The sequence below is a fragment of the Carassius gibelio genome, chromosome A19 (assembly GCF_023724105.1).
Source record: "Carassius gibelio isolate Cgi1373 ecotype wild population from Czech Republic chromosome A19, carGib1.2-hapl.c, whole genome shotgun sequence".
Classification (NCBI taxonomy): Eukaryota; Metazoa; Chordata; class Actinopteri; order Cypriniformes; family Cyprinidae; genus Carassius; species Carassius gibelio.
In genome coordinates, this window is record NC_068389.1 from 21,055,049 (window position 1) to 21,343,406 (window position 288,358).

A 288,358-nucleotide genomic window follows, 5' to 3' on the forward strand; every position below is an offset into this window, starting at 1 on the left:
GACTCTTGCTGTTTATTGGGTGATGATGCTCAGACTGAGAGCGGGAATTATGGTGATGACCACAGCCCCTGGCCTGTATGAGGGTCTGTGTGTGTGTGCACTGACCCAAGGTAACCCACGGCTGTGTTCTGAACTCTAAAGCCAAGGTAGATCAGAGCTGGTAATCAGAAGCTCGGCTGTAAAAGGCCTAATGAGCCTCAGAGGCAGCGGTAAAACAAAGTGAAAGTCACCTAATAGGCCAAAAGTAATCTACGCCTGTCGCTTGTCCCATAATGTCTAGCGTAATAAACTTTACTACTGACTTAAGTTATCAGTCTACAACAGAAAAATGTGAGTAATGTTTTTGACATGTAAAGTCAAACACATTATGAGGCATGCAAACTAACACTATAAACCCTACAGTATCATATTTGATACATGAATTTCTAAGGCTAGACTGAGGTTTAATTGATTATTTATTTAATTGATACATTATTTATTAATAATTTATTTATTTTTTAGTAAGATTAAGTTAAAATGCAAGTATCAAATATGATACAGCATGATTCTGAGGAATGTTTATTTGTATATTTTTATTTCTCAGTCATCACTTGTCACATGTCAGGTTTTACATTATTTAAATAAATGCATTCTACTTGGATCCTAGTAGCTTTACCACTGGAGAATTGGGACAATGGCTCTTCTTCCCCTGAATAGTCTCTCCTCCTCCTGGGGCAGCCAGGCTCCAAAGTAGACAAGCGATCTCAACTATTCTTTTATTCCATGCTTAACCTCCACTATGACAATAAAGCTCTGTTTACCTATTCACCCACCTCAGCGCTGAACCTGATAGCACTTCAAAGTCCCAGTGAGGACAGTGATTAGATGCAGGGTGCTGCTTTTCACTGGGCATTAAATGCCAAGGCTGAGTTTCACCAGGTTAAGTATTAAAAGACATGTGAATGTCTTTTTACAAATTTAAAATAAACTACAACAGACTCAGCAGACATACTGTAGACAGAGAAGTATTTTCCATGAGGTGTGCAATAAAACAACTATGGAGCAAGCAACAAAGAAGTAGTTTACTGAAAAGCAATGAGCAATAAAAATGATGCCAGCCATAATTATTTTTGTACCGTTATGTGTGATGTAGAAAGACTACAAATCACTTTAAATATGTGTCATTTCTGTGCATAAACAGCACTAAACAGAACTGCAAAAATAATGATTTCTAAACAGATTTTTGTTCAAAAAAACAAGAAGTGCTCATGCAAATTGGTTGAGCTAATGAAATGCTGAGCTGCTCAAACAAACGGAGCAATACTGAGAGTGCCACAGAACTAAAGGGCTTTTTCAAAATAACCTTCTGCAGTAGTACGTACTGTATAGTGTGCACATTATACAGTTCATCATTTCCTATATGCATGACCTAAGTTTGCAAAACCTCTACTTTATCCTACAATACAACAATTGCCTTTCTTCCATTAGGCACAATTAGCATTTTTTTTTTTTTGACTCAATTACTATCAATTTTTTTTTAAATACGCAAAATAATGAGGTCACATATAGAATACTGTTTGAATCATTTTTTGTTTGTATGTGTGTGTGGAATGAACACTATTTCACACAGTATACTTTTTTAATAATTTGAATTGTATTAGCATAAAGTATCTAGTAAGTAATAAGCTAATATTCCATTTCAAACATAAGCATATAGTGTATACACTTTTCAGGTTAATATTTATTCATTCAGTTTGTGCTTTTTTCCCAAACGACTTAAATTAGGATGATCGCAAGGGACTTGTTATATACACAATGCCAGAGTTCAAGTATATGAGTATACCCATTAGTACACAAAAATCAAGCTTTAAATGTCTTAGTCGTCTCTGCACATCAGTTTGAGATAGAACAGAGGTACCTCAGACAAGAATGTTATACACCACAATGAACACCATTCCATTCCTTTAGTTAATGGAAATGTCACCACTGACTTATGTGAATAATGCAATCAACACATTAAAAGTTCAAATGTTCTCATGGACAAGAGACAAAAAGCATCACTGGTTTGCATGGTGAGAGTGCCCCCAAGTGCTGAAACACAAGGACAACTTAATTTGCCACTTCAAGGTTTCACAGACAGGGCTGACATTAAAGGGATAGTTCACCCAAAAATGAAAATTCTCTCACCCTCATGTCGTTCCAAACCTGTATGAGTTGCTAATGTTGAACATAAAAGAAGATATTTTGAAGGTTGCTGTTAATCAAACAGTTGGTGGTTGCCATTGACTTCCATAGTATTTTTTTTTTCTATGGAAGTCAATGATATTTTATTTGAGCCAATTATTATTGCCTCATCGTTAGTTTATATATAAATAGTCAAACTAAAGCCTGGTTTTCACTTGTATTTTGTATTACAAAAAAAATAAAATAAAATAAAAAAACAGATTACTCAGTTGTAAAAATAATCAGTAGATTACTTGATTACCAAAAGAATCATTAGTTACAGCCCTAGATCAGTTAAAATATTTCTAAATACAACTGCATTGTTTTACTTTTTGTAATTAAAAGACAAATATTTGGCCATTGAAAATTTCATAAAAAATAGTATTAAAATATTGTCACGTTCTAGTGTACCAATTATCTGTATTGTGTCTCATCTGGTGAGCGTATTGTCACACCGTATAGTGTCGATAAGCGGAGATATAGCTCAGAATATTCCAAGTGCATGATACAGCTTTCATTCTTCAGGTCAACCATATATTCATGAAAAAGAAAATCAGTTTGAATAAAGAAAGTAACAACTTTGCCATAGTATCCTTTCAAATGTTATAGTTGTAAGTCATTGTGTTACTCGACCCGGAGGCTTTTTATGAATGGTGGTTAGAATTTGAGATTTGTAATATTCCCAACAGTTGTGGTGTAATTGTATAATAGATTATAGTCTGACGTGCTACATGTCTGCTGTTAAGTTTTGTTTAGTTTTTATTCACTGTTAGTGCTAGCTGTGCTTGGTTTGAGCTGCTTTATAAATTTGTTGTTGTTTACAAAGAGAAGTTTACACTGTAGGTATAGGTAATGCTGACTTGCTGCTCAAGAAGCATTTCTGATTATTATTAATATTAAAAACATTGCTGCTTAATATTTCTTTGGAAACAATGATACCACTCAAACATGAAAACATAAATTTAATGAATGATTGAATGATTTCTTAAAGGTCATGTGACACTGAAAACTGGATAGTAATGAAGAAAATTCTGCTTTGCATCACAGGAATAACATTAAATTTTTTAATATATTAAAATTGAAAACTTATTTTGTATTTGTAATAATATTACACAATATTTAAGTATTTTTCTTTTTTTATAATTTCAGCCTTAGTGAGCAGAAGATTATTATAAAAGGTTATTTTAAAATAATTAATAACTTTAATGTTTCCAAACTTTTGGAAGATACTTTAATAATAATAAAAATTCTATATTTACTATAATATGTTATAGTACTTAAAGTACTTATAATATATTATTATTTTTTTGTCATGATAATTAAATGCTGCTTGTTATTTTTTATGGGACATTATGTATTTTTACAATATAATATATATTTTGGGGCGTGGCTTGTGGGCGTGGCTTGTGGGCGTGACTTGGGCGTAGACTGTTTTTACTACTTTTTTTCTCTAGCTTTTTCTCCAGTTTTTACTTTATTTTTTTCACATGCCTGATTAATCTGTTTTTACTTAAGTACATACAAAAAAATCTATTACTTTTGTACTTTCAATCGAGAAAATTTTGGAGTTATATTTTACTATACAGATCTGTAGATTTACTCAAGTACTTGATTTGTGTACTTCATCCATCACTGGTTCTCTGAACTCTTATTGTATAACATGAATAGGCCCTTTTTTTTAAAAACTTCCACTCTCATTCATTCTCATTTTCTTGCTAATTATGATTCAGAATACAACATACATAAATATATGTTGTAATGACCAATAACTGTCAGTTAAACCAAAGTCTGTTCTGTGATTAAATAAATAAATAAATAAATAAATAAATGTCCATTTGTTGCTTTATAAAAAACTCATGCTCAGTTCAGTTCAGGACTTGACACGTCACTGAACAGGTTCATTCAGGTCACGTAGATTACTTGCTTCTAATTGGTGTGTTCTCGTTGAGAATCCAATAGAGGGCAGTAAAACATCACACGTTTTTTTCTTTGAGAGGGTTGATATATACATTTTATTTCCAAAATAATAATGAAAAAATAAAATAATGGAATATTTTCACTACGGATAAATATTACTATATATCTGCAATTAACGTAAATTTATATTGTTCGTTTCAGGCTAATTTTATTGTGAAAAATAATAATTAAATACAAATATAAAAAAAAATCTAATATTTGATTATGATTTGTTATTTTGTAAATGTGTCCTATTCCTTTGATTTTTATATGCATGACTGCTTCAGACTGACTGATACATTGGGGGATGCACTTCTTTTTTCAAGTAATACTGTTTTCAAGGTTTGGTGTAATTCTTGCACATAAAGCCCAAATCTTTTATATTATAGCTGACCTGAAATTACTAAATATATAGAACTTGAGTATGATATGTATAAATGTTAACATTCAGATTACAGAGACAAATACATTAGAAGATTTATCCATTTTTATAGAGTTGTCTAATTAAAATAATATTTTTCTTCTTCTCTTGTTTGTGTAAAGCATATGAGTATTATTTGTCTGATGGTAATTAGATATGTAATATGAAAAGCATTTCCAGTGATGATTTTGATAGGGAAGGTCTGGATTGAAAGATTAATACACTCTCACTGCAAACCTTTTTTTTTTTTTTCTCTCAAGACATCAGCATATTGTCAGTAAGGATGGTTTTTGTACAGCATGCTTTCACTGTATAAACACCCATTTGTCACTGATCCTATGGACACTCACACAGTAATAATAATTTCTGAAGATACCAGGAGATGTAGTAATCTTTGGATATTGAGCCCTCTGGATACCTATAAACTACACTGTTGACCTTACAATCAATAGTGACTGTTTGACTGAGCTCAACTGATTTAACAACCTGCCCCAAAGAATACAACTGAATTCAAATAATGATTTGTGCATGAGAAAAAAAAAATGAAAATGAAATTACCTTTGATGCAGTAAAATGCCCAGATGAAGATCATATTTGTTTCTGTTCCACAACGTCTGCAGTTGTTAAAAGTGTTCACAAGACTATAAACACTAATGCATGAGCTGCCCATGGAAAAACATCATTATTTTGGAAAAACCCTTCCTGACCTGAAATATCTTCTTATTTATGTGACAGTTACCTTTGTAATATTATATACATATTTTAATGATAAGTTAATCATATAGTTGAATTAAAACTTGTGTTATCTAAAAAAAAAGACAAGTTTTATCTATCTTTTTATTATTGAGAATGAATTAATTTGGATGATTTTTGTTGTAGGAACCAAACTGAGTGATGAAAGTAAGTGCTGAATGAAATAAGATAGATAAACGCTCACAAAATGTGTACCTGAATAGATTATATAGCATTGCAGCATATTCAGAGACTATCATTATTGTTTTTGTTTACATACTGACTGCACGGATACTGTATAAGTAATACAGGCTTGTAAATTAGACTATAAAAGGCAAATAAAATGTTGATATGAAATATAAATAAAATATAATTTTAAGTGAACTAAATTCCTAAATATTATTTTACATGAAGGTATTGATGTGCATATTTTATTTTTAGAGCAGTAATGTTTGTATTAGAATTATGTCATATTTAATATATTTTTTAATTGTATTCAATTTAAAATGGTTTAATTACATCGCCTTATTTTATAGCTTCTTTAAATGTACAGTATTCTTATATTTTTACTATCAACTGTGAATAGCAAACTGTCTAGTGTCAGTGTCAGTTTTAGTGCAGGAGGTTTTTGTACAGCCACTGATTGGGTTTGTATCAGTGTGGTACACGTTCGGTGGGGGCACCCGACTCTCTGTTGGAAGTAAGTCAATCTATTTCTATTTTAAAAATGAAAAACTGAATTAAAATTACAAGGGAAGATTTGTTTGTTTTTAAAACACATTTAAAAAAAATAATACCAGTGTCTAATAAAAGGGAAAGGGAAAAATTTTAAAGTTTTATTCTGGTGTGACAATACCAAACACTTGCACACTTTTAAATCAGTTTAAAACAGTATTTTTTTTAATTATTGGGCATTTATCCATCAGAATGGTAAACTGAATTTGACAAACAACGATTGTAAGACTCTGTATGAGTATGCAGTCTATTACTCACCTTTACAAATCTGTTTAACAGGTAAACAAGAAAATATTTAAACATTTTATTACACATGGAAAGTGTCAATGTACATTACAATACATTTAGTAGACGCTTTTATCCAAATTTATCAAAATTAATTGTATAATAAATAAAAGGAAAAAACGAATACAAAAAGTTTAGAGAAGCTATTCTTTTAATAGAAAACAAGAAGTTAGTAAATGTATAGAGTGCAAGCCTAAAATGTCAAGTTTTTTTAATGTATATAATAGGACAGCTTAGTAATGATAGGAGGTTAAAAATATTTAATTATTATTAATTGTTTTCAATTATTATGTAAGGGATAATGTACATCCAGCCAGTTGTTCTTGCAGATTGAACCCCGACAGGGCGATCAAAACTATAAGAAAAATAAAATTAAAAATGTAAAATGTAAATAAAAATTACAATTTTTAACAAGAGATAATTTAACAATATGAACATACAAAAAACAAAAACCTGATATTTTAAAGATAACCATGTCTACAGCTCAAACAGGTTGACTACAAGTACGAGGTCATGGGGATGATTCCAAAGGGAAAGATAAAAAGTATTCCTTGAATGCAATATAAGAAGCTCTGCATAAAGGTGTCTGCCAAATGAATAATAAAGCTAACGATTTTGTGTCTGTGTGTGTGTGTGTGTGTGTGTGTGTGTGTGTGTGTGTGTGTGTGCTCTTGTTTTTGTGTCATATCAGGACACAACTCTGTATATTGACATGGGTATGACACAGGTATTACAAGGAGAGGGTGACTTATGAGGACATAACCCATGTACACATTTTTCAAAACTCTAGTAAATCATACAGAATTAGTTTTTTTGAGAAAGTAAAAATGCACAAAGTTTCCTGTGAGGGTTAGGGTTAGGTGTAGGGTTGGTGAAGGGGCGATGGAATATACAGTTTGTACAGTATAAAAACCATTACACCTATGGGATGTCCTCACTTTTCACAAAAACAAACGTGTGTGTGTGTGTGTGTGTGTGTGTGTGTGTGTACCAAATGTCCTCACTTATATTATGAAATACTTTGACAACGTAGTGAGGACATTTGCTGGTCCTCACTATTAAAAATTCTTATTAATCAAATGAAAATGTTTTTATGTAAATCTAATTTTCTTCACATATTTCTGTGATGGGTATGTTTAGGAATATATGGAATGGGTTAGGTTATAAAATATCACCAAGATGATATAAAATCAATGGAAGTCTATGCAACATCCAAACTAAATTAAAGTGAAACAAATATGTTTGTGTGATTGCTGAAGAAATATGTTTTTACAGCATGTTGCTCTTCAGATCTGCTTGATTAACTCTGAATGTCTTAAAGGGAAGTGAAAGACTCTCAGAATGACTGACAGAGCTGTTTTTCAGAAGAATGAAACATCACAGTTTCCATCTCTGTCTCTCTTTAGCTGCGGCTCGTCCCGCTCTCACAGTGCTGCTGCCCTCCAGAGACGAGCTGCAGCAGGGGAAGGCTACAGTGCTGTGTGTGGCCAGTAAGGGATACCCCTCTGACTGGAAGCTGAGCTGGAAGGTGGACTGCAGCAGCAGGAGCTCTGGTGTGGATCTGAGTCCCAGTCAGCTGCAGAAGGATGGACTGTACAGCTGGAGCAGCAGCCTGAGCCTCACTGAGAGTGAGTGGAGCAGAGCAGCAACCGTCAGCTGTGAAGCCACGCACCCGTCCCACACTGCAGTCACCAAGAGCCTCAACACAAAGCAGTGTGATGAATAAAACAAACACACACACACACACGCACGCGCGCACACACACACACACACACACACACACACACACTGCTGTTAGTATGCTTCTTGCTGTTAGTACATTACTTATAAAATCTTATTTGTTGTAATTCTGCAACTGCAATTCTCTGAAAGTTTTGTTGCTCATTTTATTCTTGCTGCCAAATAAAAGCATTTTGTCTCAATTATGATGTTGAATTCTATGAACATTTTAAAACAAAACAAAAACTAAAACATGAAATGTCACTTTTTAGGATGTGTGATATTGTGATGAGCATGGAAATATAAAGAATATTTTTAAATGGAAAATATAAGTTACGGTATATAGCTACATTTAATTAATTAAGTATTTTCATTCATATATATATATACATACATGTATGTAAGTTCAAAATCTAAAAGTAGTTGAAAATTACAGTAACAAATGATTTTATTGGTAACTTTTATCTTTTCTATTTTACAGTTTTTTGTGATTTATGCATTTGAATGGGAAGAATGCAAAAATGATCTGTTCATTACAGAATCATACAGAATATGAAGATTGATTAAATATTCAGTTTTTTTTAAAGGGAATTCATTTCTCATTTATTGGAAATGAGATTACAGTTACTGCACGAGCACATTCACTGTGTCATCTGACCGAGGGAGGTTTTTGTACGATTACTATACTGTACTATAACCATCCATACAGTAATAATCTCCTTCATCATCAAGCGGGACTCCATGTGTTCAGCGTGAATTATATCCAGAACAAGTTCCACTGAACCAGTCTGAAACTCCAGATTCATGGTGACTTTTATAGTAGATCATGAGTTTAGGAGCTTTTCCAGGTTTCAGCAGATACCAGCTCATGATAATTCCAGAAGATGAAGTGCAGCTGATAGAAGAAGAATCTCCTGCTTTAACAAACAGAGACTCAGGAGTCTGGAACTCTTGATGAGACTAAGAGAGAAAGAGAGAGATTTTAAAAAAAGTTGACATAATACAGATTGTGTGATCAAATATTTGGTTTAAAAAAATTCAAACAAAGCACAAGTTTTTTTTTTCTTTCTTTTTTTACTGATAATTTAGAAAAAAACTGATAATGTGGAAAAATAAGTTTTAGCCTTAAGCAAGCAGACGTAGTGTAGCCACAAGTAGTAAACGAAATATGATTGTGTTGTGTGTCTGTGACTCTCTGAAGCAGTAAACAGCCAGAAGAGTGCTTAGAATAAAGGCTGAATAATAATGTAAATGTTGTTTTGAGAAAAATAGGGTTGTGAAACAAATTACAAAATACCCTATTTCAGTAAATTCAAGTTTATTATTCGTATAGTGCTTTTTATGATACAAATCGTTGCATAGCAACTTAAGAAAATTAAGCTAATACAATATTTAGTAGATAACAATATTAAAGATAACTAAATGATGGAGACATATTGAAATATACATGCTATACAATATAATATTCTGTTGTATCTTACATAAATATTTATTAGCAAGAAGACAAAGATGTGTGGATAATTTAAGATAATTTAATTTGATAAAATTATTTTCACATATACAGTTAGTGGGAAAGTCCTGTAGACAATTTTTTATTTATTTTTTGCGTATTATTCATAGTGACCACTAAGATATGTTAGTTTTCAGTTTGAACAAAGCTCAATAAACCTGCACTAATTCACACATTCAGAAGAATGAATGAATGAAGGAACAAACATGTACATATAATTAAAAATAAATTGTAATTTTTTTTAAAAAATATTAAAACTTATGTAACTTATAAACTCTGTAATTGCTTGCGTGTCATTTTTAATCATCGTTTTCGTCCTCTTTTGAGCACCTGCATCTGCATTAGAAGATGTTCAGTAATCTGAGCAGGGGAAGTTTTTGTGGTTCCCACCGAACATCAGTTGCACTGGTTTACATATATATATATATATATATATATATATATATATATATATATATATATATATATATATATATATATATATATATATATATATATATGATATACATTAAAGATATAAACAATTTCCCAGTTACTCCACTAACCATTTCATTTCATTTCAAAATTCTGGTGGCTTTTCACATGGGACTCGATTGAAAAATGTTCATCTCATTAGCTTTGGTCATGGTGAGCTTTCCTTTATCATCATTACTAAATAGATTTTATTGGATTGTAATCTGAAAACCATTATAAGACATTCTTATGTGAATTATTAATAAAATATGTAGAATGTATGAAGGAGTGTGTGGCAATGAAAATCAATAGTTCACCAGCATTAAAGAGCGTTTCTGTGTATCTGTGTGTAAAGTCAGTGAGTCAGGTGAATAATGATCTTCAAATCTGCAGAAGCTCAAAGCTGCAGCGCTGCAGTCTCACACAAAGAGGTTTTTGTACGATGCTTTCACACTGTGTGAACACAAAGTCTTCAGTGCCAGAGACACCCTTGTTATGGAAACTCTGACAGTAATAAACTCCTGAATCTTCAGGTTGGACTCCACTGATGGTCAGAGTAAAATCCATGTGGTTTCCACTTTCACTGCCACTGAATCTAGAAGAAACACCTGAAGCTCTGTCGGATGTGAAATAGATCAGGAGTTTAGGAGCTTCTCCAGGAATCTGATGATACCAGGACATGCAATATTGAGAGGTATCCTTTTTAACACGATTCACAGCTGGTTTATGATTACAGTGAATAGTGACAGTCTGATCAGGATTCACTGTTTGATTTTCAGACTGAGTCAGAATCTGTCCCACAGAACCTGAAGAGAGAGACAGAAAACAGAATAATATAAAACTCATGAGCACGTTTAAAAATCTTACATTTATAAACTGTTATAATCATTAATGACAATAAAGAATTTGCCTTGTACACAATTTACATGAAATATAAACTAAATCAGCTGATGATATTCATTTCTACAGTATATACTTACCCCAGGTGCAGGTTGTGAGTGTCCAAATAATGATGGCTATTAAAGACATGTTTGCTTTATGATCTGTTATCATGAAGGAGAAGGTCATACAATCTTAAAGTCCCAGATCTACTATAAAGACCTCCAGAGCACTGAAGCATGCAGTTCAATGCAAAGTGTCTTCAATGTCTTTATATGCTTACTGTTAAGGAACATATTTCACCTGGTAATCTGGATGAGCCAGATTTTTTTGACAATTTCAAAAAATTTGACATTCAATTTGAAATTGTGTATTGATCAATCAGGTTTAACTTTTCGCAGGTTTAACTTTTCGAGGATTTCCCAGTGAATGAGAACAAATTCCTCAGGGGAATTTTCAGTGGAGGAATAAAACTATTTTTAGTAATGCAGAATTAAATAAATAGAAGAATAAACAAATAAAATTAGACTTCCCATGTGGACCTACTGTAAATGCATAGGTTGCATAGAGAATACATGTTTTTTTAGTTTGAACTGTATTAACTCTGCTTTAAGTAATACAGAATTTTAAATTAAACTATAAAATCCATTTAAAATATAAAATATGAATGAAACAAAAATAAAACTAAACGCTGAATCAAAATATAAATGTTTAGTTCTTTATCATGTAGTGTTTGTATTAGCATTGCTGTTAATAATAAAATTACATAGTGCTTAATTATTTTTTTCTTTCTAGTACATTTGGAAAAATTAAACTGGTTTAATTATGCAGATGTATCTTATAGAGGAGTAAAAGAGCTAAGTGTCTAGTGTCAGTGTCAGTTTTAGTGCAGGAGGTTTTTGTACAGCCGTTGATTGAGTTTGTATCACTGTGGTGGACTTTCGGTGGAGGCACCCGACTCTCTGTTGGAAGTAAGTCAATCTCTTTCTGTTTTCAAAATGAAAATTAAATGAAAAGAACAAGAGATGATTATCATTATATCTTAAATTAATATAACAAATAAAATAATTGATAATGTATTCAATTTTCAATTTTTCATGTGTAATGTTACCTATGTGCACCAAGCCAGTTTAAAACAACCACTTCACTGTTTTAATCACATTATTGCCTTTGTAAAAAAAAATTTAAAAAAATAAATCTTGTTTTAAATTTTAAAAGTAAGTAACCTGGTTTCCATATAATTTTCATTTAATTAAAACAAAATTTTGAGTTAATGCAAGAAAAAGAGACTAATCAACAGAAACTTACAGTACACAACAAACTGAATCACATTAAACTGATTTCATAGAAATTTAAATAAGGTGTTTTTCACAGTGTTGGGCATTTTATCCATCAAAACGTTAAATCATATTCTACAAAGAATAAATGCTTGTTTCTTTTTAAATTTATTTTACATGAGATATAAATCTAAATTGTGTATCAGTGCAATTTTCTAAATGCTTCTACAAATATATTTGACCAACAGGCAAACAAGAAAACATCATGTAAAATGTGTATTTTATCGTGAATTGTCAATTTTAATGTTATGCATAAATGTGTCAATATACATATTAAGACAACTTAGAAATTATACAAATTTGAAAATATATGATATTGAATTTAAAGATTTAAAATAAATATTGACTTAAGTTTATATAAACTTAACTGTAAATAATATATTGTAAATTAAATATATATAATAATTTTTAAAAAGGACAATAAAGTTAAAGATCTATAATATGACATTATGAATAATGAATAAATAGTGTTAAATCTAAACATAGGCATATTTGTGATTGCAGATAAAATTAGTTTTAACAGACTGTTGCTCTTCAGATCTGCTTGATTAACTCTGAATGTCTTAAAGGGAAGTGAAAGACTCTCAGAATGACTGACAGAGCTGTTTTTCAGAAGAATGAAACATCACAGTTTCCATCTCTGTCTCTCTTTAGCTGCGGCTCGTCCCGCTCTCACAGTGCTGCTGCCCTCCAGAGACGAGCTGCAGCAGGGGAAGGCTACAGTGCTGTGTGTGGCCAGTAAGGGATACCCCTCTGACTGGAAGCTGAGCTGGAAGGTGGACTGCAGCAGCAGGAGCTCTGGTGTGGATCTGAGTCCCAGTCAGCTGCAGAAGGATGGACTGTACAGCTGGAGCAGCAGCCTGAGCCTCACTGAGAGTGAGTGGAGCAGAGCAGCAACCGTCAGCTGTGAAGCCACGCACCCGTCCCACACTGCAGTCACCAAGAGCCTCAACACAAAGCAGTGTGATGACCAGTGAAATACACCAACAGACACACTGTCCTAATTAAGCCGCTGCTCAACAATTAATCTTTCCTGCTGTTAGTATATTTTTCATATAGGTCTTATTGTTGTGATTCTACATCTGCCATGCTTTGAATGTTTTATGTTATTCTTGCTGCCAAATAAAAGCATTTTGTCTCAAATGTGCTGCTGAATTATTACTAAAATATGAAATACTATACCTATTTTGTTGTTTGTATCTGTATTTTGACGTGTAACATAGTGATGAGCAGCCTGAATATGTAGACAATAATTTAATATTCAAAATATCAAATAACAGCAAAAGATATATTTATCTTAGTCATAATGTTTTAATTATTTTTTTGTTCATCTCAATATTATAACATGTATTCTTAGATGTTCTAAAAAGTATATTTAACATGATACTAAATTATTGGTGTTTTTGAAGAGTAACTTTAAATGTGTGTTAGATGAAGGTGAAGGTAATCTAAATGTTAAAATAAGGAAATGCACAATTAAATATTCAATATTGGATGTTATATATACACAATAATGATTCTAAATAAAATACAGCCTCTATTGCCCACTTTTTTTCCAGATTTTTAGTTTGAGATCCAACAATATCCCGCAGTATTACCACAGACCCCTGTTGAAGACTCCAACAGGCATTTATGTGGCTGCTAAAAGCCATTCCAGCTAAAAACGCTTAATTTTCCACCACTTACCTGCCTACTATAACGGTTTTTATTTGATTTGAGAATTACGTTAAACATGATTGACCTTAGCTGAATCAACAGGAACACTGGGCTATACTTAAAACATGAACAAGAACACATTCGGTGACCCCAATGGGGACTAGCAAGGTAAAGGAAAACACTTTTCCTTAAGAGTTATATTAAACATGAATTACTTTAGTAAACACCGGGTTATTAAATTAACAAGCTTATAATTGTTGACTTATCGATCCTAGCTTCATCGCAGTTGAACTGTGAGGTTTCTAAGCTTTTCTCATGGACCTTGAGCACAATGACCCAACAATGACTTCACCTTTACCCTGATCTTTATTAGAAACTGAGAGGGGAGAAAGTTAATACAATTGATAATACAATTATCACAAAAAAAGAAAAAAAGGTTTTAACCCTGAGCAAGCAGACCCAGTGCATAGCCAGAATTAGTAAACTGATTGTGTTGTGTGTCAGTGACACTGGCAGGACTGAACACACACACATCATCTGAGTGTGTGTGAATGAAACATTAAACTGACTATCTCACCTGACTCTTGTAAGGAAGATTACAGAAAGAATGAAGAAGTTGAAAAAATGCTGAATTAATCACAATACAAATGTAAACCAGGTGAAAAACAAATAGACAGCATTTTATATATAAATATTTTTTTTCATATTATAGATTTTGTTTTGAGAAAAATAGGGTTGTGAAATAAATGACACATTCCCTAATATTTAATTTATAACTAAATAAAGGAGAAGCATTTATGCATCTACAAGAACACAATTTCTGTAAATGTATTTAAATTCATATCATTATTAATATATTAAATTCCGTGTATTTTTATTTAATTACATGAAGGCACAAGTCATTTCCATAAAAAGTACATTTGGGAAACGATCTAAATAAAAATGAGTTTAATTGTGCTGCTGTTTCTAACATAAATATTTATTATTACAGTAGATAAAAAATAGAATGGGAAATTATCTAGAATGTGAAATTCATTTTCATTTCATTGCTTTGGCCATGCGCTTTTCTGTTTTATCAACAGTGAGTCAGTGAGGTAAACAATGATCTTCAACATCTGCAGAAGCTCAAAGCTGCAGCGCTGCAGTCTCACACAAAGAGGTTTTTGTACGATGCTTTCACACTGTGTGAACACCCAGTCTGGGTTCTTTGAGTCTCCGTTCTTACTGTGTAGACTCTGACAGTAATAAACTCCTGAATCTTCAGGCTGGACTCCACTGATGGTCAGAGTAAAATCCATGTGGTTTCCACTTTCACTGCCACTGAATCTAGAAGAAACACCTGAAGCTCTCTCTGATGTGTAATAGGTCAGGAGCTTAGGAACATCTCCAGGAATCTGATGATACCAGGACATGCAATATTGAGATTTATTTTTTGGATTCCAACAATCTATTGCTGGTGTGTGTTTACAGTGAATAGTGACAGTCTGATCAGGATTCACTGTTTGATTTTCAGATTGAGTCAAAGTCTGCCCCACAGAACCTGAAGAGACACAAAAACACATACACATCAAAACATACATTTATTTTCAATAATAATACATATATAATAATGTAAACTGCTAATTCAGGTAAAAAGCATGCATATGAGAAAGAATATGTGTGTTTATAAATGTATATACAGAATTTTAGACAATTCTGATTTCAACTCCTGTGGAGTAAATAAGATTCTTACTGTAAGATATGAATTTCTATATACTTACTCCAGATGCAGGTTGTGAGTGTCCAAATAATGATGGCTATTAAAGACATGTTTGCTTTATGATCTGTGATCAAGGATGGATAGCTGTCAGTCATAAAATCATAAAGTCACAGATTTATAAAGACCTCCAGAGCACTGAAGCATGCAGTCCAATGCAAAGCAGGATTGAGGCCACAATGATGCTAAATTGATCAAGTTAATTCTAGTCAAGTCACCTTTATTTATATAGTGCTTTAAACAAAATATATTGCGTCAAAGCAACTGAACAACATTCATTAGGAAAACATGATCTGATCATGACAGTATCATTACTAATCATGACAGTAAAGACATTTACAAAATTTCCAATGATTTATATTTTAAATAAATTATGTTCTTTTAAATTTTCTGTTTGTCAAAGTAAAAAAAAAAAACGTATCAGTTTCTAGAGAAATAGTAAGCAGCACAACTGTTTTCAACATTGATAATAATCAGAAATGTTTCTTGAGCACCAAATCATTTTAAAATATTAAAATACAGTAATAAATTACATTTTTAAAATACTTTATATTAAAATAGAAAACAGATCATTTAAATTGTAACAGCATTTTACAATATTACTATCACAAAGTAACTTTAAAAGAATAAAATAATAAATCCTACCTAAATGCTCTCTCTCTCTCTCTCTCTCTCTTTATTGAATGTCACATAAGACAACAATAAAAACTAACTGTGAGTAATACTGTATAATACATTTTTAACAAATAATTTAACAATTTAAACAAAAGAGATCAGAAACCATAATATAAAATGTTATCATATATCTATAGTGAATAACTTGTTTTGAATCTAAATATAGATATATGTGTGATTGCAAATAAAATGTGTTTTTACAGACTGTTGCTCAACAGATCTGCTTGATTAACTCTGAATGTCTTAAAGGGAAGTGAAAGACTCTCAGAATGACTGACAGAGCTGTTTTTCAGAAGAATGAAACATCACAGTTTCCATCTCTGTCTCTCTTTAGCTGCGGCTCGTCCCGCTCTCACAGTGCTGCTGCCCTCCAGAGACGAGCTGCAGCAGGGGAAGGCTACAGTGCTGTGTGTGGCCAGTAAGGGATACCCCTCTGACTGGAAGCTGAGCTGGAAGGTGGACTGCAGCAGCAGGAGCTCTGGTGTGGATCTGAGTCCCAGTCAGCTGCAGAAGGATGGACTGTACAGCTGGAGCAGCAGCCTGAGCCTCACTGAGAGTGAGTGGAGCAGAGCAGCAACCGTCAGCTGTGAAGCCACGACTGCAATTCTCTGAAAGTTTTGTTGCTCATTTTATTCTCGCTGCCAAATAAAATCATTTTGTCTCAATTATTATGTTGAATTCTGTGAACTTAAAAAAAAAAAAATATATATATATATATATATATATATATATATATATATATATATATATATATATATATATATATATATTAGGGGTGTCACGATTCTCCAAATCCTCGATTCGATTGCATTTTCGATTCTAAGGTCACGGTTCGATTCGATTCTCGATTTTTACATTTATTCTCTTTAAAGCACAGATTGTCATTTTTCAAACTAGACTTTTATGTAATATAATATCTGACCTTTGTTTGCAATGTACCACATTACACTGTCAAATTTAAAACTTTTATTAACAACATAATGTAACAATAACTTATATCTTTGGTCAATTGAAAACTTAAAATAAACTGCCATCCAGTTTCTCTTTTGTAAGTGCAGTCACAAAAGATGACATTCAAGTTCATAACAAAACAAACAAAAACAATAAAAAATTACTAAACTAACCTTCAAATATTACGATGTATCTATTTAAAAGATTAAAGATAAAACACTTGTTAAACACTTCACTGTCATTCATTTATATTTATATATATATATATATATATATATATATATATATATATATATATATATATATATATATTATGTATGTATGTACAGTATGTGTGTGTGTGTGTGTGTGTGTGCATCATTACAGTCTGTAAAATATGTGTATCTCTTATTACAAGACTGCAATCACTAGCAATCAGAAGAATTCCAGTTAATCAAGTATCTACAAAAGATCTACTCTATAAACAATGCATTAAATTACATTAAAGACAAAAATAAATTAAACAAGCAAAAGAAATGATTACTCGCATGTATCTGGTCCACTGATGAAGTCATGGGTCAAGTCAAGTGAATTATTACTCATTTTCTAACAGGCGTCGAATACTGACTTTAGGAAAAGGGGAATAACCAATGACATTTGAGATAACAACTAAAACAGCAAGCCCTGCCCCACGACTGACAAAAATAAAATTGTTCGCGCGAGCAGAGGTGAGATGATCGAGCGCGAGGATGTGGGGAATGAGCATGCGCGCGCGAGGGCTTAAATATATGGAAGGCCAAAAGGGTCAAATTCACGTGAATTTTAACGCGTCAACAACACGTTAAATACGTGTATTTCACGCGTAAACAACACGTATTTAACGCGTTAAATACGTGTTGTTTACGTGTTAAAAATCAGCGCGTATTTAACGTGTATTTAACGTGTTAAATACACGTGAAGTACACGTGAAGTACGCGTTAAAAATCAGTTTGAACGGGTCAATGTCATTGGCTGCTGAGGACTTGGGTCAAACCACTTCTGTGAGCTTAGAGGGGTGTAACATTCACAGACAGGCAACCATCATTTAACATGCTATAGATCAGCTTATTCAGCCTTATTATTTAGTCTTTTTTGTATAGCCTATAGAAATAATATATTTAAATTGCAGTTTTATGAAATATTTATTTTTTAATAAATATTAATTAAAATTTTGTGGTGATAGTATAATGTTTATAAAAGTTACAGTATTTTGTAATGAAACAGGACTTTTTGTTTAGCTCTTGACTCGCCGAAGTATACTATTTAAATACTGTTGCTTTCTGAGTGCCATACACAAAAATACCAACTCATAACTCCACGAATACAGCAAGGAGAGTCAAAAGTTATAGTCTGTATCTACTGTGACGATCCAAGGGGATGTAGTATTTTATTTTGCCCTGCAGGTGTCATGGGGTAACACTTTTTGTGTCTTTAGGTTAAGTGCTGTGATGCAGGTGTGGAAAATTGATTGTGAATAACAATGCTGCCTATAAGATGCTGGCTTTCTTACCCTCTGGAGGGAAGGAGATTGGGGCTTGGTCTCTGCTGGTCTTGCTGTTTGGAGGTCAGGCGGACTTTCTCATGCTCTCAGTCCAAGGCTTGATGTTGTGTTTTTGTATCTTTATATTTTTTATGTTTTACCTCAATGTAGTTATGTTTGTTTTCTGATTAAAACACATATTTGTGCAAATTGGATTATGTTGTATGGACTCTCTATTCATGTTGCTACTCCTTGATCCAAGGGGTTGTAACACTACGTTCTGTGAAAATGTTTAATAGAGCTCTCCAACTGATTCATGGATTTAGGTATTATTTACATATGAAAGATCGTAATGGATTGTTTTGATTTTGGACTCATTTCAATCTTGAGAATCTGCTGTAAATAATGGTATGCCATTTTTCACAATCAGAGCATGTTTCATGAAATTATAAAGGTAAAACCATGAGAATATTGCAGCATTTGTGCATTTTGAGTTATTTGTTTTTTTTTTGTTTTTTTTTTATAATTCGATGACGAATATCTTCAAATCTAAATGACAGATTATTGTATAATTGGGCTCATTTTAATTGAGAGAATTTAACATTTTCCACGTGCTATGCATGTTTCATGAAGTTATGAATGGAAATGTAACCTATGTTTTTTTTCTCAATTTAATGGTTCCATGTGTGTGATAATATCGTAAGTAATATATTTAGATCAAGTGAACAAATTACCATGAATTTGAGCTCCTTTTAATCTGGAGAATTTTCTGAAAAAATGACATGATTTTGCATGATCTACTATGAATGTTTCATGAAGTTATTAATAAAAGCGCAAAGTGAAACTAAAGTTATTTGTTGTGCTGTTCCTGTTGGGTTTTATTTGTTATAGCAATATATTTGGATCTCATCCATGGATTACAGTATCTCTGGGCTCATTTTAATTGGGATAATTTTCTGAAAATAATGATCTATGCATGATTCTTGAAGCTATGAAAGAAAACAAAACGTGAAGTATCGAGCTGTTTTTCTTTGCAGCCTCAGTAGGCCAGTCTGCTTTCATGTGTCACAGCTCTATGAACGAAATCTTTCGATCTGATCAAAGGATCTATGCATGTTTGGTGAAGTTAAGAGGTAAAGTGGCACGGGACTGAAACCTCTGATTTTTTTTTTCTTTTTTTTTCTAAGATATATTACCTAAGTTTTTTTCTATGTGTTATATCTTTATGAAATATATATTTAGATCTAAATGATGTTTTATGGTGAGTTTCGACAGTGTTTAATCTGCAAATAGTGACTTGTCTTTTTTATGATATAGCCTATGCTTTTTTCATGAAGTTATCAATGGAAAGCCTACATGACAGCTACCATAGATTTTTGGCTAAACTACATGCTCTCTGTGCAGTTTTATGTGCGTCATAAATTTATGAGGAAAATCTTTAGATATAAATGACAGATAGTTTTGGGCTCTTTTAATCAGGAGAATATACTCTAAATGCTGGTGCATAATCTTGTTTTATGAAGTTACAAGTAAAACGGTGACATCAATAGGGCTATTATTATTATTATATGGGTCTGGGGTTGACTTCTTGTACAAAACTCACTCTAGTTTATTCAAAGCCTCAAACAATTTCTCAATGGTGCGACTAAAAAAAACTCTGAGAACGCACCGGTGCAACGAGCCATTCAAGGGGAACCCCTCGAGTACAGTTACGAATAATGTATTACTTTTACCTTTTATGAGCAAAAATGATGGCATATCCAAGGAAAAAATTGCAAGTGATCATGCTGCCGTCTCCCTGTCCTGAAGCATCTCCTCACAAATGATTGGATAGCTTACATTTATCTGGGTCTAACAAACACTGTCATATGCTTCAACAGTTTTATATCTATAGATTTTATTTTAGGCAAGTCGTGATGATTTGAGAAGGCTAAATTGATCAAACATAGGCTCACTGTCTGCCGCTGGCAGCTTGGTCGTTACTTAAAAAAAAAACTAAAACTTATATTTAACAAACATAAAATGCTCCAAATGCTTTTCTAACTTAACTTAATAAAATATATTATATTAACAAAATATAATCACTTTGCTATTACATATAAAACTGAACTATTTTAATAGCTGATACAATAGGTGTAAGCTGTTTAGGGACTGTTCACCTGTTCAAATCAGACAGGTTTGTCTGATTTGTCCCATTTTGTTCAGACACAGTGGAAGATCTGATAAGAATCAGTGTAGAGGGCCAAGTCTGGAAGATTTTGATGCTAGAGAGAGTGTGGCCAGCGGGTTTAGCCAAGGCCAAAGATCAAGAAGGCCAAACTACAGGAATTGTCCATCTAAGGGGCATGTGACTGCAGTGGAGGGTAGTCCATAAGACATTGAGCCATGATATGTTCAGTTTGAAGCCCTTAAAACCTTAATTTAGATTTTCTTTTTATTTCATATATCTTGAGATGTTTTAGGTTTAAATTTCACCTCAGTGAAACACTTTAAGCACCAAAACTTTTTCAGTAAGTTACCTTTCTTGTAGAAATGTTCTTCAAATACATTATGTTGACCAGATTGTTAGTTAATCTTTTAGGCTACAAGTCAATATTGTTTATATGGACAGCGATTTAAAAAAAAGTGGACTTGTAAGAAAAATAGTTAGGCGCACTAGTGTAACAAGTGAAAAAAATGAGCCTAGAGCCCTGTTGTTTTATTCTACTTCATGAGACCTTTCAGATGACATATGGCACATGTATATCCAAGTTGTGTGATATTTTTATAAATATTAGAGTACATGGCAAAATGATGATAATTAATTTTTTTCTCAGCACTATTTTGGAGTTGATCAACATGATATATGCATTGTAATGCTCAGACTCTAAGCTTTCAAATGATTTCTATTTTTTATTGATTTTAATTCAGCAGTTTGAAAAATATGATTAATAATATTGATGTGTTGGGTGGGGGGGGGGGGGGGGTTGACGGTGGTAGCAGTAGAATACTTCTGTTGTCCTGACCCTAGTACAAGTTTTCATTCTAATCCTGAAAGTCTTAAATGCTTATGTCTTATAACATCACATGTGTACCTAATTAGTGATTGTCTGATGAGTGCATCGCTGAACAAAAAATGCAGAATTGCTGAACAAAAAAAGAGGTTTCAATAAGTGCCACCTGCTTGGCGATAGCTGTAAATGTAAGCAATAAAAACAAAAGCAATAAAAGCTATTGATTCCTAAGATGATTGTTTTCTAAAGGCAGATATTGATTTCAATGGTTTGTATCTTAAACCTGAATTGATTGCTTACGTCCATTGTAACTATTTCCCCCACACAAATGTTAATGCTCGATGCTAACTTAAGTCTTATACTATCACAAAACATTTGAAACCGATACTTTAACTAAACGTATGTATGTCCGGAGATATTGAATATCAAATAAGATGGATATAAATAATTTATCTTGAACTATATTTTTTCTTACATTTTTGTCAGTTATTTCTCAGCAGGAGAATGTGCAAATATATATTTTTATTTACGGAAAGTCAGAGTTGAGCAGTAAGTAGTTACTAGTAATTTAGTTATTTTAATAATATTGGAAAATTTAAAATTCTCTCGATTAAAATGAGCCCAATTATACAATAATCTGTCATTTAGATTTGAAGATATCCGTCATCGAATTATAACAAAACAAGAAAAAAACTCCAAATGCACAAATGCTACAATATTCTCATGTTTTTACCTTTATAACTTCATGCAACATGCTCTGATTGTGAAAAATGGCATATCATTATTTACAGCCGATTCTCAAGATTGAAATGAGTCCAAAATCAAAACAATCCATTATGATCTTTCATATGTAAATAATACCTAAACCCATGAATCAGTTGGAGAGCTCTATTAAACATTTGACAGAACGTAGTGTTACAACCCCTTGGATCAAGGAGTAGCAACATGAATAGAGAGTCCATACAACATAATCAAATTTGCACAAATATGTGTTTTAATCAGAAAACAGACATAACTACATTGAGGTAAAACATAAAAAATATAAAGATACAAAAACACAACATCAAGCCTTGGACTGAGAGCATGAGAAAGTCCGTCTGACCTCCAAACAGCAAGACCAGCAGAGACCAAGCCCCAATCTCCTTCCCTCCAGAGGGTAAGAAAGCCAGCATCTTATAGGCAGCATTGTTATTCACAATCAATTTTCCACACCTGCATCACAGCACTTAACCTAAGGACACAAAAAGTGTTACCCCATGACACCTGCAGGGCAAAATAAAATACTACATCCCCTTGAATCGTCACAGTAGATACAGACTATAACTTTTGACTCTCCTTGCTATATTCGTGGAGTTATGAGTTGGTATTTTTGTGTATGGCACTCAGAAAGCAACAGTATTTAAATAGTATATTTTGGCGAGTCAAGAGCTAAACAAAAAGTCCTGTTTCATTACAAAATACTGTAACTTTTATAAACATTATACTATCACCACAAAATGTTAATTAATATTTATTAAAAAATAAATATTTCATAAAACTGCAATTTAAATATATTATTTCTATAGGCTATACAAAAAAGACTAAATAATAAGGCTGAATAAGCTGATCTATAGCATGTTAAATGATGGTTGCCTGTCTTTGAATGTTACACCCCTTTAAGCTCACAGAAGTGGTTTGACCCAAGTCCTCAGCAGCCAATGACATTGACCCGTTCAAACTGATTTTTAAAGCGTACTTCACGTGTACTTCACGTGTATTTAACACGTGAAATACACGTTAAATACACGTTAAATACGCGCTGATTTTTAACACGTAAACAACACGTATTTAACGTGTTAAATACGTGTTGTTTACGCGTGAAATACACGTATTTAACGTGTTGTTGACGCGTTAAAATTCACGTGAATTTGACCCTTTTGGCCTTCCATATAAATACGTGTATTTCACGCGTAAACAACACGTATTTAACGCGTTAAATACGTGTTGTTTACGTGTTAAAAACCAGCGCGTACTTAACGTGTATTTAACGTGTATTTCACGTGTTAAATACACGTGAAGTACACCTGAAGTACGCGTTAAAAATCAGTTTGAACGGGTCAATGTCATTGGCTGCTGAGGACTTGGGTCAAACCACTTCTGTGAGCTTAGAGGGGTGTACCATTCACAGACAGGCAACCATCATTTAACATGCTATAGATCAGCTTATTCAGCCTTATTATTTTGTCTTTTTTTGTATAGACTATAGAAATAATATAATTTAATTGCAGTTTCATGAAATATTTATTTTTTAATAAATATTAATTAACATTTTGTGGTGATAGTATAATTTTTATAAAAGTTACAGTATTTTGTAATGAAACAGGACTTTTTGTTTAGCTCTTGACTCGCCAAAATATACTATTTAAATACTGTTGCTTTCTGAGTGCCATACACAAAAATACCAACTCATAACTCCACGAATATAGCAAGGAGAGTCAAAAGTTATAGTCTGAATCTACTGTGACGATCCAAGGGGCTGTAGTATTTTATTTTGCCCAGCAGGTGTCATGGGGTAAAACATTTTTGTGTCTTTAGGTTAAGTGCTGTGATGCAGGTGTGGAAAATGTATTGTGATTAACAATGCTGCCTATAAGATGCTGGCTTTCTTACCCTTTGGAGGGAAGGAGATTGGGGCTTGGTCTTTGCTGGTCTTGCGGACTTTCTCACGCTCTCCAGTCCAAGGCTTGATGTTGTGTTTTTGTATCTTTATATTTTTTTTATGTTTTACCTCAATGTGGTTATGGCTGTTTTCTGATTAAAACACATATTTGATTATGTTGTATGGACTCTCTATTCATGTTGCTACTCCTTGATCCAAGGGGTTGTAACACTACGTTCTGTCAAATGTTTAATAGAGCTCTCCAACTGATTCATGGGTTTAGGTATTATTTACATATGAAAGATCATAATGGATTGTTTTGATTTTGGACTCATTTCAATCTGGAGAATCGGCTGTAAATAATGATATGCCATTTTCACAATCAGAGCATGTTTCATGAAGTTATAAAGGTAAAACCATGAGAATATTGTAGCATGTGCGCATTTGGAGTTTTTTTCTTGTTTTGTTATAATTCGATGACGGATATCTTCAAATCTGAATGACAGATTATTGTATAATTGGGCTCATTTTAATCGAGAGAATTTTAAATTTTCCAATATTATTAAAATAACTAAATTACTAGTAACTACTTACTGCTCAACTCTGACTTTCAGTAAATAAAAATAGATATTTGCACATTCTCCTGCTGAGAAATAACTGACAAAATGTAAGAAAAAATATAGTGTTCAAGATAATTCATATCCATCTTATTTGATATTCAATATCTCAGGACATACATAAGTTTAGTTAAAGTATCGGTTTCAAAAGTTTTGTGATAGTATAAGATTTAAGTTAGTATCGAGCATTAACATTTGTGTGGGGAAAATAGTTACAATGGAGGTAAGCAATCAATTCAGGTTTAAGATATACAAACCATTGAAATCAATATCTGTCTTTAGAAAACAATCATCTCAGGAATCAACAGCTTTTATTGTGCTTACATTTACAGCGATCGCCAAGCAGGTGGCACTTATTGAAACCTCTTTTTTTGTTCAGCAATTCTGCACTTTTTGTTCAGCGATTATGCACTCATCAGACAATCAGTAATTAGGTACACAGGTGATGTTATAAGACATAAGCATTTAAGACTTTCAGGATTAGAATGAAAACTTGTACTAGGGTCAGGACAACAGAAGTATTCTACTGCTACCACCGTCATTTTTTGCACTTGTTACACTAGTGCGCCTAACTTTTTTCTTACAAGTCTTACAAGTCTAAAACTTTTTTTTTTTTTTTTTTTAATCGCTGTCCATATAAACAATATTGACTTGTAGCCTAAAAGATTAACTAACAATCTGGTTAACATAATGTATTTGAAGTACATTTCTACAAGAAAGGTAACTTACTGAAAAAGTTTTGGTGCTTAAAGTGTTTCACTGAGGTGAAATTTAAACCTAAAACATCTCAAGATAGAGACTCATATAAATGTAAAGCTATCCAATCATTTGTGAGGAGATGCTTCAGGACAGGGAAACGGCAGCATGATCACTTGCAATTTTTTCCTTGGATATGCCATCATTTTTGCTTATAAAAGGTAAAAGTAATACATTATTCGTAACTGTACACACAATATCAACAAAACAGTTGCTCGTTCTGCCATGTTGTCTTTAATAGGAGTACAAAAATTAACCGAAACTCAGTGAAAACATATACATATATATATATATACATACATAAATATAGCTTTAAATAACTACTTAACAAAATAAAAAAAATAAAAAACAAAAACTCTTTCATTATAATTATAACCCATAAAGATGTACTTATCTCTAAAAGCGCTTCTAATGAGGAGATGACGAAACGGGATTGCAACTGTCATGATCCCAGTTCGGTCTCCATCTGCTGGTTCTTTCTTTTCTTTTGTGCTCACTTATCTCTACTCTCATCATCTTCAGCTGTTCCTCGTTCTCTTCCGCTCACCTGCTCTCTATCTCCTATCATTAGGCTCTCTATTTCTAGCTCTGTCTCTTTCCATTCCCTGTTAGATTATTACTAACCACTTTGGATGTTTCTGACGTTTTTGTGCTTTTTCTACAGACCATTAGTCTAGTCTAGTCTAGTCTAGTCTAGTCTAGTCTAGTCCTGTCCTGTCCTGTCCTGTCCTGTCTAGTCAAGTCGTTTGGAGAGTTTTGTATGGACTGTTTGTTGCTTGTCTTGTTCTCCCCCAGTTATCTGCCGTGAGGTGTAACGAGGGGTCCCCTGCCTCACCTGTACCCTGTCTCGCTGATCACAGGCTTCCCAGACCAGCCACTTTAGGCTGCATTGTTTTGATCAGGAATTATCCCTGTACTCTGCCTTTGTTTTTTGGCCGTTGCGGCTTTGCCTTATTTCTACTAAAAGAGCATTAACTTGCCATTCGCCTCCTGGGTTCTCTCTCTCTCTCTGTTCCGTGACAGCAACTTCATTCTTGTGATACAGATTCAGAAAATGCTAGTTTATTAGTAAATTAAAATCTTCTTCTTAAGCCTATTATTTGAACGCAGAACTGTTCAGCAGTGCTGCTGCGGGACACAAAACACCATCGAGCCACTCTTTACAGTCGTGGCATCACGGTCTCCTGTTGTTTCCACTAGGGCAGCAAGTTTTTTTTTTCATCATTAATTGACGAATGTCTAATATATAAAAGTAAGAAGAAGTCTAAACAGACTGGAGGCCCGGCCCACATCTGAACAATCGAAGCCCGGCTCGAGGGGTTCCCCTTAAATGGCTCGTTGCACCGGTGCGACCTCAGAGTTTTTTTTAGTCGCACCATTGAGAAATTGTTTGAGGCTTTGAATAAACTAGAGCGAGTTTTGTACAAGAAGTCAACCCCAGACCCATATAATAATAATAATAGGCCTATTGATGTCACCATTTTACTTGTAACTTCATAAAACAAGATTTCAGTGTTCAGTATTTTCTGAAAATTATCCCAATTAAAATGAGCCCAGAGATACTGTAATCCATGGATGAGATCCAAATATATTGCTATAACACATAAAACATGCTCTGATTGTGAAAATGGCATATCATTATTTACAGCCGATTCTCCAGATTGAAATGAGTCCAAAATCAAAACAATCCATTATGATCTTTCATATGTAAATAATACCTAAACCCATGAATCAGTTGGAGAGCTCTATTAAACATTTGACAGAACGTAGTGTTACAACCCCTTGGATCAAGGAGTAGCAACGTGAATAGAGAGTCCATACAACATAATCAAATTTGCACAAATATGTGTTTTAATCAGAAAACAGCCATAACCACATTGAGGTAAAACATAAAAAAAATATAAAGATACAAAAACACAACTTCAAGCCTTGGACTGGAGAGCGTGAGAAAGTCCGCAAGACCAGCAAAGACCAAGCCCCAATCTCCTTCCCTCCAAAGGGTAAGAAAGCCAGCATCTTATAGGCAGCATTGTTAATCACAGCACTTAACCTAAAGACACAAAAATGTTTTACCCCATGACACCTGCTGGGCAAAATAAAATACTACAGCCCCTTGGATCGTCACAGTAGATTCAGACTATAACTTTTGACTCTCCTTGCTATATTCGTGGAGTTATGAGTTGGTATTTTTGTGTATGGCACTCAGAAAGCAACAGTATTTAAATAGTATATTTTGGCGAGTCAAGAGCTAAACAAAAAGTCCTGTTTCATTACAAAATACTGTAACTTTTATAAACATTATACTATCACCACAAAATGTTAATTAATATTTATTAAAAAATAAATATTTCATAAAACTGCAATTAAATTATATTATTTCTATAGTCTATACAAAAAAAGACAAAATAATAAGGCTGAATAAGCTGATCTATAGCATGTTAAATGATGGTTGCCTGTCTGTGAATGGTACACCCCTCTAAGCTCACAGAAGTGGTTTGACCCAAGTCCTCAGCAGCCAATGACATTGACCCATTCAAACTGATTTTTAACGCGTACTTCACGTGTACTTCACGTGTATTTAACACGTGAAATCGACGTTAAATACACGTTAAGTACGCGCTGATTTTTAACACGTAAACAACACGTATTTAACGCGTTAAATACGTGTTGTTTACGCGTGAAATACACGTATTTAACGTGTTGTTGACGCGTTAAAATTCACGTGAATTTGACCCTTTTGGCCTTCCATACGCGGGCTCCCGTTTCTTCGCATCCGATTCAGTTTTCCTCTCGCGGAAGCCATATAGCGCGCGCGCCAGCATCAGTTGAATGCTCGGTTATTTTTGTCATTGATTTGCCGTCATACAACATGGGGGCGTGGCAGCATCGACGATTCCATTTTTTAATTCGAAGTTCGAGACTATGACTTAATTTCGATCGATTTCGATTTAAAATCGAAATCGTGACACCCCTAATATATATATATATATATATATATATATATATATATATATATATATATATGAAATATAACTCTTTAGGTAGTGTGATATTGTGATGAGTAGAATGGAAATGTAGAGAATATTTTAATATTGAAAATATCAATTACGGTAAAAGAGACATTTATGATAACATATTTAGCCACATTTAATTAAGTATTTTCATTTATATATATATATATATATATATATATATATATTTAAATGTATGTATGGTCAAAATCTAAAAGTATTTGAGAAATCACAGCAACAAATAGATGATCTTGTTGATAACTTTTATATTTTTCTATTTTACAGGTTATTAATTACATTGATTACAGTACATTAAAATGAAAGTATTCAAATGGGTGTAAGGATTTATGCATTTGAATGGGAAGAATGCAAAAATGATCTGTTCATCACAGAATCATATACAGAATCTGTAGATTGATTAAATATTCAGTTTTTTCAAAGGAATTCATTTCTCATTTATTGTAAATTAGATTACAGTTACTGCATGAGCTGAGTCATCTGACTGAGGGAAGATTTTTGTACGATTACTATACTGGACTATAACCATCCATACAGTAATAATCTCCTTCATCATCAAGCGGGACTCCACGTGTTTAGCGTGAATTATATCCAGAACAAGTTCCACTGAACCAGTCTGAAACTCCAGATGCAAGGTGACTTTTATAGTATAGACCTAGACCTAGACCTGCCAGTTCCTCGTCATCCCTGCTGGTGCCAGTCAGTCCCGCAGCTCACCCTCAGTCCGCGCCATCTGGGCGCGATGGTTCGCCGCTGGACTGCCAGTCTTCAGCTCCGCTTTGGAGCATTAAGGCCCTGTCTCCGCCTCCAGCCTCCAAGCCCTGGACTCCTCCTTGGCTCCTAGCTCCCTCGTCTCCACCGTGGCCTGGCATCCCACCTGCTCCACCGGGCTCCCTCGTCCCTCCGGCTCCACCTTGGTCAGTCGTCGACCATCCGCCGCCTCGGGACTCCACTCCTCTGGTTCCACCTCATCACCCCGTCCCTCCGGCTCTGTCAGACTCCTTCTTCCCTCTGGTTCCACCTCCATCCTCGTTCGCTCCGGCTCCACAGTGGTCTTCCAGAACCCCGCTTCCTCCTTAGTCGCCTGAGCCTTCTGCTCCACCTAGGCCCTCCGGATCCTCGACATCACCCTGGCTCTGCGGCTGTGCTGCTCCATCTTGGGCCCCTCACCCACCGGTGCAGTCTCCGCCTGTCGCCCCCCTGGTTTCGTCGGCCCCTTCACCATGGATCCTCCCGCCGTCGACTCCACCATGGATCTCCGTCTTGGCTAGTCTCTGGTGGACCATCTGGCTCCTCCTGTCTCCTCCATGGCTCCTTCCTCCATCATCGTCTCCTCCCTGGCTCCTTCCTCCGTGGCCCCTGTCTGCTGGCCCCCTCCTGGGAGTCTGTCCTCCACCGGAACCTCCTCCCAAGTTCCCACCCACGCCTCCCTCTGTTTCTACGGTGCAAGGACGCACCTACCGGGAGGGGGGGGGGGGGGTAATGTTACATACCTGGACCCATTTAGTGTGTTTTTGCCCTTGTGACCCAGTTTCTGTCTTCCGTATTTGGTTTGATTAGTTCCCAGGTGTGTCTATTCTATTCCCCATGTGTTCCATGTCCCTGTTAATTTAGTCATGCCATCCACCTGTTTCCCCATTATCCCAGGTACTTAAACCTTGTCCTTTTGAGTTCAGTTTTGTCTGGTCTACTTACTTGCTACTTGTGTCTTCCTCTGTGATCCATGTTTGGATAATGCCTATGTTGGATATAATAAAGCCTTACTTCGTTTATTCCTTGGCTCTGTGTTCCTTCCAGCAGCATAAACTGTAATAGTACATACAACTACAAATAAATAGTTAAATTATTAAAACTTAAACTTTGTAAGTGCTTGTGTGTCATATTAATCATCATTTTTGTCCTCTTTTTAGCACCTGCGGTTGCATTAGAAGATGTTCAGTAATCTGACCGGGGAGGTTTTGTATGGTTCCCAATGAACACCAGTTGCACTGGTTTACATATATAAGATCCATTAAAGATATATAATGATTCCCAGTTACTCCACTAACGGTTTCATTTCATAGCAAAATTTTGGTGGCTTTTTACGTGGGACTGGTTTGAAGAATTTTCATCTCATTAGCTTTAGTCATGGTGAGCTTTCATTTATCATGGCTGAATAGATTTTATTGGATTGTAATCTAAAAACCCTTAAGTCATATGTGAATTATTAAAGTATGTGGAATGTATTAAGAAATGTGAGACAATGAAAATCAGTAATTCACCAGAATTAAAGAGTTTCTGTGTGTACAGTCAGTGAGATTAACAATGATCTTCAACATCTGCAGAAGCTCAAAGCTGCAGCGCTGCAGTCTCACACAAAGAGGTTTTTGTACGATGCTTTCACACTGTGTGAACACCCAGTCTTTAGTGCCAGAGACACCCTTGTTATATTCACTCTGACAGTAATAAACTCCTGAATCTTCAGGCTGGACTCCACTGATGGTCAGAGTAAAATCCATGTGGTTTCCACTTTCACTGCCACTGAATCTAGAAGAAACACCTGAAGCTCTCTCTGATGTGTAAAAGATCAGGAGTTTAGGAGCTTCTCCAGGAATCTGATGATACCAGGACATGCAATATTGAGAGGTATCCTTTTTAATACGATTTACAGCTGGTTTATGATTACAGTGAATAGTGACAGTCTGATCAGGATTCACTGTTTGATTTTCAGACTGAGTCAGAATCTGTCCCACAGAACCTGAAGAGAGAGAAATAAAACAGAATAATATAAAACTGATGAGCATGTTTAAAAATCTCACACTTATAAAAAAAATGAACTTCTATATACTTACTCCAGATGCAGGTTGTGAGTGTCCAAATAATGATGGATATTAAAGACATGTTTGATTTAAGATCTGTTATCATGAAAGAGAGCTGTCAGTCATAAAATCATAAAGTCACAGATCTACTATAAAGACCTCCAGAGCACTGAAGCATGCAGTTCAATGCAAAGTGTCTTCACAATGTAAATGTCTTTATACTCTTACTGTTAAGGAACATATTCCACCTGGTAATCTGGATGAGACAGATTTTTTTGAAAATTTTATAATTCTAATGATCAATCAATTTGAAATTGTGTATTGATCAATCAGGTTTAATTTTTCGCTCTCAAAATAGTCTGGAGGATTGAAAAACTATTTTTAGTAATGCAGAATGAAATAAATAGAAGAATAAACAAATAAAATAGACTTCCCATGTGGACCTACTGTAAATGCATTAGTTGCATAGAGAATACATGTTTTTTTTAGTTTGAACTGAATTAACTCTGCTTTAAGTAATACAGAATTTTAAATGAAACTATAAAATCCATTTAAAATTAATGAATATGAATGAAACAAAAATAAAACTAAATGCTGAATCAAAATATAAATGTTTAGTTCAGTGTTTGTATTAGGATTGCTGTTAATAATAAAATTATATACATACAGTGGTTTTTTTTCTAGTACATTTGGAAAAATGCAAAAAACTTAACTGGTTTAATTATGCAGATGTATCTTATAGAGGAGTAAAAGAGCTTACTGTCTAGTGTCAGTGTCAGTTTTAGTGCAGGAGGTTTTTGTACAGCCGTTGATTGAGTTTGTATCACTGTGGTGGACTTTCGGTGGAGGCACTCGACTCTCTGTTGGAAGTAAGTCAATCTCTTTCTGTTTTCAAAATGAAAATTTTATGTAATATAACAAATAAAATAATTAATAATGTACAATTTTTCGTGTGTAATTTTACCTATGTGCACCTTACTCCAAGCCAGTTTAAAACAACCACTTCATTGTTTTAATCACATTATTGCCTTTGTAAAAAAAAATTAAAAAATAAATAAATCTTGTTTTAAATTTTAAAAGTAAGTAACCTGGCTTCCATATAATTTTGATTTAATTAAAACAAAATTTTGAGTTAATGCAAGAAAAAGAGACAGAAACTTACACAACAAACTGAATGACATCAAGTTGATTTCACAAAAATTAAAATAAGTTGTTTTTCACAGTGTTGGGCATTTTATCCATCATAACGTTAAATCATATTTTACAAAGAATAAATGCTTGTTTCTTTTTTACTTGATTTTGCATGAGATATAAATCTAAATTGTGTATCAGTGCAATTTTCTAAATGTTTCTACAAATGTATTTGACGAAGAGGCAAAGAAGAAACATTATCTAAAATGTGTATTTTAACATGTGAATTATCAATTTTAATGTTATGCAAAAATGTGTCAATATAAATATTAAGACAACTTAGAAATTATGCAAAGTTGAAAATATATGATATTGAATTTAAATATTTGAAATAAATATTGACTTAAGTTTATATAAACTTAACTGTAAATAATATATTGTAAATTAAATATATATATATATATATATATATATAAAAAGGACAATAGAAACCTGAAAAGTTAAAGATCTATAATATGACATTATGAATAATGAATAAATAGTGTTAAATCTAAACATAAACATTTGTGTGATTGCTGAAGAAATATTTTTTTACAGGCTGTTGCACTACAGATCTGCTTGATTAACTCTGAATGTCTTAAAGGGAAGTGAAAGACTCTCAGAATGACTGACAGAGCTGTTTTTCAGAAGAATGAAACATCACAGTTTCCATCTCTGTCTCTCTTTAGCTGCGGCTCGTCCCGCTCTCACAGTGCTGCTGCCCTCCAGAGACGAGCTGCAGCAGGGGAAGGCTACAGTGCTGTGTGTGGCCAGTAAGGGATACCCCTCTGACTGGAAGCTGAGCTGGAAGGTGGACTGCAGCAGCAGGAGCTCTGGTGTGGATCTGAGTCCCAGTCAGCTGCAGAAGGATGGACTGTACAGCTGGAGCAGCAGCCTGAGCCTCACTGAGAGTGAGTGGAGCAGAGCAGCAACCGTCAGCTGTGAAGCCACGCACCCGTCCCACACTGCAGTCACCAAGAGCCTCAACACAAAGCAGTGTGATGACCAGTGAAATACACCAACAGACGCACTGTCCTAATTAAGCCGCTGCTCAACAATTTATCTTTCCTGCTGTTAGTATATTTTTCATATAGGTCTTATTGTTGTAATTCTACAATTGCCATGCTTTGAATGTTTTATGTTATTCTTGCTGCCAAATAAAAGCATTTTGTCTCAAATGTGCTGCTGAATTATACTATACCTTTTTTTTTTTTGACGTGATATTGTGATGAGCAGCTTACATATGTACATATATTTTTATCTATTATAAATATCAAATAACAGCAAAATAGATATTCATGGCATCTTAGTCATTATGTTTTAATTTACTAAAATATTTTGGCTGTATTTAACTAATGAAACATTACAAATTTTAATATATATTAGTTCAACATCTAGAATAATGTATTTGAAAAATCACAGACAATAAGTCAAGTCTAGTCAAGTCTGCTTTAATGTCAATTCTTCCACATGTACAACACAGAGAACTGAAATTGGGTTACTTTCAGACCCTTGGTGCATACAGATAACACTAACAGTAGAACATAAAAATTTAGATACAGAATAATATATGGAGATAGATTTGTTGCATTATTCCAAATTATAGAAATAGATTGATTTTGATCCACAAATAAATGTAAAGAAATCACACTTTCTCCCAGTTTCTCATAAAGATCAGGGCACATGTGAAGTCTTTGTGCTACAGGTCCATTTAAGTCCACTTTAGCATACTTTTTCACATGCTTAGCATCACAACATATTCTTAGATTTTCTAAAAAGTATATTTAACATGATACTAATTTATTGGTGTTTTTGAAGAGTTACTTTAAATGTGTCATGATCGGGACACAGGAAAACACAGGTATGTCTTTTATTTGAGGGGTAATCCAACTCGTAATCAGTCCAGGCAGGGGTCAAAAATAAAGAAACAAATCCAACATAAACAGACACAAAACCAATGGGCAAGAGCAAGACTAAGACGAGGCATGATAACTACACAAGGACTCCGTGACAATACTAAGGCCCCCGTCCACGGAGACGCGTTTCTGTGAATATGCACAAATTTTTTATCGGATAGGCGTTTCGTCCACACGCATCCGGCGTTTTCGTAAGGTGAAACCGCTATTTTTTGAAACCGGGTCCCAAAGTGGATACATTTGAAAATGCCGTCTTTGCGTTTTCGTCTGGACGGCTAATATTTTACTCCGTATATTTTCAGAAACTATGACGTCATCAGCCCACGTCTCTCCCCCTAGTCAGACACCTCTACGTCACGTAACAGCAACAAAAACATGAACAAACACTGAACGATTGTCTTTTTATTAAATAACATTAACACAGATTAATAAATGTATTATTCCATGTTCGATTGTGTACCACGCGCAAGGTTTATGAGCATAGTCCAAGTCTTCTTCTCTGTTTTTAGTGTATCTCTGTGTCAGAATTACAGAGCCACATACTGGTCTGGCATGTATACTACATCATTTTGCGGTTTCGTGTGGACGCGGATATTTCTTGAGACGAGGAAAAAAAAGATTGCATTGGGGTAAGCTCCTTCTCCGTGTGGACGGGGCCTAAGACAGACAGGGTATAAATACACAGGGAGATAACAAACGCTAATGGGTAATAGACTGAGTGCAATGAATAATGATTAGTGACAGCTGAGTGCAATGCGAAGACAGAGATCATGGGGAATGTGGTTCAGGAAGTGACAGATACCGTGGGGAAGGAGGACATCTAGTGGTTACCCTAATTCTTAGTTCTGTTTGTTGATTCAAGGTTAGCATCATCTGGGGTCCTCTGAGGGTCAGCATCATCTCTTCTCAGGTGTTCTGGATCCAGACTGGAGCTTGTGTAAATCCTAGTTACATCCCGTGGCAAAACATAGAAACAAAATAGAGACATCATTAGCATAGCTGCTGATCCAACAAAGTAAAATTAGTTTAACCCAAGCTAATGAATAAAATTGCACATTTGATCAGATGCAACTACACTCACAATTTAAAAGATACATTATTCGTATGCTTGGCGAAAGAGATGTGTTTTTAATCTAGATTTAAACAGAGAGAGTGTGTCTGAACCCCGAACATTATCAGGAAGGCTATTCCAGAGTTTGGGAGCCAAATGTGAGAAAGCTCTACCTCCTTTAGTGGACTTTGCTATCCTAGGAACGACCAAAAGTCGTGCGTGATGGGTTGTAGGGTGGTAGAAGGCTAGTTAGGTACGCAGGAGCTAAACCATTTAGGGCCTTGTAAGTAATGATAATTTGTAACAGATACGGAACTTAATAGGTAGCCAGTGCAGAGACTGTAAAATTGGGGTAATATGATCATATTTTCTTGACCTCGTAAGGACTCTAGCTGCTGCATTTTGGACTACCTGTAGCTTGTTTATTGACGAAGCAGGACAACCACCTAGAAGTGCATTATAATAGTCCAGTCTAGATGTCATAAACGCATGAACTAGCTTTTCTGCATCAGAAACAGATAACATGTTTCGTAGCTTGGAAATGTTTCTAAGATGGAAGAATGCAGTTTTTGTAACATTGGAAATATGATTTTCAAAAGACAAATTGCTGTCTAATATAACACCCAGATTTCTGACTGTAGAGGAAGTAACAGTACATCCGTCTAGTTGCAGATTGTAATCTACCAGATTCTGTGTAGTGTTTTTTGGTCCAATAATTAATATCTCTGTCTTATTTATTGAATCAAATTTATTGAAAGCAGTTTACTCGTCTATTTAATAGGAAATAACATTTCTGTGCATGCTGCAAACCATAGATACACACAAAAGCACAGCATACAATTACAAATCACATCCATTTTATTTGTTTGCTGTAAGTTACTGCATATCTTTAGAATCCAGATGTTTGCAAGGAACATATCCAAATTCAGCCCTTTATCAATGGATCTCCATATTCATTCTCAGCAACAGCGTCCCTCACAGTCAAAGCTCGCGCTCGTTATGATTCGAATTTGAAAATAGCGCCAGTGCGCCACGTTACGACATGGTTTACGGCACTGATATCGAACGCTCATTGGTCCTCATCCAATTCGTCACAGATTGCGACATGTCCTGTTTCAGTTTATGACATTTGAGTACTGCGCCAGTGCGCATTCACGGAGAGAAGACAGATCATACATCTTTTCATGGATTAATAAATTAAATTCTGCTCTGTACCCTATAAAAACTATTACCTCCATATAGAGGACTGCGACTGGAACTCATTATCATTTGAACTACTTTTGGTACCACTTTTGATATTTTCGCAAAAAATAAATGATTAACGTTACTTTTGTTTGTTTGTTATTTGTTTATTTATAACAGTAACGTTATGTAGTTTTAAGAAATGTTGTCTTTAAAATAAAAAAATCTTTCACTTTAAAGTGAAATCTTTCACTTTAAAGTGAAATCTTTCACTTTAAAATAATGGTCCAGATCACTAGTAGTTCATGCGGACTGACAAGGTAACGCTTGAGTAATTATTAACATGTTTTTCACTTTAAAATAATGGTCCAGATCACTAGTAGTTCCTGCGGACTGACAAGGTAACACTTGAGTAATTAGTCAGGAGTTAACATGTTTTTCACTTTAAAATAATGGTCCAGATCATTAGTAGTTCCTGCGGACTGACAAGGTAACACTCGAGTAATGAGTCATGGATTTTACAAGTAATTTACAATAAAATTATCTGACACATACTGTACAGCCATATATTTCTGTGAGGAACTAGTGTTATTCTACCAGACATTGTAATCTGAAAGATGTTGTTTTGTGCTTGACACTATAAATGCAGTCAATGTTTTTATGAAGGATGCAAATATGTTTTGACAAGAGAACATCATTATTTATTGTCACTTCCTAAAGAGAAGCCCTCCCCAGCATAATATCACTAACGTTAAAGTTATTAGAGTTGGAGACATTGAACTTAATGGAGCTCATAAAATATATCATATGGATAGGCTATATATATACATATATATATATATATATATATACGTTTCCATAAAGAAGCTAATTGTTCACTTTATAGACGTAGCTGTTGTGATTAGTAATTAATTGGTTATTCTTCATTAGTTGGCCATAGTTCCAAAGTAGTTCTCATTGACGATATTTTTCTTTAGTAATTATCAAATACCTAATAAGGAACTACCTATGTCCTAAATGAGCTATTACTTACTGCTTAGTTAATCTTGCTTCTATATTAGTTAATAGTATTAAGTTAAGTGTTAATGTAGTACTACCTATTACTTCCTCCGTAGTTACTTATTAACAACGGACCATTATTTTAAAGTGTTACCAAACATGTTGTTGGTTTAGATACAGTGATAAGTTTATTTAGCTCTTCCTGTCCTATAGTTGTAAAGCACTGCAGTTTATCTTTGGGTGCGATGGATGAAACTGAAGCTTTAGATGCTGTAGAATCTACATTCGCTATTGTATTTCTAATGTTATCTATTTTATCAGTGAAGAAATTCATAAAGTCATTACTATTTAACGTTGGTGGAATATTTGAATCAGGTGGCGTCTGGTAATTTGTTAATTTAGCCACTGTGCTAAATAAAAACCTTGGATGGTTTGGTTATTTTCAATGAGTTTGTGTATATGCTCTGTCCTAGCAGTTTTTAGAGCCTGTCTGTAGCTGGATTCTATAGATTCCAGAAGATCAATGCTGGCTTGACTCTGCTCTTGAAGATCATTGGTGACTTGCATTTGTTCATGGAGATCATTGGTGACTTGCATTTGTTCATGGAGATCATTGGTGACTTGCATTTGTTCATGGAGATCATTGGTGACTTGCATTTGTTCATGGAGATCATTGGTGACTTGCATTTGTTCATGGAGATCATTGGTGACTTGCATTTGTTCATGAAGATCATTGGTGACTTTCATCTGTTCATGAAGATCATTGGTGACTTGCATCTGTTCATGAAGATCAATAGTGACTTGCCTTTGTTCATGAAGATCATTGGTGACTTGCATTTGTTCATGAAGATCAATAGTGACTTGCCTTTTCTACATCTAGTGGTTACCCAGGGAACACAAACCAGACACTGTGACAAAATGGGTGTTAGATGTAGGTGAAAGTTATCTGAATTTAGAAATGAGGGAATGCACAACTGAATATTCAATACTGGATGGTATATACTGTACAAAATAATGATTATAAATAAAATAAAGCCTCTATTGCCCACTTTTTTTTAATACAATTGATAAAACAATTTAATCTATAAATTAGTCAGGAGTGTATGACAAGAATGAACAGTGTGTGTGTGTGTGTGTGTGTGTGTGTGTGTGTGTGTAAGTCAGTGAGGTGAATAATGATCTTCAACATCAAAATCTGCAGAAGCTCAAAGCTGCAGCGCTGCAGTCTCACACAAAGAGGTTTTTGTACGATGCTTTCACACTGTGTGAACACCCAGTCTGGGTTCTTTGAGTCTCCGGTCTTACTGTGTTGACTCTGACAGTAATAAACTCCTGAATCTTCAGGCTGGACTCCACTGATGGTCAGAGTAAAATCCATGTGGTTTCCACTTTCACTACCACTGAATCTAGAAGAAACACCTGAAGCTCTGTCTGATGTGTAATAGATCAGGAGTTTAGGAACTTCTCCAGGAATGTGATGGTACCATGCCATGCAATATTGAGATTTATTTTTTAAATTCCAACAATCTAATGCTGGTGTGTGTTTACAGTGAATAGTGACAGTCTGATCAGGATTCACTGTTTGATCCTCAGATTGAGTCAAAGTCTGCCCCACAGAACCTGAAGAGACACAAAAACACATACACATCAAAACATACATTTATTTTCAATAATAATACATATATAATAATGTAAACTGCTAATTCAGGTAAAAAGCATGCATATGAGAAAGAATATGTGTGTTTATAAATGTTTATACAGAATTTACACAATTCTGATTTCAGCTCCTGTGGAGTAAATAAGATGCTTACTGTAAGATATGAATTTCTATATACTTACTCCAGATGCAGGTTGTGAGTGTCCAAATAATGATGGCTATTAAAGACATGTTTGCTTTATGATCTGTTATCAAGGATGGATAGCTGTCAGTCATAAAATCATAAAGTCACAGATTTATAAAGACCTCCAGAGCACTGAAGCATGCAGTTCAATGCAAAGCAGGATTGAGGCCACAATGATGCTAAATTGATCAAGTTAATTCTAGTCAAGTCACCTTTATTTATATAGCGCTTTAAACAAAATATATTGCGTCAAAGCAACTGAACAACATTCATTAGGAAAACATGATCTGATCATGACATTATCATTACTAATGATGACAGTAAAGACATTTACAATATTACCAATGATTTATATTTTAAATAATCAAAGTAAAAAAAAAAACGCATCAGTTTCTAGAGAAACAGTAAGCAGCACAACTGTTTTCAACATTGATAATAATCAGAAATGTTTCTTGAGCACCAAATCATTTTAAAATATTAAAATACAGTAATAAATTACATTTTAAAATACTTTATATTAAAATAGAAAGCAGATCATTTAAATTGTAATAGCATTTAAACAATATACTATCACAAAGTAACTTTAAAAGAATAAAATAATAAATGCTACCTAAATGCTCTCTCTCTCTCTCTCTCTCTCTCTCTCTCTCTCTCTCTCTCTTGAATGTCACATAAGACAACAATAAAAACTAACTGTGAGTAATACTGTATAATAAATTTTTAACAAATAATTTAACAATTTGAACAAAAGAGATCAGAAACCATAATATAAAATGTTATTATATATGTATAGTGAATAACTTGTTTTGAATCTAAATATAGATATATGTGTGATTGCTGATAAAATATGTTTTTACAGCATGTTGCTCTTCAGATCTGCTTGATTAACTCTGAATGTCTTAAAGGGAAGTGAAAGACTCTCAGAATGACTGACAGAGCTGTTTTTCAGAAGAATGAAACATCACAGTTTCCATCTCTGTCTCTCTTTAGCTGCGGCTCGTCCCGCTCTCACAGTGCTGCTGCCCTCCAGAGACGAGCTGCAGCAGGGGAAGGCTACAGTGCTGTGTGTGGCCAGTAAGGGATACCCCTCTGACTGGAAGCTGAGCTGGAAGGTGGACTGCAGCAGCAGGAGCTCTGGTGTGGATCTGAGTCCCAGTCAGCTGCAGAAGGATGGACTGTACAGCTGGAGCAGCAGCCTGAGCCTCACTGAGAGTGTTTTAATTTCATATATTTTGTATTTTAATATATTTGTAATTTTAAATATAGCAGGGAAAACCTTTTGTGGTTGTTAACTAAAACAAAATATGGATTCTGGCTTATTTCTCACTGAACCGAGTTATTTATATTTTTAGTTAAAGCGTGTATTTGAGAAGTTGCTTTGGATATGGTTAGTTTGCTTTCATCAAGGTTGGGTGGATTTTATTGGATTGTAGTTCATGTGGAAACCTGATTGAGATATTCTGGTGTTTATTATGGATCAAATATTTTGAAAGTGGAGTGTGTAATGATAATGAACATCAACAGTTCAGCAGCCTTTAAAATTCTCTGTGTTTGTGTGTAAAGTCAGTGAGGTGAATAATGATCTTCAACATCTGCAGAAGCTCAAAGCTGCAGCGCTGCAGTCTCACACAAAGAGGTTTTTGTACGATGCTTTCACACTGTGTGAACACCCAGTCTGTGGTGCCAGAGACACCCTTGTTATGTAGACTCTGACAGTAATAAACTCCTGAATCTTCAGGCTGGACTCCACTGATGGTCAGAGTAAAATCCATGTGGTTTCCACTTTCACTGCCACTGAATCTAGAAGAAACACCTGAAGCTCTGTCTGATGTGGCAGAGATCAGGAGTTTAGGAGCTTCTCCAGGAATCTGATGGTACCAGGCCATACAATACAGAGAATTATTTTTGGAACTCACACAGCTTATTGCTGGTGTGTGTTTACAGTGAATAGCGACGGTCTGATCAGGATTCACTGTTTGATTTTCAGATTGAGTCAGAATCTGCCCCACAGAACCTGAGGAGAGTAACACAAGACAGAATAATCTAAAATTTATGAGCACATTTTTCTCACACTTAGTTATAAGGCATCTGTCAGGCTGAGCACACAATATTTCTTATTACACTACAGGACTAAGCATTTTTCACATTTAGCTGATCAAACACAATGAGAATAAAGAACTTGACTTGAAGATCCAAACATATTAGTTAAAGTTCAATGTTAATGTATTTTTTACTGCACATCAGGTGAAATAATATATATATATATATATATATATATATATATATATATATATATATATATATATATATATATATATATATATATATATATTATATATAGTTAATTAATGCACAGTATTGCAGGAAATTAAGTCAAAAGTTGATCCCAGCACCTGTGGATTTGTGGATTGCTAAACTTTTAGTTTTCTGTTAATACCTGATGATATGAATTTCTATACTTACTCCAGATGCAGGTTGCGAGTGTTCAAATAATGATGGCTATTAAAGACATGTTTGATTTATGATCTGTTATCATGAAGGAGAGCTGTCAGTCATAAAATCATAAAGTCACAGATACTATAAAGACCTCCAGAGCACTGAAGCATGCAGTTCAATGCAAAGTGAGTTCACAATGTAAATGCTGTTTTTTTTTTTTTCTGAGAGCAACAACCTCTCTAAATGTCAAGGAACATATTTCACTTCATAATCTATCTAAGCCAGATATTTTAGATTTAATGATTCCTTCATAAAGAAAGGCACTTGTTGTCTCCTACTGGGGATTTAACATGCAGAAAGATCAAGCGTTCTTATCAATCTATAACTTCCCTATATTTTTGTGCAATGGTTTATGGCAAGGGTTGGGATATGTTTCTTTGACACACACATTGAATTTTCCAGAAGCAACAAATAATGTTCATCCGGGAACAGATGATGTCCAACTTCACATACGATTTAAATACCAACAATTCTACAAAATTAAATAAAAAACTGTTACATATATGATAATTACTTTTATAATATATATCATGAAATAAAGAATAAGTTTTGTGGTTGTGAGGAGCATGAATATTTACATTTAAAAAACTGAAAATATAATTAAAAAGAATTATTGTATGGTTTTATTGGCTGAGTTCATGTTCATATACAGAATAAAGTGATGCGTTTTATACTGTACATGCTGCATTTAAACGTTATTCTAGTCTCTGAATCTGCTTTTAAAAGTTGTAGAATCTTGAAAATTGAGTCAAAGATAATTGTTGATAAGGCATTTCTTTATTTATATTTTTTTCAGCTGCAATACTGACAATAAAAATTTCATGAACAGATTGAATAATTAAAATCTTACCCACTGTTGTTTAAAATGTTTCAAATTGTGGCACCTATCCTGAAATTTGTTTAGTTCTGTTCTATTAGCCTTTAGGATTAAGAATATGTTTGGTCAAATGTCATCCATAATAGTGAGTAAGACTAATTATAATATTGATACTGTGATCTTCTCAGCATGCTCATATTCTCATGGTGTCTGACTGAGGGAGGTTTTGTAGAAGCTGTTTCACTGTGTGAACACTGGACCATCATATACCGCCATAAAGTAATAATCTCCTGCATCCTCAGTTTGCACTCAATGTATGTTCAGTGTAAAATCAGGTTCAGATCCACTTTCACTGAACCGAATCTGGAACTCCAGGTTCAAGTTCACTGGCTCCATAGATCAGGAGTTTAGGAGCCTTGCCAGGTTTCAGCAGATACCAGCTCATGTCGCTTCTGACTCCACTGGTCCCAGTGCAGCTGATAGAGACAGAATCTCCTGCTTTAGCAGACAGAAACTCAAGAGACTGAACCTCTTAATGAGACACTGAGAGAGAATGCAAAACAAATATCACAATACTTTAAAAAACAAGCAAAGATATTACATCTGCTACAAAACCAGTAAATTAAATACACTACACAATAAAAAACAAAACACAAATTCCAATATTTGAACAATAAATTACAGTTTTTTTCTTCTCATACAGGTATTTTTAAGCAAGTGTTAACATCATTAGAATAAGAGAAATCATTGTTTCTTGTGTGTGTGTGTGTGTGTGTGTGTGGGTGTGTCAGTGTTACATACTAATAATCATCTGTGGAGTTTTAAGCACAGTGTTCAGTTCATATGCAAAATATCTCATAAACACATTCAGATGCATCCTGGAATTTACCTAAAAATCTGTAAAAATAATGTTGCTGCACTTTATTAATTAAAAGAGTATTTCAATTTTTGGAATGTTTATATTAAGCTAAAATGCATTATTAGTTTTAGTGTCAGTCTTAAGGGCAGTGTCAGTTTTATTGTGAGTGCTGATGTCAGGGTCAGTTGTAGTGCAGGAGGTTTTTGACCAGACAGTGACTGGGTTTGTGTTGCTGTGAAGGAGCTCGACTCTCAGTTGGAAGTAAGTGGATCTCTGTCTATTTCACAATATATTTATATAAAAAAAGAAACTCACAGAACAAGAGTTACAAGAACAAACTAGGATTTTTTTAAAAAAACTTGTGTAACATGACCACAATCAATCATTTATTTATCTAATTGGTAAATTATAATTGACAGTATATTCTTGATTTGTGTGTGTGTGTTTCACATAAGAAACATATTTTACTGACGTCAATTAAATTATAATTGGATTCCAAACAAATATAAAATCTAAAAAAAAATGTATATATCATATTATAAATCTAAATGTCTAATGACGGTCTAATTAATTTATATATATACTTGGATATTTGAATAAAGAAACAAAATACAAAATCTTAATTTTGTGTGAAATATTTATTGAATAAAATACAAAATAATTTTCATTTTAAAGGCTGATATAGTTATAATTCATTTACACTAACGGACCTAATGCATTAGCCAACTAACTATGAACAATACAATTGATATGGCAATTATTAATCTTTATTAATTTTAATAAATAAAAAATAACTGTTCATTGTTATTTCAAGTTAACTTAGGTCCAATAAATTATATGAAAAGATAAAACTTTTTTATTATTATTCAATGCTGAAATTAACATTAACTAAGCATTAACAAATGCTTTAGTAGTATTAGCTCATGCTAACTATAGTTTTCTAAGGTTAAAGTATAGTGCTACCATATATTATAATAAATACTGATCGTCTAAAATCCAAATACTATGAGTCCGTAATTGTGTTTTTACCAACTGTTGCACTACAGATCTGCTTGATTAACTCTGAATGTCTTAAAGGGAAGTGAAAGACTCTCAGAATGACTGACAGAGCTGTTTTTCAGAAGAATGAAACATCACAGTTTCCATCTCTGTCTCTCTTTAGCTGCGGCTCGTCCCGCTCTCACAGTGCTGCTGCCCTCCAGAGACGAGCTGCAGCAGGGGAAGGCTACAGTGCTGTGTGTGGCCAGTAAGGGATACCCCTCTGACTGGAAGCTGAGCTGGAAGGTGGACTGCAGCAGCAGGAGCTCTGGTGTGGATCTGAGTCCCAGTCAGCTGCAGAAGGATGGACTGTACAGCTGGAGCAGCAGCCTGAGCCTCACTGAGAGTGAGTGGAGCAGAGCAGCAACCGTCAGCTGTGAAGCCACGCACCCGTCCCACACTGCAGTCACCAAGAGCCTCAACACAAAGCAGTGTGATGAATAAAACACACACACACACACACACACTGCTGTAAGTATGCTTCTTGCTGTTAGTACATTACTTATAAAATCGTATTTGTTGTAATTCTGTGACTGCAATTCTCTGAAAGTTTTGTTGCTCATTTTATTCTCGCTGCCAAATAAAATAATTTTGTCTCAATTATTATGTTGAATTCTGTGAACTTTAAAAAAATATATATATATATGAAATATAACTCTTTAGGTAGTGTGATATTGTGATGAGTAGCATGGAAATGTAGAGAATATTTTAATATTGAAAATATCAATTACGGTAAAAGAGACATTTATGATAACATATTTTAGCTACATTTAATTAAGTATTTTCATTTATATATATATATATATATATATATATATATATATGTATGTATGGTCAAAATCTAAAAGTATTTGAGAAATCACAGCAACAAATAGATGATCTTGTTGATAACTTTTATCTTTTTCTATTTTACAGCTTATTAATTACATTGATTACAGTACATTAAAATGAAAGTATTCAAATGGGTGTAAGGATTTATGCATTTGAATGGGAAGAATGCAAAAATGATCTGTTCATTACAGAATCATATACAGAATCTGTAGATTGATTAAATATTCAGTTTTTTCAAAGGAATTCATTTCTCATTTATTGTAAATTAGATTACAGTTACTGCATGAGCTGAGTCATCTGACTGAGGGAAGATTTTTGTACGATTACTATACTGTACTATAACCATCCATACAGTAATAATCTCCTTCATCATCAAACGGGACTCCACGTGTTCAGCGTGAATTATATCCAGAACAAGTTCCACTGAACCGGTCTGAAACTCCAATGCAAGGGGATTTTTATATAGTAGATCAGATGTTTAGGAGCTTTTCCAGGTTTCAGCAGATATCAGCTCATTGAATAATTCCAGAAGATACAGTGCAGCTGATAGAAGAAGAATCTCCTGCTTTAACAGACAGAGACTCAGAGTCTGGAACTCTTGATGAGACTGAGAGAGAGAGAGATTTAAAAAAAAGACATAATACAAATTGAGTGATAAAATATTTGGTTAAAAAATAAAAATAAAAGAAAGCACAAAAACTGATAATGTAGAAAAAGAAGTTTTAGCCTTGAGCAAGCAGACCCAGTGTAGCGATGTGTATATGATTGTGTTGTGTGTCTGTGGCTCTCTGAACACGCACCGATCATCAGAGGAGTTTTGTGTGTGAAGCAGTAAACAGCCAGAAGAGTGCTTAGAATAAAGGCTGAATTAATCACATTATAAATGTGAACCGAAAAATCTTTTAGAAAATAATCTATAATAATAATGTAAATGTTGTGTTGAGAAAAATAGGGTTGTGAAATTACTAAATACCCTGTTTCATTAAATTCAAGTTTATTATTTGTATAATGCTTTTTATGATACAAATCATTGCAAAGCAACTTTACAGAAAATTAAGTTAATACAATATTTAGTAGATAACAATATTAAAGATAACTAAATGATGGAGACCTATTGAAATATGCATGCCATACAATATAATATTCTGTTGTAGCTTACATAAATATTTTTTAGTAGCAAGAAGACAAAGATGTGTGGAATAATTTAATTTGATAAAATTGTTTTCAAATATACAAATATACAGTTAGTGGGAAAGTCCTATAGACAATATTTTATTAATTTATTGCATATTATTCATAGTGTCCACTAAGATATGTTAGTTTTCAGCTTCAACAAAGCTCAATAAACCTACACTAATTCACACATTCAGAAGAAAGAACGAATGAAGGAACAAAACATGTACATCAAATAAAAAATAAATTGATAAATTTGTAAAAAATTATTCAAACTTATATAATTTATAAACTTTGTAAGTGCTTGTGTGTAATTTTTAATCATCGTTTTTGTCCTCTTTTCAGCATCTGCGGCTGCATTAGAAGATGTTTCAATAATCTTACCAAGGGAGGTTTTTGTGGTTCCCACTGAACACCAGTTGCACTGGTTTACATTTAGTATATATGAGATACATTAAAGATATATAAAGTTTCCCAGTTACTCCACTAAACCATTTCATTTCATAGCAAAAATCTGGTGGCTTTTCACATGGGACTGGTTTGAAGAATTTTCATCTCATTATCTTTGGCCATGGTGAGCTTTCCTTTATCATCATGGCTGAATAGATTTTATTGGATTGTAATCTGAAAACCATTAAAACCTTCTTATGTGAATTATTAATAAAATATGTAGAATGTATTAAGAAATGTGTGAGACAATGAAAATCAATAGTTCACCAGCATTAAAGAGAGTTTCTGTGTATCTGTGTGTAAAGTCAGTGAGGTGAATAATGATCTTCAACATCAACATCTGCAGAAGCTCAAAGCTGCAGCGCTGCAGTCTCTCACAAAGAGGTTTTTGTACGATGCTTTCACACTGTGTGAACACCCAGTCTGTGGTGCCAGAGACACCCTTGTCATGTTGACTCTGACAGTAATAAACTCCTGAATCTTCAGGCTGGACTCCACTGATGGTCAGAGTAAAATCCATGTGGTTTCCACTTTCACTGCCACTGAATCTAGAAGAAACACCTGAAGCTCTCTCTGATGTGAAATAGGTCAGGAGCTTAGGAACTTCTCCAGGAATCTGATGGAACCAGGACATGCAATACAGAGAGGTATCCTTTTTCCTACAAATCACAGCTGGTGTGTGTTTACAGTGAATAGTGACGGTTTGATCAGGATTCACTGTTTGATTTTCAGATTGAGTCAGAATCTGCCCCACAGAACCTGAAGAGAGAGACAGAAAACAGAATAATATAAAACTGATGAGCATGTTTAAAAATCGAACACTTTTAAACTGTTATAATCATTAATGGCAATACAGAATTTGCCTTGTAAATGAAAATATGCTAGTTATTTTATATTAGTTCTGTATATCATGCTAGTTTTTGTACAACATTCGTATCAAAATATATGAGTTAAAGTTAAAGGATAATATTTACAGTATAATAATGTATACTGGTAATGTATACTCAGGTCAAAAACATGCATATATTAAATAATATACATACATTTCTAAATGTATAAAGAGTACACAGTTTAGATTAAGTATAAACTAAATCAGCTGATGATATGAATTTATACTTACTCCAGATGCAGGTTGCGAGTGTCCAAATAATGATAGATATTAAAGACATGTTTGCTTTATGATCTGTTATTATGAAGGAGCTGTCAGTCATAAAATCATAAAGTCCCAGATCTACTATAAAGACCTCCAGAGCACTGAAGCATGCAGTTCAATGCAAAGTGAGTTCACAATGTAAATGTTTTTATACTCTTACTGTTAAGGAACATATTTCACCTGCTAATCTGGATGAGACAAATATTTTTCAATCAATTTGAAATACTGTATTGATCAATTTAATTGATTTTAGTGTTGTTCAGCTGTAATATTGAGGGTTTGTCACATTTTGCAGAGCTCTAAATCTGTTAGCCTATACTGTATAAATCTCCTAAATCAGAAAGTTGTTCAGAGTATTATAATTTGCAGTCACACAAGATTAATTTCATACAGATGAAAACTGCAGGTGACTGTAAATTCAAGCTCATGTGAAGAGGTTTCACACACGCTGAATGAATGATCAAGGCTGTGTTTGAAATCAATCTCTTACCCTCATTCACTATTCCCTACATTAGTCCACTCATGTTTTGCTGATTTTGCCAAAGTCGATTCTGTCCCCACCACAGAAGAAAATTCCTGCTTCTGGGTTGCCTACCTTTTCAGTGCATCAGGTAACATAGACATGGCCACTATTTTAAGACTGGGTCTGGTTCACCAACTAACAGTAGACAGGGGGTAATGGTCATACTTCTGAGACACAAATTAGACCAATCTACTTTTTTTATGACCAAATTTATAAAGTTATGTCCAGTCTTGAAGAAAAAAGAAAATTAGATGACTAGCATTTAAAAACTAGTCTAAGCAGTTCAGGCAACCGGCTCCTGTTAGTCTGCATGATTCAGATTGACATTTGGTGAACCACTGGTTCTGATTCTAAACATACGACATATGATTATTAATAATATTGTCTGAGAAAACGTTAGGTTGCAGCCAGAGTCAATTCTACAATCCTATACAATAAAACCGGCCAGAGCTCAGTGGTGGAAGGCGCCTGACATTTTTTTTGAACTCTCACTTTAAAATAAAATTATGAAGAGTAGATAAATAGAAATGTTTAGATTACAGAAACGATTTTCCTCTAAGTATATCCTAAATAAATAGGCTTTTTCTGCCTCTCAACTTTGTATGAAGCATGTTATATAATATATGCATGTTATATATATATATATATATATATATATATATATATATATATATATATATATATATATATATATATATATATATATATATATATATATATATATATATATATTAACTTTGTATACTGAACACATCACATATGGGTATTGATATTGGTTTTTCTTTATGTGTAGCATTGTATTAAAATATGATAAATGTCATATAACAGAAGAAATTCCAGTGATGTTTTACAATTGGGAAGCTCTGTGAGAGAGAAAGAAAACTCTGCTGAGGTTAATCAATCATTGATGATAAAATGGGGGGGGGGGGGGGGGGGGAATGAAATTACCTTGGATACAGTAAAATGCAGATAAAGATAATCATTTTGGCTTGTGTTTTAGAGCTGACAGGTCTTGGACCTTTTAAAAGTGTTTAAAGGACTATAAACACTCAGAGCATTGAGGCATGAGCTGCTAATGCAAAATATCAGTTGAAAATCCCTTTCTAGTCTAAAATATCTTCTTACTTATATGATGATACTGTATATGAATAATTAATTATGAGCTAATCATCCAGGTTTAACTTTTTAAAAACAAATTCCTGAAGGGTATTTTCAGTGGAAGAACAAAACTATTTTTAGTAATGCAGAATTAAATAAATAGAAGAATAAACAAATAAAATTAGACTGCCCATGTGGACCTACTGTAAATGCATTTGGTTGCATATAAGGAAAACAGTTTTTTTGTTTTGTTTTTTTGTTCGAACTGTATTGATTCTGCTTTAAGTAATACAGAATTGTAAATTAGACTATAAAATCCATTTAAATATAAAATATGAATAAAACAAAAATAAAACTAAATGCTGAAACAAAATATAAACTAACATGAAAGTGACTGATGTACACGTTTAGTTCTTTATCATGTTTGTATTAGCATTGCTGTTAATAATAAAATTACATAGTGCTTCATATTTTTTCTTTCTGGGAAATTCAGAAAATTAAACTGGTTTAATTATACTGATGTATCTTATAGAGGAGTAAAAGAGCTAACTGTCTAGTGTCAGTGTCAGTTGTAGTGCAGGAGGTTTTTGTACAGCCGTTGATTGAGTTTGTATCACTGTGGTGGACTTTCGGTGGAGGCACCCGACTCTCTGTTGGAAGTAAGTAAATCTCTTTCTGTTTTCAAAATGAATATTAAATTAAAAGAACAAGAGATGAGTTTTTTAAAATTATCATTATATCTTAAAATAATATAAAAAATAAAATAATTAAGAATGTAAAATTTTTCATGTGTGATTTTACCTAATCTATGTGCACCTTACTCCAAGCCAGTTTAAAACAATCACTTTTCACAGTGTTGGGCATTTTATCCATCATAACGTTAAATCATATTTTACAAAGAATAAATGCTTGTTTCTTTTTTAATTGATTTAGCATGAGATAGAAATCTAAATTGTGTATCAGTGCAATTTTCTAAATGCTTCTACAAATTTATTTGACGAAGAGGCAAACAAGAAAGCATTATGTAAAATGTGTATTTTAACCTGTGAATTGTCAGTTTTAATGTTATTCATAAATGTGTCAATATACCGTACATATTAAGACAACTTAGAAATTATGCAAAGTTGAATTTATGATAATGAATTTAAATATTTGTAATAAATATTGACTTAAGTTTATATAAACTTAACTGTAAATAAAATTAAATATATATAATGATTATAATAATTGTAAAAAAGGACAATAGAAACCTGAAAAGTTAAAGATCTATAATATGACATTATGAATAATGAATAAATAGTGTTAAATCTAAACATAGGCATATGTGTGATTGTTGATAAAATTTGTTTTTACGGACTGTTGCACTAGAGATCTGCTTGATTAACTCTGAATGTCTTAAAGGGAAGTGAAAGACTCTCAGAATGACTGACAGAGCTGTTTTTCAGAAGAATGAAACATCACAGTTTCCATCTCTGTCTCTCTTTAGCTGCGGCTCGTCCCGCTCTCACAGTGCTGCTGCCCTCCAGAGACGAGCTGCAGCAGGGGAAGGCTACAGTGCTGTGTGTGGCCAGTAAGGGATACCCCTCTGACTGGAAGCTGAGCTGGAAGGTGGACTGCAGCAGCAGGAGCTCTGGTGTGGATCTGAGTCCCAGTCAGCTGCAGAAGGATGGACTGTACAGCTGGAGCAGCAGCCTGAGCCTCACTGAGAGTGAGTGGAGCAGAGCAGCAACCGTCAGCTGTGAAGCCACGCACCCGTCCCACACTGCAGTCACCAAGAGCCTCAACACAAAGCAGTGTGATGACCAGTGAAATACACCAACAGACACACTGTCCTAATTAAGCCGCTGCTCAACAATTAATCTTTCATGCTATTAGTATATTTTTCATATAGGTCTTATTGTTGTAATTCTACAACTGCCATGCTTTGAATTTTTTATGTTATTCTTGCTGCCAAATAAAAGCATTTTTTCTCAAATGTGCTGCTGAATTATTACTAAAATATGAAATACTATACCTATTTATTTTTTAATTGTATATATTTTTTTGATATGTAACATAGTGATGAGCACTAAACAAACACATAAACAAACACGTATATACAGAGAATTGACATTACGTTACTCTCAGACCCTTGGAGCATACAGATAACACTAACAGTAACTATATATAACTAACAGTAGAACATAAAAATACAGTTACATACAAAATATTATATGGATATAGATTTGTTGCAGTATTCCAAATGAATAGATTATGACCCACAAATAAATGTAAATAAATGAACAAAAATTGGCTCTGTCACCAGAAATAGGGATATCAGTTTTTGGTTTACTTTCATGTCACCCAAAATGTCAGTGTTAGATGTCTCCGTGATGTCCATCAGAGCGGTAATGTCTGGTCCCCTGATCTAACATGCAAGCAGAACAAGGGATTCAAACTTTACAAATGGAGTTATCTGCACAACTAGTTAAGGTGCTGTGCTGGCAGCTAGCGACTAAGCTAGTTAGAGACCTGATAATTTTAGAAGCTTCTTTTTCTTCATTTTAAAAGCAGACTGTTTATATATATATGTGTGTGTGTGTGTGTGTGTGTGTTATCAATTGTATTAACTTTCTCTCCCTCTCAGTTTCTAATAAAGATCAGGGCACAGGAGAAGTCATTGTGATACAGGTCTTTTTAAGAACACTTTAGAATTTGTTTTTTACTTTTTTTTTTCTTTTTGCATCAAAATATATGAATTCTTAGATTTTCTAAACAGTATATTTAACATGATACTAAATTATTGGTGTTTTTGAAGAGTAACTTTAAATGTGTGTTAGATGAAGGTGAAGGTAATCTAAATGTAAAAATAAGGGAATGCACAATTAAATATTCTTTATGGGGCGGCAGTGGCTCAGTGGTTCATGTAGGTTGTCTACAAACCGGAAGGTTGGTGGTTCGATCCCCGGCTCCACCTGACCAAGTGTTGAGGTGTCCTTGAGCAAGACACCTAACCCCAGCTGCTCCCGACGAGCTGGATGGCGCCTTGCATGGCTGACACCGCAGTCGGTGTATGAATGAGTGTGTGAATGGGTGAATGTGAGGCAACTTGTAAAGCGCTTTGGATGGCCATGTGGTCTGTTGAAAGCGCTATATAAATGCAGTCCATTTACCATTTAAATATTCAATATTGTATGTTATATATACACAATAATGATTCTAAATAAAATACAGCCTCTATTGCCCACTTTTTTTTCCAGATTTTTAGTTTGAGATCCAACAATATCCAGCAGTATTACCACAGACCCCTGTTGAAGACTCCAACAGGCATTTATGTGGCTGCTAAAAGCCATTCCAGCTAAAAACGCTTAATTTTCTACCACTTACCTGCCTACTATAACGGTTTTCATTTGATTTGAGAGTTACATTAAACATGAATGACACTAGCTGAATCACCAGGAACACTGGGGTATACTTAAAACATGAACAAGAACACATTCGGTGACCCCAATGGGGACTAGCAAGGTAAAGGAAAACACTTTTCCTTAAGAGTTATATTAAACATGAATTACTTTAGTAAACACCGGGATATTAAATTAACAAGCTTATAATTGTTGGCTTATCGATCCTAGCTTCATCGTAGTTGAACTGTGAGGTTTCTCAGCTTTTCTCATGGACCTTGAGCACAATGACCCGGCAATAACTACACCTTTGCCCTGATCTGTATTAAAAACTGAGAGGGGAGAAAGTTAATACAATTGATAATGCAATTATCACAAAAAGAAATGAAAATAAGTTTTTAACCTTGAGCAAGCAGAGCCACAATTAGTAAACTGATTGTGTTGTGTGTCAGTGACCCTGGCAGGACTGAACACACACCGATCATCTGAGTGTGTGTGTGTGTGTGTGACAGTAAACTAAAAACACTCCACTCTACAGACTCTTGTCAAGAAGAGTACAGAAAGAATGAAGAAGTTGAAGAAATGCTGAATTAATCACAATACAAATGTAAACCAGGTGAAAAACAAATAGACAGCATTTTAGATTTTTTTTCATATTATAGATTTTGTTTTGAGAAAAACAGGGTTGTGAAATAAATTACACATTCCCTAAAATTTCATTTATAATAACTAAATGCATCTAAAAGAAGACAATTTCTGTAAATGTATTTAAATTTATGTAAATGTATTTAAATGTATATCATTATTAATATAATTAATTGCTTGTATTTTTATTTAGTTCATGAAGGCACAAGTCATTTCTAAAAAGTACATTTGGTAAACAATTTAAATAAAAACTAGTTTAATTATGTAGCCGTTTCTAACATAAATATTTATTATTAGATAGGAAATTGAAATGGGAAATTATCTTATACAATGATCTCCAACATCAACATCTGCAGAAGCTCAAAGCTGCAGCGCTGCAGTCTCACACAAAGAGGTTTTTGTACGATGCTTTCACACTGTGTGAACACCCAGTCTGTGGTGCCAGAGACACCCTTGTTATGTGCACTCTGACAGTAATAAACTCCTGAATCTTCAGGCTGGACTCCACTGATGGTCAGAGTAAAATCCATGTGGTTTCCACTTTCAGTGCCACTGAATCTAGAAGAAACACCTGAAGCTCTCTCTGATATGTAATAGATCAGGAGTTTAGGAACTTCTCCAGGAATCTGATGGTACCAGGCCATACAATACTGAGAGTTATTTTTTGAATTCACACATTTTATTGCTGGTGTGTGTTTACAGTGAATAGTTACAGTTTGATCAGGATTCACTGTTTGATTTTCAGATTGAGTCAGAATCTGCCCCACAGAACCTGAAGAGACACAAAAACACATAATTCATATCAAAGCATATAAGTTCAATAATAATAATAATGTGTACTGCTATTTCGGATAAAAAAAAAATGAATATAAGTAAGAATGTGTGTTTATAAATGTGCAGTATATAAAGAACACACAAGAAATGAAGTCCAAACTAAATATTGATCTCAGCAATTGTGGATCTGTGGACTGCAAAATTTTTAGTTTTCTGTAAATCAGTTGATGATATGAATTTCTATACTTACTCCAGATGAAGTTTGTGAGCATCCAAACAATGATGGCTATTAAAGTCATGTTTGCTTTTGGATCTGTTCATGAAGGAGAGCTGTCTGTCATAAAATCATGAAGTCACAGATTTATAAAGACCTTGAGAGCACTGAAGCATGCAGTTCAATGCAAAGCAGGCTTCTGTCCACAATAATAATAGTTTACACAAAAATATGAAGCAGTTTATTAACTAACACTGATAATAATCTGAAATGTTTCTTGATCTTAAAACTTCACTGATGATTATTAGTGTGTAACACCACACACTTAAGAAACAGTTATTACTCATGGGGACACTCTGCTCCTTGAAGGTTCAAAAACATACTTTCAATGTTATTTGGATAATCATTTAAGACAGTTTTTTGTGCATACATTTTTATTTTTATTTATGTTTAGTTCAGTACCTTAGCAGACACATTTGTCTTTATCTGTAATTTGAAGTAATTGAAAAGTTTGTTTCTGACTTCTCTCTCAGTGTCTCGTGAAGTGGTTTAGTCTCCTGAGTCTCTGTCTGCTAAAGCAGGAGATTCTGTCTCTATCAGCTGCACTGGGACCAGTGGAGGTCATTTATGACATATCTGCAGAAACCTGGTGAGGCTTCTAAACTCCTGATATATGGAGACAGTTGACTTCAATCTGGAGTCCCAAATCAGTTCAGTGAAAGTGTATCTGAACCTGATTTTACACTGAACATACGTGGAGTCCAGCCTGAGGATACAGGAGATTCTTACTGTACTGGGGCTTACAGTGACATGTTCACATCTTACAAAATCCAAACAACCAGTGGTGGACGAAGTACACAAATCAAGTACTTGAGTAAAAGTACAGATACATATGGTAAAATATTACTCCAGTAAAATTAAAAGTACCCCTTTTTCAATTTTACTCAAGTGAAAGTACAAAAGTACTCGAGTTTTTATGTACTTAAGTAAAAAAGTACTGCAAGATAGATGTTTGCAATTTTATATAGGCTACTTAATTTAATTTTATATTAGCACATATTCTTTTTATAATCCTACTGCTCAAAATACCCGGGGTTTTTTCAAAACCACTATATGGAGTCAAGATATATTTTTGTTGTTGATATGGACTACGCTGATGAGAGTAATGTTCACTGTGAAGCTTACACTGTGATGTACCCGAGAGAAAACAGAGATGACCAACTGATTTTCACCAGTAAGAAAAAAGTATTTTAAAGTTTGTTGTTTTACAGAATATCAAAGTTACAGTAAAGACCAAAAGTTTGGACACACCTTCTCATACAAAGAGTTTTCTTTATTTTCATGACTATAATTGTAGAGTCTCACTCAAGGCATCGAGGGCTATTTGACCAAGAAGGAGAGTGATGGGGTGCTGCGCCAGATGACCTGGCCTCCACAGTCACCGGACCTGAACCCAGTCGAGATGGTTTAGGGATGAGCTGGACCGCAGACAGAAGACAAAAGGGCCAACAAGTGCTAAGCATCTCTCGGGGAACTCCTTCAAGACTGTTGGAAGACCATTTCAGGTGACTACCTCTTGAAGCTCATCAAGAGAAAGCCAAGAGTGTGCAAAGCAGTAATCAAAGCAAAAGGTGACTACTTTGAAGAACCCAGAATATGACATATTTTCAGTTGTTTCACACTTTTTTGTTATGTATATAATTCCATATATAATTCCACATGTGTTAATTCATATTTTTGATGCCTTCAGCATGAATCTACTATTTTCATAGTCATGAAAATAAAGAAAACTCTTTAAATGAGAAGGTGTGTCCAAACTTTTGGTCTGTACTGTATATATGACATGATAATAAGGCCTGAAGTTAGGAAGAACATTTTACGAAAAAAAAAAAAAAAAAAAAAGTAAATAAAGATAATGATTTTTTCCTTCTCAAATCTTGTCTGTGGTTTAAAAACACCTCTGGCCAAACGGGGTGCATCTCTTCCCACTGATAATTACTGTAGTTACCATGTTCTGAACATCACATCCTTTCTTTTCTAACCAGATGTAAACTATATATATATATATATATATATATATATATATATATATATATATATATATATATATATATATATATATATATATATATAGGTGGCTGAATAAAAATATTTGGACATTATAAAAATTACATCAACTTAGCACCAACAAGCTTGTTAGCTAGACAGTTAGCATCAGCTAACAATATTTACTTATTTTCAGTACGATGAACATTCATGTCTGTCTACTAGTCTAGTTAATCCAAACAATATACATATGTATAACGTTACTGTCGATAAACAAAATAAAAACAGACGTAACATAGGACATTTTAATAAAACTGTTAACATTACGGCAGCGGTGAATTTGAACGTGCACGAGTTATTGTATTTAATCTGTGTTATTTTATGGGTTTTTTGTTGTTGTTGTTTTTTTACCTAGAATTGATGTGTCTGCATCGTCTGCACTCGAGCATTTCAGTGGGCTTAAATAGATCACTCTTTACAACGGATTTAGTTTCCAAACAACTGACAGTTTTGACCTAAATATGATTTTCAGTTACAATAATTAATCCAAAATTTCGACATTAATAACTTACTTTTAGCAGCGTCAGACGCACGCGCGCTCACAAGATCTCCCGGTTCTTACTTCTGGTGACTCGCACTAAACGGTTCATTTGAATCAGTGAGTGGTCAACACCAGAACAGCTGCAATCGGATCATTCTAATTCGTAAACGAATCATTTGGTGCGATTCGCGATCCGATTTAAAAGTTTATTTTGAAAAGATTCAGTTCGTTCATGATGAGTCAGACACCGCTTCTGCGTGTCGGAGCACGTGATATTATAGGGAGTAACGATATGTTTTATGAAATGTAGTGAAGTAAAAAGTACGATTTTATGCTTTGGAATGTAGTGAAGTAAAAGTAAAAGTTGCTCAAAATAAAACTACTCCAGTAAAGTACAGATACTTGAAAAATGTACTTAAGTACAGTAACGAAGTAAAGCTACTCCGTTACTGTCCACCACTGCAAACAACAATGTCACAATATCAGTCAGTTCAGACAGAAGCAGATACATTCTGATAATTATCTTAAATAAAATACATAATGATGAATGAAACAGATTTACCCACAAGTTAGCTGGAGCAGCAGCCTGGGCATCACTGAGAGGTGCATTAAAAAAAAGTATATTTTGCTTTTTGAATCATTAATTATATATTATTATTTACAGTTTTTCTCAATCGATTTGGTACATTTCTCCAAACTCAGGTAACAGCTCTCAAAACAGTTAACACAGCAAACAAAACACATTCTTATGCTAGTGAAACCATTAAGTATTCACTACACAATGAAACACAGCATTTTATTCTAGTAATGCATTTATTAAAATTCAATATTAACATCAAAACTAAAAGTGTGTTCTCCGTTGATTTTATAACAAATTCAGCTGAATATACACAAAGAAATAAATGAACATACATGTTTTTCATTAATTCTTTAATGAGGAGTTCAGGTGTATAACAATAAGCTGCCACCCCCACAAACAAAAATATATGCATATATTATGCAAATAAAAACATAGGTAAATAAAAAATAAAGTGATAAATGTACTGCCTTCATTGAATCAATTATTTTATGGGTCATGCCTCTCAATCACATCTGGCCAGAGAATTTCATCAACAGAACAGAAAATATTTTCACGAGTCATGCATCGTGTGAAAAAATGCTTTGAATGCTGTATCCATCCTTGACATGCTTGTGCCCCAATATCTCCACAGTCTTCTTCCATTGCTTGAAGAAGACTTACTTGGTTGTAAGGGTTGCGATCATGTACTTTCCATCTCCAAAAGGAGAAGAATTCCTCAATTGGATTCAGTAAAGGAGAATATGGGTGGAAGAAACACCATCTTGAATTGTGGGTGATTCTCAAACCACCCTCGCACTAGTGCTGAATGGTGGAATTGGACATTGTCCCAAACAACTACAAAATTCCGCACCATTTGCTCCTGATCACCCTGCGGGAAGAGGATTTCATTGAGGAGGTTTAAAAAATGTAGGAGCCTTGCTGTGTTGTATGGTCCCAAGACAGCATTGTGTGCCAAAACACCAGTTGTAGAAATTGCTGCACAGAGAGTGATGTTGCCTCCTCATTGTCCAGGGACATTAACTGTAGCACGATGGCCAATCACATTTCTCCCTCTTCTCATTTTTTTTGAAGACTGAAGCCTGCTTCATCAATATACAGGTACTCATAAGGAGTTGCACTGCTATCCAACTCCAAGATTTTCTAAAGAACACAAGGTAAAATATAGTAGATTTGTGTTTTACAGTAATGGCATTGATTGCAGTCAATACTACTGTGAAATTGTTGCTGAAGTTTAAGTTCACACTTTGAAGCAGCAGTATACTGTACATAGATATGCCTAAATCTTTTCACATATATTAGCATGGAATGGTTTATGGACACATACTTAATTCAGGAAAAATATATCTTTGAGTTGACAGTAAAATTGCAGTAATTTGGTTGCACATACTTGAACAAACTGGAATCGCTACTCCTTCACTCTAACGGAGTTCCTCTCAAAGGGCACTTTGTATACTTGCTTCATTCGGATAGCATTTCTTCTTAGAACACGGTCAATTGTGGAAAGACTGCATTGGTGGATATTGTGGAACAGTTGATTGTCCTGTGTTAATCTTTGCTGAATTTCTTTGAGGCGGAGGGGTGTTGTTCTGGACCACCATGTCAACAATGGCATGCTCTTGTTCAACTGAAAAAAAGACTTGTTCGTCCACCTGAATGCTCTCCAATTTAAATACTGAAAAAGGTTTGGACAAGCAGGAACATTTACTGTAGAGATCTAGACATATGTCAAACAAGACTACATGGACTCTCATTGTAAAAGTAGAATGATATAATTACTTACCGGTTTTCCCTCTGAAATGTACGGATAATTGAAGCCACTGTGGATCGGTTTATATTGGGCTTAAATCTCTGGCCAGCTTCTCTCAGTGAGAGACCATGATTTATGACATGGTCAATAAGCGTGGCTCTGATTTCATTTGAAGCATGCATGTACCCTACCCTCATTCTACCTCTCCTCCCTCCTCTTACACCTTGGCCTCCTCTTCCTCTTTCCCCTCCACTTCCTCCCTGTCCACCTCTTATTATATTTTCTCTTTCCACTATACCATTGCCCTCCAATCTATCCATCTCTTCAATCTCTTCTCCTCTTCCTACATCGTCAGCTCTTCCTCCTACATCATCAGCTCTTCTTTCTCTTTCTCCTCTTCCTCTTTCTCTTCCTCTTCTCCCTCTACCCTTGTCACCACCTATCACTCTTACACCTCTTTTATTTCCACTGCTCATAATTCTTTTTTTCTTACTGTATCTCCTCATTTGTCTTCTTTGTTGTTGTTGTAATTACGTAAGACAGCTGTGTGAACAATTAGGAAATTGGCTTTTTCTGTGTTGAGTGGATTACTAACTCATCAGATAACAATTTGGGGTTAATTGAAGGTGTGCAACTGACTGTTTTTCAATTCACAGAGTTTTGTTTGTTGTGTTTTGAAAATGGTACAAAAATTATTGTGATCTTTGTGAAGAACAATGAAAAAGTTACAAATGTTTTTCCTGATAGATTAAAGATTTGGTTGACTGAATGAACTTCTTTGATAAAATTAGGGATTTTTGTGCACTGTTTTGAGAAAACTATGCTTTTGATTTGTGATTTGTATGAAATGAAGGAGAATTTACTGTGTTAACTGTTTTGAGAGCTGTTACCTGAGTTTGGAGAAATGTCCTGTACCAAATCGACTGAGAAAAACTGTAATAATAACTAAATGACGGAGAAGCATTTATGCATCTACAATATATATATATATATATATATATATATATATATATATATATATATATATATTTATCATTATCTAATTGCTTGTATTTTTATTTAATTACATGAAACACAAATGATTTCTGTATAAAAAGTCAATTTTTGAAATGAGCTAAATAAAAAATTGTTTACATAATTATGCTGCTGTTTCTAATATAAATATTTATTATTAGCAAGAAAATTAAATACAATGGGAAATTAGCTAGAATGTGAAATTCATTTTAGTGTGATAGTGTGAGGGACTGGTGAATTAGTGTGGCATTTTGATTGGTTGTGTTCGAAAAAAGGAAATCAAGATACTTCCTGCTAGATTTTTGTATGTTACATAGAGAATTGTGAGTTGTGTTTTGCAAAAAGTGTTTTATGAAATTGAAAACTGAGTAAAAGGCTGAGAATTAGTGTATGGTTTTGCAGATTTGGTGTGTGGCTCTGATGTTTGAGTGTCATCTTTCAATAATTGTGTTACTTTTTTTATTGAATGTCACGTAAGACAACAATGTGTATTCTTCAGGTATATTTTCAAACTACTAAAAACTAACTGTAAGTAATACAGTATAATCAATGTTTAACAAATAATTTAACAATTTTAACAAAAGAGATACAGATACAGAAACCATAACATAAAATGTTATTATATATGTATAGTGAATAACTTGTTTTGAATCTAAATATAGATATATGTGTGATTGCTGATAAAATGTGTTTTTACATCATGTTGCTCTTCAGATCTGCTTGATTAACTCTGAATGTCTTAAAGGGAAGTGAAAGACTCTCAGAATGACTGACAGAGCTGTTTTTCAGAAGAATGAAACATCACAGTTTCCATCTCTGTCTCTCTTTAGCTGCGGCTCGTCCCGCTCTCACAGTGCTGCTGCCCTCCAGAGACGAGCTGCAGCAGGGGAAGGCTACAGTGCTGTGTGTGGCCAGTAAGGGATACCCCTCTGACTGGAAGCTGAGCTGGAAGGTGGACTGCAGCAGCAGGAGCTCTGGTGTGGATCTGAGTCCCAGTCAGCTGCAGAAGGATGGACTGTACAGCTGGAGCAGCAGCCTGAGCCTCACTGAGAGTGTATTTTAATTTCATATATTTTGTATTTTAATATATTTGTAATTTTAAATATAGCAGGGAAAACCTTTTGTGGTTGTTAACTAAAACAAAATATGGATTCTGGCTTATTTCACACTGAACCGAGCTATTTATATTTTTAGTTAAAGCATGTATTTGAGAAGTTGCTTTGGATATGGTTAGTTTGCTTTCATCAAGGTTGGGTGGATTTTATTGGATTGTAGTTCATGTGGAAACCTGATTGAGATATTCTGGTGTTTATTATGGATCAAATATTTTGAAAGTGGAGTGTGTAATGATAATGAACATCAACAGTTCAGCAACCTTTAAAATTCTCTGTGTATCTGTGTGTAAAGTCAGTGAGGTGAATAATGATCTTCAACATCGGCAGAAGCTCAAAGCTGCAGCGCTGCAGTCTCTCACAAAGAGGTTTTTGTACGACGCTTTTACACTGTGTGAACACCCAGACAGGGTTCTTTGGGTCTTTTGCCGTACTGTGTTGACTCTGACAGTAATAAACTCCTGAATCTTCAGGCTGGACTCCACTGATGGTCAGAGTAAAATCCATGTGGTTTCCACTTTCACTGCCACTGAATCTAGAAGAAACACCTGAAGCTCTCTCTGATGTGGAGGAGATCAGGAGTTTAGGAACTTCTCCAGGAATCTGATGATACCAGGCCATACAATACAGAGAATTATTTTTGGAACTCACACAGCTTATTGCTGGTGTGTGTTTACAGTGAATAGTGACGGTCTGATCAGGATTCACTGTTTGATTTTCAGATTGAGTCAGAATCTGCCCCACAGAACCTGAGGAGAGTAACAAAAGACAGAATAATCTAAAATTTATGAGCACATTTTTCTCACACTTAGTTATAAGGCATCTGTCAGGCTGAGCACACAATATTTCTTATTACACTACAGGACTAAGCATTTTTCACATTTAGCTGATCAAACACAAAGAGAATAAAGAACTTGACTTGAAGATCCAAACATATTAGTTAAAGTTCAATGTTAATGTATTTTTTACTGCACATCAGGTGAAATAATATATATATATATATATATATATTATATATAGTTAATTAATGCACAGTATTGCAGGAAATTAAGTCAGAAGTTGATCCCAGCACCTGTGGATCTGTGGATTGCTAAACTTTTAGTTTTCTGTTAATACCTGATGATATGAATTTCTATACTTACTCCAGATGCAGGTTGCAAGTGTCCAAATAATGATGGCTATTAAAGACATGTTTGATTTATGATCTGTTATCATGAAGGAGAGCTGTCAGTCATAAAATCATAAAGTCACAGATCTACTATAAAGACCTCCAGAGCACTGAAGCATGCAGTTCAATGCAAAGTGAGTTCACAATGTAAATGCTGGTTTTTTTTTTTTCTGAGAACAACAACCTCTCTAAATGTCAAGGAACATATTTCACTTCATAAGCCAGATATTTTAGATTTAATGATTCCTTCATAAAAAAAGACACTTCTTGTCTCCTACTGGGGATTTAACATGCAGAAAGATCCAGCGTTCTTATCAATCTATAATTTCCCTATATTTTTGTGCAATGGTTTATGGCAAGGGTTGGGATATGTTTCTTTGAAACACACATTGAATTTTCCAGAACCAACAAATAATGTTCATCCGGGAACAGATGATGTCCAACTTCACATACCATTTAAATACCAACAATTCTGCAAAATTAAATAAAAAACTGTTACATATTTGATAATTACTTTTATAATATATATTATGAAATAAAGAATAAGTATTGTGGTTGTGAGGAGCATGAATATTTACATTTAAAAAACTGAAAATATAATTAAAAAGAATTATTGTATGGTTTTATTGGCTGAGTTCATGTTCATATACAGAATAAAGTGATGCGTTTTATACTGTACATGCTGCATTTAAACGTTATTCTAGTCTCTGAATCTGCTTTTAAAAGTTGTAGAATCTTGAAAATTGAGTCAAAGATAATTGTTGATAAGGCATTTCTTTATTTATATTGTTTTCAGCTGCAATACTGACAATAAAAATTTCATGAACAGATTGAATAATTAAAATCTGACCCACTGTTGTTTAAAATGTTTCAAATTGTGGCACCTATCCTGAAATTTGTTTAGTTCTGTTCTATTAGCCTTTAGGATTAAGAATTTTGTTCAAATTTCATCCATAATAGTGAGTAAGACTAATTATGATATTGATACTGTGATCTTCTCGGTATGCTCATATTCTCATGGTGTCTGACTGAGGGAGGTTTTGTATGAAGCTGTTTCACTGTGTGAACACTGGACCATCATATACCGCCATAAAGTAATAATCTCCTGCATCCTCAGTTTGCACTCCATGTATGTTCAGTGTAAAATCAGGTTCAGATCCACTTTCACTGAACCGAATCTGGAACTCCAGGTTCAAGTTCACTAGCTCCATAGATCAGGAGTTTAGGAGCCTCGCCAGGTTTCAGCAGATACCAGCTCATGTCGCTTCTGACTCCACTGGTCCCAGTGCAGCTGATAGAGACAGAATCTCCTGCTTTAGCAGACAGAGACTCAGGAGACTGAACCTCTTAATGAGACACTGAGAGAGAATGCAAAAACAAATATTACAATACTTTAAAAAACAAGCAAAGAGATTACACCTGCTATAAAACCAGTCAATTAAATACACTACACAATAAAAAACAAAACACAAATTCCAATATTTGAACAATAAATTACAGTTTTTTTCTTCTCATACAGGTATTTTTAAGCAAGTGTTAACATCATTAGAATAAGATAAATCATTGTTTCTTGTGTGTGTGTGTGTGTGTGGGTGTGTCAGTGTTACATACTAATAATCATCTGTGGAGTTTTAAGCGCAGTGTTCAGTTCATATGCAAAACATCTCATAAACACATTCAGATGCATCCTGGAATTTACCTAAAAATCTGTAAAAAATAATGTTGCTGCACTTTAAAAGAGTATTTCAATTTTTGGATGTGACTGTATTAAGCTAAAATGCATTAGTTTATTAGTTTTAGTGTCAGTCTTAAGGGCAGTGTCAGTGTTATTGTGAGTGCTGATGTCAGGGTCAGTTTTAGTGCAGGAGGTTTTTGATCAGACAGTGACTGGGTTTGTGTTGCTGTGAAGGAGCTCGATTCTCAGTTGGAAGTAAGTGAATCTCTGTCTGTTTCACAATATATTTATATAAAAAAAGAAAATCACAGAACAAGAGATACAAGAACAAACTAGGATAAAAAAAAAACTTGTGTAACATGACCACAATCAATCATTTATTTATCTAATTGGTAAATTATAATTGTTAGTATATTCTTAATTTTGTGTGTGTGTGTGTTTCACATAAGAAATAAATGACTCCATAAATGAATCTAAATAAATTGTTATATATCATATTATAAATCTAAATGTCTAATGACTGACTAATTAATTTTTATATATACTTGGATATTTGAATAAAGAAACAAAATAAAAAATCTTAATTTTATGTGAAATATTTATTGAATAAAATACAAAATAATTTTCCTTTTAAAGTCTGATATAGTTATAATTCATTTAAGCCAACTAACTATGAGCAATACAATTGATATGGCAATTATTAATCTTTATTAATGTTAGTAAACAAAAATAACTGTTCATTGTTAGTTCATGTTAACTTAGGTCCAATAAATAATATGAAAAGATAAAACTTTTTTATTATTATTAAATGTTGAAATTAACATTAACTACGCATTAACAAATGCTTTAGTAGTATTAGCTCATGTTAACTATAACTATAAAGGTTAAAGTAAAGTGTTACCATATATTATTATAAATACTGATCGTCTAAAATCCAAATACTATGAGTCAGTAATTGTGTTTTTACCAACTGTTGCTCTTCAGATCTGCTTGATTAACTCTGAATGTCTTAAAGGGAAGTGAAAGACTCTCAGAATGACTGACAGAGCTGTTTTTCAGAAGAATGAAACATCACAGTTTCCATCTCTGTCTCTCTTTAGCTGCGGCTCGTCCCGCTCTCACAGTGCTGCTGCCCTCCAGAGACGAGCTGCAGCAGGGGAAGGCTACAGTGCTGTGTGTGGCCAGTAAGGGATACCCTTCTGACTGGAAGCTGAGCTGGAAGGTGGACTGCAGCAGCAGGAGCTCTGGTGTGGATCTGAGTCCCAGTCAGCTGCAGAAGGATGGACTGTACAGCTGGAGCAGCAGCCTGAGCCTCACTGAGAGTGAGTGGAGCAGAGCAGCAACCGTCAGCTGTGAAGCCACGCACCCGTCCCACACTGCAGTCACCAAGAGCCTCAACACAAAGCAGTGTGATGAATTATACACACAGTTATATTAAACATAAAAAATACCACTTTTATTCAATTGTATTTATTTATTTTAATGCTATATCACGATGAGCAGCATCGAGCATATGTGGATAATATATATATTTTTTAATATAACATGGCAACTTAAATCATATTTTCTCCAAAAAAAAGTAAGAATATAAAAAGAATATTCAGCAAAAAAAATCATATCCAGAATAAGTTTCACTGAACCTGTTTTAAACTCCAGAGCCAAGGTTACTTGTATGGTAAATCAGGAGTTTAGGATGTGTATCAGTGACTCCGGCAGGACTGAACACACACCGATCATTTTGTGTGTGAAACAGTAAACATGAAAAACACTCTCCACTCTACAGAATCCTGTCAGGAATCACACTATAAATCTAAAAAAAAAATATATATATATATATATATATATACACACACACAGGTCCTTCTAAAAAAAATAGCATATTGTGATAAAAGTTCATTATTTTCCATAATGTAATGATAAAAATTAAACTTTCATATATTTTAGATTCATTGCACCCCACCTGAAATATTTCAGGTCTTTTATTGTTTTAATACTGATGATTTTGGCATACAGCTCATGAAAACCCCAAATTCCTATCTCAAACAATTAGCATATTTCATCCGACCAATAAAAGAAAAGTGTTTTTAATACAAAAAAAAAAAAGTCAACCTTCAAATAATTTTGTTCAGTTATGCACTCAATACTTGGTCGGGAATTCTTTTGCAGAAACGACTGCTTCAATGCGGCGTGGCATGGAGGCAATCAGCCTGTGGCACTGCTGAGGTGTTATGGAGGCCCAGGATGCTTCTATAGCGGCCTTAAGCTCATCCAGAGTGTTGGGTCTTGCGTCTCTCAACTTTCTCTTCACAATATCCCACAGATTCTCTATGGGGTTCAGGTCAGGAGAGTTGGCAGGACAATTGAGCACAGTAATACCATGGTCAGTAAACCATTTACCAGTGGTTTTGGCACTGTGAGCAGCTGCCAGGTCGTGCTGAAAAACGAAATCTTTATCTCCATAAAGCTTTTCAGCAGATGGAAGCATGAAGTGCTCCAAAATCTCCTGATAGCTAGCTGCACTGACCCTGCCCTTGATAAAACACATTGGACCAACACCAGCAGCTGACATGGCACCCCAGACCATCACTGACTGTGGGTACTTGACACTGGACTTCAGGCATTTTGGCATTTCCTTCTCCCCAGTCTTCCTCCAGACTCTGGCACCTTGATTTCTGAATGACATGCAAAATTTGCTTTCATCTGAAAAAAGTACTTTGGACCACTGAGCAACAGTCCAGTGCTGCTTTTCTGTAGGCCATTTCCTGCACACGCCTGTGTACGGTGGCTCTGGATGTTTCTACTCCAGACTCAGTCCACTGCTTCGCAGGTCCCCCAAGGTCTGGAATCGGTCCTTCTCCACAATCTTCCTCAGGGTCCGGTCACCTCTTCTCGTTGTGCAGCATTTTTTGCCACACTTTTTCCTTCCCACAGACTTCCCACTGAGGTGGCTTGATACAGCACTCTGCGAACAGCCTATTCGTTCAGAAATGTCTTTCTGTGTCTTACCCTCTCGCTTGAGGGTGTCAATGATGGCCTTCTGGACAGCAGTCAGGTCAGCAATCTTACCCATGTTTGCGGTTTTGAGTAATGAACCAGGCTGGGAGTTTTTAAAAGCCTCAGGAATCTTTTGCAGGTGTTTAGAGTTAATTAGTTGATTCAGATGATTAGGTTAAAAGCTCGTTTAGAGAACCTTTTCATGATATGCTAATTTTTTGAGATTTTTGGGTTTTCATGAGCTATATGCCAAAATCATCAGAATTAAAACAATAAAAGACCTGAAATATTTCAGTTGGTGTGCAATGAATCTAAAATAAATGAAAGTTAAATTTTTATCATTACATTATGGAAAATAATGAACTTTTATCACAATATGCTAATTTTTTTTAGAAAGACCTGTGTATATATATATATATATATGAAGAGTTCAGATGCAAAAGCCTCTAAATGCCATCTGAAATTTTCATCTAAAATTAGGATTTTTATCAAGTTCCTATGCTTAGGTTGAGTCATTTTACTTTAATAGCAATATGCAGGTCCTTTGCCAGACTATTAAAGTGAAATAACTGAACATAAATATAGGAGCCTGATAAAAATCCTAATTTTAGATGAAAATTTCAGATGGCATTTAGAGGCTTTTGCATCTGAACTCTTCATATATATATATATATATATATATATATATATATATATATATATATATATATATATATATATATATACACATATACATATGCATATTTGATTGCTTCTCCATATATATATATATATATGGAGAAGCAATCAAATATGCATCTAAAAGAAGAAAGTTTATGTAAATGTAACTAAATATATAATTATTAACATTGTATTGTTTGTAATTTTATTTAATTACATGCAACACAAGTCATTTCTACATAAGAAGTACATTTGGGAAATGATCTAAATAAAAATAAGCTTATTTCTGCTCCTGTATCGTACATAAATATTTATTAGTAGCTAGAAAATTAACTAGAATGTGAAATTCATTTTAATTTCATTGCTTTGGCCATGATCTTTTCTTTATCAACAGTGAGACAGTGAAGTGAATAATGATCTTCAACATCAAAATCTGCAGAAGCTCAAAGCTGCAGCTCTGCAGTCTCTCACAAAGAGGTTTTTGTACGATGCTTTCACACTGTGTGAACACCCAGTCTATAAACCCTTGTTATGTTGACTCTGACAGTAATAAACTCCTGAATCTTCAGGCTGGACTCCACTGATGGTCAGAGTAAAATCTGTGTCCCTTCCACTGCCACTGAATCTAGAAGAAACACCTGAAGCTCTGTCTGATATGTAATAGGTCATGAGTTTAGGAGCTTATCCAGGAATATGATAATACCAGTCCATGCTGTATTGAGAGGTATCTTTTTAAAAATTGTTAACTTTTGGTGATCCTCAAATCTGGCTCGCGAGATCCACTTTCCTGCGAAGTTTAGCTCTAACCCTAATCAAACACGCATGAGTTTGCTAATCAGTGTCTTCAAGATCATTAGAAATCACAGGCAGGTGTGTTTAATTGGAGTCGGAGCTAAACTCTGCAGGAAACTGGATCTCCCGAGCCAAATTTGAGGATCACTGGTTTATGATTACAGTGAATAGTGACAGTCTGATCAGCATTCACTGTTTGATTTTCAGATTGAGTCAGAATCTGCCCCACAGAACCTGAAGAGAGAGACAGAAAACAGAATAATATCAAACTGATGAGCTCATTTAATATTTCTTACTGTTGCACTATACAAGGACTAAGCATTTTTTTAATAAAGGACTTGACTTGAAGATATAAAGTCAAAACATATTAGTTAAAGGTCAAATTTAACTATTTTTTATTGCACATACTCAGGCCAAAAACATAAATATAAGAAAAATATGTAGGTAATACATATACAATATTTGCAGAGAATTAAGTCTAAACTACATCTTGATCACACCACCTGCAGTGGATCTGTGGATTGCTTATTTAATATTCTCTAAATCAGCTGATGATATGAATTTCTATATACTTACCCCAGGTGCAGGTTGTGAGTGTCCAAATAATGATGGCTATTAAAGACATGTTTGCTTTATGGTCTGTTATCAAGAAGGAGAAGGTCATACAATCATAAAGTCACAGATTTACTATAAAGACCTCCAGAGCATTGAAGCATGCAGTTCAATGCAAAGTGTCTTCACAATGTAAATGTTCTTTCTGAGAACAACAACATCTCGTACTGTCAAGTTACATATTTCACCTGCTAATCTGTATGGGCCAGATTTTTGTTTCTTAAAAATATAAAAAATTATTCCGAGTACACTGTTTCTGATCAATTAAATGTATTAATCGATAGAATTGATATTATTGTTCTACAGTGAAAAATATAAATGTCACATCTAACATTCACAACATTTTCCAGAGACTTCTGTCACCAGGAACATTTTTTAAAAGACGTATTTTCAGAGATTAACCTAGTTCGCATTATTACAAATCAGCCTCGTTTAAAAAATGTGTATCAAAATTAAAAATGAAATATAACATCTATTCTGAATAAAGGACACGTCCACTGAAGAACGCCACATCTGATTGTTAACCACTAGATGTCGCAATTTGACATGGATCCAAACATATATTAATCAGGACATAAGGCTCGTTGGTCTAGGGCAGGGCTTTTCAAATCTTGCCCTGGAGGGCCAATGCGGTGCAGCGTTTGGCTCCAACTATGATCAAAGTCACCTGTCTGTGATTTTTTTAATGATCCCAAAAACATTGATTAGCATACTCAGGTGTGTTTGACTGCGAGAGGTCCCGGGTTCAAATCCCGGACAGGCCCAAAAATGAAGGTTCTGGATTTGTCTCAATTTTACAGTAACTATTTATAGCAAACGGTTTACTGAGTTACAACTAATTATTCACAGGTCTATAACAACATTTATAGACCACCGATAGAATTCCCTCTGTTACAACGAGATTTTTCTACCAGGCCCATGTGAAGGTGCTCCTGTTAAGAGTCCATAGAAAAAAAGGTGCATTATAGTTAGTATTTGTTTTCCTTATTTAAATTTCTTAATGTTCTTAAAGTAATGTTATTTCTTGGCCACTGGTCAGAACAGACAGATTTACATGTGGCTTTACAGTCAATAGGAAATCTAAGTGTTTCACATGCGATCTTAACTTTGATCTCATCTTTTCCCCTATATTTTGGCAATGAAAAGACAATCTCGTCCATGATTTAAACCCAGGACCTCTCACACCCAAAGCAAGAATCATGCTACTACACCAGGGGTGTCAAACTCTGCTCCTGGAGGGTCACACCCCTGCATATTTGCAACCCTAATTAACCGCACCTGATCCAGCTAATCAAGTCCTTCAGGCTTATTTGAAAACTACATGCTATGCACATTGGAGCAGGTTTGGAGTTTGACACAGTCCATTTTAACTCACTTTTTAAAGCAGTAATAGAATCGGTATTTACCTTGAGCAAAGTTTTATCTTAGAGTTGACTTTTTTATTTTTAATCACATCTGGTATACACCACATTGTGCTATGAACATAATATTTAATTCAGTGACATTGCTTGTCTAAAGTCCTTTGTAAAAGTCGAAGGTAGACAAGGTAACAGAAGATATTGTTTACAAGTATATATTCATACTCATATTTTAATATCATTCAGTTTTCAGATAACAGAGACATCAGGTTTTTATTTTTTGCAGGCTTTTAAACACTGTTTAGCGTCGCAAAAGAACTGCTACTTTGCTGAAATTAAGAAATTAATCTAGATAATTTGTACAAAACTCTGTAACTTCAGGTTTACGCCACCAGATGGCGCCATTAGTCGGTAGACGCCTCCAAAATAAGTGTCTCAAACTCACTTCATGGTCCCATGCAACGTGGCACACAGTTCTACATGAAATTTTTAAGGCTCGTTGGTCTAGGGGTATGATTCTCGCTTAGGGTGCGAGAGGTCCCGGGTTCAAATCCCGGACGAGCCCGCTTTTACATCTTTCTTGGAAATTACTTGAATTTATATTAATCACATAAAGAGAAAAATGCAATTGGCTAAATTGTGTATCTGTCTATCCATCTAATCTATGTCTGTCTAACTTCATAAAGAGAAGTATGCAATAGGCTAATTCATCTATCTGTCTATATATCTTTAAACTGTTCAGCTTCAACCTTTTAAAAGTATTTTTAAAGCACTTATGAATGAGAAAACCATTGGATGTAATGGTGGACTGGACAATCTCATTACATAATCTAATAATCTAAACATCCTGAACATCAAACCAATAGAAAAATAAAGACAACAGAAGACATTTTTTAATTTAATACTGTAATATATACTCTTTATAAAAAGACATTTGTGACATAAAAATGAAAACACAACATAAGCTAAAAAATATTTCACACTGGTACAAATCGAGAGGGAATATGCATAATTTGCACTTTATGCACAAAATCTTCATTCTGTTTTGGAGTGGACCACATTTATATACTCACAGATGGTGTTTTAATACAGTGTTAGATCTACTACCTCTCCTTAGGCTTCACATACTTAGAAGAGCGTGACGTGTTTCCATTTTTCCATGTTTCTAATAGACAAAGCTACATTTGAGCCAAACATAGCCTACATGTCAAATAATCTCAAATCACATGTGTTCAAAAACATCCACCAAAACGGTTTATTAAAGATCAGGGAAGTTGATTTTTTTACATGCATGTTTGGCTTTTCATAATTGTGAGCCACACAGCACAAGTCTGATAAAAAGAAGCATTATCCAAACACCTGGACGGAACGAATCAGCGTTCACACTTACGTAGCCTATTCCAATAAGAACATACTGCGTATGGGCGTCCTTGCCTAACTCATGCAAGCTGGAACTGTCACTAAATTACTAAACGAACAACCAACCGCAATCCCTGACGATGAATGCTTCAAGCTTGTAATTTTCGTAACAATTTACAAAGACGATTTACGTATGAAGCGGCAAAGAAGCGTTAACGTAAGATAAGGCAGATCAGGCTCGTAGCTAACATCTGAGATGAAGTTTTTAAAATGTTTCACATAAGTTAAGCAGCGTGAATCGAATGTGAAAATCAAAAGGTGCTTGTGTGGTATAAAGTGTTTGTCAATCGCAGTGTGCATGGTACACACTCTCGTCCTAGGCGTGTGTGGTTCTAGCTCAGCAGTATAACAGTCAGCTGTCAGAGTTAGCATATAAAACCATAGCTTAGACTTGCTGGGCCAGTGTTGGAAGGGTAACAAGGCAGGGGTCAGGGACAGACAGGAGACTACTGGAGTAGCGCCGCAGGTAACCGTACACCGGCTTTTTTGCCGCTAACCTCCTTTTGCAAAGCTGGCACGGGAGATAATCTCCTCACCGCATTATGTCACGTAGCCCCGGAGGATTACGGACACGCTTGTGAGACGGGAAATCGCAAAGGCCTCGAGCGTCCCCGCAGGTGCTAAGTCCGGGCCTGGCCTGTCACTTCAGGGGTTTAACATGGCTCAAGAACAGCACAGTGATTTGGAAAGGCAGTTGTTAAGCTTCGGGCTATACTAATAGCTAAGTAACACGACCTGGAGTCAGCGTAGGAAACAAATAACAACCCTCTTGAATTGTGCAAGAGGCCTAGGTCAAGTTTCAGTGGCGCTTTAAGGCCCGAGTCAAGTTTTTGATGGCTCTAAATATAAACTACGCACAATCAATAATGGCCTTTCAATGCCAAGAGCGAAATGCGTGCATTTTGAAAGGAAACATTGCAAATTCATTGAGACTAAACAGGCCATCGTCTTCTTAAACAGAACAAATGATCTGAATTAAGATGAGCTGGATAATTCTCAAAACCTTTGTGCCCCAAACTACTACATTCTGAGTTAAATCAGATTTAAAGGGACCATTAACTCAAAAAAACAAGATGACCATTTTGACAAATGATGACAATTTTTTGTTTTTGGTGAACAGCCCCTTTAAACTATGTGGCATAATTTAGTTTTTAACATTAACACTTGTCTGACACCTTGGAATCAAACTGAATACAAAATTTGATTGAAATCCACTTACAAAGCAAGTTCATTGAGAAAAATGTAGCTGCATTATAAGCAGGTGACTGTCGACATGCTTTTGTTTTTTTAAAGTATATTTTCTGTTGTAATCAACGGCATGCGATTGAGAATGTTGATGGAGCTAAAGTTATATTTAACCCAGAACATTCCTTTTAGGCAAAGCTTGATTAGAATTCCAAACTTAACTATTTCTTATGCTGGTAAAGCATAGCAATCAAGTATAATTTCTCGAAGTGCAAGTCTGCTACCCCTTGCTGCTAGTCCCTCTTCGCTGACATAGACATAGCAATGTTTGAAAGACCAGGTTACATTATTTGGCTGAGGATTTGTCACCTCAGATTGTCATTACTGTGATCGCTGCTGCACTAATCCCATCATTACACAGGGAATCCCCAGGAAGAGTTTAGAAGAGGACAAAAAATGAAAGGGTGAGCTGTAGGAGGAAGGCAAATGGGTAACAGTTGTTGCGGTAAGCTCAGGGTTTTCAGCTTGAGAGTGCAAAATATTCAGGTAGGAAAAAACATAATACATATCAATCGTCATCAAGTAACTTCTCCACAGACACACCACACGAAACGACCGCCCCGATCCAATCAGTTCATGGGGGGTGTGTCTAGTGTCACGTCCTGAATGATGAAAAAGTGTTGATTTCAGTGAAAGTTCATGAATATCACCACAGAGACCATTAAAAAAAAAAAAAACGCCATCCTTCTCAAAACCAAAGGACAGGGTGTTCGGGAAGTTGATCTTGTCCCATAATTTTTCCCAAACGTGCTAATCCCAGAGCAGTGGGAAAAACAGAGATCTTTTCGTGCCCGTGGGTTGTGTCAGCTTATTGTGAAAATGACTGGAAATTATCATTGAAAAAAAGCATCCAGGTTCTCAGTTACTTGTGTGTATATGTACGTGTGTGTGTGTGTGTGTGTGTCTGTGTGTAAGGATCAGGAGGGGGTCATAAGGCCACCATGGTGCAGGGATGTTTGAGTTTGCAGGGCAGGATGCCCCTGTTGAGCTGGTAGAACTCTACCAGATGGATCAGGTCTGTGAACTTGGTAGAGCCGTCATCAAGACTAAAAAAGACCTGGCCGTCCTCCTCAAACTGCCAGAGAGAGAAAGAGGTGAAAATAAAACAGATTTTTAAATCAGTCAACCAATTTTTAAATCACTGAACTCTCCTATCTAGAAAACAAGAGCCTATAGAGAGACAATCTTACAAATTAAAATGTGGCATAATGTTAAGGTGACTGGGGTAAACTGTGAATTACTGAGGCACAATTCCATTCATAATCATTTAATACATTTTTAATATTATTTACTCATATTATATTAAACAGTATATATATTATATAATTATAATATACATATTAAATATATTCCGCATTGTATATAAATTACATAAAAAATACACATTATACTAAATTAAATAAAAATGTAATTACAAATTAAGTACAAATAATAACTTAAAACAAAAAAAACTTAACATTTGCCTAAAAAGATTTTAACATTTAATTTTCTCTTGTACCTCTCTCAATCACTGACAGCTATAAATTATGCCTTTTTTAAGTATATGGTAACATGACAAACAAAACAAAACAAAATAGCAGTTTTTTTACTAGTATGAACATTAATGCATGCAAAAGAGCAGTTTTGTATTAAGTGTTTATTAGGGACTCACAGGTAAAATCTGGAAGTGTTTAATCTTCTGATGATGGCACAGTGTGAGAACAAATGCTTTTGGGTTGCTCTGGCTGTCTCTCAATAGGAATAGCCTGTGAGACAAAACACTGATTAATTTCACTAAACTCTTATGAAACAGCAATTAATAAATGACTATAAATGTTGAAAACGGCATACCCATCAACTTGGCCCTGCTGCGTAATCATCCTGTGGGACTCCTCTCTCATAATTCGGCCATGGAACCATAACTGCGTCCTGTGGATCACTGGGGACATAAATGCAAAGTCCACATTTACTGGCATGAAATTTTGTTATTTCTATTGAAGTACCACTTAAATCAACTGGTGTTAAAGGTGCTAAACTGACACTCACCTGAGCTTAACGGCGAGGGATGTAGAGGACTGGGGCTTCCCAAAACATTCATTCTCTGACCTCGTTTCTGAACAGAGATTTTAAAAAATTGCTATAAATGCATTAAAAAAGACCCTAATTCATGATCCGAGTATACATGTATCCAAGCACTCACTCTCCAAGTGTGTCCCTCTTCCATGGCAGCGCTCTGAGCCTCCACAGGGTTGTCAATCACACGACCCGTCCTTCCTGAGAAATCCATGGCCACCAGCGAATTCTCAGACACACTCCGCTGTAATAAAAATAATATTAACCTTGATCAGTTTAGTACAAAACAAGCGTTCATTTACATGTAGAAATTAATAAAGGCATGACAGACAAATCCTATACGTCATCCTCAACAACAACCTGTTACGATCAGCATTAAACCTCTCTAATTAAACCACTAAAGCCTTATTAAATACCTTCTAAATGAATCCCTACGGCAACCCCTGTGTTCATACATTTGCCCTGAATGAAAGTTCCAAATGCAAATCCTCGTAAAGGAATCTATAGCCACACGCTTCATTAGCACGCTGCTCATACTGTTATGAGCAGATTAAGAGCTCACAGGGTGCACGTAATACCACATGAACTCACAGAACATTTAACCCATCAAGTGCACTAGAGAGTCAGCATTGAGTAACATATGAATGTGTTTCTTACCACAGGTGTGGTGAAGTTTGATATGGCAGTCTTTCTCTGGTGTGGGCTCTTGTAGTTCTGATACAGGAGAATTCCAAACTACAAAAGAAAAGAGTGTGTATGAATTAACAAGAATGGACAAGAGTGTGTGTGGGAAATAAGTGAGGGACAGCTCGTTCACCACAAATATGTAGTAACTAAATAATACTCATTTTATATGCTTGTAGAATAAGGTTCCTAGCAAAAAAAATAAAATAAAAAATAAGATATTTAACCTGGTGTGTGCAGAAATATGCTTGTGAAGAAATAATTCAACAAAAGGCTCACTTATAGTTGTCTGGTTCAAAGGTTTGAGTAAGTAATATTAAAATAAATTAAAGCCAGGACACATTAAACTGTCCATGTAAACTGGAAGTTAATACATTTATAATCTTACAAAACAAAAAAATATATATTTCAAATAAATTAATTTTTGTATTCATCAGAGAATGCTTAAATTATACCATGATATCTATACAATTTTAAGCAGATACTTGACTAATGGCAGTTGAAAATTCAGTTTTACCATGATAGGAATACATTTGATTTTAAAATGTTCCTGTAGCTCAATTGGTAGAGCACTGCGCTATTAAGCGCAATGTTGGGTTTGATTCCCCGGGAACACATGATATGTAAAAATTGATAGCCTGAATGCACTGTAAGTCGCTTTGGATAAAAGCGTCTGCTAAATGCATAAATTTAATTTCTTTAATTTAAATTAAAATACATTAAAAAAGTTATTTTAATTGTAATGATATGTCATCATTTTTCTGTTTTTACTGTATACCTTGAGCAGTCTGAAAGCAGTCATCCAGCACGTACGGCTCTGCTCGTCCTCGGCACACAGCATCTTCAACTCCTTCTGTTCTGTCCTGCCCTTACTGGGCTGTCAATCAAGCAATACATCTACTGTCAAATCAAGGCGCTCACGTTAATGAAGACTAGCATGCACTGTACCAGGTGAGGCATGGGTTGTTATTAAAGGGGAAAAATCTAAGACTTTTGAAACTGTGCCAGTCATGCCTCCTCTACTCTCAATGTCAATGATTTTGTTCATTTACTGACCGTCATCCTGCTCACCTTAATGCAGAATTGGTAGTCTGTGGGTGCGTTGTGCATCTTTCTGCCCGTCGTCACAGTAAAAACATTGCTCTCCTCTAAGTCCAACAGTAACTGCAGGTGCCTTGGCTCCTAAACAACCCAATTAAAAATTCATCACAATATAACCCCCAAAGACAGACCTATGTAATGACTGTTATGAAGAATAACATCCTTTATGAAAATAAAAATACAACATGGTAAACAAAAGTCTAAGACCACTAGTAAAAAATCTATTCAGCATTTCAGCTGTAGTGAGACTAATTTGATGGATTTTTTTAATTACAATTTGAATTATTTTCATAAATGGAAAATGGAAAAATGAACAAATATGCTTATTTGTTTATTTTATCAGTTTTTACTGTTTTTAATAATAATAATAATAATAATAATAATAATAATAATAATAATATAAATAAATTATAATGGTACAATTACAATTAAGGTCCTTATAAAATTACAATAACAATTCATCAGATTAATTAGAAATTCTAAAAATAAAAATAAATAATTACATCTTTTTATAACCTCCTAATAAAACAGATGACATAAATATTAAATCAACAATAAATCACAAAAAATATATATCCAGGGACAAGTTCCCAGACTTTCAACATGGAATTTTGGACTGCACTGTATTTATTTGCAAGAAAGTTTATGAATAATAGTCACATAAGAGCTGTCAGAAGTTCTTTGATGTGTTCAGAAATACATATGGAATTAAAAGACTTGAATTCATATTATAATATTAAAGAGAAGCTTGCCTTAGACATTCCTTTAGTAGAGTAGTACAGTCCAGAACGGCGCAAGAACATGTAGAGCTTCTTCCAGGACTTGCGGCCGGTCTCTTTCATATAAAGGAAGCCCTGGATCTCTGGACAGCTGCTGGAATTCAAGAAATTCTGTGCAGGAGGGAAAAAAAAGCAGAGGACCATCTGGAAAATGAGTTCTTCAAACCCGGATGCCTTTCATGCTTCAATAGCGCGGCCTCTTTGCCATCACAAGACATGAGGATGCATTTCAAAAGTAGTTTGAATCCACTAAAATGCTCATTTAACTGCAATAGTCATGTAAGTGTGTGCCGTACAGGTTCATAATGTGGGCTAATCCAGATTTTGCTGTGTCACAGATCCGTTTACGTGTTTTCCTCACCTGTAAGAGCTGTGACTGTGGGATAGAGCCATTAGTTTCCTGACACCACGCTACCATCTGCTCCGGAAAGAAGTTCTGGGAGAGGAAGATAAAGGGTGAGAGGTAAGAAAAGACCGTCTGCACTGAACATATGCCAGTAGTTCACAAGAAACTAAATGGATCAACTAGTGTGTGTATGAACTAAGGTTGAGCACATGTTATTTTGTTTTTCGTTTTCATTGATTAGTTTGAATAATTAGTAAGGAAGCCATATATAATTAATCTGTTTTAGGATCACCTCACCAAGAGCAGATGCCTTTCTTAGTAGACAATTACACAAGATGATTGTTACTAAACTGAGGGCAACGAATGGAACAAGCTCTGAATTCGTTACAAAGGTTTGAATTTGCACTTTTTCGTTAAGGTTTTAACTGAATTCTCTTTCTGCAAATACTTATTATTACTTTTAATATTTATTATATTCCCATGTTATCAACATCAAGAAGTATACTAAATATTGGATAATGCCAGGGTTTCCCAAGCTGGGGTTCATGAATGGGTGGTGGGTTGATTCAAAGGAAGACTCACCAATTTTTATAAAAGTGGTAGAATTTTAAAAAGGGAAAAATAAGAAATAGAGCATACCAGCAAATTAAATTATGAATAATTTACTGTCATTGTGTGAATAATATGTAATCACAAAAAGTAACTAATGTGATTAACTTAAGTATTTTAAAATGTAGTATTTAATTACAAGTACTTAATTTTCTGAATCTGATTATGTATACAGATTACATGTGATCAGTACTATCTAGCACGGTGTGTGTGTGTGTGTGTGTGTGTGATTACAATTATTCATTTAGATGAGTAACAAACAGATTAGCTGATCACAGTAATCAACAACCTGTGATTAATTTTTGAACAACCGTTAAATCGAGGCGTGATTCTGTACCAGTTGAGTTACAGGATCATGGTAAGAAACAAGCATGAAATCAAGCATACACACAAGCTGAAACTCATCTAAAGCTAATTTAGGTGAGTTGCACTAAGCATTTGCCAAAGCCACGGATTACCAAGAGCAGGTTAAGTGCTCTGTCAAAACAGACTCGGGCTAACCGGCCCAAAGATGCCTCAAGTGCTGACACACACTGTACATACCGTACTAAAGCAGAGGCTCAAATAAGATTAAGCTTGTGCATGAACATTTTTTCCAAGCATACGAAAAGTCCATGGATTACAAAGCAGGATAAAATGTTTCACGGTGTTCTCACCGTAAGATGCTTATACGACACATTCAAATGTACTTGTCAAAATGCCATCAGTTAAAAGGTGTTGAGTCTTGGCTTATTAGAAAAAAGCAGGTTACTTGCTTAGTGAGATGGAACACGTGCAAGCTGTGCTTGAATGGCTGGAAATGGATTAACAAGGAGGTTTTTCTCACATTTGGAAAACAGGAATGTGGGAACTTGACTTTTTTTTATTTTTTTAATATATTTAGATATTTAAGGGATTTATAGCACACAGGTCATGAATCAAGTGTTCTTAGCAAGATTTTCAAGGATAATTAGATTTTAATTTCATAGGATTTAAGCATGAAGTGGTGGTCTTGAGAGGCAAGGAAACACATGGGTGGGCTGAAGGAAAACGACTGATGTCTGTGACAACTCACCAGTGGGTTTCTGAAGAACTCGTACTTGGCGTAGTTCTTTCTGAAGAGAAACTTGCTCTCTGGAGACATGCAGGCCTGCACAGGAACAACCAGTTCATGATCTTCCAGGCACCTCTCTGTATTTAAACAGATGACATTAAAACAGTGTTAGTTATTGGCAAGGTGGCTGCTACTACTGTAACGGATTTTCACAAGATCACTTTAAGATTGCAAAACACTCTGTATCAGAGCATAATGGGATGTGTTGGGCCCTCTGAAGCGGGGGTATATAAAAAAAAAACTGTCAAGGGGACATTTTCATAAAAAAATGTAGTTAAAGCATGAAAAAAATAAAATTCAACAATGCTTTTAATGCTTGTACAATTTCTTTTAAAAGAAAAACTTATACACACTGCATACATATAAACAAATATGAAAACATTAAAATGAGAATATTTAAGTATAATATAGATTGCAAATTATATAATCTATTAGGGGTGGAACGGTTCGCCGAAAAAAAAATGTAACCATTTGGTTCACCACACACGGTTCGGCACACACTGGGACCGTGGTTCAACCTAAATCTGACAAAGCATCTGTAATATGGTTTGCTATAAATAGCACGTAAAACAAACAGGGTTCAGCTAATATATGTTTCTGTTGATGGATGCACATTCTGGCTTCCCAGACATTACAACAACAGCGATAAAAAAAAAAAACCTTGGACAAACCATTCACTCTTGTTCAAAGCGAATGTCGTATGCTGGAATATGAGTCATTTATTCCGTAAATGTTTAAACTGTCAAAGCTTAAATTAGTTTAGTTTAAACACAGATATCAACGTGTGCTGTTCAGGAACACGTTGATATCTGTGTTTCAACTAAACTCATTTAAGCTTTGACAGTTTAAACATTTAATAGCCAAAGGATGCAAAATCACGCGCAGTGAGAAGATGTGTGCGCACTTATCCGAAGCATGCAAACCCGTGCCTCAAAACGCACACAAATATTAAGCTCTCTCTAAAGTATTGTGTATAAATTGACAAATTCACACATAAATTGTAAAAAAGCCTGTCTTTGTAAGTATCCTACAGCAGACATAGCCAGCTGAACATTGGCCTACTCTATCAGTGCACTGGATCAGTTTATTCTCTTAAAGTGACAGTCTTTATATTAAATCAAACAGCAACAACAAAGAAATCGCTCACTGCTCTTGATTGCAAAGCTTTTCTAACTTTAACAAAGAATCATCTTATTCATCAGTTTATACAGTCCAATATGCAATGTTGTTTTACATTTAATTACTGTACATTCTTCAATTTCTGTACCTAAAAACTAATGTTTGACCTACCTAAAAAAAAACTAAAAAAAATCACTGTTTATTTTATTTTTATCTTTACGCCATTGTATTTACTTGTGCTGTTGCTTGTAGTTAGGTAGAATTTTGTTTTATTTGAAAGTATAGTTTTTCCACAAACATAGCACATACTGAACAAACCGAAACAAACCGAAGGGTGAAAATGTTGAACCATTCCACCCTATCATCTATCTATAAAAATACTTATAATAAATTATTTGCTATATAAATAAAAAATGAATTAAAAATACGATTTATATATTCATGCTCAGTCTAATGTTTTTAATAATCCAAATCTGTCAGAAATATGCAGTAATCTGTTAAACATTTAAATGTTATATTTAAATTCATGCATGTGGCAGAAACCTTTAACCAAAGTGTTTTACGGTGAATTCAAGCTATACATTTTTTCATTATGCATGATCCCTGGGAATCAAACCTGTGACCTTGACGTTGCTCTACCAGTTAAACAGCAAGAACAGACATGTTGAAAACTGTCAAATGGAATATTTCAATTACATGATGCCCTATAATGAGAAAACGAGCCAAATTAACCATACACTGTAATGTCTATGCTACTTAAGTATAGCAGTACTCATATGTCAAAGACAACAAAGCACTGGCTCAAACCCCATCTAATGTATCTGTTGTGCATCTGATCCCTCATCCTCTAATTCACTCCTCCGAGAAGAGCACAAGAGAAGGAGAGGGAGCATGACTGTGTGTATGAAAGAGAAAGCAAGGGAAAGTGAGAGGCATTGCAGAGGGATGAGGTCATGTATTTAGCTTGATTGCACCGAGGGCAGCAAAGTCAGCATAGTCTCTCTGCTAATGGCTTACGTAAGCGCAACGTTTCCAGAAGGTTTCCGTAATGTTGACACTCTAATGTCTCCAGAAGAGATGAGGGGAACACATCTAGCTACACCACATAATATCTGGCCTCTCCAGAGATGTCAGCTCACCAAAACAGACCACACCCTCACCATACCATGTGATCTGCACAATCATGCAAGTGTCACGACTTTCCTTGATACATTTAAAGAGGACGATTTAAAATAAAGAGCTGATTGTGTCCGCCTGAATTATTTCAGAAGCTCAATAAAGGGCTTTTTAACACCCTACAAGAGCAATGACTGCATCTCTAAAGGTCAGGCAGAGTTAAATCTGTTTAGTATGATTTAGACAAGGGTTAATCTGTAATCTGCCTGAGAAATAGGCAGCCGCACGTGTCCTCAGTGATTGCCTACGAGATTAAGCACTAGGTCTTCACAAACCTTGTCTTTTCTATGCTCATCTCCTCAAAACTATCTGTATTGTGAATGCTTTTTCTTTCCTTCAGGTTAGACACTCTACGAGTGGGCGCGCATACAAAATGTGCAGCCGTGCATGATGTATAAAGTCGTTTTTGAGAGCTTAAGTGTTAATAGGAGAACAAATATGTATGTTTATATAAGACTCTGAGTCTGGGCTTGCTGAAAGTTGATTTCCTGTTACACGAAGTGCAGTGCACTGGGAACCCAGTGTCCCCGGACAGAACACCGTGTCCTCTTTGACTGGGTGTGTGCCACGCGCACAAGTCATACAGACGCAGAAAATTAATGTATACATGTATGTTGGCTCACCCAGACCAAGCAGGGAATGATGCTCCACTAGCGACCAGCAGTTGTCATCCAGGCAGTGGTTCTTGTAAACCAGGAACTGACACACATCTCTAGCCGTCATGTCGGCGGGAACTTCCACAACTTTTCCCACACCATCCTCGCTGAAAACCTTGATGATCTGTCGAAGACACACAGATTGTCAATTAATATGACCTGAAGGAGATGTTCTCAATTTGTCGAACAACTACAGACACACTTTCGCACAATGCTCCAGACTGGATTATTTTCACAGCTTGTATTTTCGACAATTTAGCCTTGTAATGGTCCTCTGTGTACCATCCAAACTAAACGCTATGTGATTCAAATACAAACTTTTCAGGTAGCGAAGAATAAAAACGATGCTTCAAGGGAAAAAACAACACGTTTATTTTCACTTCGTTAAATGTTTTTGTTGTTGCAAACCATGCATATCTCTGTTTATGTGGTCCTTAGCTCAATCCGCATAGACTCTTATCGTGTTTAGATGGAGCCCGGCGCTCATAAGCATGACTGACTTGAACACGCACGCACAAGAGGATATACTCCATTAATAGGCAGAATTCTGGGGCCAACGGCCCAGATACAGAGAAAGGAACAGAAATGGGAGAAATTCTTCCAATGAACGTGCACACAAAACAAGAAATGACTTATGCAAGTGCACAACTAGATACACACATTCATGCACAAATGCAAACATTTGCAACTATTATAGACACTTTTTTAATTAAAAGCACAGAAGAAGGGAACAGTAGCGTGCAATTTATGCACAAATGCACAAAGATGATCTGCATGACTAAATTTGAAATGTTTTTTAGATCGGCATCTGCAAGAAGTGTATGGTTTTCTTGGAGAAAGTAGTTACTGTCCGTCTTACCTCTACAGCCTGATATAAGCAACAGTCCGGCGAACACGATGGCATTTTCAATCTGAGACAACCTCTGCTCACTCACACGGCGAGAGAGAGTGTGTGAGTTAGAGAGAATGGGAGGAGAGAAGGGGAGGAGGAAAGAAAGCGAGAGGATGAGAGGAGTTGAGAATGGGCAGAGGGTTGAGATGAGACCAAGAGAGTTGCTGAAACAAGAGAGGGAGAGAGAGAGAGAGAGAAAAGAAGGGAGAGAGACTCAGCTGGCAAGCAGCTTGTGTCCTACAATACTCTGCTGGATTAAGCTGCGAGAAAAAGACGGAAAGAGATGACTAGGATTTCAATTGGTCAATAAAATTCATGTAATGGGTTTCCCTTCATTTAGTCATTCCAAACATAGCTTTTTTTTCTTCCATGGAACAAAAGAGATTACATGGGAGAGGACAGCCTCAACAAAGAAAATTAATTGGGGCCGAGTCAATCTTGCTGTCAAATCTTATTCAAATACAGCCGACGTCAATGATGGCAAACATCATAGATAATGTGACTGTGCTGATAAATTTCATATATAATTCAAATGAAATTAAAATATAAAACATTCAATTTAGTAATAAAATTGTAAAATATCACCGGTGTTTAACTTAAGATTTTTAGTGTTTGTTTACCAAAACAAAACACAGAATGCAATCAAGCATTTAAATATGCATGTAATAATTGTACTTTGTTTATTTTGGTTTTTAAAGTGCGATAAAAACATATACTTTTTACATTATTAATTTTTTTTTCAAAGTTGTGCACATTTTACTTTCTCTCATTTTATTATCATATACTTTTTTATAGAAACTCCTCTATATGCCCCCTTCCATCTCGTCCTGTCTCTCTTCCCTTCCTTCCATCATCTCTCCCTTTTGTCTCTCGCTCTCTCTTTTCCACAACCTTACTCTCTCTTTCTCCCCCACATCAAACTCTTTCTTGGCTTCTGTCAAAGTTTCAAATTCTTTCTGGAAAGCCTTGAGACAGAGCCCCACATCCAGATCTCGACACACACACACAGAGTGAGATTTTGTCCTCATTCTTTTTTTTCACTCCCATTTCCCCCCTGAAGTTTGACTTTGAACTCGACAGCCAAAGAAAACCATTCCCTCTCTTTTCCTAAAACTCAGCGTATCACAACTGGCGAGTGTTTCTTAAACACACACATCAGTGGCCAAATCCCAGCAAAATCCCTCCTCCCACAACACTTCCCCAGTAAAACTAGTGATTTTCTTTCTCATACTCTACATTCTCAACACCTTACCAGTTCTCAGTATTTGGAGATGTATGTACAAGTATGGTAAAGAATAAAAAACCAATTGAAAAACATACCATTCAGTCCTCTCAGACAGAAGACAGCAGTATCATGTAATCTGACTCGACACCATGAAGAAAAGGATGTTGAGGGTTGAGTTATTGGCGAGACCAGTAAATCGGTGGAAACTGTTTGCAGAGCATTGTTTCATGGCTCATTCTTAGTTAAGCATGTAGCATTCTACTGCTGCAAATACTGTTTTCTACAAGCTTTACGACGTCAGATGGTTTACCCAATGTTGTTCAAACGCATCCTCACAATCATGTGGCTACGAGCAAACGTTTGCTCTGCACTGCTCCATCCTGCCTCTGCGGGTCACATGGGAGGATCTTTAAATGTTAAATAAAGGTTTTGCAAACATTGAGGGTCACATGGCAACAAAGTATTTGTTGGGAGTTAATAGAGGGCTATTGAGGCATTGTTCAGAGTTTGTATAAAGAGGGAAGAGGTAATCCAGAAATAGAACAGAGGTCACAGTATACGGCCAATACTTTGGATACATCAGGTTCTGTGATTATATATGCACAGATATAGGAGCATATTTATATATACAGGAATACGGTTAGAAACAGTTAAATAGATATAAATACAGTTGGATGGCAAGACAGACAAGTACACAGCTAGTTAGGATATATATATATATATATATATATATATATATATATATATATATATATATATATATATATATATATATATATATATATATATATACACATATATATACACATATATACACATATATACACATATATATATACATATATAGCATATATATAGCATATATATACACACATATATACACAGTTAGACAGATGTATAATTAGTTAAATAGGTGTATAGTTGGACAGTTAGACAGATAAATATGCCTTATGATACTTATATCATAGGCCAGTATATAGTTACATAGTAACATAAACAGGTATACAGTTACAAATACAGCTAGACAGGTAAAATTCTAATAAATAGAGAGATATAGAAGTTTAGCAGTATGTAGATACATAGTTAGATAAACAGGTATATTGTACTGGTATACAGTTAAGTAGATAGACAGGTATAAAAGGTAGATTGTTACACAGTTAGGTAGTTACACAGATAGAGGCAGTTGGGTATACAGTTCGATATTTAGTTAATAAGACAGCTAGATAGTAAGACAAATAGTAAGATTTCAGTAAATGAGCATGTGAGTGAGTGCAATACTATGCTGTGTCATAAACTCATGTGCATCTAAAAACTGCCCTGGGTTTTGTGTGTGTGTGTGTGTGTGTGTGTGTGTGTATAAAGCACAGAGCATAGTCACAAGCACACAGATGCATGTAAAGCATACATGAGCAATATGTGAGTGAGAAACCATTAAATCCGACTGGCCGCAGCACATAAAACACACTTATGGCAAAGACTACAGAATACGCAAGACATGTGACTCTTATAGTTTTGCATTAGGAAAAATGCAATGCTCAATATGGCCTCTCTATCAAAGGAAGCACTGTCTTTTTAATAAAAGAGCCAGTCACTAATAGGTAGTCATCACGTCAATGCAGTTGCCGTTAGAAGCTCCAGTTGCTATTGAAACAGCATTCTGAGACGCATTCTTAGGACTGTGCATGCGCACTGGCTAGTCTAGTCTGGAAAAAAAAAACTTTTTTTAAATGCTATTTGAGCAAAAGAAACAACTTTTATGAGACAGCTGTTGTCAGATTTCATTTGGTTATTTCAAATTTGAAATTTAATTGTAAGGTTGGCTACCAGTTTTGGAGAACTTGATGTTTCCCCATTCAGAGAGATAGGAGCTGCACTTGCATGCCCAAGAGGCGTTTCAAAGATGCCTGCTGAGTGAAATGACTTGTTTTAAAGGGATTTTGCTTATGCAAGACTGACCCCCACAGCGGAAGATCAAAGACATCAGAAACGAGACGTCATCACAGATAAAAGACTGAATAACCGGAAATGGTAAATTGAACTTAAACAGCCATCCATTTAAAAGACAATGTTTTATGTGTTGTAAAACTTAGCATGATAGAACACTGTCTAAGCTAGAGTAAATTAAATAAGTGCAAAAGACCATGAGAAACCAGTGGCTCTCTGGAAATATGGCCCTGTGAGTTCATAAACAGTCCTGTGTGCTGCGATCACTCACCTCACTCTTATTACCTAACTAGACAGTGCAAATTTGATTTGAACCCCACACAGGCCTGATGCACATGCATGTACACTCAAACTCATGCATAATTACCATCTGTCGTTTGCTGAACTCTACGTGACCCTGACTTTCATTGACATCACAAACATACTGTAAAAATCCACATTTACAGGCAAAAAATATAACTTGCCCTGACATACATACACACACACGCCTTTGTTTAGAGATCTTAGGGGATAGACGTCAGTGACAGCTTTGGAAGTTTCAGGTTTCACTGAGAGGAGCCAGTCCGTGTGTGAGATACAGAGAGAGAGAGAGACATATATTTGTGCAACCCGTCGTGTTTCACAGTTTATCAGCTAGTGTAAACAAACCCAGAATGAATAAAAGATAAAAACAGAGATGACCGGGATACATATGACACAATATGACATATGCATATCAATAGTAGAGTGAGTGCAACCATCCTTGGAGAGGTGACTCTATAGAGAGAGAAAGCTTTAATAAAAAATGATCAAAAAAGCTGATAAAAAATAAAATAAAAATACATTTGTTTCAATTCAATTCAAATAAATGAATGCATACAAATTAATTCTAGATTGATGATCTCAGACTTTGAACCTCACTGCACATTGATGATAATATATATATATATATATATATATATATATATATATATATATATATATATATATATATATATATATATTTTTTTTTTTTTTTTTTTTTTTTTTTTAAGTTTAAATTTAAATTTAAATTAGCATTAACAGATTGAAACCCAGACATATTCGGCTGTAGTCTGGCACTAGGACTGAAACATATTTTTTACCCCATGGTCTTCAGTGTCTATTTCACTCCAAAAGCAATATAGAGATCCAGCAATCATCATGAGTCGGTACATTGTTTCTCCTGAAATGTTATTTTCCAATTAACTGACATCAAAAGACCAGACATAAAGATACCATTTGAGATAAATTAAGAATGAAGAGGGACAAGGGTAGTTTGAGGAGAGGATTATTTTCTCATGCTGATGTTTTCAGCAATGTTGGCACATGTCATCTCTCAGGGGTTTGTGTTGCAGTCAGCTGACTGGGCAGTGTGTGAGAATGAGAGTGTGTGAGATTGAGAGTGTGTGTTTTGTAGTGTGTCCTAAGGCTCTGGCACACAATCCGAAGCAAACTGGTGTTGAGTGTACACTAGGGTGGAGACAAGATCCACACGCACAGACATATTCAACTCTGCTGCAACAGTGTTTCATTTCACAGCACAAACCTTTAACGGGTCACCTGGGAGGGGATTTTTGGCCAGGGTTCTGCTAAATGGGGCATCTGAATTTGTTTGACTGTGTGAACTAAGGGGCTACAAAGGGGCTCTCCCACAGAGCATGTCTCAGGAGACAGGTAAACCAAATATGTGGATCGTCAGTGTTATGGGTCTAAAAAAAAAAAAGTGTTTAAATGTGCATCATCCTAGTAAACTGCATGAAAAGAGACAGGCATACAAGCATACAAGGCATTCCGAATGAATGTTAATTACTACAAATACATTTTAACATTTCAAACTGAACAAATAAGTTAATGGTTTCTGAATAAATGAATGAACAGATCTTAGAAGTTTACAGCTAGAAAGTTAAACATTCATTTTTAGTTCATGACAGCTAATGCTTTAACTAATATTAATTAATTGAAATATATATATATATATATATATATATATATATATATATATATATATATATATATATATATATATATATATATATATATATATATAATTCAAAATAATTCTATCACTGTGTTCAAATAAACAGGACTACCTCATGAGCATCTGCTTATACAAGTGTGACAAATTAAATCAAATTAAATTCCTCATGACCTGACAATGCCACGTTCACAAGCAGTCAATTTAATTGACTTCTGTTCCAATTATTTTGTGCTGACTCACTGGGATTTTGGGCATCACACCCAGTAAAACTCCTTCATGACATTAAAAATGCTACATAAATACGTGAATTAAACTGTGTGACCTTTGCTACTTACAGTCTTACCTTAAACACATAAGCGTGACTAGCCATGCCTCAAATGCTGTGTGTGTCAGGTAAACAAGTATTAGAAACATATAGGTGTTGTTTCAATTGTGCAAATGCTTTAGCAGTGCTCCTATAGAAACTGCAACACACACCCATGTATTCATATGTGAAAAGTCACATGGTAAATTCTATGCAACATACTCCTTAGAAATCCCTCTCATCTAAAGGTGGGTTTTGGATGGATGTGAAATAGGACAGCGCAAACAAGCTGAACACAAGACAAATGTTTTGTGCAAATGTGCAAGGAAACCAGACGCCTAACATACATCCAAAACAATCGGCCATTGTATAAGTACAGTGAATGTTAACTAATTTGCTAGAGATAAATTAAGCATTGTACAGTACGGTTTCGTACACTCTCTTACACACACAACAAGAGAGCCATTCAAAGAGAACAAGAAAGATGACACAGAGGAATTTGATTTTTCCAATCAGGCAAAGCATTCATGGAAAGTCTCATCAGCTGACCGCAACATCCTGAGGACAAGACGGACTAACAAAAAAAAAAAGTGCGGTCCCATGCTGCTCGGAGCACTCGAGTTCAGTTATAAGTTAACAAATTTCAGCCTTTGTCTCCTATATGAGGGCGTCTAAGCTTGGCTGAACTGCAGTTTAAAGAGTAAGTGAGGACAGAGTATACAAAGGTTTCTTTTACAACATTTAGAAGCCAGAAGAAAAACAATACAGTTCAATGGAAAATCAGATTTTAATATCTAATTTATGGTATTTTTTATTTCAGAATGAATCGGTTTGGTCTGAGAGAGTCAAAATAGCTATGAAAAACCTCAAAAGATTGTACGTTTTCCAGGGTAACTCTACAGAGTTTATTGCAATATTGTAATATGATGTGGCAGATGTGACTCTGAAGCTTTTTACAGTGCGAGAAACATTTTTTCCATCTCAACACCTTGAAGGGTTTGAACCTACAACTTCTAGATAACCAGCCTAAATTTTTCACAACTAAGCTTAGAAATACCAGAGGTATTATAGTTACTAAAACAACACGTGAAACAAAATACATGTTAACTGAAATAAAATCATGTGATACCATGATTCTCAAATAAAACCCCAAGCCAGCAGCCTGAAGATTCTGTTCTCTATCAGCAGGCAAATGTTACCAAAATGTTAAGAAGACCTGATATATGGCATGAAATGCACCCATATTCTTTTGATTTGTTGCTACCTGTACGTTCCAAAAATCCAGACTAACTGGAAACAAAGATGACTAGCTCAAAAAGCACACACATTAGGTGTCACTGTCACTCACGCACAGATGTGTCTGTGTCGGTTTTGTGTATGTTGCTAGCACTCAATCACTTGTCAATTTATGGTCTGACTTTTACGAGAGTCTTCAGGGCCTGGTGTCGTTTCGCACTGTACACAAACTCACAGACACGCACCCCCTGCGGCTCCGCAGCTCGGGCTCGCTGCCATTAATCACTCGAATCCAGCAGAGGTCACGGCAGGTTCAGCGCTTGAAACTCAAGTTACTACATCAAAGATGCATCACTCATGCACAGAACGGCGTATAAGTATTTGTATGCACAAGGGGAAAGCTGACACGCATAAATAAAGAAAAGAGTAAATAAGAGAATCTAGCGAATCCTAATTAATCCCACCGCGGCAGACCTGTGCGCTCTTGCCGTTTTAAACAAACACACATAACACCACTCGGAGATGTTACACACAAGCTTGCAGTTGAAGTTGAAGTCAAAACTGATCCCATTTATTTTCTTTAATGCATGTTTTGGATCTTATTGGGGGCAATTAATCAATGCACATCATTCTGAAAAACATTTCCATCCAAAGCTACTTATAGGGCATTTAAACTACGCACTTTTTATCTGTCCATGCATTCATGGGAATCAAACATACATAATCAGTGCTATGCTCTACTAGTTTGTCTACAAAAAATACTTAAATAATATATATTTTTAATTCATCTAATCTTTAATTTTTTTATTATTTTAGTTACATTTAAGTTCACACAGGTTATATTATATGAAATCTAATTTCAAACAGTCTCTTACTAAACCTATTTCTTGAAAAGTTGTGTTAGCTTTCTTGAAAATTCAAAATTTTGAAATGAAGTTTTGCTATTTATCGCACACAAGCATGGCCAGGTGCTTATTGGGGTGACAGTAGAGTTGTAAATTCATACATCACACAAATGCATTCACCTGTCGGTGAAAAAACGTACAGATTAAATTTGCTGTGTGTTTGAGCAAGAGAGCGTATGATTTCAGTTGCATATGCAGGCAGGAGTGTAATCCTGTCTAGTCTGAGGCCAGTGCCAGTATAAATACAAAGACGCTCAGATAAACACACATACAGAAAGACCTCTGTGGAGCATGCACGAGAAATTACAAAAGATTCCATCTTTGTGACGCTTACTGACAGAAATCTCAAGCACCTGATTATAATCACGCTAACGCACTGTCAGTATCACAAACACAGCAGCAGCATTTATTCCATTCCCACGCTCAGCATGAGACCACATTAAGCAATGCGTGTTGTGCCCATGTCATGCACGCCAAAGCCTGGCCAAATCTGTCTGATGCCCGCCGGTCACAAAGGGTCAGACAATCCTCATGAGATCATTAAGAAACCACATGTGTGCATAACCCATCTACAGCATTTTTCAGTAGTAATATCATTTACACAATTATCCCCAAAAAGTATTGCCAACCATAATTAGACATAGCTTACTGGTGTGACCTCCAAACTCTCTGAAAAAATACCATAACCAGCATCAACTTAGTCAGAACTTTTGGGAACAAAAAGTATATGAACAAAGGTCAGAAATATTAAGGCTGGGTGGTGTAACGTTATATACAGTGTGATTTTGCTATACACAGTGGAAAAGACGGCTGTACATTATTTAACTGAAACTTTAATATTAGACTTCATTTGACTTGGAAAATGGTTTACAATCAGGGTCTGGAGTCTGTTTATAATATCAGTTTTTTACTCTCTCAAGTGTTACATAATATGAATGTTTGTTCACGGATGCCAGATGTATTCATTTGTTATGAATGGTCTTATCTTTTGGTCCATGAAGTTCCAAATAAAAAAATGATTAATCACATACATTTCACTGGATTATCTTCAAACTGTCAGCACCATACAAATTTATGAATCATCCTGAGGAGGAGTTAAAAGCTATTCTAACGACATCTAATGCCTCTAATTTTTATTATTTATACCCATAAACACTACCATTCAAAGGTCTGAGGTCAACAAGTCAGTGAATCAGCATACGAGTATGATTTCTGAAGGATCATGTGATACTGAAGACAGGAGTAATGATGCTGAAAATTCAGCTTTGCATCACAGCAGAAACAAAATGCATTTTTAAATATATCAAATACACGGTTGATTATAATTGTTATAATATTTCACAATATTACTGTTACTGTGTTCATTTACAATCAAATGAATGCAGTCTTGGTGAGTTTAAGAGACTTATTATAAAATTTAATACAAATCTTACCAACCCCAAACTTTTGAATAGTTTATAACAAATTTCTGCTTTTCTGATTCTTAGGATGCATAAATAAATAAATGAATGAATACAAGAACACATTGTTCACTTAATTTTAATCACTTAACTTTGGGACCAAAATCAACATGACCGTTCAGGATGTCCTATACATCTTGACAACGGAACTCTTACCTCAGCAGACTGCCTTGGGTTCAACCTCAAAGCAGCGTCCTGTTTTCAGATTTTTTCGGTTGTTCTCACTCACTCAAGGGCAAATGCACAAAAAGGGAAGAAGACCATGTTTTCAAACAATTCCAAGTCATTCCAAACAATCTTGTGACCCTAGTCTAGACAAAGAATCTCTTCCAGCTGTATGTTCAAAAGAACTAAACCTTTCCAAGCTTACTGTAGTCTGTATACCTGAAATGACTCAACAATGACCACTCACACTACAGCGTGAAGTACATAGTGTGTTCTCAGCACTGCCACAATAAGCACTATAGAGGAGACTAGCATAAATGGTCTTTATGATGGTACAACACTGTTAAAAATGCACAGAGAATTAACAGGATGGCATGTTTGCATAGAACAAAGAAACTGATGGGGATGTTGTTGAACTAAATCTCCAAATTAAGTAGACCAAAATTCATGGCACACAGAAATACTGGGTGATAATACACTGCATTTTTAAATTGCTCTAATTTTTATCAAAACACGTCAAACCGAAGAAAATATTCACAAATGACAACAATTCCGTTTCGTCTGCCAATTTGGATGAAGATTTCCACTTGAGCTTGTTGCAGTGCATTCTGGAATAAACTTGGGAAGAAAAGACAGAACGTCAAGGAAGAATGACAAAATGAATGAAAGAAAAATAAATGATTGAAAGAAAGACCAAAAGAGTGACAGTACAAACTAAAGAATGAATGAAGACAAAAAACAGACATGCAAAACAAAGAAAAAGAATGAACAAGCTAACAAATGATATAATGAAAAAGAACGAAAAGGGTACAAACAAACAAAAGAATGAAAGAACAAAAGCAATCAAAATTTACAAAATAGTGAGCAAACTAAACAATGAAGTAGAACAAAAGAACCTACAAAAACAACAGAGAACAAAAGAATGAACAACAAAATGAATTGAAAAGGAATTAAAGAAAAAAGAAAAAAGGAACAAACAAACAACAAAACAAAGAAAGAAAGAAAAAGAAAGAAAGAAAGAAAAACTTAGGGCCCTATGATTTCCACAATGCGGAAAAAGTGGGCAGAATTGCGAAATCAGGTCATAAAAATGGAATTTACTGTAGGCCTTTAACATGGAATGTCATGAATTTTGCCAAATTTTGGATGAATAAATCAAAAGTAGGTCAGAACTAGAAAACGCAATATGGACTTATGTCTTTTTTAATATTAAACTGCAAAAATACTATTTAAATGAATACAAATTGTGGTATTGTAGTAGTCTATAGCAGCTGATGGGGCCGTAGGTGATTGATCAGACAGAATAGAGAGAAATAGAAATTGGACAAAGGAGTGATGGATAGACTGTACCCAGGGTGTTGACAACAACAAAATGATCATATTCACATGAAAAGACAAAAATAGAGCCAGGCAGCACATAAAGGACATCACAAGACGTCACCCCATCCGAGGTGAGGTCACTCCCAGTGAAGAACTGGAAACACAGGGCCATCCCACAATGACACAGCTTCAGGAATGCTTCAGGGAGAGGACGCACAAAACATGATCTCTCTAATGTACTTTTGCATGCCAACAAGCATAACTAAAGTTATTTTTTTTCCTTTGGAATGGGATCTTAAGGCAAGGCATTGTGGGAAAGGACAGAGAGGATAGGAAAGAGGAAGGAAGGGCTTTGACTGCTGGCACGGACCTGGACAAATATAAACATCCACACACTCATAAGTGGAAACGCAAGCAGTGTGTGAAAGGAAAGCAACTCTCATTTCCAAGAAAAGAGTCTCCGCTTAGAGGATGCGAAGGAAAGATATAAAGGGGGTCGAGAGCCAAAAAAAGAAAGTGTGACACTTTTCCGTTCGGGATTTCACACTCCTGACAATGCTTGACAAATGCACATATCATCTCGTAGGGTACTCTTTATACACAAATACTGCACATTTGAAAAGTACAGGCTTTACAAACAATCCTTCTGGCTGACCCCGTGAAGTCCAAAGAGTGTGCGTGGGGTGTACAGGAGATTGAAGAGGAAACGCTCTGTACGACTGTATCCTGATAAGAGTCAAAGGTTCTATACTAAAAACCTATTGAGCTGCTCCACTGTCTACACTGGCTGTTACCTTCTAAGGCAGCATCCAAGTTGAAATTTAACCTCATTAGTAACTGATCTGAAACAATCCTTACGGGAAGAATTGTGCTTCTCAATTAGCCCAAGGCCTGAAACATACTCTGTGCAACAATGTGAAAACAAACAGTTCTAGCTACACAAGATGGATTTTTGACCATCCTAGCTCAATTTAATCCCTGGTTGCATCTCAGAACATGGCCGGATCCATGTTATTAGAGGGGTTAAATACGCACATTCATTGTTCATCAAGTTCACTGTTCATGAATGCCCAATATGTCTAAACCATAGGGATGCACAATATATATCAGCTACCATATCAGTATCGGGTGATAAATGCTAAATTTTTCTATTATCGGTGTCAGCTCGATAAGAAAATTTGGCCGATATCTTAAAGGCGATAAATAATGCATTATTTCCTTCAGAAACAGTTGACTTAAGATGACTTGTTTGCAAAATGTATGCATTATTTTATTTATGTGTAAGACTTTGTGTGATGAAATTTGGTAATGAGAGAGTAAAACTATTTAAAAAATGTACACTAGGCTGCTTATGTTGAAGTGTATGGGATGTGGCTTTTATTGATGAGACCTTTTTTTGTAATCAGGCAAAACATTTGGATATAGATTTATTGGCCAAAATATTGGTTATCAGCTTTTAAAATATATATACATTTATATCTTTAATCTCGGTTATCGTATCAGACAAAATTTTCATATCGGTGCATCCCTACTAAACCAGCTAGTTTATGAGAAACCCAGAAATGTGAAAAGCATTCATTTGCACTCTTGTTTAGTAAAGCAGAGTACGTAAAGCCTGCCTTCTTTAATTTGATTGGCCATCTCAAACATTTTGACAGTGATGAGCACATTTGACCGCTAAAGCAGGGGATTCAATATTTCTGGCTTAAGCCTTTGTGTAACTAACTTAGAGCCTTATGTTAGCATAACTACATACAGTAGCAGACAAATATTAAATTACATTATTTTTTTATGTCAGTACTGTAGAAAAAGTGCTTACAGGTTTCTTTCATCTTCATGACTTGCAAATATAAAGACATTATATAGACCCATAACTTTGTTACCAACTGTAAGAGTACGGTTTTATTTCATGGGCCTCTGATGCCTAAAATACTACCTACAAATGCAGCTGACTAGATTTTAAAACAACCAACGTACCGTTGGCATCCATACTGCATAGTATTGCGAGGCTAGTTTTTATTTGCAGAGACAGACAAATGGCATAGAAATGTCATTAAATGCCAAAGAATCTCCAGTTGTTTTAGTTTCTCTTAACCTCAATCAGGTTTCTCGAACGAACATATGTGAGAAAATAGGAGGATGCCAGAAATACTGAAACGGAGAACTCTCATACCTGCAATAAATCACTCATGTAGCATCTCATGTGTGTCTGGTGGATAATAGCTATAGGGCTCAGAGGGCAGTGTCTGTTTTCAAGTCTTACATGTGACTCTGATGGCTGTGGCAGAGATCCAGGGCTCAGCACAGGAGATCCCGAGGGGCTGCAGAGCTCAGGGAAAGGGTTCGGAATAGCTGGCAAAGACGCCGGACGAACTTGAAACTCTTCTTCTTGAAGTCGTCTACAAGGGGTGACAGAGAAACAAGAAAAAAAAAGACTGTACTTTGTACTGAATGCATGTTTAAAATTATTTAAAAATACATAAAGTTCCTAACACTTAAACATCTAGCTTCTTGATTACTAGTAAACATCTTCTCGTTTCATTAAGATCTCATCGGTTCATTAACCATGCAGTATTCCCGATATCATCCATGTTTTTATCAACATGAAACGGAGCAGGGAATTAAAGCCTTAAAGTTCATGTTAACTTCAGTGCTGTAAAGTGATAGGCTAATGAAAAATAAATCAGAAGAATCCGCATGAAATTCTCACTGCTGCATTACAGATTCTACTACAGAATATATGAATGAAACCGAGAGATCTGAAACCCACTCAGCCAACCGAGAACCGGTTCATGAACTCTCGTAGCGTTCGGCAGAGTTCAGCAGACAGACACATAGACTGCAGAGGCTAAACTCGTCTTCGGGTCTTTGATCTACATCAATAAGACCAGGAATAATACATGACTGCCTCACCGCAGTTGGAGCGACCATAATAACTGAGGGAATAACTGAGGGAATTTTTAAAATCCGAACCGTAGCAGGGGGTGTGCCGTTCAGGGTTCATGGCCGAGTCAGAACGAAAGAAGACTGTGTGTCTGTGTGAGCGTGTAGAGACGGGAACCTCTGAGTGAACCCATCTCGGTGTGTGTATGCGTGTGAAACTACACCCTGCTGTCATGGAGATCAGAGAGGAGCGGATGAAAGACAGCGAATGATACAGAAGCCCTGCAGAAAGGTGAGGTGTAAAAGAGCTTGATTAGAACAAGCTATCCGAGAGGATTCTGGGGGGAGAAAAGATTCTGACTATGAACAGAAAGATGACTTTAAAATGTAGCACACGTACATAACATATAAATCAATAGTGCCTTAGAAGAGAGTATGAATTTGGTTTCTTAAATACAAAAAAAAAATTTCAAACAAAATATATATAAATTAATACAAATTATATATATATATATATATATATATATATATATATATATATATATATATATATATATATATATATATATATATATATATATATATATATATACATACACACACATTATATGTAATACTTTATTTACATTTTTTCTTAAAAGGTAATTTAAATGATTTAAAATACAATAAATCATTTTAATAAAAAAACGTTTAGCCATAACATAGCACATTTTACATTAGCACTTTTGTATTATTAAACTGCACTAAATTAAATTCACATCACTAGTTATAATCAGTGATCGGTGGTGGATTCTCATATTCCTCTTGATAATCACAGCATGTGATACAAGCAGGGTTCTGAGTCTGACACCTTTGGACCAAATCAATTTAAATTAATATAATGTCATATAAATTGATGACATTTTGAAATATTAGAGAATATCTCAGGACAACTACACTTCAGTATTTTTCTTCATTTTTTAAAAAAAAAACTATTTCATTGATTAAAAGTAACAGTAAAGACATTTACATGTACAAATAAAAAAAATCGATTTCAATTAAATGCTGTTCTTTGGAACTTTATGTAATAAAAAACCTTGAAATATGAAGCAGCATATTTCAACAAGAAATATTTATTGTGCAGCAAATCAGCATATTAGAATGATTTCCTAAGTAATATGCGACACTGAAGACGAGAGTAACAGCTGCTGAAAATTTAGCGCATTTAAAAATATATTAAACACAAGACATTTATTTGAAATTCTGATATTACTTCATAATATAACAGTCTGCTGAAATACTGTATTTTTTTCTTACAATAGTGTAGAGAAAAAGTCATTCACTCTTGTAAATGTGCATGATTTTCCAGGCCTGGAAATCAAAATGTCACTGATGTACTCAGGTCTCTGTTACCAGTTAAAACACACACACTTACACTTTTCTATGTGTGCATATACATTACCTGACGGCCTGTATGTGCATTGGCTGTGATCGTCTGAGCTTTTGGGTAGGACAGTGGGGGGCAGTCACTTTATTGCTAGGGGCCCGTGGCAGTGGGGCCACTCTGTTGCCATGGAGCCCACTGCCATCAGTGCGGTGCAAGAGGGGGGTGGAGTCTGAATGCTGGGTCCCACAGGTTGCATAGATACTCTCATAGGACGAAAGAGAGGCCATGTCATTCACCAGGGCCTCCAGATCTACATCATCCTCTGCAGCAAAACAAAACATGCACGGAAAGAGAAAGAGATTGAGTCCTAGATCACTCACAGGCCACACAAGTGTATCAGCAGCAGCCACAATACTGAAAGAAATACTCTCAATCGACATTAATAGGATATTAGAATTAATTTTTATGCATAGTAATTAAAATACTATATTTGCAATATTTGTACTTCTGAACATTTGTCAAGCTGAAGAAGAATTTTAATAATGTAAAAAAAAAACATTTAAAAGTTTTTAGGAAAATAATAATTTTATTCAGCAAAGACACATTAAATTGATCAAAAGTAACTGTAAAGACACTGAACTGAATAAAAAAATATATATACAGACATATATTTTTTTTTCATGTATGTATACGTATACACACACACACACACACACACACATATACACATACACATACATGTTTTGTTTTTTTGTTTTTTTTATTAATTAATTCATATTAATTAAAAAATAAAAGTCACGCTGCACCATGGCTCCACCACATCAATATTTTATAAGGGTTTTTATTCATTTACTTTGATTTTACAATTTCACTAAACCATTAAACCAATCATGGTAAGTTCTGAAGAAGCAAGGCATTCTCATACTGGCACCACTGTGTTTGACTGTTGGTAAGATGCTCTTAGATTGTGGAATGCTGTTTCAGACATAATGGGATGCATGTCATCCAAAGCGTTCCATTTTTGACTCATAGAACATTCTTCCTAAAGTCTTGGGGATCAGCCAGGTGCTCTTTGGCAGATGAGCATTTATGTTCTTGGTTAGCAGTGGTTTCCACATTGCTCCTCTCCCAGCCCACATTTCTTTAGTTTTTTAAGGATCCACTGTGGCTTCCTGGATGAATTTAAGCTGAGCCTTTGGACACATTTTGACAGATCGGCCACAGAACATTTACCACTGTGTCCACTTGTTCTCCATATGTATTATGGTTCAGTGGTGCCCCAGAACCTCAGAAATTGATATCACAAAAACTTTAGTGTCTAGTTTGCCCTTATGTTTTATTTAGTTTCATTTGAGTATGGTTTGCTTAATCAAATACATTTGCATCTTGAGATGGTGTGACATAGCGGTTAAGGATCTGAGAACGTAATCAAGATTTTAATGGTCTCATTTCAACAGTATTAGGATAAACCAAGGACAACATTGCACTAAATGTACAATGCCACTAACAATAATTTGCCACAAGATGGCAGTATCAAATTAAGTGAATAAACACCAAAGCGGTCAGCGTTCCCCAGCCTTCCCTGATCTGATCAAACCTCTCAAATCTGACTCAGAGCAACTTATCATGAGTCAATGACCACAAAACGTTACTCACTGACATCTCCAAAACCAAATATTTCAGCAATCTTCCTCACACAGCAAACACATCAACATAATACATTCTGTTATGTGGGAGAAACAGCAGGTGGTTTGTGGAATTGCGCAGTAATAATGGTACATGCCTGTTAAATAAAGCAAGAAGGACAGGTTCAATGGTTGGCATGTGTATTTTCACTAACTTGTGATGACTGGATTCCTGTAACCTAGTGATTCTTAACTGGTTTTGGTTCAGGACCTCGAGTGGTAACCTTCACAGTACCAAAACTGCATTTTATCATTAGCACTTAGCGTTGTTTTTCCACTTCTGTCTACAACCTTATCAAAACAGCCCTGAAACACATTTTTGGGTCATGACCCATTAGTTGAGAAGCACTTTGTGCATTCAAGATCCATAAAAAAATAAGCTTTTAAGGCCCTAGAGTGATTTCCTCAAACAACTTGTACGTTTAAAATGTTAGCAAATCATGCTAAATGTAATGCTAATGCAGACTGGGCCACCAAAGTGCTTTTGCTTCATAAGCATGAACCGTTACCATTGTTGAAACATGCCGTCCTGCATCGATCCGGGCATGTGAGGGAAAGGGAAGACAGTGAGATGGCCATGCTTTCAGACAAATAGACAGAAAGGTTCATAAACTAGCTAAAAAAAGACATTTAGCTAAGCTAGCTCACTGAGAAACAGGAGCACTACTTATATACTGGCTTAATGCTGTTCACACCAAGAACAATAACTACATAACTATACGTTTTTAATAATCAATCTAATTCTAAGATAACAGAGAAGTCCAAACTACAACTTTAATGAAATGTCATGGGAACCGCGTTGGAATCATGATGACAAAACCATTGACAGCCAACAAGAATTCATGCTAATTCAGTGCTTGAGCATTTAATGTCTCAACAAATAAACAATAATAGCATGCGTTGGTGTGGATGCTAATGTAGTTATTGTTATCCTCCTCAGATTCAGATTTTTTTGTGTGTGAAATGTGTTGATTTGTTGAAAAAAATTTTTTAAATACATTTTGTTCATAATGTATTGCTTGATAAGGCAATGCTCTACCAATTGAGCTACAGGAAGATATGCTGCATCTTTGTTTGGATCATGATTCAAATCCAGAGGTTTCTCTCATTTTAAATAGAAAGAGCACAGACAAAGCCTCAGATTGATTTGGGGTTTGTTTTCAATTTAGTTTTGTTATATTTCAATTTCACAAAGAAACGTGCAGCAATAGCCTAATACAATGACACCTTTTCATTTACTATATGATGTATTCAATATTTTGTAAAAAACTAAACAAAAAAAAAACGTTGAATTGTGAAATCAAAAAGGAGGATTTATAGTTATCATTATTTGTGTAAAGGTCTTTAAATTTTAACTGAACTTTGATCAAGTGCGAACAAATATTAGCTTAACTAGCTAATAAACAGATTAATCGTAATGAGACAGAAGTGGCGACAGATCTTTTATTCTGTACTTTTACATAAATCAGGTGTTAAACGATCACTGAAAAACAACAAATGTAAAGCGGGAACTTGGCTTTATTTGGCTTTTGAGTTGTGGCCGCTGCACTCAAAAATGGAGGCAGGTAAGTGCGTTTCATGCCAACTTAAACTTAACTAGATAGCTAATGTTAACTTAGCTAGCTTCCTAACAACACCTGAGTTACCTTAGCAACTGACAAGTGACCAATCAGAGAGGCCGATTCGAAAACAGGTCTAAAATCAAAACTCTGCTTCTGACTTCCTTTACATCAGCAGCATCAGAACGGTGCATTCCATACATACCTCAGACCCACACACACTTCCGCGTGTGTCCGAGTGTAAGTGTTTGTGTATGTAAGAAGAGAGCACGTATAAAAGAAGTCTCCTCAAACGCAAACATCCACATAAAAATAGGATGAATAGGACTGTAAAACACTGAGGTACTACAAGTGCAAGATCTTCAAGAGGTACAACGAGTCCAAGTGAGTGTCAAAGAGCATCTTCCCATTGCCGCTCTCAGCGCTAAGTGGTCCAAAAATGCTTTAAGAGCTTTTAAAAGTTTTCCCCGTCTTTCCAAACACTCCCTTCCTCTTTTCTCCATTTCACATTCCTTAACTTACAGTCACATTACTAACAAGAACAAATATTACCATAATATAACATGGTATCACCATGTAAGGTTACTTTAACTTCAAAAACAAATGGTTTTACCATGTTACATTAAAAAAAAAAAACATGCTATTACCATAGTAAAATATATATATATATATATATATATATATATATATATATATATATATATATAAAATTACAATGGTATAACCATGGACTATATAATAAAAAAATAATAATAAACCATGCCATTACTTTGCTACATGTAAAAGAACATACTACTACCATGGTCATATAAAAATCCATAGTATTTTAGTTAATGGTGATGTTCCTGTATGTCACATGAACAATCTTAATCCTGTTGACTTTGGTCAGGTTCTAAAACGCCCGGCTCACCATGGTAACAAGTATCATGGTAACAGTGTTTTTGGACATTCACTCTCATAATTCTACAGGAGTTTTAATACCATAATAAGCCTGCTACAAATCTCACAATTAATACAGTATGTACTCACATATTATGGATCCTTGATGAATCATATTCAAATTAATCTCTTGACTGCACACTAGACTGTTTGCAAGGGTGGGGTTTTACAAAGAGTGGTCTATTTTAGTGGCCAAGTCTGACAAGCGTTCCTGAATGATTTACAACAGTATGTTCACTTCAGTTTATCAGTTATTGTAAGAGGGACACAATTCCTTTATATTAACTTCAGACCTTGTCAAACAATTAGCAATGACATACAATGGAGTTAGTTACAGAACTAATAATAACATTCATCAGAAATCTAGAAGGAAGATCCTAGCTACACCAACATCTTCAGAGACTAATACAGACTGGCTGTCTCTTTCCTGTTGTTTTTCTTTCAGCTCCCTTTCCTCACTGTGGAACTGTTTCAGAAGACCGTCCAACCTCATGTGCCCAGCTTTCTCTCTCTCTCTCTCCTTCGGTGTACTGAATATAGGTCACCTCATATAACTCCAGCCTCAACTTATAGAGCACAAATCGGGCATGTAAGTGCAAGCATGCAAACACACCCACTCACCCAACTTCTGGCCAGTGGCCACATATGACTAGAACACAACAAGAAAGATTTATAGGCTTTTACACTGTGTGTTTCCTCAAGTGTGTGTCTCTGTATGGGATACAGGACTACTGCCCTCTCGCCCTGCACTGCAGGAAGCAGCCAACGGTCCTCATGAGGAAAACGGCTTAATATATCTAGTATGGCCTTTTTTTCTTTTCTGAGGGACTCAATTTCTAAAAATATAAAAGGCAGCTATATGTATGTATAAAGGAAGTATTAATTGAACATGTCATGTTCCCACTGTAACTTTTGAAAGCCCTAAAAATAAATGTGTAATGTACATAATATAAATTCTCACCTTCTAGGGGGTCAATGGACCAAGTTTTAAGAGGTAGGGTAAGTCTGTAGTATTTATAACTATATTTTTATTAAAAAAACAATAGAAGCTCATAGCATGTCCTCACTTAGACATCCAAGTATGTATATGTATGTATGTATGTATGTATGTATATATATATATATATATATACACACACACACACATATATATATATATATATATTGTATTTTTTACAACCCTGGCCAAAGTAACCAGCCCATGTGGCTTACTGAAAAATCTATATGCTTCAAGATAGTGACACTTTAAAGCAAGGCAGCATCTGGAGAGCAGAGCAGGACACTGTCACACGCACACACACACAGTGTACACACTCTCATGCACACAACAAGATCTTCGGCCAAGAGCCTTCCTCACGGCTATAAAACTGTTAGCGATTCGGGGAAGGCCCTGGCTTGCACAGCTCGTGGAGGATATACAACCCTGAGTGCACACAACCACCGCAGCTACAGAAGGGGTCGCCAGTAACCTCCGTGACCTTACAGAACCCAGTGACCTCCACAATGCTACTGAGGACAAATGCTGCATGTGCAATCCAATTAGATGTTGCCATTCAAAAAAACAACAACTGAAATAATTGAATGTACGGGAATAAAGTAAGGGAACAACTAGAGGTGTGCACAAATAGTTGAATATTCACTGCATTGATGACTGCAGATAAGCACAGCTGTAGCTCGAGTGAGCCAAGAAGAGAGCTTCTGATCTTGCCAAATGATCTTGAGACATATGCTTCCTTTGAGTTTCCTCAAGGTAGAGTGGTTAAAGAACAGAAAACACAAAGCGCTGTAAGAAACTTTGCCTAGCACACTGTTAGCTTTTTGTCTCTGGAACGTCTTTGCAGTCACATTCTTATTGTTATCAGCTGAAGAGCCAACTTTCATGTGGATATTATTGTTTTTCTCAACATTAAAATGATGTGAGACAAAATAAACACAATAAACATAAGCTGACCCAAGTGTATATACTGTACTGCAATTGACACAGTTTTTTTTTGTTTGCTCTGCTTGTTCTTATATATATATATATAAGAAAAGAAAAACCTTGAGCTATAACTCAACTACGTTGTAGAACATTGTTGTGTATAATGCCTAATCATAAGCTTGTTCAGAAATGATGACAAAAACTTGATTATTAAAAAATGTTATTTAAATAAATATGAAAATATTAGTTTATTATGAGCCCAAATATCCAAATGAAATATTTTTGAAAAATAACCCACCTGGGTGATTAGGAGAATTCCGAATCGTCGACTGCTGGAAGCTTGAGCTGATTAGATTTGATGGTCTGTGAGAGGGTGTGCAGTCAACATTGTCCTGAACAGAAAAATGGAGAAGGTCAGACAGTTCAAGCTGGAACAGAAAAAATACATACGAAGAAATGCATGCGAGCTGATGTCCCTGCCAGTCTGTGCCATGACCAATCGCCCCCAATACTTTATGAGAATATTAGCATATAGTTAGCTCATGTGTATGCTCCTAATCTTTAATGGAACTGCTCATCCCCAAAGTGAGGATTTTGTCATCACTTGCTCACCTTAAAATTTTCCTGTACGATTTATTTTCTTCTATCAAGTAAATGAAGATGATTTATAAAATAAAAAAAAATATATATATATATATATATATATATATATTCTGGTCATTCTTCAATATGATGAAAGTGAATGAAGATTGAAAGAAAACAGGGCTGCTTGATGATGTCAAAAATATTAAATCACAATTATTTTGGTTAATATAGGAATCACGAGATTACAATACTGTATACTGCTTATGGCATATACATTTTAATAAATAATATTAAATATTATATAAAAATAAATAAGATGAACTTTGTTGGAGTGCACTCTCCTAACCTACGGAAAACTACTAAACTTTTAGCTAATGGTGAAAGTGCAGTGCTGTCAAGGAAATGGGTTCATATTTCATATTTTAATGTCAGTCATTGAAAACAATAAACTGCATAGTAAAACTTAATTAATCACGCATCCCTAAAACCAAGGAACAACAACCTTATCATAAAAATTTTCAAAACAGGACGGAAAAATAGCCTATTATTTCTAAATGATGAAGTTTTTTGATAACATTATAAGTAGACCTCAGAAAACAGTCCACAATAATAAAAGGCAGTTCATGACCCCTTTAATGTCTTAGTTTCCATATCAGGTATAATTTAAAAAAATGAGAATACACTCCAATATAGATTTGATCTCTGAAATAATACATCAGCTAGGTTATTTATTTATTTATTGGGGAAAGTAAAATAACATGATAAGTTATGTCCATATCCTAAAACAAATGCCAATGCACAAATATACAGTATAGCATGTGTACCAAATGCAAAAACAGAATCAATGTGAGCAAAAAATATATATAATGCATGCCTTTGACAGTGGCAATTATATGCATACATGTGTGTATGAAAGTCCCATCCATCATTCCCAATGCATCAACATAGAACGACGAACAAAAAAAGCCAAACTATGCACACAGCAACGGCTTTGCTCTCAAACCACACACACAATCTCACACCATATAATTCAAAGCAGCATACTCAAAGCTGGAAGAAATAGTCCAAGAAAAAAATTATAAAAATAAAGCCACATTTTCAATTTCCAGTTTTCTAGGAAACCTGAGAACATGGAAGCCGAGTTTCCAGGAACTAGCCTCTGCCAGAGGTCCCCATTCTCTCTTTTCAGTCTGCCTTCTTTCTATTTCTCTTCTGCTCTCTCTTTGCACTGCACCAAGCCAGTCGGCTCTCAAAAAAAAAAAAGAGAGAAAATATCTATAAAAATGAGAAGGGAAATTTACAGCTCTGAGAAAGCTTCTCTGAAACATTAGTCTGTGTACAGTTAATCTTGCGCAGTGTTTAAAGACCAGAAAAGTCAACAGATGCTGCAACATCAACACCCACAGAAAGTATTCAGTTTTTATTTGCTCATTTAAAAAGGGTTTAAATTGGGCCATAATATTTTAAATTCAAACTCTAAGGCTTTTTACATAGTTTTACTCTCTTCAAGAAAGCTCTAAAGTGGAACGCACCAGGATCTGTAGCAGGGGATGACAGAGGAATGCGAGAGGGTGTGTGTGTGTGTGTGTGTGTGTGTGTATTTTTCTTGGATTGGCTCCAGGCCTTGTGTCCGTTATGTAAACCTTAACCCCCAGCTGATTCCACAGGGCAACAAAGGCGGTGAATTTCCTAGAAAGGCAGGTCATGTGACCCATGTAGAGCCTTGGCTATTGACTAGGCTAAAGAGTGGTTAGAATGTCAAAGCATTTTGGAGTTGACCTCTGACCTCGAAAGCTATAACTTGGCCATTCGAGGCACTGCTGTGATACACAAACACACTGACAAACAAAAACACAACTACTCAACTTTCCCATTTGGCTCTTGGTGACCAGACCCACGGTTATAAACCTGAAACCCAATTTCAAGCCTCCTTTTGACCCATGACCCTAATCTTCATCCTCATTAACTACAAGCAACTTAAGACTTGCAACTCTCCATGTAACTTATACCTAACCATAACTAAAGAGGAGGAGAAATAAGGAATGACAGACTGACTGAACTAAATTTTCAGATAAGATACCTAGATGCTTCTCAGAAATTTTTTTTTTATAAGAATAAATAGAGAGAAATACTGGTAAGTAAGGAAGAAATTAAAAAGGGTGAGAAAAATAACTAGTAAGAAAATATAATGATAAACCGATATTAAAATTCTGGCCAATAACAATAAGATGATACATTTTTTTTCATATCAAAGCAATAAATGATCAATAAAAAAATTCTAGTTTATCTTTTAAATATTTAAATGAACCTAAAAACTAAATTAATTTAGGCATCATTATAAATGTACAGTATGATAATGTACAATATGAAAAATGGATATACAATTTGAGATTTGCTATAGATTACATTTAACATTACATTTACGTTTTTAAATATTAACTTAAAAGTATCATAAGCCCCCTTTCACACTGCACGTCGGACCCGGCAATTTGCCGGAACATTGTCGGTTCGCCTTCTGTGTCAAAGCAAGCACGTCCCGGGTTTGATTCCGGCATTGAACCCGGGTCAGGGACCTAGTAAAATTGCCAGGTTAAATCCCGGGACGAGTGCTGTGTGAACAAAAGCCAGATCTAATGCTGTGTCAAAGTGATGACGCACGTTATCACGCGAATCTTTTACCAGGTGGTTAGAAGCAAGATCAATGTTCACAACGAAACAATATGTGCAAAATGTAATGAAGCAGAGATCAGTTAGTTCCTCACTTTCCGCTCTGATGCCAAGATCGTTCGCTAGCTTCAGTGAAAGTATAACATGCCTAGCGTTTTCGACTCATACATTACACGTCGCGCCCTGATGTCAAGTGTCTTTACGGGATCTTTACGGGTTGTGTGTGAGAGCACGCACATATCCCGGGTAATCATTGGCAGTGTGAAAGTGCAAAATCTAGCGACCCGGGAACAATTGCCGGGACACCTTACCCATGTATTTGCCGGAATCTGAAAGGGGCTATAAAAAAATATGAGAAAAAAGCATGCACACTTTCAATGATACTGATAAATCTCTGAAAAAAAAAATAATAATAATTTAAACAAGAAATATCTCTTAAAATCACCAGCACCACTATGGAGTGATAAACTGTAGGCATTTTGGTGTAACTGTTCTTTTTGTATGCAATGTTGTGATTCATAAGTCAAAAAAGTTTAAAATAAATAAAATAAAAAAATCAGATATATTACTATGTATTATATTATGAATTTTTGTGGGCACGATAATCATGTAGTGAAAAATCTTATATTGTGACAGCCCTAAAAAAAAATCATACAATACAATATCAGTTGTATTTCACATTATCATTAGTTCGTAATTCATATAAATATGTCTTTCATTTTTATCGTTATCTTTGGATTAATTTCAATCCAATGCCACTTGATTTTATTTTGTTTATTAATCATTTAAATAATTTTAAGTAATTTGGTCCTTCGTAGAGAGTTGATGCATCTGTAATAAATAAATGCTAGAGCAGAATATGGCCTCTTTAATGCTGAGGAAGAGGAAAAGAGTAGAACCACATTACAAGCCAGGGTGCCTGGTTGTGTATGCCTAAAGGGAATATTTGGGCTGTGTTGCCCCCCTGCTTGGGAAGATCCAGGCCAGGTGCCTGTGGCTCTGAGAAACCCCTGCAGAGATATATACGGCCACAGACAGAGGGCGGCCCACACCCCTGCCTTCACTCTATGCATCCAAGCTCTGCCACGTTCACAAGCAACAACCGCTTGTATAGGCGACCCGGGTGGGGGCAGGGAAGAGGGGGGAGGGTCTGAGAAAGAAAGAAAGTTTGTGGAGGTGCTGGATAGTTTATAAAAGTTAAACGAAAGGAATCATATTAGAGAGATTTAGAAGACAAGCAGAGTCAAACAGAGAGAGAGAACTGACTGCGTAGCCCGGGTATAAATAGCAACAGTCACCACTTTGCATGTCAGCTGTGTGGCACCATGACAACGCCATGGTGACGAAAGGCATGCGGACATGCCACAGAACCCTTGGGATCCACTGCGCTGAAGCAATGAGTCCCCTCATACTGGTTCAGGAGCATTTGTGCATATGAGCATTCAGGTTTCCGTGCATATTTCATTTGAAGAGTCAGCAAAGCTCTGACTCCATTGCTTCAGAGGGAGCAATACAGATACTGCTATACTAGTCTTTACCTGGTAGTTTGGATGATGGAGGAAGTAGTCTGGGCATCCAGCTAAGGCCATTCTCAGTGTCACTGAGCTCGGTGTTATCGGTAACATGCACCTCCAAACCCCTGCACAACAGCCTGAGAGAAAAACAGAGAGAGACTTGGTTAACATCACAAATTTACCGAATTATAGTTGGGATCAACACTAAAAATGAGAAACTATATTAAAATAATAAACAAATTATGATTACCCCTTTTGCAAAAAGGAAAAACATATATTGGTAATTATATAACATAATATATTACAAGGTCTATGGTTTCACCTGAAAGCTGAATTATGACATCAATTTTAGGAATTATGAGCTCAGAACAAATTAACATTTTCATCTTATGAATAGTGAATTTTTTTTTTTTCGCCTTGAAGTGAAAATGACTCCACAAATTATCTTGGTATCCAGCATGATCCAAAGAGCTTTTTTGTGCTCCAGTAAAAGCAATGAAATCTGTTTTATCAAAGTTGCTTTTCAACTCATTCCTATGCTCCCAACTTACAGAATAGACCAATTTGGATTGTTTTAGCCCAACAGTTAAAGCATGAAATACTATTTTAATCTATAGCATTTTACATAACATTTACCTATTTTATCTCACCATTCTGCCTTTTTTTCTTGCAATTTAAGTTTATCTCCTAGTTCGAACTTAATAACTTAATTCAACTCAACAATTGTGAGTTTGTAAATTCTGAGGGGAAAAAAGCCAGAAATGTGGGATAATAAATGTATGATTCTGAGCCAAGGGTAAAAGAGAGAATGATGAGTTGATTTTTCTTACCAGAATTACCACATATAATCTCAGAACTTAAATAGAAAAAAATAAATTGCCAACTGGCATTTTACGCCAACTGATAGGCTCCACCCCCACAAAAAAGTTTCATCACTGTTTGCAAACACTGAAATTGTTCTATACTCCTACAGATAAACTAATCAGTGCATGTGGTAAACCAATCAAGCACTAATAGACATGGGCAGTTTGTGACTGTAATACTTTGTCAGCTGTAGCACTTTGACAGCCAGCTTGTTTGAGACAGCATGCTACATGAACAGACTCTACTACTTAAAATAGCACATCATTTCAAACTTATCTCGAGAGAGCTGGGGGCTGTGCTGTGGTAGGGCTTAAAAGGGGAATTGGGAAAGAAAGAAAGAAAGAAAGAGCTGGAGAAAGACAAAAAAAGAATAAACTGAAAGTTTTGATTTCAATCCTGGAAATTTTGGATACAACATGCTTGAAAGCACTTTTTGACAGGGTACTTTAGCACCGTGTGAAAGTCCAAACTGAAGATCAGTAAGCCCAAACATGTGGTGCTCAACCCTGGAGCAGCTGAACAGCAAGAGCACAGCACCAAAACCTCAAATTAACATCCAGCATTGAAAGACCGTTCAAGCCTGCTATGCATCAATGGCCAAGCTCATTATACTGACAGAGAAGAAAAGCGACACTCATTCACACACATACACAGTGATTCTTGCTGATGATTGAGACCACACTCAGTTGTCTCTGCTAGGCCAGCAAAAGTGGTATCAACTCGTCTAATATGGTAAAATGGTGGCGTTTTCTTTGAATTCAATTTAATTTTTATTAAGTTAAAAAATGGGTGGTCAGGGTTCCCTGAAAAAGTTGATTAACCTTAAGAAAGCCTGTCAAATCAGGCTTGGTAGCCAAATAAGACAGGTTCTTGTGATCAAAAACAGACTATTAAACATCCTAAACTTGGTGGTAGATGCCGTTTATCATGAAATTCTTTATTTATCATCATTAAAAACAACAATTGTTAACCAAGGTGCAGTACAGTGTGTCCAAAAACAGTCAATAATAAAACCAAATATCATTAAAAACAACAATTGTTAACCAAGGTGCTGTACAATGTGTCCAAAAACAGTCAATAATAAAACCAAATACTACATAACTGATTGCACGCACATAATATCAGCAACTACACAAATTATCTAAAAGCCAAAGAAAACAGATATGTTTCAGAGCTTCACCTTAGAGTCATGTAGCGTAGCAGCAGTTCTTGAAAAAAGAATGTTCCATTGTTTCGGTGCTGCAATGGCAAAAGCACGATCACCTCTCAGTTTCAACCTAGCTCAAGGAACATTTAGTAGTCTCTGGTTGGATGACCTCAGAGACCTTACTGGATTGTGAATGAACAGTAGGTCAGAAAGGTATTCAGACTCTAATCCGTTTAAGGATTTAAACCAGCAACAACATTTTAAAATCAATTCTATAACCGACTGGAAGCCAGTGCAAAGAAATTAAAACTGGAGTAATGTGCTCTCATTTCTGCACACCAGTAAGAAGCCTGGCAGCGACATTCTGTACCATCTGAAGGTGGGAAAGAGATCACCTACTTAATGCCCATATTAAGGCAATTACAGTAGTCTTGTCTAAATAAATGCATGAAACACCTTTTCAAAATCTCTAAGAGACATATATTTACTATTGTGCTAATTGAGTCCATGTTCCTCTTGAACTTAGTTAATAAAACATCATGAATTATGGTAGATGCATCTCAAAGAAGTTTGGATGTGTTCAAAGAGCATGATCTATAACGTCTGGACATGCCAAACAGTACACACTGACTTACTCATGTATCTGTGTCATAATCTGAAAACCACATGCCTTTGGTTGACGACAATGAAGTCATTTTAAACAGAACATTTTGAAGAAACTTGTGAAATCGCCATGGTTGAGGTTTTAAAGCCTGCGTGAAGTCCAGATGCATGACAAATCGGCTTTCCGTAACTGCCTATGTGCTTTTTAAGTTCACCAGGGTTTATTCTCTGCATCATCTGGTGATTCAAAGAATAAAAAGAGACAGAGGCCCTAACTTGATGTTGAAATCTACTGCAGAAAAAAAAAGGAGAAAGACTTTCCAAGTTCAAGTGGATCCAGTTCATTTATCTTCACCTCCCATAGTTTTGAGCGCTGATTGACAGAGGCTCTATTGTTGTCAGTTACATAATCCAACCTGTTATTGTTAAGATATCAGACACTACATAAAGCTGCCACATACCGATATGGTCCACCAGTGTTTTGGGTAGTGCTCCGCACAAGAACCGACAAGAAACCACTGTGTTTAGACCAAAGCACAACCAGACTTGATGATGAGAAATATACACAAAGCTGTTATGGGCCAAAACTCATTGTTTAGAGATGGATAAAATGCTTGATGTACCAGGGATCCCACCACTGCCTCTCATGTCTTCTGAGGAATTTCAAGGCCTAGGTGATAACTCCAAGAGTGTCCCATCCTCCCTTTAGTAAGTACATAAACACAGGTCAAGTGCCCCTCTTTCCTTCTTAACAGAGTCTTAGCATTCTTTCTGGAATGCTCAATTAGGTGTACAAGACAACCACTGAATCCTACTGTCAAGAGTCACTCACGACCATCGGTCAGGAAATCCTGTAGAGAAAGCCAAGGCAACCAGATCAAATGGATCCAAAAATGACAAAGATTAAGGTGCCATAAGCTTCACGTCTACTGTGACTTTGGCGATTCTAAATGCAAACAAGTACTGTAATGTATGCTGGGAAATGCCAGGATGCATCATCCAGCTTCTCTTTACATTGTAGTTGAACAGGGTTGAAGCTGGGCTAATCAGTATGTTGGCATGAAAAGTGGTATGCATGTAGAATTTAGTGACTTGAATATCCATGTGAATGATAATTGCTCTGAAAAAAAAAATGCAAGTCTTTTTAGCTCTACAGGTGCATCTCAATACATTAGAATGTCGTGGAAAAGTTCATTTGTTTCAATAATTCAACTCAAATTGTGAAACTTCTGTATTAAATAAATTCAATGCACACAGACTGAAGTAGCTTAAGTCTTTGGTTCTTTTAATTGATGATTTTTGCTCACATTTAACAAAAACCCACCAATTCACGGTCTCAACAAATTAGAATATTTCATAAGACCAATAGAAAAAAACATTTTTAGTGAATTTTTGGCCTTCTGGAAAGTGTTCATTTACTGTTCATGTACTCAATACTTGGTAGGGGCTCCTTCTGCTTTAATTACTGCCTCAATTCGGCGTGGCATGGAGGTGATCAGTTGGTGGCACTGCTGAGGTGGTATGAAAGCCCAGGTTTCTTTGACGGTGGCCTTCAGCTCATCTACATTTTTTGGTCTCTTTGGTCTCATTTTAATCTTGACAATACCCCATAGATTCTCTCTGGGGTTCAGGTCTGGTCAGTCAAGCACACCAACACCAAAGTCATTTAACAAACTTTAACAAACTGCTTTTGTCAGTGTGGGCAGGTGCCAAATCTTGCTTGAAAATTAAATCAGCATCTTCAAAAAGCTGGTCAGCAGAAGGAAGCATGAAGTGCTCCAAGATTTCTTTTTAAAAGGGTGCGGTGACTTTGGTTTTCAAAAAAACACAATGGACCAACACCAGCAGATGACACTGCACCCCAAATCATCACAGACTGGACACTGGACTTCAAGCAACTTGGGCTATGAGCTTCTCCACCCTAACTCCAGACTCTAGGACCTTGGTTTCCAAATGAAACACTAAACTTGCTTTTATCTGAAAAGAGGACTTTGGAACCTGTTTGCATCCTAAGGAATGAATGGTGCTAAGCTAAATGCCAGCATAGTGGTGCCGCATGCTACAGTGATCGACTGCATGCTCTGAGACGGGAGAGGCGTGTATCAACTCGTCTAATATGGTAAAACGGTGGCATTTTCCTTGAAACAGCATCATTTAATTATAGCCTCTCTGATGATGTATTTTGATTGTTTCACCATTTCATGCACAAAATGTGGATAAGCTACAACAGGTAAACATTTCAGCAGTGTGGATGCACATTACTGTGACCAAAATTGAATTTACAGTAACAATATGTAAAAACTGATAAGGTGAAATATCAAGTTCAATTACCCAATTAACTGAACCTGAATTACTGAAACTTTATTTTAAGTTTTCTTTAATTTGGGGTTTTTGTAAAAAAATAATTTCAGTCTGAAAGACTAAGGCTAAAGACACGAGTAAATACCTTAAACCACCACATACCCAAGTAAACAGGTAAAAATGCCCAGAACCTTCCAAGACTTCCACTCCCGCCACTTTGAAGGAATGTTGCTTGAAAAGAAGGTCCATTTTTTACACGTCAAGCTATGTTGATTATTGGTCAATAGTGCATCTGTTATTGACTAATAATGTATATTTATTATTGGATACTGGATATTGAATTGTTCTCTACATTTAAACAGTAATCTTGGCTAATAGGGTGATTCAGGTCAAAGGTCACCATTAATTTGTTTAAAAAAAAATTTATACAACAAAGTTAAGCTTTTGCTATGAATGAAATGACTTTTACAATACTAGACTAGCAACCATCATAGCTGATCTGTTCATAAATAACTGTTATATTGGACAAAAGAGAAGAGTGGTACATTGTGCCGTATTGGATTGCATGGAGGGTCTTTAAGCTTTGGAAGACAGCAGTGGTACGGTGGGGAGATCAAAAGAACTACTGCCCTGTGATGGATTGACGGTCCATCTGAGGAAGCTAGGTATGTGTGTGTTCCAAGACTCCAAAATCAGGTCAGAATTAGAATCTATCAAATATGGACCACACACACAAAACAAAAGAGCTAGTGAGAAAAAGAAAAACCAGACTGTAGACAGAGTCTGAAACGCAACACAAACCGACACAGGTTCCCACTTACTGTCTATGCAAGCCAGCGGAGTTTGATGGGTTATGACAGTTCATGTGTAGTTTTAGTGAACTCCTACTTTAAATAAACCGCCTATGGATTGACCAAAACCACTTTTGTATAGACTTCAGCAAGTCTGACCAAAACAAACAAAATGGGTCTTGGATCAGTCACCAGTGGTTAAATTAAGAGCACATGTAACACTACTCTCTGTCAAAATCTTTGCTTATTCTCTCTTCCCCCCCAAGATTCCATGTGGCCAATGCTAATAATAGTGCATAAACTACTTTTTTTTACATTTCTTTCTCTCTCTATCTCTTGCTTTCTTTTTAGCAAGATAACTGCTGTTTCACAGAACTGTAGAGTGCATGCTGATTTTTATATTTTTAGGATGAACGCTTACATTAGGTGCTAAAGATTGAGGGAACATAGCCAGATCAACTAGGATAGTGGGAGACAATTAGCAGCATAAGAAACAATGGGGATAAGAAAGAAATAAAGAGGTTTAAGAAGGTAATGGATATAACCTTCTTATGCCATATGAACCAGGATATGCTGATGTGTTTGTGATCAAGCTTCTCCTTATTCTTACCTCCCTTAATGAACACTAGATACATGAAAATGTGAACTGAAATGACATGAAATTGAACTCTCTAGCCCTGGAGGCGGCAATTTGGAGTTGTCGTCTTGCTTCATTGCTTTTTGCAGAATCTCTGCCAAATAAAACCCACACGTTTCTAGTTGAGATGTGTGTGAGAGAGGGAGAGTGACATACTCATATATATGTGCCTGAACATGCCTTTAAAAATCCAACCCCTGCACTCGGCCAGTCTATTGTTGAACCACCGAACAACTTCCCTTCCTTCCTTGACTAAAGAAAACAGGTACACCTTCTTTGTGTTACCATGTGTGTGAGAGAGAGCGAAAGAGAGTTCTCGCAAAAGATATATTACATAACTTTCCTGGACAATTTCTTTGGACAACTGTTTGAAATGAAAAACAGCTCATTTGCATTTGTGACACATGCAAATCAAACATTTTTGCACAATCCCAAAATGTAAGATTATGTTGAATTTTAAAGTCTAATTGTAGTAGAACATCCAGATCAAACATTAGACTCTCAAATAAGAATATTAGAACTATTATCTTAAATTCATGCATCAGGTCCAATACGCATGAAAACAAAGTTAAGGCCAAATGTGCATTATCTGCAGCAAAATTTCAGAATGGGAATCATAGAACTTTCCAAGAAATCACGTCAGATTTCAGCATAACTCAAATAATAGAAATAAATGTATTCAAATTATTTCAAAAGGTTTGTTTACAGAGACATTTTATAAGGTGCCATAAATGCAATCCAATAACTGACCCTATACATTAAAATAAAAACACTAAATAAAGGTGGTTTATTTCATTTAATCTTTAAAACTACCATTAAGTAGCCTGCATTAAAACTCAATGTACATCTTTAACTACGGTCATATTAACCAGATTAAGACAGATCTAGTCACATGACCTGCGGTGCGCTTGCGGCATTCTGAAAAGTTGAGATGTTTTTAACTCAATGCGGTGCGGACGTTTTTTCCAGGTGCGTCGCACCACGTGTGCATCACGACTGCGTCGCTTCCATTATGAGCATGCATACCGTGCGCCTACATTGGAAATAACGAACTTTAGCGCGCAAAAGACGCGATATGTGAACGGCCCCTAAGAACTGCGGTCTTCTACAGTACTTCAAATATGCCGTGGAGAGTCACAGAAAGTGACCGAATTCAAGAACATTGTTGCGTAATCTTTCAAGCAACGAATAAACACCACAAACTTGGAGAATGCAGTGAAAACTTCTCTTCTCGCGTCTGCCCTAGATCCTCGGCACAAACATCTCAGGTTTCTCGATGAAAACACGAGAGAAGTAAGAAAAAAAAAAACTTTTTTGAACATTATCAGAACATTTTCCTTGATGTGAGTGGTGCGGATGCAGCCGCCGCCACCAACGATGAAGAGGATGCAATGCCCAGTCGTCGGAAAAGGCTGAGCCAGTTCTTCAGCCATGATTACAGAGAGTCCAGCCGAGACGAGTGGGAACAGTTCTTGCTGGAGCCATGTATTCCACCAGATGATGATCCCATTCAGTGGTGAAACGAAAACACGAAGCGCTTCACAAAACTTATTCGCTTAGCACACCGTTATTTGTGGGTCCCGGCAACGTCTATGCCGTCAGAGCGCATTGTCTCCGCGGCCTGCCTTATTGTTAACAGACTAAGGAGCCAACTTTCCCCCGATCATGTTTACATGCCCATATTTCTTAACAAGAACATGTAAAACTATAGAAAAAAATAGCAAAAAATATTTGCTGACAGTTTAAAAGTTTAAAAGTTAAGTGTAGGCTACGCTGCAGGCTGCTTTACGTTTTTTCTTTGTTCACTTTTTTTTTTTTATCTGTACTTTTGTTTGTTTGCACGAATTGTTCAAGGTTTTCAGCTACAAAACACAATGTGTAATGTTCAAGCTTATTGTGTGTAAGCTTGTTCAAAATGACGGAAACAATAAATGTTGCTGAAAAATAACGTCTCTTTCATTAAACTTAATTTAAATAAACGAATATTCGAATATTAGTTTTTTGTGAGCTCAAATATTCAAATGTGATCTTTGCGGAAAATCCCCATCCCTATTATTTTCACAAATCAATGAGAAGCATTATACATGCATACACGTAAGGTTGCTGTGCTGTATTAAAGCTTTAATCAGAATAAAACCATAAATTAAAAGCAAAAACAGAAGCAGTAGCATTTACAAACAACAGCATATCTATACCATATTTTGGTTGTTTATAAATACAACCAAAGCACATTCTGAGCTTGAGGGCCAGGATGCTCAGGTTTTTGTCAGAGAATGGACAGATCGGTGAGGAATAAAGTTAAATTATGTGAAATATAATGTGTTTTTTTTTTTTTTTAAATGAAGCACGAACACATGTTAGACTGCACCCCATAAAAACAATTAAGCCTAGGGGGGAAAAACGGTAAACCACCCATTTAACATTAATGAGACAGACAGGTATTTAATTAGGCTGCTGTCCCTTTAAGACCGAATGAATATAATATATTTAACGTTACCCTGTTTTATGGAAGCATATGGGTAGCATTATTCAATTTGGGATGTAATATGCAAAATGACAATGCAATATGTAAAATGGCAATGCATTTCTGTATTTACATTTACATTTTCCAATACATTTGTGCAACGTTTGGTGCAAAATGAAAATGAAAATTAAATTACATAATTTTAATTTGCCATTTACTACACCAGTTTTAATATGTAAAATGAATATTAATTTTAACGCTTTATAAGTTGCAAAATTAAAATGAAAATGTATTACAGAAATGATTAGATATGTCTAACATGTTAAAGCAAAAACTGTGGCAAAATGATCATTTAAATGCTATTTTTCTTAATTGCATTAACACTCACAGTCAAGACACTTACGATTGCATTTTCATTCGGTGTCCCGCAATGAATGTAGCAAAACTCAATGTGCACATTGAAAATGCATTCCGAGCCGATCACGTGTCCCCGCCCTCGCGCCACGTCAATCATTGTGTGAAGAAGGCGGGGCTTACAGAAGGTCAGAGACTCAAGTCTCAAGAAGAGGATTCAATCAAGTGAGACAACATGGACAAGACAGTTGGTCCGTGTATGTTTTGATCATTTCGGTTTATGGCTTCAATATTTCATTCGGACTTGTGGGCGGAGCTGAAACGCTGCTTTCATCTGATTGGTCGAATCGGATCGGTTGTCATCTGACAGCCTTCAGCTGAAATGTCTGAAACTACACTCACTGTTAATTAGCATAATATTTGAATCAGATGTAGCTGGGCACATAATTCCTGCTGCTGAGACCTGCAAATTATTTCTAGGTTGTAGTATTGTATGAATATTGTCCCACTGATAAAAACAGTGCAAATAGTTCTGTCCCTTTGGATAACAGTAAAGTGGAAATAAATATAGTTAAATTTATGAAATAAAATTAAATAGGATTTTTTGGGAAGGTAAGTTTTGCCAGTTATACAAGCAACACGAGTCGGACGAGTCTAAAGATATGAGCTGAATTGGGTGAAACATTAAAGTTCTAGTCTGTGTCAATTACTCTCATAATAAATAATAATAATAATAATATTAACTGTATTTTTCGGTATAAGTTGCATCAGTCCAAAAATAAGTCATGACGAGGAAAAAAACATATAAGTCGCACTGGACTATATGTCACATTTATTCAAGACCAAGAGAAAACATTACCGTCTACAGCCGCGAGAGGGCGCTCTGGGGTAGGCTACAGGAGCACTGAGCAGCATAGAGCTAATTTTACTATTTTTATTTAGAAATGTAACTATATTCATTTTTACAATTATTTATTAATGTCACACACACACACACACACACACACATACCTAGTGCCTTATGACTTAAAAGATGAGAGTGGTAAATGTTACAGACATGGAACTGTTCAGTCTATTATTGATTTTAATTTCCACTTCACTGTTATCCAAAGGGACAGAACTATTTGCACTGTATTTATCAGTTGGACAATATTCATACAATACTACAACCTAGAAATAATTTGCAGGTCTCAGCAGCACGAATTTGCCCAGCGACATCTGATTCAAATATTATGCTAATTAACAGTGAGCGTAGTTTCAGACATTTCAGTGCTTCACTCGCACTGACTCTTATTTTGCCTGAAAGAATGACAAGACCGAGCTGAAGGCTGTCAGATGAAAACCGATCCGATTCGACCAATCAGATGAAAGCAGCGTTTCAGCTCCGCCCACAAATCCGAATGAAATATTGAAGCCATAAACCGAAATGATCAAAACATACACGGACCAACTGTCTTGTCCATGTTGTCTCACTTGATTGAATCCTCTTCTTGAGACTTGAGTCTCTGACCTTCTGTAAGCCCCGCCTTCTTCACACAATGATTGACGTGGCGCGAGGGCGGGGACACGTGATCGGCTCGGAATGCATTTTCAATGTGCACATTGAGTTTTGCTACATTCATTGCGGGACACCGAATGAAAATGCAATCGTAAGTGTCTTGACTGTGAGTGTTAATGCAATTAAGAAAAATAGCATTTAAATGATCATTTTGCCACAGTTTTTGCTTTAACATGTTAGACATATCTAATCATTCCTGTAATACATTTTCATTTTAATTTTGCAACTTATAAAGCGTTAAAATTAATATTCATTTTACATTTTAAAACTGGTGTAGTAAATGGCAAATTAAAATTATGTAATTTAATTTTCATTTTCATTTTGCACCAAACGTTGCACAAATGTATTGGAAAATGTAAATGTAAATACAGAAATGCATTGCCATTTTACATATTGCATTGTCATTTTGCATATTACATCCCAAATTGAATAATGCTACACATATGCTTCCATAGTTTTTAGTCAGTCTATGATACTGACACATATCCAGTTTTCACCTACCTGTTTACGTTCACTTAAGCCATAACCGACTCTATTTACGTGAAACACTCCACACGATTGACATTTTGACAGCTGTGTGTGTTTTTAAATATTAAGGCCCAGGCCCTTATCGCTTACTCCAAGTTAATCGATAACGAATTGTGATTGGACGGCAATTTGGTTCTATGACACTTACTTAGATTAGGCAGTTATCGCGTGATAGATCACTTCTTCTACGACTCGCTCTGATCACCGAGTCATAAAGAAATTTTGAAATACGGGACAAAACAAGATTTTTTCAAAATAAGTCGTGACACAAAAAAAAAGAGCTGAAAATACGGGACTGTGACTGGAAAAAAACAGGACATCTCGTCACCCTACTTCAGACACTACGAAAGTATTTGTTCAGCAATTCAGATTAAATCAATAACCGCTCCGGTTTATTCAGAATCACTAGAAAGAACCAGCTCATAAGAGTCAATCTGGAATCGGACTACAAGTGCAGCTCTGTTGATTCGCTAAAAAGAACCGAGTCATGAAAATCATCTGGTCAGGAATACGACTATACAGTCGCGCTGGATGTTTTCGATTCACTAAAAAGAACCGGCTCGCAGGAGACATTCATTTGGCGAACCTGTCTACTGGCCGGGTGTACGTGTTTTAAAATTTTAACTCACTGTCGGGTGTGTGTTTAACTCACTGTAAGTTAAAGACTTGGTGTGTTTCGCGCTGTTTGCCCACTAGCGTTTTAACAATCAGCAATGCATTAAAACCTGTCTGTCAGTGGTTCAGTACGATGTCCATATCGTTTGATCCGTTAACAGATCACCAAAATCACACTAAGAAAATGATTTGGTTCCAGTATTTTATTAAAATATATATATATATATATATATATAAAAAAAGAACCGGTTCTCGATTGCCAATCCTAAAGAAGAGATGACTCAAGCACGACCTATAGGTTAATCTATAAATACGATATAAATAAATGAACTATTTAAGCTGTTTGTAAACACGCGTGCGCAAAGTTTACCGGTAGCCTATATATCTACTGCAAACCTGACTGTGATCGAAAATAGTTTCACTCAAAGTTTATGCATGCTTGCATCTCATTCATAAATAGCAAGTTTACCTTAAATCGAGCCGATTGTGAAATATGTGAGACCCCAGTTTGTTTACTGGTATGGTTTGACCGTAAATTATATTCAAAACACTTCTAGATGTAGCATGAGCACGAAACCATATGTTCTCTCACACCCCCATCCATCCAAACAATCTGGAATACTCACCTCCAAATCGGTAGGCTATTCTTCACGGGGAAAGAACGGCGAAGTGTAATTAAAAGAGTGGGTGTTTAAAACTGGATGGTTTTCTGTACACGTTGACAAACTGTGCACAGAGTTAAACGTGATCCTTGTGATCCTGCATGTTGTACGAGGTTAGAGCCGCGTCCGCACAAGTTGGGCTCAGCTGACTGCTTCAAACACATGAGGGCGAGGAACTCTTCCAGCCCCGCCCCCTTACGCACAAGACACACCTCCTTAGTTACAGACCGCATACTGTAACGCATTTTTCTAAACTTCAGATGTACACCTTCAGAATGATCTGACTGGTTGTTTTGTCTGTTTTAGTATAAGCTTGATTGGCACATATAATCATTAACCCTTTGGTAATGTTCGGTCATTTTAGACAGATTTTTTTGTTTGTTGAAATGTTAGAAAATCGCTACTCTAGGAAGAGTCAGTTTTAAGGACTTGAGGAAACAACTTAATATCAAGAATATGAAATTTATTAACAGACTGAACAGGAATAACTTTATTATTCCTTTGGGGGGCGCTGTAGCTCTCTTATTTAGCTAACACTTTTTCAAAATACAATATACATTTATGTGGAATTATTAGCAGAAATAATACCATCTGTCATTCTCGCAGGGATTGTATGCTTGGAAATAATTTTTAATATCTTTCATTGCGTTCGTTATTTGTAGTGCGCCACCCACCCAATAGCAATAAGATTCATGCTTTTGATAGTCCTACTTTTAATGTCTCAGCTTTCTAAATCACTTTTATAGCGAAACACAAATTATGTCTTACAGTAATGGGGTTTTCACGCTCTTTAATGATCAGATCGCTGTATTTATGTGAAACAATTCATTAAACTGTTTTCTTTGGAAAATTCCAAATATGTGAAAATTTAGGCCTATTCTCGTAATATTTAGACTTTATTAACGTAATATTTAGACTTTATTAACGTAATATTTAGACTTTATTCTCGAAACATTTAGACTTTTTTCATAGTATTTCAACTTTATTCTCTTAGTATTACGACTTCATTCTCAAAACATTTAGACTTTACTGTCATAATATTTCAACTTTATTCTCGTAGTAGGCCTATTACGACTTTATTCTCGAAACATTTCGACTTTATTCTTGAAATATTACGACTTTAATCTCGTAATCTTAGATTTTTTTTTTCAACATGGCACTAAAACGCAGTCGTAAAAAAACATCTAGAGAAAATGTGTAGCGTTTTTTATACACAGTTAGAAATCTAGTGGCTAAACCATGGAACTGCAGATGTTTTTCTTTTTTTTACTCCCGCCAGATGGCACTAATCTGCATTCAAAAACTAGATTTTAAAGGAATTGTCTCTATTTTAATATGAAATACTGCCATAATTGAAAAGTAATATAAAATATTAAGAAAGAAAATTTTAATGTGAACATTTTTAATCGTAATTATTGAATACAATTAATTAGTACCATGAAATTGTCTCAAAATAAAAAATGTATTGAACAAAAATACATAGATTTCACTGAAAAAAAGATTTACATTTCAAGTGTTCTGTTCGTTTTGACTATGAACAACAAAAGTGTTAACAATACCAGATTGTTGAGAAATGAAATAACTATCAAAAAGTAATTTCACCTTATAATAAAGTTAAAATCATAGGAAGCACTTTAAGTTCACATACACCGAGACAGGGCGGTCCTTACTGGGATGCAACTGGTGCGGCCGCACTTGAGGGTGCCCCACGGCGAATGAGCAGAGCGAATGACCGTTCTAAAAGTAATTCCAAGGATATCGTTCCTGGTATGTGGATTTCCCTAAATTCTCATACAATTAAAACAATTATTTTTAGTTTTCACAGGTGCATTCTTCATTGGGCACTGTCGGGGGACACCAACTAAATTACCATTATCACACGACCAATATAGTCCAATTCCCGAACAAATGACTCATATTTGTCGGTTCTTTCTAACTAATCAAACACTACTGTCACAGAAATTAACAACTCTTGTTAGTCAGGTATTTTTAGTTGATAAAAAAAACTATTCTAGAACGCATGACTCTATTCACTGATTCTTTTGGGGGAATTAAATACTAGAATGTACCACAACCAGTGTAGTCCGATTCACTAATGAATAATCCGAGTCGGTTCTCTTGAATAAAACAACTTAAAACTAACAAGGAGTATTAATATTGATTATGTGAAAACATGCAGTATTTTATAAAAATGAATGAAATAGATTACCATATTTTCCAGCCAATAGATCTCAGTCAGGATGGAAATTAGTCTTTGAGGATAGAAGTACAGTGTGTTCAGTGGATTGTACTGCTAACAGCATAGCCATGTTCAGATGAAAAACATTCAGTAGACAAAAACTCCATAAAACCGTTGTGAGTTGTGAGTTGAAGAAGTGTGATCTATGTGACATCTGACCTTCAGTGCATGCCATTAAAAAGACTATAAGCCTATCCCTCTCAGCCTCCGTGTTAAATTCAGCGTCTAATCTGATGAAGGTCTACAATCATGTAAGGTGAACCACAACATTGTGAAGGACACATTCAGTGTGTAAGTGATACGGCCTCATATTCTCCTCTCTTTGAACTGAAATTTCCATTACATTCCACAACGGGTAGCCTACCTTCTGTCCATGTATTACAGCACATGAGACCTACATTACATCTGATGATTTATGATATTGCCTGGTAATCAGATTACATCTTCTATACATTTGCCATCTCTCTGAAATTGCTGTACAGTACAGAATCCATCTGAGGCTTTCATCGCTTCCAGAAGTTGAAGTGTCGCACAGTGGAGACCAGAAAATCAGTTCCAGGAGCAATGGACACTGGGTGTTGACAGGATCAGAGCAGGAGGGTTTGCTTGGGATTAGCCATCTCAGAGCATATCAGTAAAAAGAAAAACGTTGCCCTCGGCCGTTCTTCAAAGAAAGACGTGGCCCTCGGCCAAACCTGGTGGGACACGCCTCTGGAATTCCAGGAGAAGCTGTTATAAGATGCTCCTATGGGACTGATACTCAACACTGAGAATGCACAATTCTGATTGTGATTGCCTAGTGAAGCCTCATATAGACAAGATATTTGAAGATGTTTTCATAGAGAGCTGATTATTATTTATGTATTTATTGGTCAGTAACAGACTTCATCTTGAGTGACACAGAGTCATTATGGCTCAATCCTTTTTTCTTTTCTTTTTTTATAAAATAACAGAACACAGGCATAAATGCTGAGAGGTCAAAGGTTAAAGTCAGGTTTATTGTTTTTTTTATTTATTATTATTAGCACATTACTGTTATACAAATTTCACTTATTTACATTCCAAGCTATCAGAGTTTCAGCTTAGGTTTTGGTCATATAACAAACAGCACCAAATTGCACATTTTTGCACAGTTTTGGACCTCTGGATCAAAGGAAGGTGAAGGTAAATACCATTTCCTGTCTATATCATACACTATGCACATTTAAATAAAAAACTGCATATGCTGGTAAGGTATGTTTTGAAGCATGGCTGCTGGTTTGAGCTGATCATGTGCTGGTCCTAAGATGGTCCTAAACAACTAGCTCCTGCTCAGGACCAGTTTAGGACCAGCACATGACCAGTTTAAACTAGCTCATGCCCAGCTAAGGACCAGCTCAATCAAGCAGCAAACATAAAACATACATGCAAACTATATTATATTTTCTTTTATATTTTGTCTAATAGGTCAATAAACAGTTTCATTTTTAAATTATGTTTTACCTTTTTTTGACAATGAAAATGTCAGAGTCTGATTGTTCCCATGTTTGTCTTAAAAATGGCTTTTAAGTGCTAATACAGTATCCATTTTGTCTTTGGAGATCACAGAAAAGAGTTAACTGAATAGTAGTTACAGCGGTATCGATCTCAGAAATAACTGGTCATGGTACTGGACTGAAAACAAAATGTGGTTTTACTCATCTCAAACATAAAGAGTCATTGAAAGTTCTCTAAATTGAAATTTCCCACTGAAAATGGTTTAACCACATAAACACACTCATTTCCTACACTGGGAAGCCACATTATGTAAAAATTCCACTGGTTACTTTGACAAATGTTTGGAGGATACAGATGTTTTGTGGACCTGGTTCTCTTTTTCTCTTTCGCAGCAATCAGAGAAAAACCTTTAGTGAGTGACTTTTAGTATTACTGAAGAGGAGAGCCACATTTAACATCCCCTGTAAACACAAATGACACATTAGCCATGCTTAAGGGTCTGACAAGGAAACATTTGCACTACTGACTTTCTCAAATACGTGGACTGGTAAGCCACAAAGGGCTGTGCATTACCAGAGCTATTCAAGTTATTTGAGGTGGACGGTGACCCAGAGGGATTTGTGTCAGCATTTACAAAATATTGAGATACGCATGCACATATGGATGTTATGAAATAAAACATAACCAAGAGTGTTGCAATGTGTTTCTAACAACAGCTGTTACAAAGGCCAGCCTTTAGCCAAATACTGGCATGCTGGTAAAATGTGCTTATGTTGATTTAGTAGCTAAATTTTTCTAGTAACTAATCTTTTCATTCTAGTTTATTAACAGTACTAGAACTACTTGGTCTTTCAAACACTGAAATATGTTTCATTAGTCCAATAATAATAAAAAAAGATTAATGATTAATATCATTAACTTGAGCCAATGAAAAATAAAATAAGGCTTTTCTTGTGCCTTGCTGTCTTTGTGCTCATTCCTCTGTAGAGCTGACCAAACTGGAAAAGTTCAAAAAGGATATGGTTTGGATGTGAGGGATCCAGAGTGATTTTGTGAGCCCTTTTCATCATGAAATATACAGTTCTTGAAGAATGGGCAGAGGAGCAAAAATAATCTTCTGATATCAGATTTTGTAGCTGAGCCAAACCAGACAGTTATTGAAGTGCACAGTACAGACTCAATGATGGCTGTGTAGAACTGTGTGAGCAGCTCCTGTGGCAGTTTAAACTTCCTCACCTGGCTAAGGATGTACAACCTTTCCTGGGCCTATTTAACAATGGAGTCAGTAAGATTTTCCCATTTCAGGTCGTGAGAGATGGTGGGGCCCAGGAACCTGAATGACTCTTCTTCAGACACAGTGCTGTTCAGTGAGTGGGGGGAGTCCTGGGGGGTTTCTGCTGAAGTCCACAATCATCTCTACCGTTTTGAGTGTGTTGAGCTCCAAGGTTATTAAGATTGCACCAGACAGCCATCTGCTCAACCTCTTGTCTGTAAGTATAGTCGTCACTGTCCTGAATGAGGCAAATGACTAGTGTCATCCAGAAGCTTGACAGAGGGGTCAGTAGAGGTGCAGTTGTTGGAGTACAGAGAGAAGAGCAGTGGGGAGAGAATGCATCCCTGAGTCAGAATGGATTCATTCAACCAGGTTTCCATGAAACACAGAGCAGCCCCAGCAGAGTTCACCATTCTGGTGAGCAGGAGAGAAGTTCGTCCATTTTTTTAGGTAGAAAGTGGAGATTCGCTAGATTGGTGCTAAGCAGCGCCGTTCTAAGGTCAAACTGTCAGAGCTTGACGAGCGCGCCGGCTCGCTTCCCATGCTTGTGCATCTTAAAACGCTTCAACAGCGCTGCTGCTGCTCCACCAACTACAATGTTCAGCAAAACGTTCGAATAATTGAAAATGAAAATTACCCAATGATTTACTCCCCCTCAAGGCATCCTAGCTGTGCATGCCTTTCTTCTTTCAGATTAATCCAACCGGAGTTATACAAAAAAATGTCCTGGCTCTTCCAAGCATTATGATGGCAGTGACTGGCTCATATTTTGCAATAGTCCAAAAGATGTCCAATAAAGAGCATCCATCTGTCATAAAAAGTGCTCCACATGGCTCCGGGGGGTTCTAATAGCAGTAATCCTGCTAACTGTTGTACGTGTGTACACAAGAATTGCATTCAAGTGGATGATGTGAAATGTAGGCGTAGCATAAGGGCTGGTGAGAATATGCTAGTCTAGCGAGAACTAGAAGTTTTGTTTACGGGGCAAAGTAAAAGTTTCCTTTGTTTAGCAAAGGAAAACCAGTCTCCTTATGGCTTATATCGTATGACATTTTTCTTTCCAAATCCTTGTTTTGTACTTCTAATTCGTGATTGTTGTTTTGTTTTGCTCTCGCCTCTGCGCTTTCGTGGTTGGCAGTTTTCACCAGTAAAGTTTTAAATATGGATATTTTTCTTACAAAAACGCAATCAAAAGGTAATACAAACGTGCACCACTGCTTTTAATCAGAAGAATAATCTTTAAGGGCCTAATATAATCTCTATGTTCAAGTTTTAATTAGACATTAGTAGTCAGAAGGACTTGGATGCAAGTTAGTGAGTAACACTAACTGTTCTGCATCTTAAAATCCCATATCACTGTGTGCTGACACACAAAGAGGTTTCTATCTGCTTTCTGGCCACCCAGCTTCAGACTGATTGCTCTCCAAAATTCTTCCCCCTCCACTAAAGTTTATGGATTTAAAAATGTGCGGCGTACGGTGTTTCCTCCAAGATACAAGACTACTTGGAGTCCGTTAGGAGATCAAAGTATTTTTAGCTTTTCCACTAATCCACAGAACATGATCTTTCTCTTTTCTAATAACTTGAAATTCTTCTCATTCCTGTCGGTGTCTGGCAGAGAGAAACTCAGGAGGCTTCAAACCCACATTGTTCTCGTGCTTGGGGCGCAAGGCCCACAGAAATGGAGAGCTAAATGTCCGAGGCCAGTGTTTGAGTTGGCTTGTGAAAGGGAGACACTGCACCACCCAGCCTGACATCTGGCCAAACTGGGCCTTTAAGAATAGAGTACTAAGAAACACAAGAACACCATCGCTGTTTCTGACAGGACTGTAAAATAACACAATGCACTTTTCTCTTGCACCTGCAAGTCATTTCACAACATTGCTGAAAAAGATGCCATAAAAAAAAAAGAGAGGCTTGTGCAATAATCAGTTCAGGAATTTAATTTTCACCCAAAAGGAAATTCCTCTATGTATTACAGTCTCCAAGACTAATTTTATGCTGGTGACATATTATCCATCTTTGAAGTTTCACAATGAGGATTTATGGTACGCCTTGTTTGAGTTCTGGCTGTTTTTTTATATATATACATCTAATCCAAGCCAAGTAATCATATTTATCACTGGACATAAATAACTTCATAAACTTTGTAAGCATATTTTTTTTTTTTGGATCATCAAGATACTCCTAGAAATGTCAATATGAATATTTTTATTTATAAATCATACGCAAATTTGATTTATTTGTTTGTTTGCCAGCATCCTTTGTAGGACAAACAAATATTATTAATAAAATTAATCATTCATTAGATTTAATTATAACGTGTACATTTAGAATTTTTCTCGAGCCAATAAATAATAATACTTATAATAAATACAAAAAATGATTGCACTTGCTAAACAGCAACAATCTGAAGGTTTGAGAAGAACATCACTTCCCATAAATAGGATTGTATTTTAGCCAAATGAAACTATTGGCAAATATTACATTCTGTCCATTCATCGAGTAAATCCCTAGTTTGAGAAAATTTGTTTCTAGATTGTGTTACCTAGATGTCTGATTTGTACATATCTGGGAAAAACAAATGTCATACGTCCAGAAACTCTTCAGCTGGTGATTTCTCACAGGTTTCCCGTTCCTTCCCCACGGCTCACTCAGAGGTTATCGACAAGAGAATAAGTGTGACTTTGCATGAACTCTCTCACGTCATTCACATAAGCACAGGATAGAAGCTTATCGCCTGTTATTTCCTTGTTCTCCACCACCAACTCTTGCTGTGCCTGATCCTTTGACCCGGTGTGCTGACCAGCTCTGACACATCCTGTATGCCACAGCATTCAATAAGCACACATCAACAACAGAAAGTTATATAAGACATGTGTCTGACTAGCAATGCATTCATATAAAAAAGAAAAAAGAAATGCTGCAACCCTATATATAATAAGTCTTTTGATTGGTTTATAAGGATTTTTACAACAAACATTTCAGTATGGACCGCAAAAGCGCCTCTCTATGGTCAGACGCAGAAATTATTTTAGCCTTACATTTTTTTCAGTGACAATAACAAAAATCAATCAATTGTACAATTAAAAGGACAAATAATGTACGAATGCAAAAAGACCTATTATAAATCCAATTACAATAGTAGTAGTTACTTGAAGTTACTTAGTAGGCTAGAAGTAGTAGTAAAATATTGTTCTTTTGTTAAATGTTTTTTATTATTATTATTCTTGGTTGGGTTGGATGTATAATACTACCACTACTGCTAATAATAATACTAATTTTGTTTGGGTGTGTGTATGTGTATCATATTCAAACTATTATAAGCCACCTGTAAATACATTGTGTGCATTTGTATTGGTAGGTTAATTGCAGCTGCTCCAGCAAATGTAACTGATCTTTCTGTGATGTATAAGATGTCCTGATGTTACGTGTGTCACGCAGCACGTAGCCGGGAAATAGTGCCGAGGAAGGACAGAACATTCTGAAGAGCTAGAAGTGTCTTTCTCGGAACACAGTGTACAAATGCATGTGTGTGCTTGTGTAAGTGAGAGAGAGCGTTCAAAAGTTGTTTTAGTGAGATATCTATCCCCAACACTCCCTAAACAAAAGCTATAGGTTTCAAAATAAAACTCAAAACGGTCGATAGGCAGGACAGAGGTTCAGTAAACAGAAATGCCAGATAAGGACTATGCTGACGAAACTACACTGATAATAACTTCCCCTTTTCACTCCTTGTTCTTCCCATCATCTGAAGTGAAAAGCACCATGCTATCAACAGCAGGACAGATGGTTGGAATTCAGTCAGCATTAAGAAAGATTAATTAAGAAGATGTGTTTGTCTGTATTAGTTCATCAAACATACATACTCTTCAGGAAACTAGTTGTCTAGATGTTAAAAGCAATATGAACTGGATGTCACAGTGTTTTAATGGGTGTCATACTGTCCATTTCATTCACACAGCCATTTAACCATACAATTTAGTCTAATACAAACATAATCGGGTTTCTTTAACTTGTAGCCTACATTATCGTATATAAAACCTACAGCACAATATATTTTAAGAAATATATTGGTAAATATATTTTCCTTTCGTAAGGGCTTACACTCATTTAATTTCAGACTCTCCATTTAACAGAAGCTTTTACGTAAAGGTCATTGTGTCATCATTACTGTAAATGCAACACCACCTGAGCCTACTAAAACGTCACTGCATAGTGGGGTCTAACGTGTTTGAGACCGTTTAGACAGGAGGTCACAAAACAATAAGTAATGCGACAGAGACCTCCGGTGGAAGGTTTAGGCATAGCCTATTCATGACTTCTAGAAGTAATGCGTCGCCACAATACTTTGATTTACTTATTTAAAAGGTTGATGTATAAAGGAAACTATGTATCTAGCAACTGTGTAGAAAATGAAACAAACTGTTTATTTATTTGGAATCTTTATAAACATTTCATAACAAATGACTTGCAATTGTGCTTTCTGCTGTCAAATAATGGTGAAAATGTTATCTCTGTGAAACTCAGTAATATCTCTATATCACAATATCTTTACGGCAAACCCTAGATTATTAAGAATACACTCAGGATTGTAATTTTCATTCTGGCAGTAACTAAAAGTGGAACATTCCCAGCTCCTAGGCCCTCGCAGGTGAGGATCCTGCAGATGGCCGACTGTTTCTCACAGCAGTTAGAATAATTTATTTGATCATTTTGATGGCGGTTTGTAATCCAGAAAGGATTAGGCTATGTGTTTAGGAAACACATGTGAATTAAATGAAATTATATCCCAGTTTCAAACGTGCTTCTGATTACAGCCTGGAGGTACACAAGATCTGTGTTTTAAAGACAGTTTAAAGGGCACATAATTGTCTTTTGGGGTTAAAAAAGTCTTGATATGAAATTTGAATGGCATGACAATTAGAGATTATACTGCACAGGAACTGAAATCGCACGCTGATACACACTACACACACAATGCTGATGTTGTAAACCTTAAGAATTTGAGAATAAAGTTGGTCAGAACAAACATGGCAGACTTGTTACTTACTCGTTAAGATGACAATATACGGTGAAATGGAGGACGTAAGAAGCAATACTAGTAATGGTCATGTTGCATATGAGTCCAAGATAAATAAATAAATAAAAATAAAACTTAAATTGTGTAAATTATATAGGGGATATTTCAAGTTAAATTTAAAACAAATGTATAGTTTTGTGTATTTTTGCGACTTTGGAGCCCCCTACAGTACAGTTCAATAAAATTTGATCCAGGGGTGGAAAACTCAATTCCTGGTGAGTCTGAGCCCTACAGAGTTTAGATTCAACCATAATTAAACACACCTGATCCAACTAATCAAGTAAGTAAGTGAGTTGGAACAGGGTTGGTACAAAACTTTCCAGGGCTCTGGCCCTCCAGGAGTTGAGTTTGATAACCCTGATTTAATCTATTACAGTGGACAGCTTTGTACACATGCTTTTGTTGCTGTAGCAAAGCAATCCATGTTTTCACATAATTTCTTACTGCTAACAAAAGGGGTTTTCATAAACTGGCTAAAAACTCTTTGGTGGACACAGCAGCTGCATATGAAAACTTAGGCAGCTGACTTGCTGCCTGTCTGCCGTATGAGGCAAAAAGGTGTTTATTTTTTAGCTTTACTGTCACAGAATGGAACACAAAGGATTGTGGGATATCAAAGGCATCTCAGGAGACAGGAACTGAAGCTAACATTGAATTTGTACGTGCCTTGATCCTTGGAATGCATCTTCTGAAGGCAACATTTTTCAGTTTTCGGATGCAGCCAGCATCATTTGAGTCTCTAATCAGTTGTGTTTGCTTAAAAGGGTTGTATAATACAATTTACATTTTTCCTTTCTTTGTGGAATGTTGCAAGCTCTTGGTACATAAAGAAAATCTGTAAAGTTGCAAAAACTAAAGACTCAAATCCAGATATAGTCTTAATAAATGTTAAGAGTCAACTATGCCCTCCTAAAACAGCTCATTCTAACACACCCCCACGTCTATGTCACGATGTGGGAAAATTTGCATAACGGCATCCAAATGTTCACACAAAGAAAGAAATCATCTTACCAAGCACAAGCAACACATAAGGCAGGTCTAATGTAGCAGTGTCTATCAGTTGTAGTACTGTGCCCTTCGAAGTCCTTTATTCCGAAGAGCCATTTGAAGGGCGAGGGTGAGAGATTGATTATCTAAGTTGAGAAACATTCATATTTAAAAATTCCAACAGAGAATCTCATAACAGTGATAAAAAGTCTGATTCTTTTTCTCAAGCCGGTTTAACCGGTTCAAAAAGCCGATTCATCGGTTCTTGGCACCAAGATGTCACTTACGGATTTCTTTTCTAACAACTCGTGCCATGTTGTATCAATGACATGTTCAAATAAAGTCATTTGTCTCAACACATATTAAAACATTAAAATAAAAAGTTATTAGTGTGAATGCACAGCTGATATCTGCCTTTCAAGTTAATGGTGTCAGTGGCCAGTTTAATTCTTGGATACTTTATTTCAAACTACTGAGCAGTATTGACTAGATAAGATTCCTAAATGTTTCGCATAAACCGCATAAGTTACATACATTGATGCTCAAACGCGATGTTCAACATGTCTTAATTATAAATAAATAATAAACATGTCTTACAAACGCCTTTATTTTGCTTTAACAACTTAAAATATTATCTGCATGCAGAATAAACCATGCATAAAACTCAGGTCTTCCAGGGTTAGCAGCTCTACCTCTTAACTCGTCACTGTGGTTATTGATAGCAGTGAAAGTGAAAGCATTTCTTGGGGTGGAGCTCGCTCTGCTTATCGGTTCAGCATTATAATTTCAGATCGTATGCTTTAGGATATTCTTGCTTTATGGATTGCTCAGAAGAATTTGGTAAGAAACATTCAGGCTGCTTGTCTCCATTGCGATGCATTTGTACTCTTCTGGTAGCACTGCAATAATCTGATTTTCTGGAAGCCATCGACATCTAAAAAATAATATTTCATAACATCATGTGTTATGACATTATGGGTGAGCCGACCGAATACGATTATCGACTGTAAATGTATTTAGCAAATCTCTTTAAAGACTGATCCATTTGTAATTTTTTTCTTCTTTTTCAATTTCTAATCGTACAGCAGTGAAGGAAATACGAGGCTTCTCCTCTTAGTTATTCATTCTTCCTGGGTCTCGTGCTCGGAAAGCTCGAGGATCGAAGAAAGGTAAGATTCACTGTATATTCTCTTTTGTAAGACGTTTTTTAAACGTAAACGGTGGTGCATTAAACATCCTGTTCTGTGACGTAAGAGATGCAACTATGGCAGATGAGGAGGCCATTCTTTGTGTTCTTTTTGAAGAATTTTCGGATGAAATGGGAATAAATATATGTTTAATACTGCAAAGTACTCTCGATGTTACAGTCACTGCCAGAATAATAGAGAACATCCCAATCGAGTAAAGGTATTTTGTGGAAAATGTGGCTCCTAATTATTAAGGCTTTTCGCATTTCAGGTGAAGAATAATCCACATCGTTTTGATGTTTATGACATTATTATTTGTATTGTGAGAATTAGGCTTATCATTATTGCTGATCACTGTTGTTGTGATATAATATTGTAATATTTACCATTATATAATCAAAGGAGCATAGAAAAGGTTATGAAAGTGTCACTCCACAATACAATAGCAAAATATATAAATATTTATAGTATTTTTATGTTACGTTAATCTGTGTCTAGCACACCTTCCTAAGGAAAGGATGTGGATCACAAGACATTGCAATTACTAAATGATATTTAGACAGACTTCAAAACGTTCCAGATTGTGCTGTTATTATTTCAGTTATTTTACCTTGTAAATAAACATGTGCAAACAATATACTTGCTCTTGTGAATTTATTTTTATGTTAATTACATTTACTTACAGATTCCTAATGTATGTGCATGTGTGTGTACGTATACAACAGCCTTAGTAAGATTTATGTGTAGCTTATTTACAGCATCTAGGTATATAGAAACTTCTAATATGACTTTACTTGGAGCCATTGTGCAAGCTGTCTCTTTAACACCACTTGGTTTATATGTTGCCGCTGATTGGACTGACATTTTTGACACACTTACCAAACAAGAGAAAACAGATCTCAAAAGGTTATGATTTCACAATGACTACAAACTATAGGGCCTAATACAAATTTTTCTTTCAGGTGTTTCTTACCTCCTTTTTGCATTTATAAGGCCTATATTTAAAACTTTACAATACGCTTTATAACACAGCTGACACGTTTCTTTTTTAGATGGCTACATTTGAAGATTATTGCATAATAACCCAGGAGGACTTAGAGGATATTAAAGAGACCATATCCTCTCAGGATCTCCCATCAGCGATAAGCATGATCAAAGAATACCTCAAACAGCAGGATCTTGTAGAACTTAACATTGGTGTGACGGGAGAGTCTGGTTCTGGAAAGTCCACATTTGTCAATGCATTCAGGGGCTTAGGAGATGAAGACGAGGGCTCTGCTAATACCGGCCCAGTAGAAACCACTATGGTGCCTGAGGTTTACCTTCACCCAAAATACAAAAATGTGAAAGTGTGGGATCTTCCTGGCATCGGAACACCAAACTTTAAAGCTGATGAGTACCTTAAACTGGTTCAGTTTGAACGCTACGATTTTTTCATCATCATCGCTTCAGATCGGTTCAGAGAATGCCACACTCAGCTGGCCACAGAGATCATGAGAATGAAGAAAAGATTTTATTTTGTTCGTTGCAAGATTGACTTGAGCATTGAGGCCGAAAAGAGAAAGAAAAACTTTGACCTGCAAAAGACACTGGATATCATAAGAGAGGACTGTGTAAACGGTTGGTTTATTATTGCAATGTTTTGACAAACACAATTATTATTACATTTTTAAAGTTGTCATTAACATTATGCTTTATTGTTGATATATATTTAACCATCTAAACTGATATTAATATACATGATTGTAGAATTCATGATAATAGGCATTTTTGTATATGAATAATACAATAATAATTTGTTAATGATTACATAATAACTCTTTCATTTTTATAGGTTTGAGAAAAATCGGTATAGATGATCCTGCTGTGTTCCTGATTTCTGGATGGGAGTTTGAAAAGTTTGATCTAAATGTTCTGCAGGAGAGGATGGAGAAGGAGCTTCCACAGCATAAGAGACTTGTGCTGATGTTGGCTTTGCCGAATATCACACTGGAGATTAATGAGAAAAAGAAGAAAGCTCTAGAGCAGAACATTGGAAAAGTTGCCTTCCTGTCTGCTTGTGTGGCTGCTGTTCCTGTTCCTGGTCTTTCAATTGCTGTGGATTTAGCCTTCATAGCTCACGAGATAGAGAAGTACTGTACCACCTTTGGCCTTGATAAGGAGTCTTTGGAGAAGCTCTGTGAAAGATATGGGAAGAGAATAGAGACTGTGGAGGGTCTGATTAAGTCAGCTTGGTATAAAGAAATATGCACAGGTTCAATCACAACCATACTAAGAGACCTATCCTTTCTGATAACAGAAGATGCTGTTGAGTCTGTTGTTAGGTTTATACCCCTTTTAGGCACTGTGGCGGCAGGAGCAATGTCCTATTGGGCTGTGTCAACAATGCTGAAGAGTGCTCTGAATGAGGTAGCAGAAGATGCCAGGAATGTGCTCATCAGTTTGCTGGAGACTGAAGTGTAATACTGTACCACTGCCAGCTATGTAAAGTGGTCAAAAGGTTTATAAAACTCTATACTTAAAAGTTAATTCCTTTGGGAAGAAAAAAAAAATGGTCCTGACGAATTTTATACACAGAATTTTAACCTATAATTGTGACAAATATTTATGTTTTAAATTATTGATCTAAGAAAAACAATACTAGATACTAAAGAATAATTAAAATACCAAATAAGCAGAATCAAATGATAATTGCATTGAAAAGTTCTAATTATTTTTTACTTAGTAGAACTTGGTACAAAAATTGATATAATTAAAATTGTATTTTTCATGAGGCCTGTTGGACTGTTAATTAATTACTAATATTGAATCATACAAAAAGTGCAATCTTCCAATTCAAAAGTAACATTACACACTACATAGAATAAGTGGCAGATCTAGTTTGCATTTATGCACAGATCTATTATGCTATACACATATTTTGTCCCATCCCTAGCTTTGGTTTTCACTATCATCTCAGTTTCAGTCCATTTAAGTAGGGTTGTTATGAAAGCCCGTTTCCACCGTTTAATGAAGACGAAAAAAGGAGCACTATGCATTCACTCCCCTCACCTACAATTCCTGCCAGTACTGAGACTTAAACCCATGACCTTCGGGTTCCAAGTCTGACTCTCTAATCATTAGGCCACAACTAACCCAATATAACATTTAGACTCACAATTGGGAGATATAAACTTCAGATTGGTCATTATTTTCAACAGCCTGTGATAAGCTAAAAAACTCAATGCTGCAAAATCAGGTTAAACATTGGGGTTATGGGCAAAATAACAGCACTTATGTTTTTGTTTGTGGATATTTTGAATAAAAAAGGAAAATCTAAATAAAAGTGATGCATCTGTCATGCAGCGATATTGTGCCTGAATGACGCGTCGCTTTGGGAAAAGGGTTAAAAAAAATAACCCAACATTTTTAAGAGTGCAGAAAAATTTATATTATTGATTGATATTGATATTATAATAAAATGTTAAAAATAACCCAATAAAATGACCCAACAGGCTGAACCCAGCATTTTGAAAGTGTGATTTTGAGTTACCCCCCAAAAATACCTTGCAAGACACGTTCTCCTAATGATCCAGGAACAATTTGGTGATGATCTTTGCATTTTCTAGAATGATGGAGGACCACGTCACAAGAAAGAAAGAGCGATACAAATTGGTTTAGAGATCATTACATTGAAATCCCTGGATCTTAATCCCATAGAGAACCTGTGGCCAACCCTCAAAAGTTGACTGGACAGGCAGAAGCCCACAAACTGTGATCGACTGCAAGTGTTAATAAGTTAAAAATGGATTGCATTAGTCAGAATTTGGCAAAAAGCCAAGGGCTTATTTGAAAACTAAAGACTAGCTGTGTAAGACATACTACTTAATGCGCAACTGACAAATAAATGTTTGCAAAAACATTTTAACATTAGCAATTAAGTTTGGTGTTTAGTTGTGTTGATCCATGTTTGGATTTCTTAATCAGGAGATCTGGCTTGACTGTTTGAGAACACTTTATATTGAGTATCTTAGTTTTGGTACTTCTCGGCCATTTTTGTATATTGCTACTTTTGTATGTACTTTTATAAAAAAAAAAAAAAAAATTATAAATGTTGTTTTGTATATCATTTTTGAAATAGTATTCACATGACTCAATACATTAACAAGTTCTTTGACATTAACGATTGTAGTTAATTGTAATTATTTTGAAAACAAATGTTTTAAGGAGATTATATTTATTTCTCTATATAAAGACTTTTCACCGTATCTCAGTTTTCAATTAATTGGGATTTAAGGATTAGTAACGGTATTCGCTGCCTTCTACGCTGTATTTTAAAACAAGTCGTCATCCGAAGCAGTAGGTGGCGCTGTGGTGTTCAGAGTGTTTCCGTACACACAGTCGACACGTCATGCTAGCGGAACACACTAAAATAATCTGCTCGTGTGTTCAACTGTCTTCGTAATTTTGAGGTTCAAGCTGACGGACGAAGGTAACGTGCCTGCTAAGTATATATTTTATAGAAAGTATGGTGAGAATGACTCATTAAAACTGGAGGTTTGTATGTGATTGTGTGTACGTTAACTGTCGACTTTGTGTGATACTCTAAAACGAATGTAAAATGTAAATTAATCCTAGTGTGTAGCATTTACATTATAGGTAACGTTAACGTTATATACTAGAGTAATTGATATTAGTCTTCCAATACATATTTTTTAGTTTACTGCATTAAATACTGCTCCGTACAATAATTATGCTGAAATGTTCTTGTGTTGTACACGTAAGCAAACAAAATTACCCGTTTGAAGTGTATCAATAGTCGTTAAATGTGTATTTTAAAATGTGTTATATTGAAGGACAATACACGTGAATTATAGAGCTGTTAAACTGTCAACACGAGCCTTTTATTGAAAAATGGACTCATTCATTCATTTCTACATTTTTTTTTTTTTTTTTTTTATCAAGTGGCTTCACTTGTCCACGTATCCACCACATCATATGCTTGTGTTTTCCAGCACTGGTGATAACGTTTTTTTTTTTGTTGTGGTTTAATTATTTCTAACAAATTGAGATGTTCATTATATTCGTTAAAATCCTAATTTGACCCCCACAGATGAGGCTGCTCTGTGTATTTGCTGTGGTTGCTGTGGTGGGTCTGGTGGCAGGAGAAGAAGGGGCTCGTCTGTTGGCCTCCAAGTCCCTGCTAAACCGATATGCTGTAGAGGGACGAGACCTCACCCTGCAGTACAACATCTACAATGTGGGCACCAGGTATTGTTCTCTCCGAATTGAACCAAATAATTTTAAGGACTGATAAAGGGCCTTGTGTTTTGTTTAAATGTCATACAATTTAAGTATATTTCTAATCTAGTTTATTATTGTCTAATATGTTTTCCACTTTTTTTTTTTTTTGGTTCTTTCCAGTGCTGCGCTAGAGGTTGAGCTGTCTGATGACTCGTTCCCCCCTGAAGATTTCGGCATTGTCTCTGGAATGCTCAATGTGAAATGGGATCGTATTGCTCCGTATCCTCATTCATTAACCAATAGTTGTGCCAGATACAGGCTATATATATATATATATATATATATATATATATATATATATATATATATATATATATATATATATATATATATATATATATATATATATATATATATATATATATATATCCAGGCTTTGAAAATTAGTGAGGTCTAGGGGGTTTCTAAAATAACCCCCTTATTTTAGATTTGTGCTATAATAACCCCTATAAATACAACTAGTGGGGAAGTCGTGGCCTAATGGTTAGAGCGTCGGACTCCCAATCGAAGGGTTGTGAGTTCGAGTCTCGGGCCGGACGGAATTGTGGGTGGGGGTAGTGCACGAACAGCTCTCTCCACCTTCAATACCACGACTGAGGTGCACTTGAGCAAGGCATCGAACCCCCAACTGCTCCCCGGGCGCCGCAGCATAAATGGCTCCCCACTGCTCCGGGTGTGTGCTCACAGTGTGTGTGTGTGTGTTCACTGCTCTGTGTGTGTGCATTTCGGATGGGTTAAATGCAGAGCACAAATTCTGAGTATGGGTCACCATACTTGGCTGAATGTCACTTTCACTTCACTTTCACTTTTTCTAAGGATGTTCATTTGTTAATCATAAAAATAAGTATACCCTGTCCATAAATAAACATAAGCTCTATGTGGCACAGAAGGTAAAAAGTATGACTTGCATATTTTGACGTGATAAACCTGGGTTCGAATCCGACTTTTGGCAAACTTTATTTTTTCTCCTTTTTCAAATTTCAAATCACATCAGAAAAGCATTTATTTTCAATGAAAATTAAGTAAATTCAAAATTTTGAGAAAGAAGTATTGGGTAGGGTAAGGGTAGGTGCATCCATTTAATAATTTGAATTCAAAATAAAATTAACACTCGTTATAATTGCAAACTGTTTTATAATGTACTACAATACAGAGGTGCAGATAATTGCCACAATAAGTAGTATAAATAGCAGAAAATCCTGCTATTTTAACATAGTATAAATAGAATCTATAACTATTTGCACTTGGTGTACCGCTGCCTTTTATTGATAATTGCCAAACTAATGCCGGTGATGTAATGTTGCCAGATATTTTTATTAAAATAAACAAAAACCTATAAATAACAAGCCGAAAATTATATATTTTGGAAATTAGATAAGATGGTTATCACTGACCCTAAACTGCAAAAGCCTACTTTATTAAATTTCTAAAGTGTCAAATTCAGAGCAAAAACAAGTAAAAAAAAAAAAATTGCTGGATCTGGCAACACGGAGGCTGCGTCCACGCTCTTGCACAAATTTTATTTTCGAACATGAAAAATTTACCGCTCATAGCTGGCTACGGGCATGTGTGTGTGTGTCCTTACGTTGTTTAGGAGCATTCTAACCCCTGTTTCACAACGCAAGCGTGAGCGGCGCGTGAGCAGTGCATATTTTTTTTCGGCGTCCATGTTAATCAATGAGTGCATTCACACCGGGACCAGGAGCAGCGCAGGAGCGTTGCGTGAAAAGCAGTGAAGGTCTATTTTTGCTGTGCTGATCACGCTCAATTAAAGTGAAAGCACACTTTTGATGGAAAAATAAATATGATTTTACACAAAACTTGTTCAAATGCACAGAATAAGCATGTCAAGAGTTTTAACAACAACGACAATGTCTAGTGTTTTAACAATTATGCCAGAAAAGAAAATTAAGTATAACATATGTATTTAACCATTTAAACTTTTTAATTAATCGTTTTGGGTGAAAGTATGGTGTATTGTTATAAAAGTAAATGTTGAAAGAATTATACCCATTGTTTGAAATGGTTATATTTTCTGCCGAACACGCTTTGCAAAAGCTTCTGTGATGCTGTACTTATACGCTTCCAGTGTGAATACTCGCAAGAGTCTGCTGCTGCAGTGACGATGTATTTGCGCGGATGCGCTGCTCGCGCACCGCTCACGCTTGCAGTGTGAAACAGGGGTGAGTCCGATGTGGACTCATCCTTGTTTAAACAATATAATCCTGTTTAATCTTAAATCAATCATTTTTGTCTTTACTAATAGCACTTGACTTCATTAGTACTGTATCAGACTGTCAGGTTGCTTTATTTACTTTGTTCTTTGGTAGATTATGTTCTTAACTCTTCTTCTCTTCAGAGCTAGTAATGTTTCTCACACAGTGGTTCTGCGCCCTCTGAAAGCTGGATACTTCAACTTCACCTCGGCCTCCGTTAGTTATCTGGCCCAGGAGGGTGGACAGGTTGTGGTAAGTGGAGTCCTACGATACCTTTCATGTACATAGTCAGTATAAGGACTTTTTTTTTGGTACATAGTTTAGCCATTAAATATTAAAGTTTGAACAATGTTTTGTTATTACAGTATGTGTAAATGTAGTTATTGGCTGTTAGCTAAGTCTTTTCTCGTTCTTTGCATCTGATAGGTTGGTTACACAAGTGCTCCAGGTCAGGGAGGCATCCTAGCCCAAAGAGAGTTTGACAGACGCTTTTCTCCACATTATGTAAGTGCTTTAATATGGAAAAGGGTGTAAAATGATCTTTAATGTATGAGCACTTATATTGACATCTAATCTATTTTTCCTTCTAAAAGCTGGACTGGGCAGCTTTTGGTGTCATGACCCTTCCCTCCATTGGCATTCCTCTGCTCTTGTGGTACTCCAGCAAGAGGAAGTACGACTCACAGAAGAGCAAAAAGAACTGAGTTATCTTATACAGGATAAAACCAATCGGGGATCATTGTGGGAATGGAAGGAGGCTGGAATGGATGTGCATTATGGTTGGCGGAAGTTGAGAATTTTGTTTTTGAATAAATGAATTACCCATATTGGGGTAAATGGTCAGTGAATTAATCTGCTTTTAAGTGAGGTTGGTCTTCATCAGAACTTTTGAGGAATAAGCATCAAGCAGGAGGATCACTAACTACTTTTGACATTTAAAGTGGTATTTTCAGGGTGACTTCATGTGCACCATCTTTTTTTTTTTAAATGCTAAACAGAGCTGTACAGTCCTTCATGATCAATGTCGAGCATGTTTGTGGAAATAAAAGTGGGATTTATAGAGCTTCTCTCATTGTGTGTCTGGTCACTCACTGAAATATGCTTTCATCTGTGTGTCTGCTTTCTTTTTCTGTGATGTTCTTCTCATGTAGTGATTAGTGCATTCTTGGTCCTTATGGTAATATCATCTTTCTATCAACTAAGTAATGTTATGTAAAAGCTAGTTATATTATGGTCTATCCAACCTTGTTTGGAGCTATCAATTCACTGAAACAAACAAAATCAGTGGCTTTTAAGATGAATAAATATATTTGATTAAAGTGATTATTTAATTATGACATTTTTGCAGTGCAATTACAACTTTGAAAGAGTGATTCTATGAAAAATAAAATTAATTACATTTAAATGATAAACCAATAAACATGCTTATAACCTCCATGTGGAGGTCACTATTAACAAGCCTTATAAATGTATATACAGGTTATAAGCTATGTAATAGTACACATATGTATCGTCCTAATATTTATTACTATGCTGTTTTTTTAAACTTGTCATACAGAGTATTTATAAAGGAAAGAAGTATAGAGGACAATACAATCATAAGGTCAGCGTTTGGGGTTTGGTGGGGGAAGACATGCTCTTTTTTTGGTTGGTCTTTCTGGAATTTGCTCATAAATTGAGCTGGAGGAATCAATCAGATTTGGCTGCTCTGAATGATGAAAACCTGAGTGTTGAGGTTGAGTCATCATTGGGGGGACACCAAAACTCTGAGGGAAAAATCATAAAATGTAACATTTTTATAACAGACTGAGCACTGTGTACTACACAGAATATCACTCATAAAATCTCATGGATATTTACCTGCCCAGTAAGCTCTGGTCGTAAAGGAGCGTGAACAGATCTTGGGGGTGGTCGAAGAGGAAGACTAGGCCCAGGTCTGGGTACAGCATAGCCTTCTTGGGCACCCTTGATATTCACCTCTGAATATAGATGATGGTTCACTGAAGAAAGCATGCATATGTTTTATATACTATTTCAGTGCATGGTTCTTTTGAAACCAATTTAAATTAGTCTTATATTTGAACTCCAGACAGGAAACGTTAAAAGCTATTCAGTCCTGAGCAAGTTGGATGCTTGTTTTCCTGGTTTCTCACCTTCATCCACTGCTGCCTGCCTCCACCGGCCCACGGCATAGCAGTCAATCTCTTCTGGATGACTGCGTGTGTGTGGAGTTTCTTCATAAGTGTGCAAGGGCTCCATTTTCCAGTATTTTGAGTCTGCTGTTGTGTCAAAGTTTGGGATGGATGGAGTGGTAACAGCCGCTGTCGCTCCCTGGAGGTCCGGGTGGGCACTGAAATTGGGGGGATTTTCTGATACTGCTCTGGGGGGTTTGTTAACTCTAGCATATGGGACATCCACAGGGGAAGCTTGATCCCCTGTTAGATTAAGATTTAAGTGTCTTTCAGCAACCTCAGAACTGCCATTCTAGAGGGAAAAAAAATAGTATTGATGAATTATGTCCTGTTTATAATATGTCATTAAATACTTAAAAAAGTCTTGTAACTTTATCCTTACGAAAACATTTTTTTACCATTTGTATAACCACAGTTTTACTACCAACACCATGGTTAAACTATGGTTAGTTTAGCAAAACCATAGTTAACTTGTGGTTACCCTGGTTTTACTATTGTAACCATGTTTTTTGGGTTGTAGTAAAACCAATTTTCTTAAGCATAAGCTTTGTGTAGTCTGATTTGATGGCATAAGGCAAGAAAATGTTGTTATCCAGTAAATTTAAGCTGTTTTTGGCGTAAGATAACTTCCGTTTAGAAGTATAAATTAAAAGAATCGGTTGCTTCGGGATTCGGATTCGCTGAGTTGTTTTTGATTCACTAAACTAATCGATTCAAACGAATCATTTTGTGTTCAACAAAGAACAAAGATGATATTCTTGTCCACAGATATGACTTTGAAATAAGGCTATGGGATTTTGAATCAGTCTCATTATCCCTCAAAGTTAAATACAAGAAATGTGAAAGAAAAAAAAAATTATTTTGCTTTTTGCTTTCATTGTCTGTAATTTCCTTACTTCTAAACCAGGAGGCGCTGTTTCAGTTCCATACTTGAATTCTGGCTGTGAGGGAGTCTTTTTCAATGGCTTTCTCACAGCTGCATACTGCACAGGCTCTTCTGTAGCAGAAGTGGTCTGTTCGGAGGGGTTTGTGGGTAATGAGTTCAGAACAGCTGGACCTATAGCCATGGGCAGTTGTGTCTGCTCCTCTTGATCTATTATTGCTTTTCCATTTCTCTCTTCTTCCCCGTCCTTCACCCTCCACCAATTAATTTCCGCAAAACCCCCATCAGACTGGATATCAAGAAAAAAATGACAGGATATGAAGTGAGATATAATATCTTCCTTTCTGTGTCAAAAACCATTAAGATTCGCTAGGGGGAAAAAAATTGTGTACCTGCATGCAAGGCACAGTCAACATCTCATTAAAGGGCCCCACAGGATTATGGGTATAGTAGCTGATTAGGTCGTCCAGGCTTCTATGACGGCTGTGTTCTCCAGCAATTAGATACACACTACCAGCTGATCCACACTCCTCCTCTTCAATTATGAAATGACGACACCGGTCTTCTCCTCTGGGATTTTTAATGAATTTGTTATTTAGTGAGTGAGATTACGGATGTACATGACACCAAAATGTAGCTGAACACACTGCATAACCTAAATGCCATTACATTAGATAACAAAATATCTCACTTCTATAAGATGTACTAGTATTTTGCAGGTATACTAGTATTTTAAAATGAAAGTACCTGTAAGAAAGCACAAAGCCAATCTTTGACTCGCTGAGCCTCAACAGGAAACTGCCTTGTGGCTTATCCTGCAGCAGCTGTTCCGCTTCCCTGAGAGAGTGAGAAAGACAGCTTGTGTGAAAATGGAAACCGAATATATGTATTCGACACTGTTTCACATCTGCATTTGTGCAACTTTGCTTGTGCACGTGGTTTTCTTTTATGTTTCTGGAAGAATATTTAGATGTGGGTGTAACCTGCGTGTAGCAAAACCGTGGAGCCAGCAGGGGAGAGGCTGTCCGGGCCTGTGCAGTCGAGGCAGCTGCGTTCTTTCAAACCACAGCAGAGTGTGAGCGCGCAGAGATGGAGTCAGAGCCTCCAGGGGCCTCATGGGCCCCAAAACCAGAGCAGGATCTATTCGCTTCACTGTCGTCTTTAACATAGAGAATCCAAGTGTGATGTGATTTAGATTATATTACATATAGATTATAGATATAGATTATATTACAATGCAAAATGTTTTCACGGTTATACTAGTACTGTATAAGTATAAACTACAAAATCTCAAAATAAACATCAACATGGAAATAGACTTGAGTATTCTAAAAATACAAATTAAAGTATTATTTTAAGATAATTTGAAAAATAAAAATCAGCTTGAGGTGATTTTGAAAATAACTTCAAAAGCCCCCACAAGATACTTTCTCATGGATTATTTCAGAATACTTAAAAATATTGTTTTTGATCAATTTGGCCTGAAAATGTAAAGCTTTGTCAGTCTTTGTTTTTGGTCGAACTGACCAACCTGCTATTTCTTTGCTTCAAAAGGCTCTTTAGAGAGAATGTAGGACAGGTGAACCGCTGATAGAAGTGATTTTTGTTTTGTGGAAACTGTAGTGTATGCTCATTTTAACATTGAGGACATTAGAAGTGTTTGTAACACTTTCTATGAAGCCCGTATTTATAATTTATTATAAGGGTATTCTTAAGGCATTATAATGAATGCATAATGCATTATAAAAATGTTTTATAATATGTTATATCAACTCATGAATAATCATAACAACAATTATGATACATCATAATACTTACATATATATGGTTATGAGTTTAAGAGTATGATTATTTATAACACCATATTAAATCTACTTCATTTACAGTATAATGTACTGTATCTTGACATTGTTTATTTAAAGATCTGCACAGTTATCTTACTACAGCTTGTGAGTGGTTAGATGCTGAGTGTTATTTGAGTGTTTCCTGTCGAGCTAATGTTCATTTATTCATGTGAGTACTACTACTACTTATAAGTGGTCTTTGACTGTTTTAAGTAAAGTAGCATCAAAAAAGAAATTGTATAATAATAAATTATATATATGTACTGCATATGTGAATAATCATAGTATCTTACAAGCTTAAGGTAGTTTAATTAACCATTATTTGAATTCAATATTTTGAAGGATTATTAGAAGAGTTATTTTTTTGGAACAGAGCTCTGCAGACTATTAAAGTTGGTTGGTTACACGTCAATAACTTGACATATTCACCTCATTTTCCTTCTGATGTCCCTGGTTTAATTGCTCTATCCCTTGTTGTGCTGTGGGACGACACTTTATGCTCCGTCGGGGTTTTATGGGAGGTTTCTTGGTCGTGGGACGATTCTCTGGAGCTACAGATGGACGGGGCTTTGGCCTCGGGTAATGGACAGGAAGAGTGCTCAGTCGCTCTTCTCTCTGCTGAGATTCAGCATCTGTACAGAAATAAAATGAATCCTCCTAAATGTGATCATGAAAGCGGATAGTATTGAAAAACGTAAATGAAAGATGGAGCTGATTTTATTTCAATTTAATTTGTTAAAATGATTCTCTATTAGTGCCTTCGACCTTCGATTGGACTATTATTTGGCTTTTGAATGTATTTATCTTTAAATACATTCAGATGTTTAATATTAACTTGTAGACGTGAGTATCTAAATATCAGATACAATATAAGTGTGCAAGACTTTGAAAGTTGAGATACAGTTAGAAACGCACAGAGTCAGGCTCAAAATAACCCTGAACGGAAATGTCAAGTTCTCCACAAGCATCTTAGCAACACAGAACATTCTAGATACCAAACAATCAGCAAAATTATAATGTGACAAATATTAAAGGCTCTTTGTAACACTAAGGCTGTTTTGAGAGATTATGTTAGGGCCATGCAGTCAGAATCATTGCATGTGTCTGAGAATTGTAAGGAGTAGATTATCATGTAGATCATGTATTGTAATTTTATACTACGTAAAGTCTAGTATATTTCTGTTTTTTAAACTAACTCTCAATTCTATATTAATGCTAGATTGCCTATAATCTATTTTAACACATTAAAACAAAATAAGCACAGCTTGAGCACCACATAGTTTCCTTCTGACAGTAAATAAAACATAAAAAATATATTTACTTTCACAAAAGGATAAATTAAATAAGTATAACCATGTCAAAATAACAGCATTATGTGACATTCTAATAAATATGGACATTTTAAGATTTTAAAAGAAAGATTTCCAGTCGTCAGTGTACCGTCGGAGAAGCAAGTAAACAACTTATCTTAAAACCATCAGGTTGTTGTTTGTTTATTTTTTTGTAATAAAGCACAGTTGATTTCTACCTTAGAAAGAATTATTATGTAAGTTCAAAAAGGTGTTGAGATATGGCTGACCTTTAATGTTTTGGTTGTCAAAGTCCATGCTCAAGTGCAGGATGTAAAATGTTAGCTCTTTCTGTCTGTTCTTGAGTGTTTCTGCCTCATCCTGTTTAAATGCATGTGTGACAGAGAGAGAGAAAGAGAGAGAGAGAGCGGAAAAGGTCACAGGCCAAGATCTGATAGTGAACTGTTTCATTTTTAAACTTCTTGTGAAATATTCAACTGATAAAATAAACAACCTAACAACTTGCATTGATTTTCAAAACCTGCAGTGCACTGGGAAAAAAAAATTAGTATAGAAACCAAATTGCATCAGAAATTTCTAGTAAATTACACAAACAATTACATAGAAACAGAAAGTAACACTTTGAATTAAATGTGAGCATTTGAAGTAGAAAAATTGAAATGGTATTTTCCTTTAAAACATATTACAATAACCTTTTCTTTACAACTTTGAAAAATAATTTTTACAGTGTGCCACAATTTATGAATTTTTCAATCATTTGAACTACATGTACACAATTACCAAATTATATATATAAAAAAAAAAGCTTTGAAAGGAAATGCATTACCATAGCTTGCAAAAAATGATACGTAAAAGTGAAGGTACTCATAATATCATGTTACTGCTGTTTTGAGTTTCTGTAGATTTTTTTAAATGTTTTTTCATGTTTGTCTATAAAACTAAACTCATGTTTAAAACTTTCTGTAGAATGTTTCCCTCTTCAACACAAATTGTGCATCTTCATTTGTATCTATGCAACCTGTTCATGTGCTTTTTATGTATGTTTATTTTTAAGCACAGTGAGAGTGTTGTTAGGGTGAGAGAGAAAGAGCGAGGGTGTGTTTGTGTGTGTGTGTGTGTGAGAGAGAGAGAGAGAGAGAGAGAGAGAGAGAGAGAAAAGAGGCAGTTGCGTCACATGACTTGCTCACCACAGGAAAAGAAAGAACGACCACAATGAACAAGAGAGGTGAGGAAAATAGAAAGAGATGACAAAAAAGGTATACAAATGGTAATCAAAGTATACTGTACCCAATACCCACAAGCTTTACTTTAACATTTCTTAATAATGTATTGTGATACACAATGAGATTTCTTCTTTTTTCTTTCTTCCTCGCTTTTATTTTCTGTAGGCTATTTTATTTAGGACCACATTATTATAATGTTATTATGAGGTTATTATTAAAATTATTATTAAAATAACATATTATGATACTCATATCTTTAGTCCAAAATAATTATCAAATTAATTATCATTTAACAAAGGTTTTTTTTTTTTTTTTTTTTTTTTTAATTTATTCTCTTTCCAAAATAATTTATATTACTACAGTTACAGGGCACGTCCACTAGATGGCCCACATACCTTAACATTCAGAATGAAATTCGGCACGAGACAGGAATTAAAATTACCTGTCATTCTTTGGACTCATTGCATTGTCATACGCATTGTTCTCTCTTTGCTTTCCACTTCCTTTTAATCTGATTCAGAACGTCTGTTTCAAAAATGTGTTGGTTAAATAAGAACAGCAGTCAAGCCATTAGATCTAAACTGAGTTCACTCTAATTCTTGCCTGCACTATTAGTCACCTTAACTAATTCTCCGAAAATTTTCCGACTTGTTTCTCCTGCTTAAATGCACAAACGAGTCATTTTTTTCTGCTGCAGTAATGGATAATTTTAGCCTCAATCTCTCAACCATGAATTCCAGAGGTTTATGGCGCTGCAGAGAGAGAGTTACCGATACAACCAGCCCTGTTTTTCATAAGGTGTGCCACGGCAAGCAGTTTTAACACTTACTGTTTAAAACTACCTGATGTATGCAGTTACTACAAATACTGGTGCATCTTAATAAATTAGAATGTCGTGGAAAAGTTCATTTATTTCAGTAATTCAACTCAAATTGTGAAACTCGTGTATTAAATAAATTCAGTGCACACAGACTGAAGTAGTCTTTGGCTCTTTTAATTTTGATGATTTTGGCTCACATTTAACAAAAACCCACCAATTCACTATCTCAACAAATTAGAATATGGTGACATGCCAATCAGCTAATCAACACAAACACCTGCAAAGGTTTCCTGAGCCTTCAAAATGGTCTCTCAGCTCGGTTCACTAGGCTACACGATAATGGGGAAGAATGATGATCTGACAGTTGTCCAGAAGACAATCATTGACACCCTTAACAAGGAGGGTAAGCCACAAACATTCATTGCCAAAGAAGCTGGCTGTTTACAGAGTGCTGTATCCAAGCATGTTAACAGGAAGTTGAGTGGAAGGAAAAAGATTACACCTGCTGGCTCAATCATTGAGTTAAATTCTAGTGGAGGCCTAGTGGCTTTATAAGAAGCAAGTCTACGTGTGGCAGGGTCATTCCGCTTTGCTTTCCTGTCTTGTGGGCCGTAAAGGTCCAGGGGTTTATGTCCGGTTGCTTTCCCCTGTTGTGTGTGTGTGCAAAGAGTCTAAGAATGAGGTAAGAAACACTTTTCTTGTGGGCTTCCTTTGTTTTTAAGAGGGGAGATTGTTTAAAATGCAAGTCTATTTGTGTTTTTATTTGTATTTTATGTGTGGCCACACTATTTCTGTTGCGTGACACCACGTTGCTACAAAAATATGGACAATCAACCGAGAGAACCACAGCCTTGTGAGGACTGTCAAGCAAAATCAATTCAAGAATTTGAGTGAACTTCACAAGGAATGCACTGAAGCTGGGGTCAAGGAATCGAGAGCCACCATGCACAGACGTGTCGAGGAATTTGTCTACAGTTGTTGTATTCCTATTGTTCTGCCGCTCCTGAACCACAGACATTGTCAGTTGTATCTTACCTGGGCTAAGGAGAAGAAGAACTGGACTGTTGCCCAGTGGTCCCAAGTCCTCTTTTCAGATGAGAGCAAGTTTTGTAATTCATTTGGACACCAAGGTCCTAGAGTCTGGAGGAAGGGTGGAGAAGCTCATAGCCCAAATTGCTTGAAGTCAAGTGTTAAGTTTCCACAGTCTGTGATGATTTGGGGTGCAATGTCATCTGCTGGTGTTGGTCCACTGTGTTTTTTGAAATACAAAGTCCCTGCACCCATTTTAACAAGAAATCTTGGAGCACTTCATGCTTCCTTCTGCTGACCAGCTTTTTGAAGATGCTGATTTAATGTTCCGGCAGGATTTGGCACCTGCCCACACTGCCAAAAGCACCAAAAGTTGGTTAAATGACCATGGTGTTGGTGTGCTTGACTGGCCAGCAAACTCACCAGACCTGAACCCCAGAGAGAATCTATGGGGTATTGTCAAGAGGAAAATTAGAAACAAGAGACGAAAAAATGCAGATAAGCTGAAGGCCACTGTCAAAGAAACCTGGGCTTTCATACAGTATCACCTCAGCAGTGCCACAAACTTATCACCTCCATGCCACGCTGAATTGAGGCAGTAATTAAAGCATAAAGAGCCACTACCAAGTATTGAATACATGTACAGTAAATGAACATACTTTCCTGAAGACCATCAATTTACTAAAAATGTTTTTTAATTGGTCTTATGAAGTATTCTAATTTGTTGAGAATTGGTGGGTTTTTGTTAAATGTAAGCCAAAATCATTACAATTAAAAGAACCAAAGACTTAAACTACTTCAGTCTGTGTGCATTGATTTTTTTTTAATACACAAGTTTCACAATTTGAGTTGAATTACTGAAATAAATGAACTTTTCCACAACATTATAATTTATTGAGATGCACCTGTACATCTAAGGAATACAATGGCTGCTAATATATTAAGTTTTTTTTAATGGGTTATATGAGGTTGCTAAAAAATAACAATATTTTTTGTATTTGGTGTAATGCAATGTGTTTATGTGGTCCGTATAATGTACATTATTGTTTCTTATCTATGCCCCACCTTTCTGAAATGTTTAGATTTTTAGAAAAAGCTCATCATTCTAAAAAAGCGAGGTGTGCTCTGATTGGCCAGCTATCCAGTGCGTTGTGATTGGCAGAATGCCTCAAGCATCAGTCCAGCTGCTCAGCTCATCCACATCCCATCATCAGTTCCCTTATAGCAGTTCAGTCAATGTAGGAGTAACTGAATAACTCTGGATATTGGTTTATTACGCATCAGAGGGAGTGTCAGGCACATTTATAAACCAAATAACTTAAGTAATTTGTGGATTAGTGGGTACTGGAGACATTAACCATTTCAAATAATTCATTTCGATTTGGTGAACTAGTTCAACTGGTTAACTAAGAAGATCAGGTTAAATAGAACGATTCATACACTATCCGGACATAACTAGATGAGACTAAACCAATAAAACCCATTACAAACGAGGCATTTGTTGCATCCAGGGAAAATAATTACTGATTATAATGACTTATACTGTGTTTTTACGTGTTGTGTTGCGTATCGCACTGCGTAAACATAAAACCATGTCTGCATTTGTGATCGGAGAAACGACAGCAGGCCTACTCTACACTGTTCAAACCTTGCTTTATAAAAACATACATACAGGCTGTGAGTCAGAAGTGCCAGACTGTCCTTGCATAGTTGGAACTGCCCCACTTTATAGAGAAAGCCTTTGTGCTACAGAAGAGGCGCTGGTCCGTGGCAAAGGCGACATAAACAGTTGCCCAGGGTACAAAATGACTGGGGCGCGCCAGGAAAGGAAAGTTTTTTTTTGAAGTTTTGTGACCATTGTGCACTCCTACACAAAAATATTAACAAAATAATGACAGTTAACAAAATTCTTGTACTGCTCGATCATCGAACTGATTAAAATAATTTTTGACTAAAATAAAAATGACATCAATGAAAAATAAGATTTGACAACATGTCATGTTGGACTAATTTAAACACTTTCTGCCTCATGATGTACGTCAGGAAGCGACGTAAAGAAGAGGAGCAGAAAAAAAATCAATATAGAGGTTAAAATCACAAGCCTGTGATGTTTATGTAGTATTTTGAAATTGCCTTTGTAGAACATCTTAACTGGCAACACTGATACAGTGGAAAATTTTTGCTTGAGTTAACTACTTATTATTTAATTTTACTTTATTATATTATTATTAATTTTTTTATTTTTTTACAATAAATTTAAGCTTCTGTAAAGTTGTTTTATAATTTCAGTTACATTACTGCTTGCTTTTAATTCACCAAAAGTGTCTAAATTTCCATAATCTAGCATTCATAAAATGAAATAATTCAGTTTAAGTATGTCATTTTTTTTTAAGGCATTTCATATCGCTGATATTTCTCTCACTGTAGGCGGTGAGTCTGATTTCACCAAGTACAACACATTCCTGGATCAACATCCTTGTTGTTCCTGGAACAACATTCCAATCAACCAATCAGAACAGAGATATAATTTTTCAGGAAATATCTGTTTTAGGCTAACAATCAGGGTTAGGTGATTCTACACCCTTGTTAATCAGCTATCATTTACAACTGATTTTAGGAATAAATTATGGGTATTGTTAGGTTTAGGGGTAGGGATTGGGTTAAGTCTATATTTTTGGACAATAATGTTGATCCAGGATCATCAAAAGATGTTGATCCAGGAACATGTCTTACTTGGCAAAATCACGGTGACCTCACTTTAGGCATATATAACGGAGACCAGTGTGTATGTGCGGTACAGGTAAACCTCACTCCCCGATTTCAAAGAATGCACAAGTGACTTTAACCTTCTTTTAACCTCCCATGCTGGGGACCTGTTGTAGGAACAGCCTGTATCTGGTCTCTTTAATAGGCTATTTTAACAGATACACTCATAAAATACCAACAAGGTGCTTCCACATCTCCATTTATTTATTATCACAGTTTATTTACTACTTATTTATGTTAATACTTATCAGTAGTTATGTTATGTTGTGTTATGTTATGTTATGTTATGTTATGTTATGTTATGTTATGTTATGTTATGTTACAACTTAACCACTGATTTAAATAAATACGGATAACATGGATAACAATAAATCTTTTTTACCAGGTTAAATGTTGATTATTAGTAAATAGTAATTAGTAATTTGTAAATCTCTCTACCTAACCGTCGATCGTGCGCATCCGCCACATTTGTAGTTTTTCTAATGCATTTTATTTGTGTTTGTAGTTCCGGACTGAATCCTTCGCCAAAGCGCAATGGATTGTGGGCAATTTTAGCCTTTAGAGTGTGCACAGATCCACACTTCAAAAATCAACCTGAAATAATAGACCATCCGGGAACTTCTGGCAAACTCTTTTAAGCATACTATGCTTTGGGGAACACTTCTAATGCCACATACTATTTGATATGGATAGTATGAACACTGAGATGCAGGGTCTCTCGTTGGATTCTACACTTAAGTATGCAACTTTACAGATCTTCTTTATGCACCAAGAGCTTGTAACACTCCAAATAGAAAGGGAAAATGGAAATCACATTATAAGACCCCTTTAAATGGAAGCACTGTGGTTCAGATATTCTTGTGCAACTAGTATGACTATTTCAATTTCTGATAGCCATTCCAGTTTTAACTAGTATTAATTACTACAAATTATTATTTAGTTATAACGAAATATTTACCATCATCTATTTCGGTTTATTGAGTAGCATACTGGTACCTTCTAGACACACATATCTTTCCCAACTGCTCTATTAAAGAATAGCTACTACCTAATGTATAGTTACTAGATTAATTTGAATAAGTGCAAGCTGCAATCAAAATACATAATGCTGTGACACAAATGTGATTAGCTGGTATCTGAGTTCCACATATGATTGGAATAGTTATATAGTAGTCTAGTTGTTTTGGTAGGATGGATTGCTTACAAGGAATTTTAAGAAGTTACAAAAAGTGTTAGTGTAGGTCTGTGGTTTCCAAACCAGTCCTGCGAGCACCCCCATGCTCAGTTTCTGCGTCACCCTCATCTATCACACCCTATTCACTCATAGGCTGGAGACTGCAAGACCTGAAATGGGTGTGTCAGATATAGCCTAGTGAGACAAACAAAATGTGAGGTGCTAGGGGTGCTTGTAGAACCGGTTTGAATAGCACTGGTGTAGCTGGGTGTAGAGGCGTAGTGTTAAATCGGCTTGCCACATGCACTGCACTGACATGGTCAACATGAGCGTTTCCTCATTTCTGTACTAGCAGCCAGAGGATCTACGGAGGAAATACTGTCCGTCAGACAGACACGAAACGGCTTCTTGACTGATCTATGCCAGGTACGTCCCATAATTTAACCGATTCTTCAGGTTACAGAGGATTTGACACTGAACAGGCTCTTCTATTTGAAAGCAGGGAGATACGTGATAATAAAACTTGAACATTTGTCGCAGTGCATGTTACTAATATAAGTTACTAATACAAGGGAATGGACAGCGTTGCATCGCGATCGTGACGCTTTGGGGCTTCCTAGGTGCGTAGCTACGAAACACTCGCAGTGGAATCTAGAACAGACACGACGCGCGGGAATGAAACGGCAACAAGTTTCCACACGCAGGTCTCGTTCACGTGTCCTGCGCAGATCCGATGGGAGATGTTTGATTTGGGTATATCACATAATTATATGATTTCGTTTCATCGCATGCGGGATTTTCTGTCATTGTCAGAACCAAAAGCAAAAACTGCAGTTTAAACTTTATTTTTCTTCCATTGACATTATGTTTCAAGATTTGTCAAGACTGCTTGAATGTAAAAAACCCTGTGTGAGTTTCAAAACTGCCAATGACTTTATTACGTTGTTTAAAATAAAATAACCAAGTAATACAGACTGTTGCATAATTAGGTTATAGGTAGTGAAATATAAGTGATTATTACCTAGACCTAACTTACTACAAGGGTCTGGCTAACAAACCACAAAGTGACGTGACAATCAGCCAAGTATGGTGACCCATACTCAGAATTGGTGCTCTGCATTTAACTCATCCGAAGTGCACACACACAGAGCAGAGAACACACACCCGGAGCAGTGGGCAGCCATTTATGCTGCGGCGCCCAGGGAGCAGTTGGGGGTTAGATGCCTATTGCCGGCCGGAGATTCGAACCCACAACCCTAGGGTTAGGGATCAAACTCTCTAACCAATAGGCCACAACTTCTACAATTCTATAATTACACCTGATATTTCTTCTGGATTTAGGGTTTTTTAAAAAAAGAAAGAAATGCATGTTTCTTTTGTCAGGATTTGGTTTGCAGCGCATGGATTTAGCTGAAAGGCATTACTGATTGCATAATTTTGTCCGATTGTAAGATAAAATGTCAGGTAACCTGTGTGATTCATATGATAACATCTAGTTAACTGCTTTCACACAAGTCAAAACTGTATTTTAACATGACTAAATCATCCTAACTTAAAGTTATTTTGGGTTCAAAGTTATATTTGCTTGTGGTGGGTTTCCTGGAAGCTTGAACTAAAATAAATAATGTCACACAAATATTTGTAGCTCTAAGACCAAAATCAAGGATGTGGTCATTATTTTGGGCATTTTATGGTTGCAGATGTGATCTTAGATACAGCAGGCAGATTTCAGACTTTGGAATTGCTCTTCAAGTTCTTTCTTTGATCGTGAATAGAAGTGAATGAAAGCTCAAATCTCAGAATCCACTCACTTGAACATGCAGGCGTAACTCAGCTGTGTTTACAAAATAAAGTAGCTATCATAATGTGATGGAAGATAAGTTCTATCCTTATAGTGTATATACCTTTTAAGCTAAAATGTTGCAAAATGCATTAATGATGGAAAAATGACAACACAAGCTGAGACTAATTTTTGAGCACAGTTTTACTGGATATGAGTGAGTTATTTGACACAGCCGAGTGAGTGTTGCTCCAATGAAGCGAAAGGGGAGTTTTGTGTTGTGCAATGAAGGCTATTGTTCTGCTCTTTGGCTTTTTTCCTGGTATTTTACTGTAGGAAGCTGAAGTGAGATGGGTGGTGTAATATTTTGGAAAAGCTATTCCGTTTCCTCTAAACACAGCTGATGTGCACTTTCAATGTCCACTTGTTCTGTAAACTTCAGTTTGGCACACAGAAATATAGACTGTTGCCTTTATCATCACAGAGCAATGCAGATGGATTTAAGAACATGAGATGTGTAGTGTGTTTGCATCTGTGTATAGCGCTTGTCTTCTAGATGTGTGTTATGTAAAATAACTTTTTCTTTCCAAAGACACTCTCTTGCTTGTGTTTTGCTCTTTCAGCTTCTAAGCACTGAGCTCTGATTGGCTGACTGGGTGCTCCAGACACTGTAAGACTTTGATCAAACACTTTAAGTACTTTTAAGTACTTTTTCTGAAAAGAAAATGTGTTTGGTTTGTTTCTGTGTGAAACTAACAGCCACAATGCTAGACAGGCTCTTTCTGGTGTGGTTATATCGTTGCTAGGGTATTCTGGGTGGTTGCTAGAATGTACTGTGTGTTTGCTAGGGCATTTATGGCTGATTGCTAGGACATTGCTAGGTGATTGCCAGGGTTTTCCATCTGGTTGCTAGGGCATTGTTGGATTGTTATATATATAATAAAGAATAATATTCTTGCTTCTCTCAGCAGTCTTTGAGAGAGAGTCTGCTTGTGAACTTAAGTGTTAGAATTAGTGTCTGTTCACCTTCAAATGCAACAGATTTGTCTGGCTTTCAAATTAGATGAACTGCCATTTGCAGTTGCTCTCAATGCCATATTTTCCACATTCACAGCACTTTTACATTATTCACATCAATTGGAGTGTAATGTGAAATAATCCACCTCCAGTATCACACCATTTATACTTATAGCTCAAATGTTCTCCTCTGAAATGGGTAAATGATCGATTATATTGGTAGACAGGCAGATGGATAGACATGCTAAAACAAGACCTTGTTTGTTTTGTCACTCCACAAATAATCGTTCTCCTCCCAACACCTCTTCATTCAATGTCTCATTTCTTCCTCCCCTGGTGACAAATCGTGTTAGCCACTGAAATCCAATTACACCACAACTCAATGTGGGGAATTGGCTCATTATTTAATAATGCATTAATATACGTAATCATGGAAGTGTAACTGAGGTCTTGGCAGCACTGTGTTCATGCTCTGTGCTGCACATTGTGGCCTATTGGTTTGTCCACACTTGGCTGAAGTTTTAGGACTGTCTTGTTTACGTATGTTCGAATTGCTAAAGCATTTAGTCTAACATTTTTTCTCATGTGTGTAATTCTGGCTTATCAGACCCTCTGGGGTCTCGTAAATTATTTCCTTATATCTCTTCTGTTTATATCTTTCTGTTCCCAGCTAGTGTGGTTGTGCTGTCACACCTTTAAAGGCTGCCAGAGCAGTTAAAGTCATAAAATGCTTACTTAATAAATGATTGTGCAAGTTTAGTTAAATTCTTATAGAAATGCTTTCTGTTTGTTTGGAGTTCTGTTCAACTGAAATAGGCCACTAACAACTTCCTGTGGTTTTTAGGTGTGGACCTAATACTTACCCCAGTATGAGAACTATACAGTAGCCCATAGCTTTCCTTTGAACATTTACGGACAGAGGACATCGAAAAGACAAAGAGAGAATCAGCAGCATGGCTGTCTTCAAGCTGGATAATGTTGAAGATCTTTATGAGATTGGAAGCGTTTTGGGAAGGTAAAATGATGCACATCTATTTAATTTCTCTTTTATTATCTTTCCTGGAGAAAAAACAATTGATCAGATGATGGTACCATGTACTACTGTTCAAAAGTTCGAAAGTAATTAAGATTTTAAGAAATGTATGCTTTTATTCAGCATGGATCCATTAATTACAAAGTAAAACATTGTTTCAATAAAAAATGTCATTCAAATAAATATTGTTCTTTTGAACTTTTGGTTCAGTGAACAATCCTGGAAGAAAAGCAGATACTATCTTGGTATTAACATTTTCAAAATGTAAATGTTGTAAAATGTTGCCATGTTAATACCAAGATATTACTTTAAGTGCCTCTAAAATGCTATTTAAATGCCAATGTATATGAAAATTATCATACTTTTTTTATATATATTATATTATTTTTATGAAAATTAATATTTTGATGTTTGCATAACCTTTAAAAATCTTGCATCGGTAAGAGTTTTTAAAGTTTTTAAAGCTAATCCGATTAAAAAATACAATAAAAAATGTGAAATTATTGCAATGTAAAACTTGTATATAAAATAAAACTTTTATCTTATTTAAATATATATTTTAAATTGTAATTGATTATGGATTATGTAATCAAAAATAAATACAAATGATCAAGATAAAAAAATCTAAAATAAATTGAGAAAAAAATAAAAAAAAAATTAAAATAATTTACAATGCCATATATACTAAATATTAGTAATACCTAGGTCTTATTTTAACACTTATCTCTATTTATTCTGTCTTTTGTCGTTGTAGTGGTCACTTTGGACAGGTGTGTGAGGTGCGTGAACGGGCCACTGGTGTTCTGTGGGCGGGGAAATTCCTGAAGCTGAAGAAAGGCGCAGGAAGCAGGTTAGGCCTGGAGAGGAAGAATGTGGAGAAGGAGGTGGAGGTCCTACAGAGCCTTCAGCATCAAAACATCATGGCTCTCAGAGATGTTTTCGAGAGCAGGTCAGAGGTGGTTCTCATCGTTGAGCTGTAAGTATGTGTTTGTTTTTCTGAGATTAAAAAAAAAAAAAAAACACTGGGAGGAAACACACCTGAATGAAGGTGATAGATAGAGAGAGGAGGAAGATTGTATGTAGAAAACAACAGAAAGTTAAGATTTAATATCACCTAAAAATATAAAGTAAAAAAAATCTAAAATATATTTAACATGAATAAAATATATATTTTAGGGCCTCTTTTTTAATGAACCTTTATTTCATGAAAATTAACCACGTCTCCCACAAATTCACATCATCATAATGCAGAAAAAAATATGGAAAGTTGAACTGAAAATTAAACTGAATTACAGTTGCAATTTACAATTTAAATACTATATTTAAAAATAATAAAAATGTTTGCATTACATGAGAATAATAGTATTTCTTTGTTCTTTGATCTATGGTTCATTCTTCTTTCTTGTTGATCTTATCTAGCATAAAGGGTGGCGAGCTCTTTGATTTCATCGCTGAGAAAGAGAACCTCACAGAGACGGAAGCCATTGAGTTCATGAAGCAGATTCTGGAAGGTGTCCGCTACATGCACCAAAAAAATATTGCCCATTTCGACCTGAAGGTAGGAAGGCAGCCCATCTTTCTGCTAGCCTCCATCTAAATAAGTCAGAACTACAAACCAATTAACCACATGAACAGTTTCAAATGACCTTCGAAAGTTAATTTTAACTGTGTAGCAAGCATGTCACTTCCTATAAAGATTTCAGTGAGGAAGCAGACCTTTGGGTGTACCTTTCTCAGCCAAGCTGTCACCTCTGACCAAAATGAATTTCACACTCCGAACACAACAGGATCTATTCAGAAAAAAGGACAAATATCTTGATTGTGTTCACTTTGTGGAAATGCCCTAAATCCACTATATTTTAAAAAGCACATGGTTTAGGTTAGATGAATTTCATCACAAGTTTAAAAAATGTACAACTTAGTAAACTAAACGTATAATTTACAATAAAAATCAGTAACCATCTTGTGCATATGGCAAAAATGTTCTTTTCTTCCTTCTTGTTCTTCAGCCGGAAAATATCATGTTGTCTGACAAACACGCTCCCCATCCAGACATCAAGATCATTGATTTCGGCATGGCTTATCGCTTTACTCCAGGAGAAGAGTATAAGAGTTTAGGTGGAACCCCTCAGTATATCGGTGAGTGGTTCAGTCTATGTGGTTTGGGTTCAAGTGAAAAGGCCATAAACCTACGCTGTGCAGACCTGAATGCTTGTCCAATACCACAAGCATGAGATATGCACTACTGTTGAGGTCGGAATTTAAGAAGATTTTTTTTTTTTTAACCAAGGCTACATTTATTTGATCCAAAATACACTAAAATATGTAAGGTTGTGAAATATTAATGCAATTTAAAGTATTTCTATTTAAATATATTATAATATAATAAATAAAAGGATATTATTCCCATGATGGCCGAACTGAATTTTCAGCATAATTACTCTTTAGTGTCACATGCTCCTTTAGAAATCATTATAATATGTTTATTTGCTGCTCAAGATTGTATTTTATTTTATTCTTATTAACAGTGTCAGAAACAGTTGTGCTGCTCTATATTTTTTGTGTAAACTGTGACACATTTTTTTCAGGATTCTATGATGAGTAAAAAGTTCAAAAGAACAGCATGTATTTCATATAGTTTTGTGACTGTGTGACTCGTGCTGAGTCATAATGCACACGGGCTAATTTTACGAGCTACAGGCAAAAGTGAAATATGTCGATTTTGAGGTTTTCGCAACTGTCAACTGAAGCGTGCACACAAAGACACCTCCGATTGTGTCATATACAGTATAAATATACAGTAAATATACAGTACACAGAATTACAGTCTTTAAGTATTCATGCAAACATAAACTGTTATGTCTTTAGTGAACATTTGGGGAACCGTTGGGGAAAAAAATCTGGATATGTAACATTATATTAGATCCATGAAGCGTGTGCACATGTTGAGTTTGCATCTGCTCCAGTGTGTGTTTGAATCTACTCAAGCTTTAGTCTCTGCGTGCATTATGTTCCTACCTTTAGCAATATGCACAATTTTTATTTCTAGCGGTCTCCATGGAGACTGAGTTCAGATGACATGGCAGAGCTCTTTAAGTTCAGCGGAAAATTGAGTGGACAGGAACAGAAATAACTATTGTTAGATCAAATAAGTGATGTCACTGCTGATGTACAGCAGAAATGTCTTTGAGTCATACATCACTGAGTAACCTAAAGGAAAAATACTGAAATGTGACAGACACACACACACACAGACACACACTGGTTGGCCTGCTACACTCATCAGAGCTCTTACAGAATGCAGATGCACACATATTTTGTCCGTGTGGCCTGAAACTGTGAACTTCACTAGTCTAGAGAGAGACCAGTATTATTTTCTAACAACCAATTACAATAGGGATACTTTAAATACTGAAATGCAAAACAGAATTAGTTTTAATTCTGATTTTGGACACAATAACAAATAGTTGAATTATTTGAACAGTAAAAATATACATAATTTAAATAAATATGAATTATAAACAAAAACGAATGTATTAAATAAATAAATGTAAATATATTATTAAATAATAATACTAATAATAATACCAATAATAATAATTTTACTAGATTTTTTCAGATGTAAATAGTCTTAATGCATAATATAAATATTAAATAATAAATTAGAAATATTGTATTAGATAAATACATAGTTTAATAATATAATAGTAAATGATAATAATTAATATAAAATAATAATGTTAGTAGTTGTTGTGAGATAAAGTCTTTACATAATAATAAAAAAAAAATGTATTTCCTATAAATGCTGAATAAATGTAATTGTACATAGAAAACTGTGATTATTGGTACAGTACAAACCAAGTATTATTTCTACATGATATTTAGCAGACCCCCTTGTTTAAAGTGACTAGCACTTTACTTATCATGAGGACATCCTTTGTGAAGAACTAGAGGTTAAGTGTTTTTCTAAGCACATATGGTGATCTCAGTAATGGCTGAACCAGTTTTAGCTGCCGAAATCCTCAGTAATGAAACTATCACCGCCACTTTTTTATTTCAAATGCATTTTCATTTGAACAGGTTTGTCCACTTTAAAGAAAAAATAAAATATCCTTGTGTACTCTCTCTCAAGTTGTACCAAGCAGTTTGTGTTCAAAAGTCATGAGGGTGAATAAGTGATAAAAGATTGTTTTTTTGTTAAACTATTCCTACGAATTGTTTTCAGTCACAAAACAACAAGCGATTAACAGGAGATGCCTTCATGCATAGTTTGTTTGTTAGTCAGCTACTGTCCAGCCAAAGCTCTTAGAAACGTTTGATTAATGCAATAAAATTGCTGATAAAAATGCTGAAGAGTTTATGAGGGCCAACAAAGAGTTGGATATTTTCATTTTCACTTGCATTAAGCATTTGTGTCTCTCCATCTGTTTCAGCCCCTGAGATTATCAACTTCGAGCCTCTCGGTACAGCAGCAGATATGTGGTAAGTCTTACCTGATTAAATTAGCAACACAAACACTCATACATACATGGAAATATAGTGTTAGAGTGCTTAAGGGAGTTTTCGGTCATGCTCAGACTTGATTTGTCTTCTTTCAGCATCCCCAGGTGCTCGTTAAAGTGCATTTGTCTCAGCATGTATATGTATTCGTACTTCATAATATGCATCTGAAAATGGATGTCATGTGCGGAACATTGTCAGAAGGCAAACTATTTTGGCTTTTGACATAGCGCAGTAGCTATCATCTGCCGCGCCAAAGAAAGCAACTCAAGTCTAGTTAGCATAATGTTAGCATAACGCTCGTTCGGTTTACATCTCATTTGTTCCTGAAGCCCGGCTAGTACAGCACGGCACAAACGAAGCCGAGGTCATGGGTTTGATTTCCAGAGAACACTGATAAAATGTGAAAATTCACTTTGGATAAAGTAATATATTAAATAAATAAAGGTTCTATATCAATGTAGACCTTAGGAATTATAGTTTATACTCATATGATATTAAAAATTGCATGTTAAATGTCTTAGAACTCTATACATTGGTTTTAAGAGTCAATTAATGATGATTAATCATGTTCTTTGATGTTTTTCAGGAGCATTGGTGTCATTACCTACATTTTGTAAGTAATCTTCCATTGTTAATCATACTATAACACTCCTGGCGGTCAAACCCTTTAAGAATGAGTCTGCAAACCAAAGTGCTGTTCCAAATATTCAGATTTTAACTGGGACATAAATTACCTCTGAAATAAAGCCTCCCTTTGACAAGCAATGTGCTTTTTTAAGTTTATAGGTCAGGTCCTGTGGGTTGAGATGAGTGATGTCAGAAATGAAGTCCACCAGACACAGAGTACATAAACAACAGAGTGACTAGAAATAGCCTTTATGGCTTTATGCAGGGATAAAGCAGTTGATCTTGGTGTGCATATTTTTTAAATGTTAACATATTTTCTATCATCCCAGATTATTGTTGAGAGATATTTCAGAGATAATACACGTAGAAACTGTTGTATTTTGATGGAAACTCTGCTTGCCATAATACATTTTTACTACATAAATATTTGTATTTATGCCATCAGTTTGAGTGGCCTGTCACCGTTCCAAGGTGAGACGGACGAAGAGACCCTGAGGAACATTGTGGCACTGAAGTACGAGTTTGAGCCTCACCACTTCAGCCAAACCAGCAACATGGCCAAAGACTTCATCCAGAAACTGCTAGTTAAAGACCAGAGGTGACAAGAATCGTATTTATTTTATTTAAATAATGGAATAATTTAATCTTTAACTGTCTAATCGTAATATTTTAAGTTGCTAAATATTTTTATTCTGCTTTTGTGCATTTGTATTTAGTGAAAGGATGACAGCAGAAGAGTGTCTCATTCACCCCTGGATTAAGGTGAAATGCATAAACTTGCCCGCTTCCTCATATTATATTTTCTGATTCATTTTACCTTCCCTTTAGGATCATTTCAGTAACTGTTTTCCGCATCCATTTCTATTTCAGCCTCTCAATAGAACTCAAATTGCCAAGAGGAACCGCTCCTCCATCAACATGAAGAACTTTAAGAAGTTCAACGCGAGGAGGAAATGGAAGGTTGGTGTTCGTGTCACTGCTGTGGGTTTTGTTAACATGGTCAGAGAAACTCACTATTGGCTGGAGTGTGTAGATTACTGTGTCGATACTCACAGACCAACATTTTCTGTCACAAACTGTGTGTCATGTCTTTTTGTCTCTCTCAGTCATTCTCTGTCCCTCCTGAAGTTTTAATGAACATCTAGTTTAGCTTTTATTTGTCATATGAGCCAATCAGTCATATCAGTTTCAATACTGATATACAGTACAATATATTGTATCAACATCTGTTTTTATATAATTTGATGATGCATGCATTTCATTCGCTGTGATGCGAGTGGTAGCATGTCTCTTAAAGGGAAAGTTCACATAAATGTTAGTTGTGAGTGACCAGGGGCTCTACAAAAAGCAACAGAAATGACTAAAATGTTCCCTTAAGTGTCTGAACAGGCTGCTAACACTACCTTAGCTGGCTTAGATGACTCCCTTCTCTAAACGAACAGACCTATGAGTAAAAGAGAGACACCTGCTGTTCAGTAGAAACACTGAGTCATTGTGTTACTCTGTCATGATGCATTTTTCTTGCTCTCCTCGTCTGGATTGTGACAAATATTTTGCACAGGTAGGCTGTGATATTTATTAAAAATGAACTAACTAGCTGATTTTCTAACCACACAGATGTCCTTTAACATGGTTTCAGCATGTAATCGGTTTTGTCGACTGCAATTACTGTGTAAACCCCGCATCCCGGAGCAACAAGAACTGGTAAGAATCTCATGAAAAATACAATTTTAAAAGCGTGTTAATTGTAGCAAATATTTTTTTCTCATTAGTGTAATGAGAAGTAGCCTACAGGGCAAATGTGCTTAATTGCTATAAATAATGCAATGTTTCTTTACTTGTTCTGGTGGGTTTTTTTCAATCAGAGAGACTGTGAGAGCGATCAGGAGGACACAGGCACAAAACCTGCCTCTCTCTTACGCAGACGTCTTAGTAGCAGTTCATAAATATCACCGGTTGAGGGAGTCAAAAATCACAAGTATCTCCCTATAACGAGACTGCAGCGCTCATTCGACCAATAGTACTTCGTACTGCCAATTGGAGGAGACATGGACCGCAATCAACAGGATCTCTTCACCCATCTGAAGACCTTTAACCTCAGTGCATGCAATTGCCCAACCACCAGCTGCATATCCAGTTACAGTGGATGACTACATCTGAAAGAAAGATGGGGCCATGCAATCATTGTGCTTTTCTATGGTAATATGCAAGCATTTTCATTGAGTTCTACCTCTGACTGACTGAGTGTGTTCTACCTGAATTACTGAGGAGAGGGGGGTCAGGCGTCTTGAAGGATGTACTTACAATATTAAGTTTTCCTTAAACTAAGAGTGTTTTTATTTTCAGATTTATTTTAGTGGGATATATATATATATATATATATGCAACGCTATCTCACGACCAATTTGTATGCGTTTTACAAGGTGGCTTATTCTTACGAATTTGTAAAACCTCACTCGTACGATTTTATACGATTTGTCTAAACCCAAGTGACGGTTAGGTTTAGGGGCGGGGTTAGGTGTAGGTCATGCGTACAAATTCATACGAATTGTGCAAATCGTAAAATACATACAATTTGGCAAAAATCGAATGAATTTGTACGAGTGTAGTCGTACGTATTAGAACGAATAAGCCACCTCGTGAAAAATTACGAATAGCCGTGAGATTGGGTTGATATATGCTATATACACTACTGTTCAAACATTTGGGAATGTTTTTCTTGCAAAGAAAGGAATAGTTTTTATTCAGCAAGGATGCATTACATTGATCAAAAGTGACAGTTAAGATATTTATATTGTTACAAAAAAATATGTATATATATTTCGAATAAATTCTATTCTTTTTAACTTTCTATTTATCCCAAAAAAGGCATTATGCTTTTTACAAAAATAGCACATAACTGTTTTCAGTGTTTGATGTTTACTTAGCAGCAAATCATCATATTCTAGTGATTTCTGAAGGATCGCGTGACACTGAAGACCGGAGGAGTGGATGCTGAATGATTAGGGAGATAAAATTCTTACTGACCCTAAACTTTTTTGAATGGTAGTGTTTAATAGCCTATATCCTAATATATTAAAGCCCCATTTATACCTGGTACTAACATCTAGCACAAATACATGTTAGCAGCTTGCATTAGGAGTTCGAAGGAAGGTCTCTGAGAAATATTGTTCAAATTTAAAATGAATAACATTAAAAAGCACAAAAGCTCATTTAGAAATATACTGAGTAGGCAGACTTTTTTACGTTTACACTACAAATGCAACATGGTCACATGCATTTCTGACTACCTCTGAATGTGGTTTGAGTAAACCAATCATGAAACATTTTGAACCTCATTTAGTATTGAACAACATGTGATTGAATCAATTTAGACCTTGTAAACGGGGCAAAGGTTAATGTACTTTCAGAATTATAAAGGACTTTTGGGCTGAGTGCCTTAAGACATATATCTTCTCAAAAACCTGCTCTAGACTAATACCTATTCTGTCCTGTATTAAACTACCAGAGGCCAAACCGTATTCCCTTTATTGATAATAACATTTTGAGATTCAACCAGTTGCCTTTTTTCTGTATGGCTGAATTAATAGTAGTTCTAGTAGGCATCTTCAGTACGATCATCTCTGAGCAGCGATGGTGTTCATTTATGACATGAACAGATATATACAGCTGTTATAAATCATGTTTAACATGTAAAGCGGGTAACAGTTTTACAACTTATTGGCTTTCCCCATCGAGTTTGAGCAACAGATTTCATGTGAAGAGCCTTTAAATGTATTTGAATGGTGCTGTGCAGTGTTGAGCTTAATGAAATGCTGCTAGAATTATTCTAGACACTAATTGTTGCCTTTAATGTCAGAGTCTCAAGAAACTCTACTGAGTTAAATTAGTCTTTTTCAAAGAATACTGGTCTTCCTTGTATATATAAAATCACTGTTCAGTTTGAGAAGTCTTCCATTATCCAGACATAGCAACATTTTACCCTCTTGCTAGAACTAGTAATGTGAAATTAATATTATATATTGTTGTCATGATATATATTGTATACTATACCTGACTTGCAAGAATGTTACTGTGTCTTCTGTTATGTAACGTTTGCCTGAGGGTTGTAATTCCTGTTATGTCTATTATGTAATATCAGGCCACTGTTAACTTTAAATGTATGCATTTATGTATTAGTACAATTTTTTATGATATTTTAATTTTGTATTATTTATATTTTTAAATGGAGCATGTCAGATTAGTGAGTGGTTTTTCTTCTGGATGAGTCGTTGCCTTATCAAATTTTCTTATGCAGTATTTGGGTGTCTCGTTTGCTATTTGTAAATAATGATTTAGTGTGTGTCTGTTTTTTTTTTTTTTTTTTTATCATTTGATACTGTTTTCTTTGTTATGTATAAATATAGCAATTTGGTGCATGTGGTTTTTCCTATACAGTTTGTTCATTTTAATGTGTGTCCTTGGTTTGTTTGATACTGCTTAGTGTAAATTAAAAGCAGTTTTTTCCTTTAATGTGTCTGTTCAAATTTTAACACATCACGGAAAGCTTGGAATATCAAGGAATTTCAAAGGTGTGATTTTCCAGGGCAGGAAAATCATCTAGCACCACAAATGTTTGAAAAAGTCATGTAGATCAGTAGGTCAAACAGCGAACCCTGACATAGCAGTAGGCCTACCTACTCAATGACCGACCGATTAATAGATAGCTAGCTTTCTTTATTAATAATTCCTTGACCACGTTGGCAAAGACGAATTGTCATTTGGACACTCACACACACACACACACACACACACACACACACGTGGAATGTGTTGTCTAAAATTAAATGTCCATTAATGTAGTACTAGTACTAGAACTGTGTTGTCGTCACGGATGTGGGCGTGGCCGCGAGAGAGCGCGCAGCTCCCGGCGAACGAGCCGATGATGATGTACTTCACCGGAGTGTGTCCGGAAATGTCTTGACTGAAAACCTCTCGGAAACCATCTGGTCACGCCGCTTAGATTACATGAACGCATCAAGAAAATCTCTAAATAGAAAGTAACCATCGAGGAGCGTCTGTCTGGATGAAACTGACAGAAAGACGTCCACTGACAGACCATCACAGCGGACAGGCAAGTTACTAAAAGTTATTATGACCTGTTTTTATCTAGTGGGAACACTCATTGATACTCTTTGGGACATGAAAAAAATGTAAAAAGAAAATGACGCTATATTTAAAAAGAGTAGGACTTTTTAAATCTTTTAACAAGTGCCATTACTTGTTCATTGATATTGCAAGATCAATAAACGCTAACGAAAATGCTATTTCCTGCATTACACCTTTTTTTTTTTTTTTTTTTTTTTTGGTCAGTTCAAAGAATCATCCAAAGAATCAAAGTATTAAAATGTTTCATCATCCTGAATTGTGCGAGTGCGCGTTACCAGTTCTGTATTCATAATGTAAACAATGCCAGCAGTTAAGAGTGAAGTAAAGGATTAGGAGAAGGAAGTGCTTTTTAAATGTTCAGAATGGGGCCCCTGTGTTACCTGAGAACTTTCTGAGGGCCTGCTGTTTTACTTACCTATGCTGTTTAAAAGCATGATTTCATGGAGAGAGAAAAAGAAGGAAGAAAGAATGGATTGAACTAGAGAAAACAGAGGTTAGGGGTGAAACTCACACACAAAAGAAGATCATACTAACTAGAAGATGAGGTAAAGTGACAGATGGATGTGTAACATATATAAAAGAGAGAAAACACTGGAGAATACATAGGCAATGCTCTTAAATGAGTGTTCAGATAAATATACAAAATTATTTTTAGATAAATATAATTTATATGACACTAATTCATTTTATTATTTGTATTTATTTACATTGTTTATTTTTTACATGTTTATTTTTTACAGTTCATTATTATTATTATTATTTATTTTTAATAAATAAAAAAATTAACTATTTATATTGACCTATAAATGGCAATGTAATGTCATATATGGCGATAAGAACATAGGAATACATTGAAAATAGGTCAGAGGTTTATCTTAACAAGGAATCTCTCATTATTTCTGCAAATATTACAGGAATGCTTTATCTGTAACTTTAAATCAGTTCCATTTTTAATTTGCTGACTTAAAGATCACATCTGAGATTCTCAGGAACAGTTGATCTCGTTGTAAATGCATCGACTGAAGAATCTGTGAGTTCATTCCCTGCATTCAAGTGTCAGTGATTTTGATCTGTTGACCTTTTAGAGTTTCTTGGTCTAACGACATTACAATGATTCTTCAGATTATTTGAATATGATCTACTGTATATATTTGAGAACTTGAAGTGCTTTTCATCGGCTAATCTTTTCAGTTGATCAAAGTCGGGTGTAAGAGGAAACCCCTTAACTTCTGCAAACAGGGATCTAGTCATTATATTCAGCATGCTAAAGAGTTCTGTATTAGTAAGATCCCCCCTCTGAGAATACACGTGGCCTTCTTCACATTGAATAAGAAAAGGAAGAGGGTATTAATAGAGATAAACAGGAAGGGGTGGAGGGCATGTTTATAGTCATTTGGTGACTGACAGCACTCAAGGTGGTGAGGATAGTAGACATCTTGGAAGTGAGAGTGCTCAAGGAAAATGAAGGAAATGAGGATCTTTTAAACTATTTTGCCCCCGTTGTTTATATAAAGGCAAAGTGTGCATTTAAAAGTATATTCCACCCAAGAAATGAAAATTCTGTTATTTGCTCAGCCTCATGTCTTTCCAAAATTGTATGACTTTATTTCTTTTGTGGAACACAAAAGAAGATCTTTTTAAGAATGCTGGTGACCAAACAGCTTTGGATCCCATTGACTTTCATAAATAAAACCCTACACTGCTTGTTTACCAACATTCTTCAACATATCTCTTGTGTTCCACAGAAGAAAGGAAGTCATACGGGTTTGGAATGACATGAGGGTTAGAATTTTCATTTCTGAGTGGACTAACCCTCTAAATGATACTTTATTTTTAATATATAAAAATTGAGGTTTGCAATGACATGAGGTTGAATAAATGATGACATGAATTGGTTTGGTTTCTTTGGTTGCCCAGATCATGAAAATGAGTTCTGCAGACTGAGTGAGTGAGCGTGTCGATTTGATTCAGGTTGCATGTGTGGTCATCAGATTCCATTTCTGCAGTATAATTCAAAGGCTCCATTGAAATGTAATAAGTGCAGTTGCCTTGGTTTTGGATGCTAATCCAGTTGCTAAAGTTGACAAACTTGGGTTGAGTCATGAGCTAAATGCCGTGTGCCAGTGATGCACCTGATTTCACACACACAAACACATGCATATATATATATACACACTTGAACACAGCTGGTGACCTGTAGTTCACCCTGACTCATTGTACACATCCTTTCTCCGGTCCGGCTTGTTTGCTCTTTGGGAGAGGGACCCAGCAGTGTGAACATGACATCAGTGGATTATGAAAGAAGGGATGGGAATATCAAAACATAGGCTGTAAGAAATTCTCTTGACATTTAAAAGAGAGCTTGGAAAGAAAGTTGTTGCCTTTAACCATCAAAACAAAATGACGCACGATTCATAGAGAGTAATGAACAATACAAGCGTTTTGAGCTTTTTATTCCTTCATCATTTAGACAGGACAGTGGAGAAATGAAAGCAGGGCCTTCGCTAGAGGAATGAAAGGTGGTGACGATCATGAGAGTGACCTCAACCGACTTGCTGAGGCCAGCCTAAACAGACGCTCAGGACATTTGACAGGCTACTCATCGTCACGAAAGCTTATCGTTTGCACATGTTTTTAAGCCTTGCCCATTTCAACATTCTAAAGAGCTTAAAGCATTCAAACACAAGACACGAAAAACTGAACTGAGTTAGTTGCGCACGAAGACCGTCACGTCTCACGGACAGCAACACCAAACCGAGCTCTCCAGCACGTGAAAGAATAAATACAAATCGCAGTTTAAACATGCAAACAGAAAAAGATGTGAAAGAGAGACACAGAGAGATGCATCTCAAAGCACTTGAACACCGAATTTGCCTCTTCTTGCTCTTGTACCGCCAAATATCTACAAAATTATGTCAAAATACCTGTCTTGGAGAGTAGCCTCGAGGAAAAAAAACAGTTGGTTATGACTTAAGTAAAAATTTAATTTGGAGAAAAAAATTTGATATATATCATCATAATGGATACATTGTCTCTTAAAGTGACCATGCCTAATTTACTAGCTGCTGTATAAAGTTAATCCAAGAAAGACAATCACTCACTCCTCTTGAATTACCTTGTAGTTTTAACAATTTAATCCACAGTCAAACCAAAAATTATTCAGACACCAGATTCTTTTTATTTAATAGCGGGTGCAGGACACTATAATTAATTTATGTAAGTGTTTATAGCAAAATAGAGTAAACTGTGACATATTATACTCTGAATTATAGATCTGAATGTTTGGTTGGTTGTAATTCATTACATACCTTTCTGTCAAGTTAGCTGACATTATCAAGATGAATTTGTTCTGACACAGTTTAACTCTTGAGTTTTCTAAACTATAGCAAATTAACTGTGATAATGTGAGAAATGTTGAAGGTGTCTGAATAAATTTTTGGTTTGACTGTATATTGAATTTTTACAGCGAAGACTATTCAGTGCTATTTTGGAAGTGAAGTGAAAGTCTTGACATTTGCCAAGTGTGGTAACCCATACTCAGAATTGGTCCTCGGCACACACTTCACTTTTAAAGACATCAGATATGTTCAAGAAAAATCCACTGTCCATTTCCACACCTTTGTTGAGCAATGAATCGGGCAGTAATTTGATCTGTCCATTGTTTGGGACTAGACTCTGACGTCAGGGTGCATATAAAGAGAGAAGGTGGAAGAGGGGCAAAAGTACACACGAAAAAGTAAATGTATCAGTGAGAGGGAAAATAAGGGAGTATAAAAGACTTTATAAGAATTAGCTGTTTTGTGTGCCTGGAGGAAAAAAAGCACTGGCTGCCTTCGTCGTGACATAATGTGAATATGGTATTATCAGTAATCTTGTGATGATCTTTTAGAATTTTTAAAGGCTATCTATGTTGGGCAAATGTACACTGAGTCCAACTGCCAAAAGTGAAAATTTAGCAGCCAAAATATCAGCCATAAAACAGTATGTTGCATTATTAAAATGTATGTATTTTTTCCAATGACAAATGTAATTATTTAGTGATTTTGTCCTTGCATATTTGTTACTCAAGTACTTAAGAAAAAAAAAAAGAAAACTTTTAGCATCCTAGATAAACCAGATTTTAAGATTCTTTTATGGTGCTTTTTGTTTCCTTTTTGAAGTTTGGTACATACAGTTCTTTATTCCCATGATTTATTACAACATGAGTTTGAGTAAATGACAGGATGACTTTAAAAATGACTGTATTTAAGCACAAAGATGCATGTTTGATAAGCATTAAATACAGTGCAATGACAGTTTTGTTGCTTTGGCCCCATGATCGCTACAGTCTCAATCTCTACATTCTCTTTTATACAGCAGTCAGTTCACTTTCTCTCATTGTACATGCTTGCACACAATGGTGTGGAACAGGTACTTATCTGTGCCTGTTGGCAGACTGTGTCTTTGGACATGTACATTCATAGACAAATTATTTTCAAAGCATTACTCACTTTTAATATTTGCTCCGAACAGGAATACTAGATATAGACAGAAGCCATTTTACTCTACAGGAAATGGTTTTATATGTGTGCTTCACAATAGTTAGAATGGGAATTGGGAATAAAGAAAAGGATGGAAGAGGACCCACTCCAAATGATTTCAAAACCGTGTTATGTAATAAGCGATAACCATCGAGACCGAGGGGAATAAAGGAAGAGGGAGGTAAAACAAGCCATAAACAGACTCTTGGAGTGAAAACATTCACCAAAGCTGTTCCCAGCTCATCACTTATTTTCCAGAAACTCCCTGTAATTGGAACTTAACACTGTCAACAAGGTTGCAACAACTTTTTTAATAAATGTGCTTTTATGGCTGAATTAATTCTCTCATATGCTGCACTTTTGAACTGATATCAGATTAAAAAGCTGTTAGAAATACAGGTAAACATCCATGCTAATTAACTGGTTTTTATGAAAGTCAAAAATATTTTATATGACGAATAACCTCTTACACAAATAAGTGTAATTCTTAAGGGTCACATTAGGTAGAATAAACACCTTAAGGTAAGAACGGATTTAAGATTTTAATCTTGCAGATGATAAACCATGCACACCTGATAAAGCTGCATAGAGTTACATTGTAGAAGAGACCTGAGTGAAATCTAGAGACTTAAAGGTGGGCTTATTTTACTTTTTGCCTGAAAGCAGCTACCTGGTATCAACCACACCTTAGCAACTGGATAACATTGTGGTAAAACATTAAGCAAACCTTAGACACCATATAATGTGCTGGTATTGTAACCATTCATTCCATTGTGCTAGGCTCTACTGCACTAATCACATTCAGTGTGAAAATAGTATCATTTATTTGATTTACCGTACGTGTACATCACAGGTGGTATATATAAAGGCTGGGGAAGCTACTGTGAAACTGAAAAGTTATTCATAATTTAAAGTACTCATCGCCCAACTCTAATCTGCTAAAGGTGAGAATAAGGCATGAAGCTATTACAATATACACATTAGCTAATATAAACAATAATTATTTTTATAGCGCTTTGCAAATGTGTATTGTGAAAAGCACTATACAAATTAGCATTTTTTTGACTTGATGGTTTAGTGGTGATTTGGATATGTAATAGGTGTTTTTAATTTATTGAACTGTTTTACCAAAGCACATTCTCTAGTAATGTGATATTTTGATCTGTAGGGGGAGCAGTGAAGCTATTATCTGAGTATGGGCCCTGAGGAGCTGTCTGACCTTATGGACACGGTATGAATTTGTGCGTATGTGTTTCTGTGTGAGGAAAGAACTGTGTATGTTAACATGCCAATAATTGTGTATGTATTGACCTCTTGCACTCTTACAACACAAACCCATTAGTGTTTGTTCCCTCACTCATTACACCCAGATGTCAAGCACTCGTCCTGTATGTTTCTCATTCTCACCTCCTCAATGCTCTCCACCGATCTCCTCTGGTCCTCCGGTCGTGATCTTACGCTCCCCTGCCACTCGTCACCTGACTCAGCTCGACCCCTGGAGGAGACACAGCTGGGAACCTGGAGCTGTGGCACAGGGATATCTTCCCAATGACTCACGCAGGTGAAAAACACATTTACCTCTGTGACACTTTAGCACTCCTGTTTTGTCCAAGTGCGCTCTACCTTAATTCATTTTTTTTTTGTTTTGTATGGAAATTGTGGATAATTTGGCTTTGTCTATACTGACATGTATTATCATGATGGCTAAACTTTATAATATAAATTAGTATGTAATTTTTGAAGTATTCAAAATTCAAAATTGTAATTTTATTGCATTTTAATAGTAACTTAATATTAAAATGTACTTTATTTTATTTGTAACTGTTTTCTATTTAAAACTCTTTTTTTAAGTAATAAATTTTTTCCTGTGTTGGCAAAGCTGAATTTTCAGCAATCATTACTCCAATATTCCATGCCACATGATACTTCAGAAATCATTCCAATATGCTGATTTGTTGCTCAAGTAACATTTCTCATTATTATTGATGTTAAAGGGGGGGTGAAATGCTCGTTTTCACTCAATATCCTGTTAATCTTGAGTACCTATAGAGTAGTACTGCATCCTTCATAACTCCAAAAAGTCTTTAGTTTTATTATATTCATAAGAGAAAGATAGTCTGTACCGATTTTTCCCGGAAAAACACGAGCACCTGGAGGCGTGACGTGTGGGCGGAGCTAAAGAATCACGAGCGCCAGTAGGCTTTTGCGTTGAGAGCATGCTGAAGCTGTGACATTACCGTGAGGGAAAAACCATCATCCAAAACAAACCATGGCTTACAGTCAGATTCAGACGTTTATTTATGATCCAGAATCAGATCCAGAGGCTGAAACTGAACGAGAGCAGCAGCAGCAACGACTCGCTCCGAGCGGGGCTCGAACCCGGGTTTCCGGCATGGGAGGGGACGCACTAACAAGGAGGCAGAGATATTTTAAGCAGTTTTACTCAACGCCTGCGGTTCCAACACACGATCGTGACCCTTTTTCGTTGGGATTGCATCATCCTTAAGAAATAAACGATACGCAAATCCGTCGTCAAACTGGGCTTTGTTTGTAAAACAAGCATCTTCGAAATGCAGGGAACAAACAAAAACACTTACACAACTCCGTTGATGCTCTGTAAAAATAAACTCCATCCACTGGTCCCTTAATGCTGTTTTTTTTTTTGGTAATCTGTGCAGGGTTGTCTTGCCCCGGAAACCAAAAACACACTTCTTTTGTGACTTTTCGCGACGCTCTCGCTCTGATCAGTGAAATGTCTGTGCTCTGCTCAGCCTTGCTATACAGGAGCCCGCGCTCTTCCGGGAGAAGCGCCCTAGGACCCATATAAGGAAATTCCGCTCCATCTAACGTCACACAGAGCCATACTCGAAAAAAAACTTTCCGAAACTTGTGACAAACCAGAAGGAGTATTTTTGGAACAGAAATACTCCTTCAAACGTACAACTTAATTTTTGAAACTTTGTCCATGTTTAGCATGGGAATCCAACTCTTTAACAGTGTAAAAAACTCAGTATGCATGAAATAGCATTTCACCCCCCCTTTAAAAGCAGTTGTGCTGCTTGATATTTTTGTGGAACATGTGATGCATTTTTCTGAATTCTTTAATGAATAGAAAGTTCAAAAGAACAACATTTATTTGAAATACTATTTTTTTGTAAAATTATAAATATTTTACTATTTTCTTAAAGGGACAATAAGTAACTTTTTAGGTATTTTATTATCTAAAATCAATATTTTTATTCATAAATATGCCCTCAATGGTGTACAAATACCTATGCCAATGTTTAAACTAATCCTTGTAAATGAAGAATTTATTATCTTTATATACATGGGACGGGTAGGTTGACGGAGGCTTCCATGTAGTTCTGCCATCTTGCAAAACTATAATAGCAGAGAGGGACAAAAAGTACTAAGCCAACGCGTTTCCACAGCGCGTTTTCGGTCAGAGCCAGAAACGCAGGTGCAGAGCAGTGAGAGGCGCTTGAAACTGCACCGGCAAGTTTAAAAGTCTGGATTGCATTCTTATTATGGACCATACATATGCCGCGCCACAGGAGAAGAAACCATCGTCGCCAAAACAGTAAAAAATAGAACGTAAAAGGAAACGTGACCGTAGATTACAGAAAACAAGAGTTAATGTCGGGGAAGCTTTTTCTAGGTGGAAAGAGCTAATGCTTGATAAAGATTTCAAAAGAGACGCTGAAGTGGCCAGTTTTCTTCTCGACAGGTAAGTCAGTGTTACAGTCTATATTATAATATTTTTTTTATATCTAACAATGCATATAATTAAAAAAAAAACGAATTAATTAGACATAACTACTAATTACAATATTTCATGTTTTCCACAGTCAGTAATTCATACTGTAACATTCGTTTGTTAGTTGTCATGTTGCAGTTTGTTTGAAATAACACACCTGTTCACCTGAAGGAAAACTCGACGAAGTGCTATTAGAAGACATCCTGTCAAAGCTTTTTGGTACATATCGCCTACCGTAGATGCAACGCGCATTTGAAAAAGCGAGGCGCTGGAGAGCAAAATTAGTTTGAATGCAAAATACAATTTCACCACTAGATGGGAGTAATTCCTACTCAGTGTCCCTTTAACAGTTTAATGCATCCTTGCTAAGTTAAAGTATTAATTCCTTCAAAAATAAAATCTAAGTGACCCCAAACGTTTAAATTGCACAATACATCCAACTGTTTTTGTCAGCAAACCCACACAACCTAAAATATGTACTTGTGCTCACTGAAATGAATGGTTAACCCTGCAGAATATGATTCTTACAACATATTATATATTATATAAGATTATATATTAACCCATTTGTTGAAGTAGTCTTTTGGGATGCACAGACATAAATGACCTATTGGATCAATTTAATTTACAAAAAATGTACACTTTATTTACATGTAGGCTTCCTGGTATTTATTTTTATTCTTATTCCATGTTGTGGCGTATTACTCTTTCGCTCTCTCACACACATTGGTCCATGGCTCTGCTGATATAGGGCAGCTACTGTGTCACTCTGTGGACTATTGTTGTCAGATCACCACCAGCCAGTGCCAATGTACTCAGTGAGGAGACAGAGACGCTCACACGCTTAACTAAGAACACACACACAGACATACATAGGTCTCTCCAGTAAGGATTTAACATCACACTGCAGTGTGGGTCATTTTTCAAGTTTGCGTTAGAGATGCCAACTTAAAATCAACCAAAGGAGGAGGAAAGTGTAAGCTTGAAGTTTTAAAAAATGTAATGTTATGAATGTGTGTGTGTGTGTTTACATATGTGTTGGTTTGTTAATATTATTGCAGATGTCCTGTGGAATGTATAATTTGGGGTGATTTGTAATGATAGTCCTCAGACAACAGAACAAAAACAAGCCTGACCTTCAATTACTTTCCTTGTTGTATCATATCATGCAACAACAACATATGTGAATTTAGTGTTCATTCTGTCTCTCTCTTTTTTTTTAGTGTGAGTCTTGAAGATCTGGACCCGGATGAGATGTCCTTAGTACTAAACGGAGCATTGAGGTCAAAAAGAGCTCGTGAAGCCCTCAGGTCTGTCACTCAAGCCTCCCTGACGTCTCTTACTGAGGAGGAAGTTGGAGCCGAGCATCAGGAACATCATCGATCAGCGCTGGAGGTTAGAACACACACACAGGGCCTCTGGGAGCTCTATTGCTGTGAACTATATACCTTACAGAAGGCAGCCACCTTCTAAGCCAGCAGGGTGGAAGAAAAAATCAAACTACATTAAAAAAAATAGAAAATAGAACCACTCAGCTATGAATTATTGAACAAGGATGCATTAAATTGATGAAAAGTGGCAAAATGTAGAAGTATGTATTATTTCAAATAAATGTTGTTCACGGCCAGAAAACCCCCCACCAAACTAGCTTATTAGAATGATTTCTGAAGGATCATGTGACACTGAAGAAACACAAACCCAAACTTTTGAAGAGTAGTGTACATGAAATATTTTATAGATAAATGCTTTGTAAATGTCTCCCTCAGGAGCAGTCCAATCAGATGCATGGCTGCAGTAGCTCCGCCCCCAGCCTGTGTATGATGCAGCAGATGCCTAAGAGCTCTGCCCCTCGCCCGCGCTCCTACTGCCCTGGTCAGCTGAATGTGTTTCCAGCTCATTCACTAATTCATTTATTTTTGCTATGTGGTTCTTTCCCTCACTTTTATGACTGTGTTTTAATGTTATCTTTATATTATATCATTTTCCACTCAAAAATGTTGTTAAAAGCATTCAAATATTTAACGTCCACTTAAGTTTTTGACTTCTTTGTGAGATTTCTTCCTTGCTCTGAAACTGAAACTGACATTAAGCACTACGTCATATACTTGTTTGAATCGAACTTCTATTTCCTCAAATCAATGAGAAAATTTTTCTCGTCTTGTTCGGTGTGATCTAGAGAGTGTTTCGAACCAACAGATTGGAGGTTCATCTCTCAGGTATGTCTCAATCCTCTCTTGTTTTAATCATAAATAGCCTAACGTATTAAATTGTACATATCTATACTTTTAATGCTGTTTCACTTTATTTGATACAGTATAGATAGTGAGTCTGCTGCTCCGGGCTGGGACAAAGATAAAGGGCAAATAAAGGCAGAGAGGCTCAAAAACAAAGAGGACGTGTCAGGAAATCGCCTGGAGCGAACTCTGAGCTTCCTGCGTAAGATGACTGCTAACCGAAAGGTAGGGGCCCAGCTTCCTGTCCACTCTTGTGTTTAGTGTGTCTAAAGGCAAACCGACATTGGGGACAAGTGTCATTTCTGGTGAGTTGTTATTTTAATCGGCCATCAGTAGTGAAGTGCTACCAGTAGCATGAGGCATATTGCTCATTTTAGCTAAGGAAGGAGGAGGAAGTGTAGTGAAACTGGACTGTAGTTTCATTCCAGTCCAGCAGAGGGCAGAATGAGACTGTCCTGTGGAACAGACAACTGGATAATTCTGAAAAACCCATGCGTATACCTCCTGTAAAGTTTGTTTTTAGTTCTCAAGCTAATAAAATTAGCTCTGTACTTTCATTAAGCTCCCAGATGAATTTCACAGCTTGGTTTGTGCTCTGAATCAGGCTCCAGCTTGTCATGGATCATAGGAACCTATCGATCACTGATTCACTGTTGTTAACTTAGCATTCAGCCCCAAAATGTCTCAGAAAGTGCCACAGAGTCTAGAGGCTTGACCTTTTATCAAAGCCGCAATCATTTATTTGATTAAATTCAAAAATGTTTCAGCAGCTTCATGCCTTTTTTGTGTTTAAAAGACAGCCTTTCTTCTGTGGAACACAACGATACCTTTGTCTTCCATTGTATGGCCAAAAAAATAGAGACATTTCTCAAAATATCTTCTTTTATGTTCCACGAAAGAAATAAAGTCTTGAGGCCCGCTCACACCAAGAACGATAACTATAAAGATAACTATATTAGTGTCCACACCAGTGGATGATATCGTCTGTTTATTCTAAATGCACATTCATCTTACTTTTTTAAATTCTCAAGCTAGTTATGGCAGAACTGATTCTGATTGGCTGTTTTTATCGTTCATCAGCTGGAAACGATAATTCTGAAAGTGATTCCAACGACATTGTCTCTCTGTGCCTTTAAAGGGGGGGGGGGTGAAATGCTATTTCATGCATACTGAGTTTTTTACACTGTTAAAGAGTTGGATTCCCATGCTAAACATGGACAAAGTTTCAAAAATTAAGTTGTAAGTTTGAAGGAGTATTTTTGTTCCAAAAATACCTCTTCCGGTTTGTCACAAGTTTCGGAAAGTTTTTTTCGAGTATGGCTCTGTGTGACGTTAGATGGAGCGGAATTTCCTTATATGGGTCCTAAGGCACTTCTGCCGGAAGAGCGCACGCTCCCGTAGAGCAGAGACGAGACATTCACTGATCAGAGCAGAAACATTCACTGATCAGAGTGAGAGACCGAATTGTCACAAAAGAAGTGTGTTTTTGGTTGCCAGGGCAAGACAACCCTGCACAGATTACCAAAAAAAAAACAGCATTAAGGGACCAGTGGATGGAGTTTATTTTTACAGAGCATCAACGGAGTTGTGCAAGTGTTTTCGTTTGTTCCCTGCATTTCGAAGATGCTTGTTTTACAAACAAAGCCCAGTTTGACGATGGATTTGCGTATCGTTTATTTCTTAAGGATGATGCAATCTCAACGAAAAAGGGTCACGATCATGTGTTGGAACCGCAGGCGGTGAGTAAAACTGCTTCAAATATCTCTGTCTCCTTGTTAGTGCGTCCCCTCCCATGCCGGAGACCTGGGTTCGAGCTCCGCTCGGAGCGAGTCGTTGTTGCTGCTGCTCTCGTTCAGTTTCAGCCTCTGGATCTGATTCTGGATCATAAATAAACGTCTGGATCTGACTGTTAGCCATGGTTTGTTTTGGATGTTTTTTTCCTCACGGTAATGTCACAGCTTCCAAACGCTCTCAACACAAAAGCTTACTCGCGCTCGTGATTCTTTAGCTCCGCCCACACGTCACGCCTCCAGGCGCTTGTGTTTTTCCGGGAAAAATCGGTAAAGACTATCTTTCTCTTATAAATATAATAAAACTAAAGACTTTTTGGAGTTATGAAGGATGCAGTACTACTCTATAGGTACTCAAGATTAACAGGATATAAAAGGAGCATTTCACCCCCCCCCCCCCTCCCCTTTATCATTATAGCTGAGGTGTGGACTCTGCTGTTCTATAATATTGAGAATAATTTTTAGAACTATATCTCTATCGTTATCTTTATAGTTATCGTCCTTGGTGTGAACAGGAAACAACATGAGAGTTAGAAAATGATGACTGGATTTTCATTTTTGGGTGACCTATCCCTTTAAGCTTCAGTTAATTCAAGAAATCTATGGGCTTGTTAAAGAACCAGACATTGAACCATTACAATGTAATGTACAATATTAGTTCACATGATCTTGACAGTAGTGAGATATCATATTATTGGAAATCAAAATTAATCTTTTGGAGTTGTTTTAAGGATGGGCAGCAGTCAAAATATTATTTTTGCCCCAGTTCACTACTATGACACATGAGAAAGCAGGGTTTTATGGTCGAGTGATGACAGGTCTGAAGATGACATTGTTAGAGCTTGTGAAACAAAATGCTCGTTTACTGACATTAGTGTTAGTCATGTACTTGCACTGTCAGTTCTACAGAAGTCCGTTTCAGAGTAAAAATAAAATAAAAAGGGAAATATGAGAATGCTAACAGTGAGAATTTACGATGAGATTTGAATTTGTTTTGAACTATATTACCATTCAAAAGTTTGGGGTCAGTAATTTATTTATTTTTTTAAAAATGCATTTATTTACACAAAAATATAGTTATGACAGTAATATTTTTATATTATTATGATTTGAAATTATTATTATTATTATTATTTAATAAAATGTAAAATTTCATTTTTTATTTCTATGATGCAAAATTAAGTCACAGTTGTGTAAGGAATTACTTTTTTTATTATTCATATTTTTTCCCCCATCACAGAAATGGGCTTTCATATTAACTTTCCCATGTGTCAGTTCAAGCCAATATAAACTTATGAAGCCAAAACTCACCACATTCATGAAGTTATTATATAAACTAATTCTCTTAACATCACAGCTTAAGGTCTGTTTGAATTGCAGGTCTTTCCATGACATCATGCAACTAAAAATCACACACATGCTTTCTGTGTAGATCTTAAGGGAGCGTCGACAGAATTGGCCATGTGATCGTGATTAGTCGTCCACTTTAGGGAATAAAAATTTCATGCCAGGCCCACAGGCTCCAACACAAACCGTCCAGCAAAAGATGGGAGGAGTTTTACGAGACAGCCACTCTCTTTATCAAGCAAGCTGGATCATTCACTTAAATAGTATCATCTTGTTTTTTTTTTTGTTTTTTTATCCACATTGTCAGATTTGAAGTATAGTCTACAGTTTTCAGCAAATATGTTTTATTTGAGTACTAATGGACCCAGTGCTGTCCGAGTTTTTTTTTTAAATGTTATATGGTCATGCATTTTTCACCCTTTGATGGATCACAACCATATGATCAACCGGGAAGCACAGACTCATGAGTTCATGTGACTAGACTTCCTTGGAAGCGCTTTCTGCTTCTCTCTCTCTCTCTCTTTGCAGACACTTGCACGCATGCACCCACACACAAACAATCACACACGGGTCCAGTCAGCTGTCTGGAGCCTGATCTGACCCCATAAACACACAAGGAAAGAGTTTGTGAAAGGACAGACCACAGGCACAAACTCAAAGCAGCATGACCGGGATTGTTTTTAACTCTGTCAGCTTTTAAGAATTTAGTATTTACTATTGAGAGGGAGCTTTTTTAATTGTTGTGTATGTGTATTAGCCACAAAGTAAACAGTCTGGCAGAGTCATCTCATCATCTGATCCATTTCCTCGTCCCTTTATCTTCAGCTTTCAGGCATCCCCTCTGTTTTCATTGCATCCTTCAATTGCTCTTTCTTTCCCACTGTTTATAAACTCACACACATTCTTTTTTCTGTGGCCCTTTACATGTATGTCTTAACAGAAAAGCGTTAAACATTACACATTACACACTACAAACTTCCTTTCTTACCACAGTGCCATAAAAGGCATTTCATAAAGTAGGGAATACCCAGCGAGTGGAGACGGACAACTGCTCTTGAAATATCACTGTCAGGATGTTTTACTGGCAGTCATTTTTCTCCTCTCACTTTTGGCCATTTGCTGCACTGCTTCCTCCAAGCTGTTGGGAGACTCCGTAGGGTGGAGCACAGGAGCTTTTTTGAGGTTTTAAAGCCTTTGCACTGATTTGGCAATCCCACCAAAAGAGCAAACATCTGTGAAACGTGTCAGAGGGCGCTTCTCCCACACCCCTGCTGACAGACTGGGATCTGGACTAGTTTGAAATGGAAAGGTGAATGAGATGTTAAAATAAGGGTTTGCAATTATTAGATAAAGTTGTCACTATTTTTTTTTTTCATTTATTGATTTAATTAAATTTTTTAATGTTGTAAAAAATAAAATAATAATTATATATATATATATATATATATATATATATATATATATATATATATATATATATATATATATATATATATATATATATATATATATATATATAATTACAATATATAATATATGAAATAAAATATATATATTTTTTCTATTTATGAAAAAAATATTTATTGCATACACACATGGGTAAAAAAAATATTTTTTTCTTTAAATAGTGCAACAAGAGCAAAATTTAATGTTAACTTAACTTCTATGACTGATGCTGCCTCTTAGCCAGAATTAGAAATACAAACGTGCACTCACACACACACACACATTCACCTTAAGGCATTATTGTGCTGTGTGACACAGACCTTGTGGGATTCAGCCTCCAGAACCTGGTCATTATCTCTGCAGACACACACACACACACACACACACAGTCCTCACTATAACTCCTACAGTCATAAAGACACATAGAAAAACACATTTTCCCGTCTGCCGCAGAAAGCAGCTCTGAAGAGTGCCTCCTCTATAGAGTGGTAACCCACAGCAACGCTCCCTCTCTCTTTCTCTTTGATTCTCTCTCTTTCTGTCCATCTATTTTAGTGTAGAGTCATGGCCACAGCTAACACCCACTATCATTGTAACCACCAGCTTCACTGTAATGCCAACACAACACATAAATGAGCTCTGTTTCTTAGATCATTTAATCTACAGCTATGTAAAATCAAAAAGGAACCTGTTTGCTCTTAGATCAGGAGACTTGGTGATCTCAGCTATGTTTTGTTTGATGATCAACTTAGATGTTTAGTCTTACATGTTTCTTTTAAAATCAAATGCTTGAAGAAATTTGATGAGAAATATTTTAGTTCATATTGAAATTTCTGACTTTTCATTGCAGAGTTTTATGTCGTTTGAGCACAATTTGATACCTTGAACTTTTACTCAGGACCAAAAGCTGATAAGCATAGCAGAAGACACGTTTTCAGTTTGTTCTCCATTTAAATATAATTCTGGAAGCATAAAACAATAATAATAATAATAATTGTATTATGTTCTATTGAATAAACAGATTAACCCTAATATTTGTCTTGCATAAAAAAATTGAGCTTATATTATTATTATTAATAATAATAATTTATTTGTTTGTTTATTTATTTTTATGTATTAACCTATTGTATTTTTGTTCAAAAAACATTGAAAATAATTATGAAAAGGCAAAAACTGCAAAAGTTAGAAGTAATTAAAAAATAAAAAAGGAAAATATCAAAGGGAAGAATTTAAGAGGAATTTATTTCTTTATATTTTTGAACATTTAAAGTCTTTGTTAAAGTCATGTTAAAAATAGCTACATTTAATTTTTGTTTTTAAAATACTTTGAAGGTAAATATGAAAAAGCAAAAAAGAAAAACATCAAAATTTAGAGATAATTTAAAAAGGTGAAAAGAGGAAGAAGAAAAGTGATATAATTTTTTTTTTTAAGTGAAAATGGATTAGATTATTTATTTACTTGCTTACTTAGATACTTATTTTCTGAGGTCAACTGAACGATGAATAATTAGATCTGCAGTCAGTGTACTTGTTGAACCTTTACTGATTATGAAGTGGCATCTCGCTTATTAGCATTTGTTAGCATAGCTTGCAGCAGACCGCTTCAGTAACATCAGCATTATCCGAGTACAGAGGCAGCTCTCCAGTACTGACTGAAGACAGAGTATACATCATTATTGATTCGGTCAGGAGTGCTGCAGAGGCCGAAATCTGACTGCTAATAAACAACATAGCTGGTCCCATGCCACAGATTTGTTATTACCAACACAAGGAAGAAAGCTTGTGTGCATGAAATTAAAAAAATCGTGAGTAAGCGGGAGAGGGTGAACAAGTGTTGAAAGACTTGTGTGGAAATCCGCCCACAGTGCATCTGTCCTTCCTCAGAGACAGTGAGCGAAAGAGTGCACAAGAGAGAAAGACAGAGAGAGAGAATGATGCATCATAATTTAAAGTTCAAGAGCTGGTGGATTTCACAGAACGGACGTCATATACTAATTTTCTACCAGAATAGGGATGGAGCTGTGTGGAGGGATGGCTTTTTGAGAGCGAACAGTGATGCAACAGATTATTTTACCACGTCCACATACAGACATAGCGCAACAAGGATTTACTATTTATTTTGAGAATTTGTTTTAACTCACATAAAGTAATTTAATCAAACCTCTTAATACCAACACAAGCTGACTTTGGTGTAACAGTCTGATTTTTTTTTTATGTATAACAAATCAAATTCATAGTATTCAATTACAAGCAATTTAAACATAAGTATTTTTTATATTACAGATATAGTTTTAAGTTTATTCATATATATGTATAATTTTGTCATTTTTATAGCAATATGAATTTTAAATAAAATACATTTATAAATATTTTTATAATATAGGATGTGATTTAAATAAATTGTCACACACACACACACACATATATAATGTATGTGTACCAATATGTGTGCATGTTTTTGTGACATCAGGCCACAACTCTGTATATTGACATGGGTATGACACAGGTATTACAAGGAGAGGGTGACTTATGAGGACATAACCCATGTAAACATTTTGCAAAATGCTTATGAACCATACAGAATGAGTTTTTTTGAGAAAGTAAAAATGCACAAAGTTTCCTGTGAGGTTTAGGGTTAGGTGTAGGGTTGGCGTAGGCCCATAGAATATACAGTTTGTACAGCATAAAAAACATTACGCCTATGGGATGTCCCCACTTTTCACAAAAACAAACGTGTGTGTGTGTATATGCTTTTCCCCCACTGAGCTTTTAATTTTATTCTTCAACTCTCAATCTGGTCGTCTAACTCTTTATCTGTTCCACAACCAGATTATGTCATCTGAGCTACAGTCAGTATTGTTTTATGAATCCAAAATGACTAGATGGGACAGTACATATGTTGAAAGATTTGACCTGCTTTAATCTTTCTTTAATCTGCTGAGAGATTTGACTACCTTTAAACCATGCAACAGGAAAAAGCATTCAGTCTTTTGCATGCTTCTATGAATGTGCCCGTACTGTATAAAAACCCCAAACTTTACCACCCACTGTAAACTTTCCAGGATCCCCTCATAACCCAGCCAAGGTCTAAGTGCACTGTTGGCATGGCGACAGATGTGGCCAAATCGGGAAAATAATCTCCCCTTCCTCTCCCTTCGGCTCTTTTCCCAAAAGAAAATGTCCACCATTTTCTGCCTTTCCCGGTAAACAGAGGTAATCTGCAGAGGTGTGTTCAGACCCACTCCAATACTGCAGCATTTAGAAACATTAGATGCGTACCTACTGATCTAAGATGACGTTATTTGTCATAACTAAATGTCTTTATTATAAAATGTTGATTTGCATAATAAATGAATTATCCATTGTTTCATTTTCATTTAAGGTAGTTTGATTTCACTCAAGGGTGCTTTTTTCTTGTTCATGCAGACCACAGTCTTTCCGATCATTAGTCTTAGTTCCTTTTAGGGCGTACAGCCCTCTCTGAGAAATGCTGAATGTGTTGGCGTTAAAGTTGGTGCTAAATACGTCATTGTTTCTTTGAAGGTGTTCAGCACTGGGTTTGAGAGTCGACACTGCTGTTGTTGCTCTAAAACCATCATTACATCATGACAAATGATGGCATCTGAATAATGTATTTAAACCACATAGATGTTTTCATCATATAAAAATGTTACATGCCTAATAATAATATGCAGAATATATATATATATATATATATATATATATATATATATATATATATATATATATATATATATATATATATATATATATATATATATATATATATATAACGCTCACAGAAACTTATCATGTTAATTCTATATTTAGAAGTGTATATTATTTTTTTATGTATTATTATTATTATTATTTTACACATCATAGCTGATAAATAATATAAGGTTTATTAAAATGTAAACGATTTATACATATGTAGTTATATAATTATGTCAGTTTAAAAATTTAATTTAACATTACATTGCATGTTGTCAAGGTGGTTTACTATTTAATGTCTTTTTCTGGCTAAATATAAAACAATAAAGAAAAGCCGTTTACTTCTTGATTTAAAAATATTTACAATATGGCATCAGTTATTCATAAAGTTAAGAGGACAAAATAGCACTCGTTTTAATGGAACCATATACAATTATTATATAGCCGACTGTTATCTAAGCGGTTTGGGATACAGTCATCTTGCGCTTCCTGAGAGAGAGAGAGAGAGAGAGAGAGAGAGAGAGAGAGAGAGAGAGAGAGAGAGAGAGAGAGAGAGAGAGAGAGATTATTTCCCTCAAAGTTACCGCACTGTGCTGTTCTGTGAATGTCTCCTGCCTTTTAAAAACGCTGCTATTAGACATACGCGCTGCCAAAGAGGAACTTTTATCTTAATTATTGGGATATACGTATGGTTTTGCCGTGAGAGGATTCGTTTTTCGTTGTACTAAAGACGACTAGAATATCGCAATGTCTCGAGTCGCGGATTTGTCGAAACTTCGCCAGGAAAGAATAAGAGAGATCAATCAGCGGGTAAGTGCTACCACGCGACCTCGAGTATTCGTGTTTTAACTAGAATTAAAACTATTTGGACGTTCTGTTTGAAATATCCACTTTAATATTGTTTAATATTGGGTTGTCACGCTTATATAGATTATAATATTGTCAATAAAAATATTTGGTTTTGAAAATTCTGTTGTCAGTTTTCTGAAGTGGTAACACTGCTTCAGAAAAGCACTGAATGTGTTTTGTGACTAAAATTACATCTGCTATTAACCTATTGGTTGTATAAACGTAGGTAATATGATGTCATCTTTGGTATGATGGAAAGGCAGCACAGAAACTGCTTCTGTATAAGCATGTGAACTCGTCTACACAGGAACAGTTGCTGAAATAGATGTCATTGAATAAATACGTTTTAATATGACTTTTATAGAAATTTGAATATAAAGATATCATGACAACAAAGTTTAAAGGGTTAGTTCACCCAAATAGCAAAATTATGTCATTGATAACTTACCCTCATGTTGTTCCAAACCCGTAAGACCCTTTATCTTCAGAACACAGTTTAAGATATTTTAGATTTAGTCCGAGAGCTCTCAGTCCCTCCATTGAAGCTGTGTGTACGGTATACTGTCTATGTCCAGAAAGGTAAGAAAAACATCATCAAAGTAGTCCATGTGACATCAGAGGGTCAGTTAGAATTTGAACCATAGAAAATACATTTTGGTCCAAAAATAGCAAAAGCTACAATACTTTATTCAGCACTGTCTTCTCTTCCGGGTCTGTTGTGAGAGAGAGTTCAAAACAAAGCAGTTTGTGATATCCGGTTCGAGAACGAGTCATTCGATGTAATCGGATCTTTTTGAACCAGTTCACCAAATCGAACTGAATCATTTTAAACAGTTCATGTCTCCAATATGCATTAATCCACAAATGACTTAAGCTGTTAACTGTTTTAATGTGGCTGACACTCCCTCTGAGTTCAAACAAACCAATATCTCAGAGAAATTCATTTACTCAAACAATACACTGACTGAACTGCTGTGAAGAGAGAACTGAAGATGAACACAGAGCCGAGCCAGATAATGAACAAAAGAATGACTCGTTCTCGAGTCAAGAACCGTTTCTGTCAGACGTGTCCGATTCGAGAACCGAGGAGCTGATGATATCTCTGCATGTGTGATTCAGCGTGAAGCAGACCAACACACAGAGTGCCTGAACTGAACTGATTCTTTTGGTGATTGATTCTGAACTGATTCTGTGCTAATGTTATGAGCGCAGGTAAACCGAAGGCTTGAATCAAGGGCAATCATCGGCAATGATACCATTACGTTGAGTGCAAAAGAACCGGTGAACCGTTTTCTTCAACCGGTTTATTCAGTTCGATTTGGTGAACTGGTTCAAAAAGATCCGATTACATCGAATGACTCGTTCTCGAACCGGATATCACAAACTGCTTTGTTTTGAACTCTCTCTCACAACAGACCCGGAAGAGAAGACAATGCAGAATAAAGACATAGTTTTTGCTATTTTTGGACCAAAATGTATTTTCTATGCTTCAAAAAATTGTAACTGACCCTCTGATGTCACATCGACTACTTTGATGATGTTTTTCTTACCTTTCTGGACATGGACCGTATACTGTTCACACAGCTTCAATGGAGGGACTGAGAGCTCTCGGACTAAATCTAAAATATCTTAAACTTTGTTCTGAAGATAAACAGAGGTCTTACGGGTTTCGAACAGCATGAGGGTAAGTTATTAATGAAATCATTTTTCTATTTGGGTGAACTAACCCTTTAAGCCTGCTTAGATGCTGCATTTGCACAGAAGCAAAGCAGCATCAGATCCAGTTCTGATAGTAGAAGTTGAGGTGGGTTAGAACTGCAGACTTTATTACAGCTTTTATATAGCATTTATGTGCTTTTGGCACTGAATGTGCACCTTTTTTGTCCAATTATTAGCGTCAGTATGAGTTTGAGTTGTGTGGGTGTTACTGAGTGGGAATGTTGAACAACAAAATGTGTGTGTGTGTGTGTGCATAGAAAAAGATTCAAGAGCAAGAGAGCCAAAAGAGAGGTTGCCATAGAAATAGCGCTCAGTTAAAGCATCAATTCCAGGTTTAGGTCCGAAGGCAAGATTTTTTTAACAGTGAGATGTGTTTTTGCTCACACATACACGCACACCATCTCACCACATCTTCTTCTAAGTGGTGATGTCAAAGGTCAAACTGATGTCAACATCAGTCTGGGCATTTTAAATTTAACCAGCGGTGGCCAAGCCCTGGTTTGCTTTTATTTACCCTGTCCTGCAGAGATAAACCAATGTAATTTGCCAATCTTTGTCAAATTTTACATTACCAAGCACTCTCTGGTGTTATTTGCAAAATCCAACAGCAACCAGAGAGCGGAGACGCATGTTGTCACACTATGTGGGGTAAGTTGTCACAGGGAACCTGCAATTAAACAGCCTTACAGGTTTGTGTCTCTCTGTAATTGAACCAAACTTTAGAGTTGATATACACTCTCTGTGACAACTAGCCCCAGTCTCTCGAGTAGTTATGTCGACATTGGCTTTTGAAAGAATGACTGCTGTATTGTAATTTGCTTTTGTGTGAGAGTGTTTGCGAAGAATGTCAATGTCAACTAATCAGTCCTGGTTCCCCATAGAGCAGCTGTATCCAGGCCATCGGCCCACAGCAGGCTGTACTAAATCTGGAGCTGGGACTATTCAAACTAGACCACTGACATTAAATCCTGCCAATCTCAGCCCATTTCCTTGACGGCAGATGACACCAAAATTTTGACAGGCTCGCTGAACCCAGACAACAATATGCTGAGGGCACATGGTCCTCAAGCTTTTGTAGAGAAAGTTTGATTCAGTGTAAGCTTTGTGAACTACGACAACAGAGGTTTTTTTGTTTTGTTTTGCATGCTCAAATAAATTAAATTAGCCTGACATTATTTTTATAAACGCAGAAAAGTAAACTGTTCCTATTTTGTGCCTCTGTGGTTTGTTATATACAGTCAAACTCAAGTTTAGTTACAAAAAAGTGTCACTTTATCTACACAGACCACATTGTTTGTTCTCCGATTTAGCATGAACTATTGCGACTTCCCAAATCTGCATGATGATCGCACACACACATACTGTACCAAACAATTCAGAAACATCCTGGAAGGTCTGGGTTTGAACAAACTAGGTCAATTTAGATTTAGTAATTAGATTGCAATATCCTGCAGGTTGTAGTCTGCTACAGATGAACACACTAACCGGTTTTTAATATATTTTCTGTTGCTTACTTCCAACACATGTTTGTGTTCCTGTGGCAACCTTTACTCATGCCTCGTGCAGTTTAGAAAGAGGAAGTGCTCTCTCATTACTTCCTCCTTTACATGTCAAAAGCGGGGCCAATTTTCAGAATAGGTGATCCCAAAACAGGGTCTGGTGGCCGCAGAAATTTAAAAATATGAGACATCTTATCTTAAAAATTCAGTTAACATTTCAAAGTCATGTTTGGGATTGTTTGTCTAGACATTTAACCTTCTCTGTCCTTCATTTTAACACATTAACTCATTGTAAAACATACATAAAAGAGGAAGATGGTCAGCTTGGGCTGAGTAGAGTAGTTCTTTAATAGAACTGACTAGAATATTAACCAACACAAGCTGCTGGTCAATTCTTTTATGATTGAGAACAATGCAGAGGTACACAGCTCAGAACTTTTGATGGGTTAAACTGGGTTTACAGAGTTGCACTGTTAATTGAGCAAAATGGATACCTGGACTTATTCAGTTTAGCTAATTTAAAGCTGGAGTGTGTTTGTGTTGAGCTGTAAAAGCCATAATTACTCTGGAGAGACTGGAAAATTATTTCATGACAACGCAGATTGGCTGAGCAAATATCCCGTTAGCATATGAGCTGCGACGTCAAAGGCAGCAGACAGGAACATGTGTGGAATATTTCATTATATTATAGAGGATGATTTGCTAGTGGCCACTCAAAATGTAAAACAGCTCAGATGGTTTGCTCAAAAAAGCCCTTCTACACTGTACCAGTGAGAAAAGATGGCAGGGTGCAAGCTAAAACTGAAATTATTCAAAATAATATTCGTTATTTGAAAAAAAGCTGATATAAAATATAAATATTAGAAATACTGAAAATGGAAATAAAAAGGATGCTTTTGTAGCAGAAAAATAATTTTACACTGAAATAAGCTGTACTAACATTACTAAAACTAAAATGAAAATAAAAGCTAAATCTAAATATTTGTTAAAAACTGATATTACAAAGCTACATAAAATTACTGAAACTTAATCTAACTCACAATACTAATAAATACCTGTCTCCATTAATTGCAAATGCACAGCAATTGGTTTTTTATCAGACTGTCCACAAAGACCCTCACAGATTAAAAGAGAGGACCAATACAGAAAAAAATAGAAACAAACTTATCAAACCAGGCATATACACAACAAAGACACACAAATAGATGACGTTAGTCATAGAAATGAGAGCCATTGTTTGCATGAACTACATGAGTGACTTTTTATAGAATCTTATAGGGTTCATTTGTCTTTCTTTGAAAGGCTGATAAGCTAAGATTAGCGTTTCCAAATACAACAGTTCACGAGCATGAATGTGAGATATGTTTCATGATTAAATCTTTTACCAATGTATAAAACCTTCTAGACATTCAATATGGCCATTGTTGGAAGTATGTGCTTCTCCACAACGGTGTTGCCTGTACCAGTTCGGCAGATGAATGGTTTACACAAAAGAAACTGAGATGCAATAGTGTCATTATTGTCTGTTTGTGTGAGTGTCGATTGTACTTTGACCAGCTCAAAGTTAGTTAGTTTTTTCATATAATGATACTAGGCTAATTTTACTCTGGTGAAGATGATTTATATGTATACATATATAAAGATGCCATGCATGATTTATTAATTTTCAGAGTTTTTGTGTTTTGATTAGAATAAAGAGAAGGAGCGCATGAGGGATCGGGAGATAGAAGCCAGGGAGCGCGAGGCACGCTACAGTAATGGCCACCTCTTCAACTCTCTCACCGTTTCTGGAACCACGCTCTGCTCGGCCTGCAACAAGAGCATCACTGCTAAGGAGGCTCTCAGTTGCCCTAGTGAGTCACACACACACACACACACACACACACAAACACACACACATACACAGTACATCACACTCAAAACTAGGGGTGTGCGGTATCACAATTTTTAATCTTGGACAAAAGGTCTCTACGATCTGCTTTTGAAGAAATATCGTAGTATCGTGCTACAGCGCACATCCTATCAGCTACAGTCCTGGCACCTCCGTCTCAATATATACATTACTATACATGAGACATACATTCACATCAAATGTTAACTCAGCGGTAGAGTTAAACTCACGGGACACTGCACTTATTCGCAATTACAAAATAACATCATTTGCATGTGCTTTAAAAAGGCTTGATGGTTAAGCATTTAATTTGTGTTCTTTTTCTGAGCGTGCACACATGCAACACACACACACTAAACGCCTGTCAAGCAGCGCCTGATTACTGGACTAAGTTATCTTTCGCATCTGATTGCGATAATACTGCCAAACACACACAAGGTTTACATATAAAAACAGTTGGTTATGTCTAAAGAGAAAGTAAACAGAAAAATGGCTGTCTGTATGTGTGCAGCTCTTAAAGCGACGCTACACTAATAGTACTAAACATGCTGCCACTTTTCATTAAAGAGATAGTTGACCAAAAATGTTTTATTCTGTCATTATTTACTCACTCTCATACTGTCGAAACCTGTATTCATTTCTTTCTTATTGGAGCTGAACACAAAAGAAGATATTTTGAAGAATATGGATAACCAAACAGTTCCTGGTCGACCATTGACTTAATAGTAGAGGGTGGAAATACTATGGAAGTCACTGGGGACCAGCTATTGTTTGGTTTCCCATATTCTCCAAAATAACTTTTATGTTCAACAGAAGAAAGAAACTCATTTAGGTTTAAAACAACTTGAGTGAGTAAATAATGACAGAATTGTCCTTTTTGTGTGAACTTTCCCTTTAATGTTAATAAAACAAAAATGCTCTTGACTGAAGAACTTTAATACAGTTTCTTTAATAAGAATCAATGTATAATTTATACAGTGAAGTGTATATATGGTGTTTTATTTTCATATTTGTTCATTCAATTTCAATTTTCTCTGCTGCTAAATAGTCAAGTCAGTATAGATTGTAACAAAGCAACTGAACAGCATTAAATACTTGCTTAATAATAAAAGCAACATGACAAACAATTGTGATAAAATTGTGAATTGCGTTTTTCCTGAAAATAATTGTGATATAATATTTTACCCATATTGCCCACCCCTAGTAAACCCATTTTTGCAAGGTCTAGCACAAGTCTAGAGAGCATTTACATGACCCCATTTTAGCAATTTTTTACACATTTTGGCAGTCTGTTTACACTGGAATGGCGTTTTGGGGGTCTGAAAACACAAATTTCGAAAACTGCACAAAATTTTTAAAGTTATGCTATTATCATCTCCGCGTAAACTACAAAAAAACATGAATTCTTTTTAATTGGTGATGCGTAGTATAATGTGTATGTGCGCAGGCATGTAGTGTTTTTTTACAAAGTGACATAGCCAACTACTGGCCTGGCATGCATTATACAGCATTTTTAGTTGCTTTTTGCGGATTTGTGTAATCAGGGATCCTTTTTGACAATGATGTCATCTGTATGTGAAACGTTGCAAAAGCAAAAATTTAAAAGTACAATTGTTGTTGGGTAAACATACCCATTAGCAGTCAGTCCTCAGGTCTTTATGATATTATGGTTTTTGTTACCCCTTTTTATCACTGAAACTCTACAGAAGTAATAGCATACCCCTACCAAACAAGATGATGTTTGTTCATCATTCATGATAGGATGTTGTGGATGTTTGTTGCCATGCGTTTGCTAAGGTGTTCTGGGTAGTTTTAGCATGGTGCTATGTACTTGTTCTGAATAGCTTTTGTATTTTACTATGTGGTTGCTAGGATGTTGATATAAGTCTACAACCTTGGCCTGGTACAAGTCTAAAAAGCTGATTCCCAAGACTATAGGATATTCTAGTTTCTTTCCCCCATCTGATTTTCTTCACTATTTTCATATTATGCCTGATAAATGCTTTGAAAGATGACAGCATATCTCTCCTAAATAAGCCAACTGATTGGACGTATCATTTATGTAGAACTCATGAATAAATATTGAACTTTGTGCTGATGTTTAATACTTAAGGTTGAGGATCTGAACACAAGCTTAATGATAAGTGTGAGCAGTAGTAATTGTGATTAGACACTGATTATATGTAAAGTATAATAGCATTACCGTTCTTGATTAATGCTTGCTTACATCCTCTGTTGATGACATGCTCCTGAAGAAACCCTAAGAGGAGCTTGTTTGCGATCCTGCCAATCACATCGCAAAGGCTATGAAAACAGCCACTTACCCCACTCCTTCCAATGATTATTTCCGGCTTTCTTCCCCCATTCCAACTCCCTCACCTTCTTTCCATGATTTTCTCCAGGACTATGAGCTTGAGACGAACATAAGCCTCTTTATTACTTAGAAGCAACACCTGTCTAACCATTTTCTCTTTTTTACATTGCAAGCATATGTTGCAGCCCTGAACTGCTTTCTTGTGTCTTATAATGTGGTGAATGGAGAGTATGTGGAGTACTTTTAGTGGCTGGTCTACCGCAGCATGCCAAAATAACACACACACACACACACACACATCTTGAAGTTAGATTTCTCGATAGTTTCTTTAAGCAGGCCCAGCCCTGCAATGGCAAGCATTTTCACACGCGCACACACACACACACACACACACACATATATATATATATATATATATATATATATATATATATGTATGTATAAATGATAAAATGCATAAAAACTTTCATTCTCAAAGGATGCTTTGTGGCGTAATGTCGATTACCACAGAAGATAATATTCAGTTTTTAACAAAATCGTGGAAGGCATTTACAATATGAGTAAACAGGGTGACGCTCTGGAAGAGTTTAAAAGCGTTCAAAAGTTATTTTAGCTGTATTTTAGCTTCTTGACTTTTTGTTGTCATGGTAGTATTGAAATTAACTTTTGCACAGATAGGGTTAGTAGTGTTTTATCATTTGAGTCTCATGTTAATATGTATAATGATATATATGTATGATGTGAAACAAGTTCAAATGATTACGCTTCAAACTTAACTTGCATTAAACCTGAACAGCTGGTGCACTCTCACACCCTTTCCTGTTTCACTCTGCTCGTCTCTCATTTCTTGTTCTCTGTTTGACTATTGCTTTTAGCTTCTTCCTTATTTTGTCATCGAGATCAGACAGTACGAGCCACTCACTGATGAGCTGCTCTATGCTCGGCTGCTCTGGTCTGGGTATTGATTGCACTGAGAGCCTGTGTGGGTGTTGGACCATGTAGTTTGTTCCTCTGTACACAGCAAGAGAGAGAGCAAAGGCCATTTGAACCAACACCTTTGAGTGGGATCAGATCTTAAAGAGAATTAGATAAATGTAGCTTATATGCATAAAGCATATATGCATAAATGCTGTTTTATTTCATTTTTCATAAAAGGAAAAGGAATAAGGATGTGAAAAAACTACTTATTTTTAGAAATGAACCTAGTGGGTTGTCTGAATGACTTGCTAATTGGTTTTAAGGAAGCGCTGGATAAAGGGCTGGTTTCATCGATGGTTATTGCGATCAAAAACAACTGGACAAAACACAATGGAATGGACCAGAACACAGACACTGTGTGTTTTAAAATATTTTTAGCTTGATACGCCTTATAAAAGCAAAACACTGCTAAAATGAGTCACAGTGCAACTGCAAAAGACATCTGTTTGCATGTATAAGGTTGTAGCGGTGGAGCTTGAAAGGGCATGTATTTCATTTTATGAAGAGTCTGTCAGCTATATACATACGCTACCATTTAAAGGTTTTCGGGTCAATACAATTTTTATTGATACATTCGATTGAGGAAAAAAAGTGACAGACTTTTAGAATATGACACATATTTTCAACTTCAAATAAATACTGTTCTTTATATTCAAAATGATATTGAAATTATATACATTGAAACATATGTATCTCGGTTTTCACACAAATATTAAGCAGCACACATGTTTTCAGAATTGATGATAATAATAGGAAATGTTACTTAAGCACCGCTTCATTTTTGAAATGCTCTGCTGCTCTTTGGGTGATTATTTGGAGTCGTGAAGGTGTATGTTGTGGGATATTTAGGCCAGGGAAACTCCGGCAGAGCCCCTGTCCTTTTTCCTTCCCAGCAATACTCAAAACAGGAAGCAAAGCCGTTCTGAAACAATATTAGTTCAGAGACAAAAGCAATACGGCATAACCAGAGAAAATGTTCAGTGACTAGTAGCATGCCAGTAAGAAGATCTAGAACAAGCATTTTAACGCAGACATAGACAGAGGTCAAGAGGGAGAGAAAGAGAGGCAAAAAATGAATATGGTACATCTGAGAATCATTTAATTATGTGCTGTAATGCTGGAGAGGACAGAAAGTTAGAGTACAGGTTAGAGAGAATTTTAGGTATTTCCTTACTGGAAAATCCATTGTAAGCCACTAGCTTTTTTTAAAAACCCGGTGGTTGGTTTCTCACTGGTTTAAGCTCATAGATAATCGTAGATCAACAATAAACCAGTAACTTATCAGTCTAACATAGTCAAGATTGTTTTTGGCACACAGTGGTAATTCAGCCAGCTAATGACTAACTTAGACCAAGCAGAAATCAAATTAAGAGTTACGTGGCCATGAGAACATCACAGTCATCATTAATCACATTTCCGAATACATGAAGAGAGTGTGAGTGTGCGGTTTTGCTGAAGAAAAGTGTGTGAAGATTATACCGTCCGATGATGAAGTAAAATAACAGTGGTTTTGCTGTCTGCTCTTTTTTTTCCCAGCCTGTAATGTCACCATCCACAACCGCTGCCGGGACACACTACCAAACTGTGTCAAAATGAAACAAAAGGTGGGATATTAGTGCACGCACTTCTCAAATGGGTTACTTGGAGCACAGACTTGCAGACACTGGCTTTTTTTTCATGGTATGATGTCGAAGAAATGCATCTTAATTGGGTCCGTTTCCATGAAATGTTTTATGAAAAAGATTTAGTCTAAATATGTCATAAATTTGATCTGTCTCTATGTGTCACAATAGCAACAGAAACTAGCGCTGATGAGGAACAATTCAACCTATCAGAATGTGACGCTGAGGAATAAAGGTGAGGATGTGATGGAAACAAGTACGCTGTTTACATCTGATAGTTATATCTGATATTAACATGTTAATAAGTGGCATGTGATTAGATATCAGTGAGACGTTCATTTGAATATGAGTAAAATTGAGTAAAAGCAGGTCTTAACGTGACAATACTCTCTTTTTTTGTGCCTCCCTGAAGCCCATTTAAAGGAACGGCCGAGCTCTGCCATCTACCCATCAGACAGTCTTCGCCAGTCACTTCTCGGGTCCCGTCGCGGACGGTCTTCCCTCTTACTTTCAAAGAGCGTCTCCACCAATAACATTGCAGGGTTAGTGCCAGAAATGACAGCCAGATGCATAAAATGGGCACTTGTCTGGAAAATGTACCAACAATGAACAAGCTAAAAATGCTGTTTAAATCACATTTTTTGTTGTTGTTGCGAAATATCTACAGTATATATAGAGAGACCGTTCTAATCACTGTCATTTTTATCTTTTTGTGATTTTGTGTGTGTTTGTGGCTATTGTAGTTTAATGTAAGCATTTTTGTTTGAACGTTATACTTCAGTCATTATTCTTTCAATCTTTTAAATATTTTATTTTTATTATGATGCCTGCCTCTCATTTCATCATATTTCGTTTTGTTTACTTTTTTTCTGTGTCTTTTGCATGGGATTGCACGCATACCTGTACATCTGTTTGTATGCATGCACATGGTGTGTGTGTGTGTGTGGATGTAGGACTCTGAATGATGACTCTCTGGGGCTGCGCAGGATCTTGTCTCAGTCCTCAGACTCACTCAACTTCAGGAGCAGAACCATGTCCATGGAGTCTCTCAATGATGAGGGTGAGAGACACACCACACGACGACACACAAGCATTCAAACCCAGTTTTTAGATTTTATTAAATAAATTAATACTTAACCAGCATTTAAGCATTTTTAGCATATCCATCATTGTATTACAATAAAGACTCTTCTAACGTTCATAACTGTTTTCAACATTGATAATAATTAGAAATGTTATTAGACTGTTATTAGAATGATTTCTGGAGGATCATGTGACACTGAAAACTGGAATAATGGCTGCTGAAAATTCAGGAATAAATAACATTTTAAAATATATTACAACAGAAAACTGTTATATTTAAATGGCTATAATATTTCGTAATATTCACAATTTTTACTGTGTTTTTGATTCAAATAAATGCAGCCTTGGTGACCATAAGAGACGTTGTTCAAAAACATGAAATCTTACTGACTGCAGACTTTTACTGATAATGTATGTTATAAAGAATTTAATCATTATGAAGAAAATCTTATTTTTTTTAGAAATTTAGAGCTGCATTTTTGATTGGTGTGATTGGCTGTCGACCAATTCCAAAATTCCATGACCTGACCTGTTAGCCTTAAAGCTGAAGTTATAATACATAAATGGTTATAGTTATCCTTCCTTTTGCTTCTAGGAGAGGGCTACTTCACCTCTCTGCTGGAAGATCTGGAGGTTGAAAGCCAGGAGTTTGAAGCAGATTCCTGGAGCATGGCAGTAGATTCCACATACTTACAGACCCACCGGAAAGATGTTATCAAGAGACAGGACGTCATCTATGGTTAGGAAAGAGTGCAGATATAAGTCTAAAATCTAAATATGTTCATGACTGTAAATGGACCGTTGACTCGATAAAAATGCTATTAATAGTTCCACATAAACAGCAATGCCTTTCCAGATGCTGTTTTTACTTTTCTGAGAATGAAAATTAGCACTTTTAATGTCTTCTATTAAATATATATATAAATCTACAGTATCTACCCTTTTTATAAAGACATTCGTTTGGGTTACATGTTCAACAAAGGCCCATTAACCTTAACAACCTCTCGGATATCATTTCAGAGCTGATCCAGACGGAGCTCCATCACGTCCGGACCCTGCGGATCATGGATGGGGTGCTCAGGCGGGGTATGCTGGAGGAGGTGCAGCTGGAGCCGGGGGTCGTACATGCGCTGTTCCCCTGCCTGGAACGCCTGCTGACAATTCACATGCACTTCCTCACGCAGCTCCTCACCCGGCGCACTCAAAGCCTGCAACCTGACAGCACAAACAACTTCACCATCAATCAGATCAGCGATCTGCTAAAACAACAGGTAGGAGGGCAATTGTTAGTTTACGTGGGCGGAACGAGGTAAAAATGCATTTGGTTACATTTGACCTGCCTTATGGGATTTTGGATGAATGTGTCATTTTTAATTGCCGGTTAAAAGTGTGACATATACATGAGAGCTTTCAATTTAATGCATTAATTTAAAATAAAAATAAACAGTTATTTATGCAACAGTGCAACAAGTCGGTCTGGGAATGTGTTTTAAAAGGTTTGCAAAACTACACAGCATCTTAAAAGATATCATGCATTCGTTGCATTGTTGCAAATGGATGATATTGTATGAAAAAAACCTTTTGTAGAGGGAGTCGAAAAGTCAAAAATAAAGAAAGAAAAAAAAAGTGACAAATGGAAATTGCAATTGAAACTTCATTCTCTCTAAATGTATGAGAGTGGGAGGCTGGAAGCTTTCAGGTTTCAAGGAGCAAAATGTTCATAGTGCAGTGTCTTTGTGTGTACGTCAGTTCTCAGGTCAGTGCGGGGACGAGATGCTGAAGGCGTATTCTGAGTTCTGCAGTCGACATATGAAGGCTGTCAAACTCTACAAAGAGCTGCTGGCCAGAGACAAGAGACTGCAGCTCTTTATACGGGTAAGAACAAGAGTGCCGGACGAGGGTGTTTACCGTCAGGTGTTGAATAACCGGGTCAGGTGTTGTCTGTGTGTTGCTAGTGGGAGGACAGAGTGGTACTGAGTGATGAATGCATTAATGGATTAAATGCCTGCAAACTCTCATAGGTGTGTGAATCATCAGACATGTTCGGCTCTTATGTTTGTAATAGCTCAGTGTGGGGCTGTCACGATAAAAACTGGTGACATGTCACAATCATTGATGCCACAGCAGTAACTTCTATGCTAATGAAAGCAGTCCTTTTATTTGAAAAGTTTAATATTGTCAGAAGAGTGTTGTGGAAAGTGTTGGGCCCATGGTGAGACCCATGTTTGTCTGTCAACTTTCTTGTCAAATCTCTGCTTCCCTATTTTAATAAAGACTCAAAACCAACAAAAGTTTTAAATATTAATAAATATTAACAAGTTAGGGATGTGCCAGCAGTAAACTTCTGGTAAATCTCTGGTCAATTTCTTATATTGTTAATAAATTATGTGAATAGTTAATAAAAACAACAACAATAATATTTATTTGTTTGTTTGCTTATTGTTTGTTTGTTTGTAAGAAGATTCTGACTGGAAAATGTACTTTTATATATTGTTTATATATTAACTATATTATATATTTAAAAAAAATAGTAAAATGTTTTCTGATACTATTAAGTGGGTGATATTAAATTAATAAATAAATATATTTTGATAATAATGGTAACTAATTTTATTAGTAGTAGTAGTATAAAATTTCCTCTATTCCCATGTCAGCATCAAAAGCTATTTTCATTGCAAAATTGAAAGTATTTTAAAACAAAAAATACTGTCCAAAATGAAAATGTATACTATATTTAGGGGTGTAACGATACGCGTATTCGTATTGAACCGTTCGGTACGACGCTTTCGGTTCGGTACGCGGTACGCATTATGTATACCGAACGGTTCGTTGGAGTAATTAATTATATTTGAAAAAAAAAAAAAAAGAGAGAGAAAGAAATATAATGATATGCGTTCAACAAGGTAGCCCAATAACCCAAACAACGTAACAGGCAACGCCCCTGACACTCCCGAAGAAGAAAAAAACACCATCTTATATGTTTATGTTAGGCTACTCAGCAGGCGCTCGCTCACTCAGTACGTGCTGAAGGCTCGTTGCAAAATAGCCAAAGCGTTTAACAGACTAGAAATGAGAAGATCCTCCAATAACCAACAGGTCTGGTGTTTGGGTGCACTTTGGATTCCCTTTAAGCTATAATGGTGATGGCAAGAGAGTGGTGGATAAATAAACAACGGTATGTCGCATCTGCAACATGACAGGGTACACCAGCGGGAATAAAAAAAAAAAAAAAAAAAAAAAAACCAGCGGGAATATCTGGGATATATGCGTCAGTACTATCTGGGAAAAGACGAAAAAAAGGAGAAACATGCACGCAGCAAACTATCCCTGCAGCATTTAGACACTATAGCTTACAGGGAATCCAACCCAAACACCAGACCTGTTGGTTATTTTAGGATCTTATATTTCTGGTCTGTTAAATGCATTAGACATTTTGCAACGAGCCTTCAGCGCGTGCTGAGTGAGCGAGCGCCTTAGGGGCCGTTCACATATCGCTCCTAAAAACGCATGGAAAACGCTAAGCGCGTCTTTCTCCTCCTTTCCAAAGCGCTCGGGCAGAAGCGCTCATGAGGCGTCTGTCTTTGCTAAGCAACAATGACGTGCTCTCTCCATGAGACGCGGAAATTTCAGCGAAGGATAAATGGATTTGCAGCTCTAAAAATCGCTTGCAGTAGCTCTGCTACTGAATTTATTTCAAAATTGCAATCCATATACAACTATGATCAGCTGTTCCTTCATCTTGGCTGAGCTCTCAACGTTGTTACGGGAAAGGATGAAGCTGATTGGTTGGTTCTTGTCACATGACCCGCGGTGCGCTTGCGGCATTCTGAAAAGTTGAGATGTTTTTACATTTTGCTGTATCTAAAACGTATCGAACCGAACCGAACCGAACCGTGACATCAGTGTATCGTATCGAACCGAACCGTGAATTTTGTGAACCGTTACACCCCTAACTATATTATATAGTTTTTATAGTTATTACTAAATATAAAATAAACACAAATAAATGTACGTTTGTTTTAAATGCTACAAGTGAATTTGAGCATCACAACATTAGAATGCACCATATGAGGGAAAGTTTTCAAGGACTTTTATTACAGTCAGACTTCTGTTTATAAATTAGTGTTTTAGTCATTTTATATTTTTGTTTGGCGAGTCCTAGCTTATTAGACATGATGTTATGATGCCTGTCTAAAACCAGTGTTCTTTAAGTGCCTTCATACACAAATCTGGCTGACCTTCATTCATCCTTGTCTTTGTCTCTCTCAGAGAGTGAGTCGGCATCCTCTACTGCGTCGTCACGGGTTCCAGGAGTGCATCCTGTTGGTCACTCAGCGCATCACTAAATACCCCGTTCTGCTGCAGCGCATCTATGACAACACCAAAGGCAAGACACAGGCGTATAAATGTTGCCAGTGTCAATATTTAACTGTATGGGTTAGGACTTTTTAGACTGACTTTTGTGTGTAACAATGCAGACAATCCAGAGGAAGCTGCAGGTCTGTCTCAGTCACTGTCTTGTATACGAGAGCTGCTCTGTTCGGTGGACCAGCAGGTGTTGGAGCTTGAAAGGACACAGCGCCTGCAGGAGATCCGGGCCAGGGTCGACCCGCGGGCCGAGGCCAAACTTCGCTCCGGAGCCCTGTTCAGACCAGCCGAACTGCTCCGCAGGCAGCTGATACACGAAGGCACGCTGCTCTGGAAAACGCCCAGCTCTCGCCTCAAAGGTAGCGGAGCCCGTGGCTGTTTATGAGGAAGTGTTCTGTGATATGTGTCTGTGTGAGAGGAAAAGAGACACATATGTTATTGTATTAGTGGACATGTTTTAATCTACAGAATGTCCCGCTTTCTTTGTGTTCTAGATGTACAGGTTCTGTTGATGACTGATATTCTAGTATTCTTGCAAGATAAAGATCAACGGTACATCTTTGCCAGTTTGGTAAGTTACTTTGCAATAAAGTGGTAAACTTTTGCATGTAAGATGCTGTGATACCTCGAATTGTGAGGTTTTATGAAGAGGATTTTTTCTTCTCATACTCTCTGTAGGATAAGTCTGCCGTGGTCTCACTGCAGAGTCTCTTGGTCCGAGATATAGCCAATCAGGAGCGAGGCTTGTTCCTGATCAGCAGTGAGTCCAGCCCACCTGAGATGTATGAGCTTTACGCTGCGTCTAAAGATGACAGAAAGACCTGGATACGGCTCTTACAGCAAACAATCAGCAGGTAAATGCATGCAAAAACACGCTCTTAACACAGCTGCCATTTGACTTCTTCGAACATCTCTCTTCGCAATTGAATGGAAAATCCCATGAAAGCACTTTTCTGTATTGTTCCTTTGTATTTTCTTTTGAATCGGGACGTTGGGGTGGGACATTTCAAAGGGATATGTCAGTTCTGTGGGAAGCCTGACTTGCCAATAGCCTTTGTTTATGTTACAGCTCAGCAAAATCAAACCTGACAGCTTGCAAGGGACACCTTTCCAAAAATATAAAGACATCTAAGAAAAGATATCATTTATACTATGCAGAAAAAAATTGTATGAGTGACATTACAGAAGGAATAATGCCAAATATGGTAAATATTTATTTAGTAGTTAGTTAGTTAGCAGTACTAGTTTTAATATTATTAATATTTATAATTATAATTAATAATTTAATATTAGTAATTGTTATTCATAATAATAATAAGAATTATAATTAATTGCTATTAAATTATTTATATAATTATTAACCAAATATAATAATATTTGTTATATTAATCTTTTTAATTATTCAGTTTTTACTCTGTTTTTTTTTTTTCATGTTAATACCCTCTTGCTGCCCCCCCGGGAGTCCCCGGACTGCAGATTTAAAACCCCCTCTATACACTTGACACTTTCAAAATGAAGACGTTCTTACCACTTCCTTTTTATGTGCACTTTTTGTTACATAAGACATAATCATAGTCTCATTGATCACTAGGAGAAGATCCTCGGCCCATGTTGAATTGGTTTGCATTGGTTTATTGAAATAATTGTTTTAATACATTTTAAAATATAATTTATTCATGTGAAGACAATGCTAAATTTTCAACAGCCATTACTCCAGGCGTTTCTCCAAATAATCATTCTGATGCTGCGCAAGAAACATTTCTTATTATCCAGCAAAGAAAGGACAAGCATAAGTACATTTTCAGTTTCATTCAAGAACTATATAAAGTGACTAATACTTTTGGTCCATTTTCCCATGAGAGAAAGACTGTCCATTTTAAATTTGTATACTTGTTAAACGCAGGGACACTAGTGTATATGACTGCAGTGCTAATGGACATCCACTAAAAGGCACTAAACTACCATTTCTAAGGGTCATTCTCATTTACCTTCGTGGTTTTGTCACACAGCTGTCCATCAAGAGAAGAATTCCCTCTCATAGAAACAGAGGACAAGGCCCTTCTGCGAAGACTCAGAGGTTGGCTTCAATCACTAACGCACACACATTCGCACACATTATTATTTTTTTTTTCAAAAGATGAATCACTACAGTGGGTTAAGGACTGAAAGAAGCATAAAGTTGTTCTGAAAAGCTCAAAAGAGCTCTCACCCATCTGTCAGATCGGTTGGTTACCGATCTCAAGGCATTTTCTCAAAACAAACAAGCTAGCTACAACAACAAAAAAAAACTTGTCTTGACATATACCGATTTCTATGCGTCTTGACATCTGTACACTGCATTTGAAGGCAGAACAAAGCCACTATCGTGAGTGTAAAGAAGCTGACGTTTATTTTTTTATTCAAACAGCACTTTGTTCCTCATGCTTTCTGTTTCAGCTGATATCCAGCAGAAGGACAGGGAGGTGTTAGAGCTCCTTCAGGAGCGGGTCACCCTGTTCTCTGACTTGGCGGAGGTCATGGGAGGTTATGAGGTCATGCTACCGTCCTGTTCCAGAAACCTGTTCAGAGCCGAGTCTCCTCAGGCACCTCGCGGGGAACAGCTGCTCACACAGGCCATAACTGAGGGTAAGACAGACAGGATGAAGCAGGGCCTTCCACCTGTAGGAGGCTTGTTTCACCCTCTAGTGCATATTTATTTCACCACCCATGTTAATAGATTACAGTATTCACACCATGAGAGTATGTTTTGCCATTTTAGGTGTTTTTGCAAAAAGCACAACAGTAAATCCTTCAATTCTGATTTTATGTAAATGTAAGAATGTAGAGATATTTAAATAAAAGCTTTGAAGTTTCAACATCTGAGCAATTGAGAAATTGTCATTAACGCTCAGATCTTCAATAATATGTTTGTAAAATGTCATGATGTATCGTTCTCTCGCTCTCTGCAGTGGACAGATTGACAGAGCTGTTATTAGGATCCAGTGTTGAGGTTCCTCTGCCCTGCAGTTCCAACGGCCTTCACAATCACACTGGAGCGCTAGTAATCAGTACGTGTCAAATACACAACACACAACATGTAAATGAGTCTGCTTTTAGTGTGTCTGATTGGCTAAATACACCTCTTTATCTGACCATTGTGCTTCTTCCATTCTTCTAGATGGAGAAGAGGTATTAGTCAATGGCTCTCAGGAGAACCAAGCTACTCAGGTACACAAAACTAACAGCTTTGTCAGAAAATAAGCGTATTATTTTGATCTATGTTGAGTTGTTCATTATCACACTTCTCTGGCATCCACATTCGCCTGCGTCAAATATGCTTCAGAAAATGCAATAATTATGCACATAGAGGGTTCGATGGTATTGCTGAGTTTTTATGTAATAAATTAGTCATTTTCCGAGCCCATCTGAAACTCGCAGGTATCCATAGCAACCTGAATCTACCAAAAACTCTCCATCACGACTCGGCACTGGTGCTTGAAAGCTGCGCTTCATCTCCCTTTTCATCGAATCATAGTGCTGACAAATGAAAGCTTTTTGAATTAATTTGCTGGTTCAGAATTTTGATTGTGTGAATAATGTAAAAACTTCTCTGTTCTCTTCAGGATGGTAATGGGAATCAAATGGAGGACAAGCCACCAAGTGAGGTACTGACATTTTAGGCTTAGTGTGTGCTGATTATAAATATATATAACTGATTGTTTTACTTTTTGCATTAGAATCCTTTTAATTGGAATGACTAGAACATGTATAATAACAAACACTATGACACACAAAATAACTGGTGATTAAAAGCTTAGAATCTGAATTTTGAAAAACATATAGACAATGTGGAAAACTCCTAACTTCTGCTTTTTAATTCACTGGATATTGGATTAGTGACTTATTATTATTATTAAAGTAATGCTTTTATTCACCAAGAATGCATTAAGTTTAAGTGACAGTCAAGACATTTATAATGTTACAAAAGATTTCGGTTTCAAATAAATGCAGGGTTTTTTTTTTACTTTTTGTATTCATCGATGAGTCCTGAATACTTTTAACATTGATAATAAGAATTGCTTCTTGCGCAGCATCAGAATGATTATTTGGAGTAACGCCTGGAGTAATGGCTGTTGAAAATTTAGCATTGTCTTCACATGAATAAATAATATTTTAAAATGTATTAAAACAATTATTTCAATAAACCAATGCAAACCAATTCAACATGGGCCGAGGATCTTCTCCTAGTGATCAATGAGACTATGATTATGTCTTATGTAACAAAAAGTGCACATAAAAACAAGCAGATAGTCCATAAAACTGAAATAATCAACTGCAACTCCATTATTGGCATGAATTAGTTTTTCAATTTTACGAGTTATATGCAACAAATATCGCCCTCCACAATACTGTGCATCACTAGCCTCCTATAAATATTTCAAAGACTCCCAAATTTCCAGGCTTATTTAGACTAGTGTGTGTGTTTTATATATTTCTACATTATATTCCTATTGTTTTGTAATGATTTGCACCTGAATGTCTCTTTTGTGTTTCAGGAGGTGTCACAGAGGCTGGTGAATCTCGGTGCTCAGCTACACGCTTTACAGGTATGTGTGCACTGCAAAATACATCTGTCAGATTTTCATAAAAGCACTGATGTACCATCGGGATCCGAAATGAACTCACCAAAAACTCATCCTCTGCCAGGGTGTGGTGATACGACAGGACTCCATCCTAGAGCTCTGCCTACGAGAGAGCTCGGTCTCCCCGGCCACCGCAAAGGCTCGTACAGTTCGCTCCCTGTCCCGGGATGGTGCAAGTGACTTTGGCTCGCTGGGAGAGCTGGCCCTGCTTCAACGGCAGCACAGTCTGCTGCAGGAGGAGCTCGTACGCCTCAGGGGAGCCGAGGGCAAACTCAGGCATAGCGAGAAAGCCAAAGCCCAGCTGGAGAAACAGCTCAGGGATCTTAAGACTAATAGCGCCACTCTAGGGAATGGAGCTGGAAATACAGGCTCACAGGTGAGTTCATTTAGTACATTTTAGTCTAAAGCAGAATTTAAATTCATTTTTGCACTCAAAGGCAAAGTTTAACAAGAAGGATCAGTGCTCTTGAAGTCAACACCACATGACACATACAAAAGTATGTAAGAGCCACAATGTAGTATCTCCCAAATCTCATTCGCTACTCATTTCCTATTTTCAAGGCCCCAGCAACTCGCGGAGAGAGCGATACCGACCCTAATACTGACACCCCATTGGCTTGCCAGGAGTTGATGGACCAATCAGACGGCCTGCAGGAAGGCAGTGATGTGGAAGTGGATGTGATATCTGATGATGATGATGATGATGACGACGAGGTGGATTCGAGGGTGTCTCCCCGTTCTGAAAGTCCCAGAGGTCTGTAGATTGACACAGAACCGATATAAATACATATACACCCATATAAATATGATATAGAAATTAAATATAAAAAATTGATATATACCATTTATATATATATATATATATATATATATATATATATATATATATATATATATATATATATATATATATATATATATATATACACACACAAGTATAAATACATTTATATATAAATATGTAAATAAATTAATCCAATAGTTTTTCAAAAGCAAAAATTATATATATATATATATATATATATATATAATTCTTATTAGCAGTATATAAATACATAGTAAATATTGAAAAAAGAAAAGGAAGAGTGATACAAGAGACTAGCAACTGGTTGCTGGAAGTAGTTTGTTCTTTTGAATATGAAATGATTATATATATTTATCTTTATAGACGGTCTGTATAGATGTTCTTCATTTAGAACACTGTAAACTTTGGCCCTTTGTAACACTAACAGCAGCCTACACACATTATTATGCAACCAATGTGCACAACACACATACACATTGAATCTATCACAAACTTTCCACACTCACTCACCCCCACACAGACAAGTGAACAAACACACACTAAACTCTGTCAGACAGGAGAACCTTCTTGGACTAAACTGAAATAATGTACATTTATGTGTGTTATAGGAGGATAATGGCAATAAATTGTAGGTCTCAATAAACGCAACCAGAACTTTAGGAGGTCATTCACGTTGAACCTACCTTTTGTACGTACACTTACATACACAGAAGACTTGAATTTTAAAGCCCCTTGAGATTAAATAACTTTAGTATCGAGATGTGTTCGAAATGGCATACTGCTCATGCTGCATGCAGTATAATAATACAGTATAATATAATAACAATAATTTATACTTTTATTCAGCATGGATGCATTAAATTGTTCAAAAGCGACTATTTAAAGACATCTATAATATTACAAAATATTTCAAATAAATGCTGTATTTTATATTTAATATTCATTAAAGAAATCTAAAAAATGTATCACAGTTTCTGAAAAATATCGAGCAGATTATTGATGCTGAAAATTCAGCTTTGCATCACAGGAATAAATTACAGTTTTAAAACATATTTAAATAGAATTGTAATAAAATAATAATAATAATAACAATATTATTGTTTTTACTGTATTTTTGATCTTACTAACCCTTATCCTTTGAGTGGTAGTAGTTTTAATTTAATTCATTTCTAGTTTAATGATCCCCTGTATGTATGAATGATGATGAAAGTGTGTAGGTAAATATTTTGCCAAGCTTACAAAGTGTCGTGTTCAAGCATGTGCACTGGATTACGCTGGGAAAATGTATTGATCATAAATATTTTGCACCAAACCTTTTTATTTTTAAAAGAAAAAAATAAATGAAAATGAACTACCTAGCTGTTTTTCCATGACGTATTTTCACTGAAGATCTGAATTAAATGATTTAAACCGTGTATTATTAAAGTTGCAGTTTGTGAAGTTTAACGGCCAGCGTTCCAGTAAGACTATTTACTTTCCAAAGGCCAAATTGGCTTATCAAGTGTTTATCTTACACTTTCCAGATATAAATTATATTCTCAGAAAGCAGTTCATTTGATCTAGATCATTTGGTAAAATTATTTTACTTAATTTTTTTTTTTCTTCGTCTTCTACAGATCTGCAGGACATTCCGGAAGAGACTGAATCTGCTACAGACCCCCGGGACCGCGAGGTCTCGCACTGCTAATATTTCTCAACCCTAGACTTGCCTGTCATCCGAAGGAACAGACTATAGACTCCATGAGCAGGTCTTCCTCCGAACAGGGAAGATTCTTACTCAGTTTATGAATATTCATTACATTATATACATACAGTATTGAGTTGCATCCAGTAATTTTGCTTATAGCTTCTGTGTGGCCGTTTATGACATGTTAATATTCCTCATGTCTTCTCATTGGAATCCAATCATATGGCTTTTGACATCCACGGACCAATAAGTACAGGCCAAAGCATTGTGATGGAGATGGAGTCATGCAAATAATGGGACTTTGCACTTTATAGCGGCTTGAAATGGGAAACATTCTTTAAGAATCTTGAGATTAACCAAAGTAACCAAACAGAAGTGATCCAGCTCAAGGGTACTGGGATTGATGTACTGTGTGTGTGTGAGAAACTCATCACAGTGCTTTGTACAGATTCTGCACATGCTGGAGCCAAACCAGAACAGAGCTTCTTTTTTAAGTGTAAACTTGTTTTTGTGAGAGGCCATTGTAAAGAAATGTCTCTCTCTTGTGCTTTATTTTGGATTTATTTATTTTTCTTCGTTTTAAATGGAACGTTAAATTGTTTTTTTGAGCATGTTGGAGCAGTTAGAATGAAGCCATAACTTGAAATGTGCCAACATAATAGACTGGGACCAAAACTACTGGCTAAATAACAAAAAAAAAAAAAAAAAAAATTCTCAGAAACTTGAGAGCTTTTTATGAAGGAGTTATATTGCCGTTTATAGCAATATATAGAAATATATTTACATTTATAGCAAAGAACTTAATAAACCCATGAAGGTCATTATGATTGAGTATTATGATATTATAAATGGGTCCTCAGCCCACAGTGTGTGTTAACGGGGAATACTTTGTAAATAGAAGAAGATTTATTGACTGAAATAAATCCCATCTCCAGAATTTACCAACAACATTTGATGTGTCTTACTACAGTTTTGCTTATGTCTTAATTTTAAGAATTGTTTTTGCAGTCACTTGCCTGTGTGCCAAAATTCGCTTGGCTGAATATTGCTAAGATATATTATGCTTTTATTTGAGTCAGTTCAACATTTCAGGAAGCAATGTCTTAGAGATGATTGTAGGATGATATTCTTCATGTTTTGAAGTAACTATAAGAAACATAGGAATTACTGAAGTCGCATCAAAATGTTTATATGGAACACGACAGGAACATTGTTGAAATGTTCACACGGTGTTTCAGATATATTGAAGTGGATCTAGGATACAGTTGAAGAATTAAAACTGTTGATATACAACATCACTGGGATTGCTTTGTCTTTCATTTGTGTGTGTGAGTAAATCAATGTGAAATGATCAAATTTGTACTATTAATGGGACAATTGAAAATCATTCACTCAACCTCATGTTGTTCCAAATCAGTATTATTATTTTTTTTGTTGTTAAAAATAAAATAAGACATTTTGAAGAATGTGGATACCTAAACAGTTGCTGGTAGCCATTGACCTCCAGAGTATTTTGTCATGCTCTGGAAGTCAATGGGTACCAGTGGCAACTGTTTGGTTGCCAACATTCTTGAAAATATCTTCTTTCACATTCAACAGAAGAAAGAACAATGTACATTTTTAGGTGCACTCACCTCCAACTGATCCCATGAAAAAAACTATTTTATGTTGTAACTGGTGGCGAATTTGTATGTATCTAATGTTTCCATTTGTATAAAAACATAAAATTTTCTGAAAAAAATGTGGACCTTAAGATCTACTCCTAAACAGTGACCAACAGTGGAGACTCGCACGCGCACACACACACACACACACACACACACACACACACACACACACACAGACTTTATATATATACTAACTCATCCGTCACTTCACTTTCCTAAACTAAAGTTTGTGTTGAAAGAATGAGTAAATCTATTAGACTTTAAAAAAGAGTATCCACTGATTGGTCCTGAATTTCAGAGCAACACTTTCCCTGCCTTTACTAGAGGAATGAAGTGATGCATTATTTATCAGAGATTTATTATAAAGCATTGACTTACGCAAACTTTCCTTTTCTGCATAGTACATAGTTTCTTCCTTTCTGAATACATTATATAAGTAAATCTGAATACAGCTAACCTATCTGTGTTGTTCATGTTTTGTTGTAACCATACCCTGCCCCCCTGGCTGAAAATAGTCTGCTCACCCGTAACCTGATACCATCATTGTCCTTTTACTTCAGCAAGAGCTTAGTGGAACTTACAGTTAAAGATGCACATGGAATGACTAATCACTATAATAAAACTGTGCTTTCACATACACATATCATTCATCTAAAGGAACGTCTAAAGCTAATAAAACAATCGATGCTAGAGGAAAAGACCCTTTGTATACTAGTTAAGAATTTAGACAAGACTAATTATATGATTTTGATATTAATGTTCAGTCCTAAATGCAAGCTTAGTTTACAAATATCAATTATTCCAGTATGTTTTTTCACTTAAAAATCAAGCTCAATCATTGTTTTGTTTTTTTATTGTTTTATCATTTGTATCACTAATCATGAGGAACTTCTAAAGTTAAGAATGCAGATGGATGCATAATGTAATATTAAGATTGGTTCTTAAATGCAGGTTTAGTAGACATATATACATTTTATTTATTTATTTAATTCCTAAAACCTAAATGTATTTAATTATTTGTATTGTTTTATTATTGTATTTATCATGCATTTATTATTTTTACTTTACATAAAAAAATATGAAATCAAAAAAAAAAAGTGGTTGCTTTGATAAAATATCGTGTTTAGGATGCTATAAAATAATGCTAAGTTTAAAATGTGTAAAATCATTAAAATGTATTAAAAAAATTAATGTACGTGTATAAATTATAATCAGTTACATGAATTATATTGTACAATATTGGATTTAGAATGGTGGGAAAATGTATTTAAAACATAAAACATAAGATCAGAAATTATGAAAATAATAATACAATTAAAATGTATACTATTACATTTTACTAATAATGTTACTAATAATAAAAAAAGCCATTTGCTCTATGAATAAATATATAGAGAAAGATATATTATAAAGAGAAGATATCTAGATGGCAGTGTGTTTGGGATTTTTGCATTCCAATGCATTGGTGGCAATCTTACTACATCGAGTGTTGTTCCCCAAAGACTTGTTATTATACATGGTCAGGCAAGTTAATGATAGAACAGTGTCTCACAATAGAAAAAAAGCTGTTACGTGATCATTGTGGCAACTGACGAGCCATAAAGGGAACAGTGCAGCTGAGGATGCAAGCAATGTAACACACACACAAACACACACACCTGTGCCTGTCACAAACACAGTGGCCTTGTCTTATTATAGCCAAACCTCAGCTCTGTCCATTTGCGTCCCTTCTTGTCTTTGTCATATCTTCCAGCTCATTCTTACCCAACAGAATGATCTAGTAACAGAAGGATAAAACAATGGATGTATACTGAATTTTAATCATGATAAGGTCCTGAAAATGAACTTTACATCACTACATCATCACTACATCACACCAAACAGGACTTATGACTGTATTAGGTGAGCGATAATGAGTAAGTGGGCGGAGTTTATTAGAAACTGGGCATGGCCTGATGCCCCCAGATATAACTGCCCTCCCACTATCCCTAGCTGAGTTTGGTCTCTCTCCACTTTACTCCCTCTCTCTCTTTCTCTGTCCACGGTCCTCGCTTGACCAGCTCCTGTTCCTGAACCGCTAGCTCTCACCTTCCGCACTGCCACTTTCTGTTTCTCGTACCGTGAGCCCTACTCACCGACACCAAGATGGAGGCCGTCAAGAAGAAGATGTTGATGCTCAAGCTGGATAAGGAGAACGCTCTGGATCAGGCAGAACAAGCAGAGACCGACAGGAAAGCAGCAGAGGATAGAAGCAAACAGGTGAGGCGGAGGTCGAAAGGTCAAAGGTTGTGAAAAATAAAACTGATATTGACTTGGGAGTTGGAAAAGCTTTATTTCAGTGCTGTTTAGGGAGAGTTTTTAGTTTGGGGGACCAAATGTTGAATCATTTAAGATGTGGTTTGAATGCTTAAACTTTTTTTAATTGTGGACCAAAGCAGATCTGAATATGAGACAAAGATCTAAGTGATTTTGCAATACATTTATACATTTGTACATTTGTTAAAAGGCACAGTCCACCCAAAAATTTTAATTGCGTCATTATTTTCTCCCCTCTTGTTGTTCTAAACATGTTTGATTTTCTTTCAAACAAACAGTTTCAGCTCCAATTGACTTCCATAGTATTTTTGAGATCCAAAACCACAGAAGTGGTTCTTGTTCTTGTTTTCTCTAGCACAAAGTTGTGCATGAGGCGCAGTCAACGATGCTAGAAGTTTCACTTTTGATTGGACTATCCGTTTAAGAATATGATGCACCTGGTCAGTGATGACAACTGTCCAAAGACCCCTCTTAGAAAAAAGGCACCCACCAGAAAGGCTTGATATCAGAAGACTAGATACTGAACACTAACAGTTGCGAGGATGTGATCTGCCACTGAAAAGAATGCAGGGCAGATAAACAGTCTTAGCAAGAGATGGAGAAGGGAGGTACGGATAAGGCTGAGGATGTGTGAAAGTCGCTTATGACAGTTTTTTATATTAACACAAGGTATAGCTTTGGTAAGCAGCATATCTTAACTCATCACCAGAAGAAAGTGGGCAAAAAAATCTCTGGAAAGTGTTGCTTTGTGCCAACTTGAGTTAGAAGTGATGGGGGCACGAGGGTATGTGTGAAGATGTATTATAGTGGATGATTTCATTCCGATAATATTTCTCTCCCCCCCTCCCTTTTTATCTCCTCCACTCTCCTATTTCCTTTCTTTCTTTCTCCCAGCACGAGGATGAGCTGATTCAGATGCAGAAGAAACTGAAGGGAACTGAAGATGAGTTGGATAAATACTCAGAGGCCCTGAAGGACGCCCAGGAGAAACTGGAGATAGCTGAGAAGAAAGCTGCAGATGTGAGTGATTGACAATCACAAAGCATCCAAACACACAAACACAAATGCAACTCTTAATACTTAATCCCGGAATTCTTGTTGATCCCACCCCTCCATTCCTCTCATTCTCTCCATTCACTCCTCCACAGCTGACACTGTCAGCCCCCTTTTTTGACTGTGAGGTCAACTAGCCACTAATTTCTACCCTTAAATGTTTCCATACTGTTATCTAAAATGCCTTGTCAAAGTTTTTTTCAACATTTTCACAATCTTTTTAGAGGCAGCATAAATGCAGTGTAATAATTGGCCTAAGTATATAAATTATATGTATCTTTTGTCGTACAGTATGAGCAATCACGTTTAAGTTTTACAGTTCGGCTTAATGTGTTTGATTCACTAAAAAAAATCAACACATTAGAGTCATTCGTTTGAGAATTATAGCATATACAATGGTCGCGCTGCATAATGTTCATACATTCACTACAAAACCGTTTCAGGAGAATCATTCTTACAGAGTCAGACCACACTGGTTGGCCTACATGCTTTAGATTCACTAAAAAGAATCGGCTCGAATGAGTCATTTGTTTAAGAATCAGACGTGCATTGAGGTCTGGAATTAAACCACACCACGCTGGTTACGTCTGGTTTCTCCCAAGGTTTTTTCTCCAGTAATGTCACAGAGGGCGTTCAATTGGTTCCTTAACACTGACTCCTTTGGTTTGCTTGGTTGGGGACACAATTTCTGGCAACATTGTTGACTGGACAGACAAAGTTGGAAGAGAACTGAACTGAGATGGACAATGACATTACTGAATCAACAATCCACCACATGAGGTGATACTGTGCATACTGTATATACTCTTGCCTGCAGGCCTCAGTGAGAAAATCACCACCTTGAGACTGCTGATTTAGCAATAGACCTAGAATAGAGGAACACAATGGAAAAATAAGAAAGAATCTTCCAGGCATGAACAGACTTCAACAGAACATACTAAAGGTGTAATGCTTTGTGAGTCTTGTGTTTTAATATTCTTCTTGGATAGTTATGTTTGGAGTGTTTTTGAAAAATAATAGCTTTTATCTCTATCATTTTTCAACATGGACTTTAAAATTGAAAACTATTTGCTAATGCTTTCATATACATCTCTTATGCAACTCAAGAACTGATCCATTTGAAATAGGCAGAAGACTCTTCATTGTTAATTGCCATTGAAAAAGACTGGACTCTCAACGCTCACACCATGTCTGTCTGTTGCCTGACATTATCCCTTTGTTCTGGGCTCCAGATATAGCAGGCACACCTGTTGTCATACAGTTCGACATTCAGATGGACTAAATACCATAGGCTTTGAAGTGTGTGTGTGTCTGTCTGTCTGTCTTAAATGAAACTAAATTAGTCTGATGGGATTTTAGGTTTTAGTTTCTAGACCAGCTGAACACCAGCTTAACAGCTGTGAGATCATCTCTGACATTACAGAGATAGGGAGACAGTACTGTAGGGAGACACATTATAATATAACGTTGTAATGTGAGGAGGATTTATTGAATCTGGCAACCCATAATCAGACAAGCAGCATGAGGACAGTAGCTTCAAACAAAGGGTGAGTGTGGGTTGCTCCTTTACAACTGTCATTTCGAAATCTATTTTCATCCGAACCTTGAGTCAAAACTTCACCACCAAGCTATTACTTACCTTGCTACCCCACACAGTTAAAAAGAGTAGGATTTAGAGTACAATTAGTCATCATCCTACAGTGCAAACTTGATAGACAGACCGACCAGACACAGTGATCTGGTTTGAATCCCGGGGGTGGATTCTTTAAATAGAGCTCTGAGCAAGCGGCCTAACAGTGTCAAGAGAAGTCATAGTGAAAATGTGAGAGGTTGAGGATAGATACAACCTTTGCTCATAAATGTATACATACAGTACATCCATAAATGTAAAAATAGCATGAACACTGTCACAGTTCCTTGAGTTTTTCAAATGCTTGATGAAATATGTGTACAGCTGCTGCGGGAGGGTGAGGGGGTCTTACCATGTTGATGTAAGTGAGCATGCGTTTATGTGAGAGTGTCTTGAGGTCAGAATGTCAAACCATGAATCTCGTCACCTATGACCTAAAGCATCAACAGGCCATTAGAGACATAAGCTTTAGTTTCTCATCAGCTCAGATCTCTGCTGTCGAAAAGAGTTAAAATGCTCAGTTTAGTCTGTTACTTCTTGTCTCTTATCACAGTTAGATTTTATACAGACATACACATACATACATACAGTACAGACCAAAAGTTTGGAAACATTACTATTTTTAATGTTTATGAAAGAAGTTTCTTCTGCTCATCAAGCCTGCATTTATTTGATCAAAAATACAGAAAAAAAATAATATTGTGATATATTATTACAATTTAAAATAATTGTTTTTAAATTTATTATACTTTAAATTATCATTTATTTCTGTCATGCAAAGCTGAATTTTTAGGATCATTATCACATGATCCTTTAGAAATCATTCTAATATGATCATTCATTATCAAAGTTGGAAACAGTTCTGCTGCTTAATATTTTTTCAGAACATGTGATACTTTTTTAGGATACTCTGATGAATAAAAAGTAAAAAAATAAAATAAATATATAAATATTTTGTAATAAAAATATACACTACTGGTCAATAATTTGTGGTCAGTAATTTTTTTTCTCTTCCTTTTTTTTAATAAAATCAATACTTTTATTCAGCAAGGATGTGTTAAATTGATAAAAAGTGATAGTAAAGAAAATATATTATTGGAATATATATTATTAGATTTTTTTTTAATAAATGCAGTTCTTTTTAACCTTTTATTCATCAAATATATTAGACATATATATATACAGAAAATGAAAAGCAAGCTGAAAAAGTAGAAAATTATTTTATAGGTGGGGCTTTATGTTGTGACAATCTAGATCATCTGGCGCCATCATCTGGTGAGATGGTGGCAACGTATGATGTAAGTCTAAAGTTACAAATGGAGTCAGAAAATTGTTCCACAGCAGTGAAGGGAGGGTGAAACAGGAAATGATGATGCAACATGATTTTGCAGTGCTCGTCTACAACAGAATGATTCAGGATCAGTCAACATTCCTTTACCTTTAACATTGTTCTGAAGCTAAACCGTTAAGATCCGTCAATATTAAAAGTCTTAGTAGAAAGAATTACAAAATGAACATATAAAAGCATAGCCTTGGGTTTCCTTTGAACAGTGTTCAGGACATAGTGTACGGATACTAGAAAGATTGCACATACAGCATTACTATAGTCTTGTTCGGTTTTGCCCAGGCCTGTGAATTCAGCTTGTTTTATGACCTCATGTTATCCTGTGGGTAAATTATATAATAGAATCTCTCAGTAGACTTAAATCCAAATCACAATGTCAGACTACTTCATTTAAAGGAAATATACAATTACACATTGTTTAAATCTCTCAATTTCATATGTGTTCCTTGAAGGTCATTTAAAAAATGAAATCATTTTAGCTATAACACAACTCAACATAACATAATCTATAGAGAATAACTATGGCAGACTAGAGATCGACAAACATTTTTACTACCAATAGTGATTATTTTTGTATATTTATGTTGTGGCCTTCTTACACCCAAGTTGAAACATGAAAATATATGACTATGCTGTTGTCATTACTCAGACTGCAATAAGAAACTGAATCAGGGTTTGTTTGTTCAGAAGCACAGGAACTTCCTGTGACACCATCAATGGAATTACACGTAACGACAAGTAAAGGATTTGTGACACTCCTTGTTCTCATTTACAGCCTGAATATGCCAGACTTAATTCAGTGGATGGTGGTTCTGAAGGATTACAAATGACGCATGAGACCAAAACACATCATTTTCATTGTTAAAAAGCATCAAAATGTAATAATGTATAATTTAATAATGATATGCATACCACCTGATTGTGTTGACATTGATTTGCAGTTGTGGCCATTTTGGCTCGCTTAGATTGATTTATGGATATGTAATATTCAGTAATCACAGATTTGATTGTATGGACAACTATACACAGTTATAGAACTGAATCAAGTTGAGTGAATAATGACAATGCCGTTTTTAAAGTGTATATTTATATGTATAAAAAAATATTTTTAAAGAGATTTTAAGCATTGTAATAGAATTTAAATCATGTTAAGTTGTCACCCTAGTGGGCCCGGCCCTCTGTGAATAAGAACAAAACAATCATGGCAAAATTATGGATCGATAAGATTATTTGAAATATATGCTATGAAGAAAAAGATAATTATTCATATATTATGATAAAGTATACTTGTACAAAAAAAGAGGAAAGAACAGAAAAAAAAAATGTCATGGATCCCATGAACTGAACTCAAAATTCCTAGCATCCTAACGATCACAAAAGCAAAAGTTTCCCACTGATCTAGGAGCACATTCCTGGATTTTAAGGAGTGGCTTGGAATGCCAATGACTTATTTGTTCTACGTCATGTACCTGGACACGTGTAAAACAAGGGTGGCTCTTCCGTAAGAATCAAGCAGGTCATACAAAAAAAAAACCCTCTACTGACCGGAGATCAACCGTAAACGCGTTCTGTTGGGACTTGACTCCGCGCTGCCGCTGATCCGGGATCAGTTAACCACATTCTCGCTTCTATAATCGTTGGGGACTGGGTGGGGTATCCGGAAGTGAGCCGAAAAAAGAAAGAGTTTAGGCAACTGAGCAAATTGGGGTTAGAGAAAGCAAGGGGAGGGGAAGAAAGACTTCATGACATTAAAACTCATTCATTAATTCGAATGAGAGACCGAACGCCTGCTCGAACATAAAAACGGTTTGCCACGTCCTTGCTCGCGCTTGATTCAACTTTCAAAACCTCCTGGCCGAGTTTTTCTTTTTACAGACACTATTATTTGTATCTAATAAAATTTAAGGAAGCCTCGGTCCAATCAAAGAGACAGGCGCGTGAAACATCTGATCCTCGCGTTACTTCACTCGCTCTGGGTTTGACTTGTTGGCGGGGCGTTGGTGCCTTGGACTTTTTTTTTTTCCTCTTCTCTCCTTCTGTCCTTCGCGGCTCGGTCCACTACGCTGCTCGAGAGGAATCTGATTTATTCGATCACACTACTCCTAAAACCAACACATTAAAATGGCCGGATCCAACAGCATCGATGCAGTGAAGAGAAAGATCAAAGTTTTACAACAGCAGGCAGATGAGGCAGAAGAAAGAGCCGAGATTTTGCAGAGACAAGTCGAAGAGGAGAAGCGTGCCAGGGAGCAGGTAAGTGTATCAATGTATCCACAGCGATACTTGAAATCACGCAAAACCGTCTCATTTCTCGATACAGTCGATAGGTTGTATCATATGCATTTCTGTGGAGGTCGTGTGTTTTTACTGTTAGATGGTTATTGCTTAACCTACAAGCTAATGCGCAAACTGGCTCATCTTCATGTAAGATTTTCATTTGGACCCGCGTGCATAGTTCATAAAAGAAACCCAAGACCCAGAGCGAGATATATTGTTGTATATAGATAAAGAAACCAGTCGATGGCATGTTACTTTTTGTGCTTAGAAGTGCTAACCTCAAGATGGGTTTTAGCTCATCCTTCTAGTCTCACATTGTTTGCTGGATTTTTTTTGCGAGTGAGGCCTAAAGGAAGTAACAAAATAGATTCCGCTGAATAACTCGTGCTTGAATATTTCTTTAGAGAATCTTTCATTTGTGTAATTTTGTGCCCAAATAGGTAGTGCTTTTCGCGTCATTGGTTCGTTATCGTTCGAGCACGATAACATCTGGGTCATCAGGTGCTCATTCGGCACTTTGAGCTGCTCACGCATGTCACTTGGGCTTTTAGCAGCCTATAATAACCTTTGGAAACTTTCGTGAATTTTAACTGAGTTAGACACTCGTCTGGGTGTTTTTTTTTTTTTTTTTTTGCTTTAAGTCTTATCACTCAACCATGCCTTCCGTCGTCTCATTGGCATTGCGTGAGATGAACTCACCCCGCAGACTTTAGATTCCTCAGTCCTTATTAGGAGCGAAACTCCAATGTTGGTTAGCGGTGTCGTCACATCCGGAAGCCGTGCACGAGCGCTGTTTCTCAACTGACTGGGCGCGGGCCGCGCGGGTGTTAACCTGTTTTTATGCTTCGTGCCCACCGCGTAAAACTTGTCAGTGGTCTTAGACAGTTGTTTTTACTGTATTACCCACGTAAATCTTCAGTATTGTTAAAAATGTGACTTTTTATTTCAATAAACTTACAGATGTGCCCCTCCTTATTCAGTTGTACTTATGAATGAAAGGCACGATCGCAAAAACTACCTCAGGATTTGTAGCTTCTGACACAAGTTATTTTAGACATTCTGTTAGACTGAAAATTGTGTGATTCCTCTTGAAATAATTTCAGAATCTTGAAAGATTCTGACATCTGTTTGAAAGAGTTTAGGTACATATTAACTAGATAAGGCTAGGGCCCCAAGAGCCCATTCCTATGTTGTTTTTGGTTGTTATATGGTTGCTAGGGTGTAGTATCTGGTTGCTAGGGCGTGGCTAGAAAGTTTTTGTGAATGACTGCCTGCTATCAGAGTCAAAAAAATCCCACTACTAAGTCTCTACAATATTGTGATCCAGAGATATCAATTTCCTTTACGTCTGAGGGTTTTTTGCCTGTTTTTTTTGTCAACTGGGTGAACATCAGAAAGTCACAGCACGCCTTTCTTCAGTAGGCAACATTTGAGGCATCATTAACGTCCATAACTCAAAAAGTGTGACATGTTCCATGCTGAAATTTGGTTTTGAACAATGATTTGAATAATCCCTTTCCTTAGTCAGAGCATTATTAATACTAATGCCTTGCTTAAAAAAAAAAACTAGTCACTGAGTACACTCACTTATTAAAAAGTAATTGCCCATTGCAAACATAGTGGTGCCACTCTGCTCAAGCAGAAGTTCCCAAATGATTCCACCACATGAAGTTTTTCCATTGTCTTATTGGTTTCAGTTTCCAGTTTTGACTCCATGTTTGTCGTCTTGGCTTTTCAAAATTATCAGTGTTTTACCAACTTCATGTTCCTTCCTTATCTCATCACTTCATGCTCCCTTGAAATTCAGTGGAATATTGTATCAGCACTAATCTCCTGTTATTTTTTTCATGTTTGCCTTGTAGGCTGAAGCAGAGGTGGCCTCTCTGAACAGGCGTATCCAGCTCGTGGAGGAAGAGTTGGATCGTGCTCAGGAGAGACTGGCCACAGCCCTGCAGAAGCTGGAGGAAGCTGAGAAGGCCGCAGATGAGAGCGAGAGGTTTGTTCGCCTAGTCAGACAGGGATACGTGTTCAGAGAGAGGCTCATTCATCCCACCCTAACTTGCCCTACTTCTGTTCAATTCAATCTCTCTGTGGAATAGAGGGATGAAGGTGATTGAGAACAGGGCTCTGAAGGATGAGGAGAAGATGGAGCTCCAGGAGATCCAACTCAAGGAGGCCAAGCACATTGCTGAGGAGGCCGACCGCAAATATGAGGAGGTAATTTAACCAGCGCTATTTCAGTATTATTTATATAGTATTGTAATATTTATCTTTATTTTGAAATAAGCTTGTATTATTGTATTTTTTATTGCTCAAAATCTAATAATTATTTTTGTTTATTTAAGCTTCAAATCAGTTCCAGAATTTTTATTTTTTATGGTTGTACCTTTAGTTAACAATAGCAGTGATTTTAACCACACCATTTTGCACAAAGCCTGATCTCATGTTGTATAAACATGTTTTCTAAGTACAGATCATTTAATAAAATGTAAAATAATGTCATGACTGGAAAATATTGATGTGTGTTACAGGTGGCACGTAAGCTGGTGATTGTTGAGGGAGAGTTGGAGCGCACAGAGGAAAGAGCAGAGCTTGCTGAGAGGTTAATTCAAAATATACATACACTTAATCAAACACATTTACTTTGAATACAGACCACACATTGCCCTTTTGAGCTCATTTTTTTTCCTAGCGTGTCCATTTAGTCTTATTAAAACTCAAATTCATTGTTCTCTCTGCGTGAGGAAATGGCTCATTTTGCATGCTCTATCATAACCATAATACTCCTTTGTGTGTGTGTGTGTGTGTGTGAGAGAGAGAGATAGAGAGTGTGTGTGTGTGATTTCATGGCCTTGACTCATTTTTAAATTCATATGTCCCTTCGCTTCTCATTTGTGTTTGGGCATGTGACCTTTAACCTGACATACCTTCCCCTCCCCACTCAAACTAACAGCAATGCCAAGCGGTTGGAGGAAGAGCTGAGAGGTTTTGACCAGTCACTGAAGAGTCTGCAGGCCTCAGAAGACAAGGTATATATGCTGGTTGCAAAATTCTGTCTATATGTCGGACGTTATGTGTTTGTTGGAGATGTGGGATGTACAGACAAACAATTGGGAGAATGCCGTTTTCTAGCTGGATCTGGATTTTGGTACCTGAGTGAAAGTGAGCAAGTGAATGGGCAAGGAAAAAGAAAAGCGCATAAAACAGGACTCCTCCTTCCAGCACTGGTCGTTTTTAATCTACCTGGTTTATCTTTCCACCCTATCCCTTCATCTTTCCACCTTCCTTCCGTTCATCCAACCATCTGCTTCCAGATATCATCCTTTCGTAAACCGCATGAGTCGTGTTTACTTGAAAGTGGCATGATGTGCATGTTTGTGTAACGCATTTTTGTGTCTCGTCTGCTTAAAGCCTAAGCGTACATATTCATGTTCCACAACAAGCTGCTTAGGACAGCTCATGACAGCTTTCAATTTTAAAATCACACTAGTTTTGCTTTCTTGATGCTTAATGTCTGCTATTTTGGCATGCGACGACAACATAAATACACTACTTTTATAGTTCTTCCAAAAAATGTCAATTTACTCATGTTGTTCGAAACTCTTATGATTTTATTTCCTCTGTGAAACTCAATAGATATTTTGCAGATTTTCTTGTTTTATATTACGACATTGAATGCTGACTAGGTCAAAAAATGGCAAAATACCACTAAAGTGTTGAATACAATGTGCACTATATTTTGTGTGTGTGTTTTCAGAAGAAAGTGATATTAGTTTTAAATGACATGAGGTCGAGTAAATGTCCGTTTTTATTTTTGAGGGAACTGTCCTTCACAAAACGATCATTCTATTTTTCATGTGTTGAACATCATCTCTATTACTCTGCCACTGCTGCTGGCTTGTCTTCATGTCTTTCCTTTGCCCTGTGCCCCTTTCTTTTCTGCTTCCTCTAAAATCAAAACGGCTGCTCTGTATATAGCAAATGTGCTGAGCTGGAGGAGGAGCTGAAAAATGTCACCAACAATCTTAAGAGTTTGGAGGCCCAGGCTGAGAAGGTAGGGAGTGTGTGTGTGTGTGTATGTGTTTCCTTCTGCACGATCTCTGATTGGTTGAAGTGTTCATCCCTTTTTATTAACCCTCAAAGGAACACTGATTCAATCCCCCACAAATTGCCTTCCAGGCGATCAAATATAGGCTTCCTAATTACCAAACCAGTGATCTAACTGGTCATGTGAGCATAACATGAACACCCTCATTTACATGTGCCCTTTTCCTGGTGTACAACTATATATCATCATCCAAAACAAAAGGCCAAGTATGTCAGCCCAGATTACAGTGGTAGACCATTGCATCAATAAAAAGCTGTAATTGGCCTCAGGGATACAGTGAAGACAAGACCCCCTCTCATTTTCCATGTCCACATCGCCATTAGACGAGCTGTTATCCAGCATGCCTGAAGCACTGTTGCGTAATGAAATGAATGAAGTGCCACCATTTTGGTCCCTTACAGAATCAAGCGCAACCGGTCTCGGAAGCCTTTAGACTAATAAAGCAGAAGTGACTCTAATGAATGCAGTGTTGCATGTGACTAGCTTTTGACAGAAACACCCATTCATTTGCATGTGATTCTGTGGCATGCCGTGTGTGTGTGTGTGTTACAGTACAATAGATTTCTTTTGATGGAATTCTATTATTGGATCTCATTTATTTTCTTAATCAAATCTATTGTTTGTTGCACTTTATGGTTTGCATAAGTATTGTTTTTGGTTTAACTAGAAATCTACAGAATGTAGAAAGTGTACTACTATCCCCCCAATTCTGTTCCAATAGCAGATTTCAAAGTGGATTTTTAGGCATTTTTATACTCTAGAATATAATTTTGTAAAGCCTGATTCACTTGTAACATACTATTGCCTAAATAATATAGATATAAAATAACAGGCATTTGAGGTATCAGCCATAGCATTAAAATATTACAATTATATTCATTTGCATCAGAATTCTGTCTGTTTTTCCCTTTCTATTTTACCTGGTGTTTTGTTGCTGTTGCGGCTGCATTCCTGCACACATGTCCCGATCTGTTTAAAGTTCTGGCAGCTCGCAGCAGCAATCTTAGCCATCGTGTCACAAGCCTTGCACAACAGCAGCAGGCCAGGACGCAGCCAGCCTGCATAGAAACTGAGAAAAAGAGGTGGAAGACATGCCTCATTATGATGTCAAAACATAGACAGCTGCGCTACTTTTCACATCAAGAGCTGTTGTAGAAACATGTCAGCATTAAAGTGTCATCGAAGTGAAATCGGTTGTCTGTTTGAAGGGTGTCAAACTCGCAGATGGTGTATGTGTGTGAGTGCTGAGTTGCAAGATTCTCATAAGACCCCACCCCAACTTATTTTCCCTACAGTATTCCCAGAAGGAAGACAAGTATGAGGAAGAGATCAAGATCCTCACTGATAAGCTGAAGGAGGTGAGAAGATTTCACGTTAGGGCTGCTAGTCTTGATGTTAACTTGTGCATTAAATGTATATAGTTTCTTCCATTTGTGCTCATTCTGTTCAGTGACTGGTGCGACTAGCTGAAACCCTTTTATATGCTCCAGCACAGATTTCCACATGCAGTGCACAGTCTGCACACAACATAATCGTGTATCAATAAAAGGAGAAATCAGTTACTAGGACTTCCTCATGTTTAATCACTTTGATTGAAAACATCCGTTCCATTTACAGTTAGGCAGTTAGCAGATCCAAAGTGAAGAGGAACAAAAGCAAGTCAAGGAGCTAACAATATTTGTATTATACAATACACTTGTTATAAACCTGGAAATGTTATAACCAATTTAGCCACAGTTCTCCATTATGAAATGTAACATTTGAAATTTTTAGATAAGTTTAAATATCATTAGGTTTATTTGTGATTTACAAATTGATTTTATTTGTATTAATGTTGAGTAACCTTTTCAGGTTTATTTTAACTTATGCAGAGTTTGATCACATGTCTTCCTCCTCTAGGCTGAGACCCGTGCTGAGTTTGCCGAGAGGTCTGTGGCCAAACTGGAGAAAACCATTGATGATTTGGAAGGTATGATTGTCATTCTCTTTAACACGTTTTCCTTCCATATTCTATTCATAGCATTATTTTCCTGTCTGCTTTGACATTTTATTCTTTATTTGCTGTTTTTCTTCCTATCTCCTTTTATCTTTCCTTCATACTCTTTCCTTATCTGACTTTTTCCTTCCTCTATGCTTTGTCTTTTTTTCCTTGTGTGTGTGAACAGATGAGCTTTACTCTCAGAAACTCAAGTATAAGGCCATTAGTGAGGAGCTGGATCATGCCCTCAACGACATGACCTCTATGTAAATACAGGCTTGTGCATGTGTGTGAAGCTCTACTTACGGTTTGCTGTTGCTAGTTCAGCTGAGATTTGCCGCTGTGGTGGATTTTGAGTCTCGTGACTGAATTGGTTATCTAACCTTGAGCTTCATAACCTCTGATTGTATACTTTTGCTATACAGTATAAAGCTCAGTCGCAAGGAGTTAATAGTTGACAGGAGCTGTCGTTTTGCTGTCAACTGCTTTGCGTCTGTGTGAATAATGTCGTGACTTGGGCAATTACTGTAGTGTGATTCTAACTTATATGCACCTGTCAAGTAACTAATATGCTAACAGCATTAAATGGTTTCTTATTTGCCTACAGATAAAGGGGACATTTTCTACCCTTCATTAACAGGCTGATCTGTTTTTGCAGGGCCTTAAGAGTTTAAGAGAAGCAGTACCAATTCCTACCATGTTTCTAAATATAGAATAGTGTGGATCTGCAAATGTGGGTGGTCGTATGTTAATTTCTCTAATAGTTCTGACCTCCTAACCATACAGCACTACGAGTGGCCCATTTTATAGCTTGCTTTCTATAAATAGGAGTTTTGGGTTGTGGGAGAATTAAACGAAGAAAGAAACCCTGTTTGTCCTTTTTTAAGGTTCATGTTAATAATAGTAAGGAATTTTAACCTAAAATTGGTGTTTTCAGGGGTTGTTTGTTCTAGCATGCATGTTTAACGCTTGCATGTTCGGTTTGCTCATTCAGAAATGATGACATTTTGTCGGTGTTTACCATTGGTGTCTATTTACAGATAAAGAGTTTCTGGACTGTTCTGCGGCTGACTGTTACTTCAAGAAATCCTTCTTCGTCTTCTCTGACTGTCCATATATGCTGCTTGCTTCTTCTTCGATCCCCTTTTCATGTATTTTTCTATGTGCTTGTGTCTGTAGTTTCAGTTTCTCCATTTAAGCCCTGTTCTGTTTCTGCTTTCTTTGAATTTCTGTTCTTTTAGATGTTCATTATCTGCCCCAACATCTTCCTCTTATCTGGATCAGAGTGTATTCAGAGACTTGTGTTCTTCGTTTATCCCTTTGTTTTAGTCTCTGTTGTGACCTTTGGTGTATTTTTCATGCCTTGTGTCCATGTTTATTGAAGGAAAAAAAGCTCTACTCTTTTTGAATGTCTGCTTGTCTCTCTTTATTACAGTGGGCTGGTGTTGGGCAACTAGGCATTTACCAAATTGAGTACACATGAATATCTTGTGGTTGAAAGATAAAAGCTTGGCTAAGTTTTCAATCACTAATTGTAATTAAACGCGAGTTCAAGCTTTGGCTAAGATTATCACTTGTGTATATGGCTGAAATAAAACAAAAAGGCCTCAAAAAGTTATGATTTTAATGCTTACCAAAGGGCAAAATATCTTGGCCAACTAGAGGAAGTTTAACAATCTTAAAACAGTTATGCTTTATTTTTAATACATAACACTTTATAATGATGGTTTCCCTTATTTAAGACCTAATAAGGTTTTACACAAAGTAGTGTTAAATACAATCAGTTGTTGAAGTTGTAAAAATCAGAAATTCATGTTCCTTTTGAAAGGCTGCCCCCCTTTTAAAAATAAAACTAAAGACAGGCTTGGAAAGTAGATATAGGGGTTGTTATAGATTATAGATGGTAGGGGGCAGGCAACTCTTCTTTAGGCTAGAAACATTGATTCTTACTGGCCACTCAAATCTGTTTCGCTTTTCCAAAAAGGAACATTTCCATTTAGAAATGGAAGCTGGTTGCCAAAATGTGAGAAGTTCATCAGCTGAGCAACTGCAAAGTGATTGTTTTATTGGGGGATGTAATGAATAAATGTTTAAGGAAGATCTTAGCTATTCACTAAAACAGCTGTCTTTTCAAGTCCTTTTCTTTCTAAAGTCTCAACAGATGGCCTGATGTCATAGAACAAAAGTAAAAGTCTGTAGTTCAGCCTTCTAGCCCTCTGAAACTTGGTTTATTGTTTAGTTATTTTTACCCCAGTGCTGTGGTTAAAGCAAAGCACTGACATGTCATTGTTGCGTAATTGTAACACTGGGGGATACAAAGCCAACATATTTGAATTGAATGTTATCTGCAGTATCTGTCACCCATACATTTGAGTGGTTTCACGAGTAATATTTATTAAAGCTGAATTGTAATTCAAATATAATGCTGACGCAGAGGATTTGTAGTGGTAGCTTAACATTGTATCAGAATGTATCCATTTGCATTTTAGTCTCCAAAGGATTTTTAAAAAGGAGTTTACAACCTAATATGGTTGCTTTGGAAAACCATCTATACTGGTTCTTCAAGGAACCTAGGAAGTCTTAACTTTAGACCTTGTAGCCAAATCAAAAGTCTATATTATTATAAAAACCACACAAAGTGTTGAATTGCAATATGATCTTGAGGTTTATTTAATTTTTTGCTGTCCTTCTGGGATTTTTTTTTTTTTCTTCATTGCAGAGAAACTGAGAAGTGCTAAAGAGGAGAACGTCAAGATCCATGCCACTCTGGACCAGACCCTGAGCGAGCTCAATAGTTTCTAAGGAAGACCTGGAGCAGGAAAAAAAACGTCCTCTTCCCTTCCTGACACCCTCATCTCATTTTGGTTTCTTTGTCTCTGCGCACCTGATTCTTCTGTTTTTCTGATCCCTTTTCTTTCTTTATCTGCTGGAGGATGGGCTCACCAAGCCAACCAGTAAAAATGCGGTGCCTCTCGGTGCTTCAAAAGTACTTCAATCTTTCTAGAACATTTAAGCTTCACTGCTCATCTCCTCAGAAAATCCCAAGTGGTTTCAGGAACAATCTACTATGGTATTCCTAAAGTGTCAAATGTTAAATGCTAGCCATATGGTAGCACGTTGGTCTTTGACCATCAGCCAAAACTCTCAATGATTTTTCATTTTACTTAAAGCTGATTTACTTAACATTTTGTATCAGTATCAGCTTGGCTTTAGATTCTTCTTTTTTTTTCCTGTTGGTCATGTGACAGGATGTTTTTGCTGGTCTTGTTGATGCCTGATCCACTGCTCCTCTTCACACTCTTCTTCCTGCACAAGTTTCTGCTGCTTGTTTGTCGGTGTCACAGGTTTTGGGACCAAAACCACATCATGTGGTCTGTAACAGTATGCACAACCATGCGAGGAACTTTTTGTTTTTTTATTATTAAAAGCATTTGCTTCCATTTGGAGTTTTTGAGTAATATATGTATTCTTTGATGGGTTTAATCCCCCTGCATTTTAACACAAAACTTTACTTTTGCAAACCACTATTTGAAATCCTGCACTGCTATGGGCTTATGGTGGCAGAGGAGCCCAAGTCATGGTTTCTTCAGGTGGCATGCTTTGTTATTTTCAGTTAGTTTTAATTGCTTTAAAGAGCCATATTCTACCCAGGGAAGAAAGGTTGAAGATTATGATATAAATTTTTTTTTTTGTTGTTTTTTTTTGCGCGTTCAAAGCAGTGGCACTGCCAGATTCGAAAGGTCCAAAAGCCATGCAGATCTAAATCTGTATTATGAACACAGTAAATGGGAGCGAAATGTAACACTTAATAGTATACAGATTAAAAGGGGTGAACACGTAGTTTTAACTGGAAAAAAGCCCACAATGATGTGTAATCACTTGTTACTGTCTGTTTCTTGTGTAATGATACTTAATTTTTTTTTTTTTTTAATAAAGACCATGATTTTTACTGTCACTGAACCAGTGTTTCTCAGGATCGAAGTCTCTTCTGGTTTTCTTGCACATTCAGATGGTTATTGCCATTTTATAAAAAAATTATCTGTAGTGTGAATACTAGAAACCGAAAAATGCACTTTCCAACGGTCACTAATATTTATTTAGAGACAAAAATACCAGTTTTGAGATGGGCATCAGTACGGTTTGTTCATTGCTGGAAAAAAAATCTAATGTCACCTTTTAGTTTTAAGTCATGATATACATACAATGATTTAAATTATTTTAAAATGACATTTTTAGAATCTTGAAATGCTAAGAAACTTTCTGAAGAGGTTCGGATTATTAGATAATTAAGACCCTTCTGTACTTCAGATTCACTCGTTTTAAATAATATTACTCTACTGTTCAAATGTTTGGGTCAAAACTATTAAGCAGCTCAACTAAAATCTGAAGGATCATGTAACACTGAAGACTGGAGTAAAGGCTGCTGAAATTCAGCTTCGCTATCACCGGAATAACATTTTCTAAATATATTACAATAGAATACAGTTATTTTAAATTATTATTTAAAAAAAACTTTTCAAAAAACAGTAAAATATCGAACAGTGTGTACCTACATGTACATTGTGAAACATGGTGAAAACGCTGTATATTTGAATAGTGTTTTGCATATGTTAATTCACTAGTGCAGTCTAGAAGAGTGGGTCGTTCTCTGATTTCCACAGGCGGGTTTTCCCCCCAAACAGACAGGGAAGTTTATGGTTGGCCTTCATCACTACAGCAACTGTGCAGGAATCTGGTTTTCTAATGGCCTCGCACCAGGGCGGGAAATCGACTGGCTGCTTTCCACTAGATAACAGTAAAGAGCAAAAAGTTTCATCATCAGCTGCATATAAAGTGCTTATAGTCATGTAGTATGTGCCTCTGAAACTCACTGTTCACAGCAGCCCACTCCAAAAGGCTCGAAACACACACACTGGAAACATTCGTCATTTATCCAGGCCTCCCCGATGTCAAATACACGGCCGTTGTGCTCACAGCTGGCTGAGGCAAAACGGTGCTCATTAACACTTTCAGTCACACATCAAGTTTAGCCCAACAAACTATATATTGTATTGTGTAGTCCACTTTACCTTTTGCGTTGAAGTAGCATTCTCCACTACTGGAGACTCCATGACAGAGCTGAAGGACGCTAACCACGCATAACACAGCCTGTAAAACCTTCATTTCGTTTGTCTGAATGTCTAGAAATAAAAATAGAGGTCACCTATAGATTTATTCTCAGTTGTTTGAATTATTGGGTTCAGGTGCCGTGAACCACCAGTGATCTTTTTGTGTTTTTAATTGCATCAAAATAATTATAAGCCATTCGATTTCACCTGATGATAGGATATTTACAATTAGGAGTGATTTTATTCAATGTTGCATTATTCAGTGTAATGTAGCTTATAGCTGTGTCTTTGGAATACATCACCAATAGATTTTATTAGATGTTATGGAAGCCAGATATTGTATAAAACATAGCTATTAACTTCTAATTTTACGTTTATCTTTTATTGTCATTATAAAGTGATTTTCGAGTCTTAAACTTAGATTATGGTATTTTTATTTGTTTTCATGTGATATGTTTCTTGACTTTTTATTATTATTATTATTGTAAAGCACTTCCTACTGCACTCCTTGTACACTGTCAGACAAATGTGCAAAAAATTTACCAGTACAACAGCTTATCACTGGGGCAGTACCTTCAGAGGGACATCTTTGTACCCTCTTGACCACTAAACAGAGTGTATTAGTACCTTAGAGTAGTAATAAGAACCCTTTAGGTAGTATTATGTACTTTTATGGTGCTATTATGAAACATAAAAAGTGTTCTTTGGGAATTGTGACAAGCTGTTGTGCCCATAGAAGAACATTTTTTTACACATTTTTTCTGAGAGTGTATTAAAGGTGCTATAGAAATAAAGTTTATTATTAATAATATTGTTTCACATATTATGCTCTTAATAAAATTCTTTTGAAAGTTGGTTATCATTTTAGCGTCACATCGCTAAAGAGATGATATAAAAAGGAAAACAAATCAGTTTCTTACCTTTCAGGGTTCTTCCTTTTTCCCTCGTTTGGTGATCTCTGTCTGGAAATGTGTTCCTGTGTTCTCCCTGATGCTCTGTCATACAGCAGCTTTATATACCTGCATTTCTCTCATCGCATCTTCACCACTCCCCCACTCTGTCATTTATCTTTATCCTCACTCTTTTCTTTCTTTCTATGCACACAGAATGTTTTACTGCTGATAAGATGAGTGAACCTAAATTGCATAAATTACTAAGTTTTCCATATTATATTATAATTATATTATGTATTTTTACAACCTTAATTGACAAATGAATTGAGTAAATTGCCTTAAAAAACATTGCATATTTGTATTCATGTAACTTTTTATATTTTATTTTATCATATTAAAACTACATTAGCTTCAGAAACACATCTGTACTCTAAATAAGTCTTGTTACAATACTGCACAAGTTAAATGTATTTTCTTCATTTAGATAAGGCTTTTTCAGTGGTTACATAATTGTAACAAAAGTGTCTGCATCTGGTTTATCAGTACCTCGTACATTGCCTTTTCAGAGGTAGAGGTCAGAGGTCACATTATCATTTATATGCTGATGGTATTTGACTTGATATGGGAGAGGTCACTCACTGGACAGGGTTGACGTCACTGTCTGAGTCTGCATGAGTGTGTCAAACAGCATCTGTACACACGGTATTGTCTGCATGCACACAGATAACATGCTGTTGTGTGTTCCATACACATGCACACACATGCAAACATGCCTGCAGTGTATTTGACGTCATTGATCGCTCTTGCAACCTCTGTGTCTGACTCAATGTATTTCTTTGTCATTCATTGGTGTATATGAAAATCTGTTATATTCTTTGGATGTTTACTGATATATATGGCAGTGAGATGAGGATGAACTTATTAGTTCAGGGGCTTCAGATAACCCGAGTGTAAAGAGATGTTTGGGAAGACAAGATTGTGTGTATTTAATTGTTTTTTTATTGTCTGTCTTGTCTCAATCTTTACAACGCTGCTAATGCAAGCACGCCTGCTTCACAGTATATTGTTGTTCACACACATTCATACTAACCTTTCTTTCTACAAACTCTTTATGCTAATTAGAAGCATAACATATAACAGTTTTAGAAAAGTGTGGAACTTTTGTAACCTTTAATAAAGTACACTACCATTCAAAAGCATTAGCTCAGTAAAATATCTAACATTTTTGAAAGTCTCTTAGACACAAAAAGGCTGCATTTATTTGATAAAAGTAATACAGTATTTTTGTTTATTCCAAACTTTAGAATGCTGTACAAAATATTAATCCTTTCACATCAAACTACACGACAAATTATTTAAAAAATCTGTTCAGAATTTTCGATTGCGTTCTGTTTTACTCAATGCAAGTCTCGTGTAGATTTGAAAACCACTGTTTTAAGAAGTCAATCCTGTTCTGCTTGGTCTTATATCTCCTGTTCCCTTTTTCCTCGATAAAGAGTTTCAAGTTTGGTTTGTAAACCTCGACAGCTGGCAGCAATGGTAAGTGCCTTTAAAACTGATTTTTAAAAATAAAAACCACTTTCAGTTTGGTTTCTAAATATGTTTTTTTTTTTTTTGGTAACACTTTAGAATAAGGTTCCATTCGTAAATGTTAGTTAACTACTTTATTTAACATGAGCTAAGTAAGAACAATCCTTCTACAGTAATTTATTAATCTTAGTTAATGTTAATTACCAACATTTACTAATGCATTATTCATGTTTTTTAACAATAGTTAATGCACTGAATTAGCATGAACTAACAATGAATAACTGTATTTTCATTACTAAATGAAACATTAACATTAACAAAGATTAATAAATACTGTAATAAATGTGTTGTTTATTGTTTGTTCATGTTAATTAATACATTAATGGAACCTTATTCTAAAGTGTTACCTTTTTTCACTAAAATGTTGCATTTAGAAGATTTCTTGCTTTGAGACTAGAAAAACATACTTAAGCGATGCTGGCAAAAAGTCAGCATACATTTCCGAACAAATCAAAATTATTTCTGAATATTCATAACATTTAAACAATATCATTTTTACAGATGTCGGAAGAAAATCAAAGTGGATGGTAATATTTGTTATATTTTAGATACCAGTGAAATCATATTGCTCCTTTTTGATCATGCAGTGTCACAGGACATGCGTTATAATTCATTTAAGTTTAATATATTATATGATGGAGTTGTTTGGAACATTTTGTGAACAGTCTTTTCTGTCCCTGGTAATTTTCTGCAGCAGTAAAGTGAGAATGGGACATTCACTGAACGAGGCTGAGAAGCACCATGTGACCAGCAGGAGAGAATCAGCTCTGGAGTGTCTTAAAAGACATGAGATCCACTGTAGCCTGGTAAATGTATTCCAGCTGTTCCCAGACTAATTCATTCTGCAATTTGTAAGCCATTAAAACTCATTTTATTGTTAGTAAAAAAGTGATAAATTAGTGTTTTATTTCATCCTGAACCTTTAGATGAACCGGAATGAATTATATAAAACATAATTACATAATGTTGAAACCCTGACAATCAAGTGTGAATATAAAGAGCAGTTCTGTTGATGGGAAATGCCTTTCTTGGAAGGGTTTTGGGCAGGTTATCTTGACAAAGCCAAATTCATTCTTTGATGACTGATCTCCTCACAGAAGAGGGGGCATTTTTAATATAGTCCTAGTGTTTACTCTTTACAGGAAAAGATGCCCAACATCGCGCTGGTGGCTTCAGGAGGAAGTGAAAGAGCGATGGTGGGTTTGCTGGGATCACTGCTTGCACTGTTTCAAGATGATCTGTTGGACTGCGTGCTGTATCTTGCTGGACTCTCTGGATCGACCTGGTAAGTGAACAAACACATGAAATCACATGCGGCTGAATATAAACACATGCTGAACCTTATTTTCTTCATAAGGTGCATGGTGTCTTTATACAAAGAGCCTGATTGGTCCAGCAAGCTGGAAAAAGTGAAAGAAGACATTAAAAATAAACTTGGTGGAAGAATCCGTTTGAAGGAAAAATTTAAAAAACTCGAAAAATACTACAGAGAAAAAGACAACTTCAGTCTGACAGACTTCTGGGCAGCGCTAGTTATAACCATGATTGTGAAAGAGGTGAGAGCGGTAATCTTGTTTGCATAATTTAAGCACTACGGCATCATTACAAGACACATCACAAATCAACATTATATATTATACTGTATAAATAATATATAGCTCACTGAAGCTGCATTTATTTGATCAAATATACAATAAAAAAAATGTTGTGGAATATTATTACAATTTCAGATAACTGGTAATTACTTTAATGTAATTCATTCCTGTGATAGCAAAGCTGAATTTTCACTAGACATTGCTCCAGTCTTAGGTGTCACATGATCCTAAATCATACAAATATACTGATTTGCTGCTCAAGAAACATTTCTTGAGTGTGGATTTGTTTCAGGATTTTTTGATGAATATAAAGAAGAGCATTTATTAGAAATGAATAGAATTTATTTGGTAACCATGTAAATATATTTTCCGTCACTTTCGATAAATGTAATGTCTCTTCACTGAATGTATATATATCCACACACACACACACACACACACACACTATATGTAAGTATTTGAACTAATTGTTTTTTCTACAGATAGATGAGCAAACTTTCTCTGACCTGAGAAGCAAACAGAGCACAAAAGATCCTTATCCCATCTTCACTGTGATTGATAAGCAGAGCCATAAGGATAAACTAGATGCAGGTAATATCAGTATGTTTGTGTGTTGTATGTGTGTGTATACTGTGCCTGTGACTTACAGAGTTCTGTCATAGATACGTTTGTTGAGATCACGCCACATGAGACTGGCTACTCCATCACCGGGGCCTTTGTAGATACGTCCAGTTTCGGAAGTCAGTTTGACAAAGGGGTTCAAATAAAAGACCAGCCCGAGATGGACATGATGTTCCTACAAGGTGAACTGAAACGATATGTCTTTTACTTCATCTCCTGTTCATCAGACTATTTTGTCGGTTGCTGAATTTTTTTTTTTTGCAGGTCTCTGTGGTAGTGGTCTTGCTAGCATTGAGAAAATACTAGAGGAACTGATCAATTTAATCAAAGGTAAGTTTGTTTTTATTATATAATCAGAAATAACGGATGCATATTAAAAACTATAAATTATTCTGTTTTATTTTAATATACTTTAAAGCATAATTTATTGCTGTAATGGCCAAAATATAAAGATACCTGTTCTTTTCAGACTTAATTTCAGGTGAGTTAGACACGATGGGTGACTATGCGTCTTCAGGCGTAACACAAACAGACATTGGTTCCCTCAGCGCTCCACATGGGGACGAGGCTGGCCAACTGCTTTTGAATCTTGTGGAAGTGAATCGTCTGGTTTTAAGAGAGGAGGATCCTTCAACCAATATTACAATCTTGAACGACTTACTGAGAGGTATCCATCACATTCCTGATATATTTAAACTAAGCATGAAAAAAGCTAAGCAAAAAACATTAATAATGGGTCTTTTAATTTTCATAAAAAAAAAATAAGGTGATAATTAAAAATAATGTGTGTATTTCATTAAAGAAATTGTGATTCAGTGTTGTATAGAAAATGTTGAGGACTTTTTTACTAATAAAACCAAGAGATGTGTTTTCTTCATTTTTTTAAAGGAGACTTGGTGTTTGAATTGGGGAACTGATTAAACTAAAATAATTAGGGAAAGAAGGCTGCCTATTTATTTTAAGAGGATTAGCTGAATTTTGCATAGTTAGTTCCCAGCATGGCTGGATATGGAGAGTAAACTTAACCTTATTAAATGTTATTTAATGTTTTTGAGTGAAAGGAAGCATCTAGTATTGTTTAATGTTCAGTTATGTTTGACATTTGTAAGAGTTTCTGTTACACTGAAGTTTCATTGCACAGTGAAATTGTTACCATTGTGCAGAAGAGTAGAGCTTATGGTTATGGATACTACTCTTCTAAAGCATAACGCCTTGTTTAATGATAAGTAGCTTTGCTGGTGCTAGTGCAGTACTTTCCAGTATATCTCAAGTATTTTGCTTCTTTTGCTGTTTTGCTGTATACAGTCTTGTAACTGTATAAAATAACAATATACAAGCAGACCTGACTCAAAATCACAGACTTTTGAGAATCAACTTAAAATAAATGAGCACATTTCCCTAACTATATTAAACTCATTGTGTCATAAATTAATTAATTTAGGAGATTTCACATGATTTATTCAGGTAGATTCCATTTTAAAAAATCAAGCCTGAAAAACTACTCAAAAATATTATGTGTAATATTATTACCTTAATTTTTTTTTAAAGTAATTAGCTCATTAAATTTTTTACAGTGTAATAACAGGCTGCTTTAAGATCACACATTTTGTCACCTGAATGAAGACTGCAGGTGATGTGTGCTATTCAGTGCATGATCTAATTATGTTATATGTTTCAGTAAATCTGCCGCAAGATGAACTTGAGAACTTGTTCACCATCTCAAAAGAAATCAACAAGGAGAACGTTAAGGAATACACACTATATATATGTGACCTGCAGACATCCTGGAATCTGACATGTGAGTTTTTCTTTTATGCATAGTCTGGGACTCAAAACCCACTTTACTTGTAATCTATTCTGTCATTTAATTGTACAATTGATATTGTGTTTAGAGGAGTAAGAAAAGCCATCTTAATTAATTATTTTCTTATGCTGATAAGAAGAAAGGGACCCATTATGTTTTGCAATCATTCTCTTAATATAGGCAGTAGGATATGGGAAATCATTGCTAAATGCATTGAGTTAGTAGTTTGCTGGATCTGGGGCACAACATATAATTTTCTGCACAACATGACAGGTGAGTAAAATAATTCTTTAATAAATAAAAACAGTAGATTCTAAATCTAATTCCAAATTTGAGTGCACATTGAGTTTTGTAATACTGGCATCACATTTCTAAATGGCCATAAACTTGCTGTACTAATAGATTTAAGGTTTAGAGTGGAAGTTTTATCCCTTATATCGTAACTGAATTAAATGAAAATGAATTTTAAAGCATTTTATCATCATCCCAGCGGCAGAGGTTTCTCCTACTGTCTGTCGAGATACAACAAGGAAATATGTTGATGCTGGGATTGCCATCAACTCACCTTTTTTACCATTGCTGAGGAGAGAGAGACACATTGACCTCATCGTTTCACTTGATTTCAGTGAAAATGACCCATTTGAGGTGAATTAACAGAGGACTGTTTTTTCTTATTAACCCATTTACTAATAATATTCCTTCCAATAATGCTGTTTAAATTCATAGTCACTAACAGAAACTGCTCAAGCGTGCAAAAGACTACACATTGACTTCCCTGAAGTTCCTCCAATGTCAAAAGAAGAGAAATCTGCTCCAAAGGACTTTTATGTGTTTGAAGGCCACAATGCACCAGCTGTGATTCATATTCCTCTTTTCAATATTGTGAATTGTGATGATAAAGGTAATGTCCAGCTGCTGCTTAATGATTGTTCATTGTTTAATAATAATAATTTCTATATCTAATAATGTTTAAATGACTATACAGTAATACATATCAATAGAATTTTAAAATCATGCCATGCATAAAAGCCAAACACGAAAGCTCACAAATGTTCTAAAATGTCTGTTTTAATAGCTGGAATTAAACGTATGAAGCATAAATATTCGACCTTTCAAGGTCCGTACTCCGGTGAGCTGATCGAGGAACTGCTGGAGAAAGCTGGACTGAACATCAGAAACAACAAAAGGAACCTTCTGACAGAGATTAAGAAAATCATCCAAAGGAAGCAATCACACATTCATTCCGTTTGTTGATTATCAGGTGTGGTTTGTCACATCACAATGAAAACGCACTGGCTTTTCTCGTTCTTGTACATTAGATGGCAGCAAATAATAGGTGGTTAGAATGAGAGGTAGAGATGCAAACATCAGCATATAAAACATTTTAAAATATGTAACAATTTATATTTACTTTGGTAGTTGGAATGAATATAGGCCTATTAAGTTAATTTAAGCAAGTTATTAGCCTCTAATATCTCTGAAACCAGTCAGTGGCGGACTTCTTTTATTCAAGTGATGTAAAAGAAAAGAGTCTCTCGAACACCCTTTGGCATGAAACATGATGTTGCAATTTGGCCTCACCCAAAGCACACACACACCGAAAATATTCTGTTACCAAGTTGTTACTATTAATTACAGCTTCTCCATGTGTCTCTCAGTTCATCGGCTGCACTTGTGTGAAGCTATCCTAGATTACTGCATCAGAATCAAACTAAAATGAATATTTGCTATATTTTTTATATTATTTTGGTTCATTTTCCATTATAAATTTGTAATGTCATTTGTAATGTTATACTTTACACAGACAGGGAAAAGGGTTTTAGTTTAGGGAATAAGTAATACCATAGTGCAATAAAGCAACATATTGTGATGTAAAGTATATGACAAGTATAAACACTATCATGGCATCCACTCAGCAATGTTTTTTTTAATCTTCAAAATTACAAATCCCAAAGCAATGATGAAGATGCAAACCTACAAAATTTATATTGATGCAATATCATGTTTAATAAAAATTTAATCAAAATGTATGGCATGCTATCATTTTACATCCAAGGTTTTTAAGATCCACATTAAAACTGACCGCAAAATAATGTAGTCTTCAGCTTTCTGTGTAGATTCTCTATAGTTTTACCATAGCAGTAAACAATTTATAATACAGGATCGATATGTTTATTTATAAAACCATTCTTAAGGTTACATCATAAGTGTTAGTGTAGAAATGCAGATGGTCCACTTCCTTGTGGGAATGTAGAAATTCACAATTTCAAAAGCTGTGTAATGGTTGCTACCCAGTTACAAATTAAACTAATCTGATTAGACTTTTCCTTGAGAAAAGACTTTTTCAATTAGATAATCTGTTTAGTCATGTTGTAGAATGCTGTCTTGAATTCAGACTGCTGCTTTTCTTTCCGTTATCCTTGTACTACAGTATTAATTTGAGAACAAAGTTCCCTGTAACAAACAAAGAAAATACAGACATTAAATTGAATTCAAACTGTGAGCTCAATATCAATCAAGATTTATGTTGTCGACAAGTTTTCGTATCATGAATACATTTATATCTAATCAGAAGAAAGACATTCTTTGAAAACTCACTTTATGGTAGGCTCTTTCTTGAGGACTTCTTCAGAGATTTTCAGATAGGCACAGACTGGACTTTGGTCCTTGAGCTTCTGATTCAGGCCATTAATATCTTCATTCCATTTTGTCTTTTTACCTTAAAACATCAAGAGAGAGAACTATAAGCATCTCTTTTCTTCTTCTCGGTCTTTGTTTGCATCCTTTTCATGGGTAGTTTTTTTATAACCTAAAGTATACTAAAGTTTTACATTTACTGATGCTCAAGAAGTCAACATGATAATATCTAACTATCACATAACAGTTTTTCACACAGTAGAAGTGGGTCTCTTTACATGAAGATATTTAGCTGGCTTCATTTTCAGTTAATATAATAATTTGGGGCTTCCTTGCGAAACACAGTTAAATATACCATCAATGTCACTCTTCTCCTTCTCCATGGCTGCGACATCATTATTCAACCCCGCCTATGAAACACAACACAAAATTAAGAAATTAGAAATTAGAATAGAGCTAAACTGCAGCATTTGTTCCATAAAACACCGCCTCTAGTCTTAGCATGCCGTGTTTCTTTAGAATTAGCCAAAGCAGATACCAAAACAAAACAACCAGATAAATTATTACATATATAAAACTGCTCTTTTCCAATGATTTAATTATTCCCTTTAACCACTGTTTGAAATGGCTGGTGGTGCTGGGTATACAATTGTTGGGCTCCCATCGCTTTGCACAGCCCATGTCAAACAATATGAAAATACTTTAAAACACTACACCATATTGTCATATGTCTTATAAATAACATGCAATTTTGCACATTTTTAATGCACCAGTTTTTTTTCCACCCACCACTGAATCCTGGCATGCTTTAACTTCTTTGTCCTTCTCCTCCTTGGCAGAGTTCAGTTTCCCGACCTCATCCTGAAGTTCCTTGACCTCCTTGTCTGCGTTGTCAATTTCCTTCTGTGTGTGTTCAACCTCTAAACCGTAGTTATCTACATCCAGATCTTTTTCTCTCACCCCTGCTTCTGAGAACTCTACTTCATTTGTTAGTGTGTTCACCAATTCCTTTTTAAAGTGAATATATCCAACCAAGCCCATGATCACAAGTACTAGTAAACACAGAAGCATGGATGAGCATGACTTCCTCTCCATGGCTATGATGTCCAAAGTACTTTTTTTTAATCAGCTTATAAATTGATTTTATTCTCAAGTGTTTTTTTATATATGCATATATATCAGTGAGGTTTTTTAATATAGTCCTTTATCTGTTTTGAGAAAGAGATATATATACGTAAATGATGAATAAGTGTTTGGTCTCTAGAAGAAAATACAAACAGAAAAACAAGGTGAAAAACAATTAATTTGCAGTCAAAAAAAAACAACATTTCATTTATAGTCATAATGACACAATTTTCTTTTTTAATATATTCAGTTTAATTATTTAAATTATTATAAATGGCCTCAGTCACAGGCTCTTTTCATACCGTATAGCCTATATTTCTTTTACATTCCAGTTGAGAAAATAAAAATAAATAAAAAACCTGCCTAAAGTAAACCACCCTAAGCATTTTTTTTGCTGGTCTTAAATGGTTTAGACCAGATGTGACCAAACTCGGTTCTGTTATCTAGTTTTCCTGTGGAATGTAGCTCCATCTCCATTAGACACACCTGAACCAGCTAATCAAGCTCTTACGAGGCATACTAGAAACTTCTCAGCAGGTGTGTTGAGGCAAGTTGGAGCTGAACTCTGCAGGAGACCCCTGTTTTAGACCATCCACAGCCTCGTTTAACTGTTCTTTGCTCAATCTGGTCTTAAAGGGCTCAAACACCAGGCAGGGAACCCAGCTAAGACTAGTAAACTATTTAAAGCTAGTGTAAGATGTTGTTTTGTCATCTGTAGCGACTTTCCATACACGTCTGGTTACAACGTTGCAATGCAAAACATCCTGCTGTCTAATGGTAATGTGTCTTATTGAAGTGCCCCTCCGATCGAAACGCGATTTCACCTGAGAGAGACTCCCTTAACATAGCAGAGGCTTGTTACAAATTTTTTTCACTATAGTTACAAGAGCATGAATATGTCATTCAGATGAGTAAGTTTCAATAATAAAACTCACCTCTGCCAGAAGCCGTACGCGCACGATTATCTCTGTTACATACAAGGGTTGCTTTGGAGTGAATAAATATTAAAACTGCCACTCACCGAACAAAATATCACAGAAGCAGCATAAAACAACGAAACATACCAAAAGTAAAATAATTGTCCCCTTGTCCTTTTTTTTTTTTTTTTGTGTAATAGCTGTTACATTTCCTTCTCATTCATTCACAGAAGACTGGTCTGACCAGTTAAGCAAGAAGTTTCACTTCCGTTTCCAGTGACAGGCTAGTGGCCGATTAAAAGCTAATCATGTTGTCTTAGCATGTCACCATCAAGAATCCATAGCAGTCTGCTGTTTTTTTTAGTGCTTCTCTTTTTTTAATTGCTGTGCATGATTACCTATGTTGTTCAGGTCTTGATTGAACTTTACTTTCTCAGCCTTATTGTACTCTTGAAGTCTTGAATTGATGAATGTAAGCTGGCTGTGAAAACCTTTGTCCTTCCTTGAACTGCAATGAAGCCTGCAGAGTCTAATATTTACATAGTGAAAACAACAGTGGCTGTGTGTACACAAGTGGGAGTGAACGGTTGGCACGCAAGCCACCTGTGCTATTCTGGTCTTCAGGGCTTTAATACCTTGAACAGCAACTAAGGAATTTTCAAGGAACATTCTTTCAAGACCTTCAAGGAAATTGCATCAATGGACCTCAGGTCTGCCATCTACAGGTCACAGACCACAGCTCACTCTCAGTGTAGACATTCAGGTCAAATCCACAAGTCCGTGGAGATTTAAAACCTGATAGCACATAATCAGAGACAAAATACTCTGTTTGTTTATTATTATTATTAATATTTATTTGCTTCTTATTTATATTTCCCTAATTAAATAATTGCATAATATAGGCCTGTTGTTTTACATTCCAAAATGTCATTCTCAAATCAGAAAAAAGCTGATCAAATACACAAATTTTCTGTTACTGATATAGCTTTCCACAATAGTACAGTGTTATCAATGATCTGATCAACTCCTACGACAATGACTCTCCCAGTGGCTTGTGGCTTTATCTGTTTGTTCTATCGATAGCTGACAATGGCATATTATAGTTTGAAAAAAAAATTATAAATTAGAATTTCTTTCTGTTGCGCCAGAATGATTTAACTTAGCTCGGTGGAAATGTACAGTTTGTTCAGAGAGCAACTAAATTTGCAACCACACAGAGATATTTGAACTAGACTAGTGTCATTTGCAGCGATATTAACCCTATATTCCTACCATTACTATATGTTTGCAGTGCTGAGGGCTATTGTAACATGCCGTCCCACAGTAATGGTTCATACATAATTGCTTTGTAGTTGCAATTGGAACCAAAAACAGACCTTTTGTCGTTTTGTAATATGAAACACACCACATTCTTTATCCCTACAGCCTGTGGCCTTAACTCGTTCAAGAACTCCCATTACTAGGTGATGATCTGCAGCACCCTTTGTTCTGCTTTTGCATGCAATCAAAACAAAGTTGCAATCAAATTAAAGACTGGATTTTATGCTGCATTCCAGAAGACAGGTGTGGAGCTCTCCCATTCTTTTGCTTTTTTTTTTTTTTTTTGTTCTTTGTTTAGTCATTCGTTAACTAACATGTCATACCTCTGTCCCAACGGCATCTTTGGGGCCCTGTCTAGTTCATCTCTCATACAAGGCAGAAACTGAAATCAGCTAAACCTGTAATAAGGACTGTAAAGAGATGCAGTAATGAAGCAGAGCTGGATTTACAAGCCTGCTTTAACTGCAATGATTGGAGTGTTTTTGAAGCTGCTGCCACCAATCTGGATGAGCTCATAGAGACTGTAACTTCATAAATCAGTTTCTGTGAGGATATGTGCATTCCTACCAGGAAATTCCTATCATTCAATAATCATAAAACACGGTTTACTGGGAAACTCGTAAGCAGCTTTGTCATGTCAAGAAGGATGCTTACAGAGGTGAGAATAAAATCTTGAATAACCAGGCCAGAAATAGACCAACTATCACCCAACGTGAAGAGGAAAGGCAAACAAAGACAAAGGCCTTCTACACAAGAGTTTAAAAGAATCCAAGAATAAGATAATCCATAACGGGAACACAGAAAAACAACATCAATACTGGACAGACTAAAGGAGTAACAGATGAACTTAAATTTACAGACCAAATGAGGATAATTAATTAACACAAGTGAACGAAATTAACTAATCAAAGGATGACAGAAACTAGGTCAAGTAAAACATGAGGGAAACAAAACAAACTAAAAGTCCATGATCCTGACACTAACAAAGGAGATCAAAATGGCAAAAAAAAAAAAAAAAACTACTCTGAAAAGCTGAAAGACCAGATTTTCAGCCAACAACCCAGTGTCAGTAGAGACTGAGGAAGATCAAGTACATGATAGCACCCCCACAGTCTGTGGAGAATTAACAACCGACTGAAGATCTGAATGTGTTTTACTGATGGTTTGAAAAGCCCAGTCTCACACCCCACACATCACACATACCAATCAGATCTTCAGAAAACAGAAGTCTAAAGGCCTTTCCACACTGAGCACGAAAAAGTGTGCGAAAATCTTTTCAGTTTATTTTCAGGAAGTCCAATAAGATTTTAGCCAAGAAACTAGCAAAAATGTAAAATTACGTGACAGGATCAGCTGCTGTTGCACAAAAAGGCAAGAGTGGTGGTGCTGTTTCGAAAACCAGTGTAAACAATCACAGAAGAAGAGTAGCTATCCCGGGTACGAGTCAAAGTGGGTTCACTCTTTTCTACACATTAAATATGAAAGTAAATAGACATGATTATGATGATATATTTTCTGTATGTGTTTTGTATGCAACTCATGTTATTTTTACAGCAATAAAGGATGTTTATGACAAATATTATTATTATATTATTAAACATAAAAAGAGTGCATGTGTCTGCTTATTAATCAAAATCAACTATAGATCACGAAGTTATTACAAGCACTCGATGATGGTTTAAAGTGGGTAAGCAAATACATTAATAATTACATACATTTTCTATTGTAGCTTAATGCTAAAAATACTTTTAATTATATTTTAGGATGTAGCCTATTCTTGTAAGCATTATAAGCAATAAGCCCCAAGAAGCCACGGTTTGCTTCGCGTCGTGCCTAACAATGCCCCTTAGCTGTTATAAGTTCACTGTAAACCACGGTTATTGCATATAGGTAGTAAGGTTTAACAGAATTAAACAGAGCAAATAAAGTATGCAAATTTGCATGTTAGCTCCGCCCACTACAGGAGAAACCGGCATACCTCCTGCTTGTTCTAAAAAGCTGAATAATTCTAAATTAACTCAATTATTTTGCCAGGAAAATACAACAAAGAATATAGTTTACATGTAGCGCGTCGATTCAGCGTGGTAAGACTCTCGCTCTCTGTCTTTGCATGTGTGAGGAAACAGCGCTATCAGCAAAGCGCCTTCACACAGAGTTCACAGAGCGTCACATACAGGTGCGCTGTGCGTCCATTGAGATGAACTGAAAAAGTACACATCGCTTGATGGAGAGCGAAACTCTGAAGCGCTCATTTAGTGTTCAGTGAGTGAAAATATATTTCTCATGTATTTGGTCACGAAGTCATTTGAAAGACTACTTCTGGCAAGAACTAAATACGATTAAGAATTAATATTTAGAAATATTTTTTGCTGTTGTTTTTCTATTATTTTCAGTTATCATGTAATTACAATCCATCAAATAAATTATTTTTAATGTTAGGCCTATATTTTACACAAATTACGGAATGGGGTTTTGGATAGGGAATGTCGAATTCTTAAGAAACCGATCTTTTTTATTATTTTAACAATAGGCTATAACATACCATTGTAAGATAAAATATATGTATATTATAGGCTATAGAAATTTAATCGCTGTCCTTTAGGTCTTATTCAAGTGCCCTTTCAATCCAAACCCATTTTTAATGAGGGAGTCTCCTAAACGATTTCCTTTCCTTGCCCGTCTGTGCACGCTATTGTTGACAAATACATCAACATAGCAGAGGGGTATTACAAATTTCAGCCCGAAATATAAAAGAGCATAGGCTATTACATTCAGATGACTATGCTACAATAATGAAACTCACCTCTGCCAGGAGCCGAGAGTATCTTTGCTATCACAAATAAGGGTTGGTTCGGAGTGGATAAATATTAAAACTGCCACTCACTGAACACAGTATCGCAGAAGAAGCATAACAGCAAAAGACCAAAATGCTCTCATAGTCTACTTCCGTAATCGTTACTTTTCCTTCTCAGCCATTCACAGATGAACAGTCTGACCAGTTAAACAAGAAGTGTTGTTTCTGTTGTTCTACTGATACATTTTTTTTCTTTACGTTCTTATTCCATTGATAGGCTAAATTATATCCCAATTAAAATACATATACATACATACATATATATGTATGTATGTAGGCATGTATGTATGTATATAATACAAAAAAATTTATGGTCATCAATAGACAAAAAGACACTCAACCACACAACATTTGTCAATACTAATTTAACTAGCCTATTTATTTTTTATACAATCATATTTATATTAAAAACCAAGATGGAGAGCAGCAAGTTAAAGCATAACAAGTACACTTTATCTTGAAATGAGTTTGAGGTTTGTGACAGTCCACAATAATCTATAGGACAAATGTAGACATCAACGAGCATGCCTATATTCAGCACAACATCTCAAAGGTCTATTACCTTTGAGACACTAAGAAAGTGAAAGAAAAAGTGAAAGTCGTGACATTTACGACCCATACTCCCATACTCAGAATTGGTGCTCTGCATTTAACCCATCCAAGTGCACACACACAGCGGTGAGAAGTGAACACACCTGGAACGCACACCCGGAGCAGTGGGCAGCTATAGATACATATATGTATGTATATATATATATATATATATATATATATATATATATATATATTTTTTTTTTTTTTTTTTTTTTTTTTTTTTTAATGCTGCATACTGGGAAAATATAGATTTAAAAAAGTCTGGTCACATAATTCATGGTCTGCTTGTGCATCAAAGAATATATATATATTTAAAATTAGTTAATGTGACCACCTAACATGCACAAATTCAATACACAAAAAATCTCAGAGATGTAAGTATCCATCAGTATCAATTGAATACCAATAAATAAATCCACATCAAAGATCATCCAATAAGTGCCATCAATAACTCAAGCATAACTGTTATCAACATACATTACATAAAAAAGGCATATAAAGGTAACAAAAACCTGTCCTCATACCCCCTGTTTACACACACAGAGAGACTTACAAACATATTACATGCACCAACGGACTAGTAATAATCATATATAACATTGAATGAAACCTTCCAGGCAAAAAATCCCCCCCAAAATCCCAAAACTACAAATTATCCTTCCCTATCTAGTCGCAGGCATCATGAAACAATTATTACTGCCATCAGGAAAGACGTCTGACCATAACCATGGCCTGCTGTTTTTATCTTTTACTTTTTATTGCTATGTGATCATTATTATTAATAATATTATTTTTAATTTTGGAGGGTCTAACGGAGATTCATCATGTCCTATGATTGAATTTTGCTCCCTAGAACAGTTTATTCCCAGCCTTTTTGTACTATCAAAGTCTTTTGAACTGATGAATGCAAGCTGCTGTGAAAACTCTTGTTCTTCCTCAAACTGCAGTGGCAAATATTTACATAGTGAAAACAAGTGTGGCTGTGTGTACACAAGCGGGAGTGGAAAACAGGCATCTGATGTCACTTGTTCTGGTCTTCCACGCTATATATTCCAATGAAAGTCTTGACATTTGACAAATATGGTAACCCATACATGGAATTGGTGCTCTGCATTTAAACCATCCAAGTTACACACACACAGCAGTGGGCAACTATTTGTTCCAGCACCCAGGGAGCAATTGGGGGTTCAGTGCCTTGCTCAAGGGCACGACAGCCATGGCACTTAGACTCAAATCTGCGACCTTTGGGTTACAAGTCCAATTCTCTAACCATTAGGCCACAGCTGCACCAACAGCAGCTAAAATAATGTGTGAACAGGACCTTTTAAGAAAATACTGGTAAATTCGTTCTGGCAATGTATTATTATATTTAAATAATGTATAAGTATTATTTAATGTTATAGCCTAGCACATCTTAATTAAACCAAGCTATGCAACACAGAAATGAATTTATGACTTTCACAAGCCACAGATTACTAATACGAAAGTGAATGCTCTTATTGTCTGGTTGCAACCTAACCTAAAAATTACCAGCACAATATTGCACCACTAGAGGGCACATGAATCACACCAACCAAAGCAAGTTACCCTAACCCACCAATCAATCCATCCATCCATCTATTCAAGAAGCTACAAAGTCTAGTTTAAAAATGCATGCATGTTCTGTAGTTTTTCCACTCAATAAATAAGAATGATATTTCAATACTATAAATAATACAGTTTAATTAAATATTTTCAAAACATGTAAGACTTAAGCAAGTGAACATCTTATATTCTTATTAACCTTGGCTGGGGAAAAAACAACCTGTCAATATAGATATATTTATTTCTTTGATGCACAAGCAGACCATGAATTATGTGACCAGACTTTTTTAAATCTATATTTTCCCAGTATGCAGCATTAAAAAAAAAAAAAAAAAAAAAAAAAAAAAAAAAAAATATATATATATATATATATATATATATATATATATATATATATATATATATATCATTTATGAGCAAGCACTATGTTTTGGAATATGCATGTATCACTGAAGATAACCCTGATCTGTTAATGGATTTTGTTGGGTTTTATACAAGAAAAAAAAAAAAAAAGTTTCCTAGAGCTGATATGGTAAATTTCTGTTATCAGTATATCTTAACAATGTTTTTGATCTAGTGCTGACTAGGACAACCACATATCATCTTCATAGTAACTCAACACTTTGTACACACACTTGAACATACAGTTCGTTGTGTGATGTAATTATTGTAACTTATTGAAGAATCTTATAATAATTATGCTGAGAAAGTGAAATCTGATTATATTATGCGTACTTGTGTAAGATGTAGCCTACCATACACCAGACAATCACCAACAAAAAAATGACAAAATTTACCATATACTCAAACAACTGGTTTCAAAGAGAAGCATTAGTGAAATTTAAGATTTGGAAAGATTGAGATGATTTAGATGTTTTAAATGCTTTTAGAGTCTGCTTTTAAAGTCTCTTTTGGTCACTAAGGCTGAATGTATTTAATCAAAAACAACAGAAACAAATTGTGAAATATTATTACAATTTTAAAAAACAGTTTCTATTTTAATATATTTAAAAATTTAGTTTTTTTCCCTTTTAATGTCAAAGCTGTATTTTCAGCATCATTACTCCAGTCTTCAGTGTCACATGATCCTTCAGAAATCATTTTAATATGCTATGCTATGCTGAATTGTTACTTGGTTATAATAATATATTATTGATGCTCAGTTTGATGTTTATGTTGCCTAATATTCTTGTGGAAAATCATGATACATTTTTTTCAGAATTCTTTAATGAATAGAAAGTTCGAAAGAACAGCATTTATTTGAATTAGAAATCTTTTGTAACACTATACATTTCTTTTTCTGTTAATTTTACTTTTAAGATGTTTGATAAATGTATTAATGTATTTTTTCTTATTTGCTTAAATTTTGAATAAAAGTGAGGCCGTTGTGGCCTAATTGTTAGAGAGTCGAACTTGTAACCCGAAGGCTGAGGGTTCGAGTCTCAGGTCCGGCATGAATTGTTGGTGGGGAAGTGAATAACCAGCACTCTATTCCTCTGTTTTCGTTGTGTTTTTTGGTGGGAAACTTCCCTGTCCTATTTAGGAATTTGTCACCATAACTTTGGTCCACGACTGCAGTGAGAAGACGGGAGAAGAACGGGGGTTCTGCTTTGAGAAACATGCTCCTAACCCTTCCTACCAACCCTGTCTGGTTACACTGCCCCATGCTACCACCCGACCATTGGACCCCAGCAACTGTTAATGATGTGATTATTTCTGAATCCCATATGACAACTGAGAATTTTTAATTGATTTAGCAGCACAAAACCTGTGTCAGTTAATAACTGAGCACTTTCTTTAGTTGAGAGCAAGATAAATTCATGTTTGCAAAAGGGATCCAGCAAGTCATAAACTCACTGCATATTGAAGTGTTTTTCAGTCATATTGCATCTCAAGTAAATGTATAAAGTAAATGAGGAAGAAGATTTTTTTTTTTTTGTAGAATTAATATTCATGACAGTAAAGCACAGAGGTGGGAGTGTGATGGGGTTGCTTACATTTATAGATGGCAGTATGAATGCCTGTTGATATACCACCAAGATATGCTGACAAGATAAAAAAAAAAAATTAAGATTTGAATCTCAGTTATGAAAGGTGTACTGACTTTTGTTGCATCGGGGCTTGAATTTGTATTTTTTAATAAGAACAAATATATATTAATGTTTAACTCTAATGCAATTACTATGTATAATTATAAAATGTTGTATTTATTTAAAATGAATTTATATGAATTAAAATTGCTTCTAGTGTTGAATTTTGAAAGACCAAATATACAGTATATTACTGATAAACTGTAATACAATTACTATATATAATTTAAAAAAGTTTTATTTATTTCAAATCAGTTTATAAAAACTAAAATTGCTTCTATATACCAATTTAAATAGTGTCCACTATATAGTATAGTCAAATATCTGAAATGTAAAGAAAAAGAAAAAAAGAAAGAAAGAAACAGATTATTGGGTATTTCTTTCATAGATTGTTTGTTCACAATTGCATCATTGGGAAATAACCACATGGGATTTCACAAACTGGTGGGCAGCTGGTAAGTCTGCACTGGAGGAAGTTTAGTGGTTTTGATACCATACACTTCAAAGAATTTCTCAAAACTCCATGCTGACTCTGAGATTTGTCTTCCTTTGTTTACCTACCAACAGTGGGATGTGAAGAGATTTTATGCTTTTCTCAATGCAGTTCCTCAAGCATAACACATCACCCTATTTTCAGCACAACTGGCTGGTTTACAAGATGCCAAGGGAGTATTTCTCTCTCTCGCTTGAGCAAGCCATTTTAATTAGATAAAAATGTGTGAATAAGCACAATGTTTTGGAATCGGGTTGAAGATAAGCACAATTTGTGTGCTGTGAATCATGATCTGTTTACGTATTTCTTGGCCACAAATTGCTATGAACAAAGTGGTCAGAATAATAGGTTTCTCACAGCTGATATGATACCTTTCTGTGCTGTGCACCCCTTAACCGCACACATCTTTAATCTACGCTTCACTTTGTCAGCCTCATATCCTCCCTAAACACCTCACCCATTTGGGAATCATGATGAATCCTGGCAAAATGTCAGAGAAGTGCATAACAGCATTACTTTTACCATATTATCAGATCTAATCTGGTTCAAATCTAACCAAGGAAACGTGTTCAGCATTGCTTGCAATGCTATTCAAATCTCGGACACATTTCATTTTTATATTTGTAATAGGCACCCCTTTGTACAATGAAGCAATCGACATTTCTGAGAAAATGTCTGGCATGACATTGATATCACTGTTTATTCCGTTCAATGTAACTTTAGTAAACTTTGTTGACATAGCCATTCCTGTTTTGACTATCTTCTGTTTTGACATTTGAATTAGTATCATGGGGGAGTTTATATAAAATAAAGACAGATAACATTAGGCCCTTATCTCCAATCTTCAAGTTCTACTTGACCCACCAGCTTTGACCCCTCCTCTCATTCCCCTTCCATCCCTTTAAATACAGACACGGCCTTGCAGTATTTTAAAGCTCCCATCAAGACTGAAGAAAAGAGAGCCAGTTTGCAAACAGAAAGAAGGACTTCTTTAACTTCGAGAAACAGGCAGTCATGATTTGGAAAAGCACACTTCTGACTACTTTGATTCTTCATCTAATTTCATTTGAAGGTATGTGCTTTGTTTACAAAACTTTATTCTTTTTATTGTCGATTAATTTTGGAGCATCTTTTAAATGAATAAATGTAAACATAAATGGATGTATTTCTCTAATAATGTCTATTGTGGTGCTCGCACATTGCATGTTTGTGTTTTATTCTCTAACCTTCTTGTAGTAATATTTTGGTATTTTATAATATGTTTTGTTTTTTTCATGTATTTATTCCATTTAGGGGGACAGAGCATCGACCCTGATGTAATGCTGAAATCATGCTTTCCTCCAGCCAGACCTTCGTCAACCAATATCAATGCGATCTGTCTTTATGGCAATGGTCGTCCCAGATATCCTGCCAGCTATTTCCCTCCCTCCAGTCACGCTTACGCTCGTCGGGCTGTAAAGGCAGTCAACAGGCTGGAGTCCTGGTTTGAGCAGTGCTGCTATGGAGGTTTGTCCCATGGAAATGGACAGATCCTTTGCTGCGCGGAACAGGCGGTGCGTACACAGATTGAGAAACATGCCCAAACAGAAGTTATTTTACTGTAGGACTGCTGAACAGAAATATAATGATGTCTTTTGTTTGTGTTTGCAGTGGAAAAACTCCTTGTCCCATTTCTGTATTGAGGAATACTCCATCAAGACCATGGTCCATGAGTGCTGTGAGAAGAAGGGAGACGAACGGTTGAGCTGCTTTGAAAGGCAGGCTCCTAACCCTTCCTACCAACCCATGTGTGGTTACAATGCCCCACCTGACAGGATTTTCTCCTGGGACCCCAACACCTGTTAAAGGTCTTACTGCCATATGTTTTGAATTTCATTTAGCAGCACACAACCTGTGTCAGTTAATCAAATGTGAATCACAAGCATAATGTAGCATGCTTTACATGTAAATTAAACATTCTCAGTGTACTAAAAGAACTGAAATATTTCACTGTCTATCAATACATTTATTTTCACTTGTATTATTTCATGCTATAATTTTTTTTTTTTTCAAAATAAAATGTGCTCATAGCATTTGAAGTTCAGAGTAAAGTGTCAGTTTATTTCCAAAGTGGCAAAAGGATTTAAAGAATTGTTTAGATGTCTATTTGACATTTTTACATCGGCAAGATGTATTTTTTAGGGTGTCTGCTTATCTGCAATACTTCTATAAGACGTTTCCCATCCGATGTCAAATGAATGAATGAATGAAGGTTTATTCGGTTACAAAACTTAGGACAAAATTTATGTACAGCAACTACAATACAAAGAAAGAGGCTTATTACGGCTACCCTATTTACAAAACAACATCTACCCATCAGAAATTAAGCATAAACAATATACATGCATAAACATATACATACTGTAGCCTATATATACTCATATACATACATATATAATGTTTGTTTGTTGCTTGTGTTGTTTCAATATTTGCACAACAATTATAGGTACATAAACTTATCTTAGACAATTTTTCTTTGGCATCCATGTATTTGTCAAAAATGTGTATTTTAAACTGGCTTTAAAATAATAAATGGCATTGCTCCTCTTAAGATCATCTGTGAGACCATTCCACAAGTCGACCCCTTTTACCGAAATGGAGTTCATTTAAAAGTTTGTTCTGACCATTTGTTTTTTAAACGTTCTCTCCTCTTAGGTTATATTTCTGTTCCCTGTTTCCATAGTATATTTTCAGGCAATAATTTCCTATTGACTTTGAACATAAAGACACCGGTATTCAGACTGCCTAGATCGGAAAATGTTATTGCTTTAAATTTGCAGAATATTGACTTTGTCGGTTCATTATACGGTGAACAATTGACTATCCTTATGGCTTTTTTTTTTTTTGTAAAATAGAAATAGGTTTTGTGTTTGTGGTGCAGGCATGCCCCATATTTCAACACAGTTAGAAATGAATGGAACAATAAGAGAACGATACAGAATATACAGAGAGGGTGTATTTAAAAATACTTGGTTTTATGTAATATAGCTATTGTTTTGGACAGTTTTGAACATGAGCAATGTGTGGTTTCCAATTTCTAATATTATTCCAAGAAATGTTTTTTCATTCACCCTTTCTAGTACAACATCATCAATATTTAAGCTCATGTTGGTTTTAATTTGTCGATTACTGAATATAATATATTTAGTTTTACTTACCGGTAGGTTAAAAGATTATTTCGGTCAAACCATTGCCTGATTCTGGATAGTTCTCTGGCTACATCAGTAATTAGATGATGAAGATTATCCCCAGATACATACAGTGTTGTGTCATCTGCAAATAAAACACATTTTAACAAATCAGATACCTTACAGATGTCATTAATATATAAAATAAACAACTTAGGACCAATCAAAGAACCCTGGGGCACCCCACAAGTTAATTCACACATTTCTGATTGATGATCATTAAAATGTACATGGTATCTATTGTCAAGATAACTTTCTAACCCTATAAGCACCTAAGACCATACTGTTCTAGTTTATTCATTAACAATTTATGATCTATGGTATCGAAGGCTTTTATGAGGTCGACAAAAACGCCCAAAGTAAAATACTTTTTGTCTAATGCAGATGCAATACAATCAACTAATTTAATAACTGCCATTGAAGTCGATCGACTGCTCCTGAATCCATATTGATTGTCTCTCAATATCATGCATTTTCTATGAAACTATCAAGTCTCTTATGAAACTATCTTAACCTTTTATTTTTAAAACCATTCACAATCTCCAGTTTTTCATTTTGGTAATGTCAGACACATACATGGAGGAAATGTTCCTACTGATATATTCACAACTCTTGATGTTTTTACTTTTTGAGTCAGTAATGCCTTTTGTCAGATTGAAACCAACATTAACAAAATAGTGATTGAATTCGTTTGCTATCTCCTTTGGATTTCTAATAAGGACTTCATTGTCATTTTTTAAATAACTTGGACACTCTCGTTTGTTATTATTATAATTTTTTTATCATTTTGTTTAGTTCTTTCCAAGTTCCTTGCATATTTTGCTTTTGTTGTTCTAAGAGGGTGTAAAAATATTGCTTTTTACTATTTCTAATAATACTCACCAATTTATTTTTAGATTTATTTTTTGTATTTTTCTTCCAACTCAGTCCTGTTTTGTACAAATGTTGCATACAGCGTATTCTTTTTTTTTTTTTTGCATGCATTTTCAATGTCTTTAGTTATCCATGGCTTTTTTGCTGATTTATTTCCTTGGTTTTGAATCTTCTTCATGGGACAGTTGATATTATACAGCTCAGTAAATTTATACAGGAAAGTATCATATGCCACATTTGCATCACTTTCTGCGTAAACATTGCACCAGTTCTGGTTACTAAGCTCTTTTTTGACATCTTCAGTATTTTTTGCCATGCAGCTTCTTATGAATTTATTAATCGTCTGAGACTTGTTTACTTGTGTAAAAATGTGGAAATATTGCAAACACTGGCAAATGATCACTAACATTCCTATTAAATAAGCCCCCAACAACTTTTTCCTCAAATCTATTGGTAAAAATATGATCTATTAGTGTTCCTGTTGTAATTCTACTTGGCTTGTCAATGAGTGGACATAAAATGATTGCTATACATTATATTTATAAACTCAGAAGTACTTGTGAGAACACGTTGATTAAGTATATCAATGTTGAAGTCTCCACACACAATTTGTACTTTGTCAGTACTCATGTTGTTAAGCAATTCTGCATTTTTTTCATTAAATATTGATAAACTTGTTCCTGGTGGTCTGTACACAGCTAATAATTATGTTTCTGAAACGTTATACTTCAATTTCCACTGTTACACAGTCCAGAACATTGTCTATGCCGTATGAAACATTTTTTACAATCTTACTTCTTAATGATTGATCTATATACAAAGCAACTACTCGCGCCCTTTTTGTTGTTCCTACAATTCATATCATATCCCTCAAGACCAACGTCGCCCACTTTGTCATCATCAAGCCAAGTCTCTGATACAGCTAGTACAGTAAATTTTTAAAGGACCTAAGAAATTCTTTGATAGCAGAGTAATTTTTGCATAGACTTCTGCTATTGAAATGTATGACAGACAGAGCACCATACATTTCCACACTCTTGCTGAATTCTTGTTCTGTGTTATAATTACCTTTTATATTAAGATTGCTATAATAATGCATATCTGGATCAATTTCATTATTAAAATCATACCTCTTAAGTTCATCCTGGTCAGACATATTGTTATATTCCCCAATTTCTTATCTTTTGTGTAAGGAGTAACAGTGTTTACATTAGATTCTTGTGCCACCATGTACACATTTATCTGTCGGTCTCCAATTTTGCCCAAACATTTCAGCTTTGGATTCCACATACCTGCTGAAGTGGACCATCACTTGTAGCTGTCCAATTCTTGCAGTTTTCTTTTTATGATTGGCCTGTTTTGATCTTCTCCATCTGGTCAGATGTACACCTTCCAATTCCTTGTTCATGTTCCTTGTATTTTGTCATGCTTCCTGAGTATTCGGCTCCATTTTGCTATTTCAGCATTTTTTTGTTGTTGTTGTTGTTAAATGCTCGTTTAAGTAGACTCCAGTACCTTTTAATTTTCTGGTCTGCTGCAGTAACGCAATCTTGTGCTTTTGTGAAACTAATTGTACAACTATGCATGGCTTTCCTTAGCAATACTTGTTTGGGATTGCATAGCTAGAGATATCTCATCCAGATCAGTATAGGTACAACAAATCCTGTTTTTCCAGTGTCTGCAATTCTTCTGAGGGGGCATCCTAGCCTTCATTTGCTCCAGCTGCTGCTCTAGCATAGGTGCGATGCTTTGTCTCAAGTTTGTTGTTGCAATGCGTCAATCCATTGTACAAGTTTGTCAATCTTTATGTGTCTCAGATTTACCATTTCTCTTATGTTACGCATCTCCTCCATGAGGGCCAGGATGCTTTGTTGTTGAGAAGCAACTTTGCTGATCTCATCTGCTATAAACTTTAAGGAAGCCTTTATTTCTTCCATCTCGGCTTCTTTTCTTGTTTCCATTGATTTCTGTGCACCGATATGTTCTCAAAGATCCAAATATCTGGGTAGATTTGTTATACTATACTGACACACATTGCAGAGTCCGATCCAAGGATCAAGATCACAAATAGACATCTTTAAGATGTTTATGATTTAGTATGTATGTAAAACTGATATCTTACAGACATCTATCAGATGTTTGCACACAGTGGATGCTTTCCATATGAAGCAATCTTTAACAGACATCTTATAGATATGTGTGCTATCTAGGAACATTAGATTTTTCCTTTGAGAAAATAACAGTTGCAACTAAGTGTTACGGCCTAAGCCTTCTGAGTGTTGTATCTGTGTTTGTTTGTGATTTAATTAGTCTTTTCTCTTCTGAGTGTTAGGCTCCGTCTCCTTTTATGTTGTGGACCTCTTTCTCAACGAGCATCTTATAACAGGGGTTCATAACAAAATCTCATGTCACATTGTTGGCACGCAGATGCATTTTCAGCTCAGTTACCTAAGATTGATGCTGGATGTGCCATTGTTTAGGTTTACTTAAAATCATTAGAAGCTGCATCACAAGACACTTTTATATGATTCAACATGTAGATTTTCGATAAAATAACAAAGATCAGTTCTAGTTCCTAGTTTTGGCTCTAAAATCAGACTGGCTGAGGCACAACTCTATATTAATATGCCAACAATTTAATGTTAATTTATCCTAATATTATTTGTGCATAATTATGTTCAGTTATTTGTTGACCATTCATGTATTTTATAACATGCTATCTGTTGTCACTGTTTCATGAAATATAAGAAAATAATAAAAAGTGTTTGTGTTACAGGTCCCTTGTGATTAATCGCTTCAAACTAACTCCTCCGGTTTAAGTTTAAGAATGAACAATGTCTTCATTGAGCCGAAGGAAAAAAAAATAAAACGATTTAACGAAACATTCATTAGATAAATTTGGACTATTCTGTATCGGTCGAGTAGAAATCCAGTTTGTCCAAGAAATAAACCATTATTCTAATGTCCTGGTTTGAGCTCAACGACCACCGCGCCCGAAAACATTGGGTGGCGCTCGAGTTTGAATCGAGGAAGGTTGGAAATCAACAAAAGGGGTTTTTGATTGAAACTGAACGAACTATATATCACTTTCGGGTGAATAGTCTGACATTCAGCCTATGTTGGATGGATCTGGGGGGGATGAGAAGGTTGAAGGGGAATGGATGAAAATGAAGGGTAAAAAAGGGAAAAGAAATCGTAAAATCCCTCAGGAAGTTGAAAATTCTACAGATAGTGATACAGACAGACAAGTTAAGAGTAGGAAAATGGAGAACAATCCAGGAGACGAAGAATTTAAAGTGATTTTTAAAGTTAGAGATGGAAAAGGGAGTTTTGGATCGATTAGCCCTTTGAAGTTATCAAGCGCTATAAATCAAGAGATAGGTGACATCAGACATGCTAAGACAATGGCAAATGGAATGTTAATGATCATTTGTAAATCTTCTGAGCAGCAAAAGAAAGCCTGCAAAGTAAAGAACTTAAATGGAAAGGGTGTAGAAGGATTTATTCCTGGAATTAATGAGTCAATAGGAGTTATTTATAATGTCTCCTTTGAAATTACTGAGGAAGATCTGAAAAGCAACTTAAAAGGAGGGAAAGTGACCAAAGCAAGACGTTTGGGGAAAAAACAAAGAGATGATGGGCGAGAAAGCTCTGCAGTAATGTTGACATTTATGGAAGAAACACTACCAGAAAAAGTTATGCTAGGCTACTTATGCTTCAGAGTTAAGAAGTATGAAAGGCCACCACTAAGATGCTTTAACTGCCAGAGATTCGGGCACGTAGCAGTGGCTTGCAAGGGTAAACGCAGATGTGGGAAATGTAGCGAAGATCATGATTTCAAAGAATGTAAAAGTCAGATCAAATGCTGTAATTGTGGGGGTAGTCATGTAGCTGCATTTAGGGGATGCCCAGTCCATGCAAAAGCTGAAGCAGTACAGAAGATGAGGGACGAGAAAAAGTTGTCATATGCAGAAGCGTTAAAAAGAATTGAGAGAACAAGTGTTGGTCATGAAGTAGGTGTGGTAAAGCAACAACAGATGTGGGAGAAAACGCCCGATGATGACATAGTTATCAAAAAGGCAGAATTTTTAGCTTTTTTCTCAGAAGCTGTGTGGAGGATTATGGAGAGAGCTAAGAATAAATCAGATGTTGCAAGGGAAGTAGTTGCGGTGGCGGATAGATTTCTAGGGATCAAAGATATTCATCCAGAAATGTTGTATAAGTATATGCATGGAGGATTAACAGGAAGCCAGCAAGCTCCGTTCATTAAAGAGAAAGGTAAATCTGGGGAAAGACGTGAGTCATCAGAGGACGAAATAGGTTAAGTATTTAATATGTTTTATATACTGCAGTGGAATGCTAGGAGTTTAGTAGCCAATGGGCAGGAATTTAAGAAATTTGTTGATGCTTTTGTAGTCCGACCAGATGTGATATGTGTACAGGAGACATGGCTTAGACCAAACCTGGATTTTGTCATTCCAGGTTATAAAATTTTAAGAGCTGACAGAGGTAATCGTGCAGGGGGTGGGTGTGCTACTTTTATAAAATTAGGATTACAACATAGAAGAATTGAGATAAATTCTGAACTTGAATGTGTAGTGGGTGTAATTTGGTCAGATCGAGGGAAAATCACTGTGATTAATTATTACAACCCAGGTTTAATATTAGAGGAGGAAAAATTAGAAGGAATAATGGATAAGGTTGAGTTACCAGTAATATGGGTGGGAGATTTTAACGCACATAGTGATTTATGGGGTAGTAGATTTCGGGATAGAAATGGGGTAATTTTAGAAGAATTTTTGGATAAACACGGATTGGTGGTGTTAAATGATGGTAGACCTACTAGATTTCAGGTTAATGAAGGTGGTAGTTCATGTTTAGATTTAACGTTTGCTTCTCCAGAGTTAGCCACGAGAGGAGAGTGGGATATAATGGATCGCTACACGATTGGGAGTGATCATGTGCCAATTTTAAGTAGATTTGGGAGGAAATTGGTAAAAGAGCAGGATTACAGGTCAGAAAAATATAATTATTCCAAGGCTAGGTGGGAAGAATTTAATATAAGAGCTCAGGACGAGATTAATAATGTGGTTAAAGACGATATAGACAAATGGAATGATTCTTTGTGCTTTATGTTGATTCAGGTAGCAGAAGAGTTCATTCCAAAGTTTGATTGTCCAAAAGAACGGCAAATGGTGCCTTGGTGGAATGAGAAATGTACTCAAGCAGTGTTAGCTCGAAATAAGGCATATCGAAGGGTAAGGAAGTTTCCAATGGAAGAATGTGCAATAGAATATAAGAGATTAAGGGCTAAGGCTAGAAGAGTTATAAAAGATGCAAAGAGGGAAAGCTGGCGTAAGTTTTGTAGTACTTTAGGACCTCAAACAAACATTAGGAGGTTATGGGCTCTGGTGCATAGGATGACAGGAGAGTATCGGACTAATAAAATTCCGGTGTTAAAATTTGAGGGACAGGAAGCAGTTAAAAATAAGGACAAAGCTGATTTATTAGTTAAGTCCTTTAAGGAGGTGCATAGTTCTAAAAGCATTAGCCCAATTAGTAAAAAGGAAAGAGAAAAGAAATTAAAAAATGAGAAGCATAAACTTGAATATAATAAAGATAACATGAGGGCGGTGAATGCATATTTTTCAGTGGAAGAAGTAAAACAAGCTATCGCTAGGGGGAAAGATACAACGCCTGGTAGAGATAGAATAGGATATCAAATATTTCTTCATTTGGATGATGTCGTGTTAGAGGAAGTCTTGGAATTAATTAATGCAGTATGGGAATGTAGTATTTTGCCGAGGGAATGGAAACATGCAACAATTGTTCCAATATTAAAACCGGGGAAAAATGCAGATGATCCTAAATCATATCGCCCAATTGCTCTTACAGCTGTTTTATGTAAGATTATGGAACGTATGGTTACGGATAGGTTAGTATATATGCTTGAGAAACAGGAATTCTTTGTTCCGTATCAAAGTGGTTTTAGAATGGGTAGATCTACTATGGACTCAGTATTAGTGTTGGACTTAGATATTAGAAGAGCTATGGCGAATAAGGAAGTTGTCATGAGTGTGTTTTTAGACATAGAAAAAGCCTATGATACAGTATGGAAAGAGGGCTTAATGATAAAGCTATATGATGCAGGGGTAAGAGGTAGGATGTTAAATTGGATTAAAGATTTTCTGAAGGAGCGTACCATTCAGGTGAGAGTAGACGGATCTATGTCCAGTAAGGAAAATGTGGAAAATGGAACCCCTCAGGGAAGTGTTATTAGCCCAGTGTTATTTAATGTAATGATTAACGATATTTTTAGTAAGTTAAATAGAGGTTTTGGAATGGCATTATTTGCTGACGATGCAGCTGTTTGGAAAAGAGGGCGGAACTTGAATTATATTTATAAACAAGTACAACAAGCAATTAATAAAGTAGAGGCATGGGCAGATGAATGGGGTTTTAGAATTTCAGTATCAAAATCAAAATATGTTGTGTTTGGTCTAAAAAGGAAACTTTTAGATAAGACTTTAAGTATTTATAATAGTCCTATAGAAAAAGTTAAATCATTTAAGTTTTTAGGAGTTTGGTTTGAGGAAAGAATGACTTGGAAAGAGCACATAAATAATACAGTGAAAAAGTGTGAGAGGGTTATTAATACCTTAAGATGTTTAGTTGGAATAGATTGGGGTGCAAGTAGAGAGTGTTTAATGATGATTTTTAGGGGAATAATTAGAGCTAATATTGATTATGGTTGCATGGTATATAGATCAGCATCAGAATCTGTTTTAAACAAATTGGATGTAGTTCAAGCAAAAGCATTGAGAATTTGTGGAGGAGCAATGAGATCTACTCCACTTAATGCTTTGTTAATTGAAATGGGGGAGACTACATTCGAGCTCAGACGGAATAAATTGTTTCTGTTTTATTGGACAAAGCTACGAAGTCATAATTGTTCTAACCCGGCTAGGATTTTATTAGAGGAACACTGGGAACTCCAGAAAAGGGATGGAAATAAAAAAGAGTGTGGGAAGATGTCAATAGGTAAGGAAGCTCAGGATATAGGAGTGAATGATATCATGATCGCGCCAGTAATTATTTGGCCTCCAGTACCTCCATGGTTACTGCCAGTCCCTAAAGTGGACCTAAGTATTTTAGATCAAATAAAGAAATATGAAGGTAATCCTGTGGATATGGTTTATAATCATTTAAAGAAAATCTGGCCCGAGTATGTGCAGATATTTACGGATGGTTCAATGAAGTTAAGAAGTAGGAAAACCGCAATAGGAGTAAGTATTCCTCAGCTGAAGTTAATGAATGGAAAGCGGTTAACAGATAGTATGTCAGCCATTACTGCAGAGCTGGTGGCTATTTTATTGGCCTTGGAGTGGGTGGAGGAAAATGGACCAGGGAAAAGAATAATTTGTTCAGACTCAAGTGCTGCTTTAATGGCATTAAAGGGAAGGAAAAGTGAAGCCAGGGCAGATTTAGTTGTAGAAGTCTTAGTAACACTTAATAGAGTTAATAAAATGGGGAGTACAGTTGGATTTATTTGGGTACCTGCTCACATTGGTGTTCAGGGAAATGAAGAGGCAGATGAAATGGCAAGAAGTGCAGTAAATAAAAGTGAAGTAGAGTTGGAGGTTATGTTCGGTAGGGTAGAATGTAAAAGTATTATCCAAGAAAGAACATTGAAATTATGGCAAAAAGAATGGAATGAGGGACATAAAGGCAGACATTATTATTCTGTTCAGCCAACAGTAGGACGTAACCTAAATACAACATTAGAAAGGAAAGAGAGTGTCATTCTAACTAGATTAAGGTTGGGCCATTGTGCACTAAACTTTGGGTTAGCAAAGGTTGGAAAACATCTAGATGGCAGATGTAGATGTGGACAAGAAGAAACGGTGAATCATGTAATAATGGAGTGTTCCAACCATCATACAGCAAGATGTCACATGATTTCAGAGTTATTAGAATGTGGAGTCTCTAATATATCTGTTCAGACTATTCTTAACCCAAAGGACTATGAGTCTACAAAGATTTTTATGAAGTTTTTGCACAAGACTGGACTTTACGCAAGGATTTAAAGAATAAACCGAGGCCTCAAATGACCTGAGGAGGGCAGTAATACGCCGGTGATGCGTCTATGCTGCCGCAAATTCAAAAGAAGAAGAAGAAGAAGACCACCGCGCCCAGCAGGACAGTATGGCGCAACAACGTCACTTCCGTTTGTTTGGGAGGTTTGAGGAACGAGGACGCGTGGGGAGGGAACAAGATGGCGGGCTAAGCACATGTACATTTCTCCGCTCTCCAGCACATTTTGAGATTTACGTTAACATTCAACTTTAAAACATCCAAATTTTTGCGTATTAGCGAGTACTGGACTATGTCAGCAAAAAAAGCTTCCAATCACCCCAAAATAGTCATCCCTGGACAAAAAGGGATGACTGTAAAAACTTCGGCTCTCGCCGAGCACGAATACGTCATGGAAGTTGACCACGTCGAAAGCAATGAGAAACGCAAAGAATCTTCCTCCTTGCAGAACACTCCGACCAAAGCCCCGGCTAAGAAACAGAAGGGAGACGAAACGCCTGAGATTTCCAACGTCGCTCTCCTGGAAACCATAGTCGCCAGATTCGATCTACAAGACGGAAAGCTGAGCAGCATTGAGCATAAGATTACTGAGAACAGTCTAATGATCGTCAACCTGACAAAAGCTGTGGAATTCAACGCGGCGGAAATAAAGGACTGTAAAACTAAAATAAACTTGTTCGATAAACAACTCGCCTCTGTTGTCACTTCGCACGCAGATTTGGTAAGCCGCACGTCGGAGCTCGAACGCTACAAAAGACGATGGAATCTTCGAGTAATCGGAATGAAAGAAATTGCAGGCGAAGATATCCGAAGAGAAGTCGTCTCACTGTTAGCTGAAATTGCTCCTCACCTGCAGCACAAACTTGAAGACATCGTGGATTCAGTTCACCGCATTGGCTCCAAAACGAAGGATAAATCCAGGCAGGTGATCATTCAGTTCAGCATGCGGAAACACAGAGACGAGTTCTGGCGATCCACCAAAGTTTCGGATGTCTGCAAACTAAGGGGAATAAAGTTCACCGAAGATTTGTCAAAGGAAGACCGAGAAGCCCGCGCTGCACTCTGGCCGAGGATCAGTGAGGCTAGAGCTGCAGGGAAGAAAGCCTACTACCGAGGTCCTTATGGCTACATAGAGGGCACCCGGATTGTCTAGGACGGTTGATTTCAACTACCTCGTCCACATTTGTTTACCTTAAGTGTTGGCATGAGGTGTAAGTGGGATGTTTTATGTCCTTGCTGTTGAGCGAGATTTTGTTACAGTGCTCTGTTTGAGAGATATCTTGTTTTGTGTTCATTAGAGCACGGTTACATATTTTTCATTTGATTGTTTATCCTATTTTACGTATTTTATTTTTTAATTTTTTTATTTGTTTCCTGTTAGTTAAATGTTCTCAGTGAAATCAGCTTTTTCCTGTATTTCTTTAAATGCAAGGGGTCTTCGTAACTCTATTAAAAGAAAAGCTTTATTTCTTTTTTGCAAAAGCAAAAACTCACACTGTGTATTTTTGCAAGAAACACATTCCAACCTTGATGACGTGAAGTTCTGGACGAGTCAGTGGGGGGACAAAATCATCTTCAGCCATGCTTCTACACATTCTGCAGGAGTGGCAATACTGTTCAACAACCTGCCAGGCAAAATTATAAAGGTAGAGACCGATTCAAATGGCCATTGGGCTTCAGTTGTTATAAATATTAATGACGTTTTGTTTATTTTATTCAATGTGTATGGGTACAACAGTGCTCCCCTAAATAACAAACTACTTACTGAAATTTCTGATTCTCTATTCGAGTTGAAACTTGTGTACCCAACTGATAATATTATTATAGGAGGTGATTTCAACATGGTTATGGATGAAGCGTTAGATCGTTTTCCGCCCAAATTTAATACCTCTCATCCTAATGTTACCCTTTTTAATTTTTGTTTGAATAATAATGTAGTGGATGCTTGGAGAGCTGTGAATCCAAATCTTAAACAATTTTCCTGGTTCAGAGATAATGGGACTTCCAAATCGAGAATTGATTATTGGTTAACCTCAAATAACCTAACCGACTTCATCAAAGATATTTCAATATCTGCTGCTCCTCTAACTGATCACTGTTGTATCTCTATATCATTCAACTCGGGTAAAAGAGAAACACATAATAAGGGTTATTGGAAATTCAATGCTGATTTATTAAAACACCAAAACTTTTGCTCACAAATTAAATCCATAATTAATGATATAGCATTGCATAAGGACCTAATTACATTCATAAGTAAATGGGAATATTTAAAACACAAGATTCGGGAATTTTCTATACAATTTAGTAAAAATTTAAGTAAGGCCAGAGCACAAATGGAGTTAGAATTAACAAGAGAATTAAACAATTTATGTAATAAAAGTGAAATGGACAATGAAGCTAAATTACAAATTTTATCCTTGCAATCCAAAATTGATGATTTATATACTCAAAAAGCTAAAGGAGCATATGTAAGATCTAGGGCAAGATGGATAGAGAAAGGGGAAAAAAGTAATAATTATTTTTGCAGACTTGAAAAAAGGCGACAGGAAAAAAATGCCATAAATTCTCTTTATGTGAACGGTGTTATAAGTACCTGCCCTAAAATGATTTCCTCAGAGATTTTTCAATTCTATAGTTCTTTATATAGCTCATTCTTTTCTGTATCAGACTGTAATATTCTCTTTGATAATATACACACTAGCATACCGCAGTTAGACCAGGAATTTAAAGACTTGTGTGAGGCTGACATCAAGATAGAGGAATTAGATAAAGCAATAAATAAATTATCTTCAGGAAAATCTCCAGGTCCTGATGGCCTTACTTCCGAATTTTATAAATTTTTTAGGGAAGATTTGAGGGAACTATTATTTCAAGCCTTTCTCGAATGTATCCAAAATAATTCACTATCTTCAACCATGAAACAAGGTCTAATTACTCTTATCCCCAAACCGGGTAAAGATGCACGACATATAGATAATCTTCGCCCCATCACTTTACTCAACTGTGATTATAAAATTCTAGCGCATATATTTTCCAGTAGGCTCAAGAAAAATATAGATCAAATAATTAGTGAATCACAGTCTGGTTTTATAAAAGGTAGGTCAATACATAATAACATCAGATTGGTTTTAGATATTTTAGATTATCGTGAATATATTGAAGATGAAGGCTATATTCTCTTTTTAGATTTTAAAAAGGCATTTGACACAGTCGAACATAATTTCATATTTAACTCCCTCGAAAAATTTGGTTTTGGCATGAAATTTATTTCTTTCATAAAAATGTTATATAAAGACATCAATAGTTCTATATCCCTTTCATTTGGAACATCCCAGAGATTCAATATTTCGCGAGGAATAAGACAAGGATGTCCCATTTCCCCTTTTCTATTTATCTTGGCAGTAGAAATGCTTGCTATCTTGATAGATAAAAATAGCAACTTTGATCGACTTAGTGTATTTGGAAGACAAATTGGTATAAGTCAATTAGCGGATGATACAGCGATCTTTTTAAAGGACCAATTTCAGATTAATAAAGCTATTCAACTAGTTAATCTATTTTCCAAAGCATCAGGCCTACACTTAAACTTGAACAAGTGTGAGTTACTTGCAATTCATGGCAGCGATTTAGACTCTTTATGTAACATACCCATAAAAACATGTGTAAAATATTTGGGGATAACTATTACTAGAGATAGTAATCAAAGTGTCCAAGAAAATTTTGTTAAAAATCTTTCAAAAGCAAAAGCAATTCTCAATAACTGGCTACAAAGAGATATCTCGATATTTGGAAGAGTCTTATTGACTAAAATGGAATTACTCTCCAGGTTCGTTTATCCAGCCTCCTCCTTAGCTATCCCGCCTCATTTACTGAAAGAATGTAATATTGCTTTGTTTAATTTTATCTGGAAGAATAAGCATCACTATATCAACAAAAATGATTTAGTTCACAATTATGAAGAAGGGGGATTAAATGTTATTGATTTAGAAATAATGAATAGTGTTTTGAAAACTCAGTGGTTAAGATCATTTCTTTGTAATTCAAACTGCTTATGGTTCATCGTATCTTCTTCAATATTTGGGAAAGTAGGTGGCTTGGAGTTTTTGATTAGATGTGACTTTAATATATCCAAATTACCTCTTAAATTGTCTGCATTTCACCAACAAGTTCTCCTATGTTGGAAATTAGCATTTTCTCACAATTTTAGTCCACACAAAACTTGTATTTGGAACAATCGTTTTATTTTGCACCATAACAAATCTTTATTTTATGAAAACTGGTTTCAATATAATATTCTTTCCCTATTGGACATGACAGACAGTTATGGAAATGTTCTCAATTACAAGGATTTCTGTTTAAAACATGGATTTGCATGTCATCCTAAAGAGTTTTACAGTGTTGTAAATGCCATACCCAAAAACATGGTATTATTAGTAAAAGGGATTCTTTCACATTACTCTGTAACATTCTCTCTCCCATCTCCTTGTCTGGGTGAATTGGTTATTAGAGATCATAAATGTAATAACAAATATATTAGAAATGTCTTCATTAATAAACTTCATCCAAATAGAATAAAACGATATTATGTTTTCAAAGAATTTAACCCTAAAGAGGTGAAGGAAATGAGAATGAATTATCTTACCTTTCCAAGTCTCCCTAAAGTGAAAGAGCTTCATTTTAAAATAATAAATGATATATACCCATCTAAGGAGCTTATCAAATCAAAATTTGATATTGGAGAAAACTCTTGTCAATTCTGTGATGGTGATATTGAAACCACTGAACATATTTTTTTTTATTGTGATTACTCAAAGTTGTTTTGGGCTCAATTGTGCAGTAAAATGTCATGTATAATTACATGGATAAATCCCCTTGAATACAAACAAATTAAGTTTGGTGTACTTAAGAAAGATTACTCACAACATTACTTGATTAACAACCTTTTTGATGTTGCTAAATATTTCATTCATAAATGCAGATTTCTGAAAACCCCTCCATCCTTTCCTCACTTCTCTAATGAACTCAAACTTTTTGCTGCTTCTCTTGATGCTCTCTCAAATGAAAAAGCTACTGCAGTTGCCAACTTCTTCAGTGAACTAAGTGCTCAATAACTACTTGCTACCCCTTGTAAGAAATTAGTTATCTATAATTGCTCTTTTATTTTATTTTATTTTTTTATTTAATTATTATTTATTTATTTATTTATTTTTTGTGTTTTTTTTTTATTTTATTTATTTATTCCTTTTTGTTATTCGTGATTGTGCATTTAATGTATTACATCACTATTACATATTGTATTTGCAACTATGTCTGCCTCGAAGAATTGTTAATATTGTTTATTCTGTACCTGTTTTGTATGTACATTTGTTTGCTAATAAAAAAAAAAAAAAAAAAAAAAAAAAAAAAAAAAAAAAAAAAAAAAAAAAAAAAAAAAAAAAAAAAAAAGGAACGAGGACGCTTCCGTGCGTTTCAGTTGATTGTTTACTTCGGATGGACCTGTAAAGTAATACAATTTTGCGTACTTCAAAGTTTCGCACGAGGCGTCGAGTCCTTCTGTGAGCGTAAGCAGAGGTTTAATGACACTGTTTTTGAACTTCGATGAAAAAGCGAAGTTAATAAGTTGAGGTAAGCGCTATTACTTGTTATAGTGTGTCTCTAGCCATTAACCCAATGGTCTGCAAGCAGGCAAGCTAAACATTTTTTTTATATTTAACGTAAGCAGTTGTTTTGAGAAAGTAAAAGTACGACATGTTAAAGTAGTGTGAAACTAATTACCCCGCTCCTGTAACTTAGTAACGTTACAAGTCAATGGAGAATATTGCCACACTAAGGTAAATAACTTTTGCTATTGTCCATCAGTTAGTTTCATAAAACATACTTTATTTGGACTTGTCCGTTTTCCAGGGCTGTGGGGCATAAACCACAAGTGAAAACAAGCAGGACCATATGAAACTTCCGTCAGAAAATGGCTACGCCGGCAGCAGTTTCCACGGATGGAGCAAGCTCCAGTAAGAGATCTTTTCATTTCCTCTTGGTGTTTATGACACGTTAGTATAAGGTGAATAAAGTTATTGTTCTCTGGCTACAAAAAAATAATATCATGCAAAGCAATCTTGTGTTTTACAGTAAGAAATGAATGAATAGATAAATAGCTGCTTTATTGGGACCATGTGGAAACAGTCACAATAGTACACAGAGCGATTTATTTTATTGCTCACTTAGTGGAGATTATGAGGTTTGCTGGTAGGGAGCTATTCATTATAACGTTACTCATAAGCCGCTCTTCCAACGAAACTACCTGGAACAAGTTGTCCAAGGAACTTTTCACCCCAGACCTGTTGCTGTCTGCGTTTCCATCGCGGTCTAAAGTGCCGAGATTAGGCAATGTAGGTATCAGTTTCTCAATAACAAATACGGAAGTTTCTGACTTGCATCCTCGGTAGGCTGGACTTCGCAAATTCGACTCGGGAGTGTGACGACTCAAGTCAGGTGTAGCAGTCGATTCTGTTCCCCTCGGAATGTCTGCTCCCCTTTACGCAAACATACTACAATTCTTGCGTAGTTACCGAGTTACTATACGTACGATCAGAACTAGCGTGCGCAAGAAGCATGACTGGATGTACGGCAAGTCAAATAGTTCAAAATACCGTCCTAAATCCTAAACTTGAAAATTAATTTAAGACGAGAGGTTTTTCAACTTGAAATATAAAAACATAAGGCAAAAATAACGGAACAACTGCAAGATGAATAATAATAATAAAAAGAACATAAACGGGAGTGTGAGAATCATTTTACTATGCTGCAGTGTAGCAAGAAATTTGTCCCTGTTTGCTTTCCTTACATCCAGGTGTGTTTGGTGTATTTGCATGCGGGAATGTTGCCAAATCCGCGGAATTTAGGCTACTGTGGGAAAATGTGTGATTAACTGTTTGGTTGGGTTTATTACACGGACCTGGCAACCTGAGGGGAAACAGACATTCCGAGGGGAACAGAATCGCCTGCTACACCGGTAATTCTGCAAACAGCAGCGTATTTGATCAAGTCAGCCTTTTCTGCAGTTTTCCTCTCTGTATTTACAATAAGATATAATATGATTTCAAACACCACTGCAGCCTTTCATTTTCATTTAAACATATTAACAGCCACAGAAATGTAGTTCAGTGAACTTGAATTTATTACAATGAAACAAAATATTATATTAAACAGCAGTGCTGTTTTATCATACGAGATACATTTGAAAGTTATGTTATAATATTACTCTGTGTGGTCGTCACCGGTCTATTAAAACGCACAACATATTATAGCATCTTTGGTGTTTCCATGTTTTATAAAAAAAAAAAAAAAAAAAAAACAGAAGTCGAGGGGATGTGATGTCATTGGCAGGCGACACAATGACACTATGGACACTGTTCATGTCACTAGTTAAAATTGCTTATTTCTCTGGATTTAAACATTCTTTGAAACATTTGGGATAAAGTACACACATCAGCAAATTATATAACACTGTTCTAGTGGTTTTTGGATAGATATATATATATAGATATATATATATATAATGCAAATAAATGTTGATTGAAATACAATGCTGCGTGAACTCAACTAATCAAGTCCTGAAGGTCCTGCCCCCAAAAGTTCCGGACCATTGAAAAAGTACTACCTCACGACCAGGGACTTTCTGGGGCAAGTTGTTATAACTGCAGACCGGAGATCTCCAAAATGTGGCATAAACTCCCAAAGTGGGCAGAACCTCCAAAATGAGGCGAGGTCTCCTTGCGCAATTTTTTTTAAAATTTTTTTACCATTGGCTCTGCTTCAGCCAATTGTTATTGACTTACATTTTAAAATAAAACCGTGTAAATTAAAAAAAAATCTTTCTAGTTGATCTAAAATAAAATATGCTGTATAAATGAATATGCTCTGTGAGAGCAGAGCCCAAAGCTCGTGACCAGGGGTGTTTGGACTTGAGTTGGAACCTCTGCTTCAAGATATAAACAGGAATTGCCCACAAGCTTTTCCACAAACCATCCTAACGCAGCGCAATATTTAACTCTATCGATTTGTTTTAAGCAATGTGGCCGGGGCACGAAATTCGCAGGGTAGGAGTGGGTAGTGATGCTGGGTGTAACATAATTATAATGATCAGACAAGTGATGATTGCTTTCTAACAAGATAACATATAAAAGTGGACCAAATAAAGGTTTTTACTTTAAGTATGTCATTAGTATGGGAGCCTGTTTCTGCCATGGGATATAAAAAAAATTACAAATATTGTGATAAAAAAAAAAAATCTTCTCACAATTCTAAAGGAAAAAACTCACAGAGACATAAGCTCAGAATGGGAAGATATAAACAGAAAAGTAATAATTGTGAAATATAAACTTTCAATTGCAAAAAACAAAATCTGAATTATGAGAGTCACAATTACCTATTTATTTTTTAATTTCAATGCAAAAACAGGCTTCCGTATATTAGTGATAGTAGAGTTAGTTTCTTTTTTTCTTTTCTTTTTTAATCACTGTTGTCACTCTTCAGATGTCTTTATTTTGGAGGTTATTCCAGCAGAAAGGTATGTGCATGTAAGCACGTGTGCCTGTGTTTTCATATGATCTTGATTTGAATGTCAGTGTTGTAGACTGTAGTAGGCCTGTGACTGCCTGGCTTGTGCTTGTCTTTATTATTCTGAATATATATAGCCTTTAAACACTTTGTTTGTCTGTGTGATTGGGTTACAGTGGTGTCTTGGAAGAACAAATGAATTGAAACCCAGATGTCTGTGCATTATTTAAGCGTACAATCAAAGTTGAGGTCAATGACATATCTCAACTCAGTGTGAAGTGCTTTCTTTTGTATTAGCATTTGCACTTATTTTGCATTTTATTTGTGGTATAGTTTTTTTGAAGTTACGCTCACTTAAATGTCAGGTTTTGTTTCAAGTGTGCACTGGAAAGATACCAGTGCATAGGGAATATGTGAAAACAATAAAGGATTAGTTCACCCAAACATGAAAAAATGCTGAAAATGTACACACCCTTAAGCAATCAAAGATGTAACTTGCTCACCAGTGGATCCTCTCTAATGAATTTGTGCCAACAGAATTCAAACAGCCGATAAAAACATCACAATAATCGACAACATGAGTCCAGTCCATTAATTAATGTCTTGTGAAATTAAAAGCTGCACGTTTGTAATAAACTAATCCATCCAGACATTTTTAACTTGGATATTGATGTGAGAGGACAGGGGATAAACATTTACACTAGAGGAAGCATTGTTATATTATACAAAGACATTCATTGATGGAGTGGAGTCATATGGATTGTTGTGGTGTTTTTAATCTTTTACTTCATTGTAATAAAGCTAGCTACAAGCCATAAATAAATCACAGGGCACCATAAATCCTAATGGCTTTTTCCACATTTAATTTGCATGAATTTCTAACATTTGGTTGAAACATTTATCTTTTTGTTTTTTGTTCTCCATAGGTACTCCGGGAAATCGAAAGATGGCTTCTTCAGAGGTTATTATTGTCACTTCTGCTTTAATAATACTTTCACATTCACTTTTTATCTCATCCACTTTTTGTGGTTGTTATGAATTGGCCATTTTATATATGACTCCATACTGGAGCTTTTTTTTTTCTAAACCGTTCTTGCAGATGTCTCACCTTTGTCTATAATGTGAATGGGACTCTCTGCCCCCTTCTTTTTCCATTTGTTCCATTTGAATTTGAAAAAAATCACAATTATCAACACTTTTTTTTTTTTTTTTATATTAAGACTTCATGTCTCTCAGCATTGTACAGAAAAATCCCCTAGTGAAATCAGTGATGCTTATATGTATTATGCATCAGTGTATAATTGATTCAAATTTGCTGAAAAAGTTCCTTTGTCATAAATGCATTATGGATGGCTTAAATACTTGCCTGATATGTTTACTGAGAAATCATATCTATTTCAGCTTCTTAGCGTCTCTGGTTCATCCCAGACAAACAAAAAAACCATGGGCCACCGAGGAATTGACCCCACTGGGGAAACCACATATAAAAAGGTGCGAGCTGTTTATATTCAGATTTTATATCCTCATTTTGTGTACTGCTAACACTGTAAATATTTAAAAATAGAAATTTGCTAGAGATGGGAGTAGATCAAACTTATCGGCAGTGCAGCTTCAAATCTCAGTGTCATGACGCACATTCCTGAATCTGTCGGATCTGCTTCCAACTCTTAGATTATTGTTGTGTTATCTGTTCTTTGTGTGGCACCATGAAGGAGATAAAGCCCATTAAATGGTATGGGCAGGTGCATACAGATAAGATTAGCAGGTCTCGAGTTATTGCTTCTCCCTTATTAAATCGCATGTCTTTTGTAGGCCTTCAAACAAGATGCCTGTATCAGTGTTATATTTACTGTTAAAATTAGCCCAGCATAGTTCCAGAAGAACTACTTTTCTTGGTATTTTTCTGATTGGCACATCATGTTGTTATTCTGCTCATCATGTGCCCTCCACTGGAACCCTTCTTCAGACAACATCATCTGCTCTGAAAGGTGCCATTCAGCTGGGCATCACACACAGTGTGGGAAGCTTGAGCCAGAAGCCAGAGAGAGACGTGCTCATGCAGGACTTTGAAGTGGTAGAAAGCATCTTCTTTCCCAGGTAGGTTTTTGTGTGTGTCTGTGAGGAACTAACCACAAAGAACCTTTTTCATAAGTGGTCGCTTTGTGTACTTAAAAGTGTGTTTTGTTTTGTTTTTTTCTCACTCACAGTCAAGGCAGTAACTCAACTCCAGGTCATCACCATGGTGACTTCAAGTTTAAAACTTATGCTCCCATTGCTTTCCGCTACTTCAGAGAGATGTTTGGGATCCGACCCGATGACTATCTGGTACTATCCTGTTTGTTCACTAAACCGCATTACCACAGATTCCTGGAAATATCAGGGAGCTTTATAATTGTTTGTAGTCCTGGCAAAGTCATGGGATTCTTTGTGAATATTAATTTTTGTGACTGGTCTAAAATATTTTTAATCAACTAGAAATTGCTGTTGAATAGAGCTTGAGTACTGTAGATTTAAACTTACTTGCGATAGCTCTTTTTCAGTGAATTTATCAAAGAGGTTTACAAAGTGGTTCAAATTATTAATTGTCACACAATTCTGAATCAAAGTAATAACTGGAAAAGCCATGAAAAGTTATGGAAATTAATTGATTTATGTTCATATTGCATCTCTGTTTTTGGTTTGTTCCGTCCAGATTCATTTTTTGCCTTATGCCTTCCTTTTATGACTTGAACAAAAGTGCTTCTCAGTGACATTGCATTTAGTTAAACAGACACCTGCAACACTCCAGTCCTATAGTAAATGCTGTGTGTGTGTGTGTGTGTGTGTTTTCTGCAGTACTCTCTTTGCAATGAACCCCTTATTGAGTTGTCTAATCCTGGAGCGAGCGGGTCTCTCTTCTACGTTTCTAGTGATGATGAGTTTATCATCAAGACAGTACAACACAAAGAGGCAGAATTCTTGCAAACACTCCTGCCAGGTTACTTCATGGTAAGCGTTTATGTCTGTATTATTTATCTCAACATATCTTGTTCATTTTATTATTATTTGATCATTATTTCATTATTATATGATATGTTATTTCCTCCATATATTTGACGTTACATCTTCTAGAATCTGAACCAGAACATGCGTACGCTGCTTCCCAAGTTCTACGGCCTCTACTGTGTTCAGGCTGAGGGGAAGAACATCCGAATTGTAGTGATGAACAACCTGCTGCCATGCGCTGTACCCATGCACCTTAAATTTGACCTGAAGGGCTCAACGTGCAAGCGACGTGCTTCGCCGAAAGAGAAAGCCAAGGATTTGCCCACGTGCAAAGACCTAGATTTCATGCAGGACATGCCTGAGGGCATATTACTGGAGAGTGACCACTACAGCGCCCTCTGCAAGACCATTCAGAGAGACTGTCGGGTGAGAGAGAGTGTGAGTGTGTGTGTGTGTGTGAGTGAGTGTGTTTTGGAGACAGAAGTTGACATTGCAAAAGGAAAGAAATGTAAGGAAGAATGTTGCAACAAAATGGTGCAACAAAAGTTTAATTGTCTAAGTCAGTGGTTTTCAATTCCACTCCTGGGTTACCACTGCTCTGCAAATTTTGAATGTCTCTTTTATCTGATGCTCTTGGTTCTGAATCAGGTGCGTTAAATAAGAGAGACATAGAAAATAATCAGAACAGTGGTATCCCAGCACTGGACTTAGTATAGCTTTAGGATACATCTTTGCCAGCTATATTTTCTGCACTTGAGATGCTTGGTTGTAAATACATATTCAATAAATGCATATTCATGGTAGCTTAATCCATTCCTTTAAAATAACTGTTTGATTGAATCACTCTGCAGTTTGCATCTGCTACATGTGCCTCTCTGTATTCCTGTTTAGGTACTACAAAGTTTTAAAATCATGGACTATAGTCTGCTGGTGGGTATCCACAACTTGGACCGGGCCGGTGAAGAGGCGTCTGCTGCAGTGCCTGATACCCAGAAAAAGGCACCAGGCCAGAAGCCCCTGTACTGTACAGCCATTGAGTCTATTCAAGGGGAGTCCAAGGGCAATACTTCACCACAGCCCTACGAAAGGTTAGTGATCCACTTTTGGCTGGCATCTTGAGACTAAATGTGTAAAGCTATAGAACCTTTCTACAATGAATATTAAAGTATTGTGCCATACTTTATTTAGAACTGCAATTTTTCTCTTAATAGTATTACTGTGAAATTATTACCTGTGCCAACACAGTTGTTAATGTGTTAATATTTGTTCTTTATTTGCAGCATGGGAGGAATTCCAGCATTTAATTCGAAAGGAGAAAGATTACTGGTTTTCATTGGCATCATTGATATCCTTCAGTCTTATAGGTAAACTATATTTTCATATCTTTGCATTTTCTCCATAACACATTCCTATGATTTGCTAATAACTGTGTATGGTAGGCTTGTAAAGAAGTTGGAGCACTCGTGGAAAGCTTTCCTGCATGATGGGGTATGTCTCATACTTCACGTCAAACATTGTATGAATGAAGACTAATTTTACAGATGTATTCTGTGTATTTATTTTGTTCTTTTGATGTTTTCTTCTGCAGGACACTGTATCTGTTCATCGGCCGAGTTTTTACGCAGATCGTTTCCAGAGATTTATGTGCAATACAGTCTTCAAAAAACCTCCTTGTAAGATTGATAGTCACATTGAAATATCTGCAATGGATGCATTAAAGGGCTAATGCATTAAAGTCTAGTTCATTTCTTCCGTTAGTGAAAATGCCAACCACAAAGAAAAGTCGAGGAGGAACTGCGTCTTGTGGGAAGAAGTCAAACATTGCAGTATCTGGACAATCACAACAAGCCCTTCCTGTAGCAGCAGAACAAACGCAGCCACAACAGACTACAACACAGCTGTACAGCAGTGGAGCTGTGTCCCTCAGCCCAGACACTCAAGGAGACAGAGGTATGAGAAAACATTGAGAGATAGGAGGAAATGGGAAGGATAGACGGACAAGATAGCAGTAAAATGAGGCTTCAAATGCTTGTGGTTTCCAGTATCATTCTCTCATGATAAGAATGTCTTCTAAATGTCTTAAATGTCAATCATTAGCTATGTTTCTAGTCTGGTTGATATTGCTCAAGGAAATCTTCTTTGTTGTGTTTCCTTGGTTCAGAGTTGGGTGTAAATACTAAAATTCTATAGTGTTTTCTGAGTAGATTCAAAATAAAACCTAAAAAACTCAAACACTGAAAACTGGATCATTTTAAATTATCCAAATGAGTTTTGGTATCAAAAAATTAATGAACAGGAAAAACAAAAATATATATATATCTTTCTATCTCAAAACATCATAATATGCCTTACCCTATTTTTTTTTTTACACTCCGATGTCCAAACATGGAATAAAAGGTCCTTTCCATTTCATTTTAAAGTTGAATAGCAACCAATATTGATATATTGATAGAACATGTCCAATATTGCCCTAAATAATGTGACACTGATGTATTGTACATCTGTAATTCTTTGCTATTTTGGTAGATGTATAAACTCTCTGATCTGTTGTCATTTAGAAGAAATTGTTTGAATGACCATTTCCTCTATGCAAAGCTTAGGCTTTTAGCATTCAAGCTACTTGATGGTCTCAACTGTATGGCTTAACTTGTCCTTGAGAGTATGGAAAGCATTGTTCATGCTATGTTTTGTTTTCAATACTAGCAGAGGTTGCATGATAACTTTGTATAGTTTAATAGTCAGATACACTTTTGTGCCGATAGAAAAGCTGTAAATGTCTGCCCCCTACAGCACATGCATGGACAGTGTCAGCATTGTTCTCATAAAACCATCAGTTCTCTCTGAGGTTTCTGCATTTGAGTCATCTGACATTTTAGATCCATAGATTAAGTTATTGATTATCATCTAGTGGTGAAGGCAGTTTTATAGTTCAATTTTTCCCTTTCCCCATCAACCCCACTAAATCTTTATTTTTCTCTCCTCAGGTGTGCAGATTTCTCGTCCAGACCTGCTCCCACAACAGCTGAATGAAGATGAGATCACACGTAGCTCAGCTGATACGACTCTGTCAGCAGCCTCCGCTGAAAGCTCTCAGCACTCAAACACTCCAGCTCAGAGGTATGTGATGGTTAAAAAGATTTGGATGACTTTGTCCAAAGATTAGTCAACTACTAATAATACTATTCATTGATTCTATCATTCGCTGATGCACTCTCACTCTCTTCTCACATTATAAATGTATACAGACATGTCTATTGATTCAAGTTCATTTCATTCCCAGTCATAGCAGTATAGCTGCCCAATCATCCATGGAAATCTTGGATGTGGAAGCCAGTTTCACTCAGTGAGATCAAAAACATCAGAAGTAAGAGACATTTTGTCCTGGGCTGCAAGTGTTTTAGATGGTTCTAAACTAGTGGGCTACCATTGTGAAATTGTTGCAAAATTGTTTAGTCTTTTACAGCCTGTCATATTAATATATTTACATATTGTTCAGGCTAGGCATGGTAATATGAATACATTTTAATATTTGTTTTGAAGACATTTTTGTTAGCGTTTGGCTACCTTATTGAGTCACCACTTGATATCTAAAATAAAATCTGAAATCATTTGAGAAATTCTGCTCTATCGTGCCAACATTGTGATTGTGAAACTAAGGTTTCTCTTTATCATCAGAGTGCATGCACATTTACAGATCATTGATTGCAATGTGTTCTTTGCAAAGTGAAATGAGAGCTGCTTTTTACAAAGCAAGCATTGCTGGTTTACTCGTCTTAGTCATTCAACTCTGTTCTACAGTAGCGTCATTTATTCTTTCTCTTGCTGTTGCAGTGAAAGCCTCTGGATGAACAGAACAAAATAAAGCCCTCAAGGACAACAATTTGTTCTCTTTTGAGGTCATCAGTACAGAAGGAAAGGAAAACATTAAAGTATGATGGTCTTGCTGTAACACCTGGAGAACTGGAAACCAGAGAATCTGGATAACAAAAGAGAGAAGAGCACGTTCATAAAACAGTGAAGACGTAAAGACAAAGATGTCACCCCCCCCACCTTTTTATGTATTTTTATTTTTTTGGGATGTCAACAGAATGGCGTCCAATATTGCTGCTATGAAATGGAACCAAAAGAAAGATGCCGCTGTAGTACCTCAACGGTGTGATATTACTGTTATCAAACAGTGCCATATTTACAAGAACTTTTTGAACCCGAGATTGTTCACAGCAGAAGTAAAGTGTGGAGAACTTTGTTTGCATCATGTGACCGCTTCTGGGGAACAAACAGGTCTTTTGAGTACCTTGGTGAGTTTTCTAGTGGATTTCATTTGACCATGCACCTTTTTTTAAATTTGCCAAGGAGACCAATCTGCAGGGGTCATGTTATTTCTAAGGGAAGAAAAGAAGTCTGGTTTATTTTTTTTGTTTTTATTTGGCTTGATTATTAACAACAACAAATGTAGAATAAGTCAAGCCAGTTCAGATTGCCTGGACAATCACATAAGACACTTTTTTCAAATCTGAATTGATATAATCTGTAAATCGTGTTATGAATCGATTTAATTGCAGTACTGTGATCTTGTATTGGATATTTAAATGTGCCTTAATCACTAGTTATTTAGCCTTGTCATAAACAGGAAGCTTTTTACTGTGCATTGTGCCTGTGAGTGGCAAAAACAAAATCAGTCGGTCATGTTTGAGTGTTAAAATACAATTATTTTTAAATCTATATTTGGAGCTTTCCAAGAAAATGCTTTGGCCAGTTTTCTTTGCTTTACATTGTTAGGAAAAACATGCGAGAAAAAATTTAAGGAGAAACAGGGTAAAAAGATCACTTTTGTAACAATGGAAGAAAGATTGTATATCATATATAAAAGCCCAAATTCAATATTTTGGCTTGCGGGACACTTTTTAAAAATGGTTGTTTTTTTAGCACACAATAATACTTTACTGTAAAATAAAAATAAAATTTTTTATATAGTATCAGAACATTCATCAGTATTTTTGTATGTCTACATAAACTGGGTAGAATAGCAACTTCTCTTAAGGTCTTTAGTTTTGTGAAGAGAATTGAAATCAAACTAAACTTAATCCTAAACCAAATCTTTTTATTATTATTATTATTATTATTATTACATATGTTCATGCTAATCAGTCTGTCTGAATACAGATATATTGGTATGAAGATGCAAATGGTTGGACTAAGGGAAAGTTGCTGGATCTTTTTCTGTGACAATTTTTCTAAACAAAAGAAACATTCCTGTAAAAAGTCATATTTATTTGTATGTTTGCATGTAATTTATTTCTTTATCTCAACATCCTAAGTGTGTGATACCCGGTGGCCATGTATATTTGTTAGGGAAGGTGATTTTTTTTTTTTTTTTTTTTACCGTACACTTATGATCGGGGATTCCTGTGCAATTATGGTTTACTCTGAAAATGCTGCCTTCATTCTTGTTGTCTATCAAACTGAGAATTTTCTTATGTGGTATCTTTAGGAAAATATTCTACACTCTTACAATGACATTCATGTATTTCTGCTCTCTTTTAGAGGATATTAAGACTTTTGGAGTGGAAAATATTGCAACATTTCATGCTGTATGCAAATGAATGAAATAAAAAACACTGTAAAGTAGAACTTCCTGCGTTAAGTTTTACTAACAGATGATAATAATGTTAAAGGCACAGTGTTTCATGGTTTACATCTGCACTTAAAGGGGTCCTATTATTCTATTATACAAAGTCTTCATTTTGTTTTGGGTGTGAACTAGAACAGGCTCTCATCCTAGGTTCGAAAAACACATTTTTACATATTTTACATTATTACAATACAACAGCTCTCTCAGTCTGGTTCGAATAGTTCCTTTATCAAATGAAGGCCCGCCTTCTGAAATACAAACTGTGCTGTGATTGGTTAGCTGGGCTGGGCCAGTGTGTTGTGATTGGCACCACAGGCTCCTGGTTGGGAAATGTCATGGCCATAGCCCTCTTCGAGCCTCAGTGTAAATATTGCGTCAAAATCAAATACATTTTTGTTTGTTTTAAACAACAATGATTGTACTTATATGTATTATAAAGCAGTGACACTGTCAATACGTTTTTATGCGATGCAGATTAAAGTGGATTCATAAATTATTTAACGCAAAACACACCTGATGCGGATTCTTTGCTCTTCATTTTCTACAAGCAGAGTTGACAAACCCTGTTGAATCTCCTTGTAATTTATTAAATAAGGTACACCGCAGTCTCTTGCCGACTAAACTGACTTGAACTGACTTGATTTCTCACTCAGGAGGCGCTGCAATTTATTTCTTCACCGTGTCCTGTTTCAGAAACGTCACGGAACTGTCAGCCAATCAGCTTTGCTGTTACAAATCTCGTCATTGTTCTACATCTGTAAGCCAATCAGCGACGCTCGGACTTTGGGAAACGGACTTCCAAGATGGTGCTCGAAAGTACTATGGTCTGGTAAGAAATAAACAAACGCTTTGTTGTAGATACAATTACAAATCTTATTACATAGTTAATACTCCTCAGACTTATTATTAATACATAGGGTTTTCCTTCTGACACACTTTTGAGCCCTTAGTTAAGAAAAAGAGAATTCAATAGTGGGTTTCTAATTAGAATGACATTCTCCTGAGTCATTATTCAGCACCTAACATTTGCTCTGCAATAAAGAAACAGACCACTAACACAAAAACACATGTATGACCCATAAACTATGATAATTTATTAGTGAACTCCGTCTGATAGCGTCTTATTTATTCTTCTAGAATTGTCATAAAGCGATACTGGTTGTGTCTCGGACCGTTTAGCGTGTAGTGAGATGAATTGTTGATATAACACTCTCAAAAGATGTCTAATGTTAGATAGGCAGCTCAGCTTGATCACAGATATTATTCTTCACTGCTGGGATCCAATTTACTTACTTTGGATGCTATGTAAAATAAAAATAGGACCACCAAGTGCCAGTTTTTGATTTTTTTTTTATCGCTTGCAAATGTCAGTAATCAGTTTATGCTCTCATACTTGTATTATAAGTTATAAGTTGGATGAAAATAGCTGATTGTCTTCATATGTTTTCACAGTGTAGATAACAGTGAATACATGAGGAATGGCGATTTCCTGCCCACTAGATTACAGGCTCAGCAGGATGCTGTCAACATTGTCTGTCACACAAAGACCCGTAGTAACCCAGAGAACAACGTGGGCCTAATCACAATGGCAAAGTAAGTGTGTCAGTGCTGTATTTTATTTCATATATATATATATATATATGATCTGTCAGTAGTGCTGTTTACATGTAATAACAACTCTTTTGGTTCGCTTCAGTAATTGTGAAGTCCTAACCACTTTAACATCAGACACCGGCCGCATTCTCTCAAAGCTCCATGCGATTCAGCCACTTGGAATAATCTCATTCTGCACCAGCATACGAGTGGCACACGTATGTATTCATAGATGCTTATAGTGATAGTTCTCTCAAAAATTAAATCCGTTTTGGGCAGTTATCTTTTGAAAAGAGTGAAAGTAGTATTTTAATTTGTGTATATCCGCATCTAGTTGGCACTAAAGCATAGACAAGGCAAGAACCACAAGATGAGGATTATTGCTTTTGTGGGAAGCCCAGTAGAGGACAACGAAAAAGATGTATGTTTTTTGTTGTTTATTAATGAATGACAAAATGCTTTTCATCTTTCATTATTGGTCAAAGGGAATATTTTGTGTAATAAAATTTTTTTTCACTAAATACTTTTAAGCTGGTGAAGTTGGCGAAGCGATTGAAAAAAGAAAAGGTCAATGTTGATGTAATAAATTTTGGAGAAGAGGTAACTGGCACCTTTCTTTTGATCACTTTAAAATCTTTCAGATTTTCTTGTTTTGATTTTTCATTTGATCTCTTTCAATCAATCTGTTCAGGAGGTGAACACAGAGAAACTAACTGCATTTGTGAACACTCTGAATGGAAAGGAGGGCACAGGTTCTCATCTGGTCACGGTGCCCCCTGGGCCCAGCCTGGCTGATGCCCTGCTGTCTTCTCCCATCCTGGTTGGTGAGGGTGGTTCCATGATGGGCCTGGGGGCAAGTGACTTTGAGTTTGGAGTGGATCCCAGTGCGGACCCAGAACTGGCCTTGGTAAGATACAAATGAAACTCTTGTATAACTGAACTGAAGAATGAATCCATAGCATTACAGGTGAAATGTGTCTGTTATTTAAAAGTGAAACTTCTTATACATATGTGTATTATGCAGAAAAACCTATGAGTAAAACATTTATAGGTTAATTCCCTCAAAGTGTGAACACTGAAGCTCTGTGATGCTTTAACTTTTTTTTGCATTTTTAGTTCAGTCTCACTTGATCAATTCTTATGACATTGAAAGGGAAGACATTTATTTAAGTTGCTCTTGATCCACAGGCTCTGCGTGTGTCTATGGAGGAACAAAGGCAGAGGCAGGAAGAGGAGGCTCGTAGGGTGGCTGCCCAATCAGCAGCTGAGGCTGGCAATCCCACTTCAACCGCTGACGGTAATGATGGATGTGCTTAAATGTTTAAATAGTGAGGGATGGTGGGCATAGTGGCTCTGGGCAAGAACTGGGCAGATAGCAGGTTTCAAAATGTACCAAAGCCCCTGCTGGTAGATGCTGGTACTACACCATCAGGCAGCAACAAGCATCTTTCACCTTTGTAGCCTTTCATGGTGACTTCAACATGGTCCTAATTCTTAATAACATTTTCAGTTATTGATTCATTTCGTGCAGCCTGTTCATTTTTCAAGTAGTAAAATTGCACTGATGCTTGCTTTTTAATTTTCATTTATATTTTCAGTCTTCATCTCCATACTTTGGATTCTTAACATTATAGTTGATTCCCATTGCAAGACAGAGTCCTGATTTTCTGTGCCACTTTTCTTCTTCCCTTCAGAATCAGAGGAAGCTCTTCTGAAGATGTCTACCTCTCAGCCTCAGATTGGTGTGGCAGCAGTGCCGGACTTCAGCAGCATGTCAGAGGAGGAGCAGATAGCCTATGCCATGCAGATGTCCCTGGCAGGTGGAGGTTTGTGCCTCCCTCTCATACCTTCTTAGTCTTAGAATATGCTCTGTACTTGACACAGAATGCGATATTGACCATTATCCCTTTTGTGTCAGAATTTGGAGAATCAATGGATACAGGAGCTCCAATGGACACTGCGGAATCTAAGGTAATTTAAAATATTGTCTGTTGGGCTTCAACACTTTAAAATTTGTTTGTATTCTGTACGTTTCAAATTGCTGAGCAGGAAATGTTTTTTTCTTTTCTTTTCTATATATATATATATATATATATATTAGTGCTGTCAAAATTAGCGCGTTAACGCATTCGATTAATTTGAAATATTTAACGCGTTAAAAAAAAATAACGCAATTAACGCGGTTGCAGTTTTTTTTATTTCCAGTTGTGGCCTTGTGTGTTCAACATGCAAAGAAATATGGATAAGACCAAGGAAGGACTTTTAGACGGAAAGTTTCAGTATAAAACTCTGCCGGATTACTCTTCAGTCTGCCACAAGAAACATTACTCTTCATTTAGTCTGCCACAAGAAACAGCAACATTAAAATCATGAACTCAAATGTCATTGTTTAAAAAAAACGTTAATAAGCTTAAACGAAAATAAACAAAATAATTGTGTAGCGGAGTATTTTTTGTACACAGTGCCGCGAACTGTCAATCACTCCTGTACGCGTGCATCACTGTCCTCCTCAGCTGCAGCAACTTGCGCTCTCTCTCTTCATCAAGCTTTAAAACAAAAAGGGGACAAAAAGATCATATTGTCTTTGTGCATAGGCTATAGAATAATTAGATAAATGAATATCTAAATTTGTGCCTTTCCGTCTACGGTATTTTTTTAGAACTTAGAAAAAAGATGCTGCAGCCAATGAACAGCCAGCGGGGGCTGCAGGACGACTCAACCTCCGCAGACAGTTTTTAATGTTTATCAGACAATAAATACTCAAGATTTTGCTTTAGTATAACTCACAACGAGTTTCACACACCTTCTCCGGCCACGTTGAGTTGTTGACACTTAACAGTGGGAAAAGCGATACATGCGCTATTCACTTGTATAATTTAAGGGTGAATGGGTAATGTAGTTTCTGCTCTGGGTGGGATGAATTAGGAAGCTTGCATTGTGAAGGGCGCTCTGAAAATCGGCAGCGCAGGTAAAAGATTAAAACCTCTATTAAAACAGATGTCCAAATGAGCGTACCGGTACGCTACAAGCACGTTCTGGGCGCGCGGAGAGGTGGCGGTACGCTCAAGAGCTATATTTGGAAGTGGCGGTACTGAGTACAGGTGCGTACGGGCCCACTTAAAGCACTGGCAATGACTATACTTTGGAATTTTTTTGCAGTCCACTTAGAATTCAACATGGAAATCATTTTTGTTTTTTATTGGCATTGATTGTTTTGAAATTCAAATGGTACTTACATGCCTGTGTTTTTATTTCTGTAATAAATATGGCTTTCAAGCCAACAGTTAATTTGGAGGATATTGATGGTTTATTGCAGGTATGTTGTTTACATGAGAAAATCTGTGTTACAAGTTAAACAAAAATTCCAATAAACAATCATATTTTGCATTTAAATAGTTTCTTTGTCTTGAGTTTACATTAATTTTTTACATTTTACATTTACATATCCAAAAAGTTTCAGTCTTTTAATTGCGATTAATCGCGATTAATTTTAAAAAATTGTGCGATTAATTAGTTAATTTTTTTTAATCGATTGACAGCACTAATATATATATATATATATATATATATATATATATATATATATATATATATATATATAT

The 288,358-nt window shown here is 35.8% G+C and overlaps 13 protein-coding genes, 1 long non-coding RNA gene, 1 other non-coding gene, 1 pseudogene and 9 gene segments (V, D, J or C); 17 read left to right on the forward strand and 8 right to left on the reverse strand.

Moving 5' to 3' along the window:
- The first annotated feature begins 22 nt into the window (after positions 1 to 22).
- Positions 23 to 8,253, forward strand: LOC127934975 (Ig kappa-b4 chain C region-like). The segment is given in 3 exon segments: positions 23 to 110; positions 5,898 to 6,011; positions 7,738 to 8,253. Coding segments are annotated over 3 exon segments (522 nt in total).
- Positions 8,254 to 10,283: 2,030 nt separating this feature from the next.
- LOC127934976 (immunoglobulin lambda variable 2-23-like) lies at positions 10,284 to 11,081 on the reverse strand. The segment is given in 2 exon segments: positions 10,284 to 10,819; positions 10,994 to 11,081. Coding segments are annotated over 2 exon segments (513 nt in total).
- Positions 11,082 to 11,426: 345 nt separating this feature from the next.
- Positions 11,427 to 52,168, forward strand: LOC127934977 (Ig kappa-b4 chain C region-like). The segment is given in 4 exon segments: positions 11,427 to 11,439; positions 11,780 to 11,863; positions 12,884 to 13,288; positions 52,085 to 52,168. Coding segments are annotated over 3 exon segments (420 nt in total).
- Positions 14,929 to 15,725, reverse strand: LOC127934978 (immunoglobulin lambda variable 3-25-like). The segment is given in 2 exon segments: positions 14,929 to 15,425; positions 15,646 to 15,725. Coding segments are annotated over 2 exon segments (546 nt in total).
- Positions 16,614 to 16,953, forward strand: LOC127934981 (Ig kappa-b4 chain C region-like). The segment is given in 1 exon segment: positions 16,614 to 16,953. A coding segment is annotated over 1 exon segment (315 nt).
- On the reverse strand, positions 31,048 to 31,783 carry LOC127934982 (immunoglobulin lambda variable 3-25-like). The segment is given in 2 exon segments: positions 31,048 to 31,535; positions 31,630 to 31,783. Coding segments are annotated over 2 exon segments (561 nt in total).
- LOC127934984 (Ig kappa-b4 chain C region-like) lies at positions 31,773 to 52,168 on the forward strand. The segment is given in 3 exon segments: positions 31,773 to 31,802; positions 32,339 to 32,465; positions 51,680 to 52,168. Coding segments are annotated over 3 exon segments (480 nt in total).
- Positions 52,169 to 54,367: 2,199 nt separating this feature from the next.
- LOC127935671 (immunoglobulin kappa variable 1-39-like) lies at positions 54,368 to 55,331 on the reverse strand. The segment is given in 3 exon segments: positions 54,368 to 54,844; positions 54,932 to 54,990; positions 55,243 to 55,331. Coding segments are annotated over 3 exon segments (411 nt in total).
- A 220-nt stretch (positions 55,332 to 55,551) lies between these two features.
- LOC127934985 (immunoglobulin kappa light chain-like) lies at positions 55,552 to 66,812 on the forward strand (annotated as a pseudogene).
- On the reverse strand, positions 62,460 to 63,564 carry LOC127935669 (immunoglobulin kappa variable 4-1-like). The segment is given in 2 exon segments: positions 62,460 to 62,995; positions 63,389 to 63,564. Coding segments are annotated over 2 exon segments (567 nt in total).
- Positions 66,813 to 71,998: 5,186 nt separating the features above from the next.
- On the forward strand, positions 71,999 to 72,070 carry trnap-agg (transfer RNA proline (anticodon AGG)). Its single transcript has one exon. It is a non-coding gene; the product is annotated as a tRNA-Pro (tRNA).
- A 320-nt stretch (positions 72,071 to 72,390) lies between these two features.
- Positions 72,391 to 123,044, reverse strand: LOC127935668 (growth factor receptor-bound protein 10). 4 transcript variants are annotated; one of them, XM_052533758.1, is made up of 17 exons: positions 122,821 to 123,044; positions 110,357 to 110,469; positions 105,865 to 105,958; positions 99,538 to 99,784; positions 97,477 to 97,612; positions 83,752 to 83,908; positions 80,795 to 80,910; positions 79,147 to 79,221; positions 78,759 to 78,896; positions 77,977 to 78,087; positions 77,684 to 77,782; positions 76,879 to 76,956; positions 76,349 to 76,465; positions 76,195 to 76,261; positions 76,000 to 76,087; positions 75,821 to 75,914; positions 72,391 to 75,244 (listed from the first exon to the last, which is right to left on the reverse strand). In XM_052533758.1, exons 2-17 carry the CDS (start codon positions 110,441 to 110,443, stop codon positions 75,098 to 75,100), a joined length of 1,851 nt encoding a protein of 616 aa, XP_052389718.1. In that variant the 5' UTR covers positions 110,444 to 110,469; positions 122,821 to 123,044; the 3' UTR covers positions 72,391 to 75,097. The 4 variants fall into 4 exon arrangements, with proteins under 4 accessions (XP_052389718.1, XP_052389717.1, XP_052389720.1 ...); XM_052533757.1 differs by lacking the exon at positions 122,821 to 123,044 and adding an exon at positions 121,553 to 121,572; XM_052533760.1 differs by lacking the exons at positions 97,477 to 97,612; positions 99,538 to 99,784; positions 105,865 to 105,958; positions 110,357 to 110,469; positions 122,821 to 123,044 and adding an exon at positions 85,997 to 86,242.
- LOC127935672 (uncharacterized) lies at positions 77,742 to 80,379 on the forward strand. The gene is made up of 3 exons (XR_008148147.1): positions 77,742 to 77,856; positions 79,124 to 79,248; positions 79,418 to 80,379. It is a non-coding gene; the product is annotated as an uncharacterized LOC127935672 (long non-coding RNA).
- An 11,565-nt stretch (positions 123,045 to 134,609) lies between the features above and the next one.
- Positions 134,610 to 139,165, forward strand: LOC127935523 (interferon-inducible GTPase 5). Of its 4 annotated transcripts, none has more exons than XM_052533461.1 (4): positions 134,610 to 134,754; positions 135,000 to 135,083; positions 136,154 to 136,721; positions 136,936 to 139,165. In XM_052533461.1, exons 3-4 carry the CDS (start codon positions 136,154 to 136,156, stop codon positions 137,562 to 137,564), a joined length of 1,197 nt encoding a protein of 398 aa, XP_052389421.1. In that variant the 5' UTR covers positions 134,610 to 134,754; positions 135,000 to 135,083; the 3' UTR covers positions 137,565 to 139,165. The 4 variants fall into 4 exon arrangements, with proteins under 4 accessions (XP_052389421.1, XP_052389423.1, XP_052389422.1 ...); XM_052533463.1 differs by having other exon boundaries at positions 134,645 to 134,754; positions 135,003 to 135,083; XM_052533462.1 differs by having other exon boundaries at positions 134,745 to 134,892.
- A 247-nt stretch (positions 139,166 to 139,412) lies between these two features.
- LOC127935524 (translocon-associated protein subunit beta-like) lies at positions 139,413 to 143,662 on the forward strand. Its single transcript, XM_052533465.1, has 6 exons — positions 139,413 to 139,572; positions 140,194 to 140,351; positions 140,505 to 140,603; positions 142,744 to 142,852; positions 143,027 to 143,104; positions 143,194 to 143,662. The coding sequence occupies exons 2-6, from the start codon at positions 140,194 to 140,196 to the stop codon at positions 143,302 to 143,304; spliced, it is 555 nt and encodes a 184-aa protein (XP_052389425.1). The 5' UTR covers positions 139,413 to 139,572; the 3' UTR covers positions 143,305 to 143,662.
- Positions 143,663 to 143,905: 243 nt separating this feature from the next.
- LOC127935522 (uncharacterized) lies at positions 143,906 to 149,225 on the reverse strand. The gene is made up of 9 exons (XM_052533459.1): positions 149,099 to 149,225; positions 147,949 to 148,151; positions 146,659 to 146,834; positions 146,423 to 146,512; positions 146,068 to 146,245; positions 145,689 to 145,964; positions 144,754 to 145,084; positions 144,461 to 144,600; positions 143,906 to 144,366 (listed from the first exon to the last, which is right to left on the reverse strand). Exons 1-9 carry the CDS (start codon positions 149,124 to 149,126, stop codon positions 144,205 to 144,207), a joined length of 1,584 nt encoding a protein of 527 aa, XP_052389419.1. The 5' UTR covers positions 149,127 to 149,225; the 3' UTR covers positions 143,906 to 144,204.
- A 6,826-nt stretch (positions 149,226 to 156,051) lies between these two features.
- Positions 156,052 to 169,313, forward strand: LOC127935846 (death-associated protein kinase 2). 2 transcript variants are annotated; one of them, XM_052534034.1, is made up of 12 exons: positions 156,052 to 156,267; positions 159,483 to 159,653; positions 160,426 to 160,647; positions 161,091 to 161,229; positions 161,681 to 161,810; positions 164,105 to 164,153; positions 164,761 to 164,787; positions 165,247 to 165,399; positions 165,518 to 165,563; positions 165,672 to 165,761; positions 166,419 to 166,505; positions 166,667 to 169,313. In XM_052534034.1, the coding sequence occupies exons 2-12, from the start codon at positions 159,592 to 159,594 to the stop codon at positions 166,745 to 166,747; spliced, it is 1,086 nt and encodes a 361-aa protein (XP_052389994.1). In that variant the 5' UTR covers positions 156,052 to 156,267; positions 159,483 to 159,591; the 3' UTR covers positions 166,748 to 169,313. The 2 variants fall into 2 exon arrangements, with proteins under 2 accessions (XP_052389994.1, XP_052389995.1); XM_052534035.1 differs by lacking the exon at positions 156,052 to 156,267 and adding an exon at positions 156,369 to 156,594.
- A 406-nt stretch (positions 169,314 to 169,719) lies between these two features.
- Positions 169,720 to 213,492, forward strand: LOC127935289 (rho guanine nucleotide exchange factor 2). 3 transcript variants are annotated; one of them, XM_052533021.1, is made up of 28 exons: positions 169,720 to 169,914; positions 175,638 to 175,700; positions 175,840 to 176,030; positions 179,450 to 179,621; positions 179,993 to 180,098; positions 180,403 to 180,442; positions 180,541 to 180,685; positions 194,515 to 194,677; positions 199,544 to 199,611; positions 199,801 to 199,864; positions 200,042 to 200,171; positions 200,583 to 200,689; positions 201,308 to 201,451; positions 201,733 to 201,983; positions 202,462 to 202,587; positions 204,982 to 205,099; positions 205,191 to 205,439; positions 205,575 to 205,651; positions 205,759 to 205,934; positions 207,090 to 207,157; positions 207,517 to 207,705; positions 208,029 to 208,127; positions 208,238 to 208,287; positions 208,683 to 208,724; positions 209,616 to 209,666; positions 209,767 to 210,078; positions 210,264 to 210,456; positions 212,124 to 213,492. In XM_052533021.1, the coding sequence occupies exons 2-28, from the start codon at positions 175,665 to 175,667 to the stop codon at positions 212,192 to 212,194; spliced, it is 3,438 nt and encodes a 1,145-aa protein (XP_052388981.1). In that variant the 5' UTR covers positions 169,720 to 169,914; positions 175,638 to 175,664; the 3' UTR covers positions 212,195 to 213,492. The 3 variants fall into 3 exon arrangements, with proteins under 3 accessions (XP_052388981.1, XP_052388982.1, XP_052388983.1); XM_052533022.1 differs by having other exon boundaries at positions 175,957 to 176,030; XM_052533023.1 differs by lacking the exons at positions 169,720 to 169,914; positions 175,638 to 175,700; positions 175,840 to 176,030; ... (2 more) ...; positions 180,403 to 180,442; positions 180,541 to 180,685 and adding an exon at positions 189,318 to 189,567.
- Positions 213,493 to 215,848: 2,356 nt separating this feature from the next.
- Positions 215,849 to 232,528, forward strand: LOC127935180 (tropomyosin alpha-3 chain). 12 transcript variants are annotated; one of them, XM_052532814.1, is made up of 10 exons: positions 215,850 to 216,120; positions 217,072 to 217,197; positions 224,345 to 224,478; positions 224,582 to 224,699; positions 225,014 to 225,084; positions 225,436 to 225,511; positions 227,886 to 227,948; positions 228,490 to 228,559; positions 228,756 to 228,834; positions 229,609 to 229,977. In XM_052532814.1, exons 1-10 carry the CDS (start codon positions 216,007 to 216,009, stop codon positions 229,610 to 229,612), a joined length of 855 nt encoding a protein of 284 aa, XP_052388774.1. In that variant the 5' UTR covers positions 215,850 to 216,006; the 3' UTR covers positions 229,613 to 229,977. The 12 variants fall into 12 exon arrangements, with proteins under 12 accessions (XP_052388772.1, XP_052388774.1, XP_052388775.1 ...); XM_052532815.1 differs by lacking the exon at positions 225,436 to 225,511 and adding an exon at positions 226,461 to 226,536; XM_052532812.1 differs by lacking the exons at positions 225,436 to 225,511; positions 228,756 to 228,834 and adding an exon at positions 226,461 to 226,536 and having other exon boundaries at positions 215,849 to 216,120.
- Positions 232,446 to 234,306, reverse strand: LOC127935182 (prostate-associated microseminoprotein-like). Its single transcript, XM_052532824.1, has 3 exons — positions 233,638 to 234,306; positions 233,440 to 233,548; positions 232,446 to 233,353 (listed from the first exon to the last, which is right to left on the reverse strand). Exons 1-3 carry the CDS (start codon positions 233,729 to 233,731, stop codon positions 233,197 to 233,199), a joined length of 360 nt encoding a protein of 119 aa, XP_052388784.1. The 5' UTR covers positions 233,732 to 234,306; the 3' UTR covers positions 232,446 to 233,196.
- A 2,154-nt stretch (positions 234,307 to 236,460) lies between these two features.
- Positions 236,461 to 242,031, forward strand: LOC127935032 (cytosolic phospholipase A2 gamma). Its single transcript, XM_052532612.1, has 13 exons — positions 236,461 to 236,686; positions 236,854 to 236,965; positions 237,302 to 237,444; positions 237,517 to 237,715; positions 238,237 to 238,345; positions 238,417 to 238,557; positions 238,640 to 238,705; positions 238,845 to 239,042; positions 240,054 to 240,173; positions 240,360 to 240,452; positions 240,670 to 240,824; positions 240,906 to 241,080; positions 241,255 to 242,031. Exons 1-13 carry the CDS (start codon positions 236,661 to 236,663, stop codon positions 241,431 to 241,433), a joined length of 1,716 nt encoding a protein of 571 aa, XP_052388572.1. The 5' UTR covers positions 236,461 to 236,660; the 3' UTR covers positions 241,434 to 242,031.
- Positions 242,032 to 254,705: 12,674 nt separating this feature from the next.
- On the forward strand, positions 254,706 to 255,871 carry LOC127935033 (extracellular matrix protein 1). The gene is made up of 3 exons (XM_052532614.1): positions 254,706 to 254,865; positions 255,087 to 255,346; positions 255,444 to 255,871. The coding sequence occupies exons 1-3, from the start codon at positions 254,808 to 254,810 to the stop codon at positions 255,636 to 255,638; spliced, it is 513 nt and encodes a 170-aa protein (XP_052388574.1). The 5' UTR covers positions 254,706 to 254,807; the 3' UTR covers positions 255,639 to 255,871.
- A 10,286-nt stretch (positions 255,872 to 266,157) lies between these two features.
- si:ch211-196c10.15 (LINE-1 retrotransposable element ORF2 protein) lies at positions 266,158 to 271,442 on the forward strand. 2 transcript variants are annotated; one of them, XM_052532615.1, is made up of 2 exons: positions 266,158 to 267,198; positions 267,500 to 271,442. In XM_052532615.1, the coding sequence occupies exon 2, from the start codon at positions 267,829 to 267,831 to the stop codon at positions 271,099 to 271,101; it is 3,273 nt and encodes a 1,090-aa protein (XP_052388575.1). In that variant the 5' UTR covers positions 266,158 to 267,198; positions 267,500 to 267,828; the 3' UTR covers positions 271,102 to 271,442. Both variants share the same exon structure in this region, with proteins under 2 accessions (XP_052388575.1, XP_052388576.1).
- On the forward strand, positions 271,441 to 283,162 carry LOC127935035 (phosphatidylinositol 4-phosphate 5-kinase type-1 alpha-like). 3 transcript variants are annotated; one of them, XM_052532618.1, is made up of 17 exons: positions 271,441 to 271,615; positions 271,784 to 271,821; positions 271,895 to 271,998; positions 275,473 to 275,507; positions 275,948 to 276,037; positions 276,513 to 276,643; positions 276,754 to 276,871; positions 277,382 to 277,534; positions 277,658 to 277,957; positions 278,423 to 278,619; positions 278,812 to 278,895; positions 278,971 to 279,019; positions 279,120 to 279,204; positions 279,290 to 279,481; positions 280,516 to 280,648; positions 280,812 to 280,895; positions 281,363 to 283,162. In XM_052532618.1, exons 3-16 carry the CDS (start codon positions 271,956 to 271,958, stop codon positions 280,876 to 280,878), a joined length of 1,677 nt encoding a protein of 558 aa, XP_052388578.1. In that variant the 5' UTR covers positions 271,441 to 271,615; positions 271,784 to 271,821; positions 271,895 to 271,955; the 3' UTR covers positions 280,879 to 280,895; positions 281,363 to 283,162. The 3 variants fall into 3 exon arrangements, with proteins under 3 accessions (XP_052388578.1, XP_052388577.1, XP_052388579.1); XM_052532617.1 differs by lacking the exon at positions 271,784 to 271,821; XM_052532619.1 differs by lacking the exons at positions 271,441 to 271,615; positions 271,784 to 271,821; positions 271,895 to 271,998 and adding an exon at positions 273,615 to 274,556.
- Positions 283,163 to 283,826: 664 nt separating this feature from the next.
- The window catches only part of LOC127935036 (26S proteasome non-ATPase regulatory subunit 4), a 5,098-nt gene continuing 566 nt past the window's right edge, over positions 283,827 to 288,358 (forward strand). Inside the window, exons 1-9 of the mRNA XM_052532620.1 lie at positions 283,827 to 283,992; positions 284,616 to 284,756; positions 284,860 to 284,974; positions 285,091 to 285,177; positions 285,288 to 285,356; positions 285,448 to 285,663; positions 285,945 to 286,053; positions 286,451 to 286,582; positions 286,675 to 286,727. Coding sequence (XP_052388580.1) covers positions 283,967 to 283,992; positions 284,616 to 284,756; positions 284,860 to 284,974; positions 285,091 to 285,177; positions 285,288 to 285,356; positions 285,448 to 285,663; positions 285,945 to 286,053; positions 286,451 to 286,582; positions 286,675 to 286,727 — 948 coding nt within the window. The 5' untranslated portion in view covers positions 283,827 to 283,966. The remainder of the gene's footprint in view (positions 283,993 to 284,615; positions 284,757 to 284,859; positions 284,975 to 285,090; positions 285,178 to 285,287; positions 285,357 to 285,447; positions 285,664 to 285,944; positions 286,054 to 286,450; positions 286,583 to 286,674; positions 286,728 to 288,358) is intronic.

What these genes read in the sequence shown, in the direction of transcription:
- LOC127935668 (XM_052533758.1), bottom strand. Translation starts at nt 110,443, where the DNA reads ATGTTACCGATAACACCGAGCTCAGTGACACTGAGAATGGCCTTAGCT. An exon ending in GAATTCTCCTAATCACCCAG is followed by an intron (nt 99,785 to 105,864) that starts GTGGGTTATTTT and finishes GTTTTGCTGCAG; the next exon opens with AGGATGATGTAGATCTGGAG. An exon ending in AACACTTCCAGATTTTACCT is followed by an intron (nt 75,245 to 75,820) that starts GTGAGTCCCTAA and finishes TCTCTCTGGCAG; the next exon opens with TTTGAGGAGGACGGCCAGGT.
- LOC127935523 (XM_052533461.1), top strand. Translation starts at nt 136,154, where the DNA reads ATGGCTACATTTGAAGATTATTGCATAATAACCCAGGAGGACTTAGAG. An exon ending in AAGAGAGGACTGTGTAAACG is followed by an intron (nt 136,722 to 136,935) that starts GTTGGTTTATTA and finishes TCATTTTTATAG; the next exon opens with GTTTGAGAAAAATCGGTATA.
- LOC127935524 (XM_052533465.1), top strand. Translation starts at nt 140,194, where the DNA reads ATGAGGCTGCTCTGTGTATTTGCTGTGGTTGCTGTGGTGGGTCTGGTG. An exon ending in ATCTACAATGTGGGCACCAG is followed by an intron (nt 140,352 to 140,504) that starts GTATTGTTCTCT and finishes GGTTCTTTCCAG; the next exon opens with TGCTGCGCTAGAGGTTGAGC. An exon ending in GACGCTTTTCTCCACATTAT is followed by an intron (nt 143,105 to 143,193) that starts GTAAGTGCTTTA and finishes TCCTTCTAAAAG; the next exon opens with CTGGACTGGGCAGCTTTTGG.
- LOC127935522 (XM_052533459.1), bottom strand. Translation starts at nt 149,126, where the DNA reads ATGGACTTTGACAACCAAAACATTAAAG. An exon ending in TGACTGTGCCTTGCATGCAG is followed by an intron (nt 145,965 to 146,067) that starts GTACACAATTTT and finishes CTTGATATCCAG; the next exon opens with TCTGATGGGGGTTTTGCGGA. An exon ending in GCAGGCAGCAGTGGATGAAG is followed by an intron (nt 144,601 to 144,753) that starts GTGAGAAACCAG and finishes TGCTTTCTTCAG; the next exon opens with TGAACCATCATCTATATTCA.
- LOC127935846 (XM_052534034.1), top strand. Translation starts at nt 159,592, where the DNA reads ATGGCTGTCTTCAAGCTGGATAATGTTGAAGATCTTTATGAGATTGGA. An exon ending in ATTGGAAGCGTTTTGGGAAG is followed by an intron (nt 159,654 to 160,425) that starts GTAAAATGATGC and finishes TTGTCGTTGTAG; the next exon opens with TGGTCACTTTGGACAGGTGT. An exon ending in GTGGTTCTCATCGTTGAGCT is followed by an intron (nt 160,648 to 161,090) that starts GTAAGTATGTGT and finishes GATCTTATCTAG; the next exon opens with CATAAAGGGTGGCGAGCTCT.
- LOC127935289 (XM_052533021.1), top strand. Translation starts at nt 175,665, where the DNA reads ATGGGCCCTGAGGAGCTGTCTGACCTTATGGACACG. An exon ending in GCCCAGCTCTCGCCTCAAAG is followed by an intron (nt 205,440 to 205,574) that starts GTAGCGGAGCCC and finishes TTTGTGTTCTAG; the next exon opens with ATGTACAGGTTCTGTTGATG. An exon ending in CCTTCTGCGAAGACTCAGAG is followed by an intron (nt 207,158 to 207,516) that starts GTTGGCTTCAAT and finishes TTTCTGTTTCAG; the next exon opens with CTGATATCCAGCAGAAGGAC.
- LOC127935180 (XM_052532812.1), top strand. Translation starts at nt 216,007, where the DNA reads ATGGAGGCCGTCAAGAAGAAGATGTTGATGCTCAAGCTGGATAAGGAG. An exon ending in GCCGCAGATGAGAGCGAGAG is followed by an intron (nt 224,479 to 224,581) that starts GTTTGTTCGCCT and finishes TCTGTGGAATAG; the next exon opens with AGGGATGAAGGTGATTGAGA. An exon ending in TGGAGGCCCAGGCTGAGAAG is followed by an intron (nt 226,537 to 227,885) that starts GTAGGGAGTGTG and finishes TTTTCCCTACAG; the next exon opens with TATTCCCAGAAGGAAGACAA.
- LOC127935182 (XM_052532824.1), bottom strand. Translation starts at nt 233,731, where the DNA reads ATGAAGGTTTTACAGGCTGTGTTATGCGTGGTTAGCGTCCTTCAGCTC. An exon ending in ATGCTACTTCAACGCAAAAG is followed by an intron (nt 233,549 to 233,637) that starts GTAAAGTGGACT and finishes GTTTTGCCTCAG; the next exon opens with CCAGCTGTGAGCACAACGGC. An exon ending in GGAGTGGGCTGCTGTGAACA is followed by an intron (nt 233,354 to 233,439) that starts GTGAGTTTCAGA and finishes ACTGTTATCTAG; the next exon opens with TGGAAAGCAGCCAGTCGATT.
- LOC127935032 (XM_052532612.1), top strand. Translation starts at nt 236,661, where the DNA reads ATGTCGGAAGAAAATCAAAGTGGATG. An exon ending in GACATCCTGGAATCTGACAT is followed by an intron (nt 240,174 to 240,359) that starts GTGAGTTTTTCT and finishes CTCTTAATATAG; the next exon opens with GCAGTAGGATATGGGAAATC. An exon ending in TTTTCTGCACAACATGACAG is followed by an intron (nt 240,453 to 240,669) that starts GTGAGTAAAATA and finishes TCATCATCCCAG; the next exon opens with CGGCAGAGGTTTCTCCTACT.
- LOC127935033 (XM_052532614.1), top strand. Translation starts at nt 254,808, where the DNA reads ATGATTTGGAAAAGCACACTTCTGACTACTTTGATTCTTCATCTAATT. An exon ending in TCATCTAATTTCATTTGAAG is followed by an intron (nt 254,866 to 255,086) that starts GTATGTGCTTTG and finishes TATTCCATTTAG; the next exon opens with GGGGACAGAGCATCGACCCT. An exon ending in TTTGCTGCGCGGAACAGGCG is followed by an intron (nt 255,347 to 255,443) that starts GTGCGTACACAG and finishes TTGTGTTTGCAG; the next exon opens with TGGAAAAACTCCTTGTCCCA.
- si:ch211-196c10.15 (XM_052532615.1), top strand. Translation starts at nt 267,829, where the DNA reads ATGGTTATGGATGAAGCGTTAGATCGTTTTCCGCCCAAATTTAATACC.
- LOC127935035 (XM_052532618.1), top strand. Translation starts at nt 271,956, where the DNA reads ATGGCTACGCCGGCAGCAGTTTCCACGGATGGAGCAAGCTCCA. An exon ending in CACGGATGGAGCAAGCTCCA is followed by an intron (nt 271,999 to 275,472) that starts GTAAGAGATCTT and finishes TGTTCTCCATAG; the next exon opens with GTACTCCGGGAAATCGAAAG. An exon ending in TCACCACAGCCCTACGAAAG is followed by an intron (nt 278,620 to 278,811) that starts GTTAGTGATCCA and finishes CTTTATTTGCAG; the next exon opens with CATGGGAGGAATTCCAGCAT.